At 44.4% G+C, this 248,256-nt stretch overlaps 2 protein-coding genes and 1 long non-coding RNA gene across 3 annotated transcripts; 1 reads left to right on the top strand and 2 right to left on the bottom strand.

Annotated features, from left to right (window-relative positions):
* Positions 1–6,009: 6,009 nt before the first annotated feature.
* On the bottom strand, positions 6,010–8,849 carry LOC145348667 (putative G-protein coupled receptor 139). Its single transcript, XM_080196831.1, has 2 exons — positions 8,732–8,849; positions 6,010–6,956 (listed from the first exon to the last, which is right to left on the bottom strand). The coding sequence occupies exons 1-2, from the start codon at positions 8,847–8,849 to the stop codon at positions 6,010–6,012; spliced, it is 1,065 nt and encodes a 354-aa protein (XP_080052957.1).
* Positions 8,850–70,126: 61,277 nt separating this feature from the next.
* LOC145348501 (complement C4-like) lies at positions 70,127–175,586 on the top strand. Its single transcript, XM_080196691.1, has 41 exons — positions 70,127–70,191; positions 77,293–77,485; positions 80,332–80,512; positions 84,684–84,754; positions 86,335–86,420; positions 89,373–89,455; positions 91,289–91,376; positions 93,976–94,081; positions 94,634–94,763; positions 96,247–96,362; positions 97,612–97,755; positions 98,476–98,670; positions 98,978–99,172; positions 100,982–101,131; positions 102,819–102,945; positions 105,491–105,562; positions 106,798–106,992; positions 110,907–111,021; positions 113,354–113,424; positions 114,477–114,616; positions 116,174–116,386; positions 121,283–121,334; positions 121,510–121,593; positions 125,807–126,010; positions 129,784–129,859; positions 132,575–132,728; positions 140,302–140,412; positions 141,580–141,748; positions 142,798–142,988; positions 144,848–145,006; positions 147,471–147,530; positions 150,838–150,931; positions 153,934–154,090; positions 155,512–155,614; positions 160,633–160,707; positions 162,668–162,770; positions 163,743–163,832; positions 165,030–165,122; positions 169,473–169,556; positions 173,417–173,549; positions 175,445–175,586. Exons 1-41 carry the CDS (start codon positions 70,127–70,129, stop codon positions 175,584–175,586), a joined length of 5,070 nt encoding a protein of 1,689 aa, XP_080052817.1.
* A 10,234-nt stretch (positions 175,587–185,820) lies between these two features.
* Positions 185,821–199,909, bottom strand: LOC145348503 (uncharacterized). Its single transcript, XR_013887943.1, has 6 exons — positions 199,849–199,909; positions 197,453–197,503; positions 196,351–196,432; positions 194,574–194,641; positions 192,650–192,700; positions 185,821–185,901 (listed from the first exon to the last, which is right to left on the bottom strand). It is a non-coding gene; the product is annotated as an uncharacterized LOC145348503 (long non-coding RNA).
* Between the last annotated feature and the right edge of the window lie 48,347 nt (positions 199,910–248,256).

The raw sequence follows: 248,256 nt of genomic DNA on the forward strand, positions 1-248,256 counted from the left end.
CTATCTGCAGTTTTGTGCATAATCTAATATTTGTACTGTGATATTTGAATATTGCTTAGACGGGGGTACATTGCTGAGGCTTTTGGTCTTGAACTCAACAGAGCAAGAAATGCCACACTTGAAATTCTCAGCAGTTTATACTGCAGGGGGAGAGCATTGCCATTCAGAAAACCCCAGAACTGAGTAAGGCAGGATTGTCACTGGACCAGTAATCCAAAGCACTAGGGCAATACTTCTGGAGGCCAGAATTTGAAACCTACCACAGTAGATGGTGAAATTGTTATTTTCTTTCAAAATGTGGAATTTGAGTCTTGTTGGTAACCCATGAAACTATTGATGTTTTTTTGAAAAAAAAAGCTTCTCATTCATTCATGCCCTTTCTAGGAAGGGAAGCCTGACAACCTTGCTTGTTCTTTAAATGGATGAGCAAGCCAGTCAGTTAATGGGCAACAAATTTTAATTCAAGGATTGGCAAGCTTGAACCCTTTTCCTCTTCACTGCAGAGAATGGCCTCTTGTATTTCCTTTAAGTACATGTCTACCCCCTTGACTTTACTGCCCCTATCACTACTATATTCCTTCTAGCATTTCCCCCACCCTCCCCATCATGGTATCCTTCAACATGGTGCTGTAGTCAGTTTTGATCATCCAATCTGATGTTCTTCCTCACACATAGGTAGCAAACGCCATGTACCTGTTATTTAAAATCCAGGTCAGAGGCTATCCCTTTGCCCATGTCTGCCTGCCTTGCAGGGCAACCTCTTGGCTACTAACCAATTAATTTCTACCTAACCTCAGGTGTAGCTGCCACCCAGAACAAAGTGTACAAATAAATTTCTCCTTGTGTAAACTGTCCATTCCTCAAGTCAGTTGGGTTCACTAAACCTAAGTTACTGAAGTTGCAAATCTTAGCATTAGGAACTACAATGCATTCCATAGATTCCCAAAATGTTGCAGTTGCAGCATAACTCCAACACCTTTCTCAAATCTTTTTCTTTTCATGGGATGTGGGTTTCACTGACTAGGCCAGCATTTCATTACCCATCCCTAACTGGTGGTGAGCTGCCTTATTGAACTGCCATGTGTCTCAAATCTTAATTTTTCATTGCTCACCTAACTTTGAGACAAAAGAAAATTCTTGCTGTATTCTGAAGGATGGAATAGGTTATGCAAAGATGCACCTTTTTGATTTATTTCCACATTTATATAGTGAAAAATATTTTCTTGCATGCTTTACAGACAAAGCATACAACTCATGGAGAAGGAAACAAGAGTGCAGAATGTAGTTAGTCACAGCTAAGGTGTAGAAAAAGATTAACTTGATACAACACAGGTCCATTCAAAAGTCCCTGATGTGAGGTAGCAGGAAAGAAGCTGTTCAGTTGGTTAGTAAGTGACTTCGGACTTCTATATCTTTGTCCCAAAGGAAGAAGGTGATAGTGTGCCTAGGTTGCATGAGGTTCTTAATTATGCTGGCTATTTTGCCAAGGCAGTGGGAAGTGTAGACAGTTGATGGATGGGAGGCTGGTTTACATGATGGATTTGACTAAATTCACGATCTTTTGAAGTTTCTTGCAATCTTGGGCAGAGCAGGAGCCATGCCAAGCTGTGATATAACCAGAAAGAATGCTTTCTCTGATTTCATCTGTAAAAGTTGAGACATAGCTGACATGTCAAATTTCTTTTATCTTTCTGAGAAAGTAGAAGCATTAGTGGGGCTTTATTAATCATAGTGTCTGCATGGGGGACCAGGACAGGTTGTTGCTAATCTGGACACTTAAAAACCTGAAGCTCTCGACCATTTCTAATTTGTCCCCCATTGATGTAGACAGGGGCATGCCCTCACTCAGCTTTCAGAAGTTGATGACCATCTCCCTTTGTTTTGTTGACATTGAGGGAGAAATTATTATTGTCACACCAGTTCACCAGATTCTCTATCATCCCTGTACTCTCTCTGTAAACCTGCTTAGATTTTATTTAAGGATGCATATGCTGTAACAGCTTAAGTTAGTGTTAAATTAACAACTTTCAATTGGCTGACAAGCTCATTGCCATGGTTTGGCACTTCCTTCAACACTAGGGTGGTACAGTGGGTTAGCACTGCTGCCTCACAGCACCAAGGACCCAAGTTCAATTCTGGCCTCTTGTAACTATCTTTGGAGTCTGCACATTGTCTCCATATCTGTGTGGGTTTCCTCCAACAATCCAAAGATGTGTATGTTAGGTTGATTGGCCCCACTAAAATTGTCCCTCGGTGTTGGAGATTTAGGAGCGCAATCTTGTAGTGATGGGGTTAAGACCTGTGTGATTACTGTCAGTGCAGGCTCAACTGACTAAATGGCCTCCTGTGCTTTTATGATCCAGCTAGCAGTCATCAAGTTTTAATTTGTCTCCTGATTTGCCAGAAATAACCTATACCTAATGGAGACAGCTTAAAGTTGGGGAGGGGTGGTAGAGACTGGATTTAAGGAGAGAGGCTGTCAATACATTCAGGCAAAGGATAAGAGTTGGAGGAACACTGATCTCAAAGGTTATAGAGACTGCGAGTGTACCAGAGATTTGAAGGAGCTGGAGGATATCCAATAGATCAGGAAGGTGACTAGAGCTAAAAGATGTTACACAGGTGGGGATATGCAGAGGGGGGAATGAACAAGGCCAGTGGGAGATTTGAAAGCCAGATGAGCATTTATTGGGATTGGGGTGAGTGCTTTGAGATGGATAGAAAACTGGTTGGCAGAGAGGAAACAGTAAGGATTAATGGTCACTTTCAAATTGGCAGGTAATAACAAGTGGGGTGCCACAGGGATCAGTGCTTGGACCCCAGCTATTCATGATATAGTAATGATTTGGTTGAGGAAACAAAATGTAACATCCCCAAGTTTGTAGATGATACCAAATTGGGTGGGAGGGTGAACTGTGACGAGGATGCAGAGATCCTTCAGCATGATCTGGACAAGTTGGGTGAATGGGCTAATAATAGCATATGCAGTATTGTTTGGATACATGTGAGGTTATTCACTTTGGAAGGCAGATGACTACCTGAATGGCTGTAAATTGGGAGAGGGGAGTATGTAGTGGGACCTGGGGTGAAGAAAGCAAATGGCATGTTGGCTTTCAGAATGAGAGGTTGAGAACAGGAGCAATGATAAGTTGTTGCAATTATACATAGCCTTGGTGGTGAGGCCATACTTAGAGTATTGTGTACAGTTTTGGTCTCCTTTTTCAGAGCAAGAGCATCCTTCCTCAGGAGGGAGTGCAGTGAAGGTTTCAGACTAATCTTGGGGATGGGGGGACTGATGTATGAGGAGGGACTGATGTTGTCGCTGGAGTTCAGATAAATGAGGTGGGACCTCAGACTTACAAAATTCTAACAGGACTAGACAAGGTAGATAGACGGAGGATCGCCCTGATGGTCGGGGTGTCCAGAACCAGAGGTCACAGTCTGAGGATTCAGGGTGGATCATTTAGGATGGAAATGTGGAGACATTTCTTCACCTAAAGAGCGGTGAGTCTGTGGAATTCATTACCACAGGAAGTAGTTGATGCCAAAACACTGAATGTATTCAAGGGTATAGCACTTGGGGCGAATGGGATCAAAGATTATGGGGAGAAAGCAGGATTAGGCTATTGAGTTGGATGATCAGCCATGATTTGTGATGAATGGTGGAGCAGACTGCCTTCTGCTCCTATCTTCTATGTTTCAACTGAAATGCTACCCTACTGGAAGTCAACATAGGTCAGTAGAACAAGGATTGAGGATTTTTGGATGAACTCAAATGATAGGAAAATAACTTTGTTTGAGACTGATCAGAAGAGTATTGGAATAGTCTAATCTAGATGCAAGTCCCACTTAACACCACCAAACCCGCTCCCCTGGCCAGGTCAGACCCTTTCCTTGGAGTCAGGAATTGCCCACACTGAGTTTTTCAAGGTCAGGAATAAGATCTGTATGCTCTTGGGAGTCGAGCCTACTCTGAGCATACTGAATTTCCATGCCTCTGAAACCACCTTTCTGTCACAAACTCCACCCCCTCATTGTTGTATTCAGATAAAGCCACTTGTACGAAAACAAAATTCTGAAAATGTTGAAGAAGCAGCTGGCTGATAGGTCACGGAGGACAAGGAATGAAACTTGACCTTAGAGTCACCTTTTGGATGACATTTGTGACTTTGGAGATCTGTGTCATCTTGCAAGATAAGGTGCAGGGATCCAAACCTGGAATGCTGGGCAAGATGGCTATGGCAGGTGGCAGACTTCCAATGAGTTTATAAAGGTGTTCAGACCAGATCAGAAACTCCAATATATTCATGAAGTTAGCCTAGACCCCAACTTGATTTGATTTTTGGCATAGGTATGAGCATCAGGTGCTGTAGTGGTTTGCACTGCTGCTTAACTGCCATGGATTGGGGTTCAATTCTGGCCTTGGGTGACTGTCTGTGTGGAGTTTGCATGTTCTCCCTGTGTCTGCATGAATTTCCTCTCCCACTCCAAACGTGCGTTAAGTTTATTGATCATGCTAAATTGCCCCTTAGTATCAGAAGGTCTGGCTGGGTAAATAAATTGGATTATGAGGATAGGGGCCTTGGATGGATTGTGGTTGGACTCCTCCTGTACTCTAGGGATCCTATGATAAGGTGTTTCACTCCAGGTGAGATTCTATTGACCATTAAATAGTTTTATGTAAACAATTTTTATTTAACACAATTAGAATATAATAAAAATAATAACAACAATTAAAATGCTTCTAAATCTGAATAGTTATCTATCTCTATTGTTCCAGTTTAAGCAATGTGCCCATAGCCATAAATCCTACTTCATGTCACTATAGACACAAATCTTACATCAGTAGCAATAGCAACAAAAGTAGATATGTTCATGTAGCTGCTAGATTTCCAGGTTTTAACCCATTTGGCCAGATACGGTAAGACACCTGCATTCTGACACTCATACAGCAGTTTCCAGAAAAATACTTATCTTCACACAGCAGAACTTCATAGAAAGATACCTAATTTCTGGCAGATCCCAGTCTCCAAATCCATAAAGAGAAGGCAAAGCTAGTTCTTTTCTACAGATCCCAAACAACAATGCCGGATTTCTTGCTGTGAGCTGGGCCATGCCCAATCACATGACTTTTGCTGTCAAAACCCATATCAAACCCCACAGTGGAAAAACTCCAGAAGAAAACATTTAAATAACAACCCTGCATTACTCCAGCTTAAAACAAATATTTTAGCAATTAACATAAATTATGCTGCTGCAGCAACAACATTGGCTGCTAGGTATATACAAAGCAGCACCAACAATTGAACTGACTGCTAAAACAAATCCTGAACAAGAAACACACGACAAATATATTTCTTAAAGGCACAGTATGGTCACACAGGAAAGGGAGGTTGGAGATGGAAATGTCATTTGCAAGGATGCAGAAGTTGAGGGTTGGCTCCTGTTCTGAGTGGGGTGTGTACTGAGGGGTGATTTAAAGGCTAGTGGTACAGAACATGAAGACAGAACAGTTGACAACATCAGCTGACAGAGAAATCCAGAGGAGACTTTGCAGCATCCATCTCAACAACTGTTGATCTAAAAGGCTGACGCTGCTAAATTATCTTCTGCCCTCAGTCTCACTCGTACACGATTTGTCCCCTTTCTCCTCCTGAGTTCCTCAGGTGGGCATGTTTGGGAATGAGCACAGTCCCAATGTCCAAGCAACAGAAGGAGAGGAGGAGATCCAATAAAATGTCAGTCAATGCAGAAATAAAAGACTTTCAGTCACAATCATGTTTTGATTTTGAGTGAGCAAGTTTTATTTTATTTCAGTAAATCACGAGAAGTTGAAAATTGAACAAGCTGAGGTACAGGAGAGATTGCAGTTGTTGTTTCCACTTCTGTTGTTCAGGTGGGATGGAATGACTCTTCTCCTACACTCACTCCATATAAATCATCTGGGGATATTTTCAGGCCAGTGGTGAATCCTAGTGTCAATTGATAGAAACCTGGCATTCAGTATATTCAATGACTGGAAACACTGGACAGTCTCTTGGCCACTCTGTTATCTTCTTTACTCATTAATTGAATAATTGAGGTGATTGGATATTTCACTATACTCTTGAGCTGCTCCCTGAACTTGGACTGAGTCACTCCATAAATAAATGTGTTTGTACAGCAGCTTAATTCCGCCAGCATAATTCCAACATTTTCAAAGACATATAAAGCAGCATTGTAATAGTTGGGACTAATTCCCATTATATTATAATATAAGAAATTGATAACATATAAAAGCCACAGGAGTATGAAGTTGCCAGATATGGTGAAGAGTAATATTACAGACATCCTCCTGCTCTCCATCTCTGGGTCACTGTGATTCTTTCCCTTGCTCTGACCTTTCAGTCCTTTACGGGTTTTACTGGTGACTAAGATATATCTGACTGTTAGAGCGTTGAACAACAGAATTAAAATATACGGGAGGAGTGGGTTTAAAACTCTGTCAAACCAGCTAAATGCCACCCATCCTGGATCAGAATAATAACTTGGCTTTTCATTACAGAACCACGGAACTTTGTTGATTATCTTTACAGGCTGATATGCAAAGTAGAAGGGGATGTTTTTTAAGCAGAACAAAATACAAATCATTGCTAGAACCACAGAAGCAGCTTTCTTTGTGCAGTATTTTGTTTTCAGCTTCTGGCAGCAAATGGCCACAAATCGATCAAAGGAGAAGGTAATAGTGAACCAGACGGAACAGTCCCTTGAAACATAAACCAAGACAATGATCAAACTACATACAGGGGTGGTGTGCAGGAGAGACTCCAAGAAATAATAAGAGCTAATCCGTAATAGTATGACTTCAATGACAATGAAGAGTAGATCTGCCATTGCCATGGCCACAAGGTAATGAGTGGTGCAGCTGGAAAGACCACACTTGCCCATGGACAGGATCAGAATGGCCACAAAATTAACTGTAAAAGATAGAAGGAAACAGATTAAAATAAATTACTAACCAAACATTCTCCTTCTCTGGTTCAAACCAGTAAAGGCAGATATAGCTCCAAAACCTGTGGATGTGGGGTGGATAGGGAATGCTATCTGAAGTAATCTCAATCCTGACTCCAACCTTTGGCAGAGCCTAATCGTGGCGGGATCCTTTGTGAGAGATGTGGCTGGCAAGCCAAAAGTACATTGACTTCTAGCGGGACTGAAAAATCCTGGTGGTGGGTGGCACCAGAAAATCCCACCCTTAATATCAAAGTACACTTGACAAGGAGGTGATGGTCTAGTGGTATTATTGCTAAACTATTAACCCAGAAACTCAACTAATGTCCTGGGGACCCAGGTTCGAATCCCATCATGGTAGCAGGTGGAATTTGGATTCAATATAAAATGTCGGGAACTAAAAGTCTAATGATGGCCGCGAAACCATTGTCAATTGTTGGAAAAACCCATCCGGTTTATTAATGTCCTTTTAAGGAAGGAAATCTGCTGTCTTTATTAGTCTGGCCTACATGTGAGTCCAGAGCCACAGCAATGTAGTTGACTCTCAACTGCCCTTAAATCTACTTATCTTGATATGACCCCTGGATCTAGAATTCTCCTCAAAGGGGAACCATCTTATCTTATCCACTTTATCCCTTCCCCCCATTATTTTGTAGACCTCAGACAATCACCCCTCAACCTTCTATGTTCCAATCAAAATAACCTCAACCTATCCAACCTCTCTTCATATCTCCAATTTTCTGATCTTGGCAACATTCTTGTAAACATCCCCTGCACTCGGCAATTATATCCTTCCTGTAAGGTAATGACCAGAACTGCACACAATACTCCAGTTGTGATTTCACCAGTTTTATACAATTCCAATATTATGTTCTTTGTTTTATATTCTATACCTTCGCCAATAGGAATGAGAGCATTCCATGTGCCTTCTTTGCAGCCTTGTCTGCTGCCTTTAGGAATTTGTTATTTGTACTCCAAGACTGTACACTTCATCTACCCCTTTTCGTATATTCCCATTTATTATGTATCCCTTGTAACTGTTTGACCTCCGAAATGAATCACCTCACAATTGTCAATGCTAAAATCCGTCTTCCAATTTACCACCCACTCCAGCAAATAATCAATATCGTTTTGGAGATTATAGTTATTCTCTACACTATCTACTACTTGACCAACCTTTGTGTCATGTGCAAATTTCCCAGTCATGCCTCCCACATTCATGTCCAATTCATTAATATACAACACAAACAGTAAGGGTGCCAAAACTGAATACCTGTAGAACACCACTTGAAAAAATATTCCATTTGCAATGACACCTATTGAACATTATCCATTGCTTCCTGTTACTAGGCCAACTTTTCATCCACTTTGCCCTGTAGCCCATGGGCTTTTACCTTTTTGACCAAACTGCCATGTGGGACCTTGTCAAACACTTTGCTAATATCCATGTACACAACATCCACTGCACTATTTTCATCAACTCTCCTTGTCACTTTCGCAAAGAATTCAATCAAATTTGTGAGGCAAGGCCTTCCTTTAACAAATCCATGCTGACCATCCCTGACTAGTTCAGGTCATTCTACATGACAGATAATCCAATCTCTCAGTATTGATTCTATTAATTTGCCTACCACCAATGTAAGACTAACCGGCCTATAATACTTTAACAGTTCCTTTGATCTCTTTTTAAACAATAGAAGTACGTTTGCATTTCTCCAGTCCTCTGCTATCTTCCCTGTACCTAGCGACAACTGGAAAATCATCCTCAGAGCATCTGCTATTTTCTCCCTTACCTCCTTTTGGAGCCTCTGAGATATTCCATCTGGCCCTGGTGACTTATCAACTTTCAAGAATTCCATTCTCTTTATGATTACTCCATCCAATATCTCACAGTCTTCCTCCTGGACTACTAAAGTTACATTATCCCTTTCATTTTTAAGACAAAATATTAATTTGAAACCCTTACAACAGCCTCTCTATCTACACACAAGTTCCCTTCTTCATCTCTGATAGGTCCCACTTTCCCCCAAACTAACCTTTTACCATTAATATATCGGTAAAACAACTTTGGATTTTCTTTAACTTTAATTGCTAATCATTTTTTTGTGTCCTATCTTTGTTTGCCTAATTTCCTTGCAGGAAGGAAGTGAACAAAGCAGAACAAAGCTTGATGCTGGACTGAGTTGGATGTAGCAGAAACAATGATCCTTTGAACTGGAGGCTGGTGGGCTCGAAACTGGGGAGAAGGGAAATATTATTGTGCCCAAAGCATGGAGGCGATTGGGCGAATGCAGTGATTTTGGAAATAGGATGGGCACAAGAGCGTTCTTGACAAGACGTAAACAGGCTCAACAGCTGAGGAAAAATTAAGGCACTTTGATATGGAAGGTCCCAGTGTTAAAATAGTTGGAACAAGGATGGAGAAATTATAAGAAGTCAGCAGGCTTTTTCAAAGAAGTGAGGTGGGAATTGTAGCTAAGTTACCTTGGAGTTAATAATAGATATTGATGGACAGTCGGTGCTCTGAAACTGAGGTGGAGATGTCAAAGAAGGGAATGCACCATGAGAAGATGAGAGGATGGTGTAAATTAGATGCCAAGCTGATGAAACTTTCTAATTCAACACCAAACACATACGACAAAAGTAAAGTTTAAGACATTTAAGGGAAAACGGGAGGAGATATTTGGCACAAATTATCAAAGAGAGGGTTGAGCTCTGGTTCACAAATATTGCACCTACATATGTTAAAAAAAAGGCAAGGTGGAGATAGCAAAGGTGTACACATCTGTACATTAATAACTATCAGAATAGGGAAGAGTGCCTGAGGACTGGCAGGCAGCTATTGCTACTTAAGCATTTAAAAATTGGTTTAATTCAGTTGGGTGGAAGTCCACTTTGTGATGCGGAGCATGGCCAACGGTATATGTTCAGTTCCCATACTGGCTGAGGATATTCATAAAAACCCTGCCTTCTCAATCTTGCTCCTTGCCTGAAGTGTAGTGATCCTCAGGTTAAAATCATCACCACTCAGCTCCAACCCCCCCTCACCCCCCCACCCCCAAAAGGGAAGATCGGCTGGTCATTTGGGACTTTGACAACTTTATCTTGATTTAAAGGTGGAGATTATTGATCAGTTAGCACCACTATTGGTAGGAAAGATAAGAAAATTCTTATTGAACATTTATTGGAATGAAACACTCAGAAAAGCATAGCATATTAGAGTGGTTTGCACAAAACAAATTTAATATCAGACCGACCTTGTTGGATTCTTTGAATACCATCAGAAAGATTAGACAAATGTATTGTACATATATTTTCTAAATGTCTTACTTATGGTAGAGCATTCAAAATTCATGATTAACCTTAGAACAAGTGGAATTGGGAGACCAACAGCAGAATGGACTGTCAGCTGGTTGAAAAAACAGGGAATGGGGATTAAAGATTCGGCAGAAGGTGGGAAATGATGTTCCCCAAAGATCAGCACTGGGATCACTGTTATTCACCACAAACAATATGGACACAGACTGTGATTCTCCCATCGTGACCTGGCAGGTCGTGGTGGGAGATGCGCATCTGGTATCTGGATTTGTGCATGCACCAGGAATGCATGCGCATCTCCCAGAGCCGGTCAAACCATGTTGGAAACCGATGGGGAGGCAGTTAAGTCATTTGAATTTGTTTTAAATGCATTTTCTATAATGTTTTAAATCTAATTGTCAGGAGATTTCGGGTCCCAATCGAATCTCCCACCTGCCAGGCATACTTCATTCCAGTGGGGTTTACACTAGCAGCCCCCCGTTCAGGGAACTAGTGGGAGAACCTGCTGAAGTGAAAGGATGGCAATTAGACCTTCCCAAGGGGTCAGGTGGTGGGTGGGTGGTGCCCCCTGGGCATGGGCACCCTGGCAGTGCCAGCCTGTGCCCTTAGCACTGCCCAAGAGACAAAGTGTCCATGCCCAGGGAGCATCTTAGCACTGTCCACCGGGCATCGGGAAATGCCAATGGGGCGCGGCCTACTGTGGGCAGAGCCTAGAGTCAATTGGTGGATGTAGGGCGGTCCCACTGCCACCCTGCATGGGGATCAGCCTGGGCTGGAGGGAGGGCAGCGATTGTGGCAGGCTGGGAGGAGGGGGTTTTTCTGCCAGGGAGGGCTGCCTCCCGAGGGGTCAGTGCAGGAGTCTGCCACAGTGAGAGAGTTGAGGGGGTGCTGCTGGGAGGTGTAGGCTGTGCATTGGGCGCTTTGGGACGGGGGGAGGTCAGGACCGGCCCGGGAATTGTTGTGGGGGCTGCAATAGGGCCATGGAGGGGATCCTGAGCTGGCCACCAAACGGGGAGACTGACAGATCAGGGCCACTGCGCATGTGCAGAGTTCCAGAACTGTCAAACTCTGACACAAATAGGCCCTGCTCCCCTGGGTTTGCAATGATATTCACAACTGGGATCTCTGCAGTGAACAGAGTGCGCAGAGTGCGGAGATTTGGGTGAAAAGCTGAACTGACAAAACAGTTGGGATCTAGGACAGTTTTCCCAGCAATTCTTTTGGGAGAATTGTGGCCACAGTTTCAAAATTTACACAAAATACCTTGATAATTAATAAAATTACACAATTGTCAGTTGAATAAATCAGTTTCAATGTCACTAAATGTGAGGAGCTGCATTTTGCTCAGAACGATAATCTTCTAAAATACTCCTGGAATATCTGAGTCTGAATGGGATAGAGAAACAACAGGGTTCAGTGCGACAAATTCACAAATCATATCAAGTAGCTAAGTAGGTTAGCAAGATCACAAGATGCAAATGAAACACCAGAGTTCATTTCTAAAAGAATAGAACTGGGGCAGAAACAAAGAGCTCATACTAAACTGATATGGAACCTTGAGTACACAATACTTAACACACTGTGTACAATTCTAGTCTCCATAGCACAAAAAGGATATGAATGCATTGGATATAGTACAAGGATTTCAATCAGGATTATACCAAAAGTGTAAGAAAACACTTTAGTTATTTCATAACTAAAGGCCGTGCTTGGAAAACTATGCCCAATTCTGGTTACCCTATTATAGAAAGGATATTATTAAACTAGAAAGAGTGCAGAAAAGATGCTACCAGGACTTGATAGATTGAGTTATAAGGACTGGGACTTCTTTCTCTGGAGCGTAGGAAGCTGAGGGATGACCTTATGGAGGCCTATAAAATAATGAGGGGCATAGATAAGGTCAATATCTTTTTCCAAAGATAGGGGAGTCTAAAACTAGAGAACATAGGTTTAAGGTGATGGGAGAGAGATACAAAAGTGCCCAGAGGGGCAATTTTTTCACACAGAGAGTGGTGAGTGTGTGGAACAAGCTGAAAGAGGTGGCAGTAGAGGCAGGTACAATTTTATCTTTTAAAAAGCGTTTAGATAGTTATATGAGTACGATGGGTATAGAGTGATATGGGCCAAATATGGGCAATTGGGATTAGCTTAGGGGTTTAAAAAAAAAGGGCAGCATGGATCAGTAGGGTCTCTAACCACTAACATCATTATTTACTGCTCTTGTCCCAATCCTGTATTGTGAGAGGCATCATATTTGTTCCTTCCTTAGAGATCTCTCACCTCATGGAGCGAATGGTACTATGTATATTCATAAGAACACACAGGATCATATCGTCTCTACGGTGCTGAAGGAGTCCATTCAGCCCATCATGACAGCACTGACAACAATCCCACCCAGCCCTATCCCTGTAACCCCTCATATTTACTCTCCTAATCTCCCTGACTCTAAGGGATAATTTACCCTGCCCAATCCATCGAATCTGTACATCTTTGGAGTGTGGGAGGAAAGTGGAGCTTCCAGAGGAAACCCCGAGGAGAATGTGTAAACTTCACCTAGGTAGTCACCCAAGGCCAGAACTGAATCTGAGTCCCTGGCGCTGCGAGGCAGCAGTGTTAATCATTGTGCCACTGTGCCCTGTGTGACAAAATAGATAAAAATTGTAGCATCTATCAAACTGCAAGCAGTTACGTAATTAAGAATTCAAAAATCACAATCCAATATTAACTAAGACAGGATATAAGATCCATGACTTGTGATCCACAAACTATCACTGCATTGAGGGAAGGGGACTGATCAACACCAGAAAGTGTCTATTGTAACTTCACTGAGAATAACAAGCAATATCATCCAGAGGATGTGAACACAGGGACAGCCCTGTCCTCCACTTCACCTGCCAGTCAATATTTAACATCTGTTTCTGTCCATGCAGTTCAGGAGGAAATGTTCTACTTTGTAAAGATACTACCAACTATCATCCAACGAGACAACTTCTCCTCTTTGCCACCACCAATTACAGCTTTAAATCATGGGGAGAATTCCATGGATTGGAGAGATCAATCATTTGAAACAGCAATTTCTAAATAGAACCAACTTGTTCCAATCCAGTTAGTGTCCCACACTCAGTACAATTCTACAGCGATAGATGCTCCCATATATGTTCATACGGGTCAAGGTCTGGTAAACGACCCACAATCAGTAGAATTCTGGAGTGACAAATACTCTTTATAACAAATGGTTACTGGGGTCAGGCATGACACTCTGGTTATTAACCCACAATCAGTACAATTCTACAGTGACAGATACCCTCAATAATACATGATGACTCGGTTCAGGGTTTTCATTCTAGTTAGTGACCTATACTCAATACAATTCTACGGCGACAGATACTCCCAATAATATATGGACACGGGGTCGAGGGTTCCTCTCTGGTTAGTGACACACAGTCACTACAATGCTGCAGAGACAGAGACTCATCGTACTACATGGACACTGGGATCAAGTGTTCCTTTATGGATAGTGACTCACATTTGGCATAATTCGGTATTTACAGAACCTGGCTGTAATACATTCCCACTGTTGTCTTATTCTGTTGTACACACTATTCCAAGAAATGCAATAATCCAGCAAGCCTATGAGTTACAAACAGGATGTGTTTTCAGTTGAGATAAAATCACAGAGTTAATTACGGAAATTTGACCTAACAAAAGGATACCACAAATCAGTGTACAATAGTCCCTGTTAGATCAGCGTGTCACATTATCAGTCACAGGGAGAAGCCAGAGATCAATTCTCTCTCTCTCTCTGTCTCTCTCTCTCTCTCACACACACACACACACACACACACACACACACACACACACATTTATACATAGAAACATAGAACCATAGAAGATAGGAGAAAGAGGAGCCATTCATTTCTTCGAGCCTTTCATCATGATCATGACTGACCATCCAACTCAATAGCCTAATCCTGCTTTCTCCCCATAACTTTTGATCCCGTTTGCCTCATGTGCTATATCCAGCCGCTTTGGCATCAACTACTTCCTGTGATAATGAATTCCAGACTCACCACTCTTTGGGTGAAGAAGTGTCTCCTCATCTGTGCCCTAAACGGTCTACGCTGTATCCAACTGTATACAAATTCAATGGTCATATTCACTTACCAGGTACACCAATGATGGCAAGAACCGTATAATATATTTTCCGGCTACTGTGAAGCGTTTCCATATTGTTCTGTATCAAGTGATCTGCCTCTTCCTGCTGCAATCTCTCTGAGTTAAACTCTGTGGAAATACGTTCTCAGAACATTTTTATGCTGTAGAAAACTCCATGGGGACTTTGAAGTTGCAACATTGTACATGACGCTTTTTTTTAATTGAACAAACGTAACACGGCAGCTGAGTTAAGTGCTTGTTATGAAAATACATATTTAGACTGTGATATAATTGGAGCATGATGTTTCTAAGGATGAGTTAGTTAGTGAAAATGGACAGTGTATTCTCAAAGCAATCAAGATTTATTTCTAACACCATGAGACCCACCTCTAGATTTATTGTTTTAGTAATGTGCTTTATTCTGATATACACTTTGAGCAAATAAGGTGACACAGTGGCACAGTGGTTAGCATTGCTGTTTCACAGTGCCAGGGACCCAGGTACAATTCCTGGGTGACTGTCTGCTGGCACCCCAAGACTGGACAATCCTGTTTGAGGTAAACAGATTTTTGCATAGTCTGCCCCTGTCTACTATGATTTTTGTGGTAGGTGGGACAGGAAAGCTCCACACTCTGTGTGGAGTTTGCACATTCTCCCCATGTCTGTGTGGGTTTCCTCCAGGTGCACCGGTTTTCTCCCACAATCTAAAACGTGCATAGTTTGGATACTTTGGCCATGTTAAATTGCCCCTTAGTCTCACAAGATGTATAGGTTAGCAGGATTAGTGGGATAAATACATGTGGTTTTGAAGACATAGATGGGATGCTCTGTCAGAGTCAGTGCTGGTTGAATGGTTTAATCTTGTCCTGTAGGGATGCTATGATTCCAAATGTTGGAATGTGATATATTTGCATTAGAGTAAAGAATTAAACAGTCACCACATCTCAAAATGATAAAGCACCCTTCAAATTTATATGGTATGCCGAGATTAGGCATAAGGAGAGAAAAATAAGTGAGTCAAATAGAACAAATTCAATCAAGGGCCCTTTTAGCCGGATTAGGAGGGATTCACAGGTGTGGGAAGGGAAAGGCACATCAGAAGCATTGGTACGCATCATTAGAAATGGAGATGGGGGAAAGTTGGTGAATGAATTAAGTATCTAACACAAAGTAAGTTGCAAATGTTGTTGAGGTAGCTGTGAGTATCAGCGGGATATAGTGACAATTTCCTGCTAGTCCAACGGTTGAGCGGGGAAAGCTTTCCAATTTCTTCTTTGAGGAGTCAATGACAACATTCGGTAAGATGAAGTTTCATTCAAATATAAATAGAAGTATCAAATATCAACGTCAAAGCAACAAGTTTCAGAAATGTCTCTTAAATGGGCCAGCTGCAGTTTTTAGAAAGGAAAACATTGATTTAATTGATGTTACAATCCCCAAGTGTTCCATGGGGAATCTCTAATCAACCTCTCTTGGGGCTTATTAAATAAGAGTTCCCTTGGTAACAGGCCATTGCCTACCCAGATGGAACTCATTACCTGAGCCTTTTCTAAGGCAGGCACCGGGAAGGGTCTTTACAATTATTGTCCTTGATAGGACTTGCGTATGTACACCACGGAGTGCAAAGAACAAAGAACAAAAAACAAAGAACAACCCAGCACGGGAAACAGGCCCTTCGGCACAACAAGCCCGCGCCGCCGCATCCCCCTACAGCTATTCTACCCTGCGTATCTACGAATAGAACCCCTGACTTAGCCAGATTCAGGGGAGAATAGTGTCAATTTGGTAAAACCAATCAGCCTAAGAGCACATCTTTGGGGTGTGGGAGGAAACCGGAGCGCCCGGAGGAAACCCACGCAACCACAGGGAGAATGCACAAACTCCCACAGACACAGGCCCAAATCCATGTATCTGCACAGCTAGCAGTGCTAGTCACCGAGCTATTGCGGCGCCCGTCTACCGGTCCAGGATCAAGCACACACACCGACACGAAGTACTAGGCCACTCCCGGAACCTCCAAGAGCAGCCCATGCACGACCCACCGTGTGCATGGTTTGACAACGAGGTGGACCTCCACCTGCGGAATAAAAAGACAAAAACGTTCCCTCCAGTCAGCTTCCTGAGTTATTACAGTGGGAGAAGAGCCTGTTAAAATGGTGGACCCAGAGGAAAAATCCTGTTTACTAATTTTGGGAAGGAGGTAGAAGCAGGTGTTTATGTTTGGTGGGGCTGCAAGTTTGGGCGCTGTGTCAGGGGAGATTTATGGAGGAGGGGATGTCAGTGTCAGCCCAGTTATCAATGGCTTGATGCTTGGTTCTGTGTGTTGTGATCCAGACAAGGTAGGGGATATTGCCAGAGAGTTGATGTCCAGCCTCTTTTAAGTAGAAGTCGATATGCTGGATGACACCAACAGCACAATCACTGTCACAGATTTGATAACGGGTTAAGGATTGAGTCTGAGAGAAAGGAGTATTGCAGATTCAGAGGGAGGCAAGTTACAGTGAGTGAAGGCTACAGGGAAATTGAGAGGCCAATGTCACACTAACTGTCCTCAATGAAAGTCGATGCAACTTACAGTTGCTTGGACATTACCTGAGAGGTGTGGGTACTTATTGGGCTCTTTGTTCCTAGGGTCTTAAAAACAATACCTACTTAAAAGGAACTGAATGACGCAACCTACGAATTTCAAGAATCCCTGAGCGCTGAATCTGAAAGCTAGGGCTGGACTTTCAGCCTCACAGTGGATATCATGAGTCAGGAATATCTCTGGCTTAGCTTGCCTGACTCAGGACAGCGTGATGGAAAACGTGTGGCTTTCATTGTGGACGACGGGTGGAGAGTCATGTAAGTGTGGTCTGCAGATGGGGGAGCCTGATGCAGGAAATAGTTCAGATCCTCAGCTGGCAGCATTGGGGCATGAAAACATCTGAGTCCAAGGAAAAGCATTGCTTGATCATTAGCACTAGCTCTCTGATCTATATTCCAAACTGCACAATGTTTATGTACACAATATAAAGAGGTTTCGAGTGCTTGAAATTTCTGCTATTGATATTTTAGATGGTCTGGATGATTTATACTTTCATTAACCTGGAGTGAAATTAGATTGCATTTAAGAAATTAGAATTGTAACAATGAATGGCTGTGCTGTTATGTTTACGCATTCTATTCTGATTACAGATGTTTTCATTAGTTATTTCATGGGATGTGAGTGTCGTGGGATATTGCCCAGGTCATGTTACATTTAGACATGGCCAGTATCTGAGGAGTTATAAAGGATGCTAATCATTGTTAATCATCAGGTGAACATCCCCGCTTCTGACATTATGGAGGGAGGAAGGTCACAGATGAGACAACTGAAAGTGGTTGGGCCTAGGACACGACCCTGAAGAACTCCTGCAGTGAAACATAGAAACATAGAAAATAGCTGCAGGAGTAGGCCATTGGGCCCTTTGAACCTACACCATCATTCAATATGATCATGGCTAATCATGCACTTTCAGTTTGCCACTCCTGCTTTGTCTCCATATCCCTTGATCTCTTTAACCACAATGGCCATACCTAGCTCATCCTCAAACATATCTAATGAACTGGCCCCAAACAGCTTTCTGTGGTGGAGAATTCCACAGGTTCACAACTCACTGAGTGAAGACGTTTGTTCTCATCTCAGTCCTGAATGGCTTACCCCTTATTCTTAGACTGTGACAACTAGTTCTGGACTTCCACAACTTTGGGAATATTCTTCCACATCTAGTCTGTCCAGTCCCATCAATATTTTATGTTTCTATGAGATCCCCTCTCATTCTTCTAAATTCCACTTAGTACAGGCCCAGTCAAACTAGTCTCTCTTCATATGCCAGTCCTGCCATTCCAAGAATTAGTCTGGTGAACATTTGCTGGACTCCCACAATGGCAAGAATGCCCTCCCTCAGGCTAGGAGATCAAAACTGAACACAGTCCACAAGGTATGGCCTCACCAAGGCCTTGTATGTATAACTGCAACAAGACAACCTTATTCCTATACTCAAATCCTCTTGCTATGAAAGCCAGCATGCCTTTAGCTTTCCTCACCACCTGCTGTACCTGCATGTCAACTTTTAATGACTTTTCCACCATGAACCCCATGTTGCACTTCACTTTTTCCTAAACTGCCAACATTCAGATAATTCCTTCCTGTTTTTGCCACCAAAGTGCATATCTACACATTTATCCATATAATATTGCATTTGCCAAGTACTTGCTCACTCAGTCAGCCTATCTAAGTCACACTGCATCCAATTAACATCCTCCTCACAGCACACACTACAATCCAGTTTAGTGTCATCTGCACATTTGGGGATATTGCATTCAATTCTTCCATCCAAATCATTAATGTATGTTGTGAACAGCTGGCGTCCCTGCACTGAACACTATGGTACCACTCTGAAAAGGACCTGTTTATTCCCATTCTCTGCTTCCCTGTCTGCCAGCCCATTCTCTATCCACATCAATACATTACCTCCAATATCATGAGCTTTAACTATGCTCATCAACCTCTTGTGTGGAACCTTGTCAAAAGCCCTTTGAAAGTCCAAAAGTTCAAGCTTCTTCTTCAAATAACCTTGATAAATTAATGAAAAATAATTTCCCTTGAACAAATTAATGTTGAATTTGCTTGATTGAAGTGAAACTTTCTAAGTGCCCTGCTATACAATCTATTTAATAATAGATTAAGAATTTTCACTATGACAGAATTAAGCTAACTGGTGTGTAGTTTTCTGCCTTTGGGTCTCCCTACTCTCTTGAAGTACAGAAGCAGTTGCTACTTTCAAATCTGCTGGGACTTTTCCAGAATCTAGGGAAATTTTAAGCAAATGTATCCACAATCTCAGCAACTATTTCTTTTATGATTCAAGGATGAAGGGCCGAGAGACTTGCTAGCTTTAGGTTCTTATTCCTCAGTTCCTAATTTCATAATTGCCATAAATTCCTCTCTTCCTTTTGCCTCCTGCTTGGCAATTACTTACTTCTAAGACATTATTTGTATCCTCTATAATGAAAACAGTTGTAAAACGACTGTTCAATTTATCCTCCATGTGCTTATTGTCCACTATTAATTCTTCATTCTCCTCTCTAGAGGTCCTCATAAACGATTTGCTTTTCAATTTTCAATATCTGCAGAAGTAGCCATTGTTATATTTCTAATTAGCTTGTTTTATCATATTCCAATTTCTCCCTCATTATTCATTTAGTAAAACCTTGCTCTTCCTTATATCATGGTCAATGACTTGCCACTCATTTTTGCTGAAGAATGTATTTTTTTTATCAAATTACTATTTTGATCTTTATTAGTCAGCCATCCTTGGAACCTTACTTTGTCATCAGTATGTATCTTTTCTTAGTGTCTTGAAATATCCCCTTGCATGGTTTTCACTATATTACTACTGACACACCACTTACCCTAAGTTAATCTCAGTTCACTTCATTTAAGTCAGCCTTCATGACTTGGCAATTGCTTAAATTTAACTTTAAAACACTAGTCTTAGCTCCACTCCTCTCTCCCTCAAACTGAGTATGACATTCACTCATGTTATAGTCACTGCTATTTATGGGTACCTTCACTGCCCGGTCATTAATTAATCAATTTGTTAGTCAACGTTGCAGTATTGAAATAATCCTTATATTGTGACCAATGATTATTCTATTGTTACTAGTTTGAAATATGATTAGTGTATTTTACATGAAATTTCCAATCCATATTTGAGAAGAATTGGGAAAATTTAAGATTTAAAAAATGAAATTGGGATAAAAGAGTGAGTTGACAGTGGCAGCTGTCTGAATAGATTTTGACTTGCAAATTAGAATATCAGTGAAGAAAACAAGTGTTCACCATGTAATTAGATGAATACAATGGAGTTTAGAAGAGGGAGAAGGAAATTGACACGTATATACCAACATGAACTCCGCAGATTGGGTAACATCAAAGGGAAAGAATGTTGAATCCATAGTTAAATGACTGGGAAAAGGGACACAGTCACAGCTAACTCCACAGATGCAACTAACTGCAGAAATAGTCCCCTGAAAAGTAGTAATTTTGCTTTAGCTAAAACTGAAGATGGTTTTCTCAAACATGACCAATAATCTATGTGTTGTGATCATTTGTTTGACTTAACTCAAAGCGATACATACTATTGGATGGTGTTGGAAAGAAAAGGACATCTTAGTGTTCAGGAAACATGAGTAGTCATGAACCAAGAAGTAGCTTCATGTAATACTGTAGATAGCTATCCTTATAATTACATTTTACAGTGTATCAAAGCCCTTCTGTGTTCTTTTTGTCTTTTAAGGCAATAAATATTCTTTATTGATTGTTCACATAATGACTGGACTATTCTTCCTAGTTCACACTGCATAGCAAATTGAAAATATACATCACTAAGAAATGGTGTTCATCATAGAATCCTTGATCTCAGGTCACTGTGTGGAGTTTGCACTTTCTCCCTGTGTCTATGTGGGTTTCCTTTGGGTGCTCTGGCTTCCTCCCACATGGGTTAGATGGATTGGCTATTCTAAGTTGACCCTAGTATTGGAGGGATTAGCAGGGTAAATATTTGGGGTTATGGGAATAGGGCCTGAGTGGGATTGTAGTCGGTGCTGACTCAATGGACCGAATGGCCACCTTCTGCACTGTAGGGATTCTAAGATTCTAGGGTGTTCCAGGTTATCCTTCTGGGTTTAGGGGTACCCTCACATTTAATATTAGGTGCTTCCTGACATCATTAATTGAAAATCAGTAATTGAAACATCGGATGGTAGAAAAGTTAAAATACAGATGAAAGGAACATAGACCGCTTCTCAGAGGGCAACTCAACTCATTCCAATGTCCTGCCTTTTCCTTGTCTCCCTAGTGCTTACTATTCATTTTAGTTATTTACCCAATTCCCTTTTGAAAGCGATTGTGGAGTCTGCCTCCAATTTCCTCTTTAGCAATGCATAGGCTCTCTTTCTCAGAATTGGTCATTCCCTGGCACTTGTGGGGCACAAATGCTACCTGCCATTCATCAGGCAAGGACTTAATGCTGAGAAAGCCCCTTGTTTTTGTGGCTAAGACTCACTTTTCATTCCCTCACCCTGCAGTATAAGTATCTCCTATTTTCTACATCTTTTAGCTTTGACAAAGGGGTGTCAGACTCGAAACCTCAGCTCCTTTCTCTCCTTACAGATGCTGTCAGACCTGCTGAGATTTTCCAGCGTTTCAGAATCATAGAATCTTTTCTCTTTTAGTTCCACGGATCATAACTACTCGCTTTTTTTTGCATGCATAACTCATGTAACATTTTGTCTGGACCTTTCCACGAGGGAAACAATTTCTGTTTATCTGCACCACCCAGACCCCACCTGACCATTGAGTATATATATTTTTTCAAAACAGAGGGCGATAAATTTTTGTACATTGACAGGATTTGGACTATGGGAATATGGGACAAATGTGATAGGAGATCAGCCGTGATGCTGTGAAGTAGCGTAGCAGGTTCGATATACTCCTGCTCCAGTTTGCTATGATCATTAGACGGAGAGGTCGAACTCCAATCAGTGAATTTACAATGCCAGAAGCTTTGGGCTGTCCTAGTGTCCGTGCATGGACTCAAAGGAAAGATACGTTGGACCCAACACTGAAAGCAGTGGAAATAGTTCGCGGGCTGGTTCTCTGCAACTTTTCACACATCCCACGACTCAATCTTATCGTTTCGCACCTGTCGAACAGATTTCCGTTGTCTGTCGGTTTTAACTGGCAGGTTCCACGTCAGGATACGTTAAGGACATCACCTGCAAGTCGAGAAAATACTCACTGAGGTTAACGGGTTAGATGCGGTAGCCGTGGCGCATTTAACATTGACATAGCTTCGATAATCGCATAGGTTTGACGTCTCTAAACTGAACCACAGACTATGTGTGCGGAGGCTGGGGGGCGTGGATTTGGGAGTAGGGGGCCGAGATGAAGTCCAATTTGCAGTCGATGCGAGCCATAGCAGCTGCGGCAAGGCTCAATGTTTAGACCCGTGATCCAAGCGCACACTCTGCACAGTCCTTTCCCTCGCACGCAACCAGGTGCAATACTGTTGCAGTTCAGAGTTATATATAGATATATGAGCGTCTACGCAATGGGACAGGTTCTTCAAAGAAAAGCAACCTTTAGTGATGATAGCCAGAATAGGTCAAAGGACAGGGGAACTTCTGACGAAGTACCTTTGATGTTAAGATAAGAAACACACCGGAAGAAAGCAAAAGCACGTAAATGCGAGGTGTGATAGCGTTTCCATTAAATGGTACTTCGTACAAATGCACCAGTACTATTTCAAACTGCTGACAGTGGGGATTAATTATTGGCCGCAATTTAATGATGATTTTGATACCGGGGCTCTGACCCAACTCAGTAACCTATTGTCCGACGTTAGGCGGTATAACGTAGACCACATTCATCAGAGCATAAGCAACAGCTGCAGGAGTTAATCCTGGGCCCTGTTCCGGCATTCAATGGATAGTCAGACAGTGGTCTCAGCTGTACTCCTCTGTTTGAGCATGACAGCTCTTGGTAGATTAAAATCAGAGTAAAACAGTTTTGATTGTACTCAGTGATCCAGCCTTCGCTGCTACGAAGAATAGCGGGGAATCTTCCTCATTTTCGCCTTAAATTGGAGATCACTAATTCTGTATGCCCCCCTCTCCCGAACATGACTCCCCACCCTCCCATAGCCCTGGACCATGTCGAATCAGCAGTTGTTTCAAACGCGGTAAGAATGAATGCACATCTTTCTGTTGGCTTGTTTATTCTGCATTACCTGTGAAGGTTGATTTCAAAATTGACCCCGGGAGTATTTGTGAACAAGTCCTTTCTGCTATGGCAGGACCAGATACTGCAAAATGTCAGAAGACGGTACAAATCCTCAGCAATTCTGCAACTACTGTGGGGAGAGACGTAGAAACCTCTGATCAGCAGTGCGAAAAGTTAGAGATGTAATAAGTTAGAGATGTAATAAGGCGAGGGAAGGGAGCGGGGACTGTCGTGGCGAGGACTGGGAAGTATCGACAGAGTTAGAGTGGAGGGTAGGAGAGTTTCAAGTGCAAGAGCTTTCAGAAGGCCAGTTACCTATTTAAACAATCGTTTGATTGGCGTTTGTTTGCTTGAGAATGCTTCTGGCTCACTAATGCCAGTTAGGGAAGGAAATCTGCCATCCTTACCCGGGGCTGGCTTCCATGTGACTCTAAGTCCACAGCAATGTGGTTGATTCTTAACTTCCCTCTACAATGAGTGAACAAGCCACTCAGTTCAAGGGGCAACTAAAGTTGGGTGAGAAATACTGGCCTTTCCAGTGACACCCACTTCCAAACAAGAAAAACATAAAAGTTATTTGATGCACGTTTGGATTAGTGATTGATTGCTTAGCTCTGAATCGCTGGATTGAAATTGTGATGAATTACAGAATTCCTGCAGATGCTGGCACGGAGAACAGCATTCTCCATTGGCCTCGGGCGGGATCGTATGCACCTCGGGCAGGCCCGTCGAATTATTTGCTAAGACTTCTTAAATTGATTGTGGGGTGAGATGGGATTACAGATCAAGCCCGCGATGGGGTGTAGTGTCTTATCCTTTCAGCTTGGGTTTTGTTTATCCCCCTCTGTGGACCATGAATTGCATTCAGTTAGAATAGGAATAGTGATCCTCAGGTAGTTGATGGGGTGGGGGAATTCAGTGATAGTGATGCAAGGGACGATGGTTAGGATCTCTCTTTTCAGAGTTGGTCATTCCCTGACACTTGTGCGCCAAGAACGCTACTTGTCATTCGTCACACAAAGACTCAACGCTGTATTATGGCATGAGGTATCTGAGGAGTTGTGAACGCACAGCATGCATTCATGAGCGAATGTCCCAATTTCTAACCCTACATTGCAGGGAAGATATTTGGCGTAGCAACCCAATTGCTAAACATTTGCAATTGGAGCGTGGTTTGAGGGCATGATTTATGTATGATGTGGAAATGTTGGACTAGGGTGGGCACAGTGAGAAGTCTCACAACACCAGGTTAAAGTCTCATATGTTTATTTGGTAGCACAAGCTTTCGGAGAACTACTCCTTCATCGGGTGAGTGGAGAGTTGGGTCCACAAACAGGGCATAAAAAGAGTCAATTGCAAGAGAATGGTTGGAACGTGAGCTTTTATAAATAATCAAGCCTTTACAGGTACAGACAATGCGAGTGGAGTAAGGGTTAGAGGTGTAAATTGTCTCAAGCTAGGACAGTTAGTAAGGTTTTGCAAGCCCAAATCGTGGGGGTTACACGTAGTGTGACATGAACCCATGATCCCAGTTGAGGCCGTCCTCATGCATGTAGAACTTGGCTGTCACCAAGGTTTCCTCCCACAGCCCAAAGATGTGTAGGTTAGCTGGATTAGCAGGACGAATGTGCGTGGTTATGGGTATAGGGCGAGGAAGAGATCTTGGTGAGTTACCCTGTAGTCGGATAGTTGGTGCAGACTGGATGGGTCGAATGCCCTCTGCTGAACTGTGGAGATTCGATGACAAGATATTCATTTATCCTATTTACACAATTGGTATCTGAACGTTATAATGCAGGATCAGAGTATTACAAGTGTTTCTCATCTTTCCGCTCTGCAATGCGCCATTCCGCAGATGATTTGCAGCTTTCTACCGTTGTTTGCCGCGACCGCTGATCATGCAAAGCAGGTTAATTATAGGATTTAAATCACATTGAAAGTTGCTTTGGACGCATTTATCCATTTGTGTGTAGCACTTTCCGGGAAGTTGTCATTTTGCCACAGTTTCAACTGAATGAGGGTGAAAACTCTAGTGCATTGAATTAACATTGCTCATGCAATCCCCTGATTAACGAGGTCAACAGAAGGTCACAGCACCATCAGGCTAATGCACTATTTTAAAAAAGAGTTTCTTAAGTACTGAGATATGGAAAAAAAAAGTGTATGCCGCAGAAAAAGACCATTCTTCCCATCCATTCGGTGTAACCTAAGAGGGGGCTATCAAGATCAATCATACTTCACAGCTCTTGATCCTTAGCCCTGTAGGTGCAGGCACTTTAAGGGGCACAGTTAAATGCTTGTTTGAATGCAGTGAGAGTTTCTGCCTTGTACCACCCTCTCAGATAGCAAGTTCCAGGTCCCTACCCGGACCTGGTTGAAAGAAAGTATTCTTACCTTCCCTTTAATCCTTTCCACTGTAAGAGTAAATTGATCAATTTAGTAAAAGATGGACTAGATCTAACACTGCTACCTTAGAGTAAATAACACATGCCGGTGCTCTTAAGACCAACAGAACTCAGCAGCAACTCTGTTGAAGAAAAGACGGTCTCCAGATCACAGACAAGCCTTTGGTGGAGGTTTAATAATACACCTACGTAAGCAATAGTGGAATTGCCCTGTGTACTAACTAACTGTGTAGCAGGTTGTAACTGTGACTTGAGAGAGATATTTAAAAAAATACTGTCCCTGTGATTGCAGTGTTAGACAGCTGTATTAGAACCGTATCAGAGGAGTGTACTCCTGATTTCCCAGGAGTAGTTCCCTACGTTCTTGAATCATCAATAAATTATTGGAGCCAGTCTCTGGGTCTCCTGTGGTTAATTGGAAGAAGTGATGGAATCATAGAATCCTACAGTGCAGAAGGAGGCCATTCAGCCCATCAAGTCTGCGCTGACCACAATCCCGCCCAGGACCTATATCTGTAACCCCATGCATTTACCCTCGCTAGTTCACCTGACACAAAGGGTCAATTTAGCATAGCCAATCCATCTAACCCGCATATCTTTGGACTCAACCACAACACCACCAATTGCTTCCAATCTAACCCCCCTGACTAAACCTCTGAAGGGATATAGACTCTTCTTATCCAATCCAGCTGGACACCTCATAGTTTGATACACCACATTGTGAACTGAGGTAAATCTCTTTAGTTCTGTAAATTTCTACATTGGTTGCAACTTTTTCTCCTGACATTTTCTAATTTTGCACTGTTAGAAAGCAGATGGGGTAAGCATGGTAAAAGCACAGCATAGGGACGAGGAACAACAGTAAAGTATGCAACATTGTGTCATTTATTAATACTCCACTTGGTCATATTCCTCTCATTTTCCCGACTGAGTATACTATTCACAACAACTTGATTTTATTTAGCGGCTTCCACTTGGGCAGGACATCTCAAATCTCCCCGCACGTCTCTGGTTCTTTAATGAATTGTTCGTGAAGAAAATATCCCATTGCAGAACCTCAATTGACGCATTCTTTCATGGAGGAAGACAAACTCAGAAGCCTTGGCACTTACAGCGCCCCACCAAATCACCTCGTCTCCCCGCTTTATTTCTGTAACCTCGACCTGTGCTGCGCACTTATTCCAAACTTGCCACCTCGAGCCCCACGTTCCGGGATCACTCCCTCCTCTCTTGCTGCGTGACTTTCCTTAAGCCCATCATTGAGCCAAGCTAGGTTGGCTACTCGAGTCCATTGCTGGTGCTCACGGCCAATCCACCCAACCTGCACATCATTGAACTGTCGGAGCAAACCCACGCAGGTACGGGAAGAAGGTGCAAACTCCACATAGTCACCCTTGGCCAGAATTGAACTCAGGTCCCTATCGCTGTGAGGCAGCTGTGCTAACCACTGTGCCACCTACCGCAAGACCGCACATGTTTGCTGACACATTGCCTGTGCCGGTCTCGCAAGAGAGGGATGGCCATTTACGTGTGAAGGAAAAGAAACTGCGGTTTGGCAAATAACCCGCAGGTCACTTTTAAAATTCGTTTTTATTTCCATTCTCTCATAGACGGGAAGTGACTCAAGTTCTCGGTTCCAATGCGTTCCTCGACCGTTCCCGTGCTCATAGCAGCTGGACTCGTTTTGTTTTAAGATGACTGGGCCGCTTGTTGGGAGAGAGAGAATGCATTGGTTTGCAGTTAGCTGGACGATTGTCATGTTCTCCGGTAAGAAATTTTTGACATTGATTTCTGACACACCAAGTTGACATAGGCTTGAAGGGTTCATTGTCAATTTACTGCCTGGATGTAAGTCCTACTAAAACAAGCACTTCTACTCTTACGGTAATTTCATAACGACCCCAATAAATTACTGCAACAATTAGTTAGATATCCAATTCCCAGAGCCATGGGCTCCCTACTTATATCCTCCTTGTGCATTACACGGTGGAATCTCTGTGGACGTGGCCCAATCTTCTGATATTTGCTGATCCGATTACGCGTTTAGCCCATGTTATTTTCATGATTAGATCCCCTGCACTAAAACAATCACATTTGTGTGAATATTCTAATAGGAATGGGGGGACCATCATAGAAAAAGTGACGCTTCCAAGGTTACTTCTATTGAATTGAAGCATTTAGATGAAATGCCAACAGGCAGACCGCATCAAAATTGGAAAGCTAAAAAAGAAATTAAGAGAAATAAGTGAGTAGTGGTTAATGCGAGGAGAAGGGAATTTAGGGCAGCATCTACCTTAATATTATGCATGCAGCAGAAAGACTGGGCGAGAGAAACTTTAATTATACATCGGTGCATATGCGTGGATGAGACACAGAGAGAGAAAGAGATAGAACGAGGTAGAAAGGCGGGGAGATGGTGATTAGAGTTTCCAAGTTAAATATGAAAGATGGATAATATCTCTGAGCGGAAGTTTGCTATACGGTAAAATGTATTTTCTCCCTGAAGTGCATATTGTAATATCACTTTTCTCACGGGATAATGCATGCAGATTTAACAGCACCGTGCCTTTGGCACAGTGGATACAGATTTAACAGCCCATTAACTATAGGGCATTGGATACAGATTTAACAGCGCCTTACACGGAAGTGGATAGATTTTGATTTGATTTATTATTGCCAAATGTATTGGGATACAGTGAAAAGTAATGTTTCTTGTGCTATACAGACAGCACATGCCGTTCATGGAGTACACGGGGACAAGAAAAGGATGGGGTGCAGAATATAGTGTTACAAGTAGGGTGAAAAGAAAGCTTAATATGTGATAGGACCATTCAAAAGGCTGAAGACAGCAGGGAAGAAGCTGTCCTTGAGTCGGCCTGTTGGTGTTTTGAGACACTTGTATCTTTTCCCGATGGAAGAAGGTGGAAAAGAGTATGTCCGGGGTGCGTGGGATTTAGAGGGCGGTGGACAATGCTTTAAGAGTAGCTTTCAAAACTGAAATAAATACTCGAAGTTTACATAAATTTAGCTACATTGCAAAGAATATTGTGTTTAGCGGGAAGGATGGGACTAACTGAATTATTGTTGCAAAGAGGCAGCACAGATCTCATGAACCGAATGGCCTCCTCGGTGCTACACTATTCTGGGATTCTGTGGTGCTGGTCTGACCTTTCTAAATTTACAGAGGTTCTCTATCATCATCAGAGTGAGGCACTGCTGGTTATGTCTGAATAAACACATTGGTCAAAGCGACATGTTTTTATTTAATCAGTTACGGTGGCACAGTGGTTAGCACTGCTGCCTCGCAGTACCAGGGACCCAAGTTCTATTCCCGGCTTGGATCATTGTCTGTGTGGAGTTCGCACGTTCTCCCCGTGCCTGAGTGAGTTTCCTCCGGCGCTCCGGTTTCCTCCCAGAGTCTAAAGATGTGCGGGTTAGGTGGATTGGCCATGTTAAATTGTCCCTTTATTGTCAGGGGGATAGGGTCTGGGTGAGACCGCGATCGGTGCAGACTCAATGGGCCGAATGGCCTCCTGCAACGTAGAGATTTTATGATTCCATTCCATGAATCCAGTTTATTTCAAGCACAAGGACGCCGAAAGAGCAAAAACCAGCAGTGTTTTACTATGTCATTAGCTGATGCTTATCATTTTGGAAAGGGACGAAGACTGTTCGCATGGGACAGTCCTATATTGGACTGGAAAAGCGGTTTGGAGTTTACCTTTAAGCTGCACAATTGAAAAATCCTCTATTTTCACCATTATTATCCCTCTAGTCAAAAACAATGAAATGTTATATATAATTACAGCCACAATATTTGGTTTAAAAGCAACATTCCTCAGCTCACCTTAAAACAAAAATAGTGACCGGCATATGTATGAGTAATTTGTTTATCCATCTACAGCAATTACTGTTGGAAATATCACAGTAATTCAGAGCCCGCTTTCCCTCACCAAAGACCCCGGACAGGCCGCGGACCTGGGCTGTACATATGAAGGTCCCTCTGGAGTTGGTGGCTACAGGTGGCACAAGGGCTCCAAGCAGGGAAATGAAGTCTCCAACAATACAGCGGAATTTACGGGTCGGGTGTTCGGGGCAACTCAGGAGGATTTCAGCAAGAGGAGAAACGCGTCAATTCGAATCATGGACCTGAAACCAGAGGATACAGGCATGTATTTTTGCAAAGTGGAACTGATGGGAATCGATGCTGCCTATGGAGCCGGGACAATAGTGACCGTGAGGCATGGCGAAACTGGTAAGTGTGAGATGGAGGAGTTATTTTTAAGAATCTAAGTGCAACAAATTGTGGGAGACAATTCCAGAGATAAACATCATCTGTATGAGTGAATAATCCATTAGACCGATTGGAACCCCCAAACCGCAATCTCTACTATCAGAAGTACAAGGCAGTAGTTGCACTGGGAACGCTAGCAAATACCCATCCAATTCACACAGAATCCTGACTTTGACCTGTACGGGACATCCCTTCACTGGGTCAAAATCCTTTAACAGCTTTGCGGATGCGGTGTATGCACCAGATAAGGCGGCATCTGTTCGAGAAGACAGCCATAACACCTTCACAATGGGGTATCCTCGGGAAAGTAACGAACGCTGGCCTCCCGAGTGACGACTGTTTCCGGTGAATATATACGTAGACATTAGTTATATATAAGTTTGGATACTAGTTAAGTTAGCCTTATATATATAATTCTCTGTCAAGTAATCAACATAGGTATTGTGGGCAAGACTGGCGCCCAACCATCAGGCAATGCCAACCATTAGATTGCCTATTTAGAATACACCAGTTAGCGTGTTCACCATAATTATTTTTTAAATTTACTGCAAGTGATCATCGCTGGCCTCATTTGAGTAAACCACATTACTGTAGCTCAAATATTTAATTCCAGATTTTTATTGAATTTACATTTCATCATCTGTGGTGGGATTCCAGATCTTGCCCTGAGTCTCTAGATTTCACTAGTCTAATGGCAATGCCTCCCCTTAGATCTCCCTGTCAGCGGGTTAAGCATAAATCATGGAAAATTGAAACAGGAGTAGCACTTTCGGCTCATTGAGCCTGCTCTGCCATTCACTATGATCGTGACTGATCATCCAACCCAACAGCCTAATTCCCACCTTCCCTTTGATCCGCTTCATCCCAAGAACTATATGTAACTCGTTTTTGAAAGCAAAAAATGCTTTGGCCTCAACTTCTTTCTGATAGCGATTTCCATAGGCTTACCACTCCTTGGGTGAAGAAATGTCTTCCCACCTCAGTTCTCTGTATGCTTAGGCTGTGACTGCTGGTTCTGGATTCCCCTTCCAACACCACTCCCCCTCCCCCCCCCCCCCACCACCGCCCCCCCCCCACCCCCCCCCCCCCCCCCCCCCACCCCGCGCTCACCTTTCAGGAGCATTCTTTCTACATTGACCATGTCTAACCCTTTTAGAATTTTCTAGGTTTCTATAAGATTCCTGCATCATTCTTCTAAACTCCAGCGAATCAAATATAGTATGGGTTTCCTCCAGGTGCCCTGGTTTCCTCCCACAATCCAAAGTTGTGTGGGTTAGGTCGATTGCCCATACTAAATTAACTATAGTGTCAGGGGGATTAGCAGCGTAAATATGAAGGATTATGGGAATAGGGCTTGGATGGAATTGTTGTCAGTGCAGGCTCGATGGGCCAAATGGCTTCTTTCTGCTCTGTAGAGATGCTATGATTCTAGTCAACTCAATCACCCTGAATATGTCAATCCTGCCATCATAGGAATCACCCTGGTAAACCTTCTCTGCACCCCCTGCATCACAAGAACATCTTTCCTCAGATAAGGCCACTAAAACCATACACAATATTTCAGTTATGGTCCCACCTAGGACCGGTATGACTGCAACAAGATACCGCTGCTCCATTACTTGAACCCTGTCACAATGAAAGCCAATATACAATTTGTTGCTTTTAGCACCCGTTGCATCTGCATGCTTATCTTCAGTGGCTGGTGTACAAGGACATCCAGGTCTAGTTGCACATTCCCCCCTCTTAATTTATTACCATTCAGATAATCATCAGCACAACTTGTGGGCTGAAGGGCCTGTTTGTGCTGCAGTGTTCTATGTCCTATCTATCTTTCTATTTTTGCTATCAAAGTGGGTAACCTCATACTTATCTATATTATACTGCATCTGTATTTGTCCGTTCACTCAGCCTGTCCAAATCACACTGAAAAATTTTTGTAAGCTCCTTATAGCTCACAGTTCTGTCATCTGCAAATTTGAAGAGAGTATATTTTGTTCCCTTGTCTAAATCATTAATATACATTATGAATATTTGGGGTCCCAGCACTGATCTATGCGGTACCCCAGGAGTCACTGCTTGCCTTTCAGACAATGCACCATTTATTCCTCCTCTTTATTTCCTATTTGCCAACCAATTTTTTATCTTTCTCAATACACTACCCCGAATCTCACGCACTTTAGTTTTGCACGCTAATCTCTTGTGTAGAGTCATAGAATCCTACAGTGTAGAAGGAGGCCATTCAGTCCATTGAGTCCACACTGCCACAATCCCACCCAGGGCTTATCCCCACAAACCCATGCATTTACCATACCTAATCCCCCTGACACAAAGAGCCAATTTGGCATCCACCTAACCCGCTGACCCTTGGAATGGGAAAAAACTGGAGCACCTGGAGGAAACCCATGCAGACACAGGGAGAAAATGCAAACTCCACACAGTGACCCGAGCTGGGAATCAAACCCGGGTCCCTGGCACTGTGAGACAGCAATGCTATCCACCCCTGTGGGACTTTGCTGAAAGCCTTCTGAAAGTCCAAAACAAATCCTGACATCCACTGGCTCCCCTTCATCAATCTACCAATTACACCCTCAAAATTTCAGGAGGTTTGTCAAGTATGGCTTCCCTTTCGTAAATCCGTGCTGACTCTATCCGATTCTATAACACTTTATCAAAGTTCTGCTATGAAATCTTTGTTAATGGATTCTAGAATTTTCTCCATGACAGATGTCAGCCTGACTGATCTATAATTCACTGTTTGGTCTCTCCCTCCCTTTTTTAAATAGTGGGGTTACCTTAGCTATATCCAATCTATAAGAACTGCTGCAAAGTCTATGGAATCTTCGAAGATGACCATCAGTGCTTCCATTATTTCTTGGGCCGAATCCTTAAATACTCTGGGATGGAGATTACCAGGCCCTGGGGATTTATCAGCATGTGTTAAAATCAATTTCCCCCAACACAGTTTCTCTACCAATATTGATTTCCTTCAGTTCCTCCCTCGCACTAACCCCTGCATTCCCCAAATTTACTGATATGTTATTTGTGTCCTCTTTTGTGAAGACAGAACCAAAGTATTATTTAATTGGTTAGCCAGTTTGTTATTCTCCGTTATAAATGCCTGTAAGGGACAAACATTTGTCTTCACCAACCGCTTTATCTTCACGTACCTATTAAAAAAAAACTTTTCAATCATTGTTTATCTTCCCTGCAAGCTTACTTTCATTGTCTATTTCCCCTTCTTAATGAACTCCTTGGTCCTCCTCTGCTGAATTCTAAACTGCTTGCGATCCTCAGATCTGTTGTTTTTATGAGTGAATGTGTATGCTTCTTCCTCGGATCGAATACTATCTTCATGTAAAGGGCAGGAAATTCAGAGGCAATTTGAGAAAACTTTTTTCACTCTGTAGATGGGGGTTTCCTTTCGAGGTTATATATTTGCTCAACCTTAAGCTAATACAAAGACTCAAAATGCAGTGTACTGATTTTTAAGGTGTTATTTATTTAATCAAACATTAAATGGGAGATGATATGAGGAAGCCCTGCACTCAAGGTATAGAATGAGGACAGCCAGATATCAGTCTGAAAAACAATGCCCCTGCCCAAAATCATATTGTCCATCTTTCTGGTGTTCAAGGATATGGGACAAATGCAGGAAAATGGGATTAGTGCAACTTTAGTGGTAGTTATTGTTGATGCAGCATTGACCGGCCGAATCTGCGCTGTATGACTCTATGGGCGGATTTCTCCGGCCGCGCTGTTCTAAAAGCCGGAAATTCCCATCTGACCATCAATAGCGTTTCACGTTCTCCACAACCCACCCGCTAAAATTCCAGTGGCGGGCAGGATGGGGGAATTCCCTCTCGTGACTCTAACTCTAAGTTCCCTTGCAAGGCATGCTTTGGTCACCTTTCCCGCTTTACTTGCAAGCCAAACAGGAGTGAACAATTTTTGCAATTTTCACTCATGCACTCATTGACTATTTGCCACTGCTTATTCACTGTTATCCCTGTAAGTAACGTTTCCCAATCCATCATAGTGAGAGTAGGGACAGCTAGAGGTCCACATGTGAAGCTGAACGAATACTTTGCACTCCATCAAAAAGATCGGTCGGGGAAAACACAAACCACACTGACTCGTCTAGTTTTTGAACTTTCTCTTAGTCATCAGTGTCTCGTAAATGCAAAAAACAGATCAGATAGGAGAGGTGACATCCTTTAGGACACTCGCTGATTTTCGCAAATCAGCAATGCTGCAACTACCACCATTCCACCACCTCCTCCCCCACCCCCCGCACACACCACAAACCGGCCCTCTTACTGAATAGGGAACTGGAACCAATGTGCGGAGCGTCTTCGCTTTAAATTTCCAACCGTGCAACTTTAAGGATGGACAACTCTCTGACTGGGGCCAGCGGCCCCATGTTAGTCAAAAGCCACACAACAAAGCGAACTGAAATTTGCATCATATTGGCTGGTCAGTCTTTTGACCTTTCTGTCACGCAGATTCTGGCACGAACACAGATTCTGAGACGAACAAAAGCAAGAAGCCAAATATCCAACCAATTGTCCCTGCAGTGGCAGCAGTGGCGTCTCTCTTCATCATCGCTGCAGTGATCGCTGCTGTGTGGCGGTGCCGGAAAACAGGTAACGAATCTCATCTTGCACTTCTCTGCCAATGGCGAGTTCCTCGCCAGTTTTAACCCTGGAAAGCCAAAGGGTCGGCTGGAAGGCTGGGCTCACAGCCACCTCCAAGTCGCTGATTGTAATTGAGATTTTTAACTGGGCAGAGAGTGAAATCAGTGTCGCAGCCCACACTGTCAACTCACCAACAACCGAGATAAAGGCTTAGAAGCAAATTAATTCCAATCTTTAATACGTCTGTTGTCATCTCCCTTTCTTCACAGCCTCCCAGGAGCAGGCTACAAGGTAAACTGTTTACACAGAACAATTTATTCAATGTCAATAAGAGATTCTCTTTGACCTTGGTGTTTCCATTCATGTCTAAATGTCTTGATGTCCTCTCTTCAGGCCAGAACCACTATACGCAGAGATCCCAGAATCAGGTGGGTTCCAGAAAGAAATGCGCATAAACCGTCACTTTTAATAACCCCAAATATTGATATGACTTTCACTTCTCATTAATAATCTGGCTAATTGTATTATCTACTGCATGTAATCTGGTATTCCACCAGTAACTAGAGACTTAAACTGACTTGGGAGAAGAGAGGACAGGCAGAGTTTTTGATTTAACTCTGTCTGATTGAGTGATCTGGAATGCACTACCTGACTAAGTGATGGAAGCGGATTCAGTAGCAATTGTCAAAAGGAAGTTGGATGTGTATTTAAATATCGGCAATTTGAGGTTACGGAGAAAAATAGGGATATATGGATAATTTGGCCTCACTTTCAGAGACTCAGAACAGGCAGTTTGGACAGAATAAGCTCCATTCTCCTTTATGAGAGGAGGCTGACTAGATTAGGATTGTTTTCGCTGGAGTTCAGACGAATGAGAGGGGATCGTATAGAGACTCATAAAATTCTAAGAAAACTAGACAGAGTAGATGCAGGGAGGATGCTCCCGATAGTGGGGGAGTCCAGAACCAGGGTCACAGTCTCAGGATTCAGGGTAGACCATTTGGGGTGGAGGTGAGGAGGCATTTCTTCACCTAAGGAGTGGTAAGCCTGTGGAATTCATTACCACTGGAAGTAGTTGATGCTAAAACATTGAATGTATTCAAGAGGCAACTGGATATAGCACTTGGGGCGAATGGGCTCGAAGGTTATGGGGAGAAAGCAGGATTAGGCTATTGAGTTGAATGATCACCCATGTTCGCGATGAATGGTGGAGCAGGCTCGAAGGGCCGAGTGGTCGCCTCCTGCTCCTATTTTCTATGTTTCTATGTAAATTACCTTATGCTTCAGTCACTCGGATTTCCAGAACAGTTAGTAATTGGAATATTAAATATTACAAGTCGCTGATCGTACAAAAATCACAGAATAACAGTATTTTGACACTGCCATTCAGCCCATCCAGTCAGAACTATCTGTTTCAATGAACATTATGAATTATTGCCATTCCCCTGTCTTTTTCCTGTACCACTGCTCATTGTTTCTATTCAAATAATCAGCTAACTCCCTCTCGAATGCCTCGATTGAACCTGCGCCCATTCACTCTTCCAGGCAGCGCATTTCACGTCACAGCCACTTTGTTTTATTCACCAGTGTAACAAGTAGGCTTACATTAACACTGCAGTAACATTACCATGAAAATCCCCCAGTCACCACACTCTTGGTGTTCAGATACAACAAGAGAGAATTTAGCGTGGCCATTGCACCTACCCAGTGTGTATTTCAGACAGTGGGAGGAAACCGGAGCACCCGGAGGAAACCCATGCCGAATGGGGAGAGCATGCAGTCTCAACACGGACAGTGACCCACATCGGCAATCCCTGGTGCTCTGAAGCAGCAGTGCTAACCACTGTGCCACCCTGCAGCCCATGACTTTTTCTTCTCTTGCATCACTTTTGTTTGTTTTGCAAATCATTTTAAATCTGTGCCCCCACATTCTCGATCCTTTTAGGAGCGGGATTAGTTTCTCCCTTCCTGCTCTGTCCAATCCCCCTCATGGTTCTGATCACCTCTATTTAATCACCTCTCAGCCTCCTGCTCTCCAAGGAAAACAGTCGCAACTTCCCTCATCTGATCCCTGGAAGCATTCTTGTGAACCTCTTCTGCACTATCTCCACTGCATTCGCATCGTTCTATAGTGTCGCAACCAGAACTGTACACAGTACGCCAGCTGAGTTGAAACGAGTGTCTTGTATAAGTTCAACATTACCTCCTCAATCTTGTAGCTTGTACCCCTGTTAATAGTGTCCAGAATGCTCTATGGCTTTATTAAGTCAAGTTGAAGTGTTAATATTTACGGCTACTCAAATGCATTATAAAGATGTTCTTACTAATTTCTAGTGAGAAATTGCTACAGGACATTATACAATGCGTTGCATTGTTGAGATCCATTATGTAACATAGTATAATGGTCTAGACTTTATCTATGTCAGTGCGAGTGCTTAACGCGTACGGATCAAACTGCTTTTCCCTTAGTTTAAAGTCAGCGGTTAAATTGTGGAAATGGAATTTACATATGAACACGCTACTTCTACATGACACAAAGAATCTGGCGTTTGTTTTTTATGTATAGCTTTATGAAGAATTAAATTTTGTGTTATATTTATTGTAGCATTGCCGATTACGGTACATTCTATCCCTGTATTACTGAAACAGAAAATCTGCGGACAGAAAAATCCGAGTTAACTGAGTTCTGAGAACGAATCATTGGGACTCAATTGCCAACTCGGTATCTCTCGCCACAGATGCTGCTGGACCTGCTGCGACTTTTTTTCCCCGCATTTTCTGTTTTTATTTCAGATTTCCAGCTGCCGCAGTATTTTTTTGCTTTCCCTTTGCATTGTATCCTGCCAATTAGGTTGTGTTGCACGTTCTAATGTGATGTTGTCGTGTTGTGTTGTATTTTGTCGTACACTATATTCAAATGCAGTATTTACCCCTGCTTACCTCTACATTTTGCAGAGACCAACCGTGTCAGCTCTGAACGCCCAAGAACGAATCGGGTATGTAGGGTTACTCATGTCGCCGCTAAATCTCCTGATCCGTTGTTTAATTTGCCAGCTAGATTGTAACGCAGAGTATTGGAACGCGGTTTGAGGGCTTCAGTGTTCCTTCTGCGTTTGGGGATTAGATTCCCACCTTGCCGCGTGGGGTTAAAGCTTCAATTTCGGCAATTGAGCACATTCGCGGCAAGTTGTAAGTAATAGAAACGAGGACTCAGATGGTAGAATTCCAGAGAGAGCCGTCAAGGGAATGGATTACATGGATTTTTTAGTATTTCCGAATTCAATCAGCTGGGGTTGTTTCCTTTAGGGACTGTGGGGAGAAGGGAGGGGGTGGGGGGTGGTGGGGTGGGAGACGAGGGGGTGGGGCGGGAGAGACACCTGATTGAATTTTACAAAATTATGAGGGACATAGATAGGGTAGCTAGGAAGAAACTTTCCCCCTTAGTAGAGGGGTCAATAACCAGGGAGCAAAGGTTTAAACTAAGGAGCAGGACATTTAGAGAGGATTTGAGGAAGGCCTCTTTCTTCCCTGTAGGGATTCTGTATTTGCGCAATATATCAGAGGCTTGGATTTAGTCATTGCACTGTCTTTGATGCCCAACGCTGTGTTCACTTTGCAATATTTAATCCAACGTTCGAACGCTTTGCCTACAATAGAAAGAGGGAGATAATCAGATGCAATATGCCCAGCTGAATCTACAGGAGAGCCAGCAAACAGAGCGTCCCGTAAATCAACAAAAGGTGCTGTACTCCACGGTCAAAAACCAGAGTAGCTGCAATTCGCCCCACTGATGCCTCCAGCAGATCTTCAATGGCTGATCGGGAAAATCCGCTGTGGAAGTTTCAGAAATGTTTGGCCGTTCCACCTTACCGAAGGAGAGTCATCCATGTAAAGCACAGATTATAAAAAGGTGGATTCCCCGAGGTTTTAGCATGAGGATCGCCGGACATTGTGGCACCCTTGTATGAAATACAATTGTTCTCGATCTTAGCAAGTGCAGCTCCATTTGAATAAATGGGTTTATAGAAGTTTTTTAAAATTGGTGTCAACATGCGTTCAGTCGCATTCCTGTCCCAGATCAACCAGCTTTCATTGTTTGACTCCACAACTGTTATCACAATTCTAAACTATAGGTGCATTGACCTGAACAGGCGCTGGACTGTGGTGACTAGAGGAGTTTCACGACAACTTCATTGTTGTGTTAATGTAAGCCTTACTTGTGACTAAGAAATAACTTTATAGTTGAAATTTTCATCATAGCAACAATCCCCACTGGACCTATCCAGATGACCGGTTGATTTTTTTTTGTTTTACTTTGTTTTTCCAATTAAAATATATGTTTGACTTAAGTTTAATTGATGAGTGACATCTGCTTGGAGTGCCTTACTACTTCTGTGACAACACCAGCACAAGCTCTGTGTAATTGGGAAGAAATTGCTAATGCAAAGTTCTACTGAAACAAGAACAGAAACTGCTGGAAAAACTCAATGGGTCTGACAGCATCTATCAGAGCTTTGATGAAGGGTCATCCAGACTCAACACTGGCTCTATTCTCTCTCAGTAAGAAGTCTCACAACACCAGGTTAAAGTCCAATAAGTTTATTTGATAGTAAACCCACAAGCTTTCAGAACGCTGTTCCTTTGTCAGATGGGTCTTGCTGAAGGAACACTCACCCAATGAAGGAACAGAATTCCGAAAGCTTGTGGGTTTACTATCAAATAAACTTGTTGGGCTTTAACCTGGTGTTGTGAGACTTCTTACTGTGTTTACCCCAGCTGGCATTTCCGCATCTATTCTTTCTCCACAGATGCTGTCAGACCTGCTGAGATTTTCCAGCATTTTCTGTTTGTTTCAAATTTCAGCAGCTGCATTATTTTGCCTGGATTTTGAGGTATTACTGAATTTCGACTGAAGTCACCGTAGGAAATGGGGGTGAGGGAGGGGTGAACTATCTCCCTAAGAAATTTTACTTGTGGGGTGTGCAAAGCAGCTTAAGTTGCGGGAGATCCCAAAAGTCTGTGCCTCCAAACACTTCAACTCAGTTAAAGGTACTTTCAATGATAGGTGTTAACCCAATGTGAGGCTCAGAATTCACCATCATATAGAAGAACAAAGAAAATTACAACACAGGAACTGGCCCTTTGGCCCTCCAAGCTTGACTGAACTAAAACCCCTTGCCCTTCCGGGGACCATAGCTCTCTATTCCCATCCTATTCATGTATTTGTCAAGACACCCCTTAAAAGTCACTATTGTGTGTGCTTCCACTACCACCTCCAGCAGTGATTTCCAAGCACCCACTGCCCTCTGTGTAAAAAAAACTTGCCTCGTACATCACCTTGCCCCTCGCACCTTTAATCTATGCCCCCTAGTAATTGACTCTTCAACCCTGGGAAAAAGCTTCTGACCATCCACTCTGTCCATGCCCCTCATAATCTTGTAGACTTCTATCAGGTCGCCCCTCAACCTCCGTTGTTCCAGTGAGAACAAACCAAGTTTCTCCAACCTCTCCTCATAGCTAATGCCCTCCCTACTAGGCAACATCCTGGTAAATCTTTTCTGTACCCTCTGCAAAGCCTCCACATCTTTCGGGTAGCATGGCGACCAGAATTGAACACTATATTCCAAGTGCGGCCTCACTATGTTTCTATAAAACTGCAACACGACTTGCCAATTTTTAAACTCAATGCTGCAGCTGATGAAGGCAAGTATGCAAGTATCCTTGCTTTGATTTCAATAAAGATAATATCCAGCGCTTCATGTTGCTTGCAGTGTGAAAAATCCTATCTATAACTGCCTCCCACCTCCCCCCTACCAGAGCTAAGGCCTATGCTGTGAATACCAAGATGTACCCAATAATAATTGCAGTTTTGCAGGGATATCCACCAACCAATATGCACAAATATGGACTTCTTGAACAATAGAAGAGTAGGTCATCATTTTTATGGGGAGGCATGGGTTGCTTGAGGATGAAATCATTTTCAGTCGATAATATAGTTTGCATCCATTTGACACTGGTCCACAACAATACTGCTAAGAGTGGCTTGCCCCCAGCAGACCGTGCTCCCCCAGCATTGAGCTGCCCGATGTTCCATCTTCCAGATTCTCGAGTAGTGTTTTGAATCACAAACCTCTGGCCCTGATATCGGCCAATAAACTGGTGAGGTGAAATTTACACCTCTGTGATAATCAAGATGAATAACTGTGCCGGGAAAGTTACATCAAAGACAAACTGGGGAAAAGGCAAGTACTCAACATTTCTTCAGGGGACCCGCACAGCTGATAGATAAACTAGATGGCTTTCGTCTGGGAATGATTTGAATCCTGGGTAAGGAAATGAAAGAGGATTTCATACTAATATCTAAGGGAATTAAGGGTTATGGGGATAAGGCGGGAAAGTGCAGTTGGAGATTATCACATCAGTCATGATCTCATTGAATGGCAGAGCAGACTCGATGGGCCAAATGGACTACTTCTGCTTGTACACCATATGATCAACATCCTCTCATAGATCCTGTCATTGAAGAGCTCTTTGTATTGCCTGCATAAACTGAGATTTACACCAGAACAACAGCACTTCCATTATTCTGCCTGTTCGTCCTATTCATTGAAAAGTGTAAAGGTAGAATGGTTTAGTCATACAGTGCCTGTGGTTACCTGTATATATCAACATCATAATAAAACCATGACCTTAATCTGCAATATGTGTATAGATGCACAGTGACATTGTCACTGGACATGAAGTCTGCCAGGAACGGGTTCAAACCCTACCACAACTGATGGCAAAGTAAGAACTTGATACATCCAAAAACTCCTCTGGTTCATTCATCGTCTTTGGGAATAACATTAGGCCTCCATGCGCTATTCAGTTTAATAGTAGTAAATGTACACATGCAATATACAAACAATCATTACAAACCAGAAGCAAAATGCATCAATATGTCACGGTCATATATTGCAAACAATATAGATCTGGGTATTGCATGGTAACTCATGTTACATTACCTGAGAGACCAAATTAAGGTGTCACTTACATGGAAACACCAAATCTGTGGACCACTAATACTGTGACGCCAAATCTAGGGACCACTTACACTGAGACACCAAATCTAGGGACCACTTACACTGCGAGAAATCCAGGGGCCACTTACACTGAGACACCAAATCCGAGGACCACTTACACTGAGACACCAAATCCAGGGACCACTTACACTGAGACACCAAATCCAGGGACCACTTACACTGCGAGACCAAATCCAGGGACCACTTACACTGAGACACCAAATCCAGGGACCACTTACACTGAGACACCAAATCCAGGGACCACTTACATTGAGACAAATCCAGAGACCACTTACACTGAGACACCAAATCCAGGGACCACTTACACTGCGAGAAATCCAGGGGCCACTTACACTGAGACACCAAATCCAGGGACCACTTACACTGAGACACCAAATCCAGGGACCACTTACACTGCGAGAAATCCAGGGGCCACTTACACTGAGACACCAAATCCAGGGACCAACAACACTGAGACACCAAATCCAGGGACCACTTACACTGAGACACCAAATCCAGGGACCACTTACACTGAGAGACCAAATCCAGGGACCACTTACACTGAGACACCAAATCTAGGGTCCACTTACACTGAGACACCAAATCTAGGGACCACTTACACTGAGACACCAAATCTAGGGACCACTTACACTGCGAGAAATCCAGGGGCCACTTACACTGAGACACCAAATCCAGGGACCACTTACACTGAGAGACCAAATCCAGGGACCACTTACACTGAGACACCAAATCCAGGGACCACTTACACTGAGACACCAAATCCAGGGACCACTTACACTGAGACACCAAATCCAGGGACCACTTACACTGAGACACCAAATCCAGGGGCCACTTACATTGAGACAAATCCAGGGGCCACTTACACTGAGACACCAAATCCAGGGCTCACTTACACTGAGACACCAAATCCAGGGGCCACTTACACTGAGACACCAAATCCAAGGACTGTTTACACTGAAACATCATATGCAGGTGTGGTCAGAAGCCAACTACAACAACAATTACAACAACAGTGGCAATATTGGCGTTTAAGAGCAGCTGGTGTTAATAGTTAAGCATGCTGGGAATTTTGGTCAAGTTTTAATCAAATACAGATGCAGGTCGTAAAGCTGCTGCATTTCCTGTACTGACTGAATATGAGAAGTTACTTGGGATGTGTTAGACTCTGAGGCAGCAAAGTTTCCCACCATTCCCATATATGGATTAAGGCCATGTGACTTACGTTCAGTTTGGACTCAGATTATGGACTTGTTTATGAGTAACTTCATTGGTCTGATTGAACAACATGATCGGTATCCGACTCAGTGTCAGGCAGCTTCCTGGATGGTTGGACAGTTTGTGGATAAAAGGGCTGTTTCAACATTTTGTCTTCAGTGACGACTCAAGACCAACCATTGCAAGTGTGCCCTTAAGGAATACCTGCACAGAAGAACGATAAGGATGAATCTACATCAGAAATAGATGTGAACACTTTGTTATAATGTGGATATTATCTGTTTTCAGCCAAAGAGTCAGAGTTTCATTTAAATTGTTGAAGTTTCAGTAAAAGGATTAAAGTTCCAGTTAAGAGTTAATATTGCAATGTAAGAGTTAAAGTGTTGCAACTGTTGTAAATTTGTTTGGCACCAGAAGTGTTAAATCAATGAAAGTTCATTTAAGAGAATCTGAATCGACTCCTGTCCTATGGTTAATTACACTAAACTACGTACCAGGAAAGAGATGTCAGTTTAAAGCTGGATAAGCCAGGGATCACTTGCACTGAGACACAAAATCCATGAAGAGATCACAGAAGAGGTTTACAAGAATGGTTCCAGGCATGAGAAACTTCAGTTATGTGGATAGATTGGGGAGGTTGGGACTGTTCTCCTTGGAGAGAAGAAGGCTAAGGGGAAATTAATAGAGATGTTCAAAATCATGTGGGGGTTGGACAGAGTAGATAAAAGGAATCAGGAACGAGAGGGCACAGAATTTAAATGGTTTACAAGAAAAGCAGATGCAATGTCAGAAAGAACTCAACGAGTGGTTGGGATCTGGAATGCACTGCCTGGAAGTGTAGTGGAGGCAGGTTCAATTGAGGTATTCAAGAGAGCATTGGATGATTATTTGAATAGAAACAATGTAAAGAGATATGGGGAAAGGTAGGGGAATGGCACTAAGTCATGATACACACTAGGAGAACCAGTATGAACATGATAGGCTGAATGGCCTTCTTCTGTGCCTCAGCACTTCTGTGGTTCTGTGACTACTCCTAAATGCACACTCTGGTATTGTGACACTGTTGGGTTTCTACTTCATTGACATCTGAATGGGTGGCACGGTGGCACAGTGGTTAGACTGCTGCCTCATGGTGCCAGGGACCCAGGTTCAATTCCAGCCTCAGGTCACTGACCGTGTGGAGTTTGCACTTTCTCCCTGTGTCTACGTGGGTTTCTTCTGAGTACTCCCACAGTCAAAAGATGTGCGGGTTAGGTTGATCGGCCATGCTAAATTGACCCTAGTGTCAGAGGGATTAGCACGGTAAATGTGTTGGGATTACAGGTATAGGGCCTGGGTGGGATTGCGGTTGGAGCAGGCTCAATGGGCCGAATGGCCTCCTTCAAGTACTGTCGGAATTCTATAATGCTAACACAAGGCTTTCTTTAAGGAAAATTTTTTTTTAGAATTAAACCAATGCACCACTGGCCTCATCGAACAGTAAGAAGTCTCACAACACAGGTTAAAATCCAACAGGTTTATTTGGTAACAAAAGTCACTAGCTTTCAGAGTGCTGCCCCTTCATCGGGCGAGTGGGAGTTCTCATCAGATAGACCAAAGTCATTCCAACACAAAGCAACAAACATGTGAGTAGGAACAGGCCATTCAACCCTTCGTCCCCCACTCAATATTATCATGGCTAATCGTTTATCTCAACGTGACAATCCTACGATCTCCCACTTCATCTCCTCGACAACTTTAGAGTCTGAAAATCTATACATTTCCTGCTGAAATGTATTCAGTGACTTGGCCTGCACAGCTTTCTGTGGTAGAGAATTCCACGGGTTCACCGCCCTCAGAAGTTTCTCCTCATCTCAGTCTAAATGGCCTATCCCGTATCCTGAGACGGTGACCTCTTGTTCCACAACCCCTTCAGTCAGGGGGGACTTCGAAGCCTGCATCCAGTCCGTCCAGGCCTTGTCACAATTTTATAGATTCCGCATGAGCAATACCTTGGGTTTTCTTCGAACTGACATACCACATTCGGTTCGCTTGATTTACCCTCAGTGGTGACCCAAGGAGCAAGATAGGCACTAGCTGCAGCTATTTGCACTGTTGCCAAACCAGCCATGTTAATCAGTGAGGAAAAACATCTCTTTGCTCAGTGTAGAGACCGGGGAGTGGGGGGCATGGCAGACACGTGTGGACTGGAGGGGCAGCGTTGCAATGGTTGGGAGGGTTTAAGCTACCGTCCCCAGGCTTGAATAGCATGACTCAGTTACATCTGTGCACTTAGGAAAAAAACGACTGTCACATTTTGTTTGACAAACACTCTTGGGATATCTTATTGCCTTAATATTATAGATAAACCAATTACAGCCAATCTATCTTAAAAGTATCATTAGTACACAGCTAAAATTAAAGAAAAAACTGATTTGGAGTTGAACACAAGGGTATGAATACCAATCATTAAGCAAACGTTGACCTCAATTTTTCTACTCCATGAGAATGAGTTTATTTTCCCAATTCCTGGAATACACATCTGGTAGCAATGAAACTCAAGGCCATTCCCATTCCTAAACTGGCCACTTTATTGAAAGCCCTGTTAAGGGCAAACAACTTTAAAAAATCATTAAGAAGACATGGCAGTCCCTGGCGAGGCCAGCAAGCACTGACCCAGCTAGGTTCAACCTTCCACCCGAAAGAGCGCTCCTCCTGCAGCACAGCATGCCATTCCGAGGGGAAAACTATCTCTCCACGGGGTGATTTTCCTTCTACCTTTTCGATAGGGTGCCTGTAATTTCAGCAGAGGTCGCTGCCAGATGCCTTACTGCTGATTTCAAAAAGCACAATTCAAAACTAAAATCTTCCAAACAAAATAAAATGGAAACATCAAATCTCAGTGACAGCACAGTTAATTCCAGGTCTTTTTTTAAGTCGATCATGGGGTGTCAGCGTCGCTTGCTGGGCCAGCACCTAATGCCCATCCATCCCTCAGAGCATAATGCTGTGGGTCTGGAGGTCAGACCGGATAAGGACGGCAGATTTCCTTTCCTAAAGGCCATTAGTGAACAAGACAGGCCTCTGGGTTTCATGGTCATCTTTGAACGTATAATTCAAGATTTTTATTGAAGTCAAATTTAAACAGCTACAGTGGTGGGATTGGAACCTGGTTTTCTGGATTATTAGTTCAAGGACAATGCTACTACGCCTGACTGCCCCAACCCTTCGTGTTTACGTTCCAACACACTTCAACACAAACACTCAGTTTGCCTGAACAGAAAATGGACAAAATGAACCCCATACTTGTGAGTGTTATTGATGTGTTCCCAAGGGCAATACATACTGTGGCTTTTAAATGTGGACACAAATTTAATTTTCAGTTTTTTTTCACTTGGGAGATCAGAATTATTTTTGGCGAACTCTGCCTCTCTCGGAACACTACATGTCTGGAGTTATATATTATTCCTTAGACAACACATTCCAAATCCATGATCACTACCATCTAGAAGTACAAGGGCAGCAGATACCTGGGAATGCCAGCACCTGGAGGTTCCCCTCCAAGTAACTCACCATCCTGAGTTGGAAATATATCACCGTTCTTTCATCTCACAACACCAGCTTAAAATCCAAACGTTTATTTGGTATCACGAGCTTTTGGAGCGCTGCTCCTTCATCGGGTGAATGGAGAGTTGGGTTCACAAACACAGCATATATAGACAGAGACTCAATTGCAATGTAATGGTTATAATGTGAGTCTTCACAGGTAATCAAATCTTTACAGGTATAGACATTACGAATGGGGTAAGGGATAATCACAGAATTAGCTGAACCCTTAAGAATATTGATAGGCAGAGGGTGTGCAGGTACACAGGTCACTGAAAGTGGCAATGCAGGTGGAGAAGATAGTCAAGAAGGCATATGGCATGCTTGCCTTCATTGGCTGGGGCATTGAGTTTAAAAATTGGCAAGTCATAATTAGGCCACACTTGGAATATAGTGTCCAATTCCTTAATTTGGCCGCACTTGGAATATAGTGTTCAATTCTGGTCACCACACTAAAGATGTGGAGACTTTGGAGAGAGTACAGAAATGATTTACCAGGGTGTTGCCTGGTATGGAGGGCATTAATTATAATGAGCAGTTGGAGAACCCTGGTTTGTTCTCACTGGAACAATGGATGTTGAGGGGGGGCGACCTGATAGAAGCCTACAAGATTATGAGGGGCATGGACGGAGTGAATAGTCAGAAGGTTTTTCCCAGGGTGGAAGAGTCAATTACTAGGGAGCGTAGGTTTAAGGTGCAAGGGGCAAGGTTTGAAGGGGTTTTTTTTATACAGAGGGTGGTGGGTGCCTGGAACTCACTGCCAGGGGAGGTAGTGGGAGCAGATATGATAACAAGTTTTAAGGAGCATCTGGACAAGTACATGAATAGGATGGGAATAGAGGGATATTTTCCTGAAAGGGTAGGGGATTTTTGTTCAGTTAGGCAGCATGGTCTGTGCAGGCTTGGAGGGCCGAAGGGCCTGTTCCTGTGCTGTAATTTTCTTTGTTCTTTTCTTTGTTCTTTTCTCAAGCCAAGACAGTTGGTAGGATTTTGCAAGCCCAGGCCAAATGGTGGAGGTTACATGTAGTGTGATATGAACCCAAGATACCAGTTGAGGCCATCCTCATGTTGCAGAACTTCCCTATCAGTTTCTGCTCAGCGATTCTGCATTGTCGTGTGTATTGAAGGCCACCTTAGAGAATGCTTACCTGAAGATTGGAGGCTGAATGCCCTTGACTGTTGAAGTGTTCCCTGACAGGAAGGGAACAGTCCTGCCTGGTAATTGTCACCTGGTAATTGTTCAAATTGAGTATCTGCCTCTACATGATGTATTCATAAACCTAACTATCCACTCACTTACTGAAGGAGTAGCACTCTGAAAGATTGTGATACCAAATAAACCTGTTGGACTTTAACCTGGTGTTGTGGGATGCCTTACTGTGCCCTTCCCAGTCCAATATCTGCGTCACGTTCTTTCATTATTATTGGGTCAAAATCATGGAACTCTCTCCTTAAGAGCGCTCTGCATGTATCTATGCCTCTGGGACTGCATCTGCTCAAGAAGATAGCTCATCACCACCTTCTGAAAGGAGCAATTAGGGATGAGCAATAAATGTTGACCCAGCAAGTGGCACACATGGGGTCCTTAATTATGTTGGCTCCTTTGCCGAAGCAGTGGGAAGTTTAGACAGAGTCAATGGATGGGAGGCTGGTTTGCATGATGGATTGGGCTACATTCATGACCTTTTGTAGTTCCTTGTGTTCTTGGGCAGAGCAGGAGCCATACCAAGCTGTGATACAACCAGAAAGAATGCTTTCTATGGTGCATCTGTAAAAGTTGGTGAGAGTTGTAGCTGGCATGCCAAATTTCCTTAATCTTCTGAGAAAGTAGAGGCATTGGTGGGCTTTCTTAACTATAGTGTTGGCATGGGGGGACCAGAACAGGTTGTTGGTGATCTGGACACCTAAAAACTTGAAGCTCTCGCCCCTTTCTACTTTATTCCCGCTGAAATTATGGAAGCCCAAATGATTGATTCCCACCAGCTTTTGTCTGTTTTCAATTCTGATTAGAATTGTGCATGTATGATTTACAAACTGTTACTTCATCCTGAATCACAGATTTGTTACGAGCAGAAGGCAACCATTCAGCCCCTCGAGTTTGCACTGGCTCTCCAAATGAACATTGTGACTTGGTGCCTTTCCCTGCCTTTTCCCTGCAACTCTACCCATTGTTTGTACTCAACTAATCATCTCATGCCCTCTCGGATGCCTCAATTGAAGCTGCCTCCACTATCCTTCCGGACAGTGCATTCCAGACCCCAACCACTCGCTGTGTGAAAAAGAATTTTTTGGCACACATCACATATCCGTCAGTTAAGATTATATTCACTGAAGTTTAGAAGAGTGAAAGGAGATCCCAGAGAAACTTGTCAAATTGTATCAGGATTAAACAGATTCAGAATGTTCTCGACAGAATTAGGGGTCATCGTTTAAGGATAAGGTGTAAACCTTTTAAAGTTAAAGTTTATTTATTAGTCACAAGTAGGTTTACATTAACACTGCAATGAAGTCACTGTGAACATCCCTCAGTCGCCACACTCTGGCACCTGTTCGGGAAAATTTAGCATGGTCAATGGCCAAGGAGAAATGTTTTCACCCAGAGAGTGGTGAATCTTTGGAATTAACCAGCACAGAAAGTAGCTGGGCCAAAACATTGTGTGATTTCAAGAAGAAATTAGATATAGCTTCCAGGGCAAAGGGGACGGAGGGATATGGGTGAGAAGGCGAGATTAGGATATTTGATGATCAGCGACGATGAGAATGAATGGCGGAGCAGGCTTGAATGGTCTACTCTAGCTCTATGCTTCCATTTGTTTATTTTGTAAGTTACTTTAAATCTCTGCATCCTCCTTCTGGATACCTTTGCGAGAGTGAGAAGCTCAGCTTCGGTTCCGTTTGCGTGCAATGCAAAACACTACGAAAGGCATGCGGTAGAAGTTGTGTGCTATTTTGCACATATCGTCCGCATTTCACGTATTTGCCTTCGCATTAACACTTTCGAATTAACTAGCGGAGCAGAACAGAGCGCCGTCTCTGAGTGTCTCTGGTTGGGCAGCCTTGCAGTCAGTGCGCTATAAATACTTTGTAACGATTTCTAGATCTCATGTGGGGAAAGCGCGCAGTTACATGCGGTAGAAACTTCTCTCGGGCACTGTGCTGTCTCGTTTCGTTCCGACGAATAAAAATAACGGCCCAGGTTGTCAGTTAACTGCGCAAAGTACAAGTGACCCAAGAAAGTAGTGTGGTCTCCCGCATAGAGCTAAAAACAGGGGGGAAATGGGGGGGAGATTGGAGATGTAAGGCAGAACATAGCCACAGCATTGTCTGTAACTGTGTGTGTATATGTGTGTGTGTGTTTTGAATGGGGAAGGACAGCTAAAGTTAGTGCCAAATGCGACCAATTCCAACCTGTATTCACATTGACACAGGAATTGGGCTAAAATTTCAATTGAGTCCTTTAGGAATAATCTTCCCAATCGTCTATTGCAATCCAGAGGGCAAAGTGGGATAAAGGCAACAGGTCTGACAGCATCTGTGGAGAGATAAACAGACTTAATCTTTGGAGTCCAAATTGCCCTTTTGAGAATCAGTACAGTGCAGAAGGAGGCCATTTGGCCCATCAAGTCTGAATGGATAAAAATCCTACCCAGACCCTATCCTTGTCACCCCATGTAATCCCCAGGACACTAAGGGGCAATCCCAGCCAGACCTGTTCCCCTTAACCCCAAGTATTTACTCTGCAAATTTCCCTAACCAACACACCTTTGGACACTAAAGGGCAATTTAGCATGGCCAATCCACCTAATCTGCACATTTTTGGATACTAAGGGGCAATTTAGCAATCCACCTAACCTACAGATCTTTGGATACTAAGGGGCAATTTAGCATGGCCAATCCATCTGCCCATTTTTGGACGATTTGCAAAATTCTATTTTAAAAAAAAAGCTATTCCAATTTTTCCACATAGCTCAGAGCATCCAACCCATACAGCAACCTGGTAAATCACCTCTGCACCCTCTCCAATACAATCGCATCCTTCCAAAAATGGGCATTGCATATCCCGTGTACTGAAACAGAATGGGAAGGCTCGTAGGAAACTCCCACAGGCTTTATTGACTCCATCGAATTGACTTCCAATACTGTGAATGAAAGTTTGAGTAACTTGGAATCTTTTACGACAGATTTAACACTACCTCTCGCTCAGGTGACATCTATCATGCAGATGTTACAGGTAAACATTCACTCCATTCTACTCTTTTGACCAAGACATGACCCACCCTGATCTCTGTGTCAAACTTCTCCTGAAGCAGATCTCAGGAACTGGAATACATTCAAAAACTTCCCTACATCCATTTAAGAAGCTTGGCGGACAGTTTTGGATTAACCATAGGCTGAGTAAGCTTAAGCCTAGGGGCCCGGAAAGGAAGGGGGTGGAGCCAAGAGCAAAAACAAATTGGTTCAACCCTTTTAAGGATGGATAAATTTTCATAACTTTACCCCGTGGGTGAACTAATATAATTATTACCTCTAAATAGAGGAGCTTCACCCCCGGACTTGTACTACATGCAAATAAATACAAAATAAATGCAAAAAAGGAGTTTATTGTCATGCTATAACATGTCTACATACTTATTTTAGTGCATTCTTAGTTACACATAGTACTTTTTTCAACATTCACCCTTACATAGTATTAGTCCCACACCACAGCACGATGACTGTCACCACTGCCTCCAGTGCTATCAACGTGTCATCAAATCCACAATCATCATCTAATAATTCACCAATATCAACATCAAAATCCTCAGCATTTAAATCACTCTATTTGTGCTCAACAATGAGCGATGAGAAACTTAGTCATCTGACACTCATGCACATTGAACCAGACGTGCTTCGATCTGTTAACTTACATGCTGTTTTCGACACTTTTGTAAACCAAAAAACACAGAAGCTTTTTGAAGCACACGTGAAGAAAATGAAAAATAAATGAATAAAAGGGCTGTAGTTGATTCATATAACTTTATGATATTATACATATAGTACGTTATACATAGTACAACAATATAAGTTATCTAATGTCACTTTATTCTGTTCAACGAAAGGTGGGGCAGGGGACAGGAGGCAAGGTCAGGGGGCCTTACTAAAGCTCAGCCTAGGGGTCTGGTAGTTAATCCGTCACTGCCGGCAGCTCAGGAGTCCACAGGAGGAAACATTGCAATTTGTGAAGCAAGCAATCTTCGTGTGCTGGTTAAGGAGAGGACGGGGACATTTCCATTCTCAATTGCTTTTCCGGGGGTGGCGCTTTCACGCTGACTGAGTGACTTTTCTCTACCTCCAACACCTGGGTCTTTTTGTAGTTCACTCAAGGGACAGATGGATTCCATGTGCATCTTGTGGGCGCTGACCTTTTTCTCTGGTGAGTGTCATCAGTCAGGGACTACAACATCCCACTTAAGCCAGAGACGAGGAAGAATTTCTTCCAACCTAAAGAGAAAATGCTGGAAAATCTCAGCAGGTCTGGCAGAATCTGTAAGGAGAGAAAAGAGCTGACATTTGGAGTCCAGATCATCTGATGCTGCCTGATCAGCTGAGATTTTCCAGTATTTTCTCTTTTGGTTTCAGATTCCAGCAGCCGCAATAATTTGCTTTTATCCAGAAGAATTTCTTCTTCCGGGGGTGGTGAATTTGCACAATTCTTGGCTGTAGAATTTGGGTCATTACATATTTTGAAGGCTGAGATAGACAGATATTTAATCAGTAAGGGATCACAGGTTGTGAAGGTAAGACGGGAAAGTGGAATTGAGGATTATATCAAAGATGGCATAGTGGTGAGCACTGCTGCCTCACAGCACCAGGGACATGGGTCCAATTCCTGGCTTGGGTCACTGTCTTTATGGAGTTTGCACATTCTCCTCGTGTCTGTGTGGGTTTCCTCCGGGTGCTCCAGTTTCCCCCTATAGTCCAAATATATGCAGGTTAGGTGGACTAGCCATGCTAAATTGACCCTTTGTATCAGGGGGATTAGCAGGGTAAATAGCAGGGTTACGGGGATAGGGCCTGGCTGGGATTGTTATTGGTACAAGTTCAATGGGCCGAATGGCCTCTTTTGACATTGTATGGATTCTATGAAACCAGAGATGAAGCAGAATTTCTTCTTTCAGACAGTGGTGAATCTGTGGAATTGTTGGCTGTCGGTGTTTGTTAACTATCTACATAGACCAATTTCTAATCAGTTAGGGACCAAGGGTTATGGGGATAAGGAGTTGATGATTATATCAAATTAGCAATGATCTAGTTGAATGGTGGAGCACACATGATGGGCTAAATGGCCTACTTTTGCCCCTTTGTATGGCCTCATCCTCTAAACCTTGCCTTAGAAATGTATCAGAACGCAATACATATCAATGATAATACTTTACCTTTTATATGTTCAGGAAATCAGGTCAGTAAAATTGTGCAAAGATAATGTGATTTATTTTTAACTAATTAATAAATGGGATATGGCCATCGCTGTCTAGGTCAGCATTTTTTGCCCGACCTTAAATACCCTTGAGAAGATGTTACTAGTAATCTGCCTTCTTGAACCATTTCTAATTCCAGGAATGGTGGGACTGATGTATAAGGAGAGATTGACGAGGTTAGGATTGTTTTCACTGGAGTTCAGACGAATGAGGGAGGGATCTCATAAAGACTTATAAAATTCTGACAGGACTAGACAGGGTAAATGCAGGAGGATGTTCCCGATGGTGGGGGAGTCCGAAGCCAAGGGTCACAGTCTGAGGATTCAGGGTAGACAATTTAAGACGGAGGTGAGGAGACATTTCTTCACCCAAAGAGTGGTGAGCCTGTGGAATTAATTACCACAGAAAATAGTTGATACCAAAACATTGAATGTGTTCAAGAGGCAGCTTGATGTAACACTTGGGACGTATGGGATCAAAGGTTATGGGGAGAAACCAGGATTAGGCTATTGAGTTGGATGATCAGCCATGATCATAATGAATGAGGAGCAGATTCAAAGGGCCAAAGGACCTCCTCCTGCTCCTATCTTCGATGTCTCTATGTTTCAATCCATGTAGGTACGACCAGAGTGCTGTTGTAAGGGAGTTCCATGATTCTGACTTCACCCAGTTTTGGAGGTAAATGCAATGCCTCGGGGTGTGGGAGGAGAGGCTTCACAAAAGTCTTCCAGGGGAAAGAGTGTTTCCTTAAAGTTTTTTCTACATAAAGTCATAGAATCAATAGCGTTCAGAAAGAGGCCATTTGGTCCATTGAGTCTGCACCGACCACAATCCCACCCAGGCCCTGTTCCTGTAATCCCACATATTTATCCTGCAAATCACCTGACACTAGGGAGAATTTAGCATAGCCAATCAACCTAACCCACACATCTTTGAACTGTAGGAAGAAACCGGAGCACCCAGAGGAAACCCTGCAGACACAGGGAGAACGTGTAAACTCCACACACTCAATGACCCAAGCCAGGAATCGAACCCGGCTCCCTGGCGCTGTGATTTGATTTGATTTGATTTATTACTGATGCATGTAGTAACATATAGTGAAAAGTATTGTTTCTTGCATGCTCTTCAGACAAAACATACCATTCATAGAGAAGGAAATGAGAGAGTGCAGAATGTAGTGTTACAATCATAGCTTGGGTGGAGAGAAGGATCAACTTAATGCAGGGTAAGTCCATTCAAAAGCTTGACAGCAACAGGGAAGAAGCTGTTCTTGAGTTGGTTGGTATGTAACCCCGGACTTTTGTATCTTTTTCCTGAAGGAAGAAGGTGGAAGAGAGAATGTCCAACATGAGTGGCATTGTTAATTATGCTGGCTGCTTTGCCAAGGCAGCGGGAAATGTAGACAGAGTCAATGGATGGGAGGCTGGCTTGCATGATGGATTGGGCTACATTCATGACCTTTTATAGTTTCTTGTGGTCTTGGGCAGAGCAAGAGCCATACCAAGCTGTGATACAACCAGAAAGAATGCTTTCTATGGTGCATCTGTAAAAATTGGCGAGATTCATTGCTGACATGACAGATTTCCTTCGTATTCTGAGAAAGTAGAGGCATTGGTGGACTTTCTTAACTATGGAGTCAGCATGTCGGGACCAGGACAGGTTGTTGGTGATCTGGACACCCAAAAACTTGAAGCTCTCGACCCTTTCTACTTCGTCCCCATTGATGTAAACAGGGGCATGTTTCCGCTCCGCTTCCTGAAGTCGATGACAATCTCCTTCATTTTGTTGACACTGGGGGAGAGTTCACCAGATTCTCTATCTCATTCTTGTACTCTGTCTCATCATTGCTTGAGATCCAATCCACTACAGTGGTGTCGTCAGCAAACTTGAAAATTGAATTGGAGGTGAGTTTGCCACATAGCCATAGGTGTATAAGGAGTATAGTAGGGGGCACCGGTATTGGGGATGATCGTAGAGGAGGTGTTGTTGCCTATCCTTACTGATTGTGTCTCTGAGTTAGGAAGTTCAGGATCCAGTCACAGAGGGAGGTGCCGAGGCCCAGGCCATCGAGTTTAGGGATGAGTTTCATGGGAATAATAGTGTTGAAGTCTGAGCTGTAGTCAATAAATAGGAGTCTGACATAGATGTCCTTGTTATCGAGGTGTTCCAAGGCTGGGTGCAGAGACAGGAAAATGGCATCTGCTGTGGACCTGTTGCGGCAGTAGGCAAACTGTAGTGGACCCAGGTCACCTGAGAGGCTGGAATTGATTCGTGCCATGATTAGCCCTTTGAACCACTTCATAATAATGGATGTCAGAGCCAACGGCTGATAGTTATTAAGGCACGCTTGCTTGGCTTTTCTTAGATACCGGGATGATGGTCATCTTCTTGAAGTAGATAGGGACATCAGATGTCTGTGAATACCCCCACCAGCTGATCCATGCTGCATCTGAGTGCACATCTGGGTATCCCATCTGGGCCAGTTGCTTTCTGTGGGTTGATCTTTAAGAAATCTGCTCTGACATTTGCAATGGTGAGCCCAGATACAGGTTCATCCAGGGTGGAGGGGCATCCTCTCACTGACCTCTTGCTCAAAACGGGTATAGAATGCATTGAACTCATCAGGAAGGGGTGCGTAGGAGCCAGCAATTTTACATGTCTTCGTACCGATACATATGACAATAATAAACCAAATCAAATCAGAAATTGTCTATTTGTTATCTTAACAGGATCGCTTACAGAAGACATCAACGTTACTCAAAGCCCACTCTATGTCAATGCTACCGAAGGGCAGTTGGTGCTGCTGAACTGCACGTATGAAGGGCCCTCGGGAATCGGATTCTTCAGATGGCACAAAAACTCTATAGACGGAGTGGAAGTCACCGACCAAGCTGCGGAATTCCGAGGGCGAGTGTCCCGGGCCAGTGCCGATACCTTTAAGGAAAAGAGGGAGGCTTTCATTCATATAAAGGACTTGAGGCCTTACGATTCAGGGACATATTACTGCCTAGTGGAACTAATGGGACTGCAGGGAAAATATGGACCAGGAACAATACTTAACGTAATGCGTGAGTTGACTGTTCATTTACCATCACTGGTCGGCCACTGGCTAGATTTATAAGGGTGGGTACATGAAAAGAAAACGTAGAGGGTGGCACGTTGGCACAGTGCTAAGCACAGCTGCTTTACAGCACCAGAGACTTGGGTTCAATTCCCGGCTTGGGCCATTGTTTGTGTGGAGTTTGCACATTCTCCCCGTGTCTGCGTAGGTTTCCTCTGAGTGCTCCGGTTTCCTCCCACAGTCCAAAAGATGTGCTGGTTAGGAGCATTGGCTATGCTAAATTTTCCCTCAGTGTACCTGAACAGGCGCTGGAGTGTGGTGGCTAGGGGATTTTCACTGTAACTTCACTGCAGTGTGTTTATGACCTACTTGTGATCAATAATTAAATAAATCTAAACAGTGAAAAGCAGGGTAATGTTCTTTCTCTATGCCAGTGTGAGCATACACAACAGTATTAACAAGCCTGCCTCTCTGCTTAATAGTTAAGGTATGACCAATGCGATTATATTTGTTTTTTTCTTTATTCTTTCAAGAATGTGGGCGTCGCTGGTTGGATGAGAATTTATTGCCCGCCCCTAATTGTCCATTGGAAGGTGGTGGTGAACTGCCTTTTCGAACCACTGCAGTCCCCGTGCCCTTAGTGTGGCATTTCCAGGATTTTAACCTAGCAATGGCAAAGGGATGGCGATATAGTTTTATGGTAGTTTGCGCACATACTAACACAAAAATGGATCCACTGCATGACAATTTGGAGGTAGAACTTACTTGCACTTCCCAGAAATCAAGCAAAGAGCAAGCATCTAGAATATATTTAAGGCCCCATTGCCAAATTTGCTATGCCCCACCACTCTGTAATTCTCTAGCTCCTGCCACCAGCCCCCCAGCTCCCCCACCCTCCCATCCATCCATTGAACGCAGCCATATTGACACGTATGCATGTGCTGTGACACAGACTAGGCAAACCCCTTCCACTGTGGAAGGCTGAAATGTTCATTCAAGGGAACTGGACACATGCGCTGCTTAAGTCAACATATTCTTCCCATCTCTAAATTCCCCAAGAGAGGTGCACTGCCCTTCTTGAACTTCGAAGGAGAGGTTTTTTTTAAAAGCATTTTGGCATGATAACATTTGAATTTCATAAACATGAACAGTTAGTTGTTTCTAATCTGTTACAACAAAACACAAATGACTAAGATCACGATCCCAAGTAATAGATGTAGGTGATATTATTTGTAAAGAAACCAGCAGCATTGCATCTGCAATTCACTTCATCCACTGAAACTGAATGTCTTGGCATGAAACTGATCTTGAGGTGTTGGGGTGCAGTCCACACTCGTTATCTGTGGGTGTAGGGAGACAGAAAATGGTCTGGGGTAACAATCTCTTGTCTTCTTCTGCCTAGGCAAGCTCCAGGTAGAACCAAGCACAGTAAAATCGACGACATTGTCCACATTCTTGAAGAACATTGTCAGAACTTTGGCCGCTTTTGTTTTCTTCTCCTCCAGTTACTACCTGATGAAAGGTAACTATTACCAAGAATGTTACTGCATCCTGGTACATACATAAATATGTGCAATAAAACTAATGTAGTGATGTGTGGATTTACAAATTACATATATACTTCCATGGAATGTGCTCACTGGGCCAGTACTTGATATCCAATATTAATTGACCTCAAGAAGATGGTGCCCTTCAAAACAACCGCTGTAGTACATTTGATATGGGTTCACTTGTTGGGCATGAAGTTGAGGGCGTTCATTCAGCAGGAAGGATCACGCAGTTTAAAGTCTGAAAGATATGTGTATTAGACTCAAAAGCACAGATAGTAGCCTTCCCATGCTCTAATTTATCTTGTCCTTTGAAGCGGTAATGGCCCCTGTTTTGGGAGGTGCTTTCGAGGAAGCCTTCCTGAGTTGCTGCAGATGGTACGCATTCTGTGTGTGTGTCTGAGGGAGTGAGTGTCTAAAGTAGTGGGTACCAATCAAACAGGCTGCTTTACTTGGGATGGTGTCAAGCTTCCTAAGCATTCATTCAGGTAACTGGAGTGTACACCATTACGCACCTGACTTGTGCCTTATACATAGGCTTTGGGGAGTTAGGAGATGAGTTACTTGCTTTGACCTGCCTTTGTGTCTACTGTATTTATGTGACTGGTCCAATTCAGTTTCTGATCAATGGCAAGTCCCCATCATGTTTGCTAGTGGGGGATTTAGCAATGGTAATGCCATTGAATGTTAAAGGGAGAAGATGACATTCTCTTTGGTTGGAAATTGTCTTTTCTTGACACTGGTGTGGGCAAACTTGTCAGTCCAAGCCCAGATGTTGCTTGGCCCTTTGCCTATGGATACCAATTATTTAATATCTGGAGGAGAGTGCATGGCATTGCAGGCCTTACAATCACAGTGAACATTTCCATCTCAGGCCACATAATAGAGGGAAGGTCATTGATAAAGGAACTGAAAATGGCTCTTCACACTGAAGTTTTCCATGTGTTCCTGTACAAGTTCTTACCTTGCTCTGACATTTTCTTTTTCTCCACAGTTCTTCATGCCCGACGTCAGAGGTTGGTAAATGTAAACTTTTTTTTTCCAAAATTATTTCTGTGCTGTTCAGCAAAGCTCATTTTCTGATTGCGTTTCAGAAGGAACGGTGAGACTTATGACGAGACTCCTTTAGCGCGTAAGTTCAACTTGCATTTTTTTAAAATTATCAACAAGTTTGCATGATAAACTGCAAAGTCATCCAGGTGACATTATGGAAGGAGCATTTTAGGAGTCAGTGCACTACGTGTCATCAGAAGTAACTGGACAATAACAATAGAACAAAAGTTACTCCAATTTATAAATCAAAGAAAGGGTTTAATAAAGAAACTTCATTACTCCAAACCTGGGGCCTCGCCCTGGGCCACTTTAAGCTCCCCACAATTCCAAACAGGTTCCTATTTATAGTGAGTCAGTTGGTCAGCTGACCCTTATAATTTGTTGCCATTGGTCACATTCCATCCAATGCAAAATTGTCACCAGTTGCATTCCAACATACTAGTATTATTTCTGCACCATTGATAGAGGAACAGACTTAGAATTTGAACTATTCCATATCCTAGATTATGACAAGTGACTCTTTTTGATATAAAATTAGTGGGATTTTTTAGTCTATTACTTTACATTAGTAAATAAGACTTCTATAGTTTATGCACTGAAAATGACATTAAATATTTATATCAAACAAAACAGAAAATGCTGGAAAATGTCAGCGGGTCTGACAGTGCCTGTGGAGAGAGAATACAGCCAAAGTTTCGAGGCTGCATGTCCCTTTGTCAGAGCTGACTCAAAACGTTGGCTCTATTTTCTCTCTACAGGTGCTGTCAGACCTGCTGAGATTTTCCAGCGTTTTATGTTCTTGTCTCATATTCCAGCATCCCCACTATTTTACTTTCATCTTAAATATTTACATATTTGAAAGTAGACAGTGCAGATGAACAGAGATTTGAGTTGGTTGGTTGCATAATCCATTCTGGTAATGTTTCATTAACACCATGAGTTGATCATGGCTGGAATGTGTTTGACTCACTGTCAAATCTAAATAAGAAAACATTATAAGGTCCAAAGCAAATTTGTTTGTAGAACCGCAGTTCATAGAATCTCTGCAGTGCAGAAAGAGGCCATTCAACCCATCAACTCTACGCCGACTCTCTACCAGGGCTTCTTACCTCGGCCCAACAACCCCACCCCCCTATCCTAACCCGAAACCCCATGCATTTATCCCATTAATCCGCCTAACCTACACACCTTGGGACACTAAGCATGACCATACCACCGAAATTGCACAACTTTGGGCTTCCAGCTCCTGCTCCATCACCTTTTATTTCAGTAGCACTCAAGTCTGGATTGAGTCAATGCCGAAGTGAGATTATATATTTTTTAAATTCAGTTTTTGTGTCTTTTCAATACCATGACATTGTGTATCTTTCCCTTTTGATTTCAAGCCAGTATTTTGCCTTAGAAGGCTCATTTTAAGAGTGAATGTTAGTGATATGTATCTAACTAATCGATTGTGCATCGATCATTTAGAAATCATACTTTTTTTAAAAATGACATGCATTTTTTGTAAAGCACTTACTATTTGTTGATCATGACTGTGGGAAGCACATACGTGTGCATATAATTTTGATCTCATTCCATGTTACCAAATATTTCTGCTGAGTTTGTATCAAAGGATATACTCTTATTTTCATTTGTTTATGCCTACAGAGCCAGACCCACAAGTGCAAAGGTTAGTTCCTGGTTAGGACAATAACAAGCAAGTTTATTTATTAACTATCTGCTTTAATTATAATTGCTAGCAATGTGATGTTTTAATTTTCCAATCGCAGAGTGGACAGCAGTCCTGATGCCTGTGATGAAAGTAGCCTGAAAGGTGAGTTATGCACACAAATGATGTTAAAGCTGGTTTGCGATTATTTAGTTGGTTTAGAGAGTTTGTAAGAAGACAAGTGTTGCCATAGTCTATTGCCACTGATCTAGTAATCTAGAGACCCATGTTCGAAATCCTGTTGATGAATTCAACAAAAATTTGGAATTAATGAACCAGTTGCCATTAACAAAAATGCTATCTGTTTCATTAATGTCCTTTAGGGGAGAAAATCTGCCATAATTATAGAATCGTAGAAACCCTACAGTGCAGAAAGAGGCCCTTTGACCCATCAAGTCTGCACCAACCACAATCCCACCCAGGCCCTACCCCCATATCCCTACATATTATTACCCACTAATCCCTCTAACCTAAGCATCTTAGGACACTAAGGGGCAATTTCAGCACAGCCAATCAACCTAACTAGCACATCTTTGGACTGTAGGAGGAAACCAGAGCACCCGGAGGAAACCCATGAAGACACAAGGAGAACGTGCAAACTCCACATATACAGTGACCTGAGCCAGGAATCGAACCCAGGTCCTTGGAGCTGTGAAGCAGCGCTAACCACTGTGCTACTGTGCCACCCTAAATCTGATCTATATGTGACTCTACATCTACAGCAATGTGGTTACCTAGCTAATACTCTCAGTTTATGCCTAAAAAACTGTCCCTCATTTAATTTCATTAAAAATAGTTTTTAATTTTAGTTCTCTTATTAGTGTCAGAAGTAGGTTTACATTAACACTGCAATGAAGTCACTGTGAAAATCCTCTAGTCACCATACTCCGGCACCTGTTTAGGTACACTGAGGGAGAGTTTAGCACGGCCAATACACCTAACCAGCATGCCTTTTGGACTGTGGGACGAAACCAAAGTACCCGAAGTAAACCCACCCAGATACAGGGAGGACATGCAAACTCCACACAGACAATGACCCAAGCCAGGAATCGAACCTGGGCCCCTAGCTCTCTGAGGCAGCGGTGCTAACCACTGTGCCACCGCACCATTATTGTGTAATCCTGACTAAGGCTCAGACTCGAAACGTTGGTTCTGTTCCCTCTCCACTGATGCTGTCAGATTTGCTGCGATTTTCTGTTTTTTTTTCTGTGTTGTACTTTGATGAGCATCATTTAATTGTTCACAGACACAAGTTACTCAATCCTCAAAACCTTCAACCTGTTAGTTAAAGACGGATTCCCCTTTAATTAAATTATCAGTCTTCACTTTCATGTCTTGGCTGACAGATACACCACCAGAAATAAAATATCCTGGATGCTGGGAATGTAAACTGAGAGCAGACAACATGGAAACACTCAATGGGTCAGGCAGGGTCAGCCAAAAGAGAAACCTAATTAACCCTTCAGTTCTGTGACTTTGCATCAGAGCTAGAGAAAGGTGGAGATGCAATATGGTTCAAGTAAATGAAGGAGAAAGAGTGGGATAAAGGAACATGATGACTATTCAGCTTATCCATGAATACACGTGAACAATCAACTATCAATTATGGAGTCCATCACCAGTAGTGGGTAGGCTTGCCTTATTGCTCAATCACAATCCTTTGAGAAAGGAAGCAGGAGGGTAACAAAGCTGAAGGTCGAGGCAATGGAAGGGGCGGCACGGTGGCGCAATGGTTAGGGCTGCAGCCTCATAGCATCTGGGAGCTGTGGTTCGATTCCCAGCTTGGGTCACTGTCTGCGTGAAGTCGGCACATTCTCCCTGTGTCTGCACGTGTTTCCTCCGGGTGCTCCGGTTTCCTCCCACAGTCTGAAAGATGTGCTAGCTAGGTGCATTGGCCGTGCTAAATTCTCCCTCCGTGTACCTGAACAGGTGCTGGAGTATGGCGACTGGGGGATTTTTCACAGTAACTTCATTCCGGTGTTAATTAAGCCCAGTTGTGACGCCAATAAATAAACTTTAAACGGAAGAATTTAGGTGGGGGGAAGTGACCCAGATCAAGAGAATTTGCAAGGGGCCCCTGTTGTACTAACCATCCAACCTCAGTCCAGCACGTCTTTCAGACTGTGGGAGGAAAGCGGAGCACCCAAAGGAAACCTATGCAGACACGGGAAGAGCACATAGATTCCATACAGACAGTAACTCAAGCTAGGAATCATACCTGGGTCCCTGCGCTGTGAGGCAGCAGTACTGATCACAGTGCCACCCCTCAGTTCATGGGTGAAGGTATGAAACAAACAATCAAGCTACCAGGCTGTAAATTCAACACTGTTATTTAAGTGCCAACTTTTGAAGAACAAAATTGGTACAAAAATCCCTTTAGCTGTCCAGCTCATTTAAACTGTATATTTATTAGTGTCACAAGTAGACTTACGTTAACACTGCAATGAAGTTACTGTGAAAATCTCCTATTCAGGTACACTGAGGGAGAATTTAACATGGCCAATGCACCTAACCAGCATGGCTTCCGGACTGTGGGAGGAAACTAGAGCACCCAGAGGAAACTCACACAGACACGGGGAGAACGTGCAAACTCTGCACAGGCAGTGATCCCCAAGCTAGGAGTCATCCTCAGTCCCTGACACTGTGAAGCAGCAGTGCTAAGCACTGTGCCACCGTGCCGTCCTAAGCTTCAGTCTTCTTGTCTGCAAACAAAAATATCGCAAGTACAGAAGTTTGATGGCAATGCTTTCAGAGGTAGCATTGCAGCATAGCACATGGAAATGGCTGTGTGTGCCAAATTTCAAGGGGCATTTGAAATAGGATTTCAATTTCCTAAATCATAGCACACAGTCGAAACCATGTTTTAAATTGAAGCCCAGGCCCTTCTATATGTATATCAAATATTTTGTAAGAAATTTGCCAGCTGTGCTTCCTCGTTCTTTTATTATTCTTATTTTTAAATTCTTCCTTCATTCCATCCCGCGATGACTTGTCTAACGTCTTTTGTTACCATAACACAAACAGGATGAGGAGGTATTTGAATCACGCACTACAGTGAAGAAGACACCACGTGAAAGATGGGCCCTTTGCTGCAATCGGCAACTTAGGTTAAACAACACCACCAGTGTGAAGTGTAAAGTTGGTGCTGATTGGCGTGACTCCTGCAAACTATCACTGGAGCGATTGTAAAGATTCCTCCGGTAACGCAGATCAGGACGTTCCAAGATTAAATGTGTAAACAGCAATTTGTTGAAAACTCAATGATGCTTCGAACAGTGTATTAATGAACGTTAACAAATGTACTATTTTGCCAGTAAATGGTACTCACACAGACTGCAATGTTATACTCGCAGATAAAACTATTGAACTTATCGATTTGAGTTCCATTCAATCTTCTGATTCATTCAAGGCAATCCAGGATATGGAATCAAACAGAATCATAGAATCCCTACAGGGCAGAAGGAGGTCTTCAGACCCATTGAGTTTGCAGCACTCACCTCAACAGAATCTTATCCAGCCGCCTCCACAGCCACCACACCCCCCCACCAAACCCTTCCACCCCCCACATCCCGTGGTCCTGTCCCGTGCATTTACCATGGCTAATCCACCTAAACTGCACATCTCTGGACTGTGGGAGGAAACCGGAGTACCCGAAGGAAACCCACGCAGACATGGGGAGAATTTGCAAACACTGGACCCAGTCAGATGGTAACTACTGTGCCACCGTGCCGCCCAAGCATTGCAAAATCTTCCACCGCATCATCCCATAAGTAAGCCACCGGGATGATTTTCAACTTGAATCCATGGCATAAACTTACTCTGGTGCGACTACAGACCATTCTAGAAACTGCCTGATTTGAATGTCCACTATTTACAGTGGAACAGAATCCCAGTTGTTTTTACTCTGGGTAGCTGGTTCACGTCTCAGATTAACAGCATGAAACAAACATGTACCAATAAGGTCAGGAATAGACCACTCAAGCCTGTTCCGTCATTAAAAATCAGTTAACCTCACACATTACGAATAGATGTTCCTCTATAGATTGGAGGAAGGCCATTTTGTCTGTGCTTACTTTGCCTCCTGATGTTGACTGGGGAGCTGACCCACAGATCACGCACCCAAAACCACTATTATCATCCCAATTTAGTAATTGCATTTGCTTTGGTCTGCGCTTCAGAAATAACCAATAACTGTGTGAAGTAATCATCCATTTGGAATCGCCTGCCAAGCTCGCATGAACTCGAGCCCTCCATAGTAATCATTTTCTCCATCTTGTCAATAAGAACATCTTTGAGTGTCGTGGAACAATTTATAATTAGATGAATGTCAGAATAATACCCATGGCATTGGTCTAAATAAAGGGTGCTCCACAGCTTTCACTGCTCCAGGGACCTGGGTTTGATTCCTGGCTTGGGTCACTGTCTGTGTGGAGTCTGCGCATTCTCCCCGTGTCTGCGTGGGCTTCCCCCGGGTGCCCTGGTTTCTTCCCACAGCCCAAAGGTGTGCAGGTTAGGCTCATTGGACATGTTAAATTAACCCTTAGTGTCTTCAGATGCGAAAGGCAACAGGGATTAACAGGGTAACTAAACAGGGATGAGGCCTGAGTGGGATTGTCGTTGGTGTAGACTTGATGGGCTGACTGGGCTCCTTCTGCACTGTAGAGATTGAATGAAATTAAGATCTTTTGCTGGAGCAGTTTTGTTTTATTCACGCAAACTACTGCAATGAACTGGATTTATAATGGAATTAAAGAACTGATTAGTTCTACGCTTGTTGTGAGGGTGGCACAAAGCTTAGCGCTGCTGCCTTACAACACCAGGAACCCAGATTCAATTCCAGCCTCGGGTGAGTGTCTGTGCGAAGTCTGCACATTCTCCCCGTGTCTACATGGGTTTCCTCCGCGTGCTCTGGTTCCCTCCCACAGTCCAAAATTGTGCAGGTTTGGTGGATTAGCCCCTAAATTGTCCCTGAGTGTCCAAAGCTGTGCAAGTTAGGTGGATTAGCCATGGTAAATGTGCTTAATTATGGAAGTGAGCCTGAGTAAGATGTTATTTGGGAGAATGCAGACTTGATAGACCGAATGGCCTCCTTCTGCACTACAGTAATTGAATGTTGATCTTACCTTTTTGGAATAATTGTGCAATGATCATGAATTTTTGAGCAAATGATCATTTTCGATCAGTTCTCAGGAATTGGGAGAGTGCCCTCTTCTATCTGTTTGCCATAGACTGGCGGTGATTCACATTAAACACCAAGCTACTTATTAATAGCCCTTGACCTTAAACCGAGGAGAAAAGAAAACTCTTGCTTGTCCTGTAAACTGTAAAAAACAAGTTTCTCCTGGTGAATGTGCAATTCATTGTATCGTTTGGTGCTTCTTTGTCTATTATTTCAAATGCCCTAACAAAAGAATAAGTGAAAATAATGGCTCATCATGGACTGATTATTGGTCACAAATTAAAATGATTCCAATGAAAATACTTTATCACCACCAGCACATTCGAGTCAAAGTTCTCATCAAAGATGTTAAAAGATTAAAATAGATACAGTGGCCCATCGTGCATATGAGACATGCTATGTGGATGGGTTGGCATCTGGAGCAGGGTAAGGAGAGGAAAAGTTAATACGGATATGGCACCTTTCAGCATTTCAGCACGCCACACAGCTTTGCACTTAATTATCTATTTTCAAAAGCTGCACACTGTGAATGTGGCAGCTACTCGAATGCAGCCACGTCATAGAAAATAAGAGCATGAATAGGCCATTCAGCCCTTTGAGCTTGCACTGCCATTCACCATGACCATGGTTGATCCTCTATCTCAATGCTATACACCGGCACTCTCCCTATGCCCCTTTAGAGTCCAGGAACCTCTCTATTCCCTGCCTAATTACATTCAGTGACTTGACCTCTGCAGCCTTCTGTGTCTCATAGAATTCCACATGTTCACCATGCTTTGAGCAAGAGAGTTTCCCTGATTCTCGGTCCTAAGTGGTCGACCCCGTATCCTGAGACTGTGATCCCATGTTCTTGACTCTCTGTTCCCCCAGCCAGAGGAGTAGATAAGGTGGCACAGATAAGGTGAACAGTTGGGAGCTTTTTCCCAGGGCAATCGCCAGGGGGCACAAGTTCAGTGGGGGAAAGGTTCAGTAAAGATGTGTGGGGGAAGTTTTTTACACAGAGAGTGGTGGGGGAGCCTGGGACACACTGCCAAGTGAGGTGGTTAGATTCATAGGAACCCTACAGTGCAGAAAAAAGCCACTTGGCCCATCAAGTCTGCACCGACCACAATCCCACCCTGGCCCTACCCCCATATCCCTACATATTTACTCGTTAATCCCTCTAACCTAAGCATCTCAGGACTCTAATGGACAATTTTTTTTAGCATGGCCAATCAACGTAACCCGCACATCTTTGGGAGGAAACCAGAGCAAACCCACACAGACACAAGGAGAATGTGCAAACTCCGCACAGACAGTGACCCAAGCCGGGAATCGAACCCAGGTCCCTGGAGCTGTGAAGCAGTAGTGCTAGCCACTGTGCCAACATGCTGCCAGCTGTGTTATGGTGCCACCCACGTGGCATGTTTGAAGCAGGTGCGTTAGCGGCCAACCATCCGTATCCCTCTATCGCCCCTACACCCTGCCTGTTCGTGTGCCTAAATAAAAGCAAATTACTGGCCATGGGTATAGAGAGATACAGGCGGTTGGTCTAGGTAGGACAACAGGTAAAGTGACATGAACAAGTCGGGCCGAAGGGCCTGTTTCCCTGCTGTAAACATCTATGACTCTATAATGTGATTAGCACAAGCTTGGTGGGCCGAATGGCCCGTTTCTGAGCTGTACTGTTCCTTGTTCTTGAAATAACATCCCCGCATCCAGTCTGTCCAACCTTGTCAGAATTTTATACATTTCAATCAGACCTTTTCCCATATTAATAAGTGAATACAAGCCCAGTCCAACCAGTCTCTCTCCCCACGACAAATCTGCCACCCCAATAGCTATCAATTAAAGGGATTTTTAAATGCCCGAAATTAAACAGAACGTGATTGGGAATCTGGAGTGGCGGGTCACCTAATATACTTTCGAGGACAATTGAAATAAGTGGAATGAAAGGAAAAGGGGCAGCATAAATTCAGAGATACCTCAGTATCATGACACCGAGAGCAATGGTGAATGGTTGTGTACGTTCTTTTGCTCAACCTGAAGTAAGAAAATCAAAAATAAAACATAGAAAATAGGGGAAGGAGTAATACATTCAGCCCTTCGAACATGATGATCATCCAACTCAGTATCACCCCATATCCTTTAATCCCCTTCTCCCCACGATTTATATCTAACTCCTTCTTGGAATTATACAATATTTTGGCCTCGACTACTTTCTGCAGGAATGAATTCCACAGGCTCACCACACTCTGGGCGAAGAAATTTTCCATTTCAGTCAGTCCTGAGGCGGCACAGTGGTTAGCATTGCTGCCTCACAGCGCAAGGGAGCCAGATTCGATTCCAGGCTTGGGTCACTGTCTCTGTGGAGTCTGCCCATTCTCCCTGTGTCTGCGTGGGTTCCCTCAGGATGCTCCGGTTTCCTCCCACAGTCCAAAGATGTGTGGGTTAGGTAGATCGGCCATGCTAAATTGCCCCTTAGCACCAGGGGGCCTAGCTATGGTAATTTTTTTTATTCATTCATGGGTCATGGATGTCGCTGGCTGACCAGCATTTACTGCCCATCCCTAGTTGCCCTTGGAGGGCAGTTGAGAGTCAACCATATTGCGGTGGCTCTGGAGTCACATGTAGACCCAATCAGGTAAGGACAGCAGATTTCCTTCCCTAAAGTACAGGAACAAAATGGGTTTTTCTAACAATCATTTCATGGTCATCAGTAGATTCTTAATTCTAGATTTTTTTGTTGAATTCAGGTTCCACCATGTGCCATGGTCGGATTCGAACCCAGGTCCCCAGAACATTAGCTGAGTTTCCGGATTAATAATCTAGTGATAATACCACCAGGTCATTGCACCCCACCCCCCCCCAAGGGCTAATGGGTCGGTAATTCCTTGTTTTTTTTAGAAAAAGCAGGGTTATATTTGCCAATCTGCAGGGAGAATATACTGAATTTTGAAAGATATAAGCTAACATATCCACTAGTCCCATGGTCACCTCTTTCAGCAGCCTGGAATGTAGATCATTTGCCCCTGGGGATTTTCAGTCCCATTATTTTCTCCCACACTTTTTCTGGTAATACCAATGTCCTCCACTTCTTCCCACCAGATGCTTGATTCACTAGCGTTTCTGAGAAAATAATCCACTGTTGGTTAAACAAAAAACTCGGGAATAAACAAAAGGAAACTGATAAATTGCACCAAACTGAATTTATGGGGGTGAATCTCCCTAGAATTGTCCTCTGTAATGTTGGTGAGAGATCTGGTCCAAACACAAAGCAAAGGCAGTGCAATAAGAATGAACCTGGGAAGGCGAGCTGAAGAACATGAGAACATAAGAAATAGGAGCAGGAGTAGGCCATCTAGCCCCTCGAGCCTGCCCCGCCATTCAATAAGATCGTGGCTGATCTGTCGTGGCTCAGTTCCACATTCCCGCCCTCTCCCCATAACCCTTAATCCCCTCGCTTATCAAAAACCCATCAACCCGCGTCTTAAATATATTTAGTGAAGCAGCCTCCACCACCTCAACGGGCAGAGAATTCCAGAGATTCACCACCCTTTGAGTGAAGAAGTTCCTCCTCAACTCTGTTCTAAACCGCCCCCCCTTTATCTTGAGGCTGTGCCCTCTAGTCCTGCTGTCCTTTCTGACCACCTGCCGCACCTGCAAGCTGGGTTTTTGCGACTCATGCACAAGGACCCCAAGGTCCCTCTGCACCGTCGCCTGCTGCAGTTTTTTGCCAAGTAAGTAATAGTCCTTCCTACCATTATTCCTACCAAAGTGGACCACCTCGCACTTGCCAACATTAAATTCCATTTGCCAGTTCCTGGCCCATTCGCCCAGCCTATCTAGATCCTTCTGCAGACTCTCCACATCCTCCGCACAATTTGCCGTTCCACCAGTCTTGGTGTCATGAGCAAATTTCGACACCCTACACTCGGTTCCCTCCTCCAGATCAACTATATAAATGGTAAATAGCTGAGGCCCCAGCACCGACCCCTGGGGCACTCCACTAGTCACCATCTGCCAATCCGAATAGCACCCATTAACCCCCACTCTCTGCCTCCTATTTGACAACCAATCCTCTATCCACGCTAACACCCTACCCCCAACTCCATGTCCCCTGACCTTCTGCAATAACCTCTTGTGAGGTACCTTGTCAAACGCCTTCTGAAAATCCAGAAAGACCACATCCACCGGCTCTCCTCTATCCACCGCCCTAGACACATCCTCATAGAACTCCAGTAAATTTGTCAGACACGACTTCCCTTTAATGAAACCGTGCTGCGTCTGCTCTATCAAGCAATTCCCCTCAAGATGCCTCGCTATTTCCTCCTTGATGACGGATTCTAACATTTTCTAACAAGAAGCCATACGAACTTGAGATATCATTCTCCCGCTACAGATGCTGCCTGAACTGTTGATTTTTTTTTCCCCTGGGATTTTCTGCTTCAACTTTCAAATGTACTTGACTTTGAACTGACACTGTGTCTGAATCGCGCAGCAATGTCAATGAGTAACTTAAAATCGATATTATTGCTGAAATGTGTCCACAAAATATCGGGGAAGGTTGTCCTGTAGCACAATCAGGATAGAAGTGTTATATGCCTAGGCTTTCCCCTATCTGCATAGTGTGGGGTCGCTTGCTACAACAATGGGATCATTGTTCTTCCTACTGTGCTGTACTGTGTTTCTATCTCCAGCCGAACAATCACCGTTGTAAGTATCCTCTACAGTGATTGCTTAATATGTATAGTGATTGCTGAATGCAGCTTTTCGGCAGACAATATGCAAAATACCATAAATCTCAATGATGTTCCTATTTCTAAAATTTGAAGCACGGTTATCTTCCCCGACAGAAACAAACTCTTAATTTCTGTTTTCCCATATAAATACAAAGTAGTGCATTGCTGCAAAGCAGTTGAGAATTAAAACCAAGGTCCAGTGTGCCCAATGGGTGGATGTAATAGGAACATAGATACATAGAAACATGGAAGGTAGGAACAGGAGGAGGCCATTTGTTCCCCATTCATCACAATCACGGCTGATCATCCAATTCTATAGCCTAATTCTGCTTTCTCTCCATAACCTTTGATCCCATTCACCCCAAGTGCTATATCCAACTGCCTCTTGAATACATTCAATATCTTAACATCAACTAGTTCCTGTGGTAATGAATTCCAAAGGCTCACCAACCTTTGCGTGAAGAAATGTCATCTCATCTCCATCCTAAATGATCTACCCCAAATTCTCAGATTGTGACCCCTAGTTTTGGACACCCACACCATCGGGAACATCCTTCTACCTTGTCTAGTCCTGTTGGAATTTTATAAGTATCTTTGAGATTCCACCCCCCCCCCTTATTCATCTGGATTCAAGTGAAAACAATTCTAACCTAGTGTCCTCATATATCAGTCCCACCATCCCCGGAATCAGCCTGGTAAACCTTTGCTGCACTCCCTTGAGAGCATGAACATCCTTCCTCAGAAAAAGAGACAGAAGTAGTAACCAAGGTAGTCCAGCTAAGTTCTGCACAGTGTCCTGACCAGCCAATATTCATCCTTCAACTAACAGCACTGAAATATGCTGACTGTGGAGTCTTCATCTGTGCAAATCAACTGCTGCAATTGACTGCGACACAGCAGCGACTGCACTTCAATGCACTGGTTCTGAATTCCAGAGCTCACGAGAAGCATCATCTAAACGCAAAGATTATTATTTAGTTTCTGTTGCTGTTTTGACAGTTCTGAACTTCAACAGAATTTGAACACCACAATTAGCCTAAATGAGTCTTCTTGTAGGCTAGAAGAGGTCACTTCCCATTAATAATGAATAAATCATAATGAAATTGGCATAAACGACAATTTACATAATATTGTCAGTCTTCCAAAATGGAGTTATACTTGTCCTATTGAATGGGTATACTTAAAGTGTGGGTTTATTAAAATTGCAATGTGGGTGTATTGCAATTGCAAAGTAGGTTTATTGCCATCAGAATATGAGTTTATTGTGATTGCAGTGTGGGTGTATCACCATTACAATAAAAATTGTAACAATTGCAATGTTTGTTTATTTCAACTGTGATGTTGGTTTATTAAAATTGCAATATGGGTTTATTACATTGCAATGTGGGTTTAATATAATTGCAATTTGGGTTATTGCAATGGTAATGTGAGTTTATTTAAATTGCAATTCTGGTTTATTACAATTGTAATATTAATTATAATAGCAATGTAGATTCATTCTAGTTGTTAGGAAAACAATGTTCTTTTAAAAAAGTTATAATTGAATGGGCAAACTTTGGAAAAAAAGATATTTTTATGAGGGTCTAATTTAACGTTTATGTGGCTGGAAGAGATTGATGGCTAGATTCACACTGGACAAAGGTGTTTCTCTGTGTGTGGGTTGGTATCAATTTCAACTGGGATTCTATTGCGCTTAGAGAGGGCTACCATACAACAAACAAATAGAAGTAAAGCGTTGCTTAGCAACAGACGGTCACTTCCCATAAAAGGGAGACTTCTCAAGTTTGTTTTAACTGAAAGTCAGAACATTTGCAGACAGACAGCCAGAGACAAAATATCTCCCAACTCTACTTAACCACAAAAAATTGTATAATCGAGTAATCTGCAAGGGAACAGGCTCCAGAGAAACAAAGGACAATTGGCTTCAAAGACCTGGAAATAGAACAGGATACTGCTCATGGGCATCACAGACAAAGCTGCAAAGTAACAGGCTGGTGAGAAATTAGGGAGGGGGGGGGGTGCGATTGTCCCAAAAGTACTGAATTGGTGAGTAAACTGTTCGAGATCATGACTGATTTTTCAATGCAGCTTCAGATCTGAATCTCCACACTCTGTGCACCGCAGAGGTCACAATCCTGAATCTCATTAAAAACCCGGGGGTGGGAGTGGTGGGCAGGGCTTATTCATGCCAGAGTTTTCTCTAACTCTGCATATGTGCATTGGCCCCGATCTGTCAGTCTCCCCGTTTGCTGGCCAGCCCGATCTCGGCCCCCACAACAATACCCGGGCCAGCCCCGACCCCCACCCCCCCCCCGGCCCCAGAGCGCCCCGATGTCCAAACCAATCCTCCAGCAGCGGTGATCCCCCCACCACCCCCCTTACCCCAGCAGACCTGCTGGCCCATTGAACACCCCTCCAAGGTCAGACATCCCCTCCCCACACCCAGGAGGCAGGCCTCCCCCCAGCAGACCACTGTCTCAACCCCCAGCCCACCCCAATCGCTGGCCTCCCTCCAGCCCAGTCTGAGTGTCAGCAGGACCCCCTCCCCCATCAATTGCCCCTGGGCCCCGCCCACAATAGGCCCCCTGTTGGCACTGCTTGATGCCCAGTGGGCGTGTCCCCTGGGCATGGGCACTTTGCCTCTTAGACAGTGCCAGGCTGCCCATGCCCAGGGGCCACCATCCCCCTTGCCACCCGAGCCCCTGTGGAGGCCCCGATTGCTCCCCTTCACTGCAGAGGGGTGTCCAGCTAGTTCCCCAAACATGGGAGCTATTCTAAACCCCGATGGAATTAAGTACTCTTGGAAGGGTGGAGGTGCTATTGGGCCCAGCAAGTTCCGTGCCAGGCCTGATAATCACATTTAAAACACATTTAAAATATACGTTACACATATTAAAATGACTTACCCTCACTCCCCATCAGACCTCTGTCATTTTCTCGGGAGATTACCATGGGTCATAAACGCTCGCGGGGAAGCTGCGAAATGGTGAAATTGCACTTCTCCCAACCTGACCTGCCAGAAAAGTTGTGGCCACATGGGAGAATTGGGCCCTTGATTTCTAAAGTAATTCTAAAGTTAGTGATGTCTTGCTACAGTCTGTGAAACAAATTTAAAGTAATTGGGAAGACAATATTGACTGGATATCAGAGCTTGTGTAATAATGGAAGTCAACCGAGACAAAGGAACGCTGAATGGGGAGGTGTAAAATCCTGCTCTGCATCACTGTTAAAAGTGGAGCAGAAGCTTTGCTTAAAAATGTCATTTGAAAATCATAGATTGGGTTTCAGAATGCAATAAAAGGAAAGCATTGCCACAAGAGAGGACTTTAGGACTTATGAGAGTGGAATTTGGAAACTCTAATACGTCAATCATCTGGGTATTCTGAGGAGAGTTGTACAGACATTGGTTTGCATTTAGAGCGAAGTGTGTATTTGACCACAGGCATTTTGTGTGAGTCAAGGGGACTTTGTGTGTCAATGAGACCATTGTAGCTTCAGATGTACTTCGTCATCTGTGTTACTCTTAAAACCGATGTGTAATTGTCAAATTAAGGAGTTGGGGGGTGGGGGGGCAGGGGGGAGTGCACGGAGGAATGGAGTATTGTAATATTGTCCATATTGTAAGTTTAACAAATGTTTTTCCTTGTTGCAAAATCCAATTAGCGACCCCATGATGTTGTTCTTCCACATTTAACAAAATAAATAAACCTTATGGTCTTTTGAGTTAGGGTTCCACTCTGGAATCTTCCTGTCCAGTTATAACATCCATTGGAATTGTAGCACAATTATAACATGGGTTCATTACTATTGCAATGTGAATTTATTACAACTGTAAAATGGGTTATTACAATTGCAATGTCAGTTTATTACAATTGAAATGTGACTTTATTACAACTGCAGTATGAGTTTATTACAACAGAAATGCAGGATTATTAGAATTGCAACGTGAGTTTATTACAATGTGAATGTACATTTAATAAAATTACAATGCAGGTTTATTACAAATGCAATGTAAGTTCATTGCAATTGCAATGTGGATGCATTACAATTGCAACATGAGGTATTACAATTGTATTGTGGGTTTATAACAATCGCAACATTTGTCTACTAAAATTGCAATGTGAGTTCATTACAATTACAATGTCAGTTTATTGCAATTTCCAAATGAGTTTATTTCAGTTATTGCAAAAAATGGTTAAAATCTTTAAGAGGTGGAGGAGCAGAGAGACCTGGATATAGAAGTGCATCGATTATTGGAGGTGGCAAAACAAGTGGAGCCATCAAGTAACAAAGCATGTAATATTCTGGAATTTATTAATAGGGGCATAGAGTACAATATCAAGTAGGTTATGCTGAATTTATGCAAGACACCAGTTAGAAGTCAACTGGAGCACTGTGTATATTTGTGGGCAGCACACTATGGGGAGGAAGTGAATGCAGTGGAGTGAGTGTAGAAGAGGTTTATATCAATGTGTCCAGGGATGAGGAACATCAGTTATGATGATAGATTGGAGAGGTTGGGACTGTTCTCCTCGCAGTCTGCAGTAACATTTGATCGAAATGTTCAAAATATTAAATGGGCTGGACCGAATAGATAGGGAAATACAAACTTGATAGGGAAATACAAACTCTAATTGCAAACTTTCTAAGAACAAAAGAGTACAGGTCTAAAGTGGTTTGGAAAAGAAGCAACTGTGCTGTGTGGAAAAATAAACCTTTTCACACAGCAAGTCTTTCGATTTTGGAATGCATTACTGGAAAGTGTGAGGAATGTAGGTTCAACCGAGGTATTCAAAAGTGTATGACCATAAGTATTTCAATAGAAGCTCTGTGCAGAAGAATGGGGAAAAGGTAAGGGACGGCATTAAGTCATAATGCTGATTTGGAAAACAGATGCAGACATGATAAGCAATGGCGTTGTTGTATTGTCACTGGACAATAATAAAGAAAGATCCAGGGCATTGCTCTTGGGACGCTGGTTTGAAATTTGAAGTCATAAAAGCCCAGATTTTAAAGTCTAATAATGATAATGAAATCATTATCATTGCCTAGTGTCATAAAAACTCATCTCATTCACTGATATCCTTGAGGGAAGGAAATCCTTACCTGATGTGGCCCACACGTGACTCCAGATCCACCGCAACGTGGTTGACTCTTAAATGCTGTCCAAAGTAGCTTTGGCAAGCCACTCAGCAGAAGGGCAATTAGGAATGGGCAGTAACTACTGGCCCAGCCAGTAACAATCTCATGAATGAATGAAAAATTGGCCTCCTCTTGTGCCACAACAATTCTGTGATACTCTGGGTGGAATTCTCCAGCCGTGCTGATCTAAAAGCTGGAAATTCACCTGCTAAAATTCCAGTTGTGGACGGAATGGGGGGTTTATTTTACTTGAACTGTGAGTTTAGAGTCATAGACGTTTATAGGATGGCAACAGGCCCTTCAGCCCAACTTGTTCATGTCACTTTTTTTAACCACTAAGCGAATCGCAATTACCCGCATTTGGTCCATCTCCGTCGATACCCATCTAACTATCTAACCTTTTTAAAAGACAAAATGGTACCCACCTCTACTACTACCTCTGGCAGCTTGTTCCAGACACTCATCACCCAATGTGTGAAAATATTGCCCATGTGGATCCGTTTGTATCTCTCCCCTTTCACCTTAATCCTATGACCTCTAGTTTTAGACTCCCCTACCTTTGGGAAAAGATATTGACTATCTACTGATCTCTGCCCCTCATTATTTTATGTCTATAAGATCTATAAGATCTATAAGACATCTATAAGATCAGCCCTTAGTTTGTTTCATTTATAACATGGGTTTATTTTAATTGAACTGTGAGATTCTTCCCATTGCAAGGTGGATTACTTTCAATTACAATGTGAGCTAATTTTGATTCCAATGTGAGTTTATTTTTACTTGCAATGTGAGTTTATTTTGATTGTAATGTAGGTTTATCTCAATTCCATTGTGGATTCACTTCAATTGTAGAGTGGGCTTATTTCATTTCCAGTCTAGGTTCCCTACGATTACAATGTTTTCTTTTAACAACTGCAAAGTTGGTTAATTGCAAATCGATTTCGGTCCAGACTCATCCGACATGAAGAAGAAAAAAAGTTATCCTCGATACTAAAGCCTAGCCGTTCACTTAGACCGGTTGTGATTTACCTGCCGATTCCACAGTTCCCCGACTGAGATTAACTTTTCTATAAGGTACCAGACAGTGAACTGATTTGGATTTTACAGAAAACTGAGCATTGGAAAGATTTAGTTCAAGTGTGGAGAGCTTGGGGAATGTAAGGCTATATTTCCACCGCAGTTCTCCAATGTTGTAAGTCCTAACCTAACCATGGGGCGGCACAGCGGTACAGTGTTATGCACCGCTGCTTCACAGCTCCAAGGACCTGGCTTCAATTCACGGCATGGGTGACTGTGTGGAGTTTGCACATTCTCCCTGTGTCTGCGTGGGTTTCCCCTGGGTGCTCCGGTTTCCTCCCACACTCCAAAGATGAGCAGATTAGGTGGATTGGCCGTGCTAAATTACCTTTTGGTGTCAGGGAGTCTAGCTAGGGTAAATGCGTGGAGTTGAAGGGATGAGGCCTGGGTGGGATTATGGTCAATGAAGACTCGATGGGCCAAATGGCCTCCTTTTGCACTGTAGGGTTCTATGATTCGAAGTGCTGAGGCAGTGGAAACCCTCAACAAGCACTAGTAATGTAGGCAACACTTGCTGCCAGAGTTCTCTGTGTATATGTGTGTGTGTTTTTCTATGTGTGTGTGTGTGTGCTTGTCTGTGTGTGTGTGTACGTGTGTGTATGTGTGTGTGCTTGTCTGTGTGTATGTGTGTGTGTGCTTGTCTGTATGTGTGTGTGTGTGTGTGTGTGTGCTTGTCTGTGTGTGTGTGTGTGTTTTTGTCTGTGTGTGTGCGTGTATGTGTGTGTTTGTCTGTGTGTGTGTGTGTGTGTGTGTGTGTGTTTTTGTCTGTGTGAGTGTGTGTGTGTGTGTTACTCAGCATAGGACTCCACGTTTGCCTATAGACGATAACGTTTTTTTCACTTCTCTGTTTCCCTAGCTATTTAATTACTGCCCCCAACGTCATTCACGTCGGGATGGAGGAGACCGTCGCCATTCAATTGGACGGGGCTGAAAAGCCGTTCACAATAGAAGTTTATTTGCTCGACCAGCTGACATCCCAGCATTGTTCAGATAAAGTTGTTTTTGAGCTAAACGCCGCGAACGAGTATCGTCAAATTAAAAATATAAGAGTAAGTAGCATCAACATGATCAAACGATTGAAGCGAAGCACGACCGCGTGCTGCTTCGATTTCGCTGTGTGGCCAATGTCCAAGGCCATTACTATGTCAATCTTACTTTGTCCTCATACGCAATGATAGACTGGATCAGAAAATAAGCAAAGGGGAACAGCTACTTATTTGCCAAGCTTTATGTCTTTGGCAGCTATTCCATGACAGTATGATTAAAGTTATTTATGAGTCACAAGTAGGATACACTGCAATGAAGTTACTGTGAAAATCCCTTAGACACCACACTCCGGCGCCTGTTTGGGTACACTGAGGGAGAATTTAGCATGGCCGATGCACCTGAACCAGCACGCCTTTCGGATTGCGGGAGGAAACTGGAGCACCCGGAGGAAACCCAGACAGACACGGGGAGAATGTACAAACTCAATTTTTGAGTTTCCAGAAAAACTAAAGGATATAACTGGAGAGAATTATTATCAAACTGAAATAAATTTATGTAGTTCCAGCTGCCAAACATCAGCTGTAACAGAAGTAGACAGGGGAGATGCAGGGAGGATGTTCCCAATAGTGGGGGAGTCCAGAACCAGGGGTCACAGTCTGAGGATTCAGGGTAGACCATTTATGATAGAGGTGAAGAGACAATACTTCACTAAAAGAGTGGTGAGCCTGTGGAATTCATTACCTCAGGAATGCCAAAACATTGAATGTATTCAAGAGATAGCTGGATATAACACTTGGGGCAAATGGGATCAAAGGTTATAGGGAGAAAGCAGGATTAGGCTATTGAATTGGATGATCAGCCATGATCATAATGAATGGTGAGGCAGGCATAAATGGCCAAATAGCCTCCTCCTGCTCCTACCTTCTATGTTTCTGTGTAACAGGTGCCATAGAAGGATAGAAAAGTTACTGTCCAGGAAGAGGTCATTCAGCCCATTGTCTCTGCACCAGCCAAAAACGAGAAACACTTAGCTCATTTTAATCCATTTTTCCAATACCTGGTCCGTCGTCTCACAGGATCCAGTACTTCAGATACAGATACAGGTACCTTTCTCATGAGTTGCACATTCCAGCCTCAATCATCAACTTGGGCTGTGAATTCCAGACACCATCTAGGTGAAAAAGGTGCCCCTTTAACCCTTCTGTCAATCCCCTTAAATCTACACCACTTGGTAACTGACCTCCTCAGCGAGGGGAAATAATTCTTTTGTGTCTATCCTGTATAGGCCCCTTATAATAATGCACATGTCAATTAGGTTACCCTTTAGCCTCCCTTGTTCCAACGAAACCAAGCTTAGCTTATCCAATCTCTGTCACTATAGCTGTGAATTCCATACGACTGTATAGTTAAATGCAGTGAACTGCGTTTTCTGTCTATCGCTATTATCGGGAGTTGCAAAGCATACAAGGCCCACATTCTAGACGTTCTATGGGAAGTGAACACAAGGAATTAGTTCCCTAAGCCAAAACTAAAGGGAGCATCAGCACTTGCTATGCCCTAGAAATTGATGTATAGTACAAATTGTTGTCATCTTCCCTGGAAATGGTGAGACACTAGCTGTCCAAAGTTAGCACACAACAAGCTATTGACCATAATATGAAAAAAAGGGGGAAACCCAACAGCCCTGACAGCAGCTGTGGAGAGACAAACAGTGTTAACATATTGAGCTCTTATGACTCTTCTTCAGAGTTAAAGGGAGGGAGGGAGATGATGGATTTCACACTGTTTAGGAGGCCGTTGAGGCAGGGGCAGTTGCGTAAAAAGTCAGGTGTAGGTGAGATGCCATGAGTGCAAGGCAAGAGAGCATTTATGGTGGTGGTAATGGATAAAGAAGGTGCTCGTAGTAGAATAAAGGTACAATGGTAACATGTGATAATAGCAGGATAAATACTCTCTGTAAGCAGAAGAAAACAATGACGAGCAACCCTGGCTGGGGAGGGGTGAGCATCGATGAAACTAAAACAAATGAATTTAAAATGGGGGTCAAGGTGGAGGAGATAATACAGGATCTGAAGTTGTTGAACTCAATCTTACATTGCAAAAGCTGTAAAGCACCTAATCGGAAGATGTGATTGTGTTCCTCAAGTTTATGGTGTGATTCACTAGAACATTGCCACAGGGCAAGGGTGGTCATATGGGCATGACAGCAAGATTGGACATTGGTTAGCTTTTAGATTTGGTTTGATTTATTATTGTCACATGTGTTGGTACACAATGAAAAATATTGTTTCTTGCACAAGATATAGAAAAAGACACCATTCATAAAGTACACAGGGGAACAAAAAGGAGGGGATGTAAAATGCAGTGTTAGAGTCAAAGCTAGGCTGTAGAGAAAGGTCAACTTAATGTAAGATAGGTCCATTCAAAAGTCTGATGACAGCAGGGAAGAAGCTGTCCTTGAGTCGGTTGGTGTGTGATCTCAGACTTCTGTATCTCTTTCCCAATGGAAGAAGGTGGAAGAGAGGACGTCCATGGGGTGGATTCCTCGATTATGCTGGCTGCCTTTCCAAGGCAGCGGGACGTGCAGACGGGGTCAACGGATGGGAGGCTGGTTTGCATGCTGGATGTGCAACCTGTTGATACTGGCAGCTCTTGTTGCTGTAGCACATTATCAATGACAGTGTCACACTGCAAATGGGGCATGGTGTGAGTCAAGGCGATACAAATTGGCCATGCTAAATTTTCCCTCATTGTACCCGAACAGGTGCCGGAGTGTGGCCACTAGGGGATTTTCACAGTAACTTCATTGCAGTGTTAATGTAAGCTTGTGAGACTGATAATAAATAAGAAAAGGTAATTGCACAAACCAGTTGTACAGCTGTTGAAATCTCCTGCATCAAACCCGCAGGTTCATCCTAACCGTATCAGGAGTGTTAAGATCTGGTCACGTAGAGTGAAATACCTTTCTCTTGTTGCCGAAAGCGCGGAACTGTTTCCACAAAGGCGAATGGTTCCCATCCTGCTCTCGTCCAAAAGGGGGTACATTTTCATTCAGACTGATAAACCTATATACACCCCAAATGAAGTCGGTGAGTAATGCAATGATACGCATGTTTCAATATTTACATTCATTTAACAATGTCCGAAAGGAGAGACAGAAGCTTCCAGCTGAGTGTAGAGAGTGACGCACCAGGTTCTGAAAGAAACCCTTTCTTATCCAATAATGTACTTGTTTCTTGACACTTTCTGACACCCAAAGATTGAAAAGAAGCATGTCTCAATATCCTCATCAATGGATGCATTATCAGCTGGCAGTTAGGCCATAAGACATAGGAGCAGAATTAGGTCACTCACCCCATTGGATCTGCTCCACTATTCAATCATGGTTGGTATTTTTCTCATCCCTATTCTCCTGCCTTTTCCCCATAACCCCTGATCCCATTGTCAATCAAGAACCTATCTATCTCTGTCTTAAAGACACTCAAAGACCTGGTCTCCACAGCCTTCTGTGCAAAGAGTTCCACAGATTCACCACTCTCTGGCTGAAGAAATTCCTCCTCATCTTTGTTTTAAAGGATCATCCCGTTCGCCTGAGGTTGTGCCACTTAGTAAAGTTGGCGCTTGTGTGAAAGTTTGGTCACTTAGCATGGTGTTTAACACTGCTGCCTCCCAGCTCCGGGGACCCGGGTTCAATTTCGGCCTTGGGTGGAGTTTGCACGTTTTCTGTGTCTGCTTGGGTTCCCTCCCATAGTGCAAAGATTAGGTTAGGTGGATTGGCCATGCCAAATTGTCCCTTATTGTCCAATGATGTGTAGGTTTGATGGATTAGCCATGGTGAATGTATGGGATTACAGGGATAGAGAAGGGAGAGAGCATGGGTAGGATACTTTATTAGAGAATCGATGCAGACCCAAGGTGTTGAATAACCTCTTCTGTACTGTAGGAATTCTATGATACTTGACTGAATTCAATGACAGTTCATGGGAGAAATCAGAATACTTCAATAACGACTGTAACATTCTGCATCACAGGAGTGTGAAAACTGACTTTACTCAGTAACTTAGCAGGCAGGGTGCAGTGCAATTCATTTACCTGGCTGTAATCATCGTGAATGAATGTAAGGTAGAACCAATCATAAATTTAGTTAGTAAAACATTTGGACAGACGTGCCCTTGCCAACTCACTCAAAATTTGATCCACTAAGACAAATATCCTTCTTTCCCCTCATACCCTATCCCCCTCTTTTCATAAGTACAGAAGGAGATATCCAATGGTGTTCTAGAATGTATTATTTAATCTACAATCATCAATTTTGCAAGCAATGCATTCCAGACCATAAGAAAACGCTGTATGAAACAATCCTCCACATCTGTCCGTTGTCTCTTTAGTCAATCATCTGACCTCTGGTAATTCTTTATAACCCACTTACAATATTTATAGCTTCCCCCTCATGATCTTTATAACCCCCTTATAATCAATCAGTTCTGTCCATAACTTGGTCCGCTCTAAGCAGAACAATCACACATTCTTTTGTCTTTTGGTGCAACCGCAAACTTTTGCCCCCAGACCATTCCGGTAAACCTCCTTTGGACCTTTTCCAAGGCCTGGAAATGGCTGTTAGATCCTGGCACCCAGAAGCAGACACAATTGGGCAGTTGGGGCATAACTTTGGATTGAAAATGTCCAACAATCGTATCCTTGCAAGTGTACTTGTCTCCAATCATGAAGACAAGAAGGCTGTAAGCTCATAGACAGTATTATCACATGTCCTACCACTTCTTAATACCTGCTTATTATGTTAAATGCAACCACTGCCCCCTCACTATCCATCACCACATCCCACACCTGACCCATTCCCCAAGTCTCCCTATTCCTGCGCTCCCTTCTAAATTTTACAATGAATTCATATAACCTTGACCATTTTTTCTTCCAACTTGTACTATTTGAGTGATCTCTAGGGGATGTGGTGGTGCACTGGTATTGTCTCTGGGCTAGTAATCCAGAGAGCCTTGGTAATACTCCACTGACCTGGTTTTCAATCCCAGCATGGGGATTTCGAATCCCAGCCATAGAAAGGCGATGGTTTAGTGGTATTATCGCTGGACTATTAATCCCGAAACTCAGTGAATATTCTGGGGACCTGGGTTCAAGTCCCACCATAGCAAATGATAGGGTTTAAATTTAATTGAAAAACTCTAGAATTAAGAACCTATTAACGGTCATGAAACCATTGCCGGTGGTCACAAAAGCCCATCTATTCACTAATGTCCTTTAGGGATGGAAATCTGCCATCCTTACTTGGTCTTGCCTATATGTGGGTCCAGAGCCACAGCAATGCAGTTGACTCTAATTCCCCCTGAAATGGCCAAGCAAGCCATTCAGTTTCAAGGGCAACTAGGGACGGGCAATAAATACTGGCCAGCCAGCGATGGCCGGGTGCCACACATGAATAAAAAACACAGTTAAATTTGATTTTTTTTAAAGAAATAGATATTAAAGGCCTAATAATGACCAAAAGCTAAATCATCTGGTTTGCAAATGTCCCTTTAAAGCAGGAAGCCTGTGCTACGTTGACTCCAGCACAGCACAGTGCTTGACTCTATGATACTATCTGAAATGCGCTCGCAAGCCATTCAGTTCAAGGGCAATTAGGGATAAACAACAAATCTTGGCCCAGCCAGTGACACCCACATCCCATGAATGGGAATGGATATAACGGAAATATTTTGCATCAAATTTAAACTGATGGCTTAGTTCGCAGGTCTTTCTCCATCTTCCTCAGCCATCTCTTTCCAGCATTTTCAGTTCCATTCTCTACCACAGAGACCTTTAGCAGACAGCCGATCAGATCTATCTGGCTTTAGGTTATTGACAAATAACTCACTGTTTCGCCAGTCAGTCCTCATAATTTCTGTCACGGGACAACAACAGCTAATGGTCACGGGATATTGTACAGAAACATGTAATCACTCAATGTCAGACCAGTGACCAAGAGCTCCACCAAAGAAACAGACTTGTAAAGGGCATCTTGGAGGAGGGAAGAGGGGAAGATATTTAAGGAAGCAATTCTAAGGTTCTCGAAGTTGGAGACATGGCCACTGCTGGTGGTGAGAATATAAGCATGAATCCCTAAGAATCCAGACTTGGTAAAGGCCAGAGACCTGGGAGATCTGCAAGATCCAGTGACCTGACCCAAAGGTATATACTTTTTAATAGAATCCCTAAGAGCAGGTAGAGGCTCTTTGATCCATTGAGTCTGCAGCGACTCTCCAAAAGAGTATTCGACCTAGGCCTACTCCCTGCCACCTCCTCCCCCACACCCCCATCCCCATAAACCAGTGCATTTAGTTGCTAATCCAACTAACCTGCACATCTTTGGTCAACATTATGGGAGGCAATAATAAGTGACCTAAGTCATGGTGCGGGGTGATTAGAGGCCACCTAATCCCAAATAACATTTCAAAAAAAGATTGATCCTATATCATCACGATAACATAACGGCTAGCACTGCTGCCTCACAGCTCCAGGGATCCGGGTTCAATTCCGGCCTTGTGCCACTGTGTGGAGTTTGCATATTTTCCAGGTGTCTGCGTGAGATCCCGCTGGGTTCTCCAGTTTCCTCCCACAGTGCAAAAATGTGCAGGTTAGGTTGATTGACCATGCTAATTTACCACTTAGTACAGGGGGACTCGTGATGTAAATATGTGGATTATGGAGATAGGGCCTGGGTGGGGTTCTATGGTGCAGGCTCAATGGGTCGATTGGCTTCCTTCTGCACCGTAGGGATTCTATGACATTCAAACCATAAAATTAATGTTAATTTATTAGTGTATTAGGCTTTAATTAAATTTAATTTAAATTAATTATTAGTTAATTTATTAGCGCTTCCATTCACACTGCAATGAAGTTACTGTGAAAATCCCCTGGTTGCCACATTCCAGCCTCTGTTTGGGTACACTGAGGGAGAATGTAACATGTCCAATGCACCTAAGCACAATGAATTTTGGACTGTGGGGGGAAACCGGAGCACCTGCAAAAAAAAACCCACGCAGACACTGGGGGAACATGCAAACTCCACACACAGACAGTGACCTGAGCCGGGAATCGAGCCCGGGTCCCTGGCGCTGTGAGGTGGTGACAAAAAAATATTGTTATCTTTTTCTAGCCTGGTTAATGCTGTGTTTCATTCAAATGTACTTCCCTTGAATGCTTAAGATGAAGGTGTAGAGTGGAACTCATTTCTTTTCTTTTACATTGTAGTGAATTACAGGGTCTTTACACTCGACCACTATATGAGACCCGTGGAGGAGAATATTAAAATAACAATATATGTAAGTACATTTGCATATTTTGCCAGATTCTTTTTAATATTGTCCCCAACTTGCAGAAACAAATGCAATTACTTCAATTTCCAATGACTGTGTGGTGATTTATAACAGCTTTTCTGTTCTATTGCCATGGGACAGAGATGGCTGGGGGAGGAGCAGCAGATTGAGGTGCATAAAATTATGATGGGTGTAGATAGGGTAGGTAGGAATAAGTGTTACCCCTTGGAAGAGGGATCAGTAAACAGGGGGCATAGATTTAAGATAAGGGGGCTGATGATTTAGAGGGGATTTGAAGAAAATGTTTTCACCCAGAGAGTGGTGGGAATCTGAAACTCACTGCCTGAAAGAATGGTAGAAGCGGGAATCCTCACAATCTTTTGGAAGCATTTAGGCATGGCACAGTGGTTAACACTACTGCCTCACAGCGCCAGGGACAAGGGTCCAATTCCGACATCATCTGCACGGTGTTTGCACATTCTCCCCATGTCAGCGTGGGTTTCCTTTGCGTTCGCACTCCACAGATGTGTGGGTTGGCCATGCTAAATTGACCCTTCGTTTCAGGGAGACCAGCAGAGTAAATACACGGGGGTATGGGAATAGGGCTTGGGCAGAATTGTGGTTAACGTAGATGGGCCAAATGGCCTCCTTCTGCAAGGTAGGGATTCTATGATCATTCTCCAATCAGATGAGCACTTGAAATGCCACAGCAGACAAGACTATGGCGCAAGTGCTGGGAAATGGGATTAGAATAGATCGATGGTCAGCACAGGCACGATGAACCAAAGGGCCCCTTTCTGTGCTGTAAAATGGCTTATTTCATTCATAATCAGTATCGTACAAAGAGAACAATAATTGTAACCTGCGCCTCTGCGGAAATAAAGCCATGCTTCTCCTGCCTTAAGATGTTGTCTTCTTCCTGTTCACCGTAGAGCATAGAATCCCTGCAGTGCAGACGGAGGTCATTCAGCCCATTGAGTCTGCACCAACCCTCTGACACATTATCTTACCTGGGCTCTCTCCCCCACCTTATCCCCACTAATCCCCTTAACCTATAAATCTTGGGACACCAAGGCACAATTTAGCATGGGCAATCCACCTAACCTGCACATTTTTGGAGTGTGGGAAGAAACTGGAGCATCTCGATGAAACCCATGCAGACACAGGGAGGACATGCACACTTCACAAAAACAGTGGCCTGAGGCTGGAATTGAACCCGGGTGCCTGGCGCTGTGAGGCAGCAGCGCTAGCCCACTGCGCCACCATGTTGCCCAAGTGTCCTGATGCATTTCACTAACATTTTGATTTCAAGTAACAATGGCATCTGAAGTATTATAGACTTAACATCTATCTTGGGTTTCCTTCTGCGTTTTTTTGGGGTGGAGAGGGTGAAAGGTGGGGGGAAGACGGGTTTTTGGTTTCAGAACTGTAACTGGGGCAGGGGTCGAGGGCCGCAGCTTTCACTATTGCTGCATGTCCCAGGGTCGGACAATTCGGCAGACTGCTGTCCAAGTTTGTGCCAAGACGGACAGGCTCTGCACTGAAATCAAAACATGAATGCGCTGAAATCCCTTCTCTCCCACCAGAACTCGAGGAATATGCAATTCCCCAGCCAACTGATGCAGTCAAAAATTGGGCAGAGTCTGAAAATAAAGATCCCGGATATCGCAAAGTGAGTTTTAACAATATTCGAGAAATGAAACTTTTGACACCTCCCATTTTTAATTATAAAGAAAAGGGAAGCCCCAAATTTCTGAAGGCCTACAGCTCATTACACTTTGAGTGCTCACTGCACTGCTGCTCGATCAAGTAAGGCAGAAGTGACCTCTGAGAAAATTCCTGGACTGCTAGATTTTTGCCCCGTTCCATTGAAAGTATAGAGTGCTCATCCCTGGTCACCACACTACCAGAAGATGCTTTGGAGAAGGTACAGAAAAGATTTACCAGGATGTTGCCTGGTATGGAGGGCATTAGCCATGAGGAGAGGTTGGAGAAGCTTGGTTTGTTCTCACTGGAACGACGGAGGTTGCGAGGCGACCTGGTAGAGGTCTACAAGATTATGAGGGGCATGGACAGAGTGGATAGTCAGAAGCTTTTTTCTCAGGGTGGAAGAGTCAGTTACTAGGGGGCAAGAGTTTAAGGTGTGGGGGGCAAAGTTTAAAGGAGATGTTCAAGGCAAGTTTTTTTGCACAAAGGGTGGTGGGTGCCCGGAACTTGCTGCCAGGAGAGGTAGTGGAAACGGATACAATAGTGAGTTTTAAGCTGTGAGTAGACAAATACATGAATAGGATGGGAATAGAGGGATATGGTCTCCGGAAGGGTAGGGGATTTTAGTTCAGTCGGACAGCATGGTCAATGCAGGCTTGGTGAGGAGGGAGGAGGAAGGGAGGGATGGGGGCAAGGGCCTCTTCCTGTGCTGTAATTTTGTTCTTTGCTCTCTGAGAAGTTGTTTATGGGATTTGGGTGTCACTCGCTAGGCCAACATTTATTGTCCATTCCGAATTCTCTTGAGAACTGCTGCAACCCTTGAATTGTAGGTGTACTCACAATGCGGTTAGGGAGGGAGGTCCATGATATTGACCAGGAGACAGTAAAGGAATAGATACATTCCCAAGTCAGGGTGGTGTGTTACTTGGAGGAAACCTCCAGGTGGTGGTTTTCCTAGGGATCTGCTATTCTTGTCCTTCTAGGTAGTGGCGGCTGTCGGTTTGGAAGATGCTGCTTAAAGAATCTTGGTGAGTTCCTGCAGTGCATTTGTAGATGGCAGAGACGGCTGTCGTTGTTCTTCAGTTGTAGAGGGAGTGAATGTCTGTGGAAGGGGTAGCAATCACGTGGGCTGCTTTGGCCTGGAAGGTATCGAGCTTTTTGAGTGTTGTTGGAGCTGCACTCATCCAGACAAGTGGAGAGTATTCCATCACATTCCTGACTTGTGTCTTGTGGACCGGCTTTGGGGAGTCAGGAAGTGAGTTACACGCTGCAGCATTCCAAGCCTTTGACCTGCTCTGATAGCAAAGGTATTTATTTGATATTGGAAAATTTATAATTGGAAATAACTGAACGGTGGGAATGTTGGCCAGATATATTGTGTCAATCTTTACTATGGATAGGAAAATAACATTGAACGAGTACTTGTAAATCAAAAGGTGGAAAGGAGAAAATTCAATCACCAGGAAAAGTGTGACCGGAAATCTATGAGAAATGAAAGCTCAGTGGTCAGCTTGCTCAGGTCCTAAAAGAAGTGGCTGCAGTGTTGGTAGATACATTGGACCCAGTCTTTCATAGTCCCCTAGGTCCTTCCACAAATTGATATATAGTTTTGGGCATAACTCTCCAGATTCCCAGCCACATGATTCCTGCTTGTGGACATTCCCATTGATATCACCCCATGCCAGCAGGAAACCCGCGGGAGGGTTGCACTGATGGTGGGACCGGAAAATCTCACCGGTGTGAATGGCTGGAAAATTCCAGGCAGCGAATCTAACCCTTCCTGGAAGGAGGGAGCCACAGAGTGGAAAACTAGAGGCCAGATAGCTTCACATCTGTACAGTTAAGGGCACGATCAGATTTGTCACGTCAAATGGTGGAACTGGCTCGAATGAGCATCTCCTGCTCCTGACTGTTTGTCGGAGATTCACTCATCAATCACACTCCATATAATTGCTAACAATCATATTTGAGTTATGAGGAGAGGCTGGATAGACTGAGACTTTCTTCTCTGGAACGTAGGGGGCTTAGAGGTGTTCTTATAGAAGTCTACAAAATAATGAGAGGCATAGGTCAACTAGATGGTCAATGTCTTTTCTCAAAGATAGGGGAGTCTAAAACAAGAGGGCATAGGCTTAAAGTGAGAGGGAAGAGATGCAAAAGGGTCAGAGGGACAATTTTTTCACACAGAGAGTGGTGAGTGTCTGGAACAAGCTTCCAGAGGTAGTAGTAAAGACGGATACAATTTTGTCTTTTAAAAAGAATTTGGATAGTTACATGGGTAAATGAGTATACAGGGATATGGACCAAACATGGGCAATTAGGACTAGCTTAGGGGTTTAAAAAAGGGCAGCATGGACAAGTTAGGCCGAAGGGCCTGTTTCTATCCTGTAAACCTCTATGGCTCCTGATCTGCACCCTGTAAATTTCCACAGGAGGTAATGGAAGGAATAGTCCGAGCCCAGTACCAGGTCACCTCCTTATCAGTCATTGATGCAGGTCAAAGCAAGCATAGTGGGGAAACAAGCAGAAATATAATGGATATAAATTTATTCCAGGTGTCAGCAAACAATACCCAGCACTTGGCGGGGATACCCACCAGCGTGATTTTCCGATCCTCTGGGTTGCCTGCTGGCAACAGGGGAAAAAAAAGCATTGATCGCAACGGGATTAGAAAACTCCAATGGAGAGGTGGGAAGGAAAAGTTTAAACTTTCTGGATCCGCTTGCCATGGGGATCACCATAGACAGATGGTGCTCCTGGAGCAAGTGGAACCAGAAAATCCAGGTAGCATGTGAAATACTTCCATCGAGTGTTTCTGCATCACGCACATATCTTCACTGTTTATTTTTTATCACTGGTTTGTAAGATAAATCAGAGATAAACACTGAAGAATGTTCTGGTTACCTTTCCTCAACAGGCCTGGCTTTTGGAGAATTGAGGTGGAGTTTGATGGTTCACCAATGTCCAGGGTATCTACACAATTTGAGGTCAAGGAATTCGGTAATCTATTATATTATATTATCTCTATTATAAGCCCAATTCAAAAATGCATGAATCAATTGCAGTTGCCAATTATTTAAGTTATGTTTGGAAGTCTTAAAATATCGATAAATTTACCCCATGTTGTTGATTAAGGCATTTTCTTTTGCTGCCAACTATTTATCAAAAGCAACAATTTTAAGGCAATTGAGTTAAAGATAACTGCTGTTGGTATCTTTCCTCCCGTGGACATAAAACAAGTGGGTAACTGCTGACAAAGCATATTTATTACTGTCACAAGTAAGGCTTACATTAACACTGCATTGAAGTTACTGTGAAATTCCCCCAGTCTCCACACTCTGGTGCCTATTTGGGTCAATGCATCAAACAGCACATCTTTCGGACTGTGGGAGGAAACCGGAGCACCCAGAGGAAACCCACGCAGATACCGTAAAGAACATGAAGAGCTCATTAATTAAACCAAATGGTTCTCTACCTCCCTATATTTACGTATGGAGATGGCCTGCACTGTCAATGCATAAAGTCCCCAGGGTTAATTCTCACTTTCACCCACGAGAGAGGAAGGCAGGAGGAACTGGGACCACTTCCGAACTTACTCCTCGTCTGATCTCCCTTTTGCCTTGAGGAGGGCTAGCCTCCCGATCTGGCTGGTGACCTGCTTATATTAAAAATCACACCATAATTAGCCTTGCAGTGTTAAAAATCAAGTATTGGCTGAACAGCAAATGGTATCTGCTTTGAGGTTATCTCAGTCACGTGAATACAGTGTGAATGTTAAACAAACAAGTCTTGCTGCAGTGGGGTGGCACGGTGGTTAGCACTGCTACCTCACTGCTCCAGGGACCCAGGTTTGATTCTCGGGTTAGGTCACTGTCTGTGTGGAGTTTGCATGTTCTCTCCATATCTGCATGGGTTTCCTCCGGATGCTCCAGTTTCTTCCCACAGTCCAAAAGACGTGCTGTTTGATGCATTGGCCCAAATAAGCACCAGAGCGTGGCGACTAGGGGAATTTCACAGTAACTTCAATGCAGTGTTAATGTAAGCCTTACTTGTGACAGTAATAAATATGCTTTGTCAGTAGTTACCGACTTGTTTTATGTCCACTGGAGTAATGATACCTATGGCAGGTATCTTTAATGGTGTGTTAAAATTGTTGTTTTTGAAATTTCAGAGGAATTTCATTGCAAGTTAAACTAACATATCAAAAATAAGTTTCATGTCATATTTTATGCAACCATTAAGCTAATATCCCAAAAAAGCAAAGCCAACAGGGCCATTTTAACCCCAGCAACGCCATTGCTAATGTGTTTCATATTTGGAACACATTCAGTATGTTTTTTGTACATTTTATTGATAGAAACATGTTCCTGTTTGGAATATAGTGGGACACTTTAAATAGGATATAACGCACCCTGGTAAATAAGCACATTGTGCCTATAGTATAAGCCGAGTAACATTAAGGGGGGCTTCATCTTTTACAATTCGCCATAAGAGGCTTTCTCCCGACTACAATGGGGGGTAAATTCGACTGGTCATCTGATACTGCATAGATTTAGTGTGGCTAAAAAGTTACAATAGTTGCTTGTAATCTTATGGGTACCACATTAACTGATGAGGGTAAACTTTCTGCATGCTTTGTTGGTTGCACTGGATTTTCTGTCCCACCCGTCCCAGGGCTGGAAATTCCATTGTCAACAATCCCTTGGATTATCCGCCGAATTCTGCGTCCCGCCCCCGCAGTGGGACTGGACTCGTACTTAAGGATTGTATTGTCCGCTGTGTCCAATCGCTCAGAATGTGGCCGGTTATGTTTGAGTAAATCATGTTTCTTAGTTCTGCCTAGTTTCAAGGTTGAGGTGAAGACGGAGGTAATGTTTTATCTGAATACAAGTGATGAGTTCAAATTCAACATCTCAGCATGGTAAGTAAGTGTTCTGTCATAAAACAGTACAAGTACACTGTTGTTGATATTATTGGGACAGAAATGAAAGGTTGCTTTTGTAATATGTGTCCAACCTGTAAAACTGGTGTCAAGACAGAAGAATTTTGAAACTATTCTTAGCAAGTGACGACTTCTGGAAATTTAGCATACACTGCTATCTTGCTTTCTCTCTGCTTTCCCCTCTAACCCCTCTCCATCCCTACAACCTTCGGATGTTTTTTAAACCCTGCATCGTGCACCTGTTCATCGTTCCTAATGATGGGTGGCACGGTGGCACAGTGATTAGCACTGCTGCATCACAACACCAAGGACCTGGGTTCGATTCCCGGCTTGGGTCACTGTCTGTGCGCAGTCTGCACTTTCTCCCCATGTGGGTTTCTTCCACAGTCCAAAAGATGTGCAAGTTAGGTGCATTGGCCATGCTAAATTCTCCCTCAGTGTACCCGAACAGGCGCCAGAGTATGGTGACTCGGGGATTTTCATAGTAACCTCATTGCAGTGTTAATGTATGCCTACATGTTACACTGATAAATAAACTAGCATCGCTTTTTATAGGTCAGTGGCAAATGCTCTATTAGAAGATTCAATTTCATTACATTAATCACATGAAATTGCTGCAAATTCTTGCTCTCATTTAACTGTGTTCATTTTATCCCAATCATTTCTCTGTATTTTATGGTGATATCAGATGTGGAATAGTTGTTGTTATAACTCCACATAAAGTAGATAATAGGAGATATATCTTCATTGGATTTTTTCCTACACTCAACCGTATTTAAGTCTATTTCTTTCTGATACACAAACTGTTCTCCCAGACTATTCTTTAAAGAAAGTTCCAATTAGTTTCTTAATGACTGTGGACTGTGTAAATGCCCCAAACTAATTTTTGTTTTAACTTAGATGCTTTATTTGCCTTTTAATGACATTACTCAGAGATTATAAAACCAAAGATGTTGCTCACTAGACATCCGCTAAATGTTTACGCAGCCAGTTGGGGAGTTTGGGCGATCTTGATTGGTGGCGCAGTGGCACAGTGCTCACTGCTGCTTCACAGTGCCAGGGACCCGGGTTCGATTCCCAGCTTGGGTGACTGTGCAGAGTTAGCACATTCTCCCTGTATCAGTACGGGTTTCCTTCAGGTGCACTGATTTCTTCCCACAGTCCGAAAGATGTGCTGGTTAAGTGCATTGGCCATGCTAAATTCTCCCTCAGCGTACCCGAACAAGCGCCGGAGTGTGGTGACGTGAGGATTTTCACAGTAACTTCATTGCAGTGTTAATGTTAGCCTAATTGTGACTCTAATAAATCAACAATTTTGACTTTTTAACCTTTAAGTTGCAATTTCCCGACAGGTAATTGATTTTTTGAGCAGACAGAATCACAGGATTGTCGCAGTGCAGAAGGAGGCCATTTGGCCCACAGTGACTACGCTGGCTCAGCATCATAACTTAGTGCCATAGCCCTGCTTTTTCCCGTATCCCTGCACACTATCAATTCAAGTCATCATCTAATATACTCTTGAATGCCTCGATTGAACCTGCCTCCACAAAATTGCCAGGGCCCAACCCTTGCTCTATGAAAAAGGCTTTGTTCACATTCCATTTGCTTCCTTTGCAAATCACTTTAAACCTCTGCTCTCTCATTCTCCATTCTTTTATGAGTGGGAACTGCTTCTTCCAATCTATTACGTCCAGCCCCTCTGCTTTTGAAAACCTCTATAAAATCTCTTCTCAGCCTCCTTCTGTCCAAGGAGAACAGTCCCAACCTTTCCAATTTGTCCTCGTAACTGAAGTTTCTCCAGCGGCACAGTGGCACAGTGGTTAGCACTGCTGCCTCACAGTGCTAGGGACCCATGTTTGATTCCCAGCTGGGTCACTGTCTGTTTGGAGTTTGAATATTCTATGGGGGTTTCTTCTGGGTGCTCTGGTTTCCTTCCACAGTCCCAAGATGTGTGGGCTAGGTTGATTGGCCACACTAAATTGACCCTGGTGTGAGGAGGATTGGAAGGGTAAATGTGCGGGGTTGTGGGAATAGGGCCTGGGTGGGATTGTCATCAGTGCCTACCCGATGGGCCAAATGGCCTCTTTCTACACAGGAGGGATTCTGTGATTCTTATCCAGGAACCCTTCTTTGATACCTCTTCTGCACTCTCACCAATGTGTTCATATCCTCCCTGTATTGTGGAACCCATAACTATGCCCAATATTCCAGCTGAGGTCGAACTAGTGTTTTGTGTAAATTCAGAATAACCTCCTTGTTCTTGTACTCTATCCCTTCATTAACTACCCCAGAAGACTATACGTTATTTACAATCCAAATTCTAGTAATATCTCTGCAATCCAATTTTCCGTAAATCCGTTGATCGTTGTATAACTCTGTAATCAATTGGGAAATTCAAATTTGCTTTGTCCACTTGCTAAGTTACTTTGAAAAAAAATGGTACCTGGCTGAGATGACAGGACTAAGCACAAGCTAGGAAGTAAAACTAAGTGTTTAGTCTGTGTGGCTCAGTAGACACACTTGCTGTTAAATGACCATTTTATTTTCAGTCAAGTTGACTCCCTATTATTTGTTAAAGGCATACATATGGTAAGGCAGTGGAAGGGATGGCTTACGTGAGATTTGGAATTATTGACCAAAAGAACCAGCGGACCTTCATTCGGGGACTGGAGCAGCAGTTGAATGTGAGAAATTTCCCATTGCGCACCTTCAGAACTCGGCGTTAGCCAGCAATAAGTACCTTACTTGGCGCGGTGGCACAATGGTTAATATTGCTGCCTCACATCACCAGGGACCCGGGTTCGATTCCCGGCTTGGGTCACTGTCTGTGTGGGATCTGCACATTCTTCCTGTGTCTGTGTGGGTTTCCTCCGGGTGCTCCGGTGTCCTCCCACAGTCTGAAAGGCGCGCTGGTTAAGTGCATTGGCCTTGCTAAATTGTCCCTCAGTGCACCCAAACAGGCGCCGGAGTGTGGGAACTAACGGGATTTTTGCAGTAACTTCATTGCTGTATTAAAGTAAGCCTACTTGTGACTAATGAAAAAAATCTTTAACTTATGAGAAGTAGAAACAAAACTTTATTGCTGGCTTGTCCCATTGAACGCAGGTTGGAACTATTGTTCATCTGCATTATCACCTACTGTGCCAGCACATCTGTTGCTCAAACTTACTTTTCTGCCGACAAATAAATGCACTAAAGTGTAGTTGCATAATATGAACATTGATTTTCATTTATAGATCAAGGCCGGACAGGCTGAGTCTTTCCTAAAAACAGAAATGCTATTGGAAAAGATCCAATCTTTGACAAATAAGACTGACGTTGTGGGACACCATCTCTACATGGCAGTAACAGCTTTTGAAATATCCAGTAAGTGAACTCATTGCAACTCTATCCAATTTTGGATGCATTTTTTTCAAAGAGTTAGTCCCACGATGTGGGCACAGGTGATGAGGTCGCACCCAGTTCTCATTCATGGTCGACGTTCTGACATTGCATCGATTGAATTTGCCATGAAGGTGAGGCAGTAACGTAGTGGCATTGTCATTAGATTAACATAGAATCATTGAAACATAGAAGATAGGAGCAGGAGGAGGCCATTTGGCCCTTCGAGTCTGCTCCGCAATTCATTACCATCATAGCTGATCATCCAACTCAGTTGCCTAATCCTGCTTTCTTCCCATAACCTTTGATCCCATTCATCCCCAGTGTTATACCCAGCCGCTTCTTGAATACATCCAATGTTTTGGCATCAACTACTATGGTAATGAATTCCACAGGCTCACCATTCTTTGGGTGAAGAAATGTCTCCTCACCTCCGTCCTAAATGATCCACCCTGAATTCTCAGACTGTGACCCCGCTCCTGGACCCCACCCCCCCCCACCATCGGGAACATCCTCCCTGCATCTACCCCGTCTAGACCTGTTAGAATTTTATAAGTCTGTTTGAGATCCCCCTTCATTCATCTGAACTCCAGCCAAAAACAATCTTTCCTCATACATCAGTCCCGTCATCCCCGGAATCAGCCTGGTAAACCTTCGCTGCACTCCCTCGAGAGCAAGAACATCCTTCCACAGAAAAGGAGACCAAAACTGCACACAACACTCTCGGTGTGGCCTCACCAAGGCTCTGTATAGTTGCAACAACACATCCCTGCTCCCGTACTCGAAACCTCTCGCAATGAAGGCCAACATGCCATTTGCCTTCTTTACCTCATGCTGCAGCTGCCTGCTCTGGATTAATAATTCAGAGACACAAGGTAAGTCCTTGTGGACCCACATTCGAATCTTACCTCCGCAGTTCAATCAAAGTAAGACATCAAAAGTCTAATGATGACCAAGAAAGTGTTTCACTTGTTGCAACAACCCACCTGGTCCAGATGTGACCCGAAGCACATCGTGTTGGGGTAGATATATGGCCCTGCAAACATTTGGTTCAAGTGTAATCAATGCTAGCTAATGATGCCCACACTACTTGAATGAATATATTCTTTATATTAATATAAGTGGTATCTTTCCACTGATTCTGGTGATAGGCAATAGAAATCCAACAGCCAGTTGGTGTGTAAGCCACGTCACATGCAAGGACTGGTTGCAACTGATCTAATCTTCCTTGGGGATCATCCATCCATCCGTCCATCCACCCATCCATCCATCCGTCCATTTGCCCATCCATTTCATCCGTTCGTCTGTCTGTCTATCCATCTGTCTGTCTATCTATCCATGTGTCTGTCTATCCTCCCACAAAAAGTTGTACTGTTACTTCATCTCAAGTTAAACAAAATAGTATGAATTTAAACAGGTAAAGTAAATCCGTCACGTAAAATTAACATATCATTCCGTTTGCCTACAGGTGGACAAATGGAGGAAGTGGAAATCAGAAATATCAAGTTTGTCTCCTCGCCCTATGTAATTGATTTGACAAAGACAAGTGGCTACTTCATACCTAAAGTTCCATTTTCTGCGCTGGTAAGTATGTCTACAGAGGGTTTAAACAGTGCGTTAATTCATCCTGGGATGAACGATTCATCATTAGCTTCTGCTTATTTAGACAGTAATACGGCCGACATTAACAAGCAAAAAGTAAATGTTTTCAAATATCCAGCCACTATTGTCAATATAGTACACATTTGCAGGTATAACACATGGATCCATACTGTTGAAACTTTAACAACATTACGCATATTATACATATTAGTATCCATTTCAGAAGATGATTCCAACCTGGATTGGCTTTGCCACCTGGAGACCACATAATGTCACTAAATATATTGTCAATGTAGTATTAGTTGGTGCTGCATTGTAAACAACGCTGTGCTGTGGAGCAGACGCCTACTCTAAATTTGGTCAGTATTAGGCTTGGAATTCTGACAGAGTTTCATGAACTCAGAGCTTAAATTCCCCTTAGATCAGTGGGAATCTCGAGATTTGGGTGCCTTTTAAAGTTTATTTATTAGTGTCACAAGTCAGCTTACATTAACACTGCAATAAAGTCGCTGTGAAAATCCCTTAGTTGCCACACTCTGACGCCTACACGGGTACACTGAGGCAGAATTTAGCATACCAATGCGTCTAACCAGCACGCCTTTTGGACTGTGGGAGGAAAGCGGAGCACTGGGAGGAAACCCATACAGACAATGTGCAGACTCCACAAAGACAGTGACCAAGCCGGGAATTGAACCCGGGTCCCTGACACTGTGAGGTAGCAGTGCTAAGCACTGTGCCACCATACCACCCTATTTTTACGATGTTCCTCGTGGATTCTCATCCACCCTCTTTGAAGATTACATTGGGAGAGGAAAAACTCAAGTTCTCCACTCCCATATGTATGAATGTTACGATTAGGCCAAAGTGACCCTCGAAGGGAAAGTACACAACATTTTTAGATGATGTTGGAGAGCAAAGGAGGGTGGGGGGAAATGGTTTTGAATGGCCCGATCACAATGAAGAAGTCATCACCCTTTATTGGCAGTAACGTTTTGGTTGTTTCGTGTGTAGAACTGCTGGGTCATTCCTGGAAAGTTAATGGTAAGAACAAAGTCCAACATGACCCATGGAATGAATCAATTCATCCAAAATAGCTGAATGCCCCATTCAGGAAAAGGACGATAGGGCTATTTCTGTTAGTGTGGGAGGCCAAATTCCGAAATCATCTCCGCCCATCTTGCTGACGAAATGAATGATGTTTCTTTATGAACGGTTCTGTTTTGCCTTGCAGGTCCAGGTAACGTATCCTGATGGATCTCCTGCCTCAGGTGTTCCTGTTAAGTTAGAAGGACGACAAGCATACATGACCCAGAGAAATGGCCAAGTCATGTTATCAATGCCGTCCCCCGTCAATACAGATGCTTTTGACATCAAGGTAGGAAAACATGTTCTTATCTGAAGGCCTGTAAGTTGTCATTTATTGAGTGAAAGTGTTAGAATGCGGTGGGAACAAATCCTAAAAATAGGTCAGAACAAATCAACATTGAATTCAACAACAGTTAGAGAACAAAGAGATCTAGGGGTACATGTTCATAGCTCCTTGGAAGTGGAGTCACAGGTGGACAGAGTGGTGAAGATGGCATTCAGCATGCTTGGTCAGGACACTGAATACAGGAGCCACAACAATGTGGTTGACTCTTAACTAAGATAATCTTGAACAATGACTCCCAAGTCGCTTTTTGTTTCTGATTTTCTAAGCATTTTTCCATTTGGGAAATAGTCTATGCCTCCATTCTGTCTTCCAAAGTGCATAACATCACACTTTTCTACATTGTATTCCATCTGCCACTTCTTTGCCCACTCTCCTAACCTGTCCAAATCCTTCTGCAGCCCCCTCACCCCTACTTCCTCAGTATAACCTGTCCCTCTACATATCTTTGGATCATTTGCAACATTGCCTTCAGTTCCTTCCTCCAAATTATTCATGTATATTGTGAAATTATGATTGTGTAGGCAATTTTCCAGCAATGTATTGATATTTAAGTAAATCAGTTGTCCATCAAGTTCTGGGTAGAGGAATATCCATTTTCTGTCTGAATGAGAACATCCAAGGGAGGAGAACTTGATTAAAACTTGGTGTGTCTTGGTCTGCCAGGTGATCGCTGGGGATGGAACCCCTGGAAGAGAAATCAGTGAAGCAACGAAAACTGTGCGGATGTACCATTCCAAGAGCAAGAGCTACCTCCACATCAATGTACCACATCAGATATTTGATCCACATAGCTCCTTTTCTACAGCTATAACAGCTGTCACTCCTACAGAGACAAATTCCGGGTTCTTTTATTATCTGGTGAGCACATTATTATATTGCGATTGCACTTGGAGCTCAATTTATCCACATATTGAAATAATTAATGATAGAATAATGACATTTTTTATTGTTCCTTTCCTGATTTGGGAGGTGATCATCATATGCATGCACTCTGCCACACAATAGTGCATAGTGGAATATACAAAGACGCATATACACACATTCATGCAAATGGACGCATTGTATTCAGGTGCATAACTGTATACAGGTCAACTAGGATTGTACCCCATTTTGTGAGTTGGTTGACAATGCATCTTCTAACTTAGGAGTTCCTGTTTCCCTGTAGGTTATCAGCAAAGGCAAAATACTCAAAATGGGTAAAGTTGCGAAGAACGAACTCACAATCCTTCACATCTCACTGAGCACCGCTATGGTCCCAGCATTCCGGTTGGTCATTTACTATTACACAAATGCTGGGGGGAGCACAGAAATTGTGGCAAATTCGGCTTGGATCGATGTTAAGGATGTCTGCGAAGGAAAGGTATGGATATAACACATTTAAAGGAGGCAGTGGGGCAGTGACATTGTTGTTGGACTAGTAATTCAGAGATCCAGGGTAATTCTCTGGGGACCTGGATTCAAATCAAGCTATGACAGATCATGAACAAAGCACAGAGAGCCCCTTCAGCCCCCCAAGGCTGAGCCAAGACTAAATCCGTGTGCACTTACAGAATCCATCATCTGACTTCAACAAAAATCTGCAATCTAACAATCACCATGAAACCATTGTTTATTGTCATATAACCCATTTGGTTCACTAATGTCCTTCAGGGAAGAAAATCTGCTGCACTTACCTGGTCTGGTCTATCTGAGACTCCAGACCCACTGCAATGTGGTTGACTCTTAAATACCCTCAGGGATAAGAAATGAATGCTAGCCCAGCCAGCAATGTCTACATCTCATGAACAAATGATATAACAAAAAGATAATGTGACCCTTGTATTTAAAGATGCCGTGTGTGTATGTTTATTCCAGCAGAGCATATAAAGGATGCAGATCGAGGAATGTCTTGAACTTCTACCGATTAGCACGATCAGTGATATGCCATCTTGCAAATGATCAACATCATATTGTTAGGTTCATCATGCATGGGCGCAGGGTAACCCTCACTCTTACAGCAAAGTAGTGCAGTGGTGAGCATCACCGCCTCACAGCGCCAGGGACCCAGGTTCAACTCCTGGCTTGGGTCCAGAGTTTGCACGTTCTCGCAGTGTCTGAGTGAGTTTCTTCCGGGTGCTCCAGTTTCTTCCAAAAGACGTGCAGCTTAGGTGCATTGGCTGTGCTAAATTCTCCTTCAGTGTAGCCAAACAGGTGCCAGAGGGTGATGGCTAGAAGATTCCCACAGTAACTTTATTGCAATGCTAATGTTAGCCTACTTTTGCAACACGAATGAATAAACTTAAACTTGTCTTTCCAGACTAACTGAGGAGAATTGATACAAAGCAATGATTTCACACTGTAAAGCTGTGATCTCTCTATCAGAGATAATGGCAGGAGTGGAGTGTATGTGGATCTTCAGAAGCCTGTTCAATTAGACAACCTCCTTCGCCGTGGGTGGCACAGTGGCACAGTGGTTAGCACTGCTGTCTCACAGCTCCAGGGGGCCAGGTTTGATTCCCGGCTTGGGTCACTGTCTGTGTGGAGGCTGCACATTCTCTCCGTGTCTGCGTGGGTTTCCTGCGGGTGCGCTGGTTTCCTCCAACAGTCCAAAGTGGGTTAGGTGCATCAGCCATGCTAAATTGTCCCTTAGTGTCCTTGTATGTGTAGGTCAGAGGGATTAGCAGGGTAAATATGTGGGGTTACTGGCCCAGATGGGATTGTTGTCAGTGCAGACTCAATAAGCCAAATGGCCTCCTTCTGCTCTGTAGGGTTTCTATGATGAGAAAGGCATGAGAATGCGGTTTCCCATCTCCAGCAAGTGATCAATGAATAACAGTGGGAAGAGGGATTGGATGTTCCCCCGGGAAGTTGATGCCAGTAGAGTGTTACCCGAGGTGGTAACTGTCTGCTGAGGTAAAGCAGTAAGGTACAGCCACTTGGGATTTTCTGACCAGCCTCCCATTTGATGTAAGGTGTTGCCAATGTTCCAGCTTCTCGGGGAATCCTATCCCTGAAAAACAATCTTTGTTCTTTTCAGACTGTTCCTAGACTTGGGGATGGGGGAGGCCCAGTTCTTTAGTATTGATACTGTAGCATCGAGAAGCTGGGCCAGTCAATGAATGGCCACACCATACTGTGCTTCAGAAAATTATCCAATTCGCCCCTGACGCCACGCTGTTCTTGTCTCCAGATTGAAATAGGTGACATGCACAAGCAATTTCGGCCAGGAGCGAAGGCTAAATTATCCATTAAAATCGAGGACAGAGGAGATGTGGCTCTTGGCATCGTTGATACAGCAATCTATATTCTCAATAACAAGAATAAACTTACAGCCAGGAAGGTGAGTGATGACCAATCCACGCTTCAGCAGGACTCAACGTTGTGTATCACAGTACATGGCAGTTTAGGAATAGCAAACTTGATCGCTGATTTACACTGAGTGGATGGGAGCATGGTATTATATATAGCGAGGGGGATTGAATATAAAAGTAGGGAGGTCTTGCTGCGGCTGTATAGGGCATTGGTGAGGCCGCAGCTGGAGTACTGTGTGCAGTTTTGGGCGCCGCACCTGCGCAAGGATATTTTGGCCCTGGAGGGAGTGCAGAGGAGGTTTACTAGGCTGATACCGGAGTTGAGGGGATTGAGCTATGAGGAGAGGCTGAATAAACTAGGCTTGTACTCGTTAGAGTTTAGAAGAATGAGGGGAGATCTCATTGAGACGTATAAGATGATGAATGGGATGGATAGGATAGAGGTGGAGAGACTCTTCCCGCTCAGAAAGGACGGTAGGACTAGGGGGCACAGCCTCAAGATAAAGGGGAGGCGGTTTAGAACGGAGTTGAGGAGGAACTTCTTCACTCAAAGGGTGGTGAATCTCTGGAATTCTCTGCCCGTTGAAGTGGTGGAGGCTGCCTCGCTAAATATTTTTAAGAAGCGGGTTGATGGGTTCTTGATAAGAGAGGGGATTAAGGGTTATGGGGAGAGGGCGGGAAAGTGGAACTGAGCAGCGACAGATCAGCCATGATCTTATTGAATGGCGGGGCAGGTTCGAAGGGCTGGATGGCCTACTCCTGCTCCTATTTCTTATGTACTTATGTTCTTGTGAAACTAAAGACGTTAATGTAGGTACCAGATTTCCAGCCTTTTGACACTTCTGGAAAGTGATCCAAAAAGACATATGTCATTTAATTTTCAGGTAGAAACTTCCAGAGAAAGCTCCACTCCTAGTCATCAGAACCTCAGAGAAAGAGGTTTATTTCCTAGCAGATTCCAGTCTCCAGTCCTCAGAGTGCAAGAGGTACAGAACAAGTGACCTCTCTCTAAAGAGTTTAAAACCAGACTGCCTTGAGTTCTCTGTGAAAGCCTGACTGATCCAATCACATGGCCCTACCTATCAATCAACCTAATTGAGCCCCACTCTACAATATCCCGGGGAAAAACACAAATCACCAGAACTCTGTATTAATTCAGATCAAAAGAAACACAGCATCAATTAAGCTCAATTATTTTGCTGCAGTAACAATACAGTACTTCTGTGCTAGGGCAGCACAGTGGCACAGTGGTTAGCACTGCTGCCTCACAGCACTAGGGACCTGGGTTCGATTCCCGCCTTGGGTCACTGTCGGTGTGGAGTTTGAATGTTCTTGTGGGTTTCCTCCAGGTGCTCTGGTTTCCTCCTACAGTCCAAAGATGTGCAGGTTAGGTGTGTTGGCCATGTTAAATTCTCCCTCAGTGTACCCGAACAGACACTGAAGTGTGGCAACTGGGGAGTTTTCACAGTAACTTCATTACAGTGTGAATATAAGCCTACTTGTGACTAATAAATAAACTTTAACTTCTGGATTTGGGCAAAACTGTTCTGATAAAATGGAAATGACTGGTAAACACATTCAGCACAGAAACATCAATCAAATGCATTTATTAAAGGCATAGTATCATCACAGAAGTTAATCACAACCTCACATTGGTGAGCTCTAGCTTGATGGGTGAATGTATACTATCTAAATTTGACCTTCCCCTCTGACCAGGTCTTTGAAGAGATGAATTCCTATGATCTCGGATGCACATACGGAGGTGGTGCTAACAGTGTGCGTGTTTTCATGGATGCTGGACTGACATTTATTTCCAATGTTGACGAGTCAACCATCAGGAATGGTAAGCCAATGCTGCAGATCGGGATACAGAGAAAAATGTAATTAGCGTGTGAAAACTGTGGCACTGTGGCTCAGTGGCTAGCATTGCTGCCTCACGGCACTAGGGACCCAGGTTCAGTTCAAATGTGGAATTTGTACATTCTCCCCATGTCTGTGTGGGCTTCCTCCGGGTGCTCCGGTTTCTCCCACATTCCAAGGACGTGCGAGTTACGTTGGTTGGCCATGCTACATTGACGCTAGTGTCAGGGGGATTAGCAGGGTAAATATGTGGGGTTGGGTGGGATTGTGGCCACTGCAGACTCAATGAGCCGAATGATCTCCTTCTGCACTGTAGGGATTCTATGATTCTATGAAAATGAGGAATTGTGGTAAATAGCAACCATCTCTGGACAAGGATTGCCACATTTTCATGCCTGTAAGTTTAAAGAGAGCCCCATCACATTACGTAGTGCTGAGAACTCACGCTCTGGACATCACACGGATAAACAAATGCATGTGGCAAGACAACTTGACCAGGCTTAAAGCAGAACGTATAAATCATAGTTTTACAAGCCAAAGCATAAAAGAGAAATGGATAGTTATCCCCAAACGCATCTGAATCAGTCTTTCAGTGTCCTCTGGAACAGTGTCCCATTCCATACATCACGAATGAGCAAGGATGCAGATTTTACGGAGGAGATTTCCATCAACAATAGTGTAGGAGTTTATAGATGGTAGTTAAACATTGAGGAATAGGGAATCTGGGGTTGCTCCCTTCAGAGAAGAAGAGGTTCAGAGGAGATGCATTAGGGCTATTTACAATTGCCCTTGTGGTGACCTGACTTCTTGAGACACTGCAGTAGTGATTGATACAGCTGAATGGTTTGCTAGGCCATTTCAGAGGACATTTGAAAGTCAACCATATTGCTGTGGTTTTGGAGTGACAGATAGGCCAGACCAGGTAACAGCAGCAGATTTCCTTCCCAAAAGGTGAACCAGATGTTTTGTTTCCTGTCAATCAACAATGATTTTATGGTCATCAATAAATTCTTAATTCTAGCCTTTTTATTGAATTCAAATTCCCCAGAACATGAGTTGAGTTTCTGTATTAAAGCTCCAGCAACTATACCACTAGGCCATCACCTCTCCATCTTAGCATCCAATAATATGCAGGCTAGGTGGATTGGACATGCTAAATTCCTACATGTCCAAACATGTGTACGTTATGGGAATAAGCTACGGTAAATGTGCAGGATTACAGGGATAGGGCGATGGGGTGGGCATGGGTAAGATGCAAGTCGGTACAGACTCAATGGGCCAAATGGCCTCCTTCAGCTCTGTAGGGATTCTGTTGTTCGGCAGGCCACCCTAGCCGAGCCACAATCCATCCACACCAAGAAATGGGGATGCTCACTGCCCAGAGAAGTATCCGACAGGATACCTGAGTGTGCAAAGCTCTCATAAGTGGGAAATTAATCAGTTTTTTTTATCCAGTACATGTACTTATGTCAGGAAGAATATTTTCATGCAGGATAGTGAATGATGTTTTGACAGTTTTCAGACTCAATGCCTTTTTAAAAAAAGACATGATTTGTTTCTAAGAATACAGAGCCAGTGTGCAGTGTGGACTGGACAAGCCTTGAATCCATCTCCTTGCTTGCTCCAAAAACCAATTCAAATTTGTTCCAGTGAATGGTCCCCAGAGAAGGGACATAGTTGATCCATACTGACTAGACTGAGGGCATTGCATCTGATCTAATGCTGGATCTGAGCCAAAATTCTGCAGGTTACTCGAATCGATTATGTGCTGTTCAAGACACATGCCCTTAATCACCATCAGCTCACAAAGCAAATAAAGATTTCTAACATTGCGAGTGATGATTAATATTTAATCGATGTACCATAATGATCACAAAAAAAACATTCAGCTTTGTGAGGTAGTATTCACAAAGAGGCAGCACGGTGGCACAGCGATTAGCACTGTTGCCTCACAGTGCCAGGGACCTGGGTTCGATTCCTGGCATGGGTCACTGTCTGTGTGGATGTTCTCTCTGTGTCTGCATGGGTTTCCTCTAGGTGCTCCGATTTCCTCTCACAGTCCAAAGATGTGCAGGTCATGTTGATTAGTCATGCTAAATTACCACTTAGTATTGGGGGACCAGCAGGGTAAATACATGGGACTACAAGAATCGGGGTTAAGTGGGATTGTGGTCAGTGCAGACTCGATGGGCCGAATTGCCTCCTTCAGCACTGTGAGGATTCTATGATTCTATCTGAAACAAAAACACACAATGTTGGAAAAATTCAGCAGGTCCAACAGCAACAGTGGAGAGAGAGTAAAGCTAATGTTTCAAATCAGTGTATCTCTTAAAACTCGAACAGTTGGATCTATTCTCTCTCCACAGATGCTGCCAGACTTACTGAGTTTCTCCAGCCTTTTCTGTTTCTATTTCAGATTCCGGCATCTGCAGTACTTTGCCTTGATCAACAAAGATCTGTTGGTGGTTTGAAACCTGGCTGATTCAGGGGGTTTTCTTTGCAAATTAACTAATATTGTTCCCTTACAGGATATTCCTGCAAGACAGATGATAGAAGAATGAAAAGGTCACTGCAGCTTCAAGGGCTGTTGATGGAAAAATGTAAGACAGAATTCTATATCCGACACGTTGAATGTCGAAACAGAAATCATTTCAGAAAATCTCAACATGGTTTTTAAATTGTACGGTGTGATTTGTGCACATAACTTGTGTTTAAACTTTCATGTTCCCCACTTTTGAAAATAGAAAAAGAACATCTTCCCACCTCCAGCGAAATAAATATGAACAAAAAGAGATTATGTTTTAATTTGTACATCACAATTTCCTAGGTCCTGATCACTCCCCTGCCCTCTCCCTCTCCCCCCATTCTTACTTTATTTCCTTAGTGTGCATCGAGACAGTAGCTTAAAGTCTGCGGATCATTAACTGCAGGCTCTCAATAAACCATGTGGGGAAATCCCTCGTCAGCGAATCATTTTAACTGTTGGCAGCGAGGCAAAATAGCCCAAGTTCAATGCTTCCCTACTTCCGTGGCCTGACTGACGTAGAGAGGAGGGAGAAAAGGGGGTGGGGGAGGGACAGGGTAGGGAGGGGGGCAGCGGAGGGAGGAAAGGGAGGTGTAAGGGGAAGAGAAAAGTGGGGGGAAGGGGAAGTAACCGCTTCAAATCCCACCATGACATCTGGTGAAACTTAAGTGCATTGAATGAATCTGAAAAGTGAGGGTATTCTCAATCATGCTGACCATGGCAACCATAAGAGGTTGTTGTGAGATCCCATCTAGTTCACTAAGGAAGGAAATCTGCCGTCCTTCCCTAGTCTGGCCTACATGTGACTCTAGACCCATAGTAACGGGATTAAGTCTTAACTGCCCGCTCTAAAATTGCCCAGGAAGCTACTAATTTCGAGGATAATTCTGGATGGGCAACAAATGCTGGTGTAACCAACCAGGCCCAAGTCCCATGAAAGGTATTTCTTTATAAAAAAAGATATTCCCTGAAAAGATGGTCCATTGGCACAATGATTAGCACTACAGCCGCATGGCACCAGGGACCCAGGTTCGATTCCGGCCTTGGGTGCTCCAGCTTTCTCCCACAGTCCAAAGATGTGCAGGTTCGGTGGATTGGCCATGCTAGGTTATCCCTTAGTATCCCAAGGTGTATTGGTTAGGGCGATTAGAAGGGTAAATGTGATGGGTGACAGGACTAGGGTCAGTGCAGACTCTATGGGCTGAACTGCACTGCCGGTGTTTGAAAGATTCTTGATTCTGTGAAAAAAAGTTAGAGCAAGGCACAAGGTGAACCGAGCTGATCATTTCTTTGGCTCTGTTTGTGTTCCAGCAAATCAGTACAACAGCCGCCGTCTACGGAAGTGCTGCACTGATGGAATGATCACAATTCCCATGAAACGCACCTGCAAAGATCGCGCAAAGAAAGTCAAAGATGAGGAATGCGGGAAGGTTTTTCTCAATTGCTGCGAGTTGGCTCTGCAGCTGAGGAATGCCCAGGCAACGACGTCTGATGATTTGGCGAGAGGTACGTGTTCGCTGACAGAGGTCAAGGTGCAGGGTCAGCTCTTGGTGAACAAGCAAAGGTGCATCACTCTCAAGCAGAAACACCAATGAAAGAGATCTTTTACAACTCAACAGTTTCGATTTTAACATTGAAGCATAAATGCATAAAAAACAGGAGCAGGAGTCGGCTATTTGGCCCTTTGAGCCTGCTCCTCTGTCTCAACATCAGATGGGGAGGTGATGGTCTTGTGTATTATCGGTGGACTATTAATCCAGGAACTCAAGTAATATTCTGAGGACCCAGTTTCGAATCCCACCATGGCAGCTGGTGGAATTTGAATTCAGTAAAAAAAAATCTGGAATTAAGAATCTACTGATGACGATGAAGCTATTCCCAATTGTCAGAAAACCCTATCTCCTTCACTAATGTCCTTTAGCGAAGGAAATCTGCCATCCTTGCCTTGTCTGGCCTACATGTGCCTCCAGAGCCACAGCAATGCTCTCAACTGCCCTCCTAGTGCAACTAGGGCTGGGTAATAAATGCTGGCCAGCCAGCAAAGCCCATGTCCCACATATGAATCTTGAAAAAAGCCATACTCTCGTGCTCTCCCCATAGTCACTTATGTCTTCTGAATCCAGAAACCTATCTATTTCCAATGACTTGGTCTCAACAATCTTTTTGTGGGAAGGAATTCCATAAGTTCACCCTCTGAGTGAAGAGCTTTCTCCTCAGCTCAGTCCTAAATGGTCTACCTTGTATCCTGAGACTGTGACCCCTTGTTCTAGACACCTCCAGACAGGGCAAAAAAAAACATCATTGCATCCAGTGTGTCCAACCTTGTCAGAATTGTAAAGGTTCCAATGAGATCCCGTCTCATTAAACTCCAGTGAACACAGGCCCGGTCGACCCAATCTCTCCTCAAATGACAATCCTATCATCCCAGGAATCTGTGTGGCGAACTTCCTCTGCACTCCGCCTATTTATTCCATGAAGTGACCAAAGCTGCACACAAAACCCCAGGGTAAAAGCAAATTACTGCGGATACTGGAATCTGAAACCAAAAGTGAAAATGCTGGAAAATCTCAGCAGGTCTGGCAGATTGGCAGGTTTTGGGCGGCACGGTAGCACAGTGGTTAGCACTACTGCTTCACAGCTCCAGGGACCTGGGTTCGATTCCCAGCTCGGATCACTGTCTGTGCAGAGTTTGCACATTCTCCTCGTGTCTGCGTGGGTTTCCTCCAAGTGCTCTAGTTTCCTCCCACAATCCAAAGATGTGCAGGTTAGGTTGATTGGCCATGTTAAAAATTGCCCCTTAATGCCCCGGGATGGGTAGGTTGGAGGGATTAGTGGGTATAATATGTAGGGATATGGGGGTAAGGGTGGGATTGTGGTCAGTGCAGACTCGATGGGCCGAAGGGCCTCTTTCTACACTGTAGGGTTCTAAGATTCTATGAAAAGGGTTTTGAGTCCAGATGACCCTTTGTCAATGCTAAAAGGCATAGAACCGCAATACTCCAGATCATGGGCAGCTGCATAAGACATCTTTGCTCCTGTACTGAAGGCCAACATGCCATTTGCCTTCATAGCTGCTTAGTGTACCTGGATGTTTGGATTTTGTCCGAGAATCTTTGAGAAATACTTTGTTTAGTAGTGATGGTGTTAAGAGTAGGCGGGGGGGGGTGGCGTATTACTCGATACCCATCAGCTTAACGACCTCCCTGAAAATAAAGGGGAAGTGTTGGGAAAATGTCACCTTGCTAGTTGGGAAAATTGAGTAGTATTGAATCAACTGCCCAGTGTTTGTTGTGCGGCTTTTAATGACCCAGACATGAGGGCTGACTGGGCAATTTGTTGTCTGTGGTCGTTTGGGCCTAGTAGCAACCAGGGCTTTTAGCTATTCCTGGCAATACAGCATTGCCCCTTTTAAATGATCAGGCAAGGTAAATAGGTGGCCAATTTATTTACACTCACACATTCCTGTTTATTCTTCCAAAAAAGGAATTGATGGGTTCAATTAGCACTTTTCGCTATTTTTCTTGCCGTTGAGGTCAATGTTAATAAAAGAGGGGCAGAACCATAAGGTGGTTGCACTGAAACTATGGCGCAAAGTTCAAATCTCTAACAATAAATTAGTCACAGAGGGTTTTTTTTTAAATTTCCTGGGATCACGTTTACTTGAAACATATTTACAGAAGAAAGACCTTTACCTATTCGAGGCAGTAACATTGTGCAACTCTTAACTCATTGCTCTGGGTGCTGGGGCTGTAAATCAGTGATGCTGCCCTCACTCCCCTGTTATTACCCCCTCTGGAACTGCGCAGAATGATGTGAGCGTGCGCAAACTGATGTCTGTGATTCCACCTTTCTCCCATGGGGGCGCTGTTCAGGCACTTTCACAAACTGCAGACAACTGGCCCAAACGTGCTGATTATTATTTCACTGTGAGATGCCTGTTTGCCCCATTGAACCCCTTCAAAAATTTGCATCCTGCTGCCTGAGTTTCGCAGTGTTAACTAGCGTCGTGATTACACCTCGCTGGCCCAGAGAAACTGCTCATTAAACATTAACACGGCTACAGTTAGGCAGAAAATGGGGCACAGGACAGATGAGACTGGATAGGCTGCCTGTTACATTCTCCAGCAAATACTGAGTGACATTGAGTTCAGTGAACCTTCAACAAATGTGATATGTAACAAAAACAGAAAGTGCTGGAAAATCTCAGCAGGTCTGACAGCATCAGTGGGGAGAGAAAATGGAGCCAATGTTTCGAGTCTAGACGACCCTTCGTCACAGCTTCTCCTCCCACAGATGCTGTCAGACCTGCTGAGATTTTACAGCATTTTCTGTTTTTGTTTCAGATTCCAGCAGTATTTTGCTTTAATCTTGTCCTGCCGTGTGTCACTGTCCATGTCCAGCGTGGCCATTTCCAGCACGGAACAATTTGTTTCATTCAAAATCAAGCCACTAATCCTTCCTTCCTCAGATATAGGAGCAGAATTAGACCATTCGGCCCATCGGGTCCGCTCCGCCATTCGATCAAGGCTGATATGCTCCTCATCCCCACTTTCCTGCCTTCTCCCCATGATCTTTCAACCCAGTACCAATTAAAAATCCAACTCTTCCTTAAATTTACTCGCCCAACATCCACTGCACTTTGGGATAGCGAATTCCACAGATTCACAACCCTGTGGGAAAAGTAGTTTCTCCTCAACTCTGTTTTCACTCTATGGGGTGGCACAGTGGTTAGCACTGCTACCTCACAGTGCCAGGGACCCGGGTTCGATTCCCAGCTTGGGTCATTGTCTGTATGGAGTTTGCATTTTCTCCCCATGTTTGCACGGGTTTCCTCCCACAGTCTGAAAGACGTGCTGGTTAGGTGCATTGACCCAAACAGATGCTGAAGTGTGGCAACTAGGGGAATTCCAAATTAACTTCATTGCAGTGTTAATGTAAGCCTTACTTGTGACTAATAAGTCAACTTGAAAGAACTTAAAGTTTGCTACCCCTTATCCTAAATTATGACGTCTCATCCTAGAATACCCTACCAGTGGAAGTATCTGCTCCACGTCTATTTTATCCATACCTTTTATCATCTTGAATACCTCAATTTGATCTCCCCTCATTCTTCGAAATTCCAGAGAGTATAAACTATTCAATCTCTCTTCATACAACAAACTCCTCATCTCTGGAATCAATCTAGTGAACCTCCTCTGAACTGCTTCCAATGCCACTACATCTTTCCTCAAATACGGGGGCCAAAACTGTACACAATACTAAAGATATGGCCTCACCAATGCCTTGTATAGTTGCAACAGTACTTCCTTGCCTTTATATTGTGTTCCTTTAGCTATAAATGCCAACACTCTATTTGCTTTCTTTAATATCTGCTGTACCTGTATGTTAGCTTTCTGTGACTCTCTTCCTCTCTACTTTAGCGGCGGACAATGATGATATTGATTTCTTTGATGACACCGATGTCCAAATTCGTAGCAGCTTTCCAAAAAGCTGGAAATGGTACACGTATCATAACTTAGCTGCAATGGAGCACACGTAAGGGACATCTCATATTCAAGTGTAACGGGGGTGGTGGGGGCTGACTTTCATTGAATGTCAATGGTTCCTTGTAGGGATTGGTACGATTTTTCTTTTAGCTGAATTTAGCTGGGTTGTTTGAACTTTGCTCCGAACAGAAGGACTTTATCCAGGGGCCACAGGCAATTGGTTCGGTCTTTTCACTAATTACTTGGAGGAAATGATTTTACATTCAGCACTGAAAGTTGGCAAAGCCGAGTAATGAGTTAGAGACAGTGAAAGGGGAGAGTTTGCCGGGAGTAGTGCCAAGGTCATCAGCTTCAAGGGGGAGCTAATGCCACTAATTGGGTGGCACGATGGCACAGTGGTTGGCACTGCTGCCTCACAGCACCAGAGACCCAGGTTCAATTCCTGCCTCGGGTCACTGTCTAGTGTGGAGTTTGCACATTCTCCCCATTTTTGCACTGGCTTCCTTCAGGTACTCCGGTTTCTTCCCACAATTCAAAGATGGGCTGGTTAGGTGGATTGGTCATGCTAAATTGCTCCTTAGTATCAGGGGGATTAGCAGGGTAAATGTGTGAGTTACGGGAATAGGGCCTGGGTGGAATTGTGGTCGGTTACAGACTTGATGGGCCGAATGGCCTCCTTCTGCGCTGTAGGGATTCCATGATTCTATGAATGTTGTTTTTATGGATGATATAACCAAAGGACAGGATCTTCATTTATTAGTCATAAATAGGCTTAAATTAACACTGCAGGGAGTGACCAAGTTGGGATTTGAACCACCGCTTCCCTGGCACTGTAAGGCAGCAGCGTGGCACTGGAGCGAGGCCAGGGTTAGATTCTTGGTAGACAACAGAGATAACTGTGGGAGTTGGAGGGGAAACCGGTGTGCCAGGTGTTACGACCCAGGCCTGAAACTCCAAGGTGTTTTATGAAGGTAGCCTAGACCTGAAGTTTTACCTTTGAATTTGGCATGAGGGTGAGAATCAGGGGCACCTTATGCACATGGGCAGCATGGTGGCACAGTGGTTAGCACTGCTGCTGCACAGCACCAGAGACACAGGTTCGATTCCCAACTTGGATCACTGTCTGCGTGGAGTTTGCACATTCTCCCTATGTCTGCATGAGTTTCCTCCAGGCACTTCAGTTACCTCCCACTGTCTGAAAGATGTACTGGTTAGGTGGATTGGCAGTGCTAAATTCTCTCTCAGTGTACCCAAATAGAACCAGACTGTGGCGACGAGGTGATTTTCACAGTAACTTGATTGCAGTGTTAACGTAAGCTGACTTGTGACTAATAAATAAACTTTACTTTAAGGTGTTTCACTCCAGCTATGATTCAAGGGACCCGCGAGGAAGCTTTTATCAAACAAAGTTTATTTAAGAACACCGTTAAAATACAATAAGAATAAAAATAAGAAAAAGTAGCATTACTTTACCCAATTGCAATAAAACAACCATAATATTGTATAAACCAACGAAGAGCTAATTATACTGTTCCAAATCAAACAATGCCCAAAAACATACACCCCTTTCTCTGCTTGGTACAAAAAAACTAGAATGCTCGTGTGATCCTGAATTTTGCAGTTTTTTTAACACCTGTTGTGGATTATTTCTTGCACTGTTGAATTAAAAACTTCCAGAACTTTTAACATGCCTCAGGGAAGAGAGAGAGAAATAGAGAGACACACACTCCCTTCCTCCATGCGCTTCTAATGGCAACTTGCAGACAGCAGAATTTTCAACTCCAGAGAGAGGGAAACAACACTGCTTTTGTCTCAACTCCAAACACCTTCTGAGCTTTAAAACAAACATGGTGACCATTATATTGCTTCAGTCACAATTATAAAGGATACCCACCACAGACAAATGGTGTCAAAAATAAAATACTAAGAGCTGCTTGAAAAAAACCTGCAAAAGACATGTTTGAAACATTTGACATGATTGAAACGCATTTCTTAAAGGCACAGTATCGTCACACTGCGAATACAGCTTTGATTAACTGCAGAATAATGGAACTAGGTGTGTACAGTGCCAATTGAAGACAGTGGGGAGGCATTGAAGGAGGATAGTATGTTATACCTGGTTAAAAGTTGCAGAGAGGTTATAAAGGTTGAGCTGGACTGGTTTGTATTGATCACAGTTCGATCGGTTTCAGGCAGACTGCAGGTTTGGGATAAAACTGATTAGAAAGAGTTTCAACATGATATGTGGATTTTGCAGTTGGCAACATGTTCAACAACTCTGAATCGAAAAGGTGTTTTTTTTCCAGTTGGGCAGTAGCTTGCGAGGAAGGAAGTGGCATTTTCATCAGCTCATTTGCTATTCATATTTTTATTGATTCTAGGATTGAAGTCCACGTCCCTGATTCTATCACAACATGGGAGGTCCAGGCGGTTGGCATATTTCGGAGCAAAGGTGAACAATGTCATTGGTCTCGCCCGACCTTGTGCGGTGATGACACTAAATGATGCTGCTGACTATAATTATGATGATAACTTTGCTTCGTCCCCCACAGCATCAACTCCACATCTTGTTTCACCACCCAGTTATGAATGGGAAAGACATTATGTTTGTATGGTATAGAGTCATAGAGGTTTACAGCACGGAAACAGGTCCTTTGACTCAACTTATCCATGCCTTTTTTTTAACCACTAAGCTAGTCCCAATTTGGCACATATCCCTCTATGCTCATCTTACCCATGTAACTGTCGAAATGCTTTCTAAAAGACAAAATTGTGCCTGCCTCTATTACTACCTCTGGCAGCTTGTTCCAGACACTCATCACACTCTGCGTGAAACAATTGCACTTCTGGACCCTTTTGTATCTCTCCCCTATAGCTATGAAGAACTTCATACTTTTTTCTTAGATGGAAGGGTGAAATAGATAATGGTAATTTATCATCCCTCTTTATACCCCGCCTCATTCTGTTGGCAGTTTTGTTTCCAAGTGAGTTTGAATGCCAGTCTGTGCATATTTCAGTTTCATGCAATCACATCTTAATATCTGAAGCACATTTTAAAAACCTGTTTTTTCTTTCACAATGTACAAAACATCTCTGTGCGGGTCTCCTTCTGGTGCTCTTATTTCTTCCCACAATCATAATATGCGTGGGTTAGGTTGGTTGTCCAAGCTAAATTGTTCCCTTGTGTCCCAAGATGCGAAGGTTAGGGGGATTAATGGGGTAAATACATGGGGTTACGGGAATCGGGCCTGGGTAAGATGCTCCGCCAGAGACTCAGTGCAGATTCAATGGGCTGAATGGCCTCATTCTGCACTGCGGGATTCGACGATGCCACGATTCTATGATTCACGGGCAAAGCTGAGAAGCTGTAAAACTGCTGATTGGGGGCATCAAGGTCAAAAATTCTAAACAGCGCCTGTGTTTATTTCTTGGAAAATCATTTTCTGAGTGATACTCTATCATCTGTTACTAAAATACATCTCAACTTGTTATTTTTACCACAAGGGTTTTGTGTGGCGGAGCCTAAGAAGATGAAAGTTTTCAAGGAATTTTTTGTCGACTTGCGGTTACCATATTCAGTCAAAAGAAATGAGCAACTGGAAATGAGAGCAATAGTGTACAATTATCACAGCCAAAATCTGACGGTAAGAGCTGAAATTAGCAAGAATGATCAATTTCAGCAAGTAAACACTTGAGGGATGGATGAAATAATTGTTTTGCAAAACCAAAATAGGTTCCATAAGTCAAAGCATGTGTAGTTACAACTCCCTCGCATCATACCTGGGACCGATGCCATCATTGACCTGGCTGACAGTTCAATGAAAAGTCTTTCAGGTTGGTCTATAAAGCAAAGCTTTCCAGGCTGAAATCAAGCAGTTTGGTTCAGGCATAAAGTCTTTGAGTATCCGTCAGACTGAGGGAGATAGTTTGTTGATAGGCAAATGGATGCAAAGGTTATCACGGGCAGGCAGGAATGTGAAGTTGAATTTACAATCACGTCAGCAATGAATGGCGGAGAGGGCTTGAGGGGCTGAATGGTCTACTACCGCTCTTAATTCATGAGTAAATGCCACATGGCCACTTATTTCCAGTCTGACTCAATTAATACTGCAGTGATGCTCGGGGTGTTGTAATGCCTATTTGATCGCTGCGGTTGTTAAGCCGCCAGTTAAATAACCTCACCTCAGAAGGGAGGATTTCAAGCTGATACCAAGGATGCTGCAGATGTCCTCAACTTCAGTTAAACCAAGACTTAATCTGCCCTCCCAGGTGGGTGAGAAAGATCCCATGGCCTTGCAGTGAAGAGGAGCAGTGAGGATCTCCTTGTTGTGTAGTCGTCAAGCAATATCACTAAAAAAGATAGTTTCTGTCTCTTTGGTGTTTGGTTGTGCACAGATGGAATGTCAGTTTCCCAAGTTAGTACAGTGTTTGTACTTCAATGGCACTTCAATGGCTGGAAGACACTTTGGGGTGGCATGAAGCCATTAAGCTGTTAACAAAAATTCAAGGAAATTTATACCATCAATCGAATCCCTACAGTGCAGAAAGAGGCCATTCAGGCCATTGAGCCTGCACCAACAACAATCCCACTCAGGCCCAACCCCGTGAGCCCAAGTATTTACCCAGCCAATCTTCCCGAATCAAAGGGGCAATTTATCGTGGCCAATTCCACCTAACACACACATCTTTGGAGTGTGGTGGGAAATCAGAGGAAACCCATAGGGTGAAAGTGCAAATTCAACAGTCAGTCACCCGCGGCTGGATTCGAATTTGAGTCCCTAACTCTGTGACACAACAGAGCTAACCGTTGTGCCACCAAATGCAGCTCCCCAACAATAGTGCACATTCAGCCTCTTACATTCAGGGATATGAAGTCAATGTAACTACCGTTTGGACCCTTCTCGCAACCTACCTTTCCAACAAAGGCAGGAATGGACATCGATAACAAACAAAACCTTTGCATGAGGTCTGAACTCAATTGTCTGACTTTGATTTAAATACAGGGAGTAGCATTCAAATCATCAAATGTTGGAAAGCTTTTCCAACCCAAAGTGGTCTGAGGAGGTGATCAGTTCTCTGTTCATTTACGTCCACCTAAAATCTGTCACATGCCACTCTTTGCTTCCAACATGCTTCGATGGATCTCCTTTCACTTGCCATCCGCGATAATCACACATCTTTCTTTTTAATATTATACCCAGGTGAAGATCTATATGAAGCCCGTGGATAACCTTTGCAGTGCAGCCACAGGCCAGGAACATAAAAGAACTGTGACTGTTCAAGGAAACTCGGCCTACCCCATATACTTCTCAGTTGTTCCACTGAACATTGGCATCATTCCAATCACTGTGATTGTGTACAGCACTGGTGATGAGGTAGTAACTGATGCCATTACAAGGAAATTGAAGGTTCTGGTGAGTAGAAATTATTCAGCGCATTTTCTTTCCTCTAGGACAAGGGATGTGGGCGTCACTGGCTGGGCCAACATTTATTACCCATTCCCCTGGGGGCATTTAAGGGGGCATGTAGGCCAGACCAGGTAAGGATGGCAGATTTCCTTCCCTAAAGGATATTAGTGAACCTGATGGACTTTTTACGACAATTGACAATGGTTTCATGGTCATCATTAGACTTATAATTTCAGGATTTTATTGAATTTAAATTTCAGTCTGAGGTCACGTACCAACCGACTCAAGAACAGCTTCTTCCCTGCTGCTGTCTGACTTTTGAATGGTCCTACCTCACATTAAGTTCATTTTTCTCTACACCCTAACTATGACTGTAAAACTACATTCTGGACTCTCTTGTTTCTTTCTCTATGAATGGTATACTTTGTCTATATAGCGCACAAGAAGCAATACTTTTCATTGTACGTTAATACATGTGACAATAATAAATCAAATCTAATCACCATCTGCCATGGTGGGACTCAAATCTGGGTCCCCAGAGCGTTACAGAATCACAGAATCATAGAACACTACAGTGCAGAAGTGGCACTTCAGCCCATTAAGTCTGCACTGATGCACAAAATGCCGAGACCTGCCCATCTAATCCCACTTGCCAGCACTTGGCCCATAGCCTTGAATGTTATGATGTGCCAAGTACTCATCTAGGTTCTTTATAAAGGATGTGAGGTATCCTGCCTCCACCACCCTCCCTGGCAGTGCATTCCAGAGCCTCACCACCCTCTGAGTAAAAATGTTTTTCCTCAAATCCCCCCCAAGCCTCCCATCCCTCACTGTTAACTTGTTTCCCTTCGTAACTGATCCTTCAACTAAGGGGAACAGCTGCTCCCTATCTGCCCTGTTCCTGCCCCTCATAATCTTGAACACCTCAATCAGGTCACCCCCTCAGCCTTCTCTAATTCAACACTGTGTCTTTGGACTTCTAGTCCAGCGATAATACCATTACGCCACCACCTCCACCACCTACCTATCATTAAGAATCCTTTGTAAAATAGGCAATCCTTATAAACTTACTTGATGACCGTTTGGTTAATTCTTCATCACAATTTCTCACATTTCCATCAAGAATTGCCGTTATCATGTCTTCAGGCTTAACTCTCAGAAATGTAAGATTTCCAAATTTCTGATGACCACATACCAGGTTCAATTGGGAGAGGTGAGGATAATGTTTAAGGGGCTTCATGGTGATTGATTTGATTTATAATTTATTAGTACATAGTGAAAAGTATTGTTTCTTGTATGCTATACAGACAAAGCATACCGTTCACAGAGCAGGAAAGGAGAGAGTGCAGAATGTAGTGTGACAGTCAAAGCTAGGGTATAGAGAATGATCAACTTAATGTGAGGTAGGTCCATTCAAAAGTCTGATGGCAGCAGGGAAGAAGCTATACGTGAGTTGGTTGGTACTTGTCCTCAGACTTTTGCATCTTTTTCCCAATGGAAGATGGTGGAAGAGAGAATGTGTGGGCTGCATGGAGTCCTTAATTATGCTGGCTGCTTTTCCGAGGCAGCAGGAAGTGTCGACAGTGTCAACGGGTGGGAGACTGGTTTGAGTGTTGAACTGGGCATCGTTGATGACCCTTTGTAGTTTCTTCTGTAGGCAACGTATGCGATATAGTCAAGTTGAGCAAGTGGGCAAACACGTGGCAGTTATAGTTTAACATTGATAGGTGTGAAGTTGTCCATTTCTGCAGGATATACATTATGGTGAAGTATTATTGAAATGGTGATATATTGGAAAATGTAGATGTGCAAAATGGACCTGTACCTCCTTGTACATCAGTCATTGAAAGCAAGTGTGCAGGTACAACAAGTAGTTAGGAAGGCGAATGGTATTGTGGTCTTCACTTCAAGAGGAATTCAGTACAGGAGTAAAGAAGTCTTACTGCGGCTGGACAATACCTTGGTGAGGTTACATCTGGAGGATTCTGTGCTGCTTTTGTCTTCCTATCCAAGGAAATGTATACTTTCCATAGGGAGAGTACAGTGAAGGTTCACCAGACTGATTCCTGGGATGGCGCAACAGTGGTCTGAGGAGAGATTGGGTTGACTGGCCCTGTTTTCACTGAAGTTTAAAAGAATGAGGGGGACCTCACTGAAATATATAAAATCTTAACATAATGGATGCAGGGATGATGTTTCCTCTGGCTGAGGTCGGGGGGGAGAGGTCGAGAACAAGGGGTCACCATCTGAAGATAAGAGAATGACGATTTAGGACTGAGATGGAGAGAAACTTCTTCACAAAGGTGGTGAACTTGTCCAATTCTCTATCACAGAAGGCTGTGAATGCCAAGTCTCTCAATATATTTAAGAAGGAAATAGGTAATAGTTCTAGACACAGAAGATATCAAGGGATATGGGGTGTGCGATGGAGTATGGCGTTGAAATAGAAGGTCAGCAATGATCACATTGAATGGTAGAGCAGGCCCTAGATGCTGAGTAGCCTCCTCCTGTTCCTCATTCCAATGAGTTTATGTTTGCTAACCCTTTAGGCAATATAGTTGCAGCATCTAGCCATCAGCTTGCACCACTGCTTGAACTTCAGGAGAACTTTACCCTAGGTTTTGGACAGTCACATAATGGGAGGGGGCACAATATTGGGTTCATAGCTTACTGGAGTTTACTTTGCATTGAAATAAATGGACAACAATATAAGGCAGGATGTGCCTTCAGCATTCCTCCTGATCCCATGTATTTCCTGTCAGCAGGGTTTAGTTCAAAACTATCCCAAACGAGACAAGCGCACTACTGCGCTGTCTGCATCCTGACTGAGATTGTTTTCATCAATCCCTGTTCTATTGACTCAAGGTGAGGTGATGGCCGAGTGGTATTATCACCAGACTATTAATCCAGAAACTCAATGAATGTTCTAGGGACCCAGGTTCGAATCCCATCAAAGCAACTGGTGAAATTTGAAGTCAATAGAAAATATCTGGAATTAAGAATCTACTGATGGCAATGAAACCATTGTTGATTGTCGGAAAAGCCCATCTGGTTCACTAATGTCCTTTAGAGAAGGAAATCTGCCGTCTTTACTTGGTCTGGCCTACATGTGACTGCAGAGCCACAGCAATGTGGTTAACTCTCAACTGCTCTCCAAGAGCGACTTGGGATTGGTGATAAACGCTGGCCAGCCATGAATGAAACAAGAGATACTTATGCAGTTACATGTTGAAGGGGTTAAATAGCAGACCAGCTAGATTGCTGGGATAGTCATCCTAAATTAATGGCGTATGAGGATGTGGTCAAATAAGTAGGAAATTTAAATTCAATTAATAAACTGAACTTTGCTTTATTTTTAAAGTTATCAGCAATGGTTACCACGCAGCATCAGAATGTTGTAAAAGCCCATTTGGTTCGCCAATGTCCCTTAGGGAAGGAAATTTGCTTTCATACCCATCTGGCCCATCTGTCACCAAACCAAGAGATATGTGGTTGACTCTTATTTGCCCTTGTAATGATTGCACTCGAGAACATGACTCGCCTCACCTTCTTAGTGGCACCGTGATGGCATGTCAGCGACTGTTGTGTTCCATAAATGAATAATCTACTGGAAGTCTGGATTATTGGAAATTTGACCTACAGTGCATTGCAGATTAATTTTCTTAGCCCATGCACAGAGCTTCTGTGAACAAAGCAACATCATTCTCAACTTAAAACAAAGGCAAACTGTTGCTGAGTTCAGAAGCCTGAATTAAAAACAAAAAGCTCTGAATTATATACTCAGCAGGCCTGGTAGCATCTGCGGGGAGAGAAACAGAGTCAATGTTACATGTTTGCTACCTTTCGTCAGTTAACATTATGTTACCTACATGCATATTCTCTTCATTCTGGTTTCAGAAGGTATTTCTTTTAGCGTCTTAAATTGACCGTAGCAGAACAATATCTTCAATTAATTCAGCAAATCTTACAGGATGTATTTTTTTTCTTGTAAAATTCAACGGCGTGCATATGGTTTTGTAGCACTTAATTCAAAAATGAGGTAATGGGTATATTAACTCTGTCCAACTTCACCTCTGGAGGTTTTACCACCCATTTTGTTCTTTTTAGTCATTAGATATGGGTATAGCTGGCTGCACCGGCATTTATTGCCCATCCCTTGAACTGAATGGCATGCTAGGCCATTTCAGGGCACATCTGGAGTCACATGACATGTAGGCCAACAGATTTCCTTCACTAAAATGCATCAAGCGTTTTTATTAACCAGCGTCAGGCAATGGTTTCATGGTCATCCTTCGACTTTTAATTCCAGAATTTAATTGAATTTAGATTTGGCCGTGCTCGGATTTGAACCCAGTGACAAATTACAATTACAGTAACCATTACAAATCCAGTGACAATACGTCTATGCCACCACCTGCCCCAATGTAAAAGTGTGCCAAGGAATACTTATAAAAAGAATCATCGACATTGAAAAAAGGGCACCCTGTCTTCAGCATTCTTTACCTTCAAACGCTATTTTCTATATAAAACGTTTAAAAACACTTAACCAATGGTCATCCGAACTGCTTCTTTTAGTAACTTGTTGGACCCGATTTTACCATCAAGCGTGAAAACTTGGTAAAGTCGGGTGTGAGACGAGTAGCACACTCCGCGCCTACCTCTGCACCGATTCCCCTTTTACCAAGGCCCAAAAATGGCTGCGATTGGGATTGCTGATGTTTTTCAGGCAGGTTGCTTATGGGAGTGCCTGAGAATGGGTCTAAAAGTCAGACCTGAAACACTTCCAGTTTCAAGTCTGCCCAGCACTTAGAATCAAAATGGTAAAATGGGGTCCATTATCTTCTGTTCCATGAATAGCTTTTTTTGGCATTCATTTGTGTATCTCTTGGATTCTTTACATAGGGGGAAGGAATCCTGAAGACTGAAGATAAAACCTTTCCCATCGATCCACGTGGCAAGTATTGGGTGCTTTTAGAACCAATTTTATGGCAAATGAGAGTAAAAATGTATATTCATAGAGAGTGGCATGACTGCGTTTAACTAGTTGTCCGACAGTCAATAGATATTAGAAATATTTCATGCGCAATAATCATCATTGCTTATTTCTTCTTTGTTTTAATTTCTATTAGTGAAGTCATCATATGAAGTATATGAAGAAATTCCTTCTAACATAGTTCCAGATACCAAATCCTACCTTTATGTTCGTGCAAGAGGTAACTATTCCTTTGCAATTGAAGGAGGGACTCTGATATCAGTTATTTCTGACGTTTATCTGTGTTTATCAATGCAAGTTGAATAATTTTTCTTGAACTTCTTATTTGTAGTTCCTATTTTCTCGAAAATACAAATTAGCAAAAGGGAGGCAGCATGGTGGCACAGTGGCTAGCACTGCTGCCTCACAGTGCCAGGAACCCAGATTCAATTCTGGCCTTGGCTTTCCCATGTCTACCTACCTTTCCTCCGGGTGATCCAGTTTCATCCCACAGTCCAAAAATGTGTGTGTTAGGTGGATTGCCCATGCTAAAATTGCCCCTCAGTGTGTCAATGTTTATAGCTTGGGGTGGTGGCTGGGGGTTTGGGAGGGGAGTGGGGGGTGGGGGGAGTGGGGTCGGGGTAGCTGGGTAAATACATAAGGGTTACGGGTTAGGGCCGAGGTGGGATGCTCTGTCAGAGAGTCACTGCAGACACAAAGGGCCAAATAACCTCCTCCTGTGCTGTAGAGATCCTATAGATGTAATGAATATTTGATCAGATCAGCAATCACCATGAAGATTGGAGCTTTTTAAACTAGCTGATATTTTGATCTGTGAATGTAATGCTTCAGAGGAGATCCCACCAGGGTCAATTAAGGAATTATTCAGAATTGATCCAGAAACTCAGCTAATGCTGTGGGGACCCAGGTTCAAATCCCACCATGGTGGATGGTGGAACTTAAATTCAATGTTTAAAAAATCTGGAATTAAGAATCTAGTGATGACCATGTAACCAAATGTCAATTGTTGGAAAAACTCATTTGGTTCACTAATGTCCTTTATGGAAGGAAATCTGCTATCCTTACCTGGTCTGGCCTACATGTGTGACTCCAGAGCCACTGCAATGTGATTGACTCTTAACTACCCTCCAAGGGCAACTCAGAGTAGGCAATAAATGTAGGCCAGCCAGCAATGCCCATGTCCCACAAATGGATTAAATTAAAAAAATAAGTTCATGTCAGAGGGAGTTTATCAGTGTTACATTCAATAGCATGATAATACGTTTATAATGAGCCTGTAGCAGAGGTTGTCATGCCTATACATACGGAGTGTCCCACTCAATCCTGAACCCTTCTAATCAGTTATGTTTTTCCGTTAAGGTTAATTTTATTGTGCTAAAATCAGCTCTAGTAGTCAGGAGTTCAAACTAAAAATACAACACATTTTATTCTGATGGCTATGTCTAATAACTGTTAAGCCATGAATTAAGGCAGCATTTAACTGCACTAGGCATCAAGGAGCAATAGCACAATTATAGAAATGGAAAGAAAAAAAACTCCATTGGTTGGAGACACTCCATCCACAAAGGAGTAGCATTGTTTTTAAAGGACCTTAGTCATATTGGGACCAAGGTATCACTTCAAGTGCTCCTCAGAGAAGACACAATCCAAACCATCTTAAGATGCTTCAACAATGATCTCCTTTCAAGCATTAAGTGAGAAGTGGCAGTGTTTGCTGATGAAGCAAGTCTTCAATACCTTCCACAACATCCCAGATACTGAAAGTATTCCATGTTCATAAGCAGCAAGACCTGGATAACAATGGGACTTGGACTGCTATGTGGCAAGTAGTGTGTGGGCCACACAAATATTTTTCAACCCATAGAAAAAACTGGAGATTCCCACATAGAGGGAAGAGAGTTTTATCTCTCATTGACTGATGAAAATGCCAATTAGAATCTAAACTCGATGAGACATGGAGGCGACAGAAAAGATTCACGACAATGCTTCTAAAAATGGAAAGGCAACAGCCGAGTAACATTATCGCCAGATTATTAATCCAGAAACTCAGCTGTTCTAGGGACCCGGGCTCAAATCCCGCCATGGTAGTTGGCAGAATTTGAATTCAGTGTTAAAAATAGCTGGAATTAAGAATCTAGTGATGACCATGAAACTATTGCTTATTGTCGGAAAAACCCATCTGGTTCACTAATGTCCTTTAGGGAAGGAAATCTGTCGTCCTTACCTGGTCTGGCCTACGTGCGACTCCAGAGCCACAGCGATGTGGTTGACTCTCAATTGCCTTCAGGCAACAGAGATGGACAATAAATGCTGGCCAGCGACACCCATATCCCACAAGTATTCCGTGGTTAGGATGGAGAAACTAATCTTATTCTCCTTAGAGAAGAGCAAGTTGAGGCAGGGGGGGGTGGTGCGGAATTCAAAAATCACAAGGGGGCTAGGCAGATAAAGAGAGAGATAGAGGGACTGATCTCCTTGGTGGAAGCCGCAAATACTGTAGAACATCAAATTAATGTTATTGAAAATAAACACGATGCAGCAAGTGGGTTGTGATGTGTGTATATTTAAGACACGGGTAGGTAGGTTTTTGGTAGACAAGGGAATTAAGGGTCATGGGGAGAAAGCGGGAAAGTGGAACTGAGCCGCTCCAGATCAGCCATGATCTTATTGAATGGCGGGGCAGGCTCGAAGGGCTAGATGGCCTACTCCTGCTCCTACTCCTTATATGTGTCCAAAAGGCCGCTGGAGAAAGATTTAACTGCAACCGTGAAAGGAAAATTAGAAAAGCCTTGAATGGGGGCCATACAGGGCTATGGGTGGGTAGGGGAATTAGGACAGTCAACTGGCATGGTCTCGAGGACAGAATGGCCATATGTACTGCACGAATTCCATGATTCTTTGATTCTATTGTATGTACCAGGGGAAGTTAACTGCTCCTGAATGTATTGTAATTGTATGATTGCAAAGCAGCTACCACGTAGTGATGGAGGCTGCCCTACATCCTCAACTTTCATGGCAGTGCGTGCAGCTATGAGACCCTGACAGGCAAATGTTTTCCCCCTCCCTCACCATGCTGATGCCTCTGTGCAAGCAACTTAAAGTAGACCCGCTGCCCCTCAGAGTTGGAAGATCCACCTTTAAGTTTCTTCCACCTCGCTCCTGCTCCATATATCCAACAGTGGAGTGGGCTCAGCGGAAATTTAACCCTCAAAGATTGCCAGTTCTTAACTTGGGTGTGTGTGAATGAGCTTGTGTGTGTGTGTCTGTGTGTGTGTGTGTGTGTGTGTGTGTGTATTACTGTGTGTGTGTGTATGTGTGTGTGTATTACTGTGTGTGTGTATGTGTGTGTGTTTGTGTTTGTGTGTGTGTGCGTGTTTGTGTGTGTGTGTGTGTGCATGTTTGTGTGTGTGTATACCTGTGTGTGTGTGCGTGTTTGTTTGTGTGTGTGTGTGTGTGTGTATTACTGTGTGTGTGTGTATGTGTGTGTGTTTGTGTTTGTGTGTGTGTGCGTGTGTGTGTGTATCTGTGTGTGTGTGTTTCTGTATGTGCGTGTGCATCTGTATATGTTTGGTGGCAGGTGGGGCATCCCTGGTAGCAGCAAACATAACTAACGCAAAACTGCCAGACAACTGACAGGGTTATTTACTTACAACAGAATTTCCATCATGTTTGAGAAGCGCTCCAGATGCAATGGACTGTCCACATCATGGACAGCTGAAATGTGAGGTTAGAGGGATGTTAACGAGAAATCCAGTGTATTTTCACAGGAAATCACTTTGTTTTTCTCCAGTCTGACAATGGTATAGGAATAGAGTTATGACTGCACTATTGTAAAGTCAAAGTTTATTTATTAGTCACAAATAAGTCTTACATTAACACTGCAATGAAGTTAATGTGAAAATCCACTAGTCGCCACACTCTGGCGCCCATGTGGGCACACTGAGGGAGAATTTAGCATGACCAATGCACCTGTTTGACTTACTCATTGCATTGTTAATGTCAGCCTCACTTGTGACATAAATAAACTTTAACCTGCACTTTGGACCGTGGGAGGAAACCGGAGCACCCAAAGGAAACCCACACAGACACGGAGAGTGTGCAAACTTCAGTGACCCAAGCCAGGAATCAAACCCAGGTCCCTGGCACTGTGAGGCAGCGATGCTAACCACTGCGCTGCCATTGCTCTGCTTAAAGCGAATAGCAAGTGATCCATTACAATCATCTGTTTAAGGTCCTTCACAATAAACAAACTCATTCCTAAGTTGTGGCTGCACGTTGTTCAACTCTACAATTTGAAAGGGTTGCCAAATCCGTTCTTTAAATAATTCCTGGTTGTTGAATGTAGGTTATTTTTTTCAGTATTTTAACAGTATGAAAAGATTGTTTTTAGCGTTCCCCATTCCTTTCATTGTTTGTGCCTTTTTTTTGTTCAGGTGATGTGCTGGGAGAAACGGTGCAGAATTCCCTATCTCCGGAAGGAATTGATAAGCTCATTAAACTACCCACAGGGTGTACCGAGCAAACAACATTCCGACTGGCACCCACAGTGTTTGCACTTAATTACCTAGACAAAAGCAACCAATGGATTCACCTGAAAGCTGAACGGAAAGATGAAGCCATCGAGCATGTTAGAGCAGGTGAAGTAGCTGTTATTTGGTTTTAATTTGCAGTGGAAAGTGCGTTTTTTTTTATTAGAACATTTAACCAGTTGCCTTTTACAAACAGATTAAAAATAAAGTCATACTCTCAAGTGATTCAGAAAATAAGAAAAATAAATGTTTAAATATCTATTACATTTCTTCTTTACAAATGATAATTTCAAAGGGCTGTCACAATAGTTAGCACTGCTGCCTCACAGTGCCAGAGACCCCAGTTCAATTCCGGCCATAGGTCAATGTCTGTGCGGAGTCTGCATGCTGTGCCTGTGTCTGCGTGGGGCTGCTCCAGTTTCCTCCCACAGTCTGAAAGATGTGCCGATTAGATTAATTGGCCGCACTAAATTGGCCCTCATGTCAGGAGATTAGCAGGATAAATAAATGGGGTTACAGGAATAGGGCCTGGGTGGGATTGTGGCCGGTGCAAACTCGATGGCCTCCTTCTGCACTGTAGGGATTCTGTGATTCTTGTGAAGTTTTTTAAAGTAATTTCCAGACTACACACTCTAATAAGGCACAATTGATTCTTCCATATATCACCTCCAGCTAAAGTAACCCACTATCCCGTGACATGCTAAATCACAGCCCCATGTCCTTGGAAGCCAGGAGCATGAGCAGGTTGCGGAGGACAAGAGCTCTGATCATCTATCCCTTCAACAAAACTTACTTGCTTTTGTTTTCCCCTCAACAAAAAAGGCATTTGACATTTGTCACAACTTGCCATTTTACATGCTGGAACATCATGGGGGGAGGCAGTGGTATAGTGGTATTGTCGCTGGACTAGTAAACAAGAGATTCAAGGACCCAGGGTTCAAATCCCACCACAGCAATGGTGAAATTTGATTTCAATAAAAATCTGCAATTAAAAGTCTACTTGATGACCATGAAACCATTGTCGATTGTGGAAAAAAAACATTTGGTTCACTAATGTCCTTACCTGATCTGGCTTACATGTGACTCCAGACCCACAGAAATGTGGTTGACGCTTAACTGTCTCCTCTGCAGTGGGTAATTAGGGATGGAAAAAAGCATTGGCCTAACCACATCCCATAAAAGAATAAAGAAAAAAAATCACCCAATTGTATTTGGTGGTAAAAAAGGTGACACGGTCACATAGCACCAGGGATCCAGGTTTGATTCCCGGCTTCGGTCACTGTCTGTGTGGAGTCTGCTCATTCACCCTTTGACATTGTGGGTTTCCTTTGGATACTCCGGTTTCCTCCCACAGTCCAAAGATGTGCGAGTTAGGTTGATTGGCCATTCTAAATTGCCCCTTAGTGTCAGGGGGATTAGCAGGCTAAATATGAGGGGAATAGGACCTGCGTGGGGTTGTGATCAGTACAGACTCGATGGGCCAAATGGCCTCTTTCTGCACTGCAGGGATTCTATGACTCTACATTATTAACTGAGAAGCAGCAGAAAGATAGCAACAACTCATGTACGTAGAGAATTAAGCTTCTCAAGGATTAATTTTTATTTCAGAATACAAACTCAGAAAACCCAGCATAAAAATGTTAGCGATCTTCTTTCTAAAAGTACAAGGCCAATTTTCAGAACAACTTCATTCTGAAGAGTCAAACCTTGGGGTGCATGGAAAGATTTCATTATGAACAAGATGACATTAAATTAAGCACTCAATGACACAAATACTTTGTTTCCCCTAGGTTTTTGAAGTAACTATGCATTTAGTCCATCTCCTTGCATTCTGCCTTACAACTCTGCAAAATCTTTTATTCCAATCATTTATCCAACGCACTTTTGAGGAGTCCAATTTCTTTTGCTTGTATCACCTGTTCAGGTAGCGCCCTCGAGATCATCATAACTTTCTTCCTCATCCTGTGTCTTCTTTCATTTGCTGATGCATTAAATCAATGTCCTCGGGTTATCAGCCCTCCAGCCACCAGAGACAACTAGTCGACACTTGCTCATCCAAGCCCATTATGAATTTGGACACCCACTTAAGCTTCTCTTGACTCTTCTGTCCCAATGGGGACAATCACCATTTCCAACTCCCCCGCCTGTTTCACAACTCGTGTTTTCCTGTCTGATAACCAGGAAAATTAGGTTCTCAGCCAAATCTCTTTTCACTGCAGCGGGACCTGAGGATCCCATCTGCAGGTGGGATCGGATAATTGGCCCATGCTGTTAAGTGTAAGGTCCTGGCATGGATAGAGGATTGGCAGAGAGTGGGAAGGAAAGGGTCTTTCTCAGGATGGCAGCCGGTGACTAGTGGTGTGCCTCAGGGGCCGGTGCTGGGAGCACAACTTTTCACAATATACATTTGGAGGGAGGAACTGAAGGCGCTATTGCTAAGTTTGCAGATGATACAAAGATATATAGAGGGACAGGTAGTACTGAGGAAATGGGGGTTCCTGCCAAAGGACCTGGACAGGCTAGGAAAGTAATGAAGAAGTGGCAGATGGAATACAATGTGGAAAAGTGAGGTTATGCACTTTGGAAAGAGGTATGGAGATATAGATTTTCTAAATGGGGAAATGCTTAGGAAATCAAAGGCACAAGGCGACTTGGGAGTCCTTGTTCAAAATTCTATGAAGGTTAACGTGGAGGTTCAGTCGGCAGTTAGGAAGACGAAAAGCAATCTTAGCATTTATATTGAGAAGGCTAGAATACAAGAGCAGGGATATACTTCTAGGCTATACGAGGCTCTAGTCAGACCCCATGTGGAGTATTGTGAGCAGTTTTGGGCCCCGTATCAAAGGAAGGAGGTGCTGGCTTTGGAAAGGGTCCAGAGGAGGTTCACAAAAATGATCCCTGGAATGAAGAGTTTGCCGTACGAGGAACAGATTAGGACTCTGAGTCTGTACTCGTTGGAGTTTAGAAGGATCAATGGGGATCTTATTGAAACTTACAGGATACTGCGACGCCTGGGTAGATTGGATGTGGAGAGGATGTTTCCACTAGTAGGTAAAATTAAAACCAGAAAGCACAACCTCAGGCTGCAGGGACGATCCTTTAAAACAGAGATGAGGAGGAATTTCTTCAGCCAAAGAGTGGTGAATCTGTGATGAACTCTTTGCCACAGAAGGGTGTGGAGGCCAGGTCATTGAGTGTCTTTAATTCAGAGGTAGCTTCTTGATTAATAAGGGGACCAGGGGTTATAGGGAAATGATGGGAGAATGGGGATGAGAAAATTATCAGCCATGATTGAATGGAGGAGCAGCTTTGATTAAGTCAATGTCCTCGGGTTATTAGCCCTCCAGCCACTGGAAACAACTATTCTATATTTGCTCATCCAAGCCCTTTATAATTTTGGACACCCACTTAAGCTTCTCTTGACCCTACTGTCCCAATGGGGACAATCGCCATTTCCAACTCGCCTGCCTGTTTCACAACTTATGTTTTCCTGTCTGATAACCAGGACAATTTGGTTCTCCATCCACTTCAGCGAGTGGCCTAATTCTGCTCCTATGTCTTATTTTCTATTTTTCCATTTCTACCACCCTGACTTGCTAAGCATGCTCTTCTTTTGTTTAACGCCTCCAGCATTATGCCACTTAATCATGCCAGGCAGCCTTGGCCCCTGCTTATTACCCTGAAGTCAGTCCAACATGCAGAGTCCATCTTTGTGTCTGATCTCACCCCAGTCACCTAAACACCGCACAGCTGCATAGCTTCTGAAAACTAAATATATGTTGCAAAAGGTGGTAGGAAATAGCCAATATTGAGTGTCAAGGGCAACAATGAAGATTTATTGTTTATTTTCAAATTTTCAAATCTTGTACTCTTTGTCTCAGGGTACGAGAGGATAATGGAACACAGAGCTAGTGATGGATCATATGGAGCATTCAACCATTACCCTGGCAGCATATGGTGAGATCTTGTTGTTCTTTAATTTTATCCTCTTCTCCCATTCACTTGTGGTTCTCCGTCAAGTTACTCACATCTTAAATGTTGATCCCTAAATACTTTAGCTATTGCCTATCTGGTCAGTGGGGGTTTCATAGTCAAATGGATCCAATTCTCATGTATATTCATGTAATCATAGAATCCCTACAGTGCAGATGAAGCCACTCGACCCAACGAATCTACATGGACTCTCTGACAGAATATCTTGCCTTTCCCCTCTGCCCTATCCCCGTAACCACATACACAGAGCATCTCACCCAGGTCCATTTCCCGGCCCTATCCCCACACATTCACCATGGCTAATCCATCTAATCTACAGATCTTGGGGCACAAAGGGGAAATTTAACACAGCCCATCCATTTAATCTTCACATCTTTGGGCAGTGGGAAGAACACCCGGAGCAAACCCACGCAGACACGGGGAGAACGTGCAACCTCAAAGCAGACAGTCACCCAAAGCTGGAATTGAACCTGGAACCTGTGAGGTGGCAGTGCTAACCACTGTGTGAATTTCAGGCGTCAACAAGTGTTGGAAGGCTATGTCAAAATGTCTGCAATGGTTTGCTGAACAGAAATTGGACCGAAATTGAAATTGGACTGGGCACAAGACTGATGGTACCTTTCCAGTGGCCCATGTTGAGTGGTAGAGTTCCAGCCGATATGGCACCAATCAGCCTGTGCTCAAAGTTTGCCAGAATTAAGTCTCTTGAGTCGGCTTCAAAAGGCCATTAAAATGCAAAGACTCCTCTCTGGAAGTCCTTGAATTTTCTAAAATACATGGAAAAATCCCTTTTACCTGTGAATTCATTACCACAGGAAGTAGTTGATGCCAAAGCATTAAATGTATTCAAGAGGCGGCGGCATATAGCACTTGGGGTAAATGGGATCAAAGGTTATGGAGAGAAATAGGAAATAGGAAATAGGAGCAGGAGTAGGCCATCTAGCCCTTCGAGCCTGCCCCGCCATTCAATAAGATCATGGCTGATCTGTCGTGGCTCAGTTCCACATTCCCGTCCTCTCCCCATAACCCTTAATCCCCTCTCTTATCAAAAACCCATCAACCCGCATCTTAAAAATATTTAGTGAGGCAGCCTCCACCACTTCAACGGGCAGAGAATTCCAGAGATTCACCACCCTTTGAGTGAAGAAGTTCCTCCTCAACTCCGTTCTAAACCGCCCCCCTTTTATCTTGAGGCTGTGCCCCCTAGCCCTACTGTCTTTTTTGAGTGACAGTAGGACTAGGGGGCACAAAAAAAAGCAGGATTATGCAACTGAATTGGACGATCAGCCACGATCATAATGAATGACGGAGCAAGCTCGAAGGGCCAAATGGCCTCCTCCTGCTCCTATCTTCAATGTTTTCATGTTTACTACAGGGGAATTGAAGACAGGGAAGAGCTTCATAGGGCCATGATGCAATTAACTTTGTTGCCCAGTGAAACAATGACCCTTTGCAACTTAACATTGCAGCCATGTTTGTGTTTTGGAACTGTCTAAAGGCTGCATGAAGCCATTGTACACAGCGTGCAGGACCCTCAGGGAGAACTCTGAGAAGAAACCATCAGCGATGGTTCTTAACCAAAGGAGAATGAGGGGTTGAAGGAGTCAGCTGTGATTCTCTCAGAAAGTGCCCAGGCAAGCTACAAGTGTCGTAACTGTAGGATTAATGAGGAACACAAAACCTTCTCCCTTTCCAAAATACCTGCTGATGTTCCGAGTCCACCTCAAAAGTCAAAACTCAGAATATTCTGCCACAGAAGTAATAGCATCTGCCAAAGCAAACATCAAGTTACCACCTTTCACTTTACACAGTCTGAATTCAAGCAAAAAGTTCACAGCAATATCTCACAGAAACTGGTTTAAAATCTCACCTTTAAGAATAATTTTTCGTTAGCCACATTTTTATCCTCGTATCCGTATTTTCCTTGATAACTTCACACCCTTTACTTGAATAATGTACAGCAGAGTTTTTAGAATCAATTGAGCTTTATCCGCTTCGTCACAAAAGTTTTGGTGCTAGCTACTATTATACTGAATAATTCTGTAATTAAATTTAGGCGAATGTACACACCAAATGCCTAGCTATGGACAGCTTGGAGAAAACAAATTTTATTTGGTTGTGACAAGTCCCTCAATATTACATTGCGGTCACAACTAGATTTTCATTCATGTTTAAGTCCATTTACCGCAAGGATATTAGAGAATCCCATTCGTGGGCAGTAGATGGACAATTTTAGTCCTTAATCTGGTCCCAAGACCTAATTATGGCTAACAGTGGGATCAAGCGATGTAACTGTAGCCTGGTTTCCATGCATACATTGGAGTTATTTGTGTGGAAATGGAAATTAATTATCCAAATGAATTAAATCATCACAAAGGAATGGTTCGATGAAACTGGTGATTTTGGTTGTCTTCATGCTTTGCAATTCTGTCACACTCAGCCCAACAGTAACTGTCCCAGTATGGTAGGTGCACAGCTCTCATTAATATGCCAATTATCGGGAATGTCTACAGCGCGTTATTCAAGTTATATTGAAATAATTATTAAAATAATGGAACTCTAGACTGAGATATTTAACAATTTTGTCAAGAGGACATTGCAGTTGTAGCTTTGAGTTTCATTGCATGCTTCACGGACATTACTGCTTATTTCCCACGACCACTTTTATTTAAATTTCAGGTTAACCGCATTTATTGTTAAGATTCTCTCAATAGCCAGCAGTCAAGTGGATGTCAACAAAGACCACATTCATCTATCTGTATCGTATTTGTTGAAAAATCAGAAGGAAGCTGGAGAGTTTTACGATGATCATTTTGTGTATGGAAGGTTACAGGTTGAGTAAATGTTTTGATTAATCCAGATTTCCAGTTTTCTGTTCTCTGAACCTCTTCATATTTCTTGATAATTCCAGTGGAGAGTAGGGATATAAGGTAGCAAAGTAAAATGGACAGTGTGGAATTAGCTCCGTGTGATACTGTAGGCACCATACTCAGTTCATTCAAATTCAAGGGAACTAAATGCAGGGTAGACTTCTGATCAGATACTGTCCAAAACAAATGTACCTTCCGTCCAATCAATCTAACAGACGGATGGACGAAGGGAGTAATGGAGAGAGAGAGGGGTGGATGATTGGAAATTAATGGAATAAAGTCTGGTCGATTGTGAAGAGTGGTTGGTATAGCAAGGCGTTATTGTCCATTCTACACTTTACACATCATTCATTTCATTTGACTTGATTTGATTTGATTTATTATTGTCCCATGCATTAGTATACAGTGAAAAGTATTGTTTCTCGCATGCTATACAGGCAAAGCATAACATTCATAGAGAAGGAACTGTGACAGTGCAGAATGTAATGTTAGAATAGTAGGAGGGATTACTATTTAAAGGGCAAAAAGCTGCAGCATGCTACGGTGCAGAGGGACCTGGGGGTCCTTGTGCATGAGTCACAAAAACCCAGTCTGCAGGTGCAGCAGGTGATCAAGAAGGCGAATGGAATGTTGGCCTTTATCGCGAGGGGGATAGAATATAAAAGCAGGGAGGTCTTGCTGCAACTGTACAGGGAACTGGTGAGGCCGCAGCTGGAGTACTGTGTGCAGATTTGGTCGGCGCAATTGCGCAAGGATATTTTGGCCTTGGAGGGAGTGCAGAGGAGGTTCACTAGGCTGATACCGGAGATGAGGGGGCTGGATTATGAAGAGAGACTAAATAGACTGGGCCTCTACTCGTTGGAGTTTAGAAGGATGAGGGGGGATCTTATAGAGACGTATAAGATAATGAAAGGAATGGATAGGGTAGAGGTAGAGAGATTCTTCCCGCTCAGAAAGGATAGCAGGAATAGAGGGCACAGCCTCAAGATAAGTGGGGGGGAGCAGTTTAAAACGGAGTTGAGGAAGAACTTCTTCACTCAAAGGGTGGTGAATCTCTGGAATTCTCTGCCCATTTAAGTGGTGGAAGCTACCTCGCTGAATATACTTAAGTCACGGGTAGATAGGTTTTTGACAGACAAGGGATTTAAGGTTTATGGGGAGAGAGCGGGAAGGTGGAACTGAGCCACTTCAGATCAGCCATGGTCTTATTGAATGGCGGGGCAGGCTCGAAGGGCTAGATGGCCTACTCCTGCTCCTATTTCTTATGTTCTTATGTTACAGTCATATTTAGGGTGTAGAAAAAGATTAATTTCATGTGAGGTAGGTCTGTTCAAAAGTCTGACAGCAGCGGGGAAGAAGCTGTTCTTGAGTCGGTTGGTACGTGACCTCAGACTTTTGTATCTATTTCCCAATGGAAGAAGGTGGAAAGGAGTATGTCCTGGGTGCATGGGGTCCTTAATTATGCTGCCTGTTTCGCGAAGGCAGCAGCAAGTGTGGACAGAGTCAATGGATGGGAGGCTGGTTTGTCTGATGGATTGGGCTACATTCATGATTTTTTTTAGTTTCTTGCAGTCTTGGACAGAGCAAGAGCCATACCAAGCTGTGATATAACCAGAAAAAAAGGTTTCTATGGTGCATCTGTGAAAGTTGGTGAGCGTCATAGCTGGCATGCCAAATTCCTTTTATCTGCTGAGAAAGTGGGCTTTCTTAACTATAGCGTCAGCATGGGGGAACCAGGACAGGTTGTTGGTGATCTGGATGCCTAAAAATCTGAAGCTATCAACCATTTCTACTTCGTCCCCATTGATGTAGACAGGGGCATGTTCTCCACTCCGCTTCCTGAAGTCAATGACAATCTCCTTCATTTTGTTGACATTGAGGGAGAGATTATTGCCATTGCACCAGTTCACCAGATTCTCTATCTCGCTGCTGTACTCTGTCTTGTCATTGTTTGAGATCTGACCCACTATAGTGGTGTTGTCAGTAAACTTGAAAATCGAGGTGGAGGGGAATTTGGCCACACAGGTGTATTAAGCTCTTCCCCTGGATCTCAGAGTGAATTTTTACATGCTTAAGGCAATAAATGAGTGTAAGTTGTTGAAGAACTCAATTCAGCTTTCGTAAAATCATACTTCCCGTCCAATTTATCATGCAAGCTCATGTTTAATTTAACCTCTTTACGTGAACACAGTTGAGTCCCCTCTCAACATCAATAAGATTTACCCTCTTCTGTACATGAATATGATTTAATTTCCTCTATAGATGAAGGCAATTCAATTGCCTTTGTACATGTACAGGACTTAATATCCTCTCCACATGAATAAAACGTACCCTCTTCAATACCTGAATATGATATAACCTCCTCACTGCATGAATATGGTTTTATCTCTCTGCACATAGATACGACTAACCTCTTCTGTATATGATTTAATCTCCATAGTACATTAATACATTTAACCTCCTGTCTACATTAATATTACTTTACATGTGTGCACACAAATTCAATTTAATCTCTCCTGTACATGGATAGGATTTAACCTCCGCTGTACATTAATATGATTTGACCTCCTGTGTAATTGAATATAATTAACCTTCTCTTTACATGAATATGATTTGATCTACTCAGTACATGAGTCTGATATAATCTCCACATAAATATAGGTTTGGTGGAAAGCCTCCGGTTGGTCGATGAAGCACTCAGAAATTATCTACTTGAGAGGACCTGTCATTCCAAACTCTCTCCAGAGGCATGGATTTATAGTTCTTGGGGCATCATGCTCAGCTTCATTTCTGCCCCTCCCCCCCACCGCCTCATGCTCTCTGGACACTGTCCATTTTTACCCCACAAAACACAAAGGTGGAAGCCACAAAAATAAACAAATTGACGCTGCTTTCAAAATTGTAACATGTTTGGGCACCATTCAATACTTTAAGCTTTATAAAGTAAAATGACAAACTGCCTGTTTGCCAAGCTTTGTCCTCTTGCCTCACCTTCAGTTTTTGTGTTTTGGACTGCCAAACTGATTTGATTTGATTTATTATTTTGTCACATGTGTATTAACATACAGTGAAAAATATTGTTTCTTGCGCGCTATACAGACAAAACATACCGTTCATAGAGAAGGAAATGAGAGAGTGCAGAATGTAGTGTTACAGTCATAGCTAGGGTGTACAGAAAGATCAACTTAATGCAGGTTAAGTCCATTCAAAAGCCTGACAGCAGCAGGGAAGAAGCTATTCTTGAGTCAGTTGGTATGTGACCTCAGATTTTTGTATCTTTTTCCTGAAGGAAGAAGGTGGAAGAGAGAATGTCCAGGGTGCGTGGGATCCTTAATTATTCTGGCTGTTTTGCCAAGGCAACAGATAGTGATGGCAGAGTCAATGGATGGGAGGCTGGTTTGCATGATGGATTGGGCTACATTCACGACCTTTTGTAGTTCCTTGCGGTCTTGGACAGAGCAGGAGCCGTGCCAAGCTGTGATACAATCAGAAAGAATGCTTTCTATGGTGCATCCGTAAAACTTGATAGTGTCGCTTTCTATTGCTAAAGAAACTGATCTTAATTTGAGACAACTAATGCAGAGTCTGAAAGTAAAAGGCATTTGCACAGTCAATCCCACATTTTTATCAAAAAAGCATACTTCCCCTCCAATTTCTCATGCAAGCTCATGTCTAATTTAACCTCTTTGCATGAACACAGTAGAATCCCCTCTCAACATCAATAAGCTTTAACCCCCTCTGTACATGAGTATGATTTAATTTCCTCTGTAATTTCCTCCACATTTTTATCAGCCTCAATTCAATCTCTTCAAAAATTAGGTTCATCTATTAACTATAAAGCTATGATTCCGAATTTCAAACAACAGTCACTCAACTCTTCACCTGATCATCTCCCCATGAGCAACTCATAACCCCTCCTCCCTGTAGACCCCCAACCCCACCACAAACTCTCTCTCCCTCCAGCCCTCACATAATCTCCCTCCCGGGTGGCACGGTGGCACAGTGGTTAGCAATACTGCCTCAGTGCTATCGGCTGGTGGCTCTAACATCCATCATTATGAAGGGCTTCGAAAGGTTAGTCATGGCATTAATTCCAACCACCTGTACTACTTGGATCCGCGACAGTTTGCCTACCGCTGTAACAGGTCCAGGGTAGACACCACTTCCCTAGCCCTGCACTCAACCCTGGAACTCCGAGATAACAAGGACAGCTATGTCAGACATCTATTTATTGACTACATCTCAGCCTTCAACACCATTATTCCCACAAAACTCATCTCCAAATTCCATGGCCTGGGCCTTAGCACCTCCCTCAGTGACTGGATCCTGAACTTCCTAACTCACAGACCACAATCAGTAAGGGTAGGCAACAACACCTCCTCCACGATCATCCTCAACACTGGTGCCCCACAAGGCTGTGTTCTCAGCTTCCTACTACACCCCTTATGTACCTATGACTGTTTGGCCAAATTCCTGTCCAATTCGATTTTCAAGTTTGCTGATGACACCGCCGTCATGGGTCAGATCTCAAACAATGACGAGACAGAGTACAGGAATGCGATGGAGAATCTGTTGCAGCAACAATAATCTCCCTCAATGTCAACAAAATGAAGGAGATTGTCATCGACTTCAGCAAGCGTAAAGGAGAACATGCCTCTGTTTACATCAATGGGGACAAAGTAAGAAGGGTTAAGGGCTTCATGTTTTTAGGTGTCCAGATCACCAACAACCTGTTCTGGTCCCCCATGCCTACACTATGGTTAAGAAAGCCCACTAGTGCTTCTACGTTCTCAGAAGACTAAGAAAATCTGGCATGTCAGCTGCGACTCTCACCGATTTTGACAGATGCACCAATGAAAGCTCTGCTCAAGAACACAAGGAACTACAAAAGACACACACACACACACACACACACACACACACACACACACACACACACACACACACACACACACACACACACACACACACACACACACTCAGACATTCACACTCAGATGCAAAATCACACACTCGCACACACTCACATTCACATGCACATTCACACACACACAGACGCACTCGCACTCACACTCAGGACTCATGCTCAGGCACAAACACACTCACAGTCACACACTAAGACACACACACTTACACTCACACTCACACTCATACACTCAGACACAAACACTCACACTCAAACTCAGACCCACACACTCACAGTTGCACACTCAGACACACACACACACACACATACTCAAATTCAGACAGGCACACTCAGACACACATACACACTCACACTCAGTTGCACACACTCAGGGACACACACACACACAACTCAGATGCACACACTCAGGCACACACTCAGACACATACACTCACACACTTGCACATACACTCAGACTCACACACTCACATTTAAACTCAGACACACACACACTCACACACTCAGACACACACACAGTCACACTCAGGCACACGCTCTCACACTCAGACGCACACTCACATTCAGACACACCCGGAATGATGATCTTCGGCACGGTGTGCTTTATTGTAAATGTTCCTGGTTAATGATGCATAACAGTCCTGGTCTGGTCATGCGATTGTTAAACATTGCTCCAGATATTCACTTCCTTCGACAGGGTTTGGAAGGGGAAAAGGTTAAGCAGGATAAGAGCTAATGAAATTGATCACATTACAGTACTTACTAGCATCAATATGTGAAACTACACTTTGTGACTGACGGCACATCGAATGCATCAATTACAGTGCTCAGTTTTCAGGACTTATGAGGAATCATCATTATAACCTCACACTTCATGTGTGAAATGTTTTGGATTCAGTGGAATGTTGGTGTAAAATCCAGAGCAGTATGATTCCTTTCTGCTAGTTTCAGTTGGAAGTTGGATGGAACCAGTACTTTACTCATTATTGTCAGTTTTGTGCTTCTGGTTATTTCTGTTAGCTGCCAGCCGCAGCTATTTCCCCATCCAAGGTTACCTGCTTTCTATGCAGCCAATGCATACGGTGGCGCAGTGGCTAGCACTGCAGCCTCACAGTGCCAGGGACCCGAGTTTGGTTCCTGACTTGGGTGGAGATTGATCTGGTTTCCTCCCTCAGGCCAAAGATGTGCAGGTTAGGTGGATTGGCCATGCTGAATTGCCCCTTAATGGCAGGGCAGTTAGCAGGGTAAATATGTGGGGGTACAGGAATAGGGAATAGGACCTGGGTGAGTTTGTTGTTGGTGCAGACTCAATGGGCTGAATGGCCTCCTTCTGCACTGGAGGGATTCTGTAGTTCGGCCTCAATAAAATAAATCCAAAGTTATCGAGGATTCTAACTGCCCGAATGTGCCACATTATCAGAATGTTCACACCAGTTTAACTCTTAAGCCAATAGAGGCGTGGGATGACTGTGAATGTTCTAACCATCTAGAGGCCTGACCTGTCAGGCTGCTCACGCCCTGTTGCCGCCGAGAACGGAGAATTTGGAGCTCAGCCAAATCTCCGTTCGCCGCAGCGGGACTGGAAAATCCCGGGCGAAGTCGGAGCGTTCCAACCCCAATCTCCCAGCCTGTTCACATCACTGACATTTAGTACAGATGAGGAAGGATATTAATAAGGGTGAATACAGGAAGGATATTAATAAGGTTGAAAGAGTACAGAGAAGGTTTACAAGGCTGTTGCCAGGACTTGAGAAACTGAGTTACAGAGAAAGGTTGAACAGGTTAGGACTTTATTCCCTGGAGAGAAGAAGAGTGAGGGGAGATTTGATAGAGGTGTATAAAATTATGATGGGTATAGATAGAGTGAATGCAAGCGGGCTTTTTCCACTGAGGCTAGGGGAGAAAAAAACTAGAGGACATGAGTTAACTGTGAAGGGAGAAAAGTTTAAAGGGAATATTGAGGGGGGCTTCTTCATGCAGAGAGTGGTGGGAGTGTGGAGTGAGCTGCCAGATGAAGTGGTGAAAATGGGCTCACTTTTAACATTTAAGAAAAATTTGGACAGGTACGTGGATGAGAGGGGTGTGGAGGGATATGGTCCAGGCGCAGGTCAGTGAGACTAGGCAGAAAAATGGTTCAGCACAGCCAAGAAGGGCCAAAGGGCCTGTTTCTATGCTGTAACATTATATGGTTCTATTCTATGGTCCCATGACAATGCGAAGGCTGAATCAAAACATCATGGGCAAAATTCTCCATCCTCCCAGCCCCGTGGTTCCTGAGGGGAGGTGGTTCATCGTTTGCTAGCGGTGGGATTCTCTGCTCCCGCTGCCCCCAATGGGAATTCCCATTGACGTCACCCCAGGCTGGCGGGAAACCCAAGGGTGGGGGTGAACTGTCAGCGGGACTGGAGAACCCTGCCAGCGTGAAGAGCCAGAGAATTCTGGCCCACATTGGACAAAAGGGGGAATAATCCGCAGTCCCCGGGTATTATTCCTCATCAGATGTCACTGGCAAAGACCGTTTTTTGAACAGAAATATGATGGTTATTGCACCTAAAGCAACAAACTGTAAAAATGTGTCATTCTCTGACGGCATTTTGATTTGCTCACTTTAGGGTGGCATTAACAAATTGGCCATGAAAGTTCCGACGACAGCCTTTGTTACCATAGCACTGCACCAGTCCCTACCTTCGTATCAGCAAGATCCTAAAAAGAAGGAAGAGGTGGTAAGGCTGAATGTTATCCAGGAATTCCACTAATGTTAGTGTCTGCATTGCAGAGGTGATGGCACCGTGTGTGAGAAATAAAATGGAGAGAGAGAGAGAGACAGGCTTCGACTAGTTTAAATCTATCTCCCAAAGAGGGATGCGCCCCTTGGGGCAAAATTCAAAACTCTGAATCGGAGGTAGAACGAGCCCCGATTTTGGCACAGCAACTTCCCAGAATCACAGAACAGGGGGAGGCCATACGGCTTAACCGGCTGGGCAAATGAGCATCATGACTTAGTGCCATTCGCCTGACTCTCCATTGTACACACCACCCCCACACTCCACCCCCATCCGCCACCACCCTGCCCCATGTCCACTGCACATTGTCTCTGTTCAAGTAATCATCTAATGCCTCGATCTAACCGCCTCCGCCACACGTTCAGGCAGTGTATCCCAGACCCACTGTTGGAGACATGCCTGTCCATTTTTTCCCCCTTTTCCGCTGACTTTGAAGGTCTTCAGTCCATTGCAGTGACCCATCTGGGACTTTGTTAAGCATTGATCCTAATGTCTGCAGAATTCCCCGGCATTAAATTTGTGGCGTGGAGGCACAGTGGGTATGGCGTTTTGGCACAGTGCTTAGCCCTGCAGCCCCACACCACCAGGGACCCAGGTTTGATTCCAGCTTCAGGTGACTGCCTGTGTGGAGTTTGCACATCCTGACCATGTCTGTGTGGGTTTCTTCTGGTTTCCTGCCACAGTCCAAAAGATGTGCGGGTTAGGTTGATTGGCCATGCTGAATTGCCCCTTAGGGCGGGACTTTCCAGCCACACTTGTCCCAGCCAAGGTCAAAGGACCCTTGAAATGGAGTCCCTCAACATCATTAAGGCAGGGCTAGATCGGATCTTGTTAAGCAAAGGAGTCAAAGTATTTGGGTGCGAGGGTTGGCAGCTGGGAATGCAAAATTGGAAACAGACGGATCAGCCAGAATTTATGGGCAGGCTGGAGGACCCAATTGGGTCCAGCTCTGCTCCTTCTGGGTGTGTTGTAGAAAATCGCATGCGAGTGCTTCCTTTTCATTGATAGTCTCGCTAATCACAGTCCAAAGACTGCTCCTCCTGACCTCAATTGCTATATTTGACTAAACCACTGTGATTCTTCCATTGCAATCTTTTGTTCTTTCAGGAAGACAGCATTAAAAAGGCGATTACTTTTCTTTCTGATGAGCTTGCCAATATTAAGCGATCCTACGAGTTGGCTATAACTGCTTACGCTCTTGCCTTGGTCGACCATGACAGTTCTTCTGCTCATGAGGCAGATTCCAAACTGAAACAGATGGCAACATGTGATCGAGGTAGATTTTTAATCTCTGGTCTAGCTGCCGAATTAATGGAGAGTATTTATAAAAGTATCTGTGTGGTAATTGTTTTCTTCTATGTGTTATGTATTATCAACATTCTCAGTTTCTTGTCTGTTTATGTTGAGGTGGAGAGAGGTTAATGGGATTGATGTTAATGAGCACAGACAACACTATTTCCATGGGGACGCCCTCCTGAGGACAAGAAGTCAGAGAATCATAAAATTCCTATAGTACAGAAGGAGACCATTCGGCCCATCGAGTCTGCACCGACGCCACCCCCACTAGGCCCAATTCCTCGTAACCCCAAATATTTATCCTGCTGTTCCCCCGACACTAAGGGCAATCAACCTAACCCCCACAACTTTAGACTGGCATGACCAGTCAACCTAACCCGCACATCTTTAGACTGGCATGGCCAGTCAACCTAACTCGCACATCTTTGGGCTGCGGGAAGAAACTGGGGGAATGTGCAAACTCCATATAGACAGTCATCAGAGGTCGGAATCGAACCGACGTCCCGGGCGCTGTGAGGCAGCAAGGCTCACCACTGTGCCAAGGTGCCGCCCAAGTGATTGAAAAGGAATCCCAGCACTTGGACCCCACTAGGAAGCCACAAGCGATGCCCTGAGATCTCCACTTTCTTTGAACTCCATGCTCACTGCCCAATGCCTCCCCCATCCAAATCCTCCCTTTCCCCATCACACGTTACACTCTTGTCATATTATCTTTGTATTGGCTTTTTTTTACTGTGGTGACGGTGCTATCTGAATGTAAGTTGTAATGTGGCAATGGAGCACAATAATTACATGGTCCCTTGTCTTCCTTAGACAAACAGCCTCAATATTAACTGTGATGAAACCCAGTGCCCTGTGCATGGAATTGTGGGGGGGGACCCGATAGCAATAACACATGAGCGAATCGAGGGTGCTTGTAGAACACTATTGTTTTTGAGTTTGATCTTGTTGCTCTCGCACTGTCGCTGACAACCCACTTTCACGAAGCTTTCACTCCTCTAAACTGTTGGTGTTCCGACCATTAAATAGAAAACAACACCTGCTACTGGAAGGCCGATGAAACGCCGCACGAAGCACAGCAAGCATCGGCGATAACAATAGAGACCACCTCGTACGCCTTGCTTCAGACCATCACCATGAAAGATCTCAACTACGCCAAACCGATTGTAAAATGGTTAACTAAGCAACAGGGATACGAGGGCGGATTCCGCTCAACCCAGGTATGGTTCACAGACATGGAGTATTGAGCCGATTACATGTCATTTACCTCCGAGAAGAGGTGAAGACAGCCTCAAGGTGTTGATGCATTGAAAAGGTCACTTTCCTCTTGTAGTTTTGCTTCTCTATGTTGTTCTAACGTGTCAGTTTAATGATCCAGATCAGAAATTCTAAGGTGTTTTAAGTAGTCAACCTAGACCATAAGTTTTGCGCTTTGAACTTTGGCATGGGTAAGCATGAGATGGTTCACTCCAGGTATAATTAAATGACCCACTGGGGAGATTTGATCAAACAATGTTTAATTCAGAATATAGTTCACTAATGTCCATTAGAGAAGGAAATCTGCTGTCCTTACCTGGTCTGGCTTACGTGTGATTCCAGAGCCACAGCAATATGGTTGACTCTCAACTGCCCTCCAAGGGCAACTAGGGATGGGCAATAAATGCTGACCAACCAGCGACGCCCATGTCCCATAAAGAATAAAAAATAATAAGACAATTAGCAACAGCTTTAACCAACTGCAAACGAGGAAGAAGATGACTATGATACTGTATATACCTTAACAGCTAAATGTGCTGTTCCAACCAAACAAACCCCTACAAACATACCCCGTCCTAGGTTGAGCACAGACAATATGTATGGTCATGTGATGCTGAACTTTGCAACTTTACAATCCCTGCTGTGGATTACTCCTTTGGATGTTGCGTTGAAAACCTTGAGGTCTTCGGGCCCCAGAACTTTTAGCACGCTTCAAGAAACTGAGGCATTTCTTGCCTGTAGTCACAAGCTGGCTAGCCACCAAGCGTTAAGTTGCCAATTCCAGAGAGAGAGACAGAAACACGCTGGCTTGCGGTCTGGATTCTTAACAGCAACTTTCTTCCACACTGGAAAGAAAGAGCTCTGGGTTTCATCCCCAAAAGTATCACCTGATCTTGACCTGTCAATCAGTCTCAAACCACGGAATTCAAAAGGGTCATAAAATTCCAGGACATTGCATTAGGTCCTGATTAAAACTAAACAAAAGGATCATCACATGGCTTTAATAGCACTGAAAGGACATCTGCCCAGGCAGCTCTGTGCCACAATGGGCTGCTTATAACTGCAGAGAAAATGCTTAAAATACATTTCTTAAAGATACAGTAGTTTGACACAGTGTTGATCTATGCAATATTCTAGGCAATCCATGCAATATGCAATATTCTATGCAAATATCTGGGTATTTAGTTCACTTCTTTGCTTATTTTTTTGCCACCCATTACAACACAGATTTGATGTCCAGTTCTAATACAGTTAATGAAATGGAATATGCAACCTGATCAATTTTGACCAAATGCCAAGATGGATTTTGACACAAAGTGTAAACAAACATAAGCTGTAATGAGATCTGTTTCCAAGTCCCCTTAGTGCCAGGGGTCTAGGAAGGTAAAGACATGGGGTTACGGGGATAAGAACAGGGCGGGATTGTTGTCAGTGCAGACGCAATGGGCCGAATGGCCTCCTTCAACATTGTAGATTCTATGATTCTAAGTCAGGGTGGTGAGTGACTCAGAGGGGAACTTGCAGGTGGTGGTGTTTCTATGTATCTGCTGCCCTTCTCCTTACAGATGGGAGTGGTTGAGGGTTTGGAAGGTGCTGTCTGCGGATATTTGGTGAATTGCTGTAGTGCGTCCTGTAGATAGTACACTCTGCTGCTGCTGAATGCTGGTGGGGGAGGGAGAATTTTTTTAAATTTAAATTTGTTTGGATGTTGGTGGATGTGGTGCCAACCAAGCGGGCTACTTGAGTGTTATTGGAGCTGCACCCATCCAGGCAAGTGAGGACTATTCAATTTTAATATATATTCTCTCTCCACGCTCTGAAGGACACAGCTGTTGCCCTACAAGCCCTGTCAGAATACAGCATTGCTACACTTCGGCAGGACGAATTAGATTTGCATTTCACATTCACCCATGTGGTTAGAAAGAAGAAGAGAACTCTTCGAATAGACAGGAAGAACGCTCTGGTAGAAGACGATTTGAAGGTAAGAATCAAATCCACAGATACCATTCTCCATTTTCCTGCACTGCATTGGTGAGATTTCTATGTTCTGTGATCAATAATTTGTCTTTCACGATGCTGTGTGATGCTTGAAGAATATGTTACTTACAATTAATAGAGGTTTACAGCATGGAAGCAGCCCAACTTGTCCATGCCAGCCAGTTTTTGCCACTAAGCAAGTTCCAATTGCCCTGCATTTGGCCCATATCCCTGTTGCCCACCTTACCAATGTAACGATCTAAATGCTTTTTAAAAGACAAAATGGTATCCACCTCTGCTACTGCCTTTGGCAGCTCGTTCCAGACTCTCACTAACCTCTGAGTGAAAAAATTGCCCCTCTGGACCCTTTTGTGTCTCTCCCCTTTCACCTTTAAACCTATGCCCTCCAATTTTCCACTCCCCTACCTTTTGGAAAAGATGCCAACTGTCTACCTTATCTATGCCCCTCATTATTTTATTGACCTCTATACAATCACCCCCTAAGGCTTCTATGCTCCAGGAAAAGAAAGTCCCAGTCTATCCAGCCTCTCCTTAAAACACAGGGTGGCACGTTGGACACAGTGGTTAGCACTGCTGCCTCACAGCTCCAGGGATGGGGGTTCAGTTCTGGCCTCGGGCCACTGTCGTGTGGGGTTTGCACATTCTCCCTGTGTCTGCATGGGTTTCCTCCAGGTGCTCCGGTTTCCTCCCACAGTCCAAAGATGAGTGGGCTAGGTTGATTGGCCATGCTAAATTGACCGTAGTGCCAGGGGGATTAGCAGAGTAAATATGCAGCGTTATGGGAATGGGACCTGGGTGGGTTTGTGATCGGTGCAGACTCGATGGGCCGAATGGCCTTCTTCTGCACTGTAGGGATTCTATGACTCAAACCATCAAGTCCCGGTAGCATCATAATAAATCTTTTCTGCACTCTTTCTAGTTTAATAACACCCTTTTCTATAACAGGGTGACCAAAACTGTCTACAGTATTCCAATTGTGGCCTTACTAATCTCTTGTACAACTTCCACAAGACATCCCAACTCCTGTATCCAATGTTCTGAAGCATGCCGAATGCATTCTTCACCACCCCGTCCACCTGTGACTCCACTTTCAAGGTGCTATGAACGTTTACATCTAGATCTCTTTGTTCTATAACTCTCCCCAAGGCATTACCATTAACTGAGTAGGTCCCACCCCGGTTCGTTCTACCAAAATGCATCACCTCACATTTATCGAAATTAAACTTCATTTGAAACAGGGTTCCCCGAAATTCTGTGAATAGTGCCATCTCCACTGTGTTCTATGATAGTGTAAATCGAAAGCATGTTATCTAGATTTTACACACAAGTTAACGAGTGAAAATGTGGACTGCAATCTGGGAGCAGCACATTGGCACAGTGGTTAGCACTGAGCCTTCGCAGTGCCAGGAATCCACGTTCGATTCCTGGTTCGAGTCACTGCCTGTGTGGAGTCTGCAAGTTCTCCCCCCCGTGCCTGTGCGGCTTTCCTCCGGGTTTTCCGGTTTCCTCCCACAGTCCGAAAGAAGTTCAGGTTGGGCACTATGGACTTATGCCTGATCTTCTGATACCAATAGTGTCCTTTGTTAGACAGTCAACTATGGAGCGTTGCCACCCGTATGTCAGTGATTAAAACCAAACCCAACCATCACCCTTCCATCTCCCACCTACATCCCCTCTCCTTCCTAATCTCCCAACTGAGAGGCTGCCACCCACTTCCTGACTGCCCAACCCCGTGACCACCCACCTACCCTACTGCCCGCCCCCTGACTACCTGGCAGCCCCTCCCCAGCCATCAACTCACCTCCCCCAACCTCTCTACCCTCCCAAGACTTAAATTCGTATAGCGTCCTTTACATCCTCAGGCAGTCTCTAAGCTATTTGCTGACAATCAGGTACTTGTGTAAGGCAGTCACTGTTGTAATGTACACCGAACAAGAACTACGTGGATAAACAGTGACAGATTCTGAAGCAATAAGTGGTATGATTATGGTCAGTCTTGTTGTCAGTGGCAGTCAACAACTATGTCCAACACTGGAGAGGTCACTGCTGCCTCACAGCCCCCCACAGGGACCCTGGTTCGATTCACGGCTGGGGTCACTGTTTGTGTGATCTTCCCATGTCTGCGTGGGTTTCCTCTGGGTATTCCGGTTTCCTCCCACTGTCTGAAAGACCTGCTGGTTAGGTGGATTGGCTGTGCTAAATTCTCCCTCAGTGTACTGAACAGGGATGGCGACCAGGGGATTTTCACGGTAAACTTCATTGCAGTGTTAATGTAAGCCTACTAGTGATACTAAAAAATAAATAAAATGCCTACTGAACGGCACTGGAGAATTCCTTTTTCCCCACATATGTTAAGGATGTTAAGTATAACAAAGGTTAAAAGTCAACATGTATTTGCAACAATAAGCATTGTAACATAATGCATCATGTATTTTGTCCTATATCAGTTCCCACTTGGACAAAATATTAGCATCGAAGTCACGGGTACTGGAACCGGAACACTAACCGTGAGTCAACATATTTCTTCTTTGTCTAACCAGAGATTTGTTGTGCTATAAACGATCACAAAAAGCTTGTTTCCAAATATTAATATCAACAGTAGTTATTGAGCTTGATGGGAACCAACAATATTTTATGTACTTGCATCCATGTTGTCTACATGCGCAGTGAGCTCGGTCAACATCACCCAGCGGAAACAGTGAAAGTGGATGCAACTTCAGGGAGGGAGTCGTGTTTTCAGGAGATGATTCATACAAATGTACTGAACCTTGAGCTCAGAAGACGAACAAGGCACATTTACTTGTTCTTTATTCTTTCAAGGGACGTGGGTGTCCCTGGCAAGGTCAGCATTTGTTGCCCCTCCCTAATTGCCCTTGAACTGAGTGCCATTTCGGAGGGGGCAGTTAAGAGTCAATCACGTTACTGTGGGTCTGGAGCCACACTTCGGCCAGATTTGCTTCTCTGAAGATTGTTTCTCTTGGGTGAGACATACAAATTTACAAGTTAGGAACAAGAGTAGGCCACTTGGCCCTTCAAGCTTGCTCTGCCATTCAGTAAGATGGCTGATCTGATTATAATCTCAATCCCACATTCCTGCCAACCATTGATAATCTTTCATCCCCTCGGTAATCAAGAATCTTCTTCAGCTCTGCCTTTAAAATATTCAGAATCTTCTCCCACCGCCATTTGAAGAAGAGAATTTCAGAAACTCATGACCTTTTAACAAAGGGAAACTCTCTTCTGTCAGTTTTGATGGCAGTGACCCCTAATTTTTGGTTTATCCACAACAGGAAACATCCTTGCCTCTTCCACCCTGTCCAGTCCCTTTAGTGTCATATAGGTTTCAAACCAGTTGCTTTATGAGAAAAGCGGTGTGGCGTGGTAGCACAGCGGTTAGCACTGTTGCCTCACAGCACCAGTGACCTGGGTTCAATTCCAGCCTCGGGTCACTGTCTTTGTGGAGTTTGTACATTCTCATATGACTCCGTGGGTTTTTTCCAGGTGCTCCGGTCTCCTCCCACAGTACAAAGATGTGCAGGTTAGGTTGATTGACCGTGCTAAATTGACCCTAGTGTTAGGGGATTAGCAGGGTAAATATGTGGTGTTAGAGGAATAGGGCCTGGGTGGAATTGTGGTCAGTGCAGACTTGATGAGCCAAATGGCCTCCTTCTGCATTGTAGAAATTCTATGATTCTACGAACTTCACATTCCAAATCCATTAATGGATTTTAAATTCCATCAGCCTCCCGGGTGGGATTTGAACCTGTGCCACTGGAGCATTAATCCAGTGGATTAACAGTGCAATGACATCACCACTAGGCTACCATGTTGGGTTGAATGAGCCATTACATTGCTGCAAACTCTTGCAATATTCTGTGATCGGGGCTAGGGTTAATAAGTATCTGACCTCCCTCTGACTCAAGAGTACAGATTATTTGCTTAACAACATGGCCAATATGAACAAGTCTATTCGTACTTTGACCGTCTTATTCCATTGTCTAAGCATGAAATCTCAAATGAAAATTGGAAGCTTACACCACCTCTGTCTGTAGAGTTTCGTTTGTGTCTTACTGCAGAGCCGGGGAGGGAGGGGTAGGGTGGGGTTGCTGTTAATTTCACTGGATGGATTGACCTCATGAGCTTTACCCACTGTAAGTTCTTCTGCAAAACAACATTAACTGCTTCATTTCCCCTAACTGATTATGTTTCGCTTTTGATAATCATGGACGGTGGAATTATTTATGAGCATTGACTCATCTGATTGACCTGCAATAATATCATTTATGAAATTTAAATTAGCTACCGGCTGCATGTCTGTGGTCCACACTCCTGCCTGCAGAGTCAGCATGTGGTGGGATCCAGTCTCGCCCTGGATTAAATGAGTGTATAACTGAGGCTCGTTCTTCAATGCGGTGCTCAAGGAGTGCTGCAGTGCCCGAGATGTGGGATGGCAATCCTTTTGACAAGGTTCAAGTAACAAAGAGGGACCAGCCCAAGACAGGGCCCTATGGAACATGGAGATTTAAAACATTATGAGAGACATAGATAGGGTAAATAGGAATTAGTAGAAGGGTCAATGACCAGGGTGCATAGACTTAAGGTAGGGGGCAGGAGATTTAGAGCGGATTTGAGGAAAAACGTTTTCAAGGATGTAGAAGAGGCGGTACAATTTTGTCTTTTAAAAAGCATTTAGACAGTTACGTGGGTAAGATGGGTATAGAGGGAAATGGTCCAAATGCAAGCAATTGGGAGTAGCTTAGTGGTTAAAAGAAAAGGCAGCATGGACAAGTTGGGCGAAAGGGCCTGTTTCCATGCTGTAAACCTCTATGACTCTGTGTAACTATGACCCAAAGGGAGGTGAGAATCTGGAATTCACTGCCTGAAAGGGTGGTAGAGGCGAGTACAATTTTGTCTTTTAAAAAGCATTTAGACAGTTATGTGGGTAAGATGGATATAGAGGGAAATGGTCCAAAAGTGGGCAATTGGGACTAGCTTAACAGAAAGGGCAGCATGGACAAATTGGGCCAAAGGGCCTGTTTCCATGCTGTAAACCTCTATGACGCTATGTAACTATGACCCAAAGGGAAGTGGGAATCTGGAATTCAATGTCTGAAAGGGTGGTAGAGTTGGGAACCCTCTGGGGTTGTAAGAAGTATTTAGCTGAGCACTTGAGACATTGTAGGGTATGGACCAAATGCTGGAAAATGAGATTGGGACAGATAGGTGTTTGAAAGCCGGCACGAACACAATGGGCCGAAAGGTCTCTTCCTGTGCTGTGAAGTTCTGGAATGGCTATCACTCAACAGGGTGCCCTCCTCCTCAGAGAAGTTGCACTTTACAGGTGCTCATTCTCTTTTGACTCTTAATTTTCTATGGCGTCGGTTTCAGTGTTTTACCTTTAATTCGGACAAGTGAGGAAGAGTCATGACCATTTTCCATATGTCTTGATGTTGCTGGAAGCTCTTTTTTGAAGAACTAAACTTGATGTATTAAACAAGCAAGTCATTTGCAAGCCAACAATCAAGACAAATGCAGGGAGCCTCTCCCACTGTCTTGTTCAATTTTCCACTTGTTGTACTGTTATCATTTTGTTGCAGTGGCAGTTTCCTTCCCACGTTTACGATGCCCTTACACATTGCGATGACAGAAATCCCTCCCTTAGTCGTGCGCACTCACACCGGATGATTTTTTGCTCATTCAAACCCCATGACACGTAGTTAAAATTGCACCCAAATCTAGACAAATGTCACTATTGCATGTGCGATAAGCATTAATCTCTTCATTTTAACCAAGATTTGTTTCTCAAACCTGCAGTTGCTGAAATCATACCAACTTATGGTGGAACCTACCAAAACCTGTGATCATTTCAAACTTGAAGTTCAGGTGAAAGGGAAGGTGGAATATGAGAGTGAGTATTGGCAAATAACCTAGTATCAATTGCACTGGAGTGTATTGATCATAGAATCATAGAGTCTACAGTGCAGAAGGAGGCCATTTGGTCCATTGAGCCTGTACCAGCAACAATCCCACCCAGGTCCTGTCCTCATAACCCCGCATATTCACCATCTTCGTCCCCCTGACACTAAGGAACAATTTAGCATGGCTGATCCACCCATCCTGCACATCTTTGAACTGTGGGAGGAAACCGGAGCACCCAGAGGAAACCCACACAGACAGAGGGAGAATGTACAGACAGTGACCTGAGGCCGGAATCGAACCCAGGCCCTTGGCGCTGCGAGGCAGTAGTGCTAACCACTGTGCCACTACGCTGCCTCTTTATGGTGGAGGAGCAGTCCATTTGTCTCAGATGGACATTTGACGCTTTGTAGTTATCTTTAAATTAATTCATGGAATGGGTTGTGGCTGGCTGGCCCAGCACTTATAGTCCATCCCTGATTAATCTTGGATTGCTTGACCATTTCAGAGGGCAGTTACGAGTCAACCACATTGCTTCAGGCCAGACTAGGTAAGGGTGGCAAATTTCTTTCTCTTAGAAACATCAGTGATGGATTTTTACCATGACTGGCAACAGTTTCATGGTCACAGTAATTTTTAGCGAGATGCAAACTCATTTAATTTTCAGTGAGTTTTGGACTATATCGCCTCGAGGTGTGAATGAACCATTAAGTAATCACATTGAAAAGTGAATTGAATAAATGTTTCAGCAAGACATTGCAGAGGCTGGAAATCTGAAAGAAATGAAGGAAATGCTGGAAAAGCTCAGCATCTTAATCATTGGGCCAGTGGGCCAGTGAATGGCAGATGGAGTTTAATTTAGATAAATGCGAGGTGATGCATTTTGATAGATTGAACCAGGGCAGGACCTACTCAGTTAATGGTAGGGTGTTGGGGAGAGGCACAGAACAAAGAGATCTAGGGGTACATGTTCCTAGCTCCTTGAACGTGGAGTCACAGGTGGACAGAGTGGTGAAGAAGACATTCAGCATGCTTGGTTTCATCAGTCAGAACATTGGATACAGGAGTTGGAAGGTCTTGTTGAAGTTGTACAAGACATTGGTAAGGCTACACTTGGAGTGCAGTATACAGTTCTGGTCACCTATTATAGAAAGGATTTTATTAAACTAGAAAGAGTGCAGCAAAGATTTACCAGGATGCTACTGGGACTTGATGGCTCGAGTTATAAGGAGAGGCTGGATTGACTGGGACTTTTTTCTCTGGAGCATAGGAGGCTGAGGGGTGATCTTGTAGAAGTCTTTAAAATAATGAGGGCCATAGATAGTCAACATCTTTTCCCAAAGGTAGGGAAGTCTAAAATTAGAGGGCATAGGTTTAGGGTGAGAGGGGGGAGATACAAAAGGTTCAGAGAGGCAATTTTTTCACACAGAGGGTGGTAAGTGTCTGGAACAAGCTGCCAGAGGCAGTAGTAGAGGTGAGTACAATTTTGTCTTTCAAAAAGCATTTAGATAGTTACATGGGTAAAGTTTGTACAGAGGGATATGGGCCAAACATGGGCAATTGGGACGAGCCTAATGCTGTAAACCAGGCCGCATGGATAAGTTGGGCCAAGAGACCAGTTACCATGCTGTGAACCTGTATGACTCCATGACTCTATGAGGCCTTGCTGTATCTGAGGAGGGTGAAGCAAAGTTAATGTTTCATTCGATTGCCTAAAATTAGTAAAAGGTCACTCCACCTGAAACATTAACTCTGTTTCTCTCCAAAGATGCCCCCCTGAGTTCCTCCAAAACCTCTTTTTAGTATTGAATAAATGTTTGAAGGGAGGATTATTACTGGAGTTATTGGAAAGAGCCAGACAAAGGAACTTATTGGATAAAAGCCAGTTCCCAAAGTGAGAGGCTTCTAAAATGTGCTCCTTCTTCCTCAACCGTGGATTCCTATCTGTAGTTATCAACAGGGCCTTCAACAGTTTGCGGTCCATCACCACAGCCCTCCCCACTCCCCTCCCTTCCAGAACAAGGATAGAGTCCCCCTTGTTCTCACATTTCACTCCACCAGCCTCCGCATGCAAAGCATAATCCTCCGCCATTCGCTAACTCCAGCGTGATGCCACCACCAAACACATCTTCCTCTCACTCCCTCTATCAGCATTTTGCAGACACCGTTCTCTCTGAGATACCTCTTCCATTCCTCCAGTGGACCCAAACACCTTTCCCATCACTCATGGCACTTTTCCATGCAACCGCAGAAGGCGTAACATCTGTCCCTTTATCTCTTTTATGCGCACCGCCCAAGGTCCAAAGTTCCAGGTTCAGCAGCATTTCACTTGCACCTCTTTCAATTTGGTGTGTTGTATTCGCAGCTCCCAATATGGTCTCATCTACATCGGGCAGACCAAGCGTGGACTGGGTGGTCGCTTTGCTGAGCACCTTCGGTCTGTGCGCAGTCAGGATCCTGATCTTCCGGGTGTTTGCCATTTTAACACACGTCCTGCTCCCATGCCCACATGTCTGTCCTTGGCCTGCTGCATTGTTCCAGTGAAGCTTAACACAAACTGAAGGAACAACATCTCATCTCCTGGTTAGGCACTTTACAGTATTCCAGTCTCAGCATCAAATTGAGATGATTTGCTCTATCTCAGCTAGATCCCTTTGCTTTCATTTTGTTTAATTCTTTACTGTTCTCTACCTTTTATTCTTTCTTGCCATTCTTCATTTTTCTTCCCTCCCCATTCTTTCCCCCTACTTTATCCCCCCTTTCCTTACCTTTTCTCCCCCACTTTCCGCACCTTTTAGCTTTGACAAAAGGTCATCTGAACTCAACATCAGCTCTTTTCTCACCTTACACATGTTGTCAGCCCTGCTGAGACTTTCCAGCATTTTCTCTTTTGGGAGCTTATTGGATAGATTTACCAAGGCATGATGGGTAAAATGGCCTTCCTTGCTGCTGCATCACTCTGTGACTCAGTCCTGATGTTTCTCATTCTCTCAGACATGCAGGATTACTTCGACTATGAATATTACGATGAGCAGTTACAAGGGGACCAAGCACTAAGGAAAATTGACTGGTTTGACCTCCGAGCTCGGAGAAGAAGAGATGTGCCGGATGACAACGAAGGCAATATGATTTATTACGAAGTCTGTGCATGGTAAGTGACGCCAACAATCACCATGTGTTGGTGAAATCAAAACATTGCACTCAAACGGTAAATGTAAACGTGATTGATTTCTGTAAGAGATCTTGCACTCTCCCTTTTGTCATGTCAACTGTTGGACAGCATACAATTCCCCTTATTTGCAAAGCAAGGATTGCATGATTTAAAGAATGCTTGTTCAGACTCCTTATAAATATTCTTTCATGGGGCAGGGTGGGCAGTGGGTGTGGAGGGGCATCATTTTTGATGTCAAAAGCTGAATTGCCCTGGATCTGTGGGGCTTGCTTGGAATACTGAGAGGCCTAGACAGAGTGGACGTGGACAGGATGTTTCCATGAGAGACTAGAACTCGAGGGCACAACCACCGAGTGAAGGTGGTTGTGTTAAAACAGAGATGAGGGGAAATTTCTTCAGCCAGAGGGTGGTGAATCTGTGGAGGGCTATGGAGTCCAGGTCATTGAGTTTTTTAAGGCAAGGATAGATACATTTTTGAACAGTAAAGGAACTAAGGGTTACAGTGAGCGGGCAGGTAAGTGGAGCTGAGCCCACAAAAAGATCAGCTCTGATCTTATTGAATGGTGGAGCAGGCTTGAAGGGCCAGATGGCCTATTCCTGCTCCTAGTTCTTATGTTCTATGTTTGAATGGTGGCACTGCTACCTCACAGCCCCAGGTTCAATTCCAGCCTTGGGTCATTAACTGTTTGGAGTTTACACATTCTCCCTGTGTCTGCGTGGGTTTCCTCCGGCTGCTCCGATTTACTCCTACTGTCCAAGATTTGCAGATTAGGTTGACTGGTCATGCTAAATTGGCTCTAGTGTCGGGCAATTAGAAGGTAAACATGTGGGGTAACGGGTATAGGCTCTGGGTGGGATTATGGGCCGAATGGCCTCCTTCTGTACTGTAGGGATTCTCTGATTCTATGATAAACAAACAGTGATACAGATGCCATTTTGGTGCAAAGCTGATTGCCATTACCATCACTACAGAATAAGGAGACAGTTGCTGGATTCTGCAGAATGGGTACTGAGCTGCGTGGTTCAGGTTCCATAGTAGACCTTCACCACTTTGTCAGGGGATCAAGTGTTCCCTTCCCAATATGGCACCTTAAGCATGTAATCTAATGGAGTGTCGCGCTGCCGGATATGCCATCTTTCAAACGAACCGTCTGACCTTCAGTGAGAGCATTGGTCAGCCTCGTTTTAAAGAAACGATTTTAAAAAAAGCACAAGGAAAGTTCTTGTCTACACTGAGGACGCATGCGCTATCGTATCCTTTCTGTGTTAAATATCTGTTGCAGTTTTCCTTTCTCCTTTTGTTCGGGTCCACTACACCTGAGTGAGCCTTTGTCTGCACTGTATAACTGTTACACATTGGCGAAGAATTGATCCGAGATTTATTTGTCTGTTTCGCAAAGGCATGACCCTGAGCCTCAGCATGAGCAGCACCACTATGGGATGGCTATTGTGGATATCTCTCTTCTCAGTGGCTTCCAACCAGAACGACTTGATTTAGAAAAGGTCAGTATTCCCTTTCTCTTAGGTGGGAGGTGGGGCGGCGTTTTAGAAAGTGTGTTATTTTTGGAATGGTTGGCTGCCTGCTGAATAGTTTGTGAACCACTAACAGATCAGCATCAAGCACCATAGACAATCAGTCGCCAATGCTTCAAGTGGATGGCACGGTGATGCCGTGGTTAGTGCTGCTATCTTACAGTGCCAGGGACCCATGTTCATTTCCAGCCTTGGGTGACTGTGTGCACATTCTCCCCGTGTCTTCATGGGTTTCCTCCAGGTGCTCCGGTTTCCTCTCACAACTCAAAGATGTGCAATTTGGGTGGATTGGCTGTGCAAAATTGCCCTTTAGTGTCCCAAAATCTGTAGGTTAGATGGAGTTTTTTTTTGTGACTCATGTTACCCTTGAACCGAGTGGCTTACTAGGCTATTTCAGAGGGAAGTTTTGCCTCATAGCACCAGGGAACCAGGTTCAATTCCGGTCTCGGGTCCCTGTCTGTGTGGAGTTTGCACATCCTCCCTGTGTCTGCGTAGTTTTCCTCCGAGTGCTCCAGTTTCCTCCCACAGTCTAAAGATGTGCAGGTTAGGTTAATTGGCTAAATTTCCCCTTAGTGTCAAGGGTGAATACATGGGATTAGGTGGATCGGGTCAGGTTGGGTTTGTGGTCAGTGCAGACTGGATGGGCCAAATGGCCTCCTTCTGCACTATGGGGTTCTATGGTTTGACAGTCAAACACATTGCTGTGACTCTGGAGTCACATGTCAGCCAGACCCAGGTAAAGATGGCAAATTTGATTCCCCAAAGAACATTAGTGAATGAGATGAGTTTTTCTGACAGTCGACAATGGTTTCATGTTCTTCACAGGTTTTTAACTCCAGATCTTATTAATTAAATTCAAATTCCATGGCGGGGTTCAAACACGGATCCCCAGAACATTAGCTGAGCATCTGTATTAATAGTCTAGCAACATTAGCCATTGCCTCCCCTATTAACTATGTGGGGTTACGGGAATAGGATGGGGGGGAGGACCTGGGTGAGATACTCACTGGAATTCTACCACCCCTCCCGCCATGGAATTGGAACGGGCAAGGGACGGACAACGGAAATGTCCGTTTGACATCGGATGGAAATTTCTGGTCTCACGTGAGGGGGGCTGTAAAAATCTTGTCTGAGTGTTTGTTCAGATTCAGTAGGATGAATGGCCTCCTTCTGCACTGTTGGGAGTCTAAAATGTACACTTTTGCTCAATTTCCCACCATTCGCACACCGTGTTTAACACAGATGTGCATTGAAGTGAACATAATAGTGAAGAGTAAGCCTAGCTGATGGTAAATGCTAAGAAAAGGTTCATAGAATCCTTACAGTGCAGAAGGAGACCATTTGCCCAGCGAATCTGCACCAACCACAATCCCACCCAAACCCTATCCCCATAACCCCATGCATTTACCCTGACTCTCAGGGCAATTTAGCATGGCCAATCAACCTAACCTGTACATCTTTGGAGAATGGGAGGAAACCGGAGCACCCAGAGGAAACCCACACAGAAATGGGGAGAACATGCAGACTCCACACAGACAGTGACCGGAATTGAACCCAGGTCCCTGGCCCTGGGAGGCAGCGGTGCTAACCACTGTGCCACCAAGCCGCTTCAGATGTGCCAAGTGAAAGAGAGCAAAAAAAATGACTTTGTTCCCCGCTTTGCCTAAAATCCTTGTCATAATATTGGTGGCTGCTCCAATAAGAACAGTAAGAGGTGACTGGGATATTTGGCGTGGGATGTAGCCAGATTGCTGGGAGAAGATTAGTTGGATAGTTAAGCAGACCATTCATTACCATAGTGTTCAGTTGTCCCATGTTTGACAATGCATGTTTGGTTTATTCTTGACTGGGTGTGGTGTCTGGAGGCAAACAGCTGTAAAGGTGAGACAACAGACAAAGAACAAAGAACAACACAGCACAGAAAACAGGCCCTTTGGCCCAACGAGCCCACACCGCCATCTTAACATTATGAGCCCCTGCTCCACTCATGACCCTTGTCTATGCTTATGGCATTCCACATTGAGGGAAGACTAATTTAGGGACAATTTGTTACACCAGTCAGCCTAAGAGCACATCTTTGGGGTGTGGGAGGAAACCGGAGCACCCGGAGAAAACCCACGTAAGCATGGGGAGAACGTGCAAACTCCCACAGACACTGGCCCAAATCCATGTATCTGCACAGCAAACAGTGATAGTCACTGAGCTGTCGTGTTGCCCAGCGTCTGGTCCAGACATTTTAAAACATTCTACTCAAAGATCTTGCACACATGCAAGCTGGTGTATCATCTCTGCATAGCTCCTCAACATAAATCATGATAATTAACAATAAAAAGATTATCTTCAAATGCCATGCAGGTGCAGCAGGCAGTAAAGAAGGAAAACGGCACGTTGGCCTTCATTGCAAGAGGTTTTGAATACGGGAGCAAGGATGTGTTGTTGCAATTATACAGGGCTTTGGTGAGGCCACACTTAGAATATTGAGTGCAGTTTTGGTATCCTTTTCTGAGGAAGGATGTTCTTGCTCTCACGGGGCTGCAGCAAAGGTTTACCAGGCTGATTCTGGGAATGACGGGACTGATGTATGAGGAGAGATTGGCGAGGTTAGGATTGTTCTCACTGGAATTCAGACAAATGAGGGGGGATCTCATTGAGACTTAGAAAATTCTAACAGGACTAGACAGGATAGATGCAGGAAGGATATTCTCGATGGTGAGGAAGTCCAGAACCAGGGATCAGAGTCTGAGGACTTGAGAAGACCATTTAGGACAGAGATGAAGAGACATTTCTTCACTCAAAGAATGGTAAGCCTGTGGAATGCATTACCACAGGAAGTAGCTGATGCCAAAACATTGAATGCATTGAAGAGGTGGCTGGATATTGCACTTGGGGCGAATGGGATCAAAAGGTTATGGGGAAAAAGCAGGATTAGGCTGTCGAGTTGGATGGTCAGCCATGATCATGATGAATGGTGGAGCAGGTTTGAAAGGCCAAATGGCCTCCTCCTGTTCCTATCTTCCATGTTTCTAAAAAACACTAAACAATCAGTGTTACAATTGGTTCATAATCTAATTCTGGATGAAGTGGTCAAGAAAAAAGGGAGATGTGACTGTTTTGTAAACTTTTTCAATGCAGTTGATTTCCGAGGTGCCATGTCATCAGTGTGCACGCATAAAGACAGACAGAAGCAAGGTGTGATAGGAAATAGAAACATAGAGACTAGAAGCAGGAGTAAGTCATTCTGCCCTTTGAGCCTGCCCTGCCATTCACTTTGATCATGACTGATCATCAAATTCAGTATCCTGATTCTCCCCCTGCCTTCCAAAGTCCTTGATCCCTTTAGCCCCAAGAGCTAGACATAATTTCTTTTCAAAATCAGACAACCTTTTGGCCTCCACTACTTTCTGTGATCGTGAATTCACCACCCTCTGGGTGAAGAAATTTCTCACCTCTGTCCGAAAAGGTTTACCTCCTTATCCTCAAACTCTGCCCCCTAGTTCTGGAGTCCCCCACCATCGGGAACATTCTTTCTGAATCTATCCTGCCCAAACCTGCTAGAATTTTAATCTGACCCATTTTCCTTGCGCACCATGGTGGGTAGAGGGGAGTCGGTACTTCAACATCCCAGAGTTCATAATAATCCCATTTTTGATTCCCAAATACTTCCACTCACTCTGGGCCATATGTAAGCCAGCCTCTGGGAATTTGCACTTCCTAACCCTCGTTCCGTACAATGTTTTCTATCGATTCACACCTAAAGTAAATGTAAGTAAAAGTAAAGTTTATTTATTAGTCATAAATAAGTCGCACATTAACACTGCAATGAAGTTACTGTGAAATTTACCTAGTTGCCACACTCCGGCACCTGTTCGGGTCAATGTACCTGACCAGCACGTCTTTCAGTTTGTGGGAGGAAACCGGAGCACCTGCAGGACCCACACAGACACAGGGAGAATGTGCAAAGTCCACACAGACAGTTACCCAAGCTGGGAATCGAACCCGGGTCCCTGCGGCTGTGAAGCAGCAGTGCTAACCACTGTGCCACCATGCCAATCCCCCACTGTGCCAGCCCCATCTAGACACAATGGTGCACCGGTTTTAGATCAATATCATCCCACCATACAAATGGGCAGCACGATGGCACAGTGGTTAGCATTGCTGCCTCACAGTTCAATTCCTGGCTTGGGTCACTGCCTGTGTGGAGTCTGTGTGTTCTCTCAATGTTTACGTGGGTGTCTTCTGGGGGCTCTAGTTTCCTCCCACAGACCAAAAGATGTACTGGTTAGGTGGCCACGCTAAATTTTCCCTCGGTGTACCTTAACAGGCGCAGGAATGTGGCGACTGAATGGATAGCGCATAAGAAACAATATTTTTCACTGTGTGCTAATACATATCATAAATCAAATCAAATGACGAGGGGATTTTCACAGTAATGTCATTGCAGTGTTAATGTACGCCTACTTGTGATACTAAAAAATAAACTTTTAAATAGTCATTTTGTAGATATCATGGAATCATTACTGTGCAGAAGGAGGCCATTCGGCCCATCGAGCCTGCACCGGCCACAATCCCATCCAGGCCTGACTCCCATAACGCCACATATTTACCCTGCTAATCCTTCTGACACTTGGGGCAATTTAGCATGGTCAATTAACCGAAACCACACATCTTTGGACTGTGGGAGGAAACCGGAGCACCGGGAGGAAGCCCATGCAGACATGGGGAGAACATGCAAACTCCACACAGATGGCAACCCAAGGCTAGAATCGAACGCGGGTCCCTTGCTCTCTGAGGCATCAGTGCCAACCACTGTGCCGTCATACTGCCCCATATATAAGGAATATTGCAATAATGTAGACCTGTATCCATCATAAATGAAACAGGGAGCCCACATCGCTGCATTATGTTATACAACAAGAAACATTTCTCTTTCAGGAAAGAGTGGATGTTAACACAATGGCGGTAATTGGAAATTACCTTTTATTTTCCAGTTAAAAAATCTTGCTGATAGATACATTGATGAATACGAGTTCAAAGATGGAAGAGTGCTGCTCTATCTTGAGACGGTAATGGCACCGTTTGCGTGTGTATTTCCTCCTGCAGCTTATTTCATTTAGATTTGTCCCTCTTCTCTCCTGATACAGAATCCTGAGTCCTGAGTTACTGAACAAACAGCCGGTATGAAGCCAGGTAGAACTTTGTTAAGCTGTTGGGTTGAGAATTTGAAGTAAGTCAGTCATTATTTCCACACACACTGCCACTCACTCACTCACACACACTCACAAACACACACACTCTCTCTCTCACTCACACACTCACTCACTCACTCATATTCTCTCACTCTCTCACACACACACTCCTTCATTCACACACTCTCACTCTTTTACACACCCTCTCTCACTCTCTCTCATACATGTACACTCTCACTCTCTCACTCTTTCGCACACATGCTCTCACTCTCACACACACACACACACACACATGCTCCCTCACACACACAGTCACTCACACACATTCCTTCACTCACAGACTTTCTCTCACACACACATACACTTACACACACATTCTCTCTCTCACATGCACACACTCTCACACACACACTCGCTCGCTCTCTCACACACACACTCTCTCACTCACACACTTTCTTACTCACACTCATACACTCACACACACATACTCCCTCAATCTCTCTCACTCTCATACACACGCTCTCTCACTCTCTCACTCACACACCCTCACTCCCTCACACACACGCATACTCACACTCTTTCACACACACACTCTCTCTCATTCTCTAACACACTCTCACTCTTTCACACACTCTCACTCACTCTCTCACATACACACACTGTCTCTCACTTTCTCACACACACATTTTCACTTTCACACACACATTGTCTCACACACACTCTCTCAGTTTCTCTCTCGCACATGCACCCTCACTCTCACACACATGCACTCTCTCACTCTCACACGCACACTTTCTCACTCTCACACACACACTTTCTCACTCTCTTTCACAAATACATGCTCTCACCTTCTCACATGTACATTTTCTCACTCTGTTGCGCACACACAGTCTCTCACTCTTTCACACACACATTCTCATGTTCTCACACACACACTCACACACACATACTCTCACTCCCTCACACACACACACTCTCACGCACACACTCTCACTCTGTCACATACACATACTCTCTTACTCACACCCATGCACTCTCTCACACACACACACACATGCACTCTCTCACTCCTTTGCAAACATACTCTCTCACTCTCTCACACACACTCCCTCGCACACACACACTCACTCTCTCAAACACACTCTCACCCTCTCACACATACTCTCTCACACTCTTACTGTCTCACACACACAATCTCATTCTCACGCACACACTCTCTCTCACACACACACTCTCTCACACACACTCACACTCTCTCCAACACACACACTCTCACTCAAACACTCTCAAGAAATTCCATCTTTTTTTTCAGTAAGGATGACGAGACATTTGTAACATCTTCAGTAAGAAGCATTTGTGGCATCTGGAAACATCGGAACTTCCTTCTGAGACAAAGATTTCAAATGAGAAAAGTCAATATATTGTGGGAGTTGTTTCAATCTAGAATGACTTTATATTTTTAGAAATACAATAACAAACACTCTTGCTGAAGGCATTACTCCTTAAATTTTAAACAAAATTATAGTAATTTTGTTCTGAGCATGTTCAAAATGTTAAGTGTATTTTGCAAGCTATGTATTTTACTAGTATCTTTGTGAATGGACTGTTAAATGGACTGTTCGCTAAATATTTTTAAGACGCGGGTTGATGGGTTTTTGATAAGAGAGGGGATTAAGGGTTATGGGGAGAGGGCGGGAATGTGGAACTGAGCCACGACAGATCAGCCATGATCTTATTGAATGGCAGGGCAGGCTCGAAGGGCTAGATGGCCTACTCCTGCTCCTATTTCTTATGTTCTTATTACGTTCTTATGTTGCGGTTGTTCCCCCCGATGTAGGTCACTGAACAGAAGCAATGTGTTGTGTTTGGTGCGAAACAAATCTTTCCCATTGGATTAATACAACCAGCAAGCGCCATTCTTTACGACTATTACAATCCAAGTGAGTAGAGAGGCTCTGCCTCAAAGTTACTGCTCTGATTTGAATAAGTAGCTGCTGCAGGTTATCGATGCGAGTGGTTCAGGGAGCAAAGTAGTGCCCATTTTAATCCCTGTACAATGTCATTGAATTAAAGTAATGTTTATTTATGAGTCATCAGTAAGGCTTACATTAACACTGCAATGAAATTACTGTGAAATTCCCCTAGTCACCACAGCCTGGCGTCTGTTTGGAATAATGCACCCCAACCAGCACGTCTTTGGACTGTGGGAGGAAACCGGAGCTCCCAGAGGAAATCCACACAGACACCGGGAGAACGTGCAAACTCCACACAGACAGTGACCCAAGCTGGGAATCGAACCCAGATCCCGAGTACTGTGAGAATTACTGAATCCCCAGAGTGCAAAGGAGGCCATTCGACCCATCGGGTCTGCACTGACTCACACAAAGAACATTCTATTTGAGGTCCTCTTCCCCAGCCTATCCCCATAACCTGCACATTTAGCATGGCCAATCCCCCTAACCCGCACATCTTTGGTCTGCCGAAGGAAACCGGAGCATCCGGAGGAAACCCATGCAGACATGGGGAGAATGTGGAAAGTTCACACCACAGTGACCCAAGCCAGGAATTGAACCTGGGTCCCTGGTGCTGTGAGGCAGCAGTGCTAACCACTGCGCCACCGTGCTGACACTGAGACACTGAGTAAATGGGGAGTGAATCATTCCTGATCACACGGTTTCTGCCCTTCACAGAACTGACATCGAGAAGCAGGAGATATGCAACCAAAATATTATGAAGAGAATTATTTCTGTGATCACCTATGATTCCATTTCTTGAATGAGTGACTTTTTTCTCTCTCTTATTATTGTTGGCAGAAGTTAAAACTCAGGATACCCAATTAATAATACATCTAAGAACAGTAGCATTATTGTATGCCATTGGTATATTCTAACAATGTAATTCTTCGGTTGCAGGTCTTAAATGCCGCATTTTTTATAATGCACCAAACCAAAGCACCTTCATTTCAAAACTCTGCCAGCATGACGTTTGCGAATGCGCTGAAGGTAAACTTCCACCAATATATCGAAGTCGCCATAGTCCCAGATGGCTTTTCTCTCTTTTAAGGGGAACCTAAGGATCGCCACACCCCAGGCGATGGGCACGGTTGAGAAGCCGGGGCTTTAATGAATAACTTCAGCTGGTACGGGAATTGAACCCATGCTGTCGGCATCGCTCCACATCATAACTGTTAAGCACCTGGCCAGCCAACTGAGCTAACCTGATCCCCCACCATTGCCACTGTTTCTTGAGATGGCAGTGGGCATGGGTTTGCAAGATGCTGCCTGAGGAGCCTCGGTGAGTTCCTGCAGCGCATCTTGTAGATAGACTGCCACTGTTCACCAATGGTGAAGGGATTGAGTAAGACCATAAGATATGGGAGCAAAATTAGGCCATTCAGCCCATCGAGTCTGCTCCATAATTCAATAATGGCTGATAAGTTTTTCAACCTCATCCTCCCATCCTTTCCCTGCAAGCTTTGATCCCCTTACCATTCAAGAACCTATCTTTCTCTGTCTCAAAGACACTCAATGACCTGGCTTCCACAGCCTTCTCTGGCAGCGAAGTCCAAAGACTCACCACCCCCTGGCTGAAGAAATTCCCCCTCATCTCGGTTCTAAAAGGATCAGTCCTTTATTCAAAGGTTGTGCTCTCAGATCCTAGTCTCTCCTACTAATGGAAACATCTTCCCCATGTCCACTCAATCCAGGCCTTCCAGTATTCTGTTTGTGTTTCCTCGGATTCTGATTCGTCAGCTTGTTTGTGTAAGGGATAGCAATCGACTAGGCTGCTAGATAACAAACTGTTCAACACTCCGCTTCAATATTATTATCAATTTTCATCTTCCTTATTATCAATTTTATTGGGGATCAATATCCTTATAGCTTGCCATCTTGACACTGCCTCAATCTCCCACTCAATAATTCCGATAGGAAGACATCCGAAGATTGATATTGGAGTCCTTTCCACTTACATGTGGGGGAACTTCTTTTTAAGATCACTCTTTCCCAAGTGCTGTCAGGGGGGCTAACGCCAATTAGCTCCTAGAATGAGTTGTTGTATTGTCTCAGAATAGCGACCATTTTATTTCTGTCCATGTTTCTTCAGCCGTACGAGCTAAATTCCCACATTCGGGTGGATGATCTATCCCATTGCACAATATGCCAAAGTTTGTGTCCATGGGCTTCTGCTCTTTCCCTCAGGCCCCTGTGCTCGCAAGAAGCACACTTTCTCTTTGAATATGGCAGAGGACGCACGGATGAATTTCGCCTGCTACAATCCGATTGTCGACTACGGTAAATGCTCTGAATTCCTTGGCTTGTTTTTTTTTATTTGAAGTTTGGGAAAGAACAATGATAAACGCTGCAGGAGCTTTTGAACGAAGATTGTCATAACCTCTTGATTTGCTGCACAGAAGCTCATTAGAGAGAGTGGTAGGTGTCTGGAACTTGCCGCCTGGGGTGTTGGAGCATTTAAGGGGCTTTTAAATAAGCACATGGATATGCAAGGAATAGAGGAATATGGACCAAGGACAGACAAAAGGGATTAGTTTCATTTGGCGTCAAGTTCTGCACAATATTGTGGGCCAAAGGGCCTGTTCCTGTGCTGTAATTTTCTATGTTAGTGGTTAGCACTGATGCCTCACAGTGCCAGGGACCTGGGGTCGATTCCCAGCTTGGGTCACTATCTGTGCGGAGTTTGCATGCTCTCCCTGTGTCTGCATGGGTTTCCTCTGGGTGCTCCAATTTCCTCCCACAGTCTGAAAGATGTGCTGGTTAGGTGCACTGGGCATGCTAAATTCTCTGTCAGTGTATCTGAACAGGTGCCGAATTGTGGTGATTGGGGGATTTTCACAGTAACTTCATTACAGTATTAATGTAAGCCTACTTGTGACTAATAAATATATTTTTAAATATATAAATATAAATATACAAGTATTCGGTGATTTTAATATTCCCAAATAAATAGTTCACAAGCTTAATATTCCTCTAAACATTCAAGTGTCCACCTACTTGATTAAATAGGCTGTCAATTATTGTTGGAAAAAATGTACCTACTATCAAACTTTTTCATCTTGCACTCATCAGGTCAGCTAGGCAAGATAAAATGGTAACAAAGGGAAACAATTTTTATCACAGTTATACTATATGAGAATTGGTATATTGGCCATAATTCTACACAATGGCTGCTTTGCAATGTCATGTAGGAGACAAAAGGATTGACCATCTCTTCTTAACAATAAAACATAAGAAAATTCATTTAAAATTTGTCAGGAAGGCCAAATGCACAACACTGCTGTATAGAATTTCTTCTATTTGGGCACTGATCAGTGTGACAGAGCAGAGCAGTGCACTGCTCATCCTAATTAGGCTACAATTTTAACTCACTAAATGAAGAGTTTTGGAGCGAGTTAAGATCTGGCCCAATTATCTCTCCCCATGGTGGAGATTTTAATGCAATGCATTAATTGTTTTGACACAAAGAATAGTGACTATTTCACTTTGATGCTAAGACGTGAAGACCGTTCATGTCATGACAGACACACCATACAAAGGTTATGAGGCGAATGGGGGAGCCATTTGGCCCAGCATACCGATGTTGATCGGTGAAAAACTTTTCCATTTTATCACCATCTTCTTGCGCAGAGGCCTTGACTCTGTAGGTCACAGGTTAAAAGTTTTTTTTTAATATCTTTCCTGAGAGGTTCTGCCTTTACTCAGCTTTTCAGAAAGTGGGTTCTAGATCTCTATCAGACTCTGTGGGTGAAAACAGTTCCTTGCCCTCCCCTTTGATCCTTCTCCCAAAGATTTTAAAACCCAGTTGGCTTTTGACCCCATTGCTAAGAGATATAGCTTGTCCTTTTTTTCACTTTTAGGGGGTGACATGGTGGTTAGCACTGCTGCCTCACAAACGCCAGGGACCCAGGTTCAATTCCAGTTTGGGTTACTGTGTAGGGTTTGCACATTCTCCCCATGTCTGCGTGCGTTTCCTCCAGATAATCAGGTTTCCTCCCACATTCCAAAGATCTGCAGGTTAGGTGGATTGGTCTTGGTAAATTGACCCGGGTGTCAGTGTGATTAGCAGGGTAAATATGGGAGTTTATTGGAAAAGGGCCTGGGTGAGATTGTGGTTGGCGCAGACTCGATGGGCTGAATGGCCTCCTTCTGCATTGTAGAGATTCTATGAGCTGTTGAAGGTTTGCCTGTCTCTTCCACTGTCAGGAAAATGGCAATGAGGCAGATTTACCTCAACCCGAGTAGTAATTAAAACTGTGGAATTACTCTGACACACTCACTGGCCAACTGAGCCAAAAACTTCCCTAAATCAATATATAGAATCCCTACAGTGGAGAAGGAGGCCATTCGGCCCATCGAGTCTGCACTGACAACAATCCCATCCAGGTCCTATCCCCATAATCCCATATATTTACCCTGCCAATATCCTTGACGCAATAAGGGGCAATTTAGCATGGCCAATGCACCGAACCCACACATCTTTGGAGTGTGGGAGGAAACTGGAGCATCCGGAGAAAACCCACGCAGACACGGGGAGAATGTGCAACTCCATGCAGACAGTGACCCAAGGCTGGAATTGAACCCGGGTCCCTGGTGCTGTGGGACAGCAGTGCTAACCAGCGCTACCCACTATACCACCGTGCCATCCCTAAGCTACAAAGCAAAATGAAGGATGGATTGTCGAGCCCTATGCAACTCCCCTGGTTGCCCCAGGCAACTTGCCTTCTGGGTGGCCAAAACACCCATCATCCTTTGCTTCCTGCCACCCAGCTCCCTGAGTTCCCTCACCCCCCCCTCATACTTCACCGCAGAATCCCAGAGGCTTGTACATTTTTCAGTAGTTATCCATGCGGAACTTTGTCAAAAGCTTTTCTAAAAGCCACGGATGTAGCTCACACCCGCTGCACTGTCCTGATTAATCCTACTTTGTCATCTCCAAAGATAATCAGTTAAATTCATCAGATGTGAACTTCCCTTAACAAATTCATGTCGCATTTCTTTGATTAGTCTATGCCTTTCTCAGTGAACATATAGATTGTCCCTCAGAATTGAACTTGATCATTTGCCCACACAGGTAATGAGCCCAGAATGACTCGCAATGCATCTTCCTCCATTTTAGACAATGGTAGTCCTCCATTTCCCTGGTACTAATCCGGTAGCCTCGGAGGATGTCAAAGATCATGGTCAGAACCTCATCAATTTCTTCCCTTGCTTCTTCAGAAATGCCAAGCATTGGGAAATGATCCTCACTGATGTTTATTACTGAGATTGCATAAATTGAATTACTCAGTGCAGGCTCCATGTTAATGTTAAACCTGATGCTTAGGAGCAGAGAATGGCCATGAGAAATCTCATCCAGTCCGCTTATACTGTGTTAGTTATCAAGTTCGGGTGCAAGTCCTTTGTCACCAGCTCACTGTTGCTTGTTGATTTAAAGAGACAGGTTAATCCTTTTTTTAATAAATGATCTGCACTTGTGAGCTTTCTCTGAAGTTTATAGCAGCAGCGATTAACAGTTTCATTGCAGAAATATAATAATTTATATGTCTTTTATTTGTTTGTGGGCATCACTGGTTAGGCCAGCATTCATGATCAACGTTAATTGCCCCTTGAGAAGGTGGTGGTGAGCTGCCTTCTTGAACCGCTGCATTCCTTGTGGTGTAGGTACACCCACCATGCTGGTAGGGATGGAGTGCCAGGGTTTTGACCCAGCGACAGTGAAGTTTGCGATGCGGCTTGGAGGAGAACTGTAAAATTCACATTCACACTCAAACAGCAAAACAGACACAGACACACACACACAGGCACACACACATATACACTCACACACACACATACACAGCATCAACCATCCCAACACGCACAAACACACACATACATACATATACATAATGTCACTCCCACCTACACACACACATTCACATATGCGCACGCACATGTACACATAGGGGATCACACATACAGACACACACACATATACACACACACACACACACAGACACAGCATCAACCATCCCAACATGCACAAACACACACATACATACATATACATAATGTCACTCCCACCTACACACACACACACATTCACATATGCGCACGCACATGTATACATAGGGGATCACACATACATACATATAATGTCACTCCCGCCTACACATATACACACAGACACACACACATGCATGTTCACACATGCGCACACACATGTACACATAGGGATCACACATACATACATACATACATATAATGTCACTCCTGCCTACACACGCACACACGTTCATACATGCGCACACACATTTACAAACAGAGGATCACACATACATACATACAAGCTTTCACACACACACACCGAGACACACATAAGTTCACAGTAACACACACACACAGGTACACATATGTGAATACATACAGAAACATAAGTATACACACAAATACACACATACACAGACACAAACATCTACACACTCAAACTTATACACAAACATACATATATATGTCATTACAGGCTAGCTTGGTTTTAGTAGAAGCAATTAAACTATGTTCTATATACTACTTTATACTTTACAGTAAATTAAATTTAACATTTTAAAACATCAAGTTTTAACAATGGATTCTCTGAATTCGTCCCAGCGTTTCTTGTCTATGTGTCAAGAATCAGTACGACAGGAAGCTTCGACAACTATGAGACAGTCATTACAAAACGGATCAAATTTGGTAAGTAACTAAAAGCAGATAACACTGAGACAAATCATTTAGTTTGCCTTCTCTGATCCCATGTGCTGATATTTAGCTCTACTGAATTTGATGGAATTGAATATGAGGCAGAGCTCTTGTACCTCCAGGTATGTTGAATTTCAGCATCATTGATGTTAAGACCAAATTCTACCGACTTGTGTTTTCTGCATTGTTCCATTTGATTTGCTCAAATGACTCAGGCTGGCCAGATTAAAATATGGTCATAAAAGGTGGCTGAGACACTCAGGAGGTCAGCACAAGTGAAAAGGTTGAAACAGAGGAAGGAAACCTGGGGCTGCAACTTCCTCGGAGTTGCAGTCAACATTGGATTGAGATTTTCTCCAGAGATTTCTGCAGGTCCTTCTGTTCAATAGTGAAAACATCACATAGATTTCAATGTGTTCATGACAGAGAGTTACATTCTTTACAAGCTGTATACAGCAGTCATGTTGCATTCTGTTCACAGAATCATAGACTCATACAGAAGGAAGTCATTCGGCCAATTGAGTCTGTACTGACCACAATCCCACCCAGGGCCCTATTCCTGTAACCCCTCATATTTACCCTCCTGATCCCCGCTGACACTAGGGTTAATTTAGCATGGCCAATCCGCCCCAACATGCGCACTTGTTGTCCTTCAATAAAGTTAGGTACAGTTAGAATCAAACACACAGTGCGAAGGGTTTTACCCAGTTACCAGCCCCTCGGCTCACTATAGTTGAAAGGCCTTACACAGTGGCCTCCCCTCATTGTGCCATTGTGTAAGTTGGAGCGCATCCTTCAGCACTTAGTCCTGACCCTTGGAATGTGCCAGTCTCCAACACTCGGTCAAGGACAATTCTTGCGACTGCAAGATCAAGTTTCAGGCAGACCAAAGAGCATCTTTCACCGAGCTAATGATCCTCCAGCATCATCTGATGTTTATCTTGGAGTGCATCCCTGGGAATAGCCACGTAGAGCATAGAATCCTGCATTCCTGGGAACAGCCCCGTAGAGCACAGAATCCTGCATCCCTAGAAACAGTCCCATAGAGCATAGAATGCTGCATCTCGAGGAACAGCCCTGTAGAGCATAGAGTCCTGCATTCCTAGGAAGAGCCCTGTAGAGCACAGAGTCCTGCATCATGGACCTGCTTGGGCTGAACCTCAACGAAAACCACCTCATCTCTCTCCAGACCTTCTTTGCAAAGACACATTCCCAAGGAGGTGTACGGCCATCTCTTCCCCCATGCAGCCACTTCAAGGGCAATGTGTGGTGGTGCAGGGACTTCAGGCACGCACGAAGACTCTGACAGGGAGGACCTTTCTCAGCACCAGCCAAGCTAGGTCTGGGTGCTTGTTTGGGAGTTCTGACGAATGGCAGATGGAGTTCAATTTAGACAAATGCGAGGTAATGCATTTTGGTAGATTGAACCAGGGCAGGATTTAGTTAATGGTAATGCATTAGGGAGAGTTATAAAACAAAGATTTAGAGGTACATGTTCATACTCCTTGAAAGTGGAGTCACAGGTGGACAGAGTGGTGAAGAAGACAATTCAACATGTCCAGTTTCATCGGTCAGAACATTGAATTCAAGAGTGGGACATCTTGTTGAAGTTGTACAAGACATTGGTAAGGCCACACTTGGAATACTGTGTACAGTTCTGGTCACCCAATTATAGAAAGGATATTATTAAATTAGAAAGAGTGCAGAAAAGATTTACTAGGATGTTATCAGGACTTGATGGTTTGAGTTATAAGGAGAGGTTGGATAGACTGGGACATTATCTCCTGGAGCGTAGGAGGCTAAGGGGCAATCTTATAGAGGTCTATAAAATAATGAGGGGCACAGATCAGCTAGATAATCAATAGCTTTTCCCAAAGGTAGGGGAGTCTAAAACGATGCAGCATAGGTTTAGATTCCGAAGGGGCAATTTTTTCACACAGAGGGTGGTGAATGCCTGGAACAAGCTGCCAGAGGTAATAGTAGAGGTGGGTACAATTTTGTCTTTTAAAAAATGTTTAGACAGTTACATGGGTAAAATAGGTATAGAGGGATATAGGCCAAACATGGGCAATTGGGACGAACTTAGTGGATTAAAAAAAAGGGGCAGCATGGAGAGGTTGGGCCGAAGGGCCTGTTTCCATGCTGTAAACCTCTATGATTTCTATGATGAGACATTCTGCCAGATGAGTGCCAGTTTGCTCAGGGAACTATCCAATAGGATCCACCATCTCCCTTTCCCTCAGAGCCTTAAGGACATCATGTACAGACAACTGCCTGATCACTTTGTGATCAAAGGTGCTTTTCTGAACATATTTTTCCATAAGAGACAGATGGCATGACACAATCCAACTACTTGGAGCGTTCTGCTGCAGTGTGACCAAAGCTATCCTTCACAACACCAGGGACAGGTAGACCCTCAGTACGTGGTGACACTTGGTGTTTGTGTACCGAGGATCCATGGACAGCTTAATGCAGCCACATATAAAAGTGGCCATGTGAATGACAGCAGCATTGGGGTACATTTTTCCCCTCCTTATCCAGAGATTTAAGCACCTCCGGAAGCGATCCTTCTTGGGTCTCCAGATGAACATGGAGATGGTTCGGGTGACTGCTGCGGCACAGGGCATGGGCCAGCCCTGCTCTATACCAAGAGTACCTCACGCCTGAGGACCAGGTTTTTGCCCACAATAGCCAAGCAGCTTCTATAGCTATTAATTCCCAGAACTGGTTGCTAGTCTGTCACCAGGGGGCTTATAGCTTGATGGGACTCCATTTCACATCAAGCCAACTCTTACTGGGGTCATTGGCAGGCAGGAAGGATTTGCACATTGACTCAGTCGAATGCACCTTCCTTGGCCATCAAGCACTAGGATGGGACTTGGAACTGGGGCTGGCTCAGAAGTGTCATTATTGTTGGGTACAAACGGCACTTAAATGCAGAGTACTCAATTTCCAAGCTTTAATAACTTGTGCACAAGTAAGAACACGATGCAGGGCAATGCATTGGAAGGTGTTCTGTTGATACGTACAAACAATTTAGCAGTTATAGTTAATGACAGCAAATGAGAAACGAGCAACTCTCTAATTCTTCATTTACATACATATCCACCAATCATAGCATAGCTTTTTTTCCCCTTCCTTATCCAATAGAAAACTGTCTCCTGCTAATCAGGTGGCACGGTGGGTTCGCTCTGCTGCCTCACAGTGCCAGGGATCCGGGTTCAATTCCGGCCTCGGGTCACTGTCTGTGCAGAGTTCGCACATTCTCCCCATGTCTGCGTGGGTTTCCTCCGGGTGCTCGTGTTTCCTCCCACACTCCAAAGATGTGCAGGTTAGGTTGATTGGCCACGCTAAATTGACCCTCAGTGTCAAGGGGACTAGCAGGGCAAAAATGTGGGGTTGCGGGGATAGGGTGTGATTGTGGTCGGTACTGAGTCGATAAGCCAAATGGCCTCCTTTTGCACTGTAGGATTCTATGGTAATTAGCATCATATGTCCCATATCTCACTATTTGGTATTTTGTTATGGAATTGTCTAATTTTCCATCCCCTGGCGAAGGCTGGGAACAAAATGTTTATGGAACTTACATAAGGTGAAGATTAGTCGCTCATCCTGAATACACAAGCACTGGCTTTACTAAAGGCCCCATAAGCTGATAAGTATTATTTGACAGAGTTTTCTTCTGACAATTATGGAAGTTGAATTTTCACAATTATTGTAACCTAACTTCCACAGAGGCAGGGACACTACCCACCTCAAGAGGGCAATATTTAATTATGCTCCATGTTGCCAGTCTTCCACTCCACAAAATGAAGGTAACGCCCTCATAATTATGTCCCCCTTCTTTCAAATAGCCAGCGACGAGAGTGTCCAGGTGAATGACGTCCGGCATTTCCTCAAACGGACTTCTTGCCCGATGAAACTGCAGCTTCACAAATCTTACCTCTTGATGGGAAAGGATGGACAAACCAAGGATGAGAACGGAAAGTAAGCAATTATTTTTGATCCCTTGATAAAATTGTTGAAAGAAACGCTTGGCCACATCAAACGGAATGACATTGTTGAGACCCGCGCATTGAATCGCTTCAATGGCCAGATTATCTTTACTTATGGGCTCTTGCTGTGCATGTGTTAGCTGCAGATTTCTTACATTCTATCAGTGGCCCAGCTTGGTAAGTGGTCAACTGACCACCAAGTATTTTTTATCTCCGGGTTGGGGTGGGGTGGTGGGGGTGGTGGGGGAGGTGCAGGAAGGCAAGGGAGGAATCTAAAAAGGCACTGAAAATAACAAAATTAAATTAAATGTAAGTTGCCATCGTCCCAGATGACAATAGGTTGCTCTCCCCTTTAAAAGAGAGAGAGAGCTGACTAGTGGTGACTTAAAATCATAAAGTCCCTACAGTGCAGAAGCAGGCCATTCGGCCCATTTGAGCCCACACCAACCACAATCTCCCCTATCCCCGTAACCCCATGTATTTACCCTGCTGGTCCCCCCAGCACTAAGGGGGCAATTTATCATGGCCAGTCCACCTAATCTGCACATCTTTGGATTGTGAGAGGAACACAGTAAAAAGTCCAACGCCGGCATACCCACATTGTGAGAGGAAACCAGAGCACTCAGACGGACACAGAGAGAATGTACAGCCTCCATGTAGGCAGTCACACAACTGTGGAATTGAACCCAGGTCCCTGGCACTGTGAGGCAACAATGCTAACCACTGTGCCACCGTGAGCCCCAACCTGAAGGCCAGCATACTTCAGGCGAGGGGCAAGGTTGAGAAGACCAGGTTTCATGGATAATCTCAGCTGGTATGGCAAACCATACTCATCTGAACAAACAACATTAGAGGACAAGAGGGACTTTGGGATGTATGCCCACAGGTTCCTAAAGCACTAGTAGATAAGGTGGCCAAGAAGACATATTTGATTCTTGTCTTTGATAACTGAGGCATAGAATATAAGAGCAGTGAGGTTATGATGGAGTTGTATAGAACGCTGGTTAGGCCACAGCTAGAGCACTGTGTGTAGCTCTGTCACCGCATTAAAGGAAGGATGTGGTTGCACTGGAGAGGATGTAGAAGTGATTCGCCAGGGTGTTGCCTGGGCTGGGATGTTTCCGCTATGAAGAGAGGCTGGTTAGACTGGCGCTGTTCTCCTTAGAGCAGAGAAGGCTGAGATGTATAAAATTGTGAGGTACATAGATGGAGTAGATGGGAAGGAATTTTTCCCCTGAGTAGGGGAATGGAATTGGAAACAGGGCACTGGGTGGCATGGAGGCACAGTGCTGCCTCATAGTGCCAGGCACCCAGGTTCAATTCACAGGTTGGCTCACTGTCTGATGTGTGAACTTCGCACATTCTCCCCGTGCCTGTGTGGGTTTCCTCCGAATGCTCCGGTTTCTACCCACTGTCCAAAGATGTGCGTAGCCATGCTACGTTTCCCCTTAGTGTTAGGGGGACTAGCGAGGGTAAATGCATGGGGCTGGGGGCATGGGGCCTGGGTGGGATTGTGGTCAGTGTAGACTCGATGGGCCAAATGGCCTTCCTATAGATTCTATGAATCTAGAGAGATCAATAACCAGGGGACATAGATTGAAATAAGATTTAGAGGGGATTTGAGAAAAAGCTTTTTCACCTAGAGGGTGGAACTCGCTGCCTGAAAGGCAGGAACCCTCACAACATTAAAGAAGCATTGAGATGAGCACTTGAAACATCACGGTGTACAAGATTACAGAGGAAAATGGCATCCAGATCGCTGCTCAGTGACCGTTGCAAACATGATGGGCCAAAGGGCCTCTTTTTGTGCTCCAAAAGTCTGTAATTCTAATTTTCCTTCTTTATTTCTGTTTCCCTGCACTCTCCCCACCCTGCCGACAAACACAGGACACAGTACGTTCTTGACTTACATTCTTGGGTTGAAGAGGTGCCGGCAGAAGAAAGATGCCAAGCCACCAAAGCCAGAAAAGCCTGCGACAAATTAACGCAATTCATCAGCAACCTTCAAACAATTGGGTGCCAACTTTAGGGGCAGTTGGACGTGACGCTTCTCAGCTACCCTGCGCTGTAACCTGATTACGTGAAATTCATTTACATTAAAGCTCACACACGGAAGAAGTATTTCAAACTCATGTTGCAATGTTCATAGCAGTGACTTGCCTCGTTTTCAATGAATATATCCCCTCACATAAAGCTTAAACTTGAATGCGACCCCAACTTAAGTGTTTCTTGATTTTATTTATTATTGTCACGTGTATTGATAAACAGTGAGAAATAGTGTTTCCTCCGCTCTACGCAGACAAAGCTTACCGTTCATAGAGAAGGAAAGGACATGGCGTGGTATTTACCTGCGTGGATTCAACAGAACAAACCTGTCCAAAGCAAGGTGGGAGTGAGGGGAGAGTGGCAGGGCGGGGGAGGGGTGAGGCAGCCACAGCTCCTCCAATCACAGGCCACTGTTCCCCTGCTTTTGCTTCCCATTGGTGGACTCAGGCTACCAATCAGCCGCGAAAGAGTGAGAGAGACAGATTCTGATTGGAGGAGCAGTAATGCCAGCAGTGGTGAATGTAGCAGTGTCAGGCCCAGATGGAAGGGAAGCATTGCCTGAAATAGGTATTTGATTTGATTTGATTTATTATTGTCACATGTATTAACGTACAGTGAAAAGCATTGTTTCTTGTGCGCTATACAGACAAAACATACCGTTCATAGAGAAGGAAAAAAGAGACTGGAGAATGTAGTGTTACAGTCATAGCTTGGATGTGGAGAAAGATCAACTTAGCGCAAAGTAGGTCCATTTAAAAGTCTGACAGCAGGGGAGAAGCTGTTCTTGAGTTGTTTGGTACGTGACCTCAGACTTTTGTATCTTTTTCCCGAAGGAAGAAGGTGGAAGAGAGAATGCCCGAGGTGCGTGGGGTCCTTGATTATACTGGCTGCTTTTCCAAGGCAGTGGAAGTGTAGACAGAGTCAATCGGTGGGAGGCTGATTTGCATGATGGACTGGGCTTCATTCATGACCTTTTATAGTTCCTTGCGGTCTTGGACAGAGCAGGAGCCATACAAAGCTGTGATATAACCAGAAAAAATGCTTTCTATGGTGCATCTGTAAAAGTTGGTGAGAATCGTGGCGGATATGCCAAATTTCCTTAGTCTTCAGAGAAAGTAGGAGCATTGGTGAACTTTCTTAACTATGGTGTCGGCATGGGGGGACCAGGACAGGTTGTTGGTGATCTGGACACCTAAAAACTTGAAGCTCTCGACCCTTTTCTACTTCGTCCTCACTGATGTAGACAGGGGCATGTTCTCCACTTGGCTTCCTGAAGTCAATGACAATAGAGCAAGGATAGGGTCAGGAATGGCTGGCCCGGAGTCCCCGAGGGTGTCAGGCATGACTGGAGCCACCAGGGGTGTCAAGCATGGCCGGTCTGGAGCCCCCGGGGGGGGAGTCAGGCACGGCCAGTTCGGAGCCTAGGCAGGGCAAGCTCAAGTCCAGGCCCCAGGGGGCTGGGGGGGGGGGGGGGTAGTGGGGGCCGGGGGGGGGGGGGGGGGGGGTGGAGGCAGTGAAAGTTTGGTGGACCTGGAGAAGAAAAGATGCAGTAGTGAAAATGTGAGGGTGAGAAAAAGTGTATGTGTGTGTGGGAGATTGTCAGACAGACTCTCCAAAATCCACTGCCGGATAAGCAGAAATTTATTTCAATGAAACTTTGGAAAGGCCAAAGTGGTGGTCCTAAGACCCACCACCCTCCCCCCACACCATGACAAATTATGTTTCCTATCACAGATCATTGAATCCTACAATGTAGAAGGAGGCCATTTGGCCCATTGAGTCTACATCAGCCACAATCCCATCCAGGCCCTATCCCCATAACCCCATGCACTTACCCTAGCTCGTCCCCCTGACACTAACGGGCAATTCAGCATAGCCAATCCATCTAACCAGCACATGGGAGGAAACCGGGGCACCTGGAAGAAACCCACACAGGGGAGAACATGCAAGCTCCACAGATGGTGACCTAAGCCAGGAATCGAACCCACGTCCCTGGCACTGTGAGGCAGCAGTGCTAAGCACTGTGCCACCATGTCACCCCTCGGCATTGATTATCGGTTGGTGGGGGGGTAGTAGGCAGGAATATGGAGTTGATCAGCAATGACCTTATTGAATGGCAGACCAGGCTAGAGGGGCCAAATGGCCTTATCCTGCTCCTAATTCCTATGTTCGCATGTCTGTATGTAGATGTATGTGTGGTTTGCACACCACCAGTGATTAGGATCAGGAATGTGCTGCCTGACAGTGTGGCAGAGGCAGGTTCAACCGAGACAATCAATAAGGAATTGCGTTGTTATCTGAAAAGGAAGAAGGTGCGGAGATTTGGAGAGAAATGGGAGGGGCGCTAAGTAAATTTCTCCTTCGGAGAGCAAGCATGCACACGATGGGTCGAATGGCCTCCTTCTATGCTGAAACCTTTCTGTGATTCTAGGAATGCTGCATGTGGAATGGTTCAGGATGAATCTTCACACAAATAAAAACATGCCTTTGTAGATGTTCTTCCCAAAGGCAGGTATCAGAAGGGTGTGAGGAATGGTCTCTTAATGAGAGCATCCACCTTCTGGGGCAGCAGAGGCTGAGCAGGAAGCAAAATTTCCCGTGAAGCTTGTTTCAAAGTTCTCGTAATGCATGCTGTCTGCTAACTAACTTTGTCAATCAATGGTTAGGTCAGCAAAGCATCTCCTTCTCCCACAGACCCATGAGAATATAAGAACATAAGAACATAAGAAACAGGAGCAGGAGTAGGCCATCTAGCCCTTCGAGCCTGCCCCGCCATTCAATAAGATCATGGCTGATCTGTCGTGGCTCAGTTCCACTTTCCCGCCCTCTCCCCATAACCCTTAATCCCCTCTCTTATCAAGAACCCATCAACCCGCTTCTTAAAAATATTTAGCGAGGCAGCCTCCACCACTTCAACGGGCAGAGAATTCCAGAGATTCACCACCCTTTGAGTGAAGAAGTTCCTCCTCAACTCCGTTCTAAACCGCCCCCCCTTTATCTTGAGGCTGTGCCCTCTAGTCCTACTGTCCTTTCTGAGAGGGAAGAGTCTCTCCACCTCTATCCTATCCATCCCATTCATCATCTTATACGTCTCAATGAGATCTCCCCTCATTCTTCTAAACTCTAACGAGTACAAGCCTAGTTTATTCAGCCTCTCCTCATAGCTCAATCCCCTCAACTCCGGTATCAGCCTAGTAAACCTCCTCTGCACTCCCTCCAGGGCCAAAATATCCTTGCGCAGGTGCGGCGCCCAAAACTGCACACAGTACTCCAGCTGCGGCCTCACCAGTGCCCTATACAGCTGCAGCAAGACCTCCCTACTTTTATATTCAATCCCCCTCGCTATGAAGGCCAGCATCCCATTTGCCTTCCTGACCACCTGCTGCACCTGCAAGCTGGGTTTTTGCGACTCATGCACAAGGACCCCGAGGTCCCTCTGCACCGTCGCCTGCTGCAGTTTTTCGCCACGTAAGTAATAGTCCTTCCTACCAAAGTGGACCACCTCACACTTGCCAACATTAAATTCCATTTGCCATTTCCTGGCCCATTCGCCCAGCCTATCTAGATCCTTCTGCAGACTCTCCACACCCTCCGCACAATTTGCCTTTCCCCCAATCTTGGTGTCATCAGCAAATTTCGACACCCTGCACTCGGTTCCCTCCTCCAGATCATCTATATAAATGGTAAATAGCTGAGGCCCCAGCACCGACCCCTGGGGCACCCCACTAGTCACCAACCGCCAATCCGAATAGCACCCATTGACCCCCACTCTCTGCCTCCTATTTGACAACCAATCCTCTATCCACGCTAACACCCTACCCCCAACTCCATGTCCCCTGACCTTCTGCAATAACCTCTTGTGAGGTACCTTGTCAAACGCCTTCTGAAAATCAAGAAAGACCACATCCACCGGCTCTCCTCTATCCACTGCCCTAGACACATCCTCATAGAACTCCAGTAAATTTGTCAGACACGACTTCCCTTTAATGAAACCGTGTTGCGTCCGCCCTATCAAGCAATTCCCTTCAAGATGCCTCGCAATTTCCTCCTTAATGACGGATTCTAACATTTTACCTACCACAGACGTTAAACTAACCGGCCTATAATTCCCCGCCTTTTGCCTGGCACCCTTCTTAAACAACGGCGTAACATTAGCCGTTTTCCAATCTTCCGGCACTTCCCCGGAATCCAGCGACGTCTGGAAAATAACCACCAAGGCATCCACTATAACCTCCGCCATTTCTTTCAGAACCCTCGGATGCATTCCATCCGGTCCTGGGGACTTGTCCACAATCAGCCCCTCCAGTCTGTCGAGCACCACCTCTCTAGTAACAGTAATGTCATTAAGACCCTCCAGCCCTACCACCTTTCCATCGCTAACACCCGGCAAATTATTCACGTCCTCCTCCGTGAAGACAGAAACAAAAAAGTTATTCAAGACCTTAGCCATATCCCCATCCCCTACCACTAGGTCCCCTTTCTCATCCTCTAAAGGACCAACGTTCACCCTAGCCAGCCTCTTCCTTTTTATATATTTATAAAAACTCTTGCTATCCTTTTTTATATTAAGTGCTAGCCCAGCCTCATAGCTTCTCCTACCCTCCTTTATCAACTTCTTTGTCAATCTTTGTTGACATTTAAACCTTTCCCAATCCTCTTCTCGCCCACTACTCTTAGCTACTCTAAATTCCTCCGCTTTTAATTTAACACTTTCCTTCACCTCCTTCGTTATCCACGGCTTATTACCTCTCTTCCTACTGTCCTTTTTAACCATCGGAATAAATTTCTGCTGAGCACCAAGAAAGATCTCCTTAAAGATCCTCCACTGCTCCTCAGCAGACCTACCTTCCAACGCACTCCCCCAGTCCACATTCGCCAATTCTTCTCTCATCCTACCGTACTCCCCTCTGTTCAAACAAAGGACGCGTGTCCGGGAACCCACTTTCTCCTCCTCCATCTGCACCAGAAACTCCACCATACAATGATCACTCTCTCCAAGAGGATCCTTCACCGCAAGGTCCCTAATTCTACCCGCCTCATTACATAGCACCAGATCCAAGATAGCTCGCTCCCTCGTCGGCTCCAACACACACTGTTCAAGGAAATTATCCCGGCAGCATTCCAAGAACTCCTCCTCGAGCCCACCTCGTCCAACATGGGTCGACCAATCAATATGCAGATTGAAATCTCCCATAACTACTGCCGTCCCATTCCTGCACGCCACACTTATTTGCGTGTTAACAGCCCGCCCCACCTCCAGATCATTATTCGGGGGCCTATAGACGACACCCACCAGCGTCTTCCTCCCTTTGCTGTTCCTAATCTCCACCCACAACGATTCCACGTTCTGCTCTTTGGCTCCGATATCATCCCTTGCTACCACCTTGATACTATCCTTAATCAGCAGAGCTACGCCACCCCCTCTTTCCTCCTGCCTATCCTTCCTAAACACTTGATAGCCCTGTACATTCATCTCCCAGTCCCTGTCACCTTGCAGCCACGTCTCTGTAATGGCCACCAGATCGTATCCATTTGTGTCGATCTGCGCCACCAGCTCATCCACTTTATTCCGAATGCTTCATGCATTCAGATAAAGCGCTTTCATCCCAGCCTTCACCTGGACCCTATTTGCCGTAACACCACCAATTGGGACATCCTTGGCCTCTTCCCTTACCTGTACCCTCTCCTTAACTTTAGACCTCGTAGCGTCACCTACCCTCGCACCCTCCCCCCCCTAATTAGTTTAAAGCCCTGTCTACAGTCCTCTTTACTCGATTCGCCAACACTCTGGTCCCAGCACGATTCAGACCAACCCCATCCCGCCCGAACAAGTCCCACCTACCCCAATACTGGTGCCAATGCCCCATAAATTCGAACCCATTCCTCCCACACCAATCCCTGAGCCACCCATTCACTTCCTTTATCCTGTCAACCCTACGCCCGTCTGCACTCAGTTCAGGCAGTAGCCCAGAGACGACCACCTTGTCGGTTCTACTTTTTAATTCCATTCCCAGCTTCTCATACTCCCTCCCCAGATCCTCAGTCCGCACTTTGCCTACGTCGCCGGCACCCACATGTACCACAACGACCGGATTCTCACCCTCCCACTCCAGGTTCCTCTGCAGCCCAGCTGCGACATCCTGTACCCGAGCACCAGGCAGACAACACACCCTTCTGTGCACTTTGTCATTGTGACAAAGGACAGTGTCAATACTCTTCACCCCACTATCTCCAATCACTACTACGTTCCTTTTCCCCTTCTCTTTGCCTATGTCCTGCTGCATCACTGTACCGTGTGCAGTTTGCTCACCAACCTCACCTGCCTCGTCCTCTTCCAGACTGGAAGCAAGAACCTCAAACCTGTTATGCAGATTAAGAGGCTGAGGCCTCCGCTCCTCACCCCCCTTCCTCCTCCCAGCAGCCCCCTTTTGTCCCTGACCCTTAGATTTAGCCAGTCTAGGGGCACCCTCTCTCCCCCTGATGAGCCTCAGTGTCTGTAGCTCAGAGGCCAGCTCATCCACCTTGAGCTGGAGCTCCTCCAGCAACCTGCACTTACTGCAGACATGGTCACTGGGAAGGACCCTGGGGTCTGCCAGTTCCCACATCATACAGAAACCACACATCACATGCCCCTCCATTATTCACTGTAATTTTTTATGGGGAAAAAATTTTTTTCCTTGTTTCTTGCTGTAGTAGTTTTGAAAAAAATTTTTTTTTCCTTGTTTTTTTTCAAACAAACTCACCTGGCCTTTTTTCCTTCCAGCCCTTTTTGATATTAAGCCCTATTAACTCACTCTGCTTCCCCCTCACTCCGCTGCCCGCTCAGACGCTGCCCGCTGTCTACACCAGGCCTCCTTTTAAACCTGGCACTGATTTAAAGCAGGCTGGTCCACAAATGCCTTTTCACCACTCCCTCAGAATTCTTAAAGCAGTAAATACAATAAATAAATGCTTTAAACAGTTCTACAAAGAGTAAAGTGCTTTAAACTTATTTTAAACAGGTTTTTAACAGGTAAAATCTTAGCTCTCTCTCTCTGCTCCAGCAAACAATGGAAGGCTTCACCGTGTGGCCCCTTGAATGTTTTAAGTTTATTTATTAGTGTCACAGGTAGGCTTACATTAACACTGCAATGAAGTTACAGTGAAAATCCCCCTTGTCGCCACGCTCTGACTCCTGTTTCGGGTAAACTGAGGGAGAATTTACCATGGCCAGTCCGCCTAACCTGCACATCTTTGGACTGTGAGAGGAAACCAGAGCTCTCAGAGGAAACCCACGCAGACACGGGGAGAACATGCAGACTCCGCACACGGTGACCCAAGCTGGGAATTGAACTCAGGTCCCTGGTGCTGTGAGGCAGTAGTGCTAACCATTGTGCCACCGCGCCAGTTACATCTGGATTAACTTGCAATTAATGGTGTTTTCCAGCAGTTTTTTTTCTGAGGAAGAAGTGTTGAGGCATGGGGAATGGAGAATTTCAGAGCAGTGTGGAAGAAACCCAGTCTTCACAGGCAGAATCTCAGCACACAGTATATATAGTGTTGCATAGCAAGGACCTCTGCACACCTCGAGGTAGCTGGGCACAAAGGTGGCCATCGAGATAAGGGTAACATTTTCTGCCCCAGTTACCTTAGAGATTTATACATGATGTTCCACGGACAATTTCTGCATCATCAAAGCCTTCCATGCCCAGTGGACACCATGAGGAACTAGGGCACTATTGACCCCTTTAATCACATTTGCTTTGATGTTTTAAACATTCTTTTCAAGGTATTATTACCTTTATAATAATTCCAGGAGTCAGTGTAAAGGAACAGTGTTTTAATACACAAAATAGAATAAAACAGAACCACAAGGCTGGGGTAAACAGAAACAGGTCCTAACAATAACGGACCCACTCAGGGTCCTGCTTTATACCCGGCTCAGTATACAAATTTCACCTGGTGAGTTAATTACCAATCTACAGGGAGCTTGTATTCTATGTACCTTACAGGGAGGTCAACCAGTGATTTCCCCGTTCAATTCCTGGGGGTTATCACAACATTTATGCAGTATCCCTTTAAGGAACTGCATTTGTAATATATCACACAATTTGTTGACTTAGTCACCACAAAACCCCATATATTTACCCTGCTAATCCCCCTGACACAAGGGTCAACTTCGTACAGCCAATCCACCTAACCTGTCCATCTTTGGACTGTGGGAGGAAACCAGAGCACCTGCAGGAAACCCATGCAGACACAGGGAGATCGTACAGCCTCCACACAGACAGTGACCCAAAGCCAAAATTGAACCTGGGTCCCTGGCACTGTGAGGCAGCAGCAGTGCTAACCACTGTGCCACCGTGCCAACCTATAATTGGTATGCATTATTAATTATCAATTAAATATTAATTGAGTTGGTACATTTCCCTCTGTCTCATTGCCTCAACAGCACCTTTGCAGATAAAGAACGTCCTGATGTCTGCCTTAATTGTTTCCCAGCGGTAGGTGAGAGACAAGAAGAGACATTTCATCATCCACCAATCTTTGCAATCCCAATCTTTGTGCTCCTCAGTGCTTTCCGGCTCCAAAGATCAGCTTCCATGCCGAATGTTTTGAATTCCTGGATGTGAAAGTCGGCCAGTAGGATGCCAAAGGCACAAGTCAGGATTGTGAAGGAATTCTCTCCCCTTGCCTGGATGATTGCAACACTTAAGTCCTCTATCCAGTTATGATAGAGACAGAAATTGTGTCTGTGAAAGCTTCTTCAATGTGAAACTTTCAGCAGAAAGCTCTTTATCAAAGGGAATGGTGAGATTGTAGGATTTGCCAATTTTGTGGTGACTCAAAGCAAATTATGGGAGGAAGCAAGCAGTAGTAGAATAAATAGCTGAGGTAGGAAAGTTAGCTTGTGAGGAGCCACACAGTGCAGAAGGAAGCCATTCAGGCCATCGAGTCTGCACTGACTCTTCAAAAGAGCATCATACTCAGGTCCACCGCCCACCCTGTCTCTGTAACCCCATACAGGGAGAGTTATAGAGTCTCCACACTGCAGAAGAAACCATCCAGCCCATTGAGTCTGCACCAGTTTTCTGATAGAGTATCTTACCCAGGTCCTCTGCCTCGTTCTAACCCTTTAACTCCACACGTTTACAGTATAGAATCTCACAGCGCAGAAGGAGTCCATTTGGCCCATCAAGCCTGCACCGACCACAATCCCAGCCAGCCCTATTCCCGTAACTCCAGACATTTACCTTAGCTAGTCTCCCTGAGACTAGGGTCAATTTAGCATGGCCAATCCACCTAACCCGCACATCTTTGGAGCGTGGGAGGAAACCAGAGCAGCCCCACGCTGATACAGGGAGAACGTGCAAACTCCACACAGATAGTGACCCAAGCTGGGAATCGAACCTGGGTCCCAGGCTCTGTGAAGCTGCACTGCTAACCACTGTGCCGCAGTGCCACCCTTGACTAATCCCCCTAACTTACACATCTTGGGGCACTAAGGGGCAATTTACCATGGCCAAATGAAGAGGTGATGGCCTAGTGGTATTACTGTTAGACTATGAACCCAGAAACTCAGCTGATGTTCTGAGGACCCAGGTTCGAATCCTGCCAAGAATTCAATAAAAGATATCTGGAATTAAGAATCTACTAACGACAATGAAACCATTGCCGGAAAATCTCATCGTGTTCACAAATGTCCTTCAGGGAAGGAAATCTGCCATCTTCACTTGGTCTGACCCTATATGTGACTCCAGAGCCTCAGCAATGTGGTTGACTCTTAGCTACTCTCAGACAACTTGGAATAGGCAATAAATACTGGCCAGCCAGCGACACCCATGTCCCACAAATTAATTTTTAAAACAATCCACCTAACCTACACATCTTTGGACGGTGGGAGAAAACTGGAGCACCCAGAGGAACCGCACACCGAGACAGGGAGAATGTACAAACTCCACACAGTCATCCAGGGCCCGAATGTGAACCAGAGTCCCTGGTGCTGCGAGACTGCAGTGCCATCCACAGTGACAGTTGGGGAAACTTAATACTGACATCTTTTTTAACTGAATAAATTATTTCTGTGCTGTAAATCCAGTGTGAATAAAAAATATGCCCTCGGAGACTCTGTTAACACAGTGAGTATTGCTTTATTCGAGTACAATGCGAAAATGCATTTCATATTCTATCTAAATTAATAAATGTCACTCGCTTCCATAGGTGTCACACTTTCCAGGAATCTCAATGAGCAGAATGCGCCTTTTCTTTCCTGCTTTCCCATCTTCGTCTGTCCAGAACGTAGAGTCAACATTATCAATCTAAAATGCAGAATTGAAGATGTTTACGCTCATCTGCTTTGTATGAATTACTGGCTGCAGAGTCTGGCCCAGCGACGTTATGGGGAAATGTCCATGTTTTGTTCCAAAAGGACCTTCAGCTCTTGTGAGCGAGGTACAACACTCACAACATGGACTCCAACTGAAGGGGGGAGGTGTTAATTCTTCAGGAATTTCCCAGCCTTTCCCCACAGCCTTAAAAATGTTCTAAAGCAAACTGGCAAATCTCAAAGGAATGTCCTCAGACAATCTTTACATCCAGGTGCCATTTGAACTCGAGCTGTTCATCGCTAAACTGAACAAGCTCGGGTGCAAGGCTGGTTTCTGAGCCCACCCGATATTAGTCAATGGAGCGTAACATCCAATCTCCGAAAACTGGACATCTTTTATTCACGGGTACAGGAAGATTACTTTGGCATCTCCAGGTTTTAGGAACAGCAATCTCTATCGCTTATTTTATCTTCCGTATATTCATAGCTCCAATAGGAATAGTTTTTCTGTTTGCATGTGAGACACGAAGTGTGTGCATGTGTATGCCTGTGGCTTTGAATGTGTGTGTATCTGTGAGATCAAGGTATGTGTGGTTCTGTTTGTATTTTGTGTATGTGTGTGTATACATATGTATGAAAGTGTATATTTGTGTGAGAGTATGTACGAATGTCTGAGTCTATATGATTGTGCTTGTCAGTGATTGTGTGAGTTTGTGTGTATATGTGTGTTGAGACTGGGACAGCGTTAATGTTCACCTGTGTGCATATAAACAGATATCACAAGGTCCCACACAAGAGATCTTTTGACAAGATCCCATACAAGAGGTTAATGGGCAAAATTAAAGCTCATAGTATTGTGGGTAAAGTATTGGCATGGATGGAGAACTGGTTGGCAGATAAGAAGCAGAGAGTGGGAATAATCGGGTCCTTTTCAAAGTGGTAGGCAGTGATTATTTGGGTACTGCAGGGTTCAGTGCTGGGACCCCAGTTATTCACAATATAATGATTTGGATGAATGCAATATCTCCAAATGTGCAGAAGACACACATCTCTGGGTGGCAGTGTGTGCTGTGAGGAGGATGCAGTGTGACTTGGATGGGCTGGCTGAGTGGGCAAATACTTGGCAAATGCACTGTAATGTCGATAAGTGTGAGGTTTTCCACTTTGGTGGCAAAAACAAGAAGGAAGATTATTAATTGAATGGTGGCAGTTTAGGGAAAGGGGAAGTACAACATGACTTGGGTGTCATGGTGGAACAGTCACTGATGGTTGGCATGCAGGTACAGCAGGCGTTGAGAAAATCCAATGGCATGCTGGCCTTCATAGCAAGAGAATTTGAATATAGGAGTAAGGATGTCTTGCTGCAGTTTGCAGGGCCTTGGTGAGGTCACACCTTGAGTATTGTGTGCAGTTTTGGTCTTTGAGTGTGAGAAAGGACACTCTTACCACTGAGGGAGTCCAGTGAAAGTTCACCAGACTGATTCCTGGAATGACGGGACTGACATATGAAGAAAGATTGGATCAACTGAGCTTGTGCTCACTGGAATTTAGAAGAATGAGAGGGGGTCTCATAGAAGCATATAAAATCCTGATGGGACTGGACAAGCTAGATGCGGGAAGCAAGTTCCCGATGTTGGGTAGGTGCAGAACTAAGGGTCACAGTCAAAGAATAAGGGGTAAGCCCTTCAGGACTGAGCTGAGGAAGAACTTCATCACTCAGAGAGTTGTGAACCTGTGGAATTCTCCAACATAAAGCTGTTGGGGCCAGTTCATTAGATATGGTCAAGAGGGAGCTGGATGTGGCCCTGATGGCTAAAGGGACCATGGAGTATGGAGAGAAAGCAGGAGTGGGATACTGAAAGTGCATGATCAGTCATGATCATATTTAATGGTAGTGCAGGCTCAAAGGGCCGAATGGCCTACACCTGCATCTATTTTCTATGTTTCTATATGTTTGAATGTATGTGTGTGACTGAGCATTTGGATATATGAGCATATGAGTGTTCGTGTCTGTATGAATGCATGTATGCATGAACATGCGTAAAGCAAAATTTATTTGATAGTCACAAGTAAGCTTACATTAATGAAGTTACTGTGAAAATCCCCTAGTTCCCACATTTTGGTGCCTATTCGGGTGCACTGAGGGAGAATTTAGCATGGCCAATTCACCTAACCAGCATGTCTTTCAGATTGTGGGAGAAAACCGGAGCATCCGGAGGAAACCCATGCAGACAGAGAGGGAGAGAACGCAGACTCTTCACAGACGGTGACCCAAGCTGGGAATCAAACCTGGGCCCCTGACTCTGTGAGGCAGCAGTGCTAACCACAGTGCCACTGTACCACTTGTGCATGAGCGCATGTGTAATTATCTGAGTGTGTGTGTGTGTGAATTGTGTGTGTGTGTGTGTGTGTGTGTGTGTGTGTGTGTGTGTGTGTGTGTGTGTGTGTGTGTGTGTGTGTGTGTGTGTGTGTGTGAATTGTGTGTGTAACGTATCAATTTGATTATCCTCTTTTCTCTTTCTCTGTGTGCCTCTAGCTCTATTTGTGAGGCTAATTTTAATATCACTCATCAGAGTGCAGAACCCAGGGGATTGGGTGGTAGAGTAGTTTTATCACCCACTGGCTACTACTGACATTGTACTGGTCCCACCAGTTGCCCAGTGAATGTATTTGGATAACATTGTTTCCAAGCCCCAGCTGTCAGCTGCTTAGCAAAACATCTGAGTACTTCTCAGAGCCACAGGATGAAAATTTGACAGACCATTGAGCTTAAGTGGGAATTTCCAGCCTTGGGGTGCGTGTGGCTGTAAAATCCCACCCATACAGCACAGAAAAAGCCCTTCGGCCCATCAAGTCTGCACCGACAATATCTACCACTAAAGTCAGGCTAATCCCATTTTCCTGCACTTCGGATAGAATAGAATCCCCTTTCGGCCCATTGAGTCTGCAACAATCACATTCCCACCCAAGCCCTATTACTGCAACCCCACATGTTTATTCTGCTAATCCCCCTGACACTAGGGTCAATTTAGCATGGCCAATCTACCTAACATCTTTGGACTGTGGCAGGAAAGCAGAGCACCCGGAGGAAACCCACGCAAATATGGGGAGAATGTGCAAACTCCACACAGGCAGTAACCCCAGGCCAGAATTGAACCCGGGTCCCTGGCGCTGTGAGGCAGCAGTGCTAACCACTGCACCGTCATGCCACCCCACATCCTTGTTGCCACTTGTCCCAAATCCTCGAATGTTATGAGGTTTCAAACGCTCATCCGAATATTTTTTTAAAGATTATGAGGTTTCCGGTCCCCACTACCTTCCCAGGCAGTGCATTCCAGATTCCCATCACCCTCTGAGTGAAAAAATATTTTCTCAAATCCCCTCTGAATTTCCTGCTCCTCACCCTAAAACTGTACCCCCTCACGATTGACCCCTCAACCAAGGGGAACAGCTGCTTCTTACTCACTCAGTCCATATCTCTCAGAATCTTACACGCCTGAATCACGTCCATTCTCAGACTTTTCTGCTGTAAAGAAAACAATCCAAGCCTATCCTGTCTCTCCATATAGCTCAAATCCCCGGCAACATCCTGGTGAATCTCCTCTGCACCCACCACCCCCCGCCACCACACCACCACCCCCCCACCCCCTACTGCAGCCACTTCCTTCCTGTAATGCGGTGACCAGAACTGCACACAGTACTCCAGCTGTGGCCTAACCTACTTTCTGAACAGCTTCAACATTATTTCCTTGCTTTTATGCTCTATTCTACAACTGATAAAAACAAGTCTCCCACTTCTTAACTGTCCTATTCATCTGCTCTAATGCCTTCAAGGATTTGTGAAGAAGCCCCCCCCCAAATTACATTTGTTCCTGTGAGCTTGTCCGTGCAATTAATGTTCCAGTAAATGGACATTGTGCACTAACTTTCAATGTAATATGTTCAAATGCAAATACAAAACCACGCTCTGCTGAGAAATCAGTAAATAAATGATCCCCTTACTTTGAAACATAAACTATTCGCAACCTACATTTTCCTATCAAAGCAGAGATGACACAGATATCACTTTGAGTAAAGTTTCTCACATTCTCAAAGATAACTAATCAGTAAAGGTAGACAAAGGACACAACATACACAAATTTCCAAGAAGCACTCTGCTCAGCTCAGGTAATAAGAACATAAGAACATAAGAAATAGGAGCAGGAGTAGGCCATCCAGCCCCTCGAACCTGCCCCGCCATTCAATAAGATCATGGCTGATCTGTCGTGGCTCAGTTCCACATTCCCGCCCTCTCCCCATAACCCTTAATCCCCTTGCTTATCAAAAACCTATCAACCCGCATCTTAAAAATATTGAGCGAGGCAGCCTCCACCACTTCAACGGGCAGAGAATTCCAAAGATTCACCACCCTTTGAGTGAAGAAGTTCCTCCTCAACTCCGTTCTAAACCGCCCCCCCCTTTATCTTGAGACTGTGCCCTCTTGTCCTACTGTCCTTTCTGAGCTGGAAGAGTCTCTCCACCTCTATCCTATCCATCCCATTCATCATCTTATACGTCTCAGTGAGATCTCCCCTCATCCTTCTAAACTCTAACGAGTACAAGCCTAGTTTATTCAGTCTCTCCTCATAGTTCAACCCCCTCAACTCCGGAATCAGCCTAGTAAACCTCCTCTGCACTCCCTCCAAGGCCAAAATATCCTTGCGCAAGTGCGGCGACCAAAACTGCACACAGTACTCCAGCTGCGGCCTCACCAATGCCCTATACAGCCGCAGCAAGACCTCCCTACTTTTATATTCAATCCCCCTCGCTACGAAGGCCAGCATCCCATTCGCCTTCCTGACCACCTGCTGCACCTGCAGGCTGGGTTTTTGCGACTCATGCACAAGGACCCCGAGGTCCCTCTGCACCGTCGCATGCTGCAGTTTTTCGCCATGTAAGTAATAGTCCTTCCCACCATTATTCCTACCAAAGTGGACAACCTCACATTTGCCAACATTAAATTCCATTTGCCAGTTCCTGGCCCATTCGCCCAGCCTATCTAGATCCTTCTGCAGACTCACACCCTCAGCACAATTTGCCGTTCCACCAATCTTGGTGTCATCAGCAAATTTCAACACCATACACTCGGTTCCCTCCTCCAGATCATCTATATAAATGGTAAATAGCTGAGGCCCCAGCACCGGCCCCTGGGGCACTCCACTAGTCACCAACCGCCAATCCGAATAGCACCCATTGACCCCCACTCTCTGCCTCCTATTTGACAACCAGTCCTCTATCCACGCTAACACCCTACCCCCAACTCCATGCCCCCTGACCTTCTGCAATAACCTCTTGTGAGGTGCCTTGTCAAACGCCTTCTGAAAATCAAGAAACAATCTTGATTAAGAGGCAGTAAATCTTTCTCTGTTATCCTGGGGGAGATTTTTATAAAGACTTGCAGATAACAGCCGCATTGATGATTATTGATTCGGTATATTTGTTTTCAAGCTGAACTAGCTGAACTGAACTCGCCATGAACTTGGTAGCCTATTTGATCCTCTGCTAAGCCTCAGAGTACCTCCTTCTGCACCAAAATCAGCACCTCCCACATCTGTACCATTGCTCAACTGTGTACTTGTCTCAGCCCATCTGTTCCTCAAATACAAATACCTTTGTCACTTTTCAACTTAGTTTCTCCCTTTGAAACTTGGGCACTAAACTTTGAAATTCATTTCTCTGTCTCTGTCAGTCTCTCTTTCTCCCTCTCTCTCTCCATCTATATATTTTTTTCTCTCTCTCTAATTCTATCACTCTCTAACTTTGTTTCTAACTCTCTCCCTAACTCTTTCTCCAACTCCCTCCCCAAATCTTTCCCAACTCCCCGACTCTCTCTGTCACCCTCTCCCAAACTCTCTCTGTCACCCTCTCCCTAACTCTCTCTGTCACCCTCTCCCTTACTTGCTCCCCACTCTCTGCCTAACTTTCTACCTAACTCTCTCTCTAGCTCTCTCTCCCTAACTCTCTCCCTAACTCTTTCTCTCTCCCCCCAACTCTCTCCCTAACTCTTTCTCTAATTCTCTATCACTTTATCTATCACTCCCTAACTTTCTCCCTAACTTTCTCTCAATCACTCTATCCATCATTCCCTAATCTCTCCCTATATCTCTCCCTAACTCTCTCCCTAACTCTCTCCCTAACTCTCTCTCTCTATCACTCTATTAATCACTCCATAACTCTCTCCCTAATTGTCTATCACCCCTCAACTCTCTCCCTAACTCTCTATGACTCTCTGTATCAGTCATGAACACTGTCCCTAACTCTCCCTCTATCACTCTATCTATCACTATCTAACTCTCTCTCTAACTGTCTCTCTATCACTCTATTTATCACTCCCTAACTCTCACCCTAAATCTTTCTCACTCTCTTTCTATCACTCTATCACTCCCTAAATCTCTCCCTAACTCTCTATCACTCCATCTATCACTCCCTAACTCTCTCTCTTACTCTGTCTCTAACTCTCTCTTTCCCTGTCTCTCTAACGCTCTCCAATTCTCGCTCCTTCTCTGACTGTCTAACTCTTTTCTTCAATCTCTCTCTCTCTCTCCAATTCTCACTCAATCTCTCATTAGCTCTTTCTAATTCTCTCTCTATCTCCGTCTATCACTTCCTATGTAAATGCAAGCTGCTGTTGGATTGATTTGCAACTTGCAAGCATCATCATTCAATTTTCAGCTGATTTTCTTTGCTTCCTTTCCACTTACCATTCATGGAGTCATCCAACGTAAGCTTCTTAGGTTTAGCGACACATAGTCCTGAAACGATGGAGAATAGAAGTCAATTTCAAAAATAATGGTGCCGTTCTTGATTGAGTTGCAATTTGTTTTATCCATTCGTGGGATGCGGGCGGCTGCGCATCCCTCATTATTACTTAACTAAATGGCTGCAGAGGTTATTTCAGAGGGCATTTTAAAAGTCGACTGCATTGCAGTGGGTCTGGAGTCATATGTAGACCAGACCAAATAAGGATGGCAGATTTCCATCCCTAAAGGGCACGAATGAACCAGATAGGCTTTTGCAACAATTATCAATGGTTTCATAGTCATCATTAGACTTCTAATTCCAGATTCTTTATTGAATACAAATGTTACCATTTGCCATGGTGGGATTCAAACTCTGAGACTATACATAGAATATATAGACTACAGACAGTGCAGAAGGAGGCCATTCGGCCCATTGAGTCTACACTGACAACAATCCCACCCAGGTCCTATCCTTGTAACCCCACGTAATCGCCCCGACACGATGGGGAAATCCCACCAAGGTTCCCCGCAACCCTAAGTATTAACTTCGTTAATCCCCCTAACCGACACACCTTGCAACACTAAGCGGTAATTCAGCTAAGCTCTATCCGAGAACCCTACCCTAGCCCAGTGATAATACCATGGTGCCAGCACAATACTGTAATTTTGCAATTTTGCTTTGCTTTATGAATATGTTCATGCGGTTGGACGTCGAGAGTCAACCACATTGCTGCAGCTCTGGAGTCACATGTAGGCCAGATCGGGTAAGGCCAGACGATTTTCTTTTCCCTGAAGGAAATTAGTGAACCTGGTGGGTTTTTCTGACAATCGACAATGGTTTCATGGTCATCAGTCGACTCTTAAGGGGCGATTCTCCCACCCCGCTGCGCTGGGGGCGTCCTGAGGAGAGATATGCCTCCATGTGGGGTCGGCACTGCCGTGGGGTGTTGGTCAGTCGATTGTGGAGGAGGTCGGCATTGCGCGTGGGTGTAGGTGGTGGAGGTAGCGGTGGGGGGGGCGAGGGGGGTGTGTCAGCACTGCCGTGGGGGTAGTCAGTCAATTGTGGAGTAAGTCGGCACTGCGTGTACGTGTCGGCGGCCAGGGGTGGTGGGGAGGGGGCTCGGCATTGTCGAGGGGAGTGGGGTGGAGGGATGTGTTTGGGGGGCTGCTGGAGATTGGAGCAGTCTGGGACAAGGCTGGCACGGGAATGGTCGGAGGGCCCACAATCAAGCTGCGGGAATGTTGGGCGGGCAGCACTGCGGGGGTCCCAGGCTGGCCAGCCATCGAGCTAGCCAGCAGTTGGGAGGTTTACAGCATGGGGTCACTGTGAATGCGCAAAGGCTCACTGGTTCCAGCTTCCCAGGTGGGAACAGGCCGTGCCACTGAAATCTAATGATATTCACGCCGGTGGCCTGTGCATTTCACAGCCTGTGGGATATTCTAGTGTGAACCCCACTGATAAAAAAAAACAGCATGAATTACACCAGTTTTTTCAGAAGAATTCCAGGCTCAATTCAATAATTTTTTTTATTGAATTCAAACTCCACCATCTGCCGTGGCAGGATTTGAACCAAAGTCCCCAGAACATTAGCTGAGTTTCTGGATGAATGGTCTTGTGATAATACCACTAGGCTATCTCCTCCTGATTGTCAAATGATAGAAAATGGGGCGCTATTTAATGTGAGCTGTTGATCCACTGTGACCCATTTAACATCAGGCAGGGAAAGTGACAGCTTAACCCATCCATGGGGAGGGCCTGTAAACACAGGCCCGGCTTTCTAAAGCTCCCGTCACACTAAAGAAGATACTGCCGTTACCCTTATTCATTGAACAGGGCAAGTCACCGCTCTGTGTAAAACATTCGTTACAAATTGAATATTCTCACCATCCACCCTGGACAAGCTAAGGACGTCGATCTCCCAGACCTGGGAAGGATCAATATTAGTCATTAACCTGCAAAAAGGAGGTGGAAAATAAAATAAACAATTAATTCTTTGTCTGTACACTGGGTGAGATTGTCCAGCCCTTCACACCAGCTGGATCTTCCCCCACCCCCCACCTCCACCGCCGACCCCCCCCCCCTCCCCACAACCCATATCCCCCCACACCCTCATCCCCACCCTCATCCCCACCACGTGTATCTCAACAGCGTGGCAGGGAAGGGGGGAATCAATGGGAAATTCCACTGAAAGCGGTGGGACCAGAAACTCCATGGCCTCCAGCAAGGCACCGAGAAAAATGTGGGGAGGTCAGCGAAACTGGGTGTGGGTCTCAGCTTTTCATTTTGATATGTATCCATTGACTCTGTCCACACATCCCGCTGCCTCGGGTAAAGCAGCCAGTATAACTAAGGTCCCCGTACACCCTGGACATTCTCTCTTCCACCTTTTTCCGTTGGGAAAGAGATACAAAAGTCTGCGGTCACGTACTAGTCGACTCAAGAACAGTTTCTCCCCTGCTGTCATCAAACTTTTGGATGAACCCACCTCACAATAAGCTGATCTTCCTCTACGCCCTAGCTATGAGTGTATCACTACATTCTGTAGTCTCTCCTTTCCTTCTCTATGAACAGTATGCTTTGTCTGTCTAGCGCACAAGAAACAAAACTTCTCGCTATATTCTAAAACATGTGACAATAATAAATCAAATCAAAAATCAGAAGATGATATGTGGTAAGCTGCCACAGTTCCTAGGCTTAAAGCACTATGGCTGGGATTTTCCAGCCATTTACGCCCAGCAGGGTCTTCCAGTCTTGCCGACTGTGCGGTCCTCCCCACTCCCCCCACCCCGCAGCAGGATTTCTGGCAGTGCATTGGAATCAATGGGAGATCTGCTGGCAGTGGCGAACTAGAAGGTCCCACCACTGGCAAACAGCACATTACCTCCCACAGCCGAGAAATAGCAGTGGGCAAAAAATCTCACCCCCTATCAATACAATAATATAAAAGCTACAGATGCTGGAAATCTGACATGAAAACAGAAAACAGTGACTAAACTCAACGGGTCTGGCAGCATCCGGGAGGATAGAGAAACAGGGATTGACATTTTGAGTCCATATCAGTTCAGTCATATTCCTGAGCTCCGAGGCAGAGCCATACAGACTCAAAATGTTAACACGATTTCTATCGCCATACATTATACCCAGACCCGCTGAGTTTCTCCAACACATTTCACAGAATCCCTACTGTGCAGAAGGAGGCCATTCGGCCCATTGAACCTGCACCCGACCACAATCCCACCCAGTCCCTACTCCCTTAACCTCACATATTTACCCTGCTCATCCCCCTGATACTGGGGTCAATTTAGCATGGCCAACACGCACACCTTTGGACTGTGGGAGGAAACCGGAGCACCTGGAGGAAACCCACATGGCTGACACAGGGACAACGGACAAACTCCACACAGACAGTGACCCAAGATGGGAATTGAACCCAGCGCCCTGGTACTATGAAGCAGCAGCACTAACCACTGTGCCACCCATATAAGCAAGAGTTGTAATTATTGGTCTCTTTTCATAGGGCCACACAATTGGATTACTTACCTGACTAAATTTGGAGAAGCGCCTAACACATTTACAATTTAGGGTTGTAGAAATGTGCCGACCCTACATTTCTACATTCCCTCTCTACATTTATCGGCTAATAACAGTAAGAGGGCTATACCTGAAGACTTTATTTCCTGGACGAACAATCAAGGACCACATAGGGCTGCCATTGAATGTAGGGCTGATCAGCTCTTCATCACCTATTCAGTAGAAAGAGAGACAAACAATAACGAGAGGTCAAGGAAAAAAAAACGTTATCAAACTGCGAGTGGTTCATAGAATCACAGAATCCCTAACGTGCAGAAAGAGGACATTTGGCCCATCGAGCCTGCACTAACAACAACCCCACCCAGGCCCTATGCCCGTAACCCATATACTTACCTTCCTAATCCCCCTGACGCCAAGGGGCAACTTAGCATGGCCAATCAAACTAACCTGCACATCTTTGGACTGTGGGAGGAAACTGGGTCACCCAGAGGGCTACACACAGACAGGGGCAGAACAGGCAGCATGGTGGCACAGCTGCCTTACAACACCAGGGACCCAGGTTCAACTCCCTGTTTGGGTCACTGTCTGTGTGGAGCTTGCACATTCTCCCTGTTTCTGCATGGGTTTCCTCCGGGTGTTCTGGTTTCCTCACAGAGTCCAAAAGATGTGCTGGTTAGGTGCACTGGCCACGCCAAATTCTCTCTTAGTTACTCCAAAAGTGTGTGGCGACCAGGGGATTTTCTGGCTTCATTGCAGTGTTAATGTAAGCCTACTTGTGACTCTAATGAATAAATAAATCCACACAGACAGTCACCCGAGGCCAGAATTCAGCCCGGATCCCCAGCACTTTGAGGCAGCAGTGCTTGGTTGGGGTCCAGATGCGCTGGAGGCAGGTTCAGAGAGGGCTTTAGATGATTATTTTAATAGAAAGAATGTGCAAGGGTATGGAGAAAAAGGCAGGGGGATAGCACTAAATCATTATGCCCATTTGGAAAGCCAATATCGACACAATGGGCCAAATTGACCTTTTTCTGAATCATAATAATTCTGTGATTCCGTAAATTTCGATATCACTGTTAACGTTTGATGTTGATCACACTGTCCTGCCCTTTATACCAGGCCAGTCAATATACAACCAATCAAGTGTGCAAGCCACATTAACAGAGAGAAACTTCAGCGCAAAACTAATGCAAGAAGTTATTTTTCCCGGGAGTTGACAAAGGAATTCTCACCACCAATTTCCATTTCCGTCGGCTTGATAGTAACTTTCCTTGGTCTGGGGCCTGAAAATAAATAGAAACACTTAATGTAACTCCGCTATCATTATCCCATGCTGGCAGTCTACACTTGATCATCCGGAGTGTGAAACTTCATCAAGAACCATTTCACCAGGTAGGTGATTGAACACATAGCAGCATTAAAGAATTGAACACGTCAAACTTAAGGACCAACCGACCGAAACAATCAATCTAATATTTGCTACAGTTCATATTATGATGCTACTGTGCCTTTAAGAAATGTACTTGAACCGCGTTCTCTGCAGTTATAAGAGGGCTGTTTTTTTTTACTTTGGCACTGAGCTATCTGAGCCAATATCCCTTTATTGATGTTAAAGTCGCATAATGGGCCTCTTGTTCAATTTTTTAATCTGGGCCTAATGCAGTTTGCTGGAAGTTTATACCAAAAGAGAAATGTGGGAAAATCTCAGCAGGTCTGGCAGGAGAGAACAAAGAACAAAGTACAGTGCAGGAACAGGCCCTTCGGCCCCCCAAGCCTACGCCGATCATGATGTCTGTCTAAACTAAATGGAAGGATGCTTCCATCCCCGTCCTATGCATTTGTCTAGTTGCTCCTTGAATGCCACTATCGTACCTGCTCCCATCACCTCCTTGGGCCGTGGGTTCCAGACATTCTCCACCCTCTGTGATAAAAATTTGCCTCGCACGTCTCCTCTAAACTTTTCCCCACACACCTTAAACCTGTGTCCCCTAGTACTTGACTTTTCAACCCTAGGAAACAGCATCTGACTATCCACTCTGTCCATGCCACTCATAATCTTGTAAACCTCTAACAGGTCACCCCTCAACCCCCATTGTTCCAGTGGGAACAAACCGAGTTTATCCAGCCTCTCCTCATAGCTAATATCCTCCACACCAGGCAACATCCTGGTGAACCTCTTCCATACCCTCTCCAAAGCATCCACGTACTTCTGGTGGTGACCAGAATTGTACACAATATTCCAAATGAGGAGAAAAGAGCTAATGTTTCAAGTCCAGACGACCCTTGTTAAGATTTCCTGAGAAAGCCCTTTGTTTTTGTGGCTCTGACTGACCTTTCATTCCCTCAGCCTGCAGTATAAATATCTCCCACCTCCTATCCCTTTTAGCTCTGACAAAGGGTCATCTGAAATGTCAGCTCTTTTCTCTCCTTACAGATGCTGCCAAAACTGTTGAGATTTTCCAGCATTTTCTCTTCTGGTTTCGGATTCCAACATCTGCAGTAATTTTCTTCCTTGCTGGAATTTTACGATCCTTTTGGGAATTGTTGTTTTGCGACTGATTGACAGATTAGGTGGTACTTTTGGATAGTCTTTCTTCTCACAGGAGAAATCCCCTTTCAATTTGGCAGAAGATGTTTGGACTGTAGGTTGGATGGAGAGTTTTTGTCTCTCTCTCTCTCTGGTACAGGAAACTCTGCTGGCTGCTGGCTAGCTCGAATCAAGAGGCGAGTGGTATCTCTGCCTCTCAAAGTGATCAAAACGTTCCAATTCGATATCCAAAGGTCTAATTCACAGTAGGTGTTGCAAAGCTTCAAGATCCAGCATTATGTGAACATACTTACTTTCAGTGCTAAGCCTACAATGTTTGTAGGGATATGTGCTTTGGGACATTATTCTTAGCTGTTAAGGTTTACACAATGTCATGGGTGTGTTTCTGTAACTGGTAGAAGTTATTGCTAACTTTCTTACTCCAGCACAATGCCACAGTGGTTAGCACTGCTGTCTCACATGTTAAGGATCCCGGTTTGAATCTACATGTTCTTCCCATGTCTGCATGGGTTTCCTCTGGGTGTCAGAGAATAAAGTTATTACATCCTATAGTGCAGAAGGACACCACTTGGCTCATTGAGTCCGCATGCCCACAATCCAACCCAGGCCCTATCCCCATAACGCCATGCATTTACCCTAGCTAGTCCCCCTGACACTAAGGAACAATTTATCATGGCCAATCCACTTCGCCTGCACATCTTTGGACTGTGGGAAGAAGCCAGAGCACCCGAAGGAAATCTACACACACAGGAAGGGGAGAACGTGCAAACTTCACACAGACAGTGACCCAGCTGGGAATTGAACCCAGGTCCCTGGTACTGTGAGGCAGCAATGCTAACCACTGTACCACCGTGCTGCTCTCCGCTCCTCAACTCCACTTTCCCCACTTATCCCCTTAACCCTCGATTCCCTTACTGATTAAAAATCTGTCTACCTCAGCCTTAAACATACTTAACCACCCAGCCTCCACAGCTAAAGAATTCCACAGATTCTGTACTCCTCTGAGAGAAGAACTGTTTTTTGCCATTGAATAAGACAAGGCACCTTACGAAAATACACAATACATTCAAGTTAACTCACCACGTTCCATTGAAAAATAAGGAAACTGAATCGGCCTGAAGCTGGAAGGGTGAATATCAGATGTTAACCTGCAAGACAGAAGGAGAATCTTTAATAAATTATATGTTCCCTTCCTTGGCTTTTCAGTTTGATAAATTATGCAGAAAATATTTGATTTGATTTTATTTGATTTATTTTTGTCACGCGTACTGGGATACAGTCAAAAATATTGTTTCTAGCATGCTATAGAGACGAAACATACCATTCATAGAGTACATAGGGGAGAAGGAAAGAAGAGGATGCAGAATGTAGTGTTACAGTCGTATTTAGGGTGTAGATCAGCTTTAGGCGAGGTAGTTCCATTCAAAAGTCTGATGGCAGCATGGCAGAAGCTGCCCTTGAGTCGGTTCACACATTTTTTCAAACCTTGGTATATTCTTCCCAAAAGAAGAAGGTGGAAGAGAGTATGCCCCGGTTGCGTGGGGTCCTTGCTTATGCTGGCTGCTTTTCTGAGGCAGCAGGAAGTGTTGACTGGTTCAATTAAATCAATAACTTTAACTTCAAAGGATGCACTATCAATACTCTAAAGGAATGGCTTGAAGAGACATTGGTTGCCAAGTCTCTTCAGCCAGGGTAACATACAAAAACCAGGGAACAACAGAAGAAACTGTTTGCCGGAAGAAATAACCTGATCTCTCCACAAGTTAAGAAGATAACAAGTCCCCAGTACAGATGTCTGATATTTGTTGGAGAACAGTCACCATAACCCAGGACATTGATGCAAGAGGTCCACTGCCCACAAGATGCACTGTAGGAACTCAAATCTCTTCAAGATGTACCTTCCAAACCCACAACCACTGCCATTTAGGAGGACAAGGGCAGCAGATACCTGGGAACACCACCCCATGTCGCATCTACTCACCATCTTGAATTGGAAATATATTGGTTGTTCTTTCATTGTCGCTAGGCCAAAATCCTGGAAGACCCTCCCTAATAGCACTGTGGGTGTATCTGCTCAAGACGGCAGCTCACTACCACCTTCTCGAGGGCAATTAGAGATGAACAAAAAATGGTCATCTAGCCAGCGATGCCAGCCAGAAAGAATAAAATACATTGCGTGGGATTTGCTGGCCCTTCACACTGTTGGGATATTTGTCCCCACTGCAGTGAACAGAGATTTGGCTGAGTGCCAAATTCTCCATCCTTGCTTGCAGCAGCACGGGGTATGAACAGGCGGAGCACTCAAGCGATTGACTCTAGCTCTCAATTTTAAAATTGTCATCCGTGCTTTCAAACCTCTCTATGGCCTCTTCCAAACCCCTCAAGTCCCTCCCCTCGATTTCTGTAACCTTCATCAGACCCACAAACCTCAGGGTTTGTTACTCCAATCTCTGACTTCTGGCATGTCCCTGGTTTTAAGTGTTACCTGATCAGTGATTGTGCTTTCATATACGGAGGAACTAAACCTCGGACTTCCTAATTAAAGGCACTATGTAAATTTTATTTTTTATTCATTCATGGTTCATGCCTGTCATTGGTTGACCAGCACTTATTGCCCATCCCTGGTTGCCTGACGACAGTTGAGAGTCCACCTCATTGCTCTGGCTCTGGGGTCACATGTAGGCCAGACTGGGTAAGGGTGGCAGATTTCCTTCCCTAAAGGACATTAGTGAACCAGATGGGATTTTCTGAATAGATAATGGTTTCATGGTCATCAGTAGATTCTTAGATTTTTTTATCAAATTCAAATTCCACCGTCTGCCGTGGCGGGATTTGAACCTTTGTCCCCAGAACATTAGCTGAGTTTCTGGATTCATGGTCTAATGATAATACTACTGAGCCATCAGCTCCCCAAATGCAAGTTATTACTGTTGTCTCGTCATGTGTTCAGATGTGTTCAATGGAACAAACCAAAATTCCCCCACAAAAAAGTCACAAGCCAGGAATCTGGAAACGTCCTTACTGCTCAAAGGTGCCAATCCTCTCCAGCAGTTGGGGGTCCCTGGCACGGTGGCACAGTGGTTAGCACAGCTGCCTTACGAGAGCCAGCTTCGGTCACTGTCTGTGTGGAGTTTGCACATTGTGTGAATTTCCTCCGGGTGCTCCAGTTTCCTCCCACAGTCCAAAAGAAGTGCTGATTAAGTGCATTTGCCATGCTAAATTCTCCCTCGGTCTACCCGAACAGGCGCTGAAGTGCGGCAACTAGGGGAATTTCATAGTAACTTGATTGCGTTGTTAATGTAAGCCTACTTGTGACACTAATAACTAATCTTCCAAACTTACATTTTTTTAGGTTTTTCTCCATTCTTAAAGCTACAAAGCCGATTTCCAGTGTGGGCTGAGCGTACCTGAATCATAGAATCCCTACAGAGTGCAGAAAGCAGCCATTCAGCCCATCGAGCCTGCACGAACAACAGTCCCAACCAGGCCCTATCCCCGTAACCACATGCATTTACTCTGTTAGTCCCACTGACAGTAGGGTCAATTTATCATGGCCAATCAAACTAACTGGCGCATCTTTGGACTGTGGAAGAAAACCAGAGTCCCCGGAGGAAGTAGGCAGAACTGCAGACTCCACACAGACAGTGACCAAAGCCAGGAATCGAACCCGGGGTCCCTGGCGCAGTGCTAACCACTGTGACACCGTGCTGTCCAAATCCATCTCCTTTCTTGCTCCAAAAGCCAAATTCAAACTGAATCCAATTCGTAAGATAAAGGCAAAATACTACGGATGCTGGAATCTGAGACAACAACAGAAAATGCTGGAAAATCTCAGCAGATATGACAGCATCTGTGAAGAGAGAATAGAGCCAACGTTTCAAGTCTGGATGACCCTTCGCCAGAGCTGAAGACAAGGAAAATAAATTCAATTCATTGCTCCCACAAGGAAGAACCATGATGACAAGAAAAGCCATTCCACCCCATCTTGGGTTTATTTGAATGCTTGATCTTAGCCAAAAGGCCGAGAAGCCAAACTAATACACAAACTAATACAGAGACTAAGAATCTACTATACCTGAAACCTTCATTTCTCAGTGTGGGTTCCATTTGCCGTACTGAGCTGCCACTGACTGTTGGATGTATAGGCTGACCACAAACTATACAGAGAGAAGAACAAATAATATTGTGAGCTACAAATCTGGCTTGGGCTTTTCTGCTCTCGGTTTGACTGGGGCACTATTGGTATTTTATATCGCGAAGGCTAGACTCGGATTTACACATCTGCTTTGGATCTAGATTATCGAAAAGTGTGCCGGAAGCAAATTCAACAGTGAATATTAAACTGTGCAGGGCAGCACGGTGGCACAGTGGTGAGCACTGCTGCCTCTCAGCGCCAGGGAGCCAGGTTCAATTCCCAGCTTGGGTCACTATCTGTGCGGAGTTTGCACATTCTCCCTGTGTCTGCCTGGGTTTCCGCCGGGTGCTCTGGTTTCCTCCCACAGTCCAAAGATGTGCAGGTTAGGTGGATTGGCCATGCAAAATTGTCCCTTAGTATCAGGGCGACCAGTTAGGGTAAATGCATGGAGTTATGGAGATAAGGCTTGGGTGGGATTGCAGTCGATGCAGGTTTGTTAGGCTAAATGGCCTCCTTCTGCACTGTAGGGATTCTATGATTAAAGTAAAGTTTATTTATTAGTCACAGGTTCTCTTACATTAACACTGAAAGGAAGTTACTATGAAGATCCCCTAGTCGCCACACTCTGGCACCTGTTCGGATACACTGAGGAAGAATTTAGCACGGCCAATACAACTAACCAGTCTTTTGGAGCGTGGGAGGAAACTGGAGCATCTGGAGAAATCCCACACAGGCACTGGGAGATTGTGCAGACTCCACTCAGACAGCGACCCAAGCTGGGAATCGAACCTGGGTCCCCGGCACTGTGAGGCTGAAGTGCTAACCACTGCGCCACCGAATTATGAATTCACTGCTGGCAGAATATGGGCAGCACAATTATTAACACTGCTGCCTCATAGCGCCAGGGACCTGCTTTATATTTCCGACTTAGGTCACTGCGTGGAGTTTGCACGTTCCCCCCGTGTCTGCGTGGGTTTCCTCCGGGTGCTCCGGTTTCCCCCCAAATTCTGAAAGATGTGCTGCTGAGGTGCATTGACCCGAACAGGCTCCGGAATGTGGCGACTAGGAGAATTTAACAATAACTTCATCGCAGTGTTAATGTAAGCCTTGTGACTAATAAATAAACTTTAATATTAACTTCAACTTGACTTTAATTCACAAGGAAATATTTTTTAATTAGAGAAAACCACACTGACTAATTTTTATTCCTGTGCATAAGTAATTTTCTTGGCAACTTGAAAATGCTCTCTGTTGTTTGGGCACCTTAGCCAATTATAACATTTGATTTCTAATCAGTCTCCGGGACGGGGATTCGGAATATTATTCTGGGATCAAGGCTGAGTGCCAATTTAGTCAGAGCAGGCTGGAGAATTGCACCCACAGTATTTGTGTGGCGAGTAGTCCTGTAAAATCTCTGCTCAGTAGTCTCATCATGTTCCGCAATCCCTCCTGCACCCCCTCCCCCCAGTGTCCCATCTCCCACCCACCAACCCCAGATGTTGGTGTGGGATTCAGCAGTGAACCTTGAATACAGGAGTTGGGACGTCTTGTTGTACAAGACATTGGTAAGGCCACACTTGGAATACTGTGTACAGTTCTGGTCACCCAATTATAGAAAGGATATTATTGAATTAGAAAGAGTGCAGAAAAGATTGACTAGGATGCTACCAGGACTTGATGGTTTGAGTTATAAGGAGAGGCTGGATAGACTGGGACCTTTTTCTCTGGAGGGTAGAAGGCTGAGGGGTGATCTTATAGAGGTCTATAAAATAATGAGGGACACAGATCAGCTAGATAGTCAATATCTTTTCCCAAAGGTAGGGGAGTCTAAAACTAGAGGGCATAGGTTTAAGGTGAGAGGGGAGAGATACAAAAATGTCCAGAGGGGCAATTTTTTCACAGAGAGGATGGTGAGTGTCTGGAACAAGCTGTCAGAGTTATTAGTAGAGGCAGGTACAATTTTGTCTTTTAAAAAGCAATTTAGACAGTTATATGGATAAGATGGGTATAGAGGGATATGGGCCAAATGCAGACAATTGAGATTAGCTTAGGGGTTTAAAAAAAAATCGGCATGGACAAGGTGAGCCGAAGGGCCTGCTTCCAGGCTGTAAACCTCTATGACTCTATGAGAAGGGGAGGGATCTACTTTCTCCCTTGTTGAAGACTGTCACTGCCTGGCTATGGTGTGGTACTTCTCATTCATCATCCCAAACCTGCTCAGGCTCAGGTTTTGCTGCATACAGGCACATAGTTGTTCAATAGTTACTTATAGTTGGGAGGGAACACTTTGCAATTGATAAATGAACTTCTCTATTTCTGAACAAACAATTAGCAACATGGTGGCACAGTGGTTAGCACTGCTGCCTCATAGCGCCAGGGATCCCAGCCTTGGGTGATTATCTATGTGGAGTTTGCACGTTCTTCCCTGTGTCTATGTGGGTTTCCTCCGGGTGCTCCGGTTTCCTCCCACAGTCCAAAGATGTGCGGGTTAGGTTGATTGGCCTTGCTAATTTGCCACTTAGTGCCAGGGGGATTAACAGGGTAAATACCTGGGTTTACAGGGCTAAGTCTGGGTGGGATTGTTGTCAGTCAGGCTTGATGAGCCAAAAGGCCTCCATCTGCGCCAAAGGGATGCTATGAAACATCTGGTGCTGATGTAACTAAGACGTTTGAGCCAACTCTGACAAATTCCGATGGTAATATTCTTGGGCTGAGTGCTAAATCCCCAACAAGTGCAATGATCTTCCTTTGAGCTCAGTGCGATTTCAACCAGTGGAGGGTTTGTCTTCTGATTCTGGCCGACCTTGATAAGAATCATAGAATCCCGACAGTGCAAACAGAGGCCATTCACCCCATCAAATCTATACTGACCACAATCCCAGGCCCTATTCCTGTAACCCCACATATTTACTCTGCTAATCCCCCAGACACTAAGTTGAAGTTAGCATGGCCAATCCATCTAACCCGCACATCTTTGGAGTGCGGGAGGTAACTGGAGCACCCGAAGGAAACCCACACAGTCACGAGGAGAATGTGCAGACTCCACATAGACCCGAGGATGGAATTGAACCCGAGTCCCTGGTGCTGTGAGGCAGCAGTGGCGAAGACTCCTTAATGGCCAAATGTTGCCTTGTTAAGGGCAATCACTCTCACCACACCTTAGGGATGGACAATAAATGCTGGCTCCGCCAGTAATGTCCACATCACAAGAATGAATAAATAAAAAATACTGTCTTGCTGAGTTTTCAACTTTTGTTTTAATTCTTTCATGAGATGTGGGTGTGACTGGCAAGCACCAGCACTTGTTGGCCAACCCCAATTAACCTTGAACTGAGTAGCTTGCAAAACCCATTCAGAGGGCAGTTAAGAATCGCACACATTGATATTGGACAGCACGGTGGCACAGTGGTTAGCACTGCTGCTTCACAGCTCAAGGAACACGGGTTCAATTCCCAGCTGGGGTCACTGTCTATGTGGAGTTTGCATGTTCACCCCGTGTCTGTGTGGGTTTTCTCCGGGTGCTCCGATTTCCTCCCACACTCAAAAATGTGCGGGTTAGGTTGATTGGCCATTCTAAATTGACCCTAGTGTCAGGGGGATTAGCAGGGTAGATATGTGGGATTATGGAGATAGGGTCTGGGTGGAATTGTGGTCGGGGCAGTCTCAATGGGCCAAATGGCCTCATTCTGCACTGAAGGGATTTGATGATAATCTATGATATGGATATGGGGTCACACATAGGGCAGACCAGGTATGGACAGTGGATTCCCTTCTCTAAAGGAACATATGAGTAAATCAGACAGATTTTGATCACCGTTTCATGGTCATTATTAGATTTTTTAATCCAGATTTTCACTGAATTCATATTCCACCGTCTGCCGTGGTGGGGTTCGAAACCAGGCTCCCAAGAGCAATACCCTGGGTCGCTGGATTACTAAGCCACTGACATTACCACTTCCCTCTTCATCCCAGTATTCGTACTCCTCTGCCTTAACTCCGTAACCTTGCATATTATTAACTAATATATTACCCGATAGGTTTGGTGTCAAAGTGATTCGCAATACATTACCCGCAGGTTGTGGAAGTGGTGTCAATAGATCGGAGAGAGGATGCAGGCCAGAGTCATGGAAGACACCCACATTATTGATCCCACTTCCGTATGCTGAACCTAAATCGTAGGAAGTCAAATCTTCAAAGACCTGCTTAATGGAAGGAAATGCAGAATAAATCCATTGCTAGTAGGTTAGTGTGCTTTGTATTTGATTCTGCAAATGAATATCTATTTTTTGCACAGTAAGGGAAGGATGTTTTGGAGAATAGAACGCTTCCAATTTAAGAATTCCAAGTCCCATTTTAACCTTCCCCTCAGGAAGACCCGATGCAAAGCTAGATTTGATACCCTACCAATTAGCGTTCACCATTCAGGCGATACAGTGGCACAGTAGTTAGTGCTGCTGCCTCCTGAGTGCCAAGGACCCGGGTTCAATTCCAGCCTCGGGTCACCACCTGTGTGGAGTTTGCACATTCTCCCAGTGTCTGCGTGGGTTTCCTCTGGGTGCTTCGGTTTCCTCCCACAGTCCAAAGATGTGCAAGTTAGGTTGATTGGTCACGCTAAATTGACTGTAGTGTCAGGGGGATTAGCAGGGTAAATGTGTGAGGTTATGGGAGTAGAGTCTGGGGGGGGGGTGGATCGTCATCGGTACAGACTCAATGGGCTGAATGGCCTCCTTCTGTACTATAGGGATTCTAATTATTAGGTGAAGTGTCAGACTTTACTTTCTACCAGATTCTGTCAACTCCACACCTAATGCAATTAAGATTACATACAAATTGACATGGGCTACGTATGGAATATTTCAGGAAAAGATAGCAATCACAATACTGTAATTCTCTTCCCTCCAAGGATATGAGCATCACTAACAGGAGACAGTATTATATTGTCCATACCTTGAGAAGGTAGACTCAACGTAGTGTAGGTACATCCATAGTTCTGTCAAGAAGGAAGTTCCAGGATCTAACCCAGTGACAGTGAAGCAACGGCAACTGCTTAGCTCTGCTGCCTCACAGTGCCAAGGGCCCGAGTTCGATTCCCGGCTAGTGTCACTGTCTGTGTGGAATCTGCATTTTTCTCCCTGTGATTATGTGGGTTTCCCTTGGGAGCTCTGGTTTCCTCCCACAGTCCAAAAGACGTACTGGTTAGATGCAGTGGTAATGCTAAATTCTCCCTCAGTGTACCCGAACAGCTGCTGGAGCGTGGCGACTAGGGGATTTCATTGCAGTGTTAATGTAATCCTACTTGTGACACTAATAAACAAACTTTAAAGTTGGGATAGTGTGTGGCTTGGAGGGGAACTTGGAGGTATTGGTGTCCCCCAGAGTCTGACTTTCAGATGGTAGATGTTGTAGGTTTGAAAGGTGCAGTCGAAAGAGGCTTGACAAGTTGCCATATGGCATCTTGTTTATGGTACATGTGAAGGAAGGATTGAATGTCTACGGACAGGCTGCCAATTAAGAAAGCTGCTTTGTCCTGGCTGGCATTTAACTGCTGGAATGTTGCTGGAGCTACGAGCTAGTAATGAGTACTCCAGATTCGCTTGTGCCTTGTCAATGCTGGGCAGGCTTGGGGGAGTCAGGGGAATGAGTTCCTCACAGTGGAAGTTCCAGTCTCAGACTTGCTTTTGTTGCCATGGTATATATATCTTAAGTGCAGTGGAGTTTCTAGTTAATGCTACCCCAGGATATTAATGCAACAATTTGGCATTGGTGATGCCAGTAAATGTCAAGGGGAACTGGTCACATTCTCTTTTGTTTCCACCTTGATCTCAGAGAACCAGGGCAATTAATGAAGCATCAGTGAACATTGTGGGGGGGTAATTAGAAATTCAAGGTAAATGATACAAATTTTTAATCGCCACAGGGGCCACAGTCTCACAACACCAGGTTAAAGTCCAACAGGTTTATTTGAGGGTTAGAACTCTCCACTCACCTGACGAAGGAACAGCGTTCCAAAAGCTAGTGGCTTTTACTACCAAATAAACAGGCTGGACTTTAACCTGGTGTTGTGAGACTTCTTATCGTGTCTACCCCAGTCCAACGCCGGCATCTCCACATCACAAGGGAAGTGCCAGGGGACTGGAGGATGACCAATGTGGCTCCACTTTTCAAGAACGGTGGTTCATAAGAACATAAGAACATAAGAAATAGGAGCAGGAGTAGACCATCTAGCCCTTCGAGCCTGCCCCGCCATTCAATAAGATCATGGCTGATCTGTCGTGGCTCAGTTCCACAGTCCCGCCCTCTCCCCATAACCCTTAATCCCCTCTCTTATCAAAAACCCATCAACCCGTGTCTTAAAAATATTTAGCGAGGCAGCCTCCACCACTTCAACGGGCAGAGAATTCCAGAGATTCACCACCCTTTGAGTGAAGAAGTTCCTCCTCAACTCCGTTCTAAGCCGCCCCCCCCTTTATCTTGAGGCTGTGCCCCCTAGTCCCACTGTCTTTTTTGAGCGGGAAGAGTCTCTCCACCTCTATCCTATCCATCCCATTCATCATCTTATACATCTCAATGAGATCTCCCCTCATTCTTCTAAACTCTAACAAGTACAAGCCTAGTTTATTCAGCCTCTCCTCATAGCTCAACCCCCTCAACTCCGGTATCAGCCTAGTAAACCTCCTCTGCACTCCCTCCACGGCCAAAATATCTTTGCGCAGGTGCGGCGCCCAAAACTGCACACAGTACTCCAGCTGCGGCCTCACCAATGCCCTATACAGTAGAGATGAACCAGGGAATTACACGCTGATGAGTTCATTTAAATGGTACAGAAACTATTGGAAAAAATTTCCAAAGGAGGGAATTAATCTCCACTTGGAAATGCATGTATTTATTCAGGATAGTGGCTTTGTCCGAGGGAGGTCACGTCTAACAAATTTAATAGAATTTTTTGAAAATATCATTGTGTTTGTGGATGAGGGAAGTGCACTTAATGTAGATTATCTGGATTTTAGCAAAGGTTTTGACAAGATCCCACACAGGAGATTGGTTGAGAAGGTTGAATTACATGGAATTCAGGGAACCTTGGTGAGATGGATCAGAAAATGGCTAACTGGACACAAAGAGTGGCGGTGGGAGGTTGTTTGAGTGACTGGAGTGTGGTGTCCAGTGACGTACCACAAGATTTAGGGCTGGGTCGCTTATTGTTTTTAATACACATAAATTATACAGATGATAATCTGGGGGAATGATAAGTAGGGTTGGAATTTCCAGTCTCAGACTTGCCTTCCTCATGCTGACAGTGTCTTGTGTAGTCATTTCTTTTAGCCTGGTATCCATCGCCTGCACAAATACTTTGGCCGGATTCTCTGACAGAACCGTTAATGATAATTCATTATGGCCCGCGTGCGTCTTCCATGCGGAATCCATCTTAAACTGTAAATTACAATTAGATTGTGAGTCTGAAGAAGCAGCAATAATCTTTCGAACCTACAAATAGCAAACAAGCCCACGGGTGCAAAAATTGGCTGAGAGACAGAATGTGGAGATGCCGGCGTTGGACTGGGGTAAACACAGTAAGAAGTCTCACACCACCAGGTTAAAGTCCAACAGGTTTATTTGGTAACAACCGCCACTAGCTTTTGGAGCGCTGGTCCTTTGTCAGGAATTCCCCATTACCTGATGAAGGAGCAGCGCTCTGAAAGCTAGTGGCGGTTGTTACCAAATAAACCTGTTGGACTTTAACCTGGTGGTGTGAGACTTCTTACTGAGAGACAGAAAGCAGAGCACGGTGGTGAATGGCTTGTCTCTCAGGATGCAGAATGTTCCCTTTTGAACTGTATTAGGGCCACAGCTACTTTTGAAATGTACTATAGACCAAAAAAGAGTGACTAATACAATGATTATAACAACAATGATGGCAATGTTGGTTTTGAAAGGGCGATTCTGGCTGAGAGTTAAGCATCATGGGATTTTTAGTACACTTATCATTAAAGCCAGGCGCAGATCGTAAAGTTGCTCTCAGCCAGGAACTTGGCCTAGGAACAGTGATCTGAAGCTTCCTATGTTGACCAAATATGGGGAGTCATTTACTTTCCAGTAGACTTGATGGCATCAAGTTTTATTGTCAGTGTGTGAGACACATGCCATTTGAACTAAGCAATCATTATGCCATTGTGGAGATGGAGATGGAGTTTAATTTAGATAAATGTGAGGTGATGCGTTTTGGTAGAGTGAACTAGGACAGGACTTACTCAATTAATGGTAGGGTGTTGGGGAGAGTTACAGAACCAAAAGGTCTAGGGGTACATGTTCATGGCTCCTTGAAAGTCACAGGTGGACAGAGTGGTGAAGAAGACATTCAGCATGCTTGGTTTCATCGATCAGAACATTGAATACAGGAGTTGGGGCGTCTTGATGAAGTTGTAAGGCCACACTTGGAATATTGTGTACAGTTCTGGTCACCCTATTATAGAAAGGATATTATTAAACCAGAAACAGTGCAGAAAAGATGCTACTGGGATGCTACAGTAGGATGCTACTGGGGCCTGATGGTTTGAGTTATAAGGAGAGGCTGGATAGACTGGGACTTTTTTCTCTGGAACGTAGGAAGCTGAGGGATGATCTTATAGAGGTCTGTAAAATAACAAAGGACACAGATCAGCTTGATAGTTAATATCTTTTCCCAAAGGTAGGGGAGTCTAAAACTAGAGGGCATGGGTTTAAGGTGAGAGGAGAGAGATACAAAAGTGTCCAGAGGGGGCAATTTTTTCACAGAGAGGGTGGTGAGAGTCTGGAACAAGCTGCCAGAGGTAGTAGTAGAGGCAGGTACAATTTTGTCTTTTAAAAAACATTTAGATAGTTACATGGGTAAGATGGGTATAGACGGACATGTACCAAATGCGGGCATTTGGGACTAGATGAGGGGTTTACAAAAAAAGGGCGGCTTGGACAAGTTGGGCTGAACGGTCTGTTTCCATGCTGTAAACCTCTATGACTCTATGGTAGTCAATATATTTTTCCAAACATAGGGGAGTCTAAAACTAGAATGCATAGGTTTAAGGTGAGAGGGGAGAGATACAAAAGTGTCCAGAGGGGCAACATTTTTCACACAGAGGGTGGTGAATGTCTGGAACAAGCTGCCAGAGATAGTAGTAGAGGCGGGTACAATTTTATCTATTAAAAAGCATTTAGATAGTTACATGGGTACGATGGATATAGAGGGATATGTGGGCCAAATATAGGCAATTGGGAGTAGCTTAGGGATTTTTAATAAAAAGGGCAGCATAGACAAGTTGGGCCAAAGGGCCTGTTTCCATGCTGTGAACCTCTATGACTCATTTACAAGTAATTTCACTGGCTGTTCGAGCCATGTGATCAGTTACACAATTGGCTGGATAACAAAGAATCCTCTGGAAGCAAGTGAAGAATTTGTAGGTAAAAGACATGTGCATTCCTTTGTTTGCCATGACATCCCTATAGAAATTAACCATGATAAGAAGTGTGCCCTGAAGGATTCTTCAGAGAAATAGAATTTACATCGGGGATATTTCTGGGCTAAGGTTTTCCTAAACACGGTAGTGTCTATTTTCAGTTAAATAATTAAACTTAACATTCAGTTAAGAGTTGAAGTTCAGAAAAAGAGTTAAAGAATTGTAACTGTTTAATTTTGAGTTGGTACCTAAAGTGTTCAATAAAAGGAGATTGTTGAACAAATTAAAAAGTTGACCCATGTCCTTGTTTGTCTCATTTAGTGGAATGTTTGGTGGGTATTTCAATTATTAGTTGAGGAACAATACTCACGTATCATAGAAACATGAAAACTGGGAGCAGGACGAGGCCATTTGGCCCTTTGAGCCTGACCCACTATTCAGTATAATCATGGCTGACCCTTGAACTCAATGGGGAGGAGGAGAGGAGGTGAGAAGGGGGGGGAGGAGGGTTTGGGGAAGGAGGGGACAATGGAAGGGAAAGGAGGATAGAAGCGTGGGGAAAGGGAGGGGGAGGAAGGGGAGGAGAGGAGGAGAGTGGGGGAAGGAGGGGAGGTGAGTGGGGGGGAGGAGGGGAGGGAAGTGGGGAGAGGGGACAAGGTGAGGAGGAGGGTTGGGGAGAGAAGAAGAGGTGACGAGGGGAGGGGGGAAGTAGGGTAATGGGAGGGGGAGGATGGGAGGGAGGGGACAAGAGGAGGGGAAGGAGGGGAGAAGAGGAGGGGCAGGTGTGGAAGAGAGGAGGTGAGTGGGGGAGGAGGGGAGGAGAGTGGGGGAATAGGGGAGAAGATGAGGAGGGGAGTGGGGAGAAGAGGGGAGGGGAACGGGGGAATAGGGGAGGAGGTGAGGAGGGGAGCGGGGGTGGGGGGAGGTGACCAAGGGAGGAGGGGAGGGAGGAAGTAAGGTAGTGGGAGAAGGGGAAGGAGGGGAGGAGAGGAGGGGAGAGGAGCGAGGGGGGGAAGGGGAGGCAGTGAGGAGGGGATGAAGGGAAGGGAACGGGACGGGGTCTCAAATTCAGAGCAGGGTTCTGGTGGGAGCCTTTGCCTGGGCCAAATGGAAAAGTGAAGACCTGCCTAGAGGAGGTGCAAATGGCTGGATGCTGTGTAGCTGATGTCCGAATAGGAAGTAAATGCAGTACAGGAGAAACAAGAGCCGATTAACAGAAAAGAAACACCAACAATAATGGGGGCTGTGGTTACGATTGAACATTGTTGAACTTAACGTTGAGTCCAGAAGTGCCCCGTTCTTTGAAAGATGACATAGTCTCCCTTGAGTTTGCGTTGCGTTTCACTGGGAAACTGTATAAATTATAACAATGTCAATTATCGAGAATGTAACATGGTACATACATCAGGAAAAAGGTAAACTGCGTGTGGCAAACCTTAGCGTCGCATAGACTCTGCACTTGAATCAGTTCAGAGTTCGCAATGATCTCCTCTCTGCCATCATCATATATGACGTAATAAGCAACGATGCGGAAGTAAGGAATCATGTCCCGAGTGATGGGAATTTTAATTGTGGTGACTGGCGCCCACTCAACTCTTCTGTAATCCAGAAGTTTGCCTCTGCCAAGCACCTGAGAATGATAAATAGCCGGGATTAGAAAGGGGAACCTGAGTGTCCTTGGGCTGGCAGGGACTAGGTGGGCTGAACGGTCTGCGCCATAACTTATCGATGGTTCCGTACAATCAGGACAAGCACACCTTCAGCACAAAAACAGAAAACGTTGGAAAATCTCAGCAGGTCTGACAGCTTCTGTGGAGGGAGGATAGAGACAATGTTTCATCAGAGCACACCTTCAGAATGAAGTGCTAGGGAAAGTGAATGACCATTCGGTCAGGCACTCAGTGGGTCCAGAATGATGTGCGAAACCTATTCTCGGTCATGGGTCAGCCTATGATAAATGGGGAATGATTAACCTCCCTGTCAGACCCATTGGATATGGACACCCTGGGGATTGGTAATTAACTAACCAGGTGGAGCTGGATTGCATATACAGAGCCCTTTATAAAGCAGGACCCCGAGTGGGTCCATTATTGCATTCTCCTGGTTGGGTTTGGTTTGTATTCACCACAGGTTTGTGGTTTAACTTTATTTTATGCAGTAAGGCACTGTTCCTTTACAGCCCACTCCTGGAGTTACTTTACACCCAGGAGTGCAATTTCATGTTGGCTGGTTAAGGGACCTAATGTACGCTGTTTGCTTCAGTCTATGCAAAGACTTCATTTTAAGATATTTCTGCCCATGCAATTACATTTAAATGCTAGATTGTCAGGTCAAGCTTATTTGAAGTCAAGTTTATTTATTAGCAACAAGTAGGCTCACATTAAGTCCAAAGATGTGCCAGTTAGGTTGATTGGCCATGCTAAAATTGCACCTTAGTGCCCTGAGATGGGTAGATTAGAGGGGTTAGTGGTAAATATGGTAATCCCCCACGTATTTACCCTGCTAGTCCCCCTGACACTAAGGGGCAATTTAGCATGGTCAATCCACCTAACCCACACATCTTTGGACTTTAGGAGAAAACCACTGTGGGAGATTGTAAAGATGGAGAAACTATGGCAGCATGATGACACAATGGTGAGCACCACTGCCTCATAGCATCAGGGACACGGGTTTGATTCCCAGCTTGGGTCACTGTCTTGTGGAGTTTGTACACTCTCCCCATGTTGCGTGGGGCTTTCCTCTGGGTGCTCCAGTTTCCGCCCACAGACTAAAGCTGTACACATTATGTGGATTGGCTATGTTAAATTGCCCCTTAGTGTCAGGGGGACTAGCTAGGGTAAATTTGTGGGAATAGGGAATGGGTGGGATTATGGTCAGTGCAGACTCGATGGGATGAATGGCCTCCTTCTGCACAGGAGGATTCTATGCTTCTGTGATCTATGATTCTACTTCCTCGCGCTGGGTAGCCCAGGACGAGGGTACTTGGCCATAAACATTGGCCGTAGGCCATTCAGGAATGATGTGAGGAAGCAATTCTTCACACAAAAGTGGATGTTCATCTGGAACTGCCTCTCTCAATAACCAAGCAGGGCATCAATTGGAAAATTTAGTCGGGACCTGTTCATTACGAGTGTCAAGAGTAACGTATCCAATGTGGGAGATGGAATTGAGGAGCAGATCATTGGTGGAACACCACTACCTGCAAGTTCCCCTCCAAGACATTCACCATTCTGACTTGGAAATATATCGGCCGTTCCTTCACTATTGCTGGGTCAAAATCCTGGAATGTCCTCCCTAACGGCACTGTGGGTCAACCCACAGCACGTGGATTGTAACGTTTCAAGAAGGAAGCTCACCGCCACCTTCTCAAGGGCAACGGGGGTAATAAATGCTGGCCAGCCCATGTCCCATGAATGAATAAAGATAAAAATCTAATTAAATGGACAAACAGGATCGAATGGCAGAATGTATACTTCCTGCCCCTAGACTGCCGTGGGCTTATTCTATTATTGAGTTGTGGGTGCCATTTACTGAGAAGTGACCTAATTCCATTCACTAAAATTTTCGCCTTTCATTTATTAGTTTGTGCGTCAAAATCCTGGAACTCCCTCCCTGACAGCGCTGCATGGGTGTATCTGCACCACAGGGAGAGCAGCGGTTCAGGAAAGCAGCTCACCACTACCTTCTCAAGGGACATGGACAATAACTGCTGGGCTAGCCACATCCCTATTTTCAGAAGTCTCTTCACTTGCGTGTTTTTTTTTTGATAGCTGTTTCTGGGAGTCACCATGGGATTTTTGTTCACTATTATCAAATTTGCACTTGTACTGTGAGCATCCATGTTATTTGTGGATAGTAGGGAAGCCCTCATCCCTTGTAACCTCTCATGAAAGTTTCACAAACTAACCATGTAATTGTAGTATCGGACGTTTCTGATGTCCCACTGACTGATCGCCTCCAGTTTCGCTGTGATGACGTCTCCAGGATAGAACAGGGCATATGGCACATGGATCTGCAGGTACTTGTTGCTGGGAGAACGGTATTTCCCCACAGTTCTATGGATCTTTTCACGCCCGGTCAAACTATTCCCAACAGTCACCTGGTGAGGCAATAGATAGCTTCAAAAGATAGCAGTATATCTGGATAGGTAGATAGAGTCATAGAGGTTTACATCATGGAAACAAGCCCTTTGACCCAACTTGTCCATGCCACCTTTATTTTGAAACCCCTCAGCTAATCCCAATTGCCCACATTTGGCCCATATCCCTCTATACCCATCTTACCCACGTCTAAATGCTTTTTAAAAGACAAAATTGTACCCGACTCTCCTACTACCTCTGGCAGCTTGTTCCAGACATGGACCATTCTCTGTGTGAAAAAATCGCCCCCTCTGGACACTTTTGTATCTCTCTCCTCTCACCTTAAACCTATGTCCTCTAGTTTTAGACTCCCCTGCCTTTGGGAAAAAATATTGACTATCCAGGTGATCTATCCCCTCATTATTTTATAGACCTCTACGAGATCATACCTCAGCCTTCTATGCTGCAGAGAAAAAATCCCAATCTATCCAGCCTCTCTTTAACTCAAACTATCAAGTGCCGGTAGCATAGACATTAATAAATGCAGCAAGGGGTGGTTGGTAGCAGACAGACATCAACAGATGTGTTGAGGAATGGAAGAATGGTTGAGAGCTTCATGTTTTTAGGTGACCACATCATCTCCTGATGCCCCCATGCTGACACTGTGGCTCAGAAAGCCCACCAATGCATCTACTCTCTCAGAAGACTATGGAAATCTGGCATGACTGCTATGACTCTCACCAACTTTTACAGATGCACCACAGAAAGCATTCTTTTCAGTTGTATCACAACTTGGTATGGCTTCTGCTCTGCCCAAGACCACAAGAAATTACAAAGAGTCGTGAACGTAGTCCAGTCCATCATGCAAACCAGCCTCCCATCCATTGACTCTGTCTACACTTCCCACTGCCTAGGCAAAGCAGCCAGCATAATTAGGGACGCCATGCACCCTGACATTCTCTCTTCCACCTTCTTCCATCAGGAAAAAGATACAAAAGTTTGAGGTCACGTACCAACCAATTCAAGAACTGCTTCTTCCCTGCTGCCATCAGGCTTTTGAATGGACCTACCTCACATTAAGTTGATCTTTCTCTACTCCCTATCTATGACTGTAACACTACAGTCTGCACTCTCTCCTATCCTTCTCTATGAATGGTATGCTTTGTCTGTACAGCATGCAAGAAACAATACTTTTCACTGTATATTAATACATGTGTCAATAATAAATCAGATCAAATCAAATCAAAAGAATGTAACTAGTGGAATAGGTAAGGGAGAGCCAGTGATGTGGACTTTCAGAAGGCTTATAATAAGGTCCTTCAAGCAGTTAATGGGGAGAATTAAAGCAAGTAGGATAGAGGGCAATGTGTTGGCATGGATTGAGAATTGGTTGACAGACAGGGAACAGAGAATGGGAATAAATTGGGGTATTTTTCCAAGTGGCACGCAGTATATAGTGGGGTACCTCAGAGAATTGGATGTAGGAACCAAATGTAACATTTCCAAGTTTGCTTATGGCACAGAATTTGGTGGAATTTGTGAATTGTGAGGAGGATGCAAGGAGGATTCAAGGTGATTTAGACAAGTTGAGTGAGTGGGCAAACACATGGCAGGTGCACTACAACGTGGCTAAATGTCAAGTTATACACTTTAGTGTGCAAAACAGAAAAGTATTACTTAAACATTGGGAAGTGTGGATGTATAAAGGGATCTGGATGTCCTCGTACACCAGTCAATGATAGTGTAGAGGCAGGTGCAGCAAGTAATTAGGAAGGCAAATAGTATGTTGACCTTCTTTGCAAGAGGAGTTGAGTTCAGATGCAGAGATATTTTTGTACAGGTCCTTGGGTGAGACCACACCTGGAGCATTGTGTGCAGTTTTTGTCTCCCTACCTAAGAAAGGATATACTTGCCATAGAGGAAGTGCCGCGGAGGTTCACTAAGCTGATGCTGGGACTGTCCTATAAGGAGGGATTTTTTTCAGCTGGGTTTGTATTCACCTGCGTTTAGAAGGGTGAGAGGCGATCTGATTGAAGCATGTCAAATTCTTCACTCAGAGTGTAATGGAGCTGTGGAATTCTCTACAACAGAAGACTGTGGAAGTCAAGTCACTAAATGTATTCAAGAGACAGATTTTCTTTAGATTTTAATGGCATCACGGGGTGTGGGGAGAAAGCGGGAGTGTAACATTGAGACAGAGGATCAGCCATCTGCATCAGTCCAAAGGTATGCAGGCTCAGTGGATTGGCAATGTTAAATTGCCCCTTAGTGTCAGGGGGACTAGCTAGGGTAAATACATGGGGTTATGGGGATTGGGTCTGGGTGGGATTGTGGTTGGTGCAGACTTGATGGGCCGAATGGCTTTCTTCTGCACTATAGGAATTCTGTGGTCATATTGAATGGAGGAGAAGCGCCAAATGGATAATCCCTGCTTCTAGTTTCCATGTTCAGAAACAGACAATTCCTTGGCATATGAACATGAGAGCAAACAGCAGGAGTAGGCCATTTGGCCCCTCATGCCTGCTCCACCATTTGTAAAGATCAAGGCGGACCTGATAGTAAACTCAACCCTGCATCCCTCCATTCTCCAATGAGCTATCACTGTGATGCATACCAACTGATAAGGTCAATCACTGGGATTGGAATTTGCCTTGGAAGCCATTCTAAAGGAATCAGTGACTCAGTGTACGGCACACACCATGGCTAGAATGGAGAAGTCTGACATGTGCCCTGATAAATGATTTTGAGTTATCAGTGGGGGTTAGAGGGGTTAACAGAAAGAAGGGTTTTTCACTCGTGAGATATTCAAAACAAGAAGCCATGTATATGAGTCAGACATTAATAAAGCTAAATAAAAACAGAAAATGCTGGATAAACTCGGCAGGTCTGGCAACATCAATGGAGAGAGAAAAGGTTCATAAGATTTTTCTTCAGAGCTGAACACTTCTTCAGAGTGTTATGGTAAGGTTATATAAGACATTGGTGAGACCGAATTTAGAGTATTGTTCACAGTTTTGGTCACCTAGTTACAGGAAGGATGTAAAGAAGGTCGAAAGGGTGCAGAGAAGATTCAAGAGGATGTTGCCGGGACTTGAGAGAGTTAGAGAGAGAGATTGAATAGGTCAGGACTTTATTCCCTGGAGCATAAAAGAATGGGGGGAGATTTGATGGAGGTATATAAGATTTTGATGGGTATAGATAGAGTGAATGCAAGCAGGCTTTTTCCACTGAGGCTAGGGGAGAGAAAAAAACAGAGAGCATAGGTTAAGGGTGAAAGGAGAAAAGTTTAAAGGGAATATTGGGGGAGGGGGGGCTTCTTCACACAGAGAGTGGTGAGAGTGTGGAATGAGCTGCCAGATAAAGTTGTAAATGCAGGGTCACTTTTAACTTTAGCTGGCTAAAGAGACTTGTTTCCCAATGAATTTAGTATTGGATTTATTTGTGACACAGCTCCTGCTTGGACGGGTTCATGGATGAGCGGGGTGTGGAGGGATATGGTCCAAGTGCAGGTCAGTGGGACTAGGCAAAAAATGGTTTGGCACAGCCAAGAAGGGCCAAAAGGCCTGTTTCTGAGCTGTAATTGTCTATGGTTCTATGAAGAGCAGTGGAAATGTGATGGGATTTTATTTGTGGGGGGGTGAAGAAAATTAGAAAGTCAGGGATAGCTGGGAGTTGAGGAGAGTTGTCATGGACACAAGGCATAGAGAGTGTTAATGATTATGTTAAAGAACAAGGCAGGTACTAATAGCAGTTTTGAAACCAGATAACAAAATGTGTTAATTGCAGTATAATGGGCAGCATTTTGTGAATGCAAGACATAAGAACAAGACATAAAACAAGAGCAAAACATAAGAACGGGGTGGCACAGTGGCACAGCGCTGCTACCTCCCAGAGTCAGGGACCTGGGTTCCATTCCGGCTTGGGTCACTGCCTGTGTGGAATCTGCACATTCTTTTCATGTCTGCGTGGGTTTCCTCTGGGTACTCCGGTTTCCAACCACAGTCCAAAGATGTGAGGGTTGGGTGGATTGGCCGTGACAAATTGCCCCTTAGTGTCAAGGGGTCTAGCAAGGGTAAATATGTGGGGTTATGGGGATAGGGGATAGGGGTTGTACTCTATGCAGACTTGATGGGCCAAATGGCCTCCTTATGCACCATAGGATTCTGTGAACACGTTACAGATGGTCCTGTAGGGAAGGAAGAGGGGGGCTTTGGGAAGAAAATATATCAAAATAGAAGAGAGTGTTCACGGTCTGAAGTTGTTGAACTCAGTATTGGGTGAGATTCTCCCAGGTGCATGCTTCCCGTCAGTGAGAGGCGGTAGGTTGTTTGCTGGTGGTGAGTTTCTCTGGTCTCACCGCTGTCATTGCAAACTCCCAATGACGTCACTCCACACCGGCAGGACACCCATGGGTAAGGGTGTGCTGCCAGCAGAACCAGTGAATCTCATCAGAATGAATGACCATCGAGCCTGGAAGGCTGCGATGTGCCTAATGGCAAGAGGAGTTGCTGTCTCTCACCAGGACATTGTTGCACTCATAAATCCAATGGGGAATCCATCAAAACCTCATAGAATCCCGACAGTACAGAAAGAGGCCATTCAGCCCATTGAGTCTGCACCAACTCTCTTACAGAACATCTTACCCAGGCCCTATCCCCATAATGCCATATATTTACCCTTCTAATCTCCCTGACCAAAACATCTTTGGACACGAAGAAGCAACTTATCATGGCCAATCAACCTAACCTGCACATCTTTAGACCGTGGAAGAAACTGGAGCATCCAGAGGGAACCCACGCAGACATGGGGGAATGTGCAATCTCCACACACACAGGCAGGGACCCGAAGCTGGAATCGAACCTGGGTCCCTTGCGCTGTGAGGCAGCAGTGCTAACCACCGTGCCACTGTGATACCATAAACAAATCTCAACACAGTTTATATAATGTAACATTGGTCTAACACCTCGGCCAAAATTCTCCGACCTTGCCAGTGGCTGGGATTCTCCAGTCCCGCCGCCACAACTGGAGATATGGGTGAGCTCCTAATTCTCCATTCTTGCTGGCAGCAGTGACAGGACGTACAAGGCAGGAGAATTCAACAAGTAACAAGGAACAAGTTCCAATTTATTAAATTCTGGAAGCATGAATTAAGATGATATTATCAATCGAATGGGTCTCACCTTAAGATGGTACCCAGCCTAAACCCAGATAATAAGCTGACGGGACAAATTATTTGGTTTTTTGTGTGTGTGTGTGTGTGTGTGTGTGTGTGTGTGTGTGTGTGTGTGTGTGTGTGTGTGTGTGTGTGTGTGTGGAGTTTGTACACACTCTCTGTGTCTGCGTGGGTTTCCTCTGGGTGCTCCGGTTTCCTATCATAGTCCAAAGATGTGCAGGTTTCAATTGATTAAATTGACCCTGGTGTCAGGGGCATTAGCGGGTTAAATATGTGGGGTTGTGGGAATGGGGCTGGTTGAGACTGTGGGCAGTGTAGACTCAATGGGCCGAATAGCCTTCTGCACTGCAGGGATTCTATGATTCTTTTTCCTGCGTGTATAGTCATAGAGTCATTGAGAATTACAGCACAGAAGATGACCCTTTGGCCCATCATGCATGCACCAGCCACACAGGTAGCTAAATGTCACCATGAGCTGGAAACAGGAATTGTTGCTTATGCACTAAGTGACAAAAATCAGCAAAAAAAAGTAGGCTGGAAACAGACACGTACTTGAATGCTGATATACTGAGTAGACCAAGGAACAATGATGCCAAAACCTTGTTCGCCAATTTCATCAGTCTGTGCAGTAGCGTTAAATGTTTGTGTCTCTGACATATTTAATGATACTTGGAGATGTACGCCAGATGCAGGACTGCCATTGTGATAGGTTACCGATATCTGAAAGACAAATCGATGATGAGGAATAGCAAACAACAACAGAATAAGAAGAAGAAAATGCAAGTACTCCCTTGAGCAGCACACACCTCAGCAGCTTACTCTTCCAATTCTCCAGGGCAGTGGAGCAGAGACAGCTTCGCTACCTCTAACCCAGAAGTTCTAGGTTCGAGTCCCTTTCCAGTATGTGATGGCAACAAGAAGGTGCAACAACGAGGTTAGGTGGTGGCCTAGTAGTATTATAGCTAGGCTATTAATCCAGAAACTCGGCTAATGTTCTGGGGACATGGGTTCCAATCCCACCAGGGCAGTTGGTGGAATTTGAATTCAATAAAAAAAATCTGGAATTAAGAATCTACCAATGACCATGGAACCATTGTCAGAAAATCTGCTGCCCTTACCTCGTCTGGTCTACATGTAACCCCAGAATCATGGAAATGTAGTTGACTCTCAACTGCCGCCCAAGGACAACTAGAGATGGGCAATAAATGCTGATCGGTCAGTGACACCCGTGTCCCACGAATGGATAAAAAGGAATCCCAGAAGGCAAAAACAGTTCAGGCTAATGTTCTCATTGATGTTCCATTTTAAAATATACAAGTTTATTCACGGATTTGTTATTTTTTCCTCTTAGGATTCATAATATAGCCAAAGACGTTTACTATCAGCCTGTAGAAATGGGCAATTAACAGGCTGGGTCCAGCCCTCATTTACTTCCATGACTCACAGATCCCAGAGAATACCTACAGTGCAGAAGGAGGCCATTGGGTCGGGTCTGCACCGGCTCTCTGAAAGGGCATCTTACACCTTATCCCCCATCCTGTCCTGGTGGCTCTGTGCATCTCCCACTCTGTGCAAATCCACCTAACTGTGCATCTCTGTGCAAATCCACCTAACCTACAAATCCTGGGACACTAAGGGGCAATGTGCCAAGGCCGATTCACCTAACCTGCGCATCTTTGGATGGTGAGAGAAAATCAGAGCGCCCGGATGAAACCCATGCACACAGGAAGAACTTGCAGGCTCCACACAGTCACCCAGAGTTGAACCCAGTTCAACCGTGAGGCAGCAATACTAACCACTGCACCACTCACAACCCATGGGTTTGGAAGGTGCTATCTGAGGAACTGTCTTCCTGAGTATCTGCAATGCATCTTATAAATAGCACACACTGCTGTCACCGTTCAGCAATGCTGGAGGGAGATAGAGTTTTGTGGAAGATGTAGCTATCAAGTGGGCTACTTGATTGGTACCCCCTAGACCCAATGATGGACTGATGCAAACTGGATGAGTTACACAAAGGCCAGCCCATTGAATGAGCCTTGGCGCGAGTGCACACTTACACATACATATCTAAAACATGGCAATAAACCTATACGTACCAGGAATTGGAATGTAGCTCCAGGTATAAAATATGGTTTTGTGACTAAGGTAATGTTATAGGGTGAGATTAGAAAGGGTATGCCATCCAGACTCTTGGTTTCCTTGTATCCTGCATTGAGAAATAACAATGACAACTTGGATGTTTGGATATATATGTATAATATATGCATATAAAATATCTTTACTGGAATAAAACATGTCAAGTTGTTGACAGGAGCGAGTGCCAGACAAAATTTGTCAACAAGCTACACAACAGCATAAGACACTTGAATCTTGGTTTAAAAGTGTAAGTTCTAAGGAGCATATTGAAGGGGGAGATTGAGGTGGACAACAGTCTGGGAGGCTTAGGCAGGAAATACCGTCAGACTAGGAGCAGAGGCAGCTCCAAGGGCAGGTCGCCAAATGGGGTGGAGTTGATGCAATAGAAATTGGGGGCTAGAGTCGGAGCGAAGCAAAATTTTCGGAGGGTTGGAGGAGATTTTTAGAGGTGAAGGTGGATGAGATTGTGCAGGGATTTGCACACGTTCAATGCTCATTATAATGTCAAGGCAGCCATATTATCAATACAGTACCTAACAGGGAACCAATGTAGCAGAGGGTGGAACTATAGAAAATTTACTGTCCAGAAAGAGGCTATTCAGCCCATCATGCCTTTTCCAAATAAGAAAAGAGATAAAAGGAAGTAAACAATGGTGCCCAATGTGGGATGAATGGAGCTTAGTAAAAGTTAGAATGGGAGTTTTGGATGAAGGCAAGTTTACATAAGACACAATGTGGGGCTGCACGGTGACAGTGGTTAGCACTGTTGATTCAGAGAGCAATGGACTGGGTTCGATTTCATCCTTGGGTCACTGTCTGTGTGGAGTCTGCACGTTCTCCCTGTGTCTGCATGGGTTTCCTCCGGGCGCTCCAGTTTCCTCCCACTCTCCAAAGATGTGCAGGTTAGGTGGATTGGCCATGTTAAATTGCTCCTTAGTGTCCAAAGATCTGCAGATTAGGTGAATTGGCCATACTAAGTTGCCCCTCAGTGTCCAAAGGTGTCGGGTTAAGTCGATTAGCCATGATAAATGCACAGTATTATGAGGATAGGGTGTAGTGGCCAGCCTGGATGGAGTGCTTTGTCAGAGAGCCCTGTCTGCGTGAGTTTCCTCTGGTGCTCCAGTTTCCTCCCACAGTCTGAAGTTGTGCAAGCTAGGTGGATTGGCCATGCTAAATTGCCCCTTAGTGCCCAAAGATGTGTGGGTTAAGTGAATTGACAACGGTAAATGAGCAAGATTGCAGGGATAGGGTGCAGGGATGGGCCTGGATGAGGTTCTTTTACAGAGATCCAGTATTCACTCAATGGGCTGAATGGCCTCCTTCTACACTGGAGGAATACTATGGGAGGCTGGCAGTATTAGAATAGTGGAGTGTGACGATAACAAATTCACTGATTACATTTTGAAATCATCGTGATATCTACTCTTGGGAGAAAGGCAGGGCAGAGACTTGACTTGTGACACCCGGCACTGAAGAGGATGTGAGTTTTAATTGAATTCAGTTTAATTCAGGGATGAATCAAAGGTTGAAGTTATGAACAATTTGGTTAACCGTCCATGAGCAGGGAGAGGAATGGAGTTTGTTGGTAGGAAATGCAGTGTGGACTGGTGACAATGGCCACAGATTTTCCTGCACTTAGATTATGGCCAGAACTCTACTATCTCTAACAGGGACAACAACAGGGAATCTCCGGTAACCTCGGGTGGGAATTTCCAGTCTTGCTCGAGCAGTGGTACAACGGTTAGCACCACTGCCTCAAAGCGCCAGGAGCCTGGATTCGATTCCCGGCTTGGGTCACTGTCTGCGTGGAGTTTGCACATTCTCCCCGTGTTTGCGTGGGTTTCCTCCGGGTGCTCCAACTTCCCCCCACAGTCTGAAAGATGTGCTGGTTAGGTGCATTGACCTGAACAGTGTGTGGCAACGAGGGGAATTTCATTGCAGTGTTAGTGTAAGTAAGCTTTACTTGTGACTAATAAATAATTAACTTTAATCTTTATTCATATGATACTGAATGTCAACGAAGCAGTGTGTGAAATCTGATACAGTGGAGGAGCACTGAATATTATTTAAAATATAAACAGAATGTATATTCAGATAATTACTAACCTGTTTCGTCTGAAACCTCTGCTGTAATATACAAAGTGTTTGTCTTAAATTTGTCCATTCCTCCGTTCTTCCTTATGCTTTTGATCAGTTTTTCAGAACTTAACATGACATGAGCTACCCCTTCGTATATCTAAGAGAAGAAATCAAGAAGATTATTTGTTGATTCATGCAGCAACACTAGGGGGAGCTCTTCCTGCAATGCTTGGTTTCGGTCTTGGTGCCATTGACAGGGCGTCAGCTTAATCCAAACAAGTTCCCTTGACAGAGACTAATAATAAAGTTCCAGAAGTCCATTTTTTAGGCCAATACAGTCCTTGCCCAATTGTGAGTTCTTCCACTTAGACCACCATCATGGGGGTGGCAACAGTGGCACAGTGGTTAGCACAGCTACCTCACAGTGGCAGGGACCTGGGTTTGAATACCAGCTCGGGTTACTGTCTGTGCGGAATCTGTACGTTCCACCTCCGTGTCTGCATGGGTTTCCTCCTGGGTGCTCCAGTTTACCCCCACTATGAAAGATGTTCTGGTTAGGTGCTAAATTCTCCCTCAGTGAACCCGAACAGGCACCAGAGTGTGGCGACTAGGGGATTTTCATAGTAACTTAATTGCAGTGTTGGCGTAAGCCTACTTGATAAATAAATTGAACTCATCATTTAGTAACTGTTTTTAGAACAGTTGAATGAGTAAATGATAATGATACATGATCAGAAAATTTCAGAGATTTAGTAGGATGGTAGCAGGGTTAAGGAGCTTCAGGGGTTTTCTCTTATTCATTCATAGAATGCAGGCATCGCTTGTAAAGACCAGCATTCATTGCCCATTTCTAATTACAAAATAGGGGAGGTGGTGGAGTAATAACCAAAGACCCAGGATAACACTCTGGGGACCCAGGTTCGAATCCCACCACTGCAGATGGCAGAATTCAATTTAACAAACTGGAATTATTAAATTCTAATGATACCCATGAAGTCATTGTTTGTGGTTAAAAACGCCATCTGGTACACGTCCATGTGCGAAGATATGCAGGTTAGGTTGAGTGACCATGCTAAATTACCCCTTGGTGTCGAGGGGCTAGCTGGATGTATGTGTGGGATTGTGGGATAGGGCTTGGGAGGGGTTGTTGTCTTTGATTTGATTTGATTTATTATCGTGACATGTATTAGCATACAGTGAAAAGTATTGTTTCTTGTGCATTATACAGACAGAGCATACCGTTCATAGAGAAGAAAAAGAGAAAGTGCAGAATGTAATGTTACAGCCATAGAATCCTACAGTGTAGAAGGAGGCCATCTGACCTATCAGGGCTGTATCAACCACAATCCCTCCCCAAGCCCTATCCCCATAACACCATGCATTTACCCTATCTAATTCCCCCAACACTAAGGTGTAATTTAGCATGGCCAAAAGAGTCTAAAACTAAAGGGCACAGATTTAAGGTGAGAGGGGAGAGATAAGGGCCTCAGCACCTCCCTCTGTGACTAGATCCTGAACTTCCTAACTCACAGACCACAATCAGTGATAGGCAACAACACCTCCTCCACAATAATCCTCGACACTGGTGTCCCACAAGGCTGTCCTCTCAGCCCCCCTCCTTATACACCTTTGACTGTGTGGCCAAATTCCCCTCCAATTCTATAAAAAGGTTTGCTGAACACACCACTGTAGTGGGACAGATCTCAAACAATGACGAGACAGTGTACAGGAATGAGATAGAGAATCTGGTGAACTGGTGCAGCAACAATAATCTCTCCCTCAATGTCAACAAAATGAAGGAAATCGTCATTGACTTCAGGAAGCATAAAGAAGAACATGTTCCTGTCTACATCAATGGGGATGAAGGTCGAGAGCTTCAAGTTTTTAGGTGTTCAGATCACCGATAACCTGTTCTGGTACCCCCCTGCCAACACTATAGTCAAGAAAGCCCACCAACACCTCTACTTTCTCAGAAGACTAAGGAAATTTGGCATGTCAGCTACAACTCTCACCAACTTTTACAGATGCACCATAGAAAGCATTCTTTCTGGTTGTATCGCAGCTTGGTCTGGCTCCTGCTCTGCCCAAGAACACAAGGAATTACAAAAGGTCATGAATGTAGCCCAATCCATCATGCAAACAAGTCTCCCATCCATTGACTCTGTCTACACTTCCCGCTGCCTTGGCAAAGCAGCCAGCATAATTAAGGACCCCACGCACCTAGACTTTCTCTCTTCCACCTCTTTCCATCAGGAAAAAGATACAAAAGTCTGAGGTCACATACCAATCGATTCGAGAACAGCTTCTTCCTTGCTGCTGTCAGACTTTTGAATGGACTTACCTTGCATTAAGTTGATCTTCCTCTACACGCTAACTATGACTGTAATCTACATTCTGCACTCTCTCCTTTCCTTCTCTATGAATGGTATGTTTTGTCTGTATAGCGTGCAACAAATTTTTCACTGTACGTTAATACACAAGATAATAATAAATCAAATTACATCAAACAAAAGGGTCCAGAGGACTAACTTTTTTTCACACAGAGGGTGGTGAGTGTCTGGAGCAAGCTGCCAGAGGTATTAGCAGAGGCGGGTATCATTCTGTCTTTCGAAAAACGTTTGGCCAGTTACATGGATACTATGGGTATAGAGGGATATGGGCCAAAAGCAGGCAATTTGGACTAGCTTAGGGGTTTCAAAAAATGGGCGGCGTCGACCAGTTGGGCCGAAGGGTCTGTTTCCATACTGTAGAAATAAATCATCAAGTGTCTTGAAGACAGAGATAGATAGGTTCTTGATTAATAAGGGGATCAGGGGTTTTGGGGAAAAGGGAGGAGAATGGGGATGAGAAAAATATCAACCATGATTGAATGGTGGAGCAGACTCGATGGGCCGAGCGGCCTAATTCTGCTCCTATGTCTTATGGTTTTTTTGGTCTTACATCCCACACCACAGTGTGCAAGGACAACTGGTATATTATAAAGAGACCATGAGGTAAGTAGATGTGAATCAACTGGAACAATTTATTAAACCAGGTGTCTCTGGCACTGTCAGTCCAAGGCTGGCTTGAAGAGCTCCACCTTGGGTGGAGCTTGTGCCCAGGTCACCTGACCCTTCTCTTAAAGGGGCATGCACCCAAATCCATAACAGGAAGTTTCTTACTTACATAGAACACTTGAGATAGCGCTGGGAGGGGAGTCCTCTGACCAGCAGTTGTAGACATCCCGAATGTCACATTGCTATGAAGGCGGCTGTGTAATTTATTACTGAAAAGAAAACAGATGGAGTTAAAAGCAACACCACAGTGTTGACTAAAATGTTTGGGCAGTGGATTCGGTTAAGAGGAAGCGATTGCATTGCGGGACTGACACTCTGGAATCTAGAAGCTTGGTCAAGTGCTCAATGGATTTAAATCCCAACATGGGATGTTCCACAGGTCGGAGGGGGGTGGTGGGCACTGGGTAAGAGAGTTGGATCCTGATTTGATGGGCTGAATGGCCTCCTTCTGCACTGTAGGGATTCTATACTTCCTGATTCCAACAAAGTGAAGAGCTTTGTTTCTGAAGTCACAATTAGGTCAGACTGGGTAATGATGGCAGATTCACTTCCCTCATGGAAATTAGTGAACCCGATTGATTTTTCTTTTTATGACTGTTATTTGTGACACTGAGGTGAGCTTTCAATGCCAGGATTTTTTGAAAATGAAATTTATATTCCACCAGCTGCCATTTAATCATTTATATTGCTGGTTAGGCCCACCATTTATTGCCCATCCCCTAATTGCCCTTGAGAAGATAGAGGTGAGCTGCCTTCTTGAACCCATATAGTGCAGGGGTTGTAGGTTTTTAAGTCTATTTATTAGTGTCACAAGTAGGCTTACATTAATACTGTAAGAAATTGCAGTGAAAATCCCCTAGTCACCACACTCCGGTGCCTGTTCCACAGAAATTTACTCCCTCCACCATCTAGAAGATGCACTGCAGGAACTCACCAAGGTTCCTTAGGCAGCACCTTCCAAACTCACAACTGCCACCACCTAGAAGGACCAGAGCAGCAGATACCTGGAGACTCCGCCATCTGGATGTTCCTCTCCAAGCCACTCACCATCCCGACTGGGAAATATATTGCCGTTCCTTCACTGTGGTTGGGTCAAAATCTTGGAACTGCCTCCCTATCAGCAATGTGGATACACCTGTGGGGCAGAACGGTGGCACAGTGGTTAGCACTGCTGCCTCACAGCACTAGGGACCCAGGTTCGATTCTCTGTTTGGGTCCCATTCTGTGCGGAGTCCACACATTCTCCCCGTGTCTGCGTGGGTTTCCTCCAGTTTCCTCCCACAGAAAGATGTGCTAGTTAGGTGCATTGGCCATGCTAAATTCTCCCTCCGTGTACCCGAACAGGCACCAGAGTGTGGCGACTAGGGGATTTTCACTGCAATTTCTTGCAGTGTTAATGTAAGCCTACTTGTGACACTAATAAAGACTTAAAAACCTACAACCCCTGCACTGCATGGGTTCAAAAAGGCAGCTCACCTCTATCTTCTCATGGGCAATAAGGGGATGGGCCATAAATGGTGCGCCTAACCAACAATATAAGTGATTAAATGGCAGCTGGTGGAATATAAATTTCATTTTCAAAAAATCCTGGCATTGAAAGCTCACCTCAGTACCACGAATAACAGTCATAAAAAGAAAAATCAATTGGGTTCACTAATTTCCATGAGGGAAGTGAATCTGCCATCATTACCCAGTCTGACCTAATTGTGACTTCAGAAACAAAGCTCTTCACCATTTTGGAATCAGAGAAGTATAGAATCCCTACAGTGCAGAAGGAGGCCATTCAGCCCATCAAATCAGGATCCAACTCTCTGATAGAATGTCTTACCCATGCCCCCCCTTCCCCCACCCTCCAAGCCCCACCCCTACCCCCAACTCCCCACCCTGCATCTATCTCCATAACCCTGCACATTTACCATGGTTAATCCACCTAACCTACACATACAAAGAGGTAATTTTCCATGGCCAGTCCACTTAACTTGCACATCTTTAGACACTAAGGGGCAATTTAGCATTGCTAATCCACCTAACCCGCACATCTTTGGACAATAAAGGGCAATTTAGCATTGCCAATCCACCTAACCTGCACATCTTTGGATACAAAGGAGCAATTTAGCATTGCCAATGCACCTAACCTGCACATCTTCGGACAATAAAGGGCAATTTAGCTTTGCCAATCCATCTAATCTGCACATCTTTGGACAATAAGGAGCAATTTTGCATTGTCAACCCACCTAACTTGCACATCTTTGAACACTACAGGGCAATTTAGCATTGCCAGTCCACCAACCTACACACCTTTGGACACTAAGAAGCAATTTAACATGGCCAATCCACTTAACCTGAACCGGAGCACCCAGAGGAAACCCATATAGACATCGGGAGAGCTTGCAGACTCCACACAGTCGCCCAAGGCTGGAATCGAACCCGAGTCTCTAGTGCTGTGAGGTAGCAGTACTAACCACAATGTAACCTTGCTGTTTTCAAGGGCATTTGGGGATGGGCAACAAATGTTGGCCTTGGCCGTAGCACCCAAAATTCCAGAAAGGAATTTGTTAAATGACCATGAACAACTCATGTCAAGGTGTAATTTTCTAATGCTATTTATTCTGTTCAAAAGGGGTTAGAAAACCAAGGGTGGAATCTGCTGTGCATCCTGTGATGGCTCGCAATTGGTTGGCAGTGGGATCTACTGGTCACACTGCTGTCAACGGGATTTCCTGTTGTATGCACCCTCTGGTGTGGGAGTTCATAAGAACATAGGAACATAAGAAATAGGAGCAGGAGTAGGCCATCTAGCCCTTCGAGCCTGCCCCGCCATTCAATAAGATCATGGCTGATCTGTCGTGGCTCAGTTCCACTTTCCCGCTTTCTCTCCATAACCCTTAATCCCCTCTCTCATCAAAAACCCATCAACCCGCGTCTTAAAAATATTTAGCGAGGTAGCCTCCACCATTTCAACGGGCAGAGAATTCCAGAGATTCACCGCCCTTTGAGTGAAGAAGTTCCTCCTCAACTCTGTTCTAAACTGCACCCCCCCCCACTTATCTTGAGGCTGTGCCCTCTAGTCCTGCTGTCCTTTCTGAGCGGGAAGAACTTCTCCACCTCTACCCTGTCCATTCCCTTCATCATCTTATACGTCTCAATAAGATCCCCCCTCATTCTTCTAAACTCTAACGAGTACAAGCCCAGTTTATTCAACATCTCCTCATAGCTCAACCCCCTCAACTCCGGTATCAGCCTAGCGAACCTCCTCTGCACTCCTTCCAAGGCCAAAATATCCTTGCACAAGTGCGGCGACCTAAACTGCACACAGTACTCCAGCTGCGGCCTCACCAATGCCCTATACAGCTGCAGCAAGACCTCCCTACTTTTATATTCAATCCCCCTTGCTATGAAGGCCAGCATCCCATTTGCCTTCCTGACCACCTGCTGCACCTGCAGGCTGGGTTTTTGTGACTCATGCACAAGGACCCCCAGGTCCCTCTGCACCGTCGCATGAGTAGCTCGCTGTTGGCAAAACTGGAGATCCTGTAGGCAGGAATGGCCAGCAAATTTTGATGTGGAGATGCCGGCATTGGACTGGGGTAAACACAGTAAGAAGTCTCACAGGTTAAAGTCCAACAGGTTTATTTGGTAGCAAAAGCCACTAGCTTTCGGAGCACTGCCCCTTCGTCAGGTGAGGGGACTTAGTCCATTAAAGGGATTAGCAGGGTAAGTGTGTGGGGTTAAGGAGATAGGACCTCATAGGGATTGTTAGTGGTGTAGGCTTAATGGGCCAAGTGGCCTCCTTAGCGCTGTAGGGACTCTCTGACACTGCAGGAGATAGAGTTAAAGAATAGATCCTATCTATAATCCCAACATTACACTTCCTTCCACAATAAAACTCCTGAATTTCAAAAGTGACTTAAAAGCTAAGTCATTTAATCATTCCTATTCTGCCTTTTTCCCTGCTCTTTGGTGGAATATCTGGGGGCATTTTGTTAATTTGAAGGCATCTCATAATTGGAAGTCATTATTTTTCCATCTATGTCAATAAAGTTTCTCTGTGTCTAATTATATGTTAGTGAAACTATAAATGCATTACTTACAGTGCTTGTATTGTGAATGTAAAACTGTGATCGGTCACCACGTAATACGAATGGTCTGGGATTATCCTCACATCAAGCTTGGGGAACTCTGTAGAAATAAATCAGATTTTCCTTACATCTCAGTTGTTTTTTTTCATAAATTATTTTGAATTAGTGCCCTCTCATTCTTGATCCTTTGACAAGTGGAAACAATTTTCCCCTATCTGCCAAAAAAGAACAGAGTAGAATAGAATAGAATGGAATAGAATACAATCCCTACAGTGCAGAATGAGGCCATTTGGCCCATCCAGTCTGCACTGACCACAAGCCCACCCAGCCTCTGTTCCCATAAGCCTACCTATTAACCCTACTAACCTCCTAACACTAAGGGGCAATTTAGCATGGCCAATCAACTTAACCCACACACTTTTAAACTGTGGAAGGAAACCAGAACACCCAGACGAAACCCAGGCAAACATGGGGAGAATGTGCAAACTCCACACAGACAGTGACCCAAGGGAATCGAACCAGGGTCCCTGGCACTGTGAGGCAGTAGTATAACAATTGTCCAATCATGCTGTCCCAACTCTATCCAACCGTCTCATGATTTTGAATATCTCTTTTAAATTTCCTCTCAGCCTTCTTCTCTCTAAGGAGAACAGTCGCAACCTCTCCAATCTATCCTCATAATTGAAGTTTCTCATCCTGGAAACATTCTTGTAAACATTTTCTGCACTTTCTTGAATGTTTTCACATTCTTCCTATACTGTGGCACACAGAACTGTGCACAAAATCCCAGCTGAGGACTACCTAGTGTCTTTTATAAGTTTAGCATAAGCTTCTTACTCATATACGCTACGACCCTCATAATAAAATCTAGGATACCAGTGGCACAGTGGTTAGCACTGCTGCATCACAGTGCCAGGGACCTGTTGAGATTCTGACCTTGGATGACTGTACGGAGTTTGCATGTCCTCCCCGTGTCTATATGGGCTTCCTCCAGATGCTCCTGTATCCTTCCACAGTCCAAAGATGTGCAGGTTAGGTGGATTGCCCATGCTAAATGCCCCTTAGTGTCCCAAGATGTGTAGGTTAGGTGGATACAAAATTGGCTCTGTCAAAGAAATCAGAGGGCAGCAGTGGAAGGGTGCGTTTCTGAATGGAGGGCTGTGACAAGTGCTGGGATCTTTGCTGTTCGTAATATATATAAATGGCTTGGAGGAAAATATAACTGGATCGATGAGTAAATTTGCAGATGAACAAAGGTTGGTGGATTTGCAGATAGCAATGAGGACCGTCAGAGGACACAGCAGGATACAGATCAGTTGGAGACTTGGGCAGAGAAATGGCAGATGGACTTTAATCCGGACAAATGTGAGGTAATGCATTTTGGAAAGTCTAATGCAAAAAGGAAATATATAGTAAATGGCAGAACCCTTAAAAGCATTGATAGATAAAGGGATCTGAGTGTACAGGTACACAGGTCACTGAAAGTGGCAAAGCAGGCGGAGAAGGTAGTCGAGAAGGCATACGGCATGCTTACCTTCATTGGCCAGGGCATTGAGGTTAAAAATCGGCACGTCATGTTGACACTTTATAGAACCTTAGTGAGGCTGCACTTGGAATATAGTGTTCAATTCTGGTCACCACACTACCAGAAGGATGTGGAGGCTTTGGAGAGGATATAGAAAAGATGTACCAGGAGGTTTCCTGGTATGGGGGGCAGTAGCTATGAGGAGAGGTTGGAGAAACATAGTTTGTTCTCACCGGAGTGACAGAGGTTGAGGGGAGACCTGATAGAAGTCTACAAGATTATGAGAGGCATGGACAGAATGGATAGTCAGAAGCTTTTTCCCAGGGTGGAAGAGTCAATTACTAGGGGGCATAGGTCTAAGGTGCAAGAGGCAAGTTTTAAAAGAGATGTACAAGGTAGATATTTTACACAGAGAGTGGCGGGTGCCTGGAACTTGTTGCCGGGGGAGGTAGTGGAAGCAGATAAGGCAGTGACTTTTAAGGGCCGTCTTCACAAGTACATGAATGAGATGGGAATAGAGGGATATGGTCCCTGGAAGCGTAGGGGATTTTAGTTAAATCGGGGAGCATGGTTGGTGCAGGCATAGAGGGCCAAAGGGCCTGTTCCTGTGCTGTAATTTTCTTTGTTCTTTGGATTAGCCTGCTAAATTGCCCCTTAGTGTCCAAAGATGTGCAGGTTAGGTGGGTTGGCCATGCTAATTTGTCCCTTAGCATCCAAAGATGTGTAGATGAGGGAGGTGAGCAGGGTAAATGTGATAGGGTGAGGGGGTGTTTGGATAAGATACTTAGTCAGAGAATAGGTGCAGACTCAATGGGCTGAATGGCCTCCTTCAGCAAAACAGGGGTTCTATGATTCAATGGTTTATTATTTGCCCTGTCCACCTATCCTGCCACTTTCAAAGATTGTGGTAATGAGCCACTGACAGCCATATGAAGTATTACATCCAATATATGAATGAGAGAACTGGCGATCTGCAATTCTTTGGTATCCAACATCATTATATTCGCAAAGTCATGGAATGGTTCCAGCAGCTCAAAGCTGGGCATTGGAAAGGAGTGTGTGGTCTCAGGAGCAGATGTGTATGCAATCAGAATCTGTAACCTCAATGTCAACCCTGTCTCTCACTCTTCCAACCTTGGTTCATTGAGGAGTGTGAGAGAGAAGGCCAGATATATGCCAGCTGGGATTGATGGTGGGGGAGAGGGGGGTGATACGGTGGCCCAATGAATAACACTGCTGCCTCACAGCGCCAGGGACCTGGGTTTGATTCCTGCTTGGGTCACTATCTGTGCAGAGTCTGCACATTCCCCTCATGTCTGCATGGGTTTCGTCTGGGCTCGCCAGTTCCCTCCCACAGTCCGAAAGACATGCTGGTTCGATGCATTGGCCATGCTAAATTCACCCTCAGTGTACCCGAGCAGGCAACGGAGTGGCGACTACAGGATTGTCACAGTAACTTCATTGCAGTATTAATGTAACACTGAAAGGCCATGAATCTTGGAATTCGCTACCCCAAAATGTGGTGGATGCTGGGCTAGTTAGTGAATTTAAGGAAGAGTTAGACAGGTTTTTAATTGGTAATGGGTTGAAGGGTTATGGGGAGAAGGAAGAAAAATGGGGATGAGGAGCATAACAGGCACGATCGAATGGCAGAACAGACTCAATGGGCCAAATGGTCTCATTCTGCTCCTATATCTTACAAACTTATGCATAACAAATAAGGTTTAAACTTTAAAAACCTTTAAAAAATGCAGTTCTCACTTGACGAAACCTGAAAAACGGAACTACATGCTTGCTAAGAGGCAGTATGTAATGGACGCAAGCAAACTCACAACCAAAGGATTGGATTAAACATCTACTGTCTTGCCATACCTAGCCTCAAGCGGCAGTGGCCAATTGAACAATTAATTGGAGGAAAAGGAAACTCAGTGAACATCTCTTTCCATGACTGCGGAGTTCCATAAGTTGCCTGAACTGCAGTGGTTCAAGATGGCAGCTCACTACCACCTTCTAAAGGTTGACTTATGCCCACATCTCATGAACAAATCGATAAAAAGATAGGCCCTGGTGAAGTAACTCAATCAGCGGCAATCTGATGTAAACAAACGAAGTACAAACTCACTGTAGTCCTGAACTTGAAACGATATTAGGCCTTGATACTTGGAATTTCCATTGACTTTAGCCCGTATCTGATATCTTCCGGTCCTGTAGGTAAGTAAACATGTTGTGTGATGAATCTTTCTTCGACTAAGTAAAGATGGCATTGAGGAACGTGGTTCAAAAATTTGGAGAAGGCACTTCCTTTATATATATGCGTTTCACAGACATGGAAATCACTGGGAAGGCTAGCATTTGTTGCCCGTCCTTATTTGACGTTGAACTCAGTGGTTTGCTCAGCCATATCAGAGGGCAGTTAAGGGTCACATTGCTGTGTGCCTGAAGTCACATGTAGGCCAGACCAGGTAAGGATGGCAGATTTCCTGCCCTAAAAGACTTCAGTGAAATAGGGTTTTTTTTTACAACACTGGGTAGTTTCATGGTCACCACTCTGAATACAAGCTTTGTTAATTCCAGATTATATTTAGTTAAATTAATTTAAATTGTCCCACTGTTGTCGTGAAGTTTGAACTTGACATCTCTAAATTATTAGGCTAGACCTCAGGGCTATTACCCCACTAACTCAACCATCATGCTATTATACCTCATTGAAACTTACAGAATACTGAAAGACCTGGATAGAGTGGATGTTGGAGAAGATGTTTCCATTAGTAGGAGAGACTAAACCCAGTCTCAGAATAAAAGGACGACCCTTTCGAACCAAGATGAGGAGGAATTTCTTCGGTCGGGGGTGGAAAGTTTATGGAATTCATTGCCACAGAAGGCTGTGGAGGCCAAATCATTAAGTGTATTTAAGACAGAGAGTGATAAGTTCTTGATTGGTAACCAGATCAAAGGTTAAGGGAAAAAGGCGGGAGAATGAGTTGAAAAATATCGAATGGCAGAGCAGACCTGATGGGCTGAATGGCCTAATTCTGTTCCTATATCTTATGGTCTTATGGTACCATTATAGAAAACAACTTAGTGTCTCTCCTCATTGAGGCCAGAACACTGTCAATAAAATAAATCCTTACATACCAGTTTATCATTGTTATGATTAGTTAATATTAACTCTCAGGTGACAAAATGCGCAATTGTAGTATTGATCACAACAATGACTTCTTACAACATTCCTAAGTTGCTAATTTAGGTTTATTCACCCTTAGTAAATATGTGCTTATCCAAAACTCTGTGCCCTGATCCTAACCCACACCTAGTCTAGTTTGTCCTTCAGTCCCATGCTTGCTGACATACTTTGGGCCCCAGTCAAACAATATCTCATCTTCAAAACTCTCATTTTTTTTTGCACAGCCATAGAATCATAAAATTCCTCCAGCCATTCAGTCCATCGAGCTTGTACCAAAATAATCCCACCGATGCCCTGTCCCCATAACACAAAATATTTACTCTTCTAAACCCCCGGACACTAAGGGGCAATTTGGCATTACCAATCCACACTAACCTGTACATCTGTGGAGTGTGGGAGCAAACCAGAACACTCAGAGGAAACATATGAGGAGAAAGTGTAAACTCCACTCAAACACCCAATGCCAATATCGAACCCAAGTCCTTGGCACTGTGAGGCAGCAGTGCTAACTACTGTGCCACCATGCTGCCCTCCATGATCCAGCCCCTCCCCATCTCCATAACCTCCTCAAACCTTCTGACTGTCTCGGATCTCTGCGCTCCTCCCGTTCCAGCCTCTGAAGGTAGCCAGCTTTTTACCATTCTGCGCCTTCAGCTGCCTAGGCTGAAACCATCTAGAATTCCTTCTCTAAAGCTCTCAATCTCTCTGTGTCTCTCTCTCTTTCTCTCTCTGTCTACTTCACTTTACTCATTCGACAGACTCATTAAAATGTACACCTCTGAATACGCCATCTCCTTACATGGCTCGATGTTAAATTTTGTTTGGGGAGGCACGGCAACACAGTGGTTAGAACTGCTGCCTCACAGTGCCAGGGATCTGGGTTCGATTCCCGGCTTGGGTCACTGTCTCTGTAGACTTTTCAGATTCCCCCTGTGACTGCGTGGGTTTCCTCCGGATGCTCCAGTTTCCTCCCAGACTCCAAAGATGTGCGGGTTAGGTTGATAGGCCATGCTACATTGCCTCTTAGTGTCAGAGGGATTATGAGGGGATATGGAGTTACAGGGACAGGACCTGGGTGGGATTGTTATCTGTGCAGCCTCGATGGGCTAAATGGCCTCCTTCTGCACTGTAGATTCTATTCGATTTTATAACATGGAGACACCTTGGGGTGTTGGTCATACCAGATACAAGCTCCAAAGGTTTCCTGGCTACCTGGCTGAATTAATGCATGGATCTCAAACTTCTTTTAATTATGACATGTGTCCCCAAATCGATCCAATACCTTTTGGAGTTGATGATTCTAGCTTAATCCTGCTTCATCAATTGACCATCTTGTTTTACCTCTCTCACTTCATACTCCAATGCTTCCAACAATAAAGCAATTACTTAAAACATTTCTTTATTTATCAACAACTCTTAACTGTGATTATAAATCTCGGCCAGAATTCTCCGATGTCATACATCCCAGCCCCCACTGTCAGCGAGGTCGAGAGAATTTGGCCAAATTTCCATTCACTGCAGCGGGACTGGAAAATTGCAGACGCGGATGAGGTGGGAGAATCCTGGCCCTGATTGTCTAAACAATACATTCAGGAAGTTCCCACAATCTCCTCGATCACCTCACTGGCATTCCCAGGCCAGATACAAGACAACTCTCATCACCAATCTGCAAAGTTTTGCTGACTTCTCAGCTTCCAACTTCTGCTTTTGCTCAGAAATTTTGTTATCCCTCCATTTCTGCACCCTCTTTAGACCAACCTCCCCATCTCCTTAATCTCCTCCAGCCCTGCGACCCTCTGAGAGATCTGTGGCCCCTCTAATTCCCGCCTTTTGTGCATCCCCAAGTTTAGTCGGTCCATCACTGGTGACATTTGCCTGGGCTCCAAGCTCTGGAATTCTCTTCCTCCACCTCTCAGCCTCTCTACCCCACGTTCCCCCAACAGGTCACTCCTTATAACATAACTCTTTGACCATGTTTTTGCCCATCTGTTCTAATAGCTCGACACATGTCTCAGTGACAACCTTTGCTATTTAACATTCCTGTGAAGCATTTCGGGTTATTCCATTGTGTAAATGGTAATCAACATGTATTAATTGTTATTTACCTATTTATGGGCAGCATGGTGGCACAGTGGTTAGCACTGCTGCCTCAAAGCGCCAGGGACCCGGGTTCGATTCCCAGCTTGGGTCATTGTCTGGGGAGTTTGCACGTTCTCCCCGTGTTTGTGTGGGCTTCCTCTGGGTACTCCGGCTTCTTCTCAAAGTCCAAAGATGTGTGGGTTAGGCGGATTGGTCATGTTAAATTGCCCCTTGGTGTCAGGGGGGCTAGCTAGGTTAATGAATAGGGATAGGGCCAGAGCGGGGTTGTGGTCAGTGCAGACTCAGTGGGCTGAATGGCCTCCTTCTGCACTGTAGGATTGTATGATTCTATGAATCCACCTAACCCGCACACCATTGGACTGTGGCTCACCCAGAGGAAACCCATGCAGACATGGGAGATTGTGCAAACACCACACAGACAGTTACCCAAGGCCGGAATTGAACCTGAGGCACTGTGAAGCAGCAGTGCTAACCACTGTGCCATCGTGCCGCCTAATGTTGCCTTTGCTTCTTTGGCCAATTGCTCACAATAATGGCCTTTTGGATCTCAACCCTTCTGCCAGTGGAAACAGATTCTCCCTATTCACTCTGAATAGAACCCCTAATGACACTGAAAATCTCTCTCAAATTTCTTCCCAACTTTCTCTTCTCCATGGAGAATACTCCTAGCGCTTGCAATCTATCTATCTGACTCAAGCTCCTCATCCCTGGAACCATTCATAGAATCCCTACAGTATAGAAGGATGCAATTTGGCCTATCGAGACTGCACCGACAACAATCCCACCTCGGCCCTGTCCCTGTAACCCCACATATATACCCTCCTAATCCCCCAGACACTAAAGGGCAACTTAGCATGGCCAATCCATCTAACCCACACATCTTTGGATTTTGGTCATGTGAGTCCCTTTCTGCAGCCTCTTTTAACGTCTTCTCATTCTTCCTAAAGCATGGTGCCCAGGACTGGATACAATGCTCTAGTTCTCCTTTGCATTTTGCTGATCTCCTGCACTGAGTTTGTTCCACTTCAACTTGTTCATTTCCCTTGGAATGAATGAAATCAATGCTGAATGGATTGGAAGAGTTTGGGTGCTGGTCAGAATTTACCCTGGTAAGGAGGCAACGCCTTCAGTGATTTCAGAAGGGGAGATAAGAGAAAAGAATTGCCAAACCGCACACACGTATACAATGACATCAAGGAATAGGTAACAGATAGAGACATACATATCTGATTGGAGGCTGATTTCACCGCTGTGTACTGAATTGACGTTACGTGTTTCACGCTCACTTGCTAAGACAGTGCCATGGGAATCCTGGAAAAAAGGACACTTTGAGATCAATAATTGTGGTGATCACCAAATCAAACAAAATGGCAAATTCTAATATCAGCGGTAATGGCCAGGGGAGAGGGGTGGGCGGTCAATGTTAATAAAGTGTCAATCACTACAATCTGAAATTTTGTTGCTATCTTCATCTGTGCCAACAACAGTTCCAATGGGATCAAGCTCCAGCTCCGATGACATGCAAAATATAACTCACTCTCCTGTCCATCTTGAGGACTTTTGAATGGACCTACCTCGCATTAAGTTGATCTTTCTCTACCCCTAGCTTACAACTATAACATTACATTCTGCGCCCTTTCCTTTCCTTCTCTATGAATGGTATGCTTCATCTATATTGCGCGCAAGAAGCAATACTTTTCACTGTATACCAATACGTGTGACAATAATAAATCAAATCAAATCAGGATGCCAGAACAAGCCCTGACGCAAACTATTGACAGAAAAGTCAGAAGTAATTCCAGGGAGGGATGGCTCTGATCCATACCATAAAAACCATCAAAATTGGAGCAGGAGTCAGCAATTTAGCCCCTTTAGCCTACTCTGCCATTCAATATGATCATAGCTGATCTCATCTCGAATTCAACTCAACTTACCTACCCGTTTACCATAGCCCTTCAAACTAATTAAATATCTGTCCACCTCTCCCTTAAACTTACTCAATGTCCCAGCATCCACCATGCTCTGGGTAGTGAATTCCACAGACTCATGACAATTTGAGGGAAGTAAGTTCTTCTCTTCTCCATTTTAAATATGTCCCCCCCAATACTAAAATTGTGGAGAGAGAACAGAGCCAACGTTTTGATTCAAAGCATTTGAAGGGACATCCAGACTCAAAACATTGGCTCTATTCTCTCTCCACAGATGCTGTCAGACCTGCTGAGATTTTCCAGCATTTTCTGTTTTTATTTTATGTCCTTTCCACGCTTCCTTTGTCAATCCCCCTTTATCACCTTGTACATCTCAATTAGATCTCCTCTAGTTCTTCTAAACTCCGGAGAGTATACAGTAAGAAGTCTCACAACACCAGGCTAAAGTCCAACAGGTTTAGTTGGAATCATGAACTTTTGGAGCACTGATCAGATGAGGAAGAAACAGCACTCCAAAAGCTTGTGACTCCAAATAAACCTATTGGACTTTAACCTTGTGTTGTGAGACTTCTTACTGAGCCGAGACACTAACAGGGAACTTAGCAAGGCCAATATACCTAACGTGCATATCCTTGGACTGTGGGAGCACCCGGAGGAAACTCCCACAGTCACAGGGAGAATGTGCAAACTCCACACAGACTGTGACCCAAGCCGAAACTGCCCAATCTCTCCTTGTAAATCAAACCTCTCACCTCTGAAATCAATTTAATGAAACTCCTCTGAACTACATCCAATGCAACCACATCCCACTCAAGTAACGGGAGCAAAACTGTGCACAGTATCCTAAGTGTGGTCTCAGTAATGTTTTGTACAGTTGCAGCAACACTTCACTACTTTCATATTCTCCTCCTTTTGCAATAATTGCAAAGTTTCCATCTTCATTGATCGGTCGTTGAGTACCCAGGGGTTTAGTTTAGTTTAGTTTATTATTGTCACAAGTAGGCTTACATGAACACTGCATTGAAGTTACCATGAAAATCCCTTAGTTTTAGTTCAGCCTCTGAGCTGGTCAACCTTTTTAAACAATCCTTCTCATGAGGATCTGACTTAAGCATTTGGCAATAAAGAAGTCTTGGTTTTCACCAATGAGTTTCACCATGGAAAACACCATGAATCACTGGTGAAGCCTATTCTGTATAATTCAGGGTACCAAACTTTACGAAGTTTGGGACGGCCTCGGAGAGGGTGGCTGGGGAGATTTACATGCATGGCAACAAGGCCCAAAGGCATCAGTTCTGTGGTCAAACGAAGGAAAGGGGGAGCACGGTGGCACAGTGGTTAGCACTGCTGCTCACAGCACCAGGAGCCCGGGTTCAATTCTGGCCTTGGGTCACAGTCTGTGTGGAGTTTGCACATTCTCCCCATGTCTGCGTGGGGTTCCTCTGGGTGCTCCGGTTTCCTCCCACAGTCCAAAGATTTGCAGGTTAGGTTGATTGGTCATGCTAAATTGCCCCTTAGTGTGGGGGGATTAGCGGGGTAAATACATGGGGTTTACAGGATAGGACCTGAGTGGGATTATTGTCGCTGCAGACTCGATGGGCTGAATGACCTCTTTCTGCACTGTAAGGATTCAATGATACTAAAAGTTGAAGAAACGCAAAGAAGGTGCATAAACTTCTCAATTGTTTCACTTGGACACTCTCAAACAGGCCAGTGGGTATTCCATTGAGAAAGAGAGAGACAAGGAGTGTGTCCACAGCAAATCTGGAGGTAACATAGAATCATAGAATCCCTACAGTGCAGAAGGAGACCACTCAGCCCATCGAACCTGCACCGACCACAATCCCACCCAGTCCCTATCACTATAACCCCATGCATTTACCTTGCTAATCCCCCTGACACGAGGGTCAATTTAGCATGGCCAATCAACCTAAGCTGCACACCTTTGGACTGTGGGAGGAAACAGGAGCAGCCAGGGGAAACCCACGCAGACATGGGGAGAATGTGCAAACTCCACACAGGCAGAGTCCGGAATTGAACCAGGCACTGTGAGGCAGCAGTACTAACCGCTGTGCCACCATGTTGCCCACATGCCTGCCTTTGATCCAAAAGACTGTGGGTTCAAGTCCCACTGTCAGAAATGGGCACAAAAGTCATGATTGACACTCCTGTGGGTGCTGAGGAAGTGTTGTACTGTTGATGGTGTTGTCTCAAAGGCCAGCACAGATATGATGGGCCAAAGGGTCTCTTTTTGTGCTGTAGAAGTCTATGGGCAGAATTTTCCTGTCCTGCCCACCATGGGAATTGTTGTGATCGGGGCACAGTCCATGCTAAGGCCCTTGACCTCAGGTGGGATCCTCCGGTTTTGGGGAGAGCGTGGCTGGAAAGTCCCACCCAATGAATTCAGGTGTTGATGACAGGATTGAGACAACACTGCAGATATAAAAGGATCAGATATCGACCTAAAGGCAATGAAGTCAACATGATTTATAAGACCCTGGTCAGACCCCACTTGGAGTACTGTGCTCAGTTCTGGTCGCCTTGTTACAGGAGGGAGGTGGAAGCAATTGAAAGGGTGCAGAGGAGATTTACAAGGATGTTGCCTGGATTGGGTGGCATGCCTTATGAGGATAGGTTGAGAGAACTCGTTCTTTTCTCCTTGGAGAGACGAAGAATGAGAGGGGACCTGATAGAGGTGTATAAGACGTTGAGAAGTGTTGGTCGGGTGGATTCTCATAGGCTTTTTCCCAGGGCTGAAATGGCTGCGACAAGAGGACACAGGTTTAAGGTGCGAGGGAGGAGTACAGAGGAGATATCGGGGATCAGTTTTTCACTCAGTGGGTGGTGGGTGAGTGGAATCGGCTACTGTCGGTGGTGGTGGAGGCAAATTCGATAGGGTCTTTTAAGAGACTTCTGGAGAGTACATGGGACTTAATAGGATTGAGGGTTATAGGTAAGCCTAGTAGGTAGAGATATGATCGGTGCAACTTGTGGGCCGAAGGGCCTGTTGGTGCTGTAGTTTTTCTATGTTCTATGTTCTGCGATTATATATTGATGAATGTATATTATGTATGTATATAATGTATATTAAGGAACATGAAAAGCATCCTTTCTGGTTATATCACAGCTTGGTATGGCTCCTGCTCTGCCCAAGACCACAAGAAACTACAGAAGGTCCTGAATGTAGCCCAATCCATCACTCAAACCAACTTCCCATCCATTGACTCTGTCTACACTTCCTGCTACCTCGGCAAAGCAGCCAGCATAATCAAGGACCCCACGCATCCTGGACATTCTCTCTTCCGCCTTCTTCCATCAGGAAAAAGATACAAAAGTCTGAGGTCAGGTACCAATTGACTCAAGAACAGCTTCTTTCCTGCTGCCATCAGGCTTTTGAATGGGTCTACCTCGCATTAAGTTGATCTTTCTCTATACCCTAGCTATAACTCCAACACTCCTTCTCTCTGAACAGTATGCTTTGTCTGTATAGCACGCAAGAAACAATACTTTTCACTGCACACTAATATATTTGGCAATAATAAATCAAATCAAAAGTTATAATAGTCAAGAAGGGCATTTGTTGACAAGGAGGCAATGCTTCATAAAAACTATACATATTTGTAAAGATATATATGCACCTAGTAAATGTGTGGAGTATGGAACTATATGGTAACTGGTAACAAAAAACAAGGTAAACCATCACTTACCAATACCTCCACTCTAATAAAGGACTTTATGGGATTCATCCCTTGGTCAAAAGTAAAGATTTGATATCTTACTGAAAAAAAAATAATTTTCCAAAGGTTATGACTTTTGAATGAAATTGTTATAAGCAATGGCTACACTTGTGAACTCTTGTGATCCAATCCAAGATCATCACAGAGAAACCCCCACATGAGGGTAACCTTAACATTTACTCTTGGCATTATTGCTCTCTTAACTCTCGCCTCCAGGGCAAAGGGCTGTGGGCTCAGCTGCCACACCACATAAGCTGGGCTGGCACATCCGGGCAATACTGAAGGGTCATCGCACAGTACCAGTTGCGATTCTGTGTAGTCCTTCAGCCATGGGCGTGAATCCTATTATGGCTGCTATGTCCTGCAAGAGGCCCAGAAGGGATTTGCAATAACAAGATCTCAGCTTGAGATCCTCCTGCCCGTTCAGCTGGCAATGTAATCAGGTGCCTGCTCTCTGGGTTGGCAGTACCTGGCTCAGGTCCTCTGTGTATCAATTTTAGAATTAGACAATTTGACTTGCCTTTAATAAAAATAATAGGGCTCTAATTATTTCACAGTGGGGTGGCACAATGGCACACAGTGGTTAGCACTGCTGCCTCGTAGCGCCAGAGACCCGGGTTTGAGTCCTGGCTCGGGTCAGCGTCTATGTGGAGTTTGCATGTTCCCCCCGTGTCTGAATGGGTTTCCTCCAGCTGCTCTGGTTTCCTCCCACAGTCCAAAGATGTGTGGGTTAGGTGGATTGGCCGTGTTAAATTGCCCCTTGGTATCAGGCGGACTAGCTAGAGTAAACACGTGGGCTTACGGGGATAGGGCTGGGATTGTTGTTGGTGCAGAATCGATAGGCTGAATGGCCTCCCTGTATACTGCAGGATTCCAGTAATCAGTGGATGAAATAAAATAGACAGGGGTGACAGCCCCCGGTGGGACACTGTCGCTGTGACTAAAACAGAATGTCAAAAAGAAATTGGACCATTGAAATGCCATGCTTAGGGGAGGGTGATAAGCACCCCAGAGCCCGTGGTGCTCACCGGTCACAGACAGCCTGGAACGTACGAGCTGGCACTGGCTGTCCCCTCTCCAAAGTCACCTGGCTGTGAATGCAGCCACAGTACAGGCGCAGGCAGTCAGATCGGACAATCTCTCTCACCGCCTGGATCTTTTAATGGCTGTCCTAGTCAGGCACAGGGTGCAGACTTAATAGAGGCCCTAATCCTTCCTCATCCACTCCCCACCATCTGGGTCTCCTCCCCGCATCCCTCCACATACTTGGGTGCCTATTGCCACAATTTTACCACGACGCCTGCCCCAGTTTCCGGCTTGTGGAATGGAATTCTCCCTTGGCCTTAGGTGGGATTTTGCGAAGCTCGGCCGAACGAGATTGCAAAATACCAGCCCCTTATGTTCACAGACAATAAACAGCCGTTAGCACTGCTGCCAGTGGCCCGGGTTTGATTTCGGCTTTAGGTCACTCTCTGTGTGGAGTTTGCACATTCTCCCCATGTCTGCATGGGTCTCCTCTGGGTGCTCCCGTTTCCTCCCACACTCCAAAGATGTGAAGTTTAAGTGGATTTAGTGTCCCAGGATATGAAGGTGAGGGCATGAGCTGTGGTAAATATGTCAAGTTACAGAGATAAGGCGGTTGAGGCGGACAGGGCCTGTGTAATATATTCTGTCAGAGAGTCAGACCTACTGGGCTGAATAGCCTCCTTCTGCACTGTAGTGATTCTATGAAAGTGTCTCAGAAAACATCCTAATACTCAAAGGAACATGGAGTGACAGAATCATTGAGGTTTACTTGTCCAACTTGGCTATGCCACCCTTTTTTAAAACCCTTAAGCTAATCCCAGTTGCATTTGGCCCATATCCCTCTATACCCATCATAACCATCTAACTATCTAAATGCTTTTTAAAAGACAAAATAGTACCTGCATCTGGCAACTTTTTCCAGGAACGCAGCACCTCTGTGTGAAAATAAAATTGCCCCTCTGGACATTTTTGTATCTCTTCCCTCTCACCTTAAACGCATGTCCTCTAGTTTTAGGCTCCTTACCTTTGGGAAAAGATATTGACTACCTAACTGATCTGTGCCCCTCGTTATTTTATAGATCTCTATAAGACTACCCCTCAGCCTTCTACATTCTAAAGAAAAATTCCCAGTCTATCCAGCCTCTCCTTATAACTCAATCCATCAAGTCCTGGTAGCATCCTAGTAAATCTTTTCTGCATTCTTTCTAGTTCAACAATATCCTTTCTAATAGAGTGACCAGAACTACACACAGTATTCCAAGCATGGCCTTATCAATGCCTTGTACGACTTCATCAAGGTATTCCAAATCCTGTATTCAATGTTATGACCGATGAAACCAAGCATGCCAAATGCCTTCTTCACCATTCTGTCTACCTGTGACTCCACTTTCAAGGAGCTATGAACATGTACCCCTAGATCTCTTTGTTCTGTAACTCTCACCAATGCCCAAACATTAACTCAGAAAGTCCTGCCCTGTTTCAATCCACCAAAATGCGTCACCTCGTATTTGACTAAATTAAACCCCATCTGCCATTCGTCAGCCTACTGGCCCAATTGATCAAGATCCCATTGCAACTGGAGATAACTTTCTTCACTGTCCACTATGCCACCAATCTTGGTGTCATCTGCAAACTTACTAACCATGCCTCCTAACCATTATAATTTATTTATTTATTAGTGTCACAAGTCAGTTTACATTAACATTGCAATGAAGTTACTGTGAAAGTCCCTTGCTGCTACACTTCGGTGCCTGTTCAGGTACACTGAGGGAGAACTTAGCATGGCCAGTGCGCCTAACCAGCTTGTCCTTTGGACTATGGGA

The sequence above is a fragment of the Carcharhinus amblyrhynchos genome, chromosome 9 (genome assembly GCF_965287045.1).
Source record: "Carcharhinus amblyrhynchos chromosome 9, sCarAmb.v2.hapA, whole genome shotgun sequence".
Taxonomy (NCBI): domain Eukaryota; kingdom Metazoa; phylum Chordata; class Chondrichthyes; order Carcharhiniformes; family Carcharhinidae; genus Carcharhinus; species Carcharhinus amblyrhynchos.

What these genes read in the sequence shown, in the direction of transcription:
- LOC145348667 (XM_080196831.1), bottom strand. Translation starts at nt 8,849, where the DNA reads ATGGAATTCTTGAAAGTTGATAAGTCACCAGGGCCAGATGGAATATCT. An exon ending in GATTTTCCAGTTGTCGCTAG is followed by an intron (nt 6,957 to 8,731) that starts GTACAGGGAAGA and finishes TATCTTTTACAG; the next exon opens with TTAATTTTGTGGCCATTCTG.
- LOC145348501 (XM_080196691.1), top strand. Translation starts at nt 70,127, where the DNA reads ATGGGATCATTGTTCTTCCTACTGTGCTGTACTGTGTTTCTATCTCCA. An exon ending in CAGATGCTTTTGACATCAAG is followed by an intron (nt 97,756 to 98,475) that starts GTAGGAAAACAT and finishes TTGGTCTGCCAG; the next exon opens with GTGATCGCTGGGGATGGAAC. An exon ending in CGAGTCAACCATCAGGAATG is followed by an intron (nt 102,946 to 105,490) that starts GTAAGCCAATGC and finishes GTTCCCTTACAG; the next exon opens with GATATTCCTGCAAGACAGAT.